The sequence below is a fragment of the Phragmites australis genome, chromosome 24 (genome assembly GCF_958298935.1).
Source record: "Phragmites australis chromosome 24, lpPhrAust1.1, whole genome shotgun sequence".
NCBI lineage: Eukaryota > Viridiplantae > Streptophyta > Magnoliopsida > Poales > Poaceae > Phragmites > Phragmites australis.
Window position 1 is genome coordinate 940,429 of NC_084944.1, and position 280,326 is coordinate 1,220,754.

The 280,326-nt window shown below is 44.1% G+C and overlaps 26 protein-coding genes, 3 long non-coding RNA genes, 1 other non-coding gene and 1 pseudogene across 37 annotated transcripts in view; 14 read left to right on the forward strand and 17 right to left on the reverse strand.

The window, feature by feature from the left end:
• The first annotated feature begins 4,803 nt into the window (after positions 1-4,803).
• LOC133907454 (uncharacterized) lies at positions 4,804-44,206 on the forward strand. Of its 3 annotated transcripts, XM_062349506.1 has the most exons (63): positions 4,804-5,131; positions 7,114-7,217; positions 7,337-7,471; positions 7,555-7,605; positions 7,759-7,853; positions 7,925-8,042; positions 8,516-8,617; positions 8,853-9,035; positions 9,111-9,271; positions 9,824-9,994; positions 10,823-10,909; positions 10,987-11,302; positions 11,402-11,506; positions 11,583-11,678; positions 11,763-11,830; positions 12,364-12,484; positions 12,569-12,745; positions 13,002-13,211; positions 13,304-13,413; positions 13,961-14,055; positions 14,158-14,258; positions 14,348-14,500; positions 14,572-14,646; positions 14,731-15,225; positions 15,341-15,673; positions 15,766-15,897; positions 16,030-16,143; positions 16,216-16,400; positions 16,482-16,590; positions 17,326-17,469; positions 17,576-17,863; positions 20,009-20,662; positions 20,759-20,947; positions 22,003-22,106; positions 28,212-28,501; positions 28,613-28,697; positions 28,791-29,108; positions 29,204-29,548; positions 29,634-30,120; positions 30,297-30,460; positions 30,985-31,144; positions 31,366-31,626; positions 32,139-32,327; positions 32,477-32,519; positions 32,599-32,723; positions 32,853-33,776; positions 33,857-33,930; positions 34,149-34,488; positions 34,563-34,661; positions 34,732-34,884; positions 35,555-35,736; positions 35,815-36,333; positions 36,839-37,016; positions 37,102-37,238; positions 37,801-37,927; positions 40,341-40,562; positions 40,640-40,999; positions 42,065-42,223; positions 42,303-42,578; positions 42,673-42,873; positions 42,958-43,010; positions 43,095-43,203; positions 43,425-44,206. In XM_062349506.1, exons 1-63 carry the CDS (start codon positions 5,035-5,037, stop codon positions 43,764-43,766), a joined length of 12,600 nt encoding a protein of 4,199 aa, XP_062205490.1. In that variant the 5' UTR covers positions 4,804-5,034; the 3' UTR covers positions 43,767-44,206. The 3 variants fall into 3 exon arrangements, with proteins under 3 accessions (XP_062205490.1, XP_062205491.1, XP_062205492.1); XM_062349507.1 differs by lacking the exons at positions 4,804-5,131; positions 7,114-7,217; positions 7,337-7,471 and having other exon boundaries at positions 7,552-7,605; positions 7,933-8,042; XM_062349508.1 differs by lacking the exons at positions 4,804-5,131; positions 7,114-7,217; positions 7,337-7,471; ... (12 more) ...; positions 12,364-12,484; positions 12,569-12,745 and having other exon boundaries at positions 13,073-13,211; positions 13,961-14,067; positions 14,160-14,258.
• A 7,559-nt stretch (positions 44,207-51,765) lies between these two features.
• LOC133907657 (beta-amylase 3, chloroplastic-like) lies at positions 51,766-54,919 on the forward strand. Its single transcript, XM_062349727.1, has 4 exons — positions 51,766-52,389; positions 53,324-53,534; positions 53,667-53,777; positions 53,877-54,919. Exons 1-4 carry the CDS (start codon positions 51,866-51,868, stop codon positions 54,672-54,674), a joined length of 1,644 nt encoding a protein of 547 aa, XP_062205711.1. The 5' UTR covers positions 51,766-51,865; the 3' UTR covers positions 54,675-54,919.
• A 449-nt stretch (positions 54,920-55,368) lies between these two features.
• On the reverse strand, positions 55,369-59,089 carry LOC133907658 (metacaspase-1-like). The gene is made up of 5 exons (XM_062349729.1): positions 58,577-59,089; positions 56,822-57,152; positions 56,085-56,205; positions 55,731-55,946; positions 55,369-55,607 (listed from the first exon to the last, which is right to left on the reverse strand). Exons 1-5 carry the CDS (start codon positions 58,899-58,901, stop codon positions 55,548-55,550), a joined length of 1,053 nt encoding a protein of 350 aa, XP_062205713.1. The 5' UTR covers positions 58,902-59,089; the 3' UTR covers positions 55,369-55,547.
• A 2,330-nt stretch (positions 59,090-61,419) lies between these two features.
• On the reverse strand, positions 61,420-65,099 carry LOC133907668 (phosphatidylinositol 4-phosphate 5-kinase 5-like). Its single transcript, XM_062349735.1, has 3 exons — positions 64,010-65,099; positions 62,209-62,467; positions 61,420-62,116 (listed from the first exon to the last, which is right to left on the reverse strand). Exons 1-3 carry the CDS (start codon positions 64,939-64,941, stop codon positions 61,943-61,945), a joined length of 1,365 nt encoding a protein of 454 aa, XP_062205719.1. The 5' UTR covers positions 64,942-65,099; the 3' UTR covers positions 61,420-61,942.
• A 3,695-nt stretch (positions 65,100-68,794) lies between these two features.
• On the reverse strand, positions 68,795-72,699 carry LOC133907413 (putative casein kinase II subunit beta-4). The gene is made up of 5 exons (XM_062349456.1): positions 72,321-72,699; positions 70,131-70,349; positions 69,748-69,857; positions 69,488-69,653; positions 68,795-69,112 (listed from the first exon to the last, which is right to left on the reverse strand). The coding sequence occupies exons 1-5, from the start codon at positions 72,469-72,471 to the stop codon at positions 68,979-68,981; spliced, it is 780 nt and encodes a 259-aa protein (XP_062205440.1). The 5' UTR covers positions 72,472-72,699; the 3' UTR covers positions 68,795-68,978.
• Positions 72,700-74,625: 1,926 nt separating this feature from the next.
• Positions 74,626-84,880, reverse strand: LOC133907414 (calcineurin B-like protein 1). The gene is made up of 8 exons (XM_062349457.1): positions 84,166-84,880; positions 83,820-83,902; positions 82,970-83,029; positions 82,733-82,841; positions 82,598-82,650; positions 75,715-75,795; positions 75,509-75,621; positions 74,626-74,977 (listed from the first exon to the last, which is right to left on the reverse strand). Exons 1-8 carry the CDS (start codon positions 84,242-84,244, stop codon positions 74,914-74,916), a joined length of 642 nt encoding a protein of 213 aa, XP_062205441.1. The 5' UTR covers positions 84,245-84,880; the 3' UTR covers positions 74,626-74,913.
• On the reverse strand, positions 81,960-82,591 carry LOC133907415 (uncharacterized). Its single transcript, XR_009907960.1, has 3 exons — positions 82,380-82,591; positions 82,072-82,167; positions 81,960-81,975 (listed from the first exon to the last, which is right to left on the reverse strand). It is a non-coding gene; the product is annotated as an uncharacterized LOC133907415 (long non-coding RNA).
• Positions 84,881-86,437: 1,557 nt separating the features above from the next.
• Positions 86,438-89,638, forward strand: LOC133907467 (serine/threonine-protein kinase SAPK3). The gene is made up of 9 exons (XM_062349521.1): positions 86,438-86,752; positions 86,940-87,014; positions 87,431-87,532; positions 87,644-87,697; positions 87,787-87,879; positions 87,986-88,078; positions 88,662-88,766; positions 88,891-88,989; positions 89,159-89,638. Exons 1-9 carry the CDS (start codon positions 86,630-86,632, stop codon positions 89,414-89,416), a joined length of 1,002 nt encoding a protein of 333 aa, XP_062205505.1. The 5' UTR covers positions 86,438-86,629; the 3' UTR covers positions 89,417-89,638.
• Positions 89,639-90,665: 1,027 nt separating this feature from the next.
• LOC133907018 (trihelix transcription factor ENAP1-like) lies at positions 90,666-92,214 on the reverse strand. Its single transcript, XM_062348990.1, has one exon. The coding sequence runs from the start codon at positions 91,954-91,956 to the stop codon at positions 91,036-91,038; it is 921 nt and encodes a 306-aa protein (XP_062204974.1). The 5' UTR covers positions 91,957-92,214; the 3' UTR covers positions 90,666-91,035.
• A 1,068-nt stretch (positions 92,215-93,282) lies between these two features.
• Positions 93,283-96,133, forward strand: LOC133907019 (mediator of RNA polymerase II transcription subunit 31-like). Of its 2 annotated transcripts, XM_062348991.1 has the most exons (6): positions 93,284-93,860; positions 94,290-94,386; positions 94,474-94,552; positions 94,910-95,217; positions 95,413-95,468; positions 95,897-96,133. In XM_062348991.1, the coding sequence occupies exons 1-5, from the start codon at positions 93,728-93,730 to the stop codon at positions 95,423-95,425; spliced, it is 630 nt and encodes a 209-aa protein (XP_062204975.1). In that variant the 5' UTR covers positions 93,284-93,727; the 3' UTR covers positions 95,426-95,468; positions 95,897-96,133. The 2 variants fall into 2 exon arrangements, with proteins under 2 accessions (XP_062204976.1, XP_062204975.1); XM_062348992.1 differs by lacking the exon at positions 95,413-95,468 and having other exon boundaries at positions 93,283-93,860.
• A 236-nt stretch (positions 96,134-96,369) lies between these two features.
• Positions 96,370-99,721, reverse strand: LOC133907017 (RNA-binding KH domain-containing protein PEPPER-like). Its single transcript, XM_062348988.1, has 6 exons — positions 99,341-99,721; positions 98,288-98,543; positions 97,661-97,815; positions 97,304-97,567; positions 96,874-97,068; positions 96,370-96,796 (listed from the first exon to the last, which is right to left on the reverse strand). Exons 1-6 carry the CDS (start codon positions 99,599-99,601, stop codon positions 96,599-96,601), a joined length of 1,329 nt encoding a protein of 442 aa, XP_062204972.1. The 5' UTR covers positions 99,602-99,721; the 3' UTR covers positions 96,370-96,598.
• Positions 99,722-102,186: 2,465 nt separating this feature from the next.
• Positions 102,187-105,500, reverse strand: LOC133907961 (cyclin-P4-1-like). Its single transcript, XM_062350104.1, has 2 exons — positions 105,065-105,500; positions 102,187-103,861 (listed from the first exon to the last, which is right to left on the reverse strand). The coding sequence occupies exons 1-2, from the start codon at positions 105,406-105,408 to the stop codon at positions 103,555-103,557; spliced, it is 651 nt and encodes a 216-aa protein (XP_062206088.1). The 5' UTR covers positions 105,409-105,500; the 3' UTR covers positions 102,187-103,554.
• A 7,821-nt stretch (positions 105,501-113,321) lies between these two features.
• Positions 113,322-117,047, forward strand: LOC133907981 (uncharacterized). The gene is made up of 8 exons (XM_062350125.1): positions 113,322-113,463; positions 113,823-113,911; positions 114,034-114,109; positions 114,648-114,697; positions 114,782-115,084; positions 115,246-115,284; positions 115,587-115,667; positions 117,036-117,047. The coding sequence occupies exons 1-8, from the start codon at positions 113,322-113,324 to the stop codon at positions 117,045-117,047; spliced, it is 792 nt and encodes a 263-aa protein (XP_062206109.1).
• LOC133907898 (uncharacterized) lies at positions 116,158-126,493 on the forward strand (annotated as a pseudogene).
• A 1,028-nt stretch (positions 126,494-127,521) lies between these two features.
• LOC133907899 (peptide methionine sulfoxide reductase A4, chloroplastic-like) lies at positions 127,522-129,284 on the forward strand. The gene is made up of 2 exons (XM_062350004.1): positions 127,522-128,124; positions 128,829-129,284. The coding sequence occupies exons 1-2, from the start codon at positions 127,612-127,614 to the stop codon at positions 129,078-129,080; spliced, it is 765 nt and encodes a 254-aa protein (XP_062205988.1). The 5' UTR covers positions 127,522-127,611; the 3' UTR covers positions 129,081-129,284.
• TRNAS-GCU (transfer RNA serine (anticodon GCU)) lies at positions 128,266-128,347 on the reverse strand. Its single transcript has one exon. It is a non-coding gene; the product is annotated as a tRNA-Ser (tRNA).
• A 175-nt stretch (positions 129,285-129,459) lies between the features above and the next one.
• On the reverse strand, positions 129,460-131,604 carry LOC133907901 (nucleoside diphosphate kinase 1-like). The gene is made up of 4 exons (XM_062350006.1): positions 131,436-131,604; positions 131,293-131,341; positions 130,815-131,046; positions 129,460-129,781 (listed from the first exon to the last, which is right to left on the reverse strand). Exons 1-4 carry the CDS (start codon positions 131,484-131,486, stop codon positions 129,664-129,666), a joined length of 450 nt encoding a protein of 149 aa, XP_062205990.1. The 5' UTR covers positions 131,487-131,604; the 3' UTR covers positions 129,460-129,663.
• Positions 131,605-133,183: 1,579 nt separating this feature from the next.
• On the reverse strand, positions 133,184-134,203 carry LOC133907900 (uncharacterized). The gene has a single exon (XM_062350005.1). The coding sequence runs from the start codon at positions 134,084-134,086 to the stop codon at positions 133,463-133,465; it is 624 nt and encodes a 207-aa protein (XP_062205989.1). The 5' UTR covers positions 134,087-134,203; the 3' UTR covers positions 133,184-133,462.
• An 18,414-nt stretch (positions 134,204-152,617) lies between these two features.
• On the reverse strand, positions 152,618-154,320 carry LOC133907562 (transcription factor MYBS2-like). Its single transcript, XM_062349626.1, has 5 exons — positions 153,929-154,320; positions 153,495-153,727; positions 153,334-153,411; positions 153,149-153,196; positions 152,618-153,065 (listed from the first exon to the last, which is right to left on the reverse strand). Exons 1-5 carry the CDS (start codon positions 154,200-154,202, stop codon positions 152,871-152,873), a joined length of 828 nt encoding a protein of 275 aa, XP_062205610.1. The 5' UTR covers positions 154,203-154,320; the 3' UTR covers positions 152,618-152,870.
• Positions 154,321-160,296: 5,976 nt separating this feature from the next.
• On the forward strand, positions 160,297-187,117 carry LOC133907133 (uncharacterized). The gene is made up of 3 exons (XR_009907940.1): positions 160,297-160,470; positions 186,344-186,451; positions 187,046-187,117. It is a non-coding gene; the product is annotated as an uncharacterized LOC133907133 (long non-coding RNA).
• LOC133907632 (phospholipase A1-Ibeta2, chloroplastic-like) lies at positions 167,221-169,213 on the forward strand. The gene has a single exon (XM_062349702.1). The coding sequence runs from the start codon at positions 167,317-167,319 to the stop codon at positions 168,847-168,849; it is 1,533 nt and encodes a 510-aa protein (XP_062205686.1). The 5' UTR covers positions 167,221-167,316; the 3' UTR covers positions 168,850-169,213.
• Positions 187,118-193,133: 6,016 nt separating the features above from the next.
• On the forward strand, positions 193,134-196,236 carry LOC133908044 (serine/threonine-protein kinase D6PK-like). The gene is made up of 2 exons (XM_062350175.1): positions 193,134-194,429; positions 195,205-196,236. Exons 1-2 carry the CDS (start codon positions 193,405-193,407, stop codon positions 196,073-196,075), a joined length of 1,896 nt encoding a protein of 631 aa, XP_062206159.1. The 5' UTR covers positions 193,134-193,404; the 3' UTR covers positions 196,076-196,236.
• Positions 196,237-196,265: 29 nt separating this feature from the next.
• On the reverse strand, positions 196,266-197,427 carry LOC133908045 (protein BRANCHLESS TRICHOME-like). Its single transcript, XM_062350176.1, has one exon. The coding sequence runs from the start codon at positions 197,242-197,244 to the stop codon at positions 196,459-196,461; it is 786 nt and encodes a 261-aa protein (XP_062206160.1). The 5' UTR covers positions 197,245-197,427; the 3' UTR covers positions 196,266-196,458.
• Positions 197,428-203,258: 5,831 nt separating this feature from the next.
• LOC133907684 (protein ROLLING AND ERECT LEAF 2) lies at positions 203,259-207,339 on the reverse strand. Its single transcript, XM_062349756.1, has 4 exons — positions 205,997-207,339; positions 205,701-205,888; positions 204,471-204,694; positions 203,259-204,379 (listed from the first exon to the last, which is right to left on the reverse strand). Exons 1-4 carry the CDS (start codon positions 207,120-207,122, stop codon positions 203,581-203,583), a joined length of 2,337 nt encoding a protein of 778 aa, XP_062205740.1. The 5' UTR covers positions 207,123-207,339; the 3' UTR covers positions 203,259-203,580.
• An 11,584-nt stretch (positions 207,340-218,923) lies between these two features.
• LOC133907959 (ethylene-responsive transcription factor ERF106-like) lies at positions 218,924-220,127 on the forward strand. Its single transcript, XM_062350099.1, has one exon. The coding sequence runs from the start codon at positions 219,054-219,056 to the stop codon at positions 219,825-219,827; it is 774 nt and encodes a 257-aa protein (XP_062206083.1). The 5' UTR covers positions 218,924-219,053; the 3' UTR covers positions 219,828-220,127.
• Positions 220,128-224,961: 4,834 nt separating this feature from the next.
• Positions 224,962-228,763, forward strand: LOC133906897 (pentatricopeptide repeat-containing protein At2g44880-like). 2 transcript variants are annotated; one of them, XM_062348858.1, is made up of 3 exons: positions 224,962-227,060; positions 227,161-227,221; positions 228,037-228,763. In XM_062348858.1, exon 1 carries the CDS (start codon positions 225,028-225,030, stop codon positions 226,615-226,617), a length of 1,590 nt encoding a protein of 529 aa, XP_062204842.1. In that variant the 5' UTR covers positions 224,962-225,027; the 3' UTR covers positions 226,618-227,060; positions 227,161-227,221; positions 228,037-228,763. The 2 variants fall into 2 exon arrangements, with proteins under 2 accessions (XP_062204842.1, XP_062204841.1); XM_062348857.1 differs by lacking the exon at positions 228,037-228,763 and having other exon boundaries at positions 227,161-228,016.
• Positions 228,764-229,432: 669 nt separating this feature from the next.
• On the forward strand, positions 229,433-231,227 carry LOC133907669 (pentatricopeptide repeat-containing protein At2g44880-like). Its single transcript, XM_062349736.1, has one exon. The coding sequence runs from the start codon at positions 229,610-229,612 to the stop codon at positions 231,215-231,217; it is 1,608 nt and encodes a 535-aa protein (XP_062205720.1). The 5' UTR covers positions 229,433-229,609; the 3' UTR covers positions 231,218-231,227.
• Positions 231,228-231,371: 144 nt separating this feature from the next.
• LOC133907670 (uncharacterized) lies at positions 231,372-247,166 on the forward strand. Of its 2 annotated transcripts, XM_062349738.1 has the most exons (12): positions 232,707-232,944; positions 233,071-233,155; positions 240,125-240,176; positions 240,252-240,272; positions 240,353-240,406; positions 240,900-240,950; positions 241,157-241,219; positions 245,176-245,241; positions 245,351-245,389; positions 245,632-245,754; positions 246,347-246,439; positions 246,641-247,166. In XM_062349738.1, exons 1-12 carry the CDS (start codon positions 232,839-232,841, stop codon positions 246,824-246,826), a joined length of 939 nt encoding a protein of 312 aa, XP_062205722.1. In that variant the 5' UTR covers positions 232,707-232,838; the 3' UTR covers positions 246,827-247,166. The 2 variants fall into 2 exon arrangements, with proteins under 2 accessions (XP_062205723.1, XP_062205722.1); XM_062349739.1 differs by lacking the exons at positions 232,707-232,944; positions 233,071-233,155 and adding an exon at positions 231,372-231,514.
• Positions 247,167-258,989: 11,823 nt separating this feature from the next.
• On the reverse strand, positions 258,990-262,564 carry LOC133906957 (uncharacterized). 2 transcript variants are annotated; one of them, XR_009907884.1, is made up of 3 exons: positions 262,471-262,564; positions 262,164-262,365; positions 258,990-259,266 (listed from the first exon to the last, which is right to left on the reverse strand). It is a non-coding gene; the product is annotated as an uncharacterized LOC133906957 (long non-coding RNA). The 2 variants fall into 2 exon arrangements; XR_009907883.1 differs by lacking the exon at positions 262,471-262,564 and having other exon boundaries at positions 262,164-262,462.
• A 560-nt stretch (positions 262,565-263,124) lies between these two features.
• On the reverse strand, positions 263,125-276,469 carry LOC133906910 (protein ARABIDILLO 1-like). 2 transcript variants are annotated; one of them, XM_062348869.1, is made up of 12 exons: positions 274,755-276,469; positions 274,506-274,664; positions 274,340-274,420; positions 274,128-274,259; positions 273,138-273,265; positions 272,924-273,011; positions 272,435-272,529; positions 271,864-271,927; positions 266,104-266,279; positions 264,638-264,859; positions 264,372-264,456; positions 263,125-263,745 (listed from the first exon to the last, which is right to left on the reverse strand). In XM_062348869.1, the coding sequence occupies exons 1-12, from the start codon at positions 276,123-276,125 to the stop codon at positions 263,569-263,571; spliced, it is 2,778 nt and encodes a 925-aa protein (XP_062204853.1). In that variant the 5' UTR covers positions 276,126-276,469; the 3' UTR covers positions 263,125-263,568. The 2 variants fall into 2 exon arrangements, 1 of the variants encoding a protein (XP_062204853.1); XR_009907872.1 differs by lacking the exons at positions 263,125-263,745; positions 264,372-264,456 and adding an exon at positions 264,957-265,246 and having other exon boundaries at positions 264,720-264,859.
• A 1,201-nt stretch (positions 276,470-277,670) lies between these two features.
• Positions 277,671-280,326, reverse strand: part of LOC133906902 (uncharacterized) — a 4,056-nt gene continuing 1,400 nt past the window's right edge. The window contains exons 3-6 of the mRNA XM_062348862.1: positions 279,566-279,787; positions 279,368-279,452; positions 278,644-278,757; positions 277,671-278,236 (exon numbers count right to left, since the gene is read on the reverse strand). Of these exons, the coding sequence (XP_062204846.1) occupies positions 277,851-278,236; positions 278,644-278,757; positions 279,368-279,452; positions 279,566-279,787 (807 nt within the window). The 3' untranslated portion in view covers positions 277,671-277,850. The remainder of the gene's footprint in view (positions 278,237-278,643; positions 278,758-279,367; positions 279,453-279,565; positions 279,788-280,326) is intronic.

Here is a 280,326-nt window from a genome sequence, read left to right on the forward strand (position 1 = left end):
GAGAGAGGTGCTCACCAACTTGTTGAAATTGACGAACTCATGAGCCGACAAGCAGTCTTGCATCTTGGATGAGAGGTCATTCACAAAATGATATTGTTTCTTCTCATCGGTGTTGACATCTTTCGACGCATATTGTGCAAGGTGGTTGAACATATGCACATAATTCATAATAGACTTGCCTCTCTGTTGGAGGTCCAGGAATTCCTGCCTCATGATTTCCAACAATCCCTTAGGAATGTGATATTCACTGAAGGCCTTGTGGAACTCCGTCCAATACACCCGGTGATTGATAATGTGCATGGCGAGGTAGTTGGTCCACCACGCGCCAACGAAACCCTAAAGTTGATGGGTCGTGAAGAGGCACTTCTCATGGTCCTCGCACCGGAGAAGTGTGAGCTTCTGCTCAACGGTATGGAGCCAATGACTAGCATCAAGTGGATCCACAACACGCGTGAAGGTGGGCGGCTGAGTCCGAAGAAAATCCGAGGAGTCATCGTGGCGTCCAGCTCCACCTCCTTCTTCAGGGGCCGTGTTGCGCACAAGAGCTTTGAGGAGAGCCATCTGCGTTTGATGGTTTTGTTCAATCTGCATTAGCACACCCGCCATGCTCGTCGGTGGAGGCGAAACTGGATTATTCTCATTAGAACCCTCAGAAAGATCTTTAAAATTTTGACGTGTCCTCATCCTGCTGTCAATCCCAAGGTTAATGATGACAAGATAGTGACAAGGGAGATACAAATGAAAATTTAGAATAATGAGGAGCATGTAAATTAGCATGAATGCAGTCAGACTCCTTAAACCCCAAGATATGTAAATGCGTACCAAATGAGAGATATGAAATGAAAAATATGCTCGATCCCTATCTACACGTTTCTTTCTCGAGTATATCTCTCCCCAACAAGCATCAAGGTCATAATCATCACATGCTTGCATATATCGACCCACCCATCATCACCATTTACGTGAGAAAAAACAAAAAAGCATCCGCGCGAATGATGCTTGTGCAACTCACTGCATAAGCGGCATATAATATATTGTTGCTAACATATTCACTTCCCATACCATCGTTTTACGGGATACCCCATATAATCACATATGGGTAGACGATCATAACTAATATGGTATGGTGAATATTAATACGTTATTGCTAACGTATTCACTTCTCATACCATCATCGTATGGGACACAACAGGTTCCTATCTCGCATTTGTTGAGTTCCCAATATTTACCGTTATCGGGATGCGTTATTTACCTTCTTATCTTTTTCGTCGATTGTATCGATGCAATATAATTTGTAAAAATATCATAATAAGGAACAACATAATGCAGAACAAACAATATATGTGTAACATACAACAATACATTACACTTAGAGGTATAATATAGTCAACTTAATCGTCCAATTCATGAAAAGGAAACTACGTCCTATCACACTTCTCTCGTCTTCACCAACTTAGAACCATTTGCATAAAGCGACTATCCTTAAGCCATTAAGGAGACGAGTTAGGGATCAATATATAACAAGTTATCAATAAAAAGATGTACGACAAAATTTAAGATAATGCTCCTACTGCTGTTGATTTTTATACGATTTTTTGAGCAATTAGCGCGTTTCGGCTGCGAGAGAGGGTGAGGAGGCGTGAGGGAGGAGAGAGGGGGTAGGGATGCAGCCGAGGGAGAGGAAAGGGTGATTGATCAACTCTAGTGGGTTCAATGTGTCAGTGAAATAAAATATATTAACTGTAAATTTTATTCTTTTTTTTTATTTTCTTTCTTTCTTTTTATTACTAAACCGATGTGTTTTAGTATTTTAAAAATAAATTTGTAAATTCTATTTTTTTCTATTTTTTCTCTCTCTTTTTATTACCAAATCGAGGTGCTTTGGTGCTTAAAAATAAAATTACTTAACATTAAACATGATACTAATACTATATGATTATATTTAAATATATGATTATGGGTTTTGAGACTGTCACACAAACGCACTAATATCAAAACTCAAAAACTAATCACACCAGTGAAGACAAGGAACAGTCACCCGTAATCAACCAGAGATGAAATCGGGCATCCGTTTTGGTCAACGGAATATCGTGCGAGGGGGCAAAGGGAACTGAAAATTACAGGTACCAAACTCCAAACCTGCAAGCTGTAAGGCTTGTGGATAAATGTTATCTGTTTCAGCTAAACGAGAATCAAATGCACGCACATAGGAATTGATGGGTGTTCTTGTTCTTTGCAGAAAGAAAGGGCAAGGCGCCAGTTCAGCTGGGCCACATGGGTGCCTTGGCCTGGATCATATCCTTCCAGCCAGATATTGCAGGGGAATCAATCCTGTTGCGTCACTGGAAAGAAAACAAGAATGGTCATGGAGTTTTCAGACCAAAGACCATTGGCCCGGTTTTATAGAAAGCTTAACATCGACAGATCCTGGAAGACGTGGCCATTGCGCTCCAGCCGAAGGAACCGGACGGAGACAGAGGATGCTCAGCGAGTTGCAGGCTTGCAGCCCTTACGCTTGCAAGTCGGCAGTTGGCTTTGAATTGATAACGTGGGAAGATCATGGTGGTTCAGGCATAGCAATGATGCTGCTTGTCCATGACAAGTGCATGAACGATGGATGGGCACAAAGGGTGCGTAGTTGTGCATGTGACGTTGAGAAGGGAAAAAAAAGAGTTTATGTCAACCAGTCTGGTTCCTTGAACAAACGTGCGTGCGAATTTTGTTATGTCAGAACGTCGCTAGGGAAGACATTTTCAAGCGGTGATTTCCTAGGTGGAAGAAAATTCAATGCAAGGGTGAGAAGGAGAAGGGGCATCTGCAAATACCTCTTTGGTTTTTTATTTTTTTTTTAAGAATGTCACTCGAATGACAGTTTTAATGGTATTTTTATAATTTTTTAGTGGCAAGTTTACAATAATATCAGAGTAGTGGTTTGTTTGCAATTGTCTCGAAGGAGAAAGATCTCACGAGACTCTGATCCATACCGTTCTTTTCTGATCTAACAGTTGTCACGTGTAACCGAGAGAAAAAAGAGGAGACATGTGACATAAAAAAAAAAATCTTTCTATAAGACTAGATCTCATATAATTTTTTTTCTGGTTGTGGATCTTTGAAGTCATTTTCCTGTGACTACTTCCACGCAGGGGCGGATCCAGGGCCCGTGCTGGGGGGCTGCAGCACGGGCCTAGCCCAGGAAGCTCAGAGGAAGTAGAGGGAAATTCAGAAAAAAAATGCATCATTTTAGCCCACAAGCCCAGGAAGTCCAGAGAAAAAAATGAAAAATTCAGAAAAAATACATCATTTTGGCCCAATAGCAAAGGCCCAGCACCCCCCTTGGTACTGGGCTGGATCCGCCCCTGCTTCCACGAATCCAGAAAGCTAGCGGGGCACGTCTGGATGAAGCCGTCCAGGAAAAATGGATCGAGCCAGTGCCGCACTGCCTAATCCTCTCCCTCTCGACGAAAACGAGCGCCCAGGAAAAATGGATTCGCCGGTGACGACGGATCCAGAAAACTAGCGCTGCCCTACTTCTAGACCTCATCAGGCTGCCGCCGAGCCGTTGAGCGGTGACGGGAGCGTGATCCACGAACCACTGCCGTCAACTCTCACCACTGAGCCGGCCGCCAAACTGAAAATTTCTTGTATGGTTATTCGCAAACCCAATTGTTCAAGTAAGATTCACTCTGTCACATTGCTTGGAGGGAAGAAAGGAATCGGACAAACCAGCAGTAAGCCAACATCGTCATACACTAGTCCCAAAAAAAAAAGAACATTGTACACTAGTTCTGAATGAACAAAATAGTTTGAAGCTTCTGTGTGAGTACTCTAATGGCATCAGGAGTAGCCAAGGGAAGGTGCTTGAGATTTGAGGACATGCGGTGTGCAGGAGCGAAGTTACAGTACCTCACCCGAGTGCATATGCACCAGAGAGAAAAAAAAATAAAATCTTAGTTATTAGTAATTGGATTTTATCTCTTTTATATCATCTATTCTTATATATATATACTGTCTAGGTCTAGATACGTTCAAGTGTGCACTTAGATTTTAGAGATCTAGCTTCACTCTCACAGGACGGCCTGCAGGATTTTCTTCCGTGATACGTCATGCGGTCCTTTCATTCTGGAACGATTAGTTAGCTTGGTGTGTTTTTCCTTGGGAGAAGATTAGCTTGATTTGATGCGTACCACATGCACATTGCACTACTGTGCCGCGCTTCTTTTTATACTTTTTGGAGGTATATTTTGCCGAGCTTCTAAAAGTCTATTGGGCTTTATGGGCCGAATTATTTTCGGTGATAACTCGGCCGAAAGCTGCTCTCTTAAGAAAGTAACCAACACTTTTATTGTTGATGGGCCTGAAGTGGAAATGAAACAGATGATTCGAAAGGACCAAACGGGCTTTTCTAATATTGGACGAGATGGATCACGTCAGTGCTGAGGTTGTCAGTTGGACCCAAAAAAGAATATCCAAACGAGCAGAGTGTGGCTGAAGAAAAGAATAAAGAACTTGAAAAGACGTTTTATCAATATATTATAAAAAAGTAGTAGTAAAAATTATATTATAAAAACCGTGCCGATATTTAAAATATCACTTATTTTTGAACCGGAGGGACCGTGCCGATATCCACCCGCCGCTCTTGAACGGCTCCAGCGGTGGCTTCTCTGGAGCGGAGCGGGGCATCGAGTCGAGCCCCTGCGTAACCGCCACGTCCCACGTAATCCCGGCGGGCCCACGTCCCACGTAATCCCCGAGGGCATTCTGGGCATTCCTCGCTTCGATCTAGCGATCTCCTCTGCATCTCCTTCTTCCCCTTCTCGTCAAACTCTTCTGCCTGTGGGCTTCGCCTTCGCTGCTGCTAGCCCAGTCCCTTCTCTTCTCTCTCTCTCTCTCTCGCGAGCGTGACACGACCCCGCCGCACGCCGAGTGAGCGCACCGAGAACCCGAGCGGCGAGCGCTCTCCCCACTCCGCCCCTCCGGGCCGGGTCTCGAGGTGGCGGCGCCCGCGGGCGGCGCCGATCGTCGCCGCCGGCGGAGATGTTGGAGGACCAGGTCACCCTCCTTCTGCAGAAGTACCTCGGCAACTACGTCCGGGGGCTCAGCAAGGAGACCCTTAAGATCAGCGTCTGGAGAGGTGAGTCAGGGCGCCGCGCCGCCGCTTACTTTCCCCATCCAACCGTCGGTGCTGGTTTAATCCGACTCCTCGTGTGATCGCACAAGCAGTTGGGATTGATTTCTTTTTTCTTTTTATTTTTTTGCGTGGTGCGTGCTTATAAGTAGCAGTGTTAGTGCGGACAAGTTGATAAGGAACAGTGGTTTTGGATATTAAGGAGTTCAGTCTGAGCGTGCTTTGATAATGATGTATATGCTAGTTGTGGTGTCCCGATTGCTTGCCCCCCGGGGGGGGGGGGGGAGGGGGTGAGTCTGACCGTGTTTGTACCAGCGATTGCATTGTTGAGATGTCTACCAGTCACTAAGCATGTCTTCAAGCTACACAGCATTTTGTAAAACTGCCTTAGAAATTTGTCAGCAGAAGGGCTATAATGTTGTGGTTATCTGTGAAATTGTTCACGCTGCTAGCTTCAGACTACAGAATTAGGAAAGCACTCTGCTGGAAAGGGGAGGTGCTGTGAAGTATCTGGATCCCTGAATGTGGGGGAAGGCTGTTAAACAGATGCAACCGCGTACGAAGCTAACCAATATAAATATTGGAGATGCAAGCAGTATGCCCTTGTGTATAGATTGTTCGCACAAATTAACTGTAACAGGAATATGTCACTGATGTTCCTGAATCTGTATTCTCACAGCACTTAGCTAAACATATCTGTCGGTTAGTCAAGGATGAGACTTGAACTAATATTTGGGCGAAGAACCCGGCACCGAGCTGAACTGTAATGTACTTGGAATCCTGGATAGCATACATCTCAAATACGCTGTTGGTGACGGCATAATTATGCTTAGGGTTGCAACTGTGGAGTCTCTGGAACAAAAAGAGCAGGGCATGGAAGATGATTTATATGTCATGTGGAACAATTATTCACCTTACAAGTAATAACCCAACAGACACAAGTGGCCTGCATATAAGAATGCAGTCAATAGATTTGGACAAGAGGCTTTGCCAATCTTGAAAAAAAGGAGCTATATCTCCTTGTACAGTGATAAGATGATCATATGAACTTGCCGATGGCTACATTCATCTGGACTTTTTTGGCTGAAAATGGAGCATGATGATTTTCTGGAAAGTGGAGAAATAAAATATATCAATTTCTTGGTCCTGATTGTTTAGAAGTGCTTGCCCTTTCTGCCTTATCGTAGGCCCTGACGATAAGGAGTCCAGAGGACAAAATGAGAATTGGGAGATTTTCACTTATAGCTGCGGTAGCTTCTGTTCATGAGAAATCAATCTTCTCTGTTATAGTTTTTTTGGGGTTAAAAGTAGCAAATTTGTGAGATGGCGGCATACACTTATCTACCAGGTAAGCAACTTCCCAACTATAATTGACAGAAACAAATATAGCGATGGTTGGCAGCGATACTGTAAAGTGATGTTCTGAGGGAATTCACATAGTGGATGATTGCATCAGGGGTGTATGTCTGTGCCTGATTCATTGTCAGACATCTGCATCAGTTGTTGCCATATTGAGATGATTGCAAGTTAGTTAACATTGCAATTTGAAATTAAGGTGGCATGTGGCTTCGACATTTCGTGAGAGCGTGGCGGGAATCTATTCAACCTGTCATGATGACTGTATCACAAGAAGTGTATGAGATGATAGTAGGTATCAGATGGCTATTCTGTTAGTGGCTTCAGGGTGTGAGTAATATGACATCATTGACAGATGAGAAGGGAACTCAGGTCACATGCAGAACAATTCTGGATATTTGATGCAATTAACAGTGGTTTGATGATGAAATTAAAATGCAATGTATGGCTCATAGTACTTAGTTAAGTGTTTAGCCTGAGCTTGTAAGATACACACATGCACGTGTGCATACGAGGACACACACACACAAATTGCTTTTGTTACCCTAGCTATTGACCATTTTTTCTATCATCGATATTGCCCGTATCTTCTGCCACCAAATAATGTTATGTTTTCTGCAACGTTGTTTCAGGTGATGTAGAACTCACAAACATGCAATTGAAGCCAGAGGCGCTCAATTCATTGAAGTTACCTGTTAGAGTCAAAGCTGGTTTCCTTGGTTCAGTGAAGCTCAAGGTTTTTAGTATTTTCTTTGGCATATTACAAACGCGGAATTAGTTTGCTTTATTGTGATTATATGATTTTCTGTAATACTGAGAAATAGGCTAAAGGATGATCCTGTCAATGATTTCTAGGTTCCGTGGAGCAGGCTTGGACAAGAGCCAGTCTTGGTTTATCTCGACCGGATTTTTATATTAGCTGAGCCAGCGACACAAGTTGAAGGTTGCAGTGAGGATGCTGTCCAAGAAGCCAAAAGAAGTATAGTTAGGGTAATGAACTTTTGAGATCGTTAAGTGCCTTTTGCAATTAATGACATAACCATGCAATACTGATTTGTTGGTTATTTTCATAGGAAATGGAGATCAAATTGTTGGAGCGCCAACAGCAACTGAAATCTGAACTAGTACGTGTTGGTATCTGGTGTGTTGTGTGTGTGGACCACTTAATGGTTGGGATAGTCAAGCTCCCTTACATTTTTTACTTGCTGTTGTGTGGTTTGGAACTGACCATTTTAGATACTTTGTTTATTTCTCATTGCAATTTTCTGGCTTTGAAGAATTCATCATGGCTCGGGTCTTTCATTAGCACTGTAATTGGAAATATCAAGTTGTCCATCGGCAATATTCATATCAGATATGAAGACACGGAGAGGTACTTCAGTTCTTCTTAGTGCATTTATCTTTCGGAATGCATATAAGAATACCATGACTTGTTTCTTGTAGCAATCCAGGACACCCTTTCGCAGCAGGTCTGGTACTTTCAAAGCTTTCGGCAGTTACTGTGGATGACCTTGGAAAGGAAACTTTTGCCACTGGTGGAGATTTGGACAGAGTGAAGAAGGTACATTGTTCCTAAGTTCTACATTTTGTTTCCATAATTAATTTGATATTCTTGTCCGCTGTAAACTTCCGGGAGTCCATATTTGTTTTTGCTTTCCACGGATAATTCTTTTCCGAAAGGAAAGTGACTACATAAGGAAATGCCAATTCTTGTGGCATTTGTTGATAGATCTATCTTCCATCTCCATAAATGGTGCTTGTTCAGTTTTTTGGATAGCAGAATATTAGGTGCCAAAGTAGAAACAACTACGGTTCATTTGTTATTTTCTAATTTTGGTGGTAGATTTCTTTGACACAAAGCTTCTAGAAGTGAATTGTGTTGACATCGACAATTAATACATCCTTTTGATTTAGGAACATTTGACATTCATCTTCCAGATTATTTCAGTTTGCCTTTTCTTTTCGTTTTGATCTTCTTGCATAACTTATTTAACATACTTACCTTTGGTGGCTTACTAGTAAATGGTTTTGCAGTCTGTTGAACTTGAGAGTTTGGCATTATATTTTGACTCTGATAGCAGTCCTTGGAGTATGGATAAACCCTGGGAAGATTTACTGCCATTAGAATGGAGTCAGGTACCTTCCAGTTGTGTTCATTTCAAATAAGAATATCTTGGCCATGAGAGTATAAATCTGCATAGAGACAGTTGTCTATTTTGCAATATCTACCTGAATAGCTGCATGGTGGAACAATGGTAGAAGCTGTGCTATAATAAGGTTTTGGTGGGAAGTCTTGCATTCTTCCATTGCCTACATCTAATAATCTTATTTCCACTTACAAATCTTTGTTGGTTTATAAAATTTATTTCAGGTTTTTGAGATAAGGGAGAAGGAAGATTCCAGACCTACTTCAAAAAGGCACACTTATATTTTACAACCTATATCTGGCAAAGCAAAATATACAAAAATACAACTTACTGAAGCAAAGAAAACAGGACAGGCATTGCAAAATGCTGCTGTTGATTTGGATGATGTTACTCTGTCATTGTCAAAGGTTTGCACTCTTGTCTTTCCTCTCTCTATTTTATATAAAGCACTGGTAACAGTAAAACCTTCTTCCTCAAACCAGGACGGCTACAGGGACATCTTGAAGATGGCTGATAATTTCTCTTCTTTTAATCAACGGCTGAAATATGCTCATCTTCGACCATCTTTACCAGTAAAATCGGATCCACGAGCTTGGTGGAAGTATGCATACAAGGTGGTGACTGAGGAAATGAAGAAAGCAAGGTATGCATATTCTGTAGAGTCTTCTCTGATTTCCACTTGATCTGTGGATTCTATACTTTATTTATTAGCATGAATCAGTATTCATTTTATTATTTTTTGGTTACATTATCCTCCTGCATAGCTCAGGGTAGCCGCCTATACTCTAGATGAATGGTTATTATGTTTGGATTTACTTCACAATAAATCCAGTGCATATCCCAACATTTGTTTTAATCATGCTGGGATACATGTCTTACTTGTCTTTTGCTTTATTTGGGTGGGTTCATTAGTTGGTCTTTGTTATACTGTACCATACATCTGCAAATTATGTAATAAAAAGAAAGCAGTTGAGCAGTATCAAGCAGCAACTATCTTGATACTCCTGGCAGTTGATCTGAGGCATTATTTCTTGTGATATACTTTACTCTGGGATCTTTGTCCAAGCAGTATCACTGATGTTTTGTTTGACATTGTTTTTTTAACTTTTATATCATCTAATGTCTCATCATTCATGTACTTTGTGTCAATACGATTTTGTCAATTCTTTTGTGGTGATGTGTCTTATGAATGCAGTGGGAGTCTATCTTGGGAGCAATTATTGAGAAATGCAAGACTTCGGAAGACATATGTATCTTTATATGCATCCCTTTTGAAATCTGACATGAACCGACTGGTTGTTGATGACCATGAGGAGATTAAGAGGCTGGATCGGGAACTTGATGTGGAGGTTATTCTACAGTGGAGGTAATGTGTTTCTATTTTGTCTTTGATACAACATCCATGGAGATTATCCTGCAAATCTTGGCCTGAAATATTAAGTGAAAGCTGGTAGCAATGTCCCATAATGATCTGTACCAGAGGTTCCTAAAATATTGTAATGTAGAATTTGGGAAGGTTGCCAAAAGTTTTGCCTTCACAGTTTTGTACAGTGTGACCATTGATTAATCTACGAAAGAAGTTCACACCAAATTTCACTGTTTTTTTTCCACTTCCTGATATGTTCTTAGTTCCTCAACTATCCTCTTCCCAGGAAAGTTCTGGGAATGCGCGATATACTGATATTAGGTCAGCCTTTGGCGTTCTTATCACTACTCGCTCACTATGCACACTTGTTTAGCGTAAAGTGCATGTTCTGGAGAATGGCACCATGTATGTCTGCACTGTTGGCTCCTCTCACAATTCTTTACAGTCCATGAAAATTATATTACATGCTAGCTCTGTCTTGCATGCAACTGTAACAGAAATTCTCTGATTCTTGAATAGGTCATCCTTGCTGTTTGAATTTTCTTATGTTGAGTTCGAGACGTTTCACATCAATATGTCCCCTTGAACAGTGCATGTTTTTTATTATTCACTTCACCAATGTACAATGAACAGCCTACTGCGTTGCTCAATTTCATCCTTGATTCTTGCCACAACAATTGGCTAATGAACAAATATTCATGCAGCTGTTTGAATTAATTTTACATGGAACTCCAACAAAGCTTATCTGCGTATACCCTATAATTTATCCCGTTGTTGAGTGTATTTGCCTTTAATTTGATTACATTTAATCTTTCTTATTTTGTGTAGGATGCTGGCGCACAAGTTTGTAGAACAGTCAGCAGAAACGTATCCGAATGGTCAACAAAATAAGCAGTCCTGGTGGTCCTTTGGATGGTTGATTTCTGGCCAATTAAACCTTATAGTTTCTGAATTGTTAAATATGTGGCAAATAATTTGTCTTTTTGATACAGGACTGGCTCTTCAAAGGACGAGGAAGATTCGAAAAGTTTTAGTAATGAAGATTGGGAAAGATTAAATCGGATTATTGGATACAAAGAAAATAATGAGTATATCCCTGGTCAGCAGGATATGAAACTGATGCAGTTTTATTTTGAAATACGTATGAAGCATAATGCATCAAAGCTTACCATTGATGATTCGGAGTGCCTTGCTGATCTGTCGTGTCAAGATTTCTGCTGTAAATTGAAAATGTATCCGGAGGCAAAAATATTTGATCTGAAGCTTGGTTCCTACAGGCTTTTATCTCCATATGGCCTGCTCGCTGAGGTTTTCACATTTGGTTATTCAGTTTGCCTTTAACACTCAGAGTAAATTATAATAGTCACTCAAACGGTTCTGTGTTCTGTGTTCTGTATGAATTACCAGAGTGCAAGTGTTGTTGATTCCTTTGTTGGTGTCTTCTCCTACAAACCTTTTGATGAGCAACTGGACTGGAGTTTGACAGCTAAAGCTTCTCCTTGTTATATAACTGTAAGCTATCCTTGTTATACCTTAGTGTGCATATATTTGTTCTACTCTTTCATGATTAGAGTTCCTGTCCTGGTAGTATTTAAAAGATTCAATCGATCAAATCGTTTCCTTCTTCAAGAGTAGCCCTACCATTAGCCAGACCCTGGCACTAGAGACTGCTGCTGCTGTACAGGTATCTCCAAGTAAAATTGATTTGAAGCAAGACTGCTTTATGTGATCAGATGATTGCTTAATTATTCTATGTTGCTTTGTGAAGATGACATTAGATGAAGTGAAACGCACCGCACAGCAGCAAATGACTCGGGTGCTAAAAGATCAGTCCAAGTTAGTATTTTCTTCACCATTTTCATACACTGAAAAAATTATTTTGAAGTGGACAAAATGACAATCTGAAGAAACAAAACGTTTTTAGGGATTGTGGGTTAAATAAGATTTTGGTAGCCTTTTCCACAGGTGTTCCAAGAAGCACTAGCTTTCATGGAGCAACCTGTACATTATTTGCTTCCTACCAGTAATTGTTGACGTGGCAAAATAATTTTAGCAACCACAATTTAGTACTTAAACTTGGAGTTACAGGCTATGCAAGATATTTTACTGCAATAGGGGGAGTGAGTGTCTCACTAGCATTTCAGCCTCAAAAACAGAATTTTCAAAATGGGATTGTAGTCACTTTGTCTGTACCATGAAATATATCGTCTATCAAGGCTATTGATTAATATTTCGATTACTTAAGATGTCTGCATCATTGCTTTTTTTTACTCTTTTGCTTCTATGCATGTTACACTAAAGAGTCAGTTATATTTTCTTTTGTCAATCCCTTCTTGGACGCTGGCTGATGTACAACATAACCCTATTAGGTTTTCACTGAACATGGATATTGCTGCTCCTAAAATTACTGTTCCTACAAAGTTCCGACCAGATGATGTACATGAGACTAAGCTGTTGCTTGACCTCGGAAATTTAGTTCTTCGGACAGAGGTTGTGTCTGCTATTATTTGGAAGTAAGATTTTATGGTTCAAGTGGTTGGTGTTATATGCTACTAATGCCACTTGTTACTTCAGGAAATATGGGATTCCTATACTTCAGAAGAGCAGGATATTTATCTGAATTTCAACTTGGTGCTTAGCGATGTGTCTGCATTTCTGGTGGATGGTGATTACCATTGGAATGAAACATCTAATGAAATCAACTTGTTGCCAGTTATTGACAAGTGCGGAATTGCTTTAAAGCTTCAGCAGGTAAACAGTACTCCCCCAACCCAATCCAACCCACATAGAATAATTAAACAAATGAAAAAGGGGGAAAATAAGTTAAATGAATGTAAAAAGACTTGCCTAGGGGGAGAGACGTCCACCCTAATGTGTAGAAGGTGAGAATTAAACCTTGGCTGGGTGACAACTGACAACCACCTCCACTAGCCAATATATCTCTCGGAGATTCTTGTTAAACGGATGTAATCACCGTGACATGGGTAATTTTCCTTTCGTTGTGCAGATCCAGTTAGAAAGTCCTCTTTATCCTTCCACAAGAATGGCGATACGGGTACCTTCCCTGGGATTTCATTTCTCTCCAGCACGCTATCATCGTTTGATGGAAATTTTAAAGACTTTTCAAGATAGTGCTAGCGAGAATAGCAGTTCGAATCTTGAACATTTGTGGGATCAGGCTGACTTTCAGGGATGGTCATCTCTTCTCACATGGAAGGTTTGCATTATTTTGTAATGCACATACTAATGGTCAATCAATTTCGAATTAGGGTGTCCTTGTTTCTAATTTTTTTCTTGACCTGTTATTAGGGTGTTGGAAACCGGGAAGCTTCTTGGCAACGTAGATACTTGCGTCTAGTGGGGCCATTTCTCTATGTATTTGAAAATCCAACGTCTACAACATACAAGCAATGGTCCAGGTTATGCACTTTCTTGTGCTTACCTTTTGGTGTAGAGTTCTGGATTTTAACTTTTAAGTTACTGTTTGGAGTCTATAGTGTCTACGTGAATCATGTTAAGTTGATATTGTCTGGGATTCCACTGAACACTAGCCCTAAATTTATTGTGTTTTACATCAATAATTGCTTGAATTTCCAGTATATAAATTATAAAACTTCGATACTTGACAGCATTTTTATTACGAGACATTCCTTCAGCAAATATTGGTAGAAACTTGAGCTTGTGATGTTAACTTTTGGTAGCTCGTTACTTTTAGAGATGGTTTTTACTCTAGTTTTGCTGCTTACCAGGTCTTATAGTGATTTGTGATTTCGATACCAAGGCCATCGAATTTTACATAGCTTAAATGCTTAATGCCTTCAATGTTTTAATAATGATATGATAGTTCAATCTATTTGTCTGTTAGACATAATCTCATGTGATCATATAAATGCTTTCTATTTATTGTGCTTTTGTTATGTGCCTGGACACTTGTTTTAAGTTTAACTTTTTTGTGTTGAGTTGCAGTTTACGTGGGAAACAAGTTCATCAGGTCCCTACTGAGCTTACAAATGGTGTGCATAACATCCTGGCGCTGCATGATTCTGGTCAAGTTAATCCCAAGGAATGGCCAAGTAGCATAGTTAACTATTCACTTCATTAATGTTCTTCTGCTTCAGTCCCCCTTCCATAATCGATTATCTCAATGAACTTTATTTTGTTACAGATTCTGGAAGGCACTGGTGCTTTGATTTTGTTGTTTGATAATGATGAAGGACGAAAGATATGGCAGAGCCGCTTGCAGGGTGCTATATACCGTGCATCGGTACTCCTTTGGTCTTTTCTTTCTTTTTGGTCTATATTTCATTATATTATCTTCTATTGGTATCCAGATAATTATTAGCTTGCTTGCAGGGTTCTGCTGCAGTTTCTAGCTTTCCTGAAGTTGCCCTCCTGTCAGAGGCCCACTCCTTGAAAGGCAGCTTTCCGGATGTTGTTGACACAGAGAAATTGTTTGTTGCTGGCATTCTTGATGAGCTAAAGATCTGTTTTTCATGTGGCTATGAAGTATGTCTTTCTTACACGATTTTCTTTGTAACCTTGATCTAGTACTAATGATGTAATTCATACTTCTGTAGAGTAACCACAAACTAAAAAAAATTCTGCTAGCTAAGGAGAGCAGCCTGTTTGAATTTCGGGCAGTTGGTGGCCAGGTATCAATCTTTTCTTCTACCTTTTGGCCCTTGCTTGGTAACTCTTATTTAGATATGCTCTTTTTTTTTTCTTGGAACAAACAGGTTGAACTCTCAATGAAAGGTGGCAACTTACTGATAGGAACTATTTTGCGGTCACTAGAAATTGAAGACCAGTATTACTACCCGGGGAGTCCAGTGCCAAGGTTCTTGGCAAGGTCTTTTATCAATAGCATGCAAACCCAAGAAGTCCCCACTCCTGGTCGAAAGAACAGTGCAGGAAGTAAAGGTACCCCATTGAAAAAAAATGACAGCGAGGAAAGTTTTTTTGAGGCATCAGACGATTTTGATGATTTTGAAACACCTAAGCTACAAGAGAGGACTATATCAGATTATTTCAGTACCCAGGACGTCTTGCCTACTAGTATACCTTCCCTACAGCCCCCAACATTTAGTCGAATTCCCGGTTTGGTACCAGACAGTGAACTTCAAACTGTTGGATTTACTTTGGAAGGTAGTGGTATGTTTGATAGTTTTGTGAAAGCCCAGATGGTGATTTATGATCAGCATTCTCCTCAATACAACAACTTGGACAACATGGTATGTCTAAGAATTCTCGTTAGATAATATGCTTAGGGTCTTTACATAGATTGCGCTATTCCTCCTAGAACCTTGATCATGGGTGTTATTTCTTCTTTTTTCTTTGTTTTACCAGGTAGTTGTAACTGTTGCTACTTTGACCTTCTTTTGCCATCGGCCAACTGTTATTGCAATCATGGAATTTATGAATGCCATCAACCTCGCAAACGGGCCTGATATTGATAAAGATAAGGACACGTATCTGGACTCTGTAGAAGATGGTAGAGTTGAGGAATCTAAGTCTGATCTGGAACCAGAACCAGCCATAAAAAGCTTACTGGCTAAAGGTAAAAGCAGAATAGTTTTTCATCTTACATCCAGCATGGCAGAGGCACAGATATTACTGATGAATGAAAATGGTGATCGATTTGCTACTTTGTCACAAAATAACCTCTCAACTGATATAAAGGTAATGCAACCATCTTTCGTCAGTGTGATAGATTTTGGTTTGAATCGTCTAATGCATATCTGGGTCTGACCCCTTTTTTGGCATCACTCAAGGTGTTTGTATCGTCGTTCAGCATTAAGGCTGCACTTGGAAACCTTAAAATAAGTGATGATAGTCTTCGTAGCAGTCACCCTTACTTTTGGGTTTGTGATATGCGAAATCCAGGAGGACGTTCTTTTGTGGAGGTACTCCATGTTACTTGATTTGTCTTGCTTGTTGTAGGTTGCAACTGATTATGCTTTACATTGCTCTTTTATGGAATAAGCAGCCTTTTATGAATCATGGAAGAATAAGCAACTTTCATAATCATTTTGCAGATTGACTTTAGTTCATACAATGTTGGTGATGAAGACTATTGTGGTTATGACTATAGTCTTGTAGGGCAGCTTTCAGAAGTTAGAATTGTTTATCTCAACCGTTTTGTTCAAGAGGTATGGTATTTAAAGCTCATCTAATTTCTTCATCATGTGAATGGCTTAATCAATCTCTCTCGGTGTCTGCAGATTATCAGTTATTTTATGGGCCTTGTCCCTAAAAGTTCTGATGGTGCTGTAAAGCTGAAAGACGATGTGACTAACTCAGAGAAGTGGGTTAGCAAAACCGATATGGAAGGATCACCTGCTCTCAAATTGGATGTTTCTTTCAGTAGGCCTATAATTGTTATGCCCCGCGAAACTGATAGTGCTGAGTAAGGATTCTTTCGTGTATATGACTATGATTTATTTATCTACTTGTATCATATTTTAAAGATGATCCCTTCGGCTTGCAGCTTTTTGGAGCTTGATGTCCTATACATAACAGTCCAAAATGATTTCCAGTGGATAGGTGGTGACAAGAATGAGATGAGTGCTGTTCACTTAGACATTTTGACGGTTACAGTAAGTTCACTTTGTCAACATCTTCTCTCTTTTTAATTGGGGAACAAGAGGGAGGACCTACTAGAAATATTAGTTGATTAAGAATAAACATGGATTAAGTTAGCTGCAGGGAAATGGCCTCCACTATATCATTAGAAGATCTCTCGTTTAAACGCTCAACATCTTGGAGCAGAAACTGTTTCCATGTACGCTTTGTCTTGGGCCACTCCATCAAAGGCCAAAACTGTGCCAACATGTACGTTAGGTGTCATGTGGTAACCTAGTAGTGATCTTGCTGTTTGGGTGATTACTGGTTACTAGCTAGAAGTTGATCGCCTAGTTGCATTTTTTTTAAACAAGATCCCTTCACGTAGAAGGACATTGGGCCCTTAAATCTCACCGGATTCGTGCCATTTGCTGTGATAAACACATTATAGCTGCTCTTTCTTATTCTCTTTTTCTTTGAGGCATGCCGGCATACTCTGCGTTCATCTTGTTGTAGTAGTAACAGGCTTTTGACTGCAGCTTATAGCAACCATGGCTGATTGTATCTTACTGTGAATTTTCTGTTTGGGTCTTGCAGGAATCTTAGCAGACTATCTGTAATGTTGGACTTCTTTTATAATTTGGTTTCCTATTTAGAACACCAGGCAAACCAACAGCTGTTTTGCACATAGTATTCTGCATTACAATACCTTTTCTTGTTACCGTGCTTAAAATCATTCTTATAACGCGATTGCACACTTTCCTTTGCAGGTAAGGGACATAAATTTAGTTATTGGAATGAATATGGTACGTGGTGAAACCATAATTCAAGATGTGGAAGGTCTCTCCTTTGAACTTTGTAGATCATTGCGTGATCTGAGGCATCAGTTGCCAGTGGTGGAGGCAGCAATTAAGGTAGTACATTTTCTTTGAATGCATTTTTAATTGAATGTCCCAGGTTAGGTTCATTTGCTTTTCTTTTAACACCATTGAATTTTTTTTAATCTACAATATCTTATAGGTGGAAGTTCTGAAAGCAGCACTATCCAATCGAGAATATGAAATTATATCTGAATGTGCGTTGTCTAACTTCTCCGAGACACCACGTACTGTGCCTGCTCTGGATGATCGAGAATACGGAACTTCAACAACTCCATCTCATGTATCGGCTTCTTCTTCTGAAAGTATTCAAGACTTGTCCAAAGATACAGAAACATGGATAGCTAATAAATTTTCTGTCTCAATAAATCTGGTTGAGCTTTCTCTGCATTCAGGATCAACAAGAGATTCTCCTCTGGCTAGCGTGCAGGTACTGAATATTTGTAGAAAAATATGCTTTGGAACTGCATTGACTGCTCCATTTGTTTTTTCACAGCTTTTCCTTCCCCTTACAAGGGTTTGTGTCATAATCATGTTGAGAGCTTCCCTGGACTCAGTTTTGTACAATAACGTACCACCTGTTTTTTTCCCGAATGTCTGCGTGTCATTTCATTAAAGAAGAAGAGTAACAAAGTACAACACCTAAACCCACACAAGAAAACTTAAGACAGACGTTCCACAGGAAAATAAAAGGCGACCAAACAAACACTAGGAAACAGAATCCTAGACTACCCAGCTAACAGGACCCAAAGGTCCTTAGCTCCAGCAGCACACCAAAGTGCGCCTTGGTCTGTCACTGCTAGTACCACTGTTCCCACATCAGGAGAAACTCCATCGAGCACACCTGTAACATTATCACTAAAACTGTGTTGAGCCATTAGTTGTCTAGTGGAATCGGTATTGGTAAGTGTATTTTTACTCACAAACTGAAGTTATCTTGTGACATGTTTGAATGAAAAATGTAATTTCTAACAACAAAAATTCTTATATAACCATTTACACTGAAAGGATCAATTTTTTTTTTTTTTACAAAACCGAGCTACTCTATGTTACAAGAATAGAGAGCGCATGGCTATAGGCGATGGGCAGCCATCGGCCCAGGGCAGCGCGGCTGCGGACGGACAATGCGGATTGGGTCGGACTCCAGCATGGCAGAGGTGGGGCGGAGCCGGATCCCGCCAGGTAAGGGTGCAACAACAACGGATCGGAGGCGGGAGGACGGCGGCACAGCCAGGAGTAGGCGGATCCGGCTAGGGTAGGTCGGCGTGGCTCAGGGCGAGTCAGCGCCGGTGAATCTTGCCAGGAGCGGGGTCGAGGCTAGTCAGCGGCAGCTTGGGAAAGGACATGAGGCGGCGCGGAGCAACGGCGAACGACAGGCCGACGAAGATGCAGACAGGCGAATCCGGCTGGGAGGTAGGCAAATCCAGCCGGGGTGCAGCTTCGGTTGAGCTGCAGGTGAGGTCGGTGGGACGGCTGGGCGTGAGGGAGAGCGATCGGGTGGGAAGCCGACGATTAGAGGGAACACCGACGGGATTGGTGGAATAGATATAGATTGGGCCGAGTTGTTGCGTTCCAAAGAAAACCTAGCTCTAATATCATGTTAGGAATATCAACTTGTATTCCTTGGAGGCCATAGCCCAGTATATATACATGTACATGTGACAATATGCAAAGAGCCCCTTATATATATATCTAACAGTTTTTTTTAGTTCAGTTGTCCAAAGTTAAGAGAAAAAAGATGTGCATTTGCATTTCGGAACAGATTGTCACCAGTGGACAGCAGAAAAAACTTGCAAAATGGACCCCAATTAGTCGTCCAAGAGGGATTTTCCCCCCTTGACCATGGGGAGGAGACGTTCTTCGGGCTTTGATTTTTTTAGGTAGGGGGTACCAAACCCTGGCTGTCCAGGATCACGCTAAAACCAGATTTCTCAAGGAGGTACCCGCTGTGAACACCCGGGTTTGAGCCTGGGTGAGTGGCCTCCTTGACGGGTGGCTCTACCTCATAGCCCAACAAGATGAAAATATCGAACTGCATTCAGTACGGTTGAAACGATTCAAGTGGGTTTGTGGGCTTTTTTTCTTCTCGAACACGCAGGAGAACTGCGTGCCATTATATTAAGAGATGAATAAAAGTTTCGATTACAACACACCCACACATCCCTCATTTTCTTAGCTTGGGTTTGTGGTCTTAAAGAAAGTATTGACCATTTTTCTTCATCTGGAGCTGTAGCATCTCAACTATGTAAATGGTATACAAATTTCTAAGGGCAACCTAGAGGGATGCAGGTACATTCTCTCCAAATTTGGATTGAATGTTTTGTTTTGGTAGTAATGTAGCATGTTAATATGATGTGAAATTGGTATTGGTATCTGTAGTAACTTGAGAAGCAGGTAACATTTTATGTTGTTTTTGCATATATTAAAGTATTCTACTGGTGTTCTCTTTGCTGAGATCTTCTGTTAGTCAGATTAGAAGTACATAGTCCTTTCTTCTTTGGGGATTTCTTTCATGTGGGGCTATAGCTCTTTGTTGGAGATAGGTTTACATAACCATATAATCTTCTCTACTCAGGCGAGTGGTGCATGGCTTCTCTATAAATCAAACACACGGCAGGAGAGTTTTCTTTATGCTACTCTCAAAGGCTTTTCTGTTTTTGATGATCGTGAAGGAACGAAAGATGAGTTAAGGCTTGCCATTGGGAAGTCAGCAACAGTTAGAGACACATCATCCTTTGATGGCTATGATAATCCTAATGAATTTGATTCAGGTGAACGAAGAATACAAAAAGATCTAGGTCTTGAGCCAATCCCCTCAATGCTCATTCTTGATGCCATCTTCCGAAAATCTTCGTCATCTGTGTCTCTTTGTGTTCAGCGGCCCAAGTTTCTTGTGGCACTTGACTTCTTACTAGCAATAGTCGAGTTCTTTGTGCCATCTGCTCGCAGTCTTTTATCCAATGATGAAGACAAGGACCTTCTACATATGATTTTTCCAGTAGTATTGAATGATCAGATTTATTACCAGGAGCAATCAACTTTTAGTCTTTCACCTCAAAAGCCCTTGATTGTTGATAATGAAAGATTTGATCACTTTATATATGACGGGAAAGGTGGAAAGTTATATTTGCTGGATAGAGAGGGGAAAATTCTCTCAAGCCCTAGTTCTGAGAGTTTCATTCATGTCCTCGGGTGTAAGAGGTTGCAATTTCGGAATGTCAGTATAGTGGTAATGTTCTATGCTTTCACTTTCTATTGTTCTCACTTTCTACTTACCACACATATATAACTTTTTTGGTCTTGACAATGCAATATCTTGCCACAGAATGGTGAATATTTGGACTCCTGTATATCTCTTGGTGATGATTGCTTGTATTCAGCATCAGAGGATGACCGTGTCTACTTAGTAAGAGAAAACGATGGTCCCCTGTCGATTCCTAGTGAGGACACTGCAGAAGACACTGTTAAAAAAGCAAGTGCTGATATATCAACAGAATTCATAATGGAACTGCAGGTATTGCTCTGTACTCGTGGCTATAGTTGAGACCTAGTTTTCTTGTATGGTGCGTTGTAGGCTTCAATCAGGTGTATTCATTCCTACAAATAGTTTATAAAGGTGATTGGAAATTATGTACATTTTGCCCTTGATCTTGGCTCCAGAATGAATCCTACTGGTAATGCAGTTAGGTTCCCAGATGTTTAGCCACCAGAATTCAGTCTGGATTTGAAACCAGGAGCACACGATTGGCTGGCTTTATTTTTGTTTAAGTTTGTTGAACATCCACTTTATATCTCTATGAACATATAGTTCTCTTCTTCTACTGCATTGTGAGTGTTTTGTGTGGCCTGCTAGTAAAATAGTAATTTCTGTAGGCCATATGTGGCTTATTGAAGCAAGCTCACATTATTTGCTTTGAGAATCATCTAAGCTACTAACACCACAGATTCATGAGCAGTTCAGGAATAACTCGAATTTTGATTTTAAATGTGAATATTACTGTTGAATTATGAGTCTATTGCCCACCTTTCATCATACGCTTAAAACTTTTGTGTGAATTGGTTGATGTACGCACTTAATATGGTTCAGAACCAGAGGCCTTGAGTTCGCGTCTCAGCTGGCGCAGTTTGAATAAAAAAATTGCAGCCCACTCTACACATCTTAGACCTGCAGGAGCCTAGAGATGAGGGGGAGCGTTGAAGTATGACTCTACTGCCCACCTTACCTCATAACCTTAAGCTTTTAGGTCAGTTGGTTGGTGCATGCAGCTTAGTAATAACATTCCTAAATCTGCAAGGTTTTCCAAAACTGTGCTAACTGGGATTTTTTTTGACGGGAAACTCTAGGGAAAGATCACCCCCCCCCCCCCCCCTCAATTTTAATAATAAAACGGAAAGAACAGCAATACAGGAAAAAAGAAAACTAACCTGTCTGTTGAGAAAGGAGAAAGGAAAGAAAGCTAAACTAAAGAAAATTGACAAACACATCATGTTATTTTTGAAACTGCTGCGTTCAAACATGATTGCCATTTCTTAATTGTATGGTTGAACTGTATTGTCTGATTGTTTCAGGCTATTGGACCAGAGCTTACTTTCTATAGCACATCGAGGAATGCGGGTGAAAATTTAGCACTATCAACAAAGGTTATTCATGCCCGAACAGATGCATTTTGCAGGTTAGGTTTTCTAGTGCCCCTTGGTTGAATGTAGTTCTCTCCATTTCTGTCTTAGAACTGGTGCAAACCATTCAGGAAATAAGGAAACTGGAGAGGTTCAAGCTGCAAATGTGGTTTTGGTACCACCATGGTTGCTTGTCCCTGCTTGAAAAAAAAGTGAGCATTGTTCGAGAAAATCCTAAAATAATTATGGATATAGTGCACACCTGCCAAATAAAAAGTTAATATCAATTTCAAATATCAGCGATTAAAAACTAAAAATAAGACTAGTGCACCACTCTCTCTTCGTTTTGTTATTGTATGGTACAGATTAATTAGATATTGAAATATTGTTAAAACTGTTATTATTATGTTTCTATGAGTGTATTCTCAACACAAGCATGGAATTCTTTTTCTGGGTGTCTGAACTGATGAAACGAAGCTATCATGGAAGCAATTTTGTTCTTGGTTTTTTGGACATGTATCCATCTCCTAAGTTATGTATATGACTGCACATATGCAAATTGGATAATTAATATGTATTATAGATGTTAATAACATCTATCAAAGCCATAACACCACATCTCTATCTTTGGTGAAAAATTTACAGATGCAACTTTCATTGCCCATGGATTCTTTTGTATGAACTAGTGACCAAAGTTGCAGCAGAGATAGTAGTTTTGATGAGAAGTTTACAGACACAATTTTCATGTGGTCATTTGGCCAACATTGATCCTTTTGTATATGCTAGTGCCCTGTTGCACATAAGAAAACAGTGTCTCTTTCAAAAGAACGGTGGAAATGTTATGCTATACGATCATGTTGACTTGGCCTATGAAATAAATTTTACAACGCCTTCCCTCATTTTTTTAAATTTACAATTCCAGTCCTTTATGTTGGACATAGAATACTGATTTGGCCTGGTTGGGGTAAGGGTCCGAGGACCAGGGTGGAGGCGAATTCGCCCTCCGGGTTTTGCTGGACCTGTTCCAGACGAAACCAGGAGGCTCTGAATAGCCGGTGGAATGAGGAGAACTTGGTTTATTTCTTCTTTCTTTCTTCAAATGATAATGCATGGCTGCCTTTGTAAGCTTAGGCGCCATCTAAAGAGATAAGGTTAAGGATGACAACATGGCTTACTAATCCATCTAATTTAACTAACTAGGCAAAATTTGCTGTGGGACACTGAACATTTGTGGCCTTTGCTATTTCACACCTAACTTCTATGAATTAGCCGATGGACACTACAAAATTGTGGTTCTTTGCCGCAGGACACCGCAACCATTAAAGTACTATATCCTATGATTGCAGGTGAGATAGTGGTCGTGAAAGGACCATTTTGCCCTTTGGGCTTGTAGCAGCATTTTTAGCTTGTCAGGACCATTTTCCACTCTTGAAAGTGGCGTATTTATTTCCTTAAAAAAACTGATGTAACAGCCAGTATTGAATACGGAGAATGATAAATTTGCATGTATATAGTCTGTTACCAATAGCTGCCTTAATTTCCATGCATATATGCAAGGAGAAACATCACAAAATATTGATCGAATTTAGCCCAACTCTGGCATAAACATCACAAATAAGCATCACATCTAAGCCTTACAAGTCTGGCAGAAATTAACATTACATATTAGCCTTGCAAGTTTGGCACAAATATCACCACGTACACAGACTAATAATGTGAACAAAATATGATCAGAACAGCACATATATCTTGTGTCAATCAGAAGTTATCTTTCTCTTTAGTGGCTTCGGCTTTTTTGCTTTCCCTTTGGCATTATGTGGAGAAGTAGCATTGCCTCCAAACTCCAATTGCCTAACTGAAGAAGCACTGCCTCCATCTTCCAGTTGCCTCCGACGACTGAAGAAATGTAACAGAGAACATATTTATTCATTGAACCATAAAACTGAACTTGAGAATAACTATGGAGCATGGCTTACCTCCTGGGCTGTGAGAAGAAGCACTGCCTTTAGTTCCAATTGCCTCTTACGACTGAAGAAATGAAAAAAGGAACAAATTAATTTCATGTACCAAAAAACTAAAATTGAGATAAGGTATGGAGCATGGCTTACCTCCTAGTGTTTCCTGCTGGACTGTTGGTCAGACAAGATTATTGGGTTGCAATTAATGGCTTTGCAGGAGAGGACAATTCAATTTGTGGCTGTTCAGTAGTAGTAGTCCCTGCAGATAGCTTTGCTTTCTTGGACCTGATTCTCTTTGGCTTAGGTGGTGCTGGAGGGGGCACATCGGAGTCACAAACAGGTTCATTGCAAGTTTTCATCATGTGACCAAACTGATGGCACCTCTTGCATCTCATTTGACGTGTTATCTTCCCACCTTCTACTCCCCTAATCCTTCTTTCTCGTGGCCTACCAGCAGCCCTCTTCAGATTAGGGAGCCAAAGCTTGAAGCCCAAATCCACCTTAGGCCACTGCCTCCTATCTGTCATTGGCATCACACATCCCTCATAGGCTTTCTTAAACCTGTCAACAGAGTAGTAATCATCCACAAAGTCTTCTATCTTGTGGTTACGTGTTGAGCTAATGTAGCAAAGAGCATGTCTGCATGACAACCCAGTGATCTGCCACTCTTGATAACTGCACTCTCTCTTTAGTAGATCAACTATGTGCCTCCATGTGACCAAATGTCGATCAATACCTTCAATCTATGTGGTATGGTTATGCCCTAGAGAGGGTTTGCATCCTTTGATAAACCCATCTACACAGGTTTTCAAGGCAACAAACATCTTTGTAAACCTCACTTTCTTGTCAACTTGTTCAAATGCAATGTCCACCAGGCTTCCCGGACTGGTCCTTTCAACCTCTACCTTGAAGTTGAAAGCATTTCAAAACTGTCATCCCATTATCTCTCTTCCAGGGCCATTTGTCTTCCATCCCAGACAATATAATATGATATCTTGATTGAATACTTCTTTTCCAATATATCTCTCAAAGCTGCTGCTCCTAAAGTAGGGTCTTCCCGCAACAAATCAATTGCTATGCCCCTCACCCATGCATTAGTTGCCATGCAATTACTATCAACTTTGGATGTGCTTGCACAACTATGCTTGGGCTGAAGCTTCTTGATCTGCACAAATAATAGATAGGCATTAGATGCAATTAAACAATAACCATAATGTATGAAAAGGAGATGAGACAATATTGTACCTGCCAAGTCTGGCCATCTTGCAATTGTGAAGCATGTATCCTTCACTTGCATTTCTTAGCTTTGCAACACCCTCTATTCCTCGTGAATTCAGAGTATGGAGCTACAATTTCAAACTTTTCAATACTACATGTTGCCTAATTGCCCTCTTAAAGCACGGACCATCCTCAAATCTAATACCAATAACTATGGTTGGATTTTCCAAATTAGTGACATTCACTGGTGTTTCACATTCAGCTCTATCATCAAAATCTAGTTCATCATCACTAGCATCCTCATCGGAAGGTTCATAATTTGAATCCAAGTCAGACTCCACATCTGACAACAAGTGACTGTATGGACCCTCATCATTTAATCCGACATACTCATCCCACCATGCTGCAAATCAGGAACCTTCTCCATCCTGCTCACTTGACAAGCCATCCTGCTGCAAGTCAGGCACCTTAGCTTCAGGTGGAGGGATGGCTGCCTCAGACACGGTTATAGCAGAGGAATCCTCCTAATATCCTAGTACAAGTCAAGAGCATCTATAAGCCCTGAGTCAGAGGTTATCTCAGCAAAAGATGTTTTCTTGTCCCAAAATGTCAAAGACATACACTGGTCCCTCCCATGCTTCACCTCAACCGCCAGAGCAACCAACAAATCATTCACATTAGCAGTACCTCTATCCACGACTATCTAAAATTTGTTGGTAACATGATATTCTTGTCTGCTATCATCACACATCTCAACATAAGGTCCTATGAACACGGCAACTCTACATGCTGTCATAGGGTCCATCCTAAAAAACAAGAAGGAAATCAACAATCAATTGGTTATAATCGGAGAAATTAAAGCAAAAGTAACCTAATTTGTGCAACCCATGACAATTTGACAACACATGTATGCATACCCTTTAGGCACCCATGACCAATTCATGGGCTTTGAGGGCGCTTCCATGGACGGGAGTGCCGGAGCTTCCAAGCATAGCACTTTCGGAGCTTCCATGCTTCCTCGAGCAGGCAAGGCCATGGAGAGGGAGGGGCAACAAGAGGGGTGACGCTATCCTCTAGCCGCAACCCTACTACAAAGCGGCGGGCGAGCGGTCAGGCTGTAGCCTCTAGGGCAGGCAGCGACGACTCTTAGGTAGGGCGAAGGTGGAGGGATGGCGATGAGGGAACGAGATGGGAGGCGGAGACGGAGGTGGGGCAGCTCTCGTGATGGGGATCGAGATAGAACCAGCGGGAGCTGTGGATTGGAATCGATACGGGAACGGTTCGATCCAACCAGATCGAGAAACGGGTGTGAAGTGGTGAGCCAGGGGCATCTGACATCATTTATAATAATTTCTCACCGAAATCCACATGATATAGTATTTTAATGGTTGCGGTGTCATACGGCAAAGAACCACAATTTTGCAGTGTCCATCAGCTAATTCATGAAATTTGGGTGTGAAGTAGCAAAGGCCATGAATGTTTAATGTCGCATAGCAAATTTTGAAACAAACCCAAACAAACACTTATCCTCTTGATCCCTTGTCTCGCCAAGGGAGTACTTCTGCACATAGTGTAGGGTCCTCACGTACTGCTGCATAATAGTGCCTTGTGTGCTGCTGCAGCCTGGCTGTGCGCCATGTTGTTACTGCCTTGCCGTATGACTACTGCATAAGCAGTGCTCACAGGCCCAAGGCCCATAACATAAACTCAACTGTAGATCACCTCTGTCTACCATGCCTATTTTCTTTCTTTCTTTCTTTTGGCCGTGCAGGGAGTGGGGGTGGGGGAGGATGGGGGTAAACTTGATAGATTTGTATCCATTTTCTCTTTTTTGAACCAAAGGTTCTTTTGCTATTCCTAGCTACATTTTACTTTGTTACCACTGCTAGACATGCAAGTTACATTTTCTTTGCCTGAGAATTGAATCCTCTAGTGTGAGTAGCAACAGAACTTGGGATCTCTCATTGAGGTATATTGCAGTCAGTAACTGATTGTCAAAGCAACAACTGAATAGAAAAATAAGTCGAGGGAGCTGTAAGTGAGAAAATGTTGGAATGAAGTCCGCAATAGCTTAAGCTTTTAGGTGAACTGTTGGTCATGAAAGAAAATATGATATCACACAGAAGCTTGAGCTGTTGATGAAAGGTGGTTAATACATTTCGATACCCACTATGCCTAGGCTCCAACTAGGCGACTTAGGCCCTGTTTGTTTCCTGCTTCTGGTTCTGCTTCTGCTGCTACCAGAAGCCAAAACGAATAGGGTTTTGGAGAAGACAGAAGTCTGATTCTGAGGAAAATGAACTAAAGCTGAGAAGCTCGCTGAGAGACGCTTTTCTGAGAAGCAAAAAAATTGTTTTAGAAGCCAACAACCTATTTCCAAAAGAAGCTTTTTAGACAAGCCAAAAGCACACTTTTTCAGAAAGCCCAAAAGCAGAAGTCCAAACAAACAGGCCCTTAGGCTCACAGTGGACTGCAATTATTTTTTTCTCAAAAATGTGTTAGCTAGGTCTCTTGAGTTAGTACTTTTGGTTCTTATGCCATGTTGAGCTTTTGGTGCATGAAACCGCATATCATGATGACGTGCTAAGCAAGTCTTATTATCACTTTACTTACTCTAGACATGAAGGAATTTCCAATGGAGGTAGTACTACCTCTGCTTGAGAGTTGTCATTTTAACGTAAATCTAATGGTTTAAAAATTAGTACCAGGTAAATTTTTGGCCACATTTATCATAAACTACTGCTGTTTGCTATGTACCTATCTATCATCTACAGGATGGGATGAATTATGTTGGTCAAAGCCAGGTTGCTGATTGCTTTCATGTCTAATTGCATTTCATGTTGCGTCACTTTCCTTTTATAATTACTTCATATTTCCATCCGACCAGAAAATCATATGATCATCTGTTTCCAGAAATTTATCGAAGCACACCTTTTCTTGCTGTACTATGTATGTTGGGGATATAATCCCTTTTTTATGTGACAGGCTTGTAATGAAGGGCAGCAGTATGGATCTGAATGGAAACATACTTGGTTTAAAGATGGAGAGTAACGGCATCAGAGTTATAGAACCATTTGACATGTCTGTGAAATATTCCAACGCATCTGGAAAGACAAATTTACATCTGCTGGTTTCTGAAATATATATGAATTTTTCCTTTAGTATTCTCAGACTGTTTTTAGCAGTCGAGGAAGAAATTTCAGCATTTCTCAGGATGTCATCGAAGAAAATTTCACTGGTGTGCTATCAGTTTGATAAAGTTGCAACAATGCAAGGTATGACATAACTTGTAGATTCATTGGTGTATGCTCCTAGTCATAGTTTACAATTAACAATCATCAATAGTTTACAATTAACAATCATCAAGTTTTATTGACTTGTTTTAGGCAATGCAAATGATCAAGTGTTCTCATTCTGGCGACCACGTGCTCCATCTGGATATGCCATTTTTGGCGACTATCTCACACCAATGTTTGTGATTACTCGAGCACTCTCTCATTTCTTTCTTGACTTGTTTTCTTGCTGTAAGGATTTTGTTAACATTTATTATTTGTTTCATCTTAGGAATGACCCTCCTACTAAAGGAGTCCTTGCTTTGAACACGAATGTTGTGAGGGTCAAAAGGCCTTTATCATACAAGCTAGTATGGCAATCTGGTCCTCCAAGAACAAACGATTTTCATCAGAATGAGAAAGATTCGAAGAATAAGCTCTCTAATGTTGACCAACTCTGCTCTGTTTGGTTACCTGTAGCACCCGTGGGCTATGTTGCAATGGGTTGTGTTGTTTCAGCTGGAACTGCTGAACCACCATTGTCTTCAGTTTTCTGTTTAACTGCCTCTTTGGTTTCGTCGTGTAATCTAAGGGATTGCATTGCACTGAGGTCAAATTAATATTACCTTAACTTGCTTTCGTATTTTTTGTGTGGCTATAGAGATTGCACTCTCATGCAATATATCTTTCAATTGTATTTTTCAGGGGTAATGCTAACATGATATTCTGGCGTATTGATAATGCTTTTGGTTCCTTTTTACCTGGAGATCCTGCTAGCATGAGTGTGCGTGGAAATGCTTACGATCTTCGCCATATGCTGTTCAACAGTGTAGACTCATCCTCCAAGACTATCTCTAGAGAGCAAGATAGTAGGAATGATGCTTCTCAGCTAGAGAGATCAGCGTTGACCTCAGGTCGGCTATTTGAAGCAGTAGCAAGTTTTAAGCTAATTTGGTCAAATAGTGGGACATCTTCGCCTAAGAAGCTCTCAATATGGCGTCCAATGTTGTCTGAAGGAATGTTTTACTTCGGTGACATAGCTGTTAACGGGTACTATTTATAGGATCAGTCTTTGTCATTTAAGAACCAATCTTTATTTGTGATACACAACTTAATAGTTTAACTTCAAATGTAGGTATGAGCCACCAAATTCAGCTATTGTCCTTCGTGATACTGGTGAAGGCACGTTTCTCAGAGCTCCCGACAATTATGAGATTGTTGGCCAAATTAAGAAGCACCGGGGTACTGAGGGTGTATCATTTTGGTTTCCTCAAGCTCCTTCAGGTTTTGTGGCATTAGGATGTGTTGCATCTAAAAATTTTCCAACGAAAGAGGACTTCAGTTTGTTAAGATGTATTAGAAGTGACATGGTGTCGGGAGGCCAATTTTCTGAGGAAAGTGTATGGGATTCATCTGATGCTAGAACATCGGAATCTTTTAGCTTATGGACTGTAGATAATGATGCTGGTACATTTCTTGTTAGAAGTGAATATAGAAAACCTCCAAGGAGGCTTGCACTGAAGCTTGCTGGTCCACCTACATCGAGCAGTTCAGATAGCATCATTATTGATGCTGAAATCAAAACATTTTCTGCTGTTTCCTTTGATGATTATGGTGGAATGGTGAGTCCTACCCAAGTAGACGGATCTTTAGCTGGCAATTGTTATTTGTCTTAATATCTCAAATGTTAATTGGCCTATGCCTTTGTTTCAAGTGCTGCAGCTCTTCTGACACTGATATTTTCTTAGATATGTATCACCCTATGTTCTCAGATTCATTTTTGAATTTCTCTGTGCAGATGGTGCCGTTATTTGGAATGTCCTTTGATAGTGTTGGACTTAGTTATCATGGGGGTCCTAATCATCTGAATGCAACTGTGAGCTTGTCGTTTGTGGCCAGATCCTACAATGACAAGTATAATTCGTGGGAGCCCTTCATTGAACCAACGGATGGATTTCTTAGGTAACCCCGCTAAGAACTAAATCTTTTTTCTTTTCTTTTTTGGAGACAGTTGGGGAAGACCCTAGTGGATACTTATATTACTATATAGATAAATATGTACAGAGGTCTATAAGACCAAGTATACATGGATAAAAATGATCCATGAGAAAGGGAAGAACGGCCTTCACGTCAAAAAAAGGGAAGAAAGGCCTATGAATGCACACACAAAAAAGTACAATGTCCAGGAACTGAATCTCATGAGAAACAACCATTCTTGTTGGTATCTTGCCTAATTTGCAATGTCCTTTTTTTTGCCTTAAGCCCTAGGTAAATTGTAGGTATATGCTTTCGTTATTTGTTGTTCCCAAGTATTATTATCTAATAATAATTGATTGATTTTGGATAATTCACAAGATTTCACCTGATTTACTTGCCTGTCAAGCCATATACATGTAACACCATATTCAGAGCAAATGCAAAACTGATTGCTTCTGTTGAATTGCTTTTTTTGTAGTTTGGTAATCCTTTTTTGTAATGGATATTAGGTACCAATATGACATGAATACACCAGGTTCTACTGGACAACTCCGTATTACCTCAACTAGAGATCTAAATTTGAACGTATCAGTTTCCAACACAAACATGTTATCACAAGCTTATGCTAGCTGGAACAATATCAGTCTTGGTGATGAATTATACAAGAAGGTATATCATTTCTATCCACTTTTCACTATATATTTCTTTTTCTTTTTTTTATTTGCTATATTTATGCTTAAAGTTTTAACAATGTTATCGTCTTGCCATCTATTTAGTCCTTTTTTTTTAAAAAAGGGGGGAAAATACCATTTATGCAGTTTTAAGCATTTAGTTCACATTTTTTGTCATCATTTGTCTACTGAGTTAGTGTTCTTCCATTCTATGATCAGGAAGCATTTTCTCCTACTGAGCAGCCAGTTCTTGATGTGCATCAAAGAAGAAGTTATTACGTTGTCCCACAAAACAAACTTGGGCAAGATATATACATAAGAACAACTGAACATAGCAGTTCACTTGTTACTCTATTGCCATCCGGGGATGATAGGTCCATAAAAGTTCCGGCTTCAAGGGATCTATTGGATTCTCATTTAAACGGAAGATCTGTTAAATTATATCGTTTGATGATAACTGCTATTCTCGCAGATGCTGAGGTAGCTCTTTTCTTTTGCATTCAACTATGCACTCTTTGACCTTTTAGCTGAATCTTCAAGCATCTTCTTCTTTATCTGCGTGCCTGCATGTTGCTTGTTCGTTGACAAAGTGGTAGGGGTCAACTCTTTGATCTACTTCCACAGCTTGCTTTACTATTTTGCTTTGTGTTATGCACATGCTCAAGTGCCCTTGCATTTAAAGCCAGCACTGAACACCACTAAGTGGTAGTGATGGGTGGCTAGCTGATTATTGACTGTAACCTGACCGCCGAGACTTCCAATTGGTAGTCAGCCACTTGGCTGGTGATGACCGGTTTTTGGTAATCTGAGCTGTACCTATTGCTACAATGTCCTAGGCTCCTAGCCCATGTTTTCTGACCAAAAATGTGAATTAGGGTGTTCACATGCAGACATAGTAGAGAAGGATTAGCAACTGAACCAACTATGGCAATGCTAAACAAATTTGCAAAGGACAATTTTTCAGTCATCTAAACTTAGGTTTTCCTTCCCAGATCAAGGTTGATGAAGGATTAGCAACTGGTGAATATTTGACCGCAGTACGGCTCTTTTCAGAAGATCATTCTATATATGGTATTCAGCAACAGAGTGCCCGTACTTGCGCTTCTGCTGGAGAACACTCTTCACAGAACATCAGAAAGGTGAACTGGAACGAAATGTTCTTTTTCAAAGTTGAATCTGAGGTATGTAAACTGAGCGCATTCTGGAACACTAGTACTCCTCTTCCTTTAGACATCTGTGACAGCTGTTCTCTTACTTTGGTTAGTGATGACTTTTCCAACACCCATGTTTTCTTTTTATTAACATTTCGTTTCTACTCCAAATGTTTCAGGACAATTATATTTTGGAGCTTCTTGTACTTGATGCTGGTAGAGGTTAGTAGTTTTGGTGCAAAACAAATGCCATTGTTTTGTTTGTTTTCCTACACTGGTTTATTATTTACGCTTACAACAGGTCAACCAGTTGGTATATACTCTGTCCCATTGAAGCAAGTTGTGCAAAAGCTCTCTCCTACCTCAAGTTCAGACTGTGCCAAATTTGATTTGACTTTAGGAGACCTTATGTCGACAAAGACAGTGGTGAGAACTGACATTAGAAGAACCATGTATTTAAGTCAGTTTTCTGGAATAGAATGCACACACGGTGTGCTTCTGGAATATTTATATTTAGATAAGATTTTGTGACACTATATTCAAAACTCCTTGCAGGAAAATGAAACTGTTAAACCTAGTGGAAAAATAAGATTCGCGATACTTGTTTCTGGTAGAGCTAATGTACAACAAGGGAGCAGAGCCCGTCCTAGCAGATATAAGACTGGATATATTCAAATTAGTCCTTCCAAAGAAGGGCCTTGGACAAACATGAAGTTAAACTATGCTGTACCTGCAGCATGTTGGAGGCTTGGCAATTGTGTGATTGCTAGTGAAGCAACAGTCAAGGAAGGCAACAGATATGTTAGCATACGTTCCCTTGTGTCAATTACTAATACAACCAATTTCGTTGTTGATTTGCGTCTAAAAGGAAGATCTTCTCAAAGTGCACGATCAAATGAACAGGGAGAAAATTTTGATAGAGAAGATCAAATCTTGGTCGGAATGTTAGAGCCTAGTTCTACAGTTCCAGTCCCACTATCAGGCCTCTCACATCCTTTTGTGCCTTATACATTGCAGCTAAGACCGGCAATTCATTATGAACACATGAATTACTCCTGGAGTGATGTCCAAGAGAAGCGCAGTCAAACTGAGTTCAGAAAGGAGGAGATCCTAGATATATGTGTATCAGATCTGTATGAATCAGAGAACTTGCTATTCTGCTCACAGATAGATGGTACTTCCAGTTCTGGTCAAGGACTATGGTTTTGCTTGACTATAGAAGCCAAGGAAATTGGCAAAGATGTTCACATGGATCCAATATACGATTGGAGCATTGTTATCAAATCCCCGTTGTGTTTGACATACTATCTTCCCATTTCTGCACATTATACTGTTAGTTCTAGCCACCTTGACAATGAAGATTCAAATTGCTCCCAGGGTACCTTAAATCCTGGTGAGGCTGTGAAGGTTCATAATGTCGATCCAAGAAACCCTTTGTATTTGTCCCTCATTCCGCATGGGGGATGGGAAATAATGCATGTAATGATAAATTTGCTTCTGTTCCTAGATGCTTACTTCTTACTTCTTTCCTTAGCATTGACATCTTTTTCTGTTTCCAGGAGCCTGTTCTTATATCACATCCTACCGAAGCGCCTTCTAAATTTATCAATCTAAGAAGTTCTCTATCCAAAAGGTAACAATGTACAGCAACAAGCCTTTGTCCCAAGCAAATTGGGGTAGGCTAGAGATTAAACCTACAGGATCCAACTACAAAAAATGAGAACATTTTCATGTTTACATTGTTACACCAAAAGGTAACAATGTAAACATGAAAATGTTTTGTGGATAACACTCCAGAACCTCTCACTAGTTGAGCTTCTCTTGTTCTTTTTGTCTTCCATTCTTTTGTAGGATTGTACAGATTCTGCTTGAACAGAGCAGTGATAATGACTATCTGATGGCAAGGGTCATCAGAATATATGTTCCCTATTGGATATCTTTTGCTAGATTGCCTCCACTTACTCTGCGACTCATTGATGTCTCTGGAAGGAAAGACAAGCGGCGGTTTCTTGCACGTCCACATTTGGAAAGGAGTGAGAAGCTCCTCTATGATATAAAACATGACGAATTGGTTGATGGATACACTATAGCGTCTGGATTAAGTTTTAAGGGCTTAGGCCTGTCATCATCTGTTGGCAGACATGGAGGACGGTTTGGATCTGTGAAAGAACTATCACCTCTTGGGGATATGGTTAGTTTGGATCTGCCTAACTTTTTTATAGTGAACCATTTCGATTATAATGGTGTTTTCTTTTGTTTATTCAGGATGGTTTGGTTGACCTTTCTGCCTATGATGATGATGGAAAATGCACGCATATTCTTCTTTGTTCAAAGCCATCCTCATATCAAGCTGTTCCAACAAAGGTAGCTGCATGTTAATCTACAACTTCCTATCGTAAGTGGCAATCGTTAATTTCATGTCATGACACAACAGGTTATCCATGTACGCCCATACACAACATTCACAAACAGGGTTGGACAAGATTTGTACATAAAACTTAGTGTTGGAGATGAGCCAAAGGTCCTACATGCATACGACTGGAGGGTTTCCTTTATGTACACTGAGGGGGATACTGACAAACTGCAGGTACTACATCATTCTCAATGATAGCACCATTTAGGTTAATTGTATTCATGAATTGTCGATGAAACCATTATTAAAAGTAAACAACCATGTTAGTACTTGCTTTTCAGCAAGATATTTTGTTCGACTGTCTTGTGCTTGCTCTTTATGTACTCAATGTTGCGGTGTTTATTATGCAAGATATTTTGTTAGCCACTTGGTTCAACTGTCTTGTGCTTGTTCATTATGTGCTCAATATGGGTTTCTGTACATTGCACTGACTGGTCTATTTTTTTAACTCGCATTCATCATAGTATTTGTTATGTTAATTGTTCTATCTGAAAATATTATTTATGTGTTTAATGGACAGCATGCATGACTTGCTCAAGGTTTAGACAGTGTAAGGAGACTGAGAAGGCACACTGGACCTGGGAGCTTTATGCCTCCCACGGTCTCCATGGTTTCAAGTTTACATTATTTTACCTTTGCAAACATTATCTATGTTGAGAAATAAGAGTGGTATGTGAATGCATGCATTACCTTGCAAAATGAGTAATTGATGTCATGTAAGGATATCACTTTTGCTTCTGCTCTCAATAAGATTCTACAATTTTCCTTCAGTATTACTATTTGTTGGTTGAATGTGTCGGGGGAATATATTTTGAACTGCGATCTCCATCTGTCCTATTTGAAGGTCCGGCTGGTGGATACAGACTGGTGTCAACCTCTGGAGATAGTAAAAGAAGACACCATTGTTATAGCAATGAGAAAGCAGGACGGTACTCAGAAATTTGTGAAAGCCGAGATACGTGGCTATGAGGAAGGTTCAAGATTCTTAATGGTATTCCGTCTGGGGCCAGCATATGGGCCAATCAGGTACTACGAAATGGTATAACAGCTTGCAGATATTTGTTTCCCATTTTATGACTATGACCATTGTATGATTGCATGTAGGATTGAGAACCGGACAAGTAGTACTACTATCAGTACTCGCCAGTCTGGTTTAGGTGAAGATACTTGGATCCAAGTGAAACCACTTTCAACCAGAAAATATTCTTTGGATGACCCATATGGACAGAAAGTTATTGATGTTGGCATCCAGAAAGGAGAAGTTACTTGTGTCTTGTGTGTTGACCTGGAAAACCCTGTTGGAAGTTCTACCAGTTTTAGGGAACATGACATCGAGTTCAGTGTTATTGAGACTATTGATATTAAGATATTGAAGTTCACCGATTATATAAGAAGACAGGAGGAAGTATATGGATTACCTGGATCTGAACTAATTGATCACCAAGCATCGGCGTTGAAGAAAAATGAGACAGAGCCAGGTGCTAGACCCTTAGAACTTATTGTTGAACTTGGAGTTGTTGGAATATCTTTGATTGATCATAAGCCGAGGGAGCTTTTATACTTGCATCTGCAAAAGGTTTTCATTTCATACATGACTGGTTATGATTCTGGGACCACTAGCAGGTATAATTTTCAACTAATGTATTGCTTCATCACATTATGTCCAGACATGCGCATGTCTGAAAATCACCTTTTCTTCCCTATGCAAGAGAAATGTTTTTCCATCATGTGGGGAACTGGGAATGTTGAGATACACTTAGTTCTTTACCACATTTTTGTGCATCATATAAGTTTACATTCATTCTTGAAGCCACTCTTTTTGACAAAAAAGGGTGTCAAATAGATTTATCGTATTTGGCCAAGACGATGCATTTATTGATTCGTAGAAATGCTTGATATCTAGCCTGTTCATTTGGTTTATTGTCACTTTCTCCTGTCATCTAAGATCAGCTGCTTGTTTGGGCAAATCACCGCTCCTTTCTATTTATTGCGGACATCTGTGGACAATGGCTGAATAGTTAACTGATGACATATCTATGAAGCTAGCTCTATAGCATCTCTTTTTCCTAATCATAGCATTATGTGCTCCATTTCATCTTTTTTTTCGTATATATATAACACTTTTCAGGTTTAAGTTAATTCTTGGCCAATTGCAACTAGATAATCAGTTGCCACTGTCTACAATGCCTGTTCTTTTGGCTACTGAGAGCAGGCCTGATTCAAACCGTCCTGTTTTCAAAGCGAACATTGCTGTTAGTAATGTAACTTCTAATGGCATTCAAGTGTACCCACATGTCTATATCCGGGTAATGCTGTTGCTGTGCGTACTTCAACAAGCAAATCTATATAATATCAACCCATACTCAAAATTGAAAACTGTGTTTTCTCTAGGTGACTGATCAAACATGGAGGCTCAATATTCATGAACCTATTATTTGGGCACTGGTTGACTTCTACAACAATCTTCGTTTTGTCAGCTCCAGCAGCAGCACAACTGTCATTGAAGTGGATCCTGAGATACGAATAGAGTAAGCTCGCATGTTGAAGTCACTTTACCTTAGACCTTTTTATTTCTGGGATGGATCTCTTTACATCTGAGATTACTTTTTTTATTCTTTAACATCCCATTATGTTTGATAGTATACTCTTGTCCAGTTGGCTTGAGTGTAAGACTTCTGCAGTGATATAATTCAATCAAAAGTCACATTGTATGGTTTAGCATGCAGGGTTCAAAAGAAGGACAAGGAAGTATCCGGTTGTATTTGTTATTCTTTTAGTTCAATTATTTTGGTTTCTCTGAGTAGAAAGTTTTCTGGGATCTGCTAATTTGTTGGCTTATAGCTACCTTTGAACCTAAGCACCACTGTAGTTTGTTTGTTCATTCTGCTTTTACAAATTTCCACCCAATACATTGAACTAGTATAGTCAAAATACATTGCTAGCAATTGTTGTCCTTCGACGTAGTGGAATTTTTGTTAAATTCGTGTAATGACTTTGCAAAGGCATCAATTTCTACTGCATATATGTTCAAATATCACTTAGCTGGAATACAACACGGCATATTTGACAAATAATTTTGATAATTTGCAGGCTTGTTGATATTTCAGAGATAAGGCTGAAAATATCTCTGGAAACTGCGCCTACTCAAAGACCTCGTGGTGTCCTTGGCATATGGAGCCCTGTCCTATCTGCTGTGGGTAATGCGTTTAAGATTCAGGTAACTTAATTCTGGAATCAGGTTATACCAAATGTCATGTTTAATGGCCGGCACCTGACTAACACAGTTAGGTTAGGTCAGTTTTGTGCTGCTTTCATCAGAATCCAGGAACATTGACTGAATTTTATGAACTTTGGTGATAAAATTCAGTTTGTAATGTTCTACACAAAATAAATGAAGTTTGACGTCATCTTGCCAGTTAAAGGATCCCCCCTTACCCCCCGGTGTTAGTGTAGCCGCACAGGTGGCCGTGTTCGGAGTTGTCTGTGCTTTTGTAGGTTAGGATGTGTTCCTGGCTAGTCAGTGTTGCCTTTTATATCCTTGTTTCTTTTTAAAAATGGGTGTGTGGAGGCTGATCATTTTTGTAAACGTATCATCTTTGTTCTCTGGTGGAGGACTTTTTTCAATCAATTGTTACAAACATGGCAATGTTATGATCTCGGATCATAACGGGGTAAACATCTGCCGGGAGGATAGCCGGGCAGCTTCAGCTGCTAGGGATGAGAGTTTAGCCTATAGATGAGAGAGAGACTTAGAATATTAGGGGAGACTATATTAATTCTTGATCCTAATACATAGCTATGGCTACTAACAGAGTTCCAATCCTAATCTAACTAACTATTAAACCGAATCCAACTCAAATTTTTCTCCTTCCTAATACTTGGACCGAATCCAACTCTTTTCAATCTAAACTAATTTATTTCCTAACTTATCTCAGCTGAACTTTAATTTATTTCTTCCTAATTTATCCAAACCGAGTGTCTCCTATATCTTAACTCAATCTGCCACCGCTGCTTCCTTCCTTTCTTTTGTGCCCTTTCCTTTTTGCCGCACATATCATCTCTCCCTTCTTTCGGAGACAACTCGTCCTCGAGCTGTAATGTGGCGGCCATGGTTGTAGTCCTAACAGCCCCCACATTGATAGAAGGTGTATCCCACGCCGTCGTCCGTGTGGATGCCAGTAGCAAGGCTGCAGATGGTGTGGCGGCAGCGGTGGTCGTTGATGAAGTCAGGAGCATAACCAGCTTGGTTGCAGACCTTAGCTTGCTGTTGTTGTCATCGGAACATCTCATTGAAGAGATGGTGGGTGGCTTGGTGTCGAGAGTGGTGTTCGTGCTTGAAGTAGCAGCAACAGCATGCACGTTGTGGTTGGTGACGGAGATAACAACTAGTGGCGACGCGGTAGCAGTGTTGGCGGCGCCGTTGCCACCACTTGGGCATATCGTCGAACACCTGGCGGGTAGGTTTGTGTCGACGATGGTATCCGCGCTCGACACAGTTATAGCAGAGGTGTCACCAATGATCGGCATGCCTTTCATGCCCTTGAGCTTCTCGAGTGTCATCATGCGTTCCATGAGCCCATTCACCGCGTGCGTGACGTCGGCCAATGCGTTCTTGATGTCGTTGAAGCCCTCCTGAAATTCCTGCGCAGCAGATCTTCTTGCACTACGAGCAATGCCTTGAACTGCTCCTATTCAGCTCCAGAGGATATGATCTCTGATACCAATTTGTTATGATCCTAGATCATAACGGGGTTAAACATCCGTCAGGAGGATAGCCGGGCGGCGTCAACTGCTAGGTATAAGAGATTAGACTATAGATGAGAGAGAGACCTAGAATATTAGGGGAGACTAGGTTAATTCTTCTTGCTTGCTTGATCCTAATACACAACTATGGCCAACTATATATATCCAACCAACGAAGAGAGTACCAATTCTAATCCAACTAACTATTAAACCAAATCCAACTCTAATTTATCTCCTTCCTAATACCTGGACCGAATCCAACTATTTTCACTCTAAACTAATTTATTTCCTAACTTATCTCAGCTGAACTCTAATTTATTTCTTCCTAATTTATCCAAACCGAATATCTCCTATATCTGAACTCAATCAGCCGCCGCCGCTTCCTTCCTTTCTTGTGTGCCCTTTCCTTTTTGCCGCACATAACAGGCAGCCCCTGACAAAACCAGGTAGAGATCTGGTTAGTACACTCCCTAGTAATTTCAATTTCATTATCTCTAGAGTGAGTATTTTGGCAGGGCACATCGTATACATCATTAGTTCAAGTGGAACTCCTGAAAGAATGTCTAATTTAGTGGAACACCCTAAATATTGATGATACTCAAGAGTGAAGCCATTCAGCTTAGCTTTTATTGGACCTGAATAACTTCGCCCTAGTGCTAATAACAGAGGCATGGTTGATCTTTTTTGTACAGTCAATTCTGTTAAGAAGGAACAAATTTATTCTTTCCTTTCCTGTCTGCCTTAATTTTGTTTTGTCAAAAGTTACCTTACTTTATTCATGTTTCAATTCAAAACTCTTGCACAAGTTTTATTTCTGAATTGTTAAATGAGAGATATATACTTTCAGTCCCATGAACTGTAATTTCCTCCCTTGATGTTTGCCTTAGGTGCATCTGAGGAAGGTCATGCACAGAAGCCGGTTTATGCGGAAGAGCTCCATCGTCCCTGCTATCGTGAACCGAATCAAGAGAGATCTGATTCACAATCCTCTGCATCTTATTTTTTCTGTAGATTTTCTTGGAGTGACAAAATCAACTCTGTCATCACTTAGTAAAGGATTTGCGGAGCTCTCTACTGACGGTCAATTTCTTCAGCTGAGATCAAAGCAGGTGAAATTTTGTGCTTATGGTATTCTATCCTTGTTTATGTTAGCTCGATGAGACACTTAAACTAGAATGTGATTCAGGTTTGGTCAAGGAGAATCACTGGCATTGGTGATGGGCTAGTTCAAGGGACTGAAGCATTTGCTCAGGGTTTGGCTTTTGGGGTTTCTGGTGTCTTAAGAAAGCCAGTTGAGAGTGCCAGACAGTATGGTGTTATCGGCATTGCACCTGGTCTTGGCCGTGCTTTTGTGGGTTTTATTGTACAACCTTTAAGTGGGGCTCTGGATTTTTTCTCACTGACAGTTGATGGAATTAGTGCTAGTTTTATGAGATGTGTCAACATTTTAAGTAATAAATCTGTCCCTAAGAGAATTAGAGATCCTCGTGCTATCCACCGAGATGGTATATTAAGAGAGTATGACAAAGTAGAAGCTGCTGGTCAGGTACATTGCTTTTTTCATATGGTTCATTTCTTATTTCATATGGTTTAGGGTCCATTATTACTATTATTAGTACCTTTTTTATTTTTTACTTTTCTCATCATCTTTTTTGTTAGACCTTGTGGGTTTCATCTCTAGCCTACCCCAACTTGCTTGGGACTAAAAGGCTTTGTTGTTGTTGTTCATTTCTTTTTTCCTTTCGCTTCTTTATGGGAAAATGAACGTACAAAAGGATCCACTGGTTCCCAGAAGACAGGCCACCGGCCTTGTAACTATATTTATTAAGAAACTCAAACGAAACTAAAAAAAACAGCACGAAGTGTAACGTGGATCTAATGAATAAGATGAAGAAGCCTCCTGGAGAATTTTCATGTATGCCAAGAATTATTAGGATTATCACAGCCAAGCCGATATCATTTTTCATTCTCTGAGGCCCTTTCCTTTAAAAGCCCAACTAGTCAACATCAGCAAGCAAGAGCTCCATCCATCGGAATCACTTTGCAGAACCCTGTGAAAAATGCATTTACTTTGTTGAATCCAAATATAACAGCAACCCAAAGCTACCAAGTACTTGATAAATGACTTTTAACCAGTGGCCTGACTTCTACAAGCTTGCAACAGGTCGAAAAATATCTGACTGACAAATACCATATAAATTTCTTTTTGTATTTTTAAAATTGTAGGATAAATATGCCTATATTATAAGCTTGGGTTATGCTGAATTTGTGAGGTGGTATGTAGACTAATAGAGTCAATTAGCACATAGTTGCGATGGACACAAAAATTTCTGCTATAACATGCCTAAATAAATATTTGCTAAAACATACTGTGTCACTTGAAAGAATCTAGTACAGATTTTACGGTTACTACATGAGCAATCATAATCATACATCTTCAATCTAGCTTAGTTTCAATCAGACAAAAGGTCCACCTTTGTTGGACTAATCAATCACCAAGTTTCCAAAAAAAATCAAGTAGCAGTAGATGGTTGTCATGTTGATATTACTCTATTTGGAAAATGATTTTTGGTATGCTGTACACTTATATTTGAGTACTCTGTTTTTTCAGATGGCCCTTTACCTGGCAGAAGCTAGCAGATATTTTGCATGCGCGGATTTATTTCGAGAACCTTCTAAGTATGCATGGTCTGATTATTATGAAGACCATTTTGTTTTACCAAACCAGAGGATTGCTTTAGTAACTAGCAAGCGGGTGATACTGCTTCAGGCGAGGCTTATTCCTGTCTAATTGTATTATCACGTTACTTCAAAATTTTGATTAAAACTTATGTTCTTCTTTTGTTTAGTGCTTGGATCTAGACAAAATGGACAGGAAACCTTCCAAAATACTTTGGGATGTCCCTTGGGAAGAAGTACTTGCACTGGAACTAGCAAAAGCTGGGTATCAGAGGCCTTCACATGTTATCATACATCTGAAGAATTTTAGGAGGTTTGAGAACTTTGTAAGGCTTATTAAGTGCAACATTGATGAAGAACCTGAACCTCAGGCTCTATCACTTTGTTCTTCGATTCGGAAAATGTGGAGATCTCACCAGGCAGCCATGGAAGTTATACCCTTGAAGGTCCTTTCTCTCTCACACACACACATGCGCACGCACCCTTGAACTGAACTCTATCTCTGAACTGAACTCATATTTCTGAACAAAACCGCAATAGGTTCCATCGGGCCAGCGGCATGCGTATTTTGTGTCAGATGATGATAAAAGGGAATCCCACAGTCTTTCTAGGCCTTTGCTAAGCTCGAGAGGAACTTCTAGTAATGCCGAGCAACGACTCATAAACCATACAGTTAACTTCCGGAAAATGTGGAGCAGTGAACCAGCAATTCGGAGCCGATGTAAACTAGTTGCCAAGCAGGTAATTCAGCTGAATCTATCTTAGTGATCGAAAGAGAATTTTCTCAGATATGCTATGTAAAATAACTGTCCATCTTTATTTTAGGTTGCAGACGATGGAAGGGTGTTTAGCGTCTGGAGGCCTCAGTGCCCTAGTGGGTATGAAGTTAGACTTGTCGTTGTATCTCCCCAATGTAACTGCTTTTATGCTGATGCTGAAGATATTGAGCGAATTATTTTCAGGTATGTGTCAATTGGAGATGTTGCTCATGTCGGCACCCATCCACCGCATTTTGCTGCTGTCTACAGAACTGTCAATGGGAATTTTGCACTGCCTCTTGGCTATGACCTGGTCGGTATTCAACGATACTTTTTCTGCCACATGCTCTTGGTCAATGTTGAGCTTATACAGAATTGAAATTTATTTTTTGTTGTTACTTTTATGTTACATAAATTTATTTTTTTAGAGCAATTCATTGTTGCTACTTAAGCACTGTATGAGGGGGGAATCCATCCGGGAAAGCTGCACAATTTCGTTCACTGATTTCACTTTCATATTTCCCTTACGTGCAGGTTTGGAGAAACTGTGCTGAGGATTACAGGAGCCCTGTATCAATATGGCTTCCAAGGCCACCCGGCGGATATGTAGCTCTTGGATGCGTTGCTGTGCCCGCTTTTGAGGAGCCCCCTCTTGATTGTGCTTTCTGCGTGAACGAGAGATTCGCGGAGGATGCAGGGTTTGAGGAGCAAATCATATGGGCGTCATCTGATGCTTACCCATGGGGATGCTACATTTACCAAGTTCAGAGCGGTTCACTGCAATTCATGGCACTTCGTCTTCCAAAAGAACAGTCTGAACTGAGGCCGAAGAAGATATCGGAGTCTTTTGTACAGCGAGCATCGGAGACTTCGTGACAAGAGAAGCAAACATTCCGTGCATGAAGAGGAATAGAGGATGTACATAACACATTCGTGCTTGCAAGAAAACTTGGCACGGAAAAGGATGGTCGTTTAGTCTTGTGCAAGAAAGCTCGAAGAAAACGGCTTCCTTCGTGCTACTTTTCGTTTCTCCGTGGTCAGAGCATACACAGAGCCTTGCATCCAACCCTTTTTCTGGGTCTTCAGAGTGTGAACTAGTAGCCAGGAAGATGGTTGTAAATGTAAATTATTTTAACGTTTGTTACAGTTTTTGTCCAGGATTTGATAAGTTTTGAATGACATGCCATTTATGGGCGGGGAAATAATTGTGCATCGTGGCCATCTTTTTTAAGTTGTTACTACCAGGATTTCCAGTTGTACTAGTATGATATGATGCTTGCCGAACGTATGAATGCAAGATCTTTTTGAAGTTGTTACTATCAGGATTCCCAGTTACTATCATTGATTTCTCCGATTATCTTCTGCATGCCTCGTGCGTTCTAGCTTTCGCCTTTTGGTATCCATGCCAGGTCTGTCAAAATTTTAGTGGCACGTAACCGTGATCTCAGTTGACCACTGCCTGCAATCTATCAAGCCCAATCACAGTTAATTTTCTTTGCAAGAAACTATCCGTTGTGTACAACAGGATGGTCCTCTCGCTTTGTCCATGTTTCGTGTAACGCTGTACGTCGTGCCGGAAGAAGAAACGACACATCCTCGGAAGCAAAACCATATGCGTTTGCGTGCACCCTCACGGTCGCATGCGACAGCACCAATTCCGGGGCGTCGACCAAGATTTTTTAACAGGAGCTTGCATTGTTAGAGATAAGCACGCGGCGCGGCGCCTGATTTTGACGTGCCACCTTAGCCGCTCCCCTGCACTGTGGGCTGTGGGTTTGGGTCAGGCGATGGCTCGTCTCGTTCGCATGCATGCACGCACGAACCTGTGAAATGAAGCGCCTCGTCACATCGCTTCCCCGGCCCGTTGGACGAAGCAGCGACGTCCGAACCAACCAGACCGCGCAGGTCCGGCACGCAACGCCGCCGTGTGAACCCAAGGGGACGACTGCGGTGGCCGTGGTCCGCGGCGAGGCAGACACCCAGAGGGAGAAACAAGGCTGACACAGACAACCCAGCGGGGACGTGGAAGCAGACCCCTGCTCTTTCTGAATTCTCGAGGAAGGAAATATCAGCTACTACTGGGAGAGATATTTCTTCAAAGTGCTTCTCTTTTTCCTCGTAAACTGAAAATCAAATCAGCTGGTGCATATATATATACATAGGAAGTATATTTGGTACTCTGGAAGTATGTACTCCTACATATATATCTCATAATATATGAAGTATCTTATGTGGTAAATGGTATATACATAAAACCTTAGGTCAATAGTGACATCAGCAGCATGCATGTTGGACCAATGAAAGAGCCGCATTTTTCGAAGTGGACAAACAGAAAAAGGGGTAAAAGAAAAAAAAAAGGCAACGGAGGAGACAGCAACAGTGGGTGAGTGAAACGAGAGCCGCAAAGAGAGGCAGGAATGGGCCAAAAGATCACCAGCCGCGGGCCAAACCGGGCAACAGAAAAGCGCGTCCCCGGAAGCATGAGGTGGAGATGGCGCGTCGACGGATAAGGCCCCCATGCGAGCCACACGTGTTTGCTCTTGGTGTCCCTGCGCGGCCGCGTCACCACCAGCTCGAGCTCTTCATCGCCCTATGCCTAGTTAAATAGGAGTGTGCATGATTATAAACGTGTATTTTCAACGGCTACGGTTGATCTATATCCCACCAATGAAAAAGTTAATTTAAAAACAATTATGAAATAAGATCAAGCCAATAAAATCCTATTTGTATCAGCTATAGCTTATAGAAAATTGTTTTTAAAAGCTCTAACTGATCCAAATCATCTAACTTTTTATTTAGCTTATAATAATGTAACCACTCAGCTTACAATAATCTCATAAGCTCCCTCTCACTAGCTATTTTTAGATAATACATGTCAAAAAGATCATTTTGCCCTTCACCCCATGACCTTATACCCTCACCACATTTCTCCCTCACGCACTGCCGCCACCCATCTCCCCCTCACTCTCACGCTCGCAACTGCCACCACCCATCTCTCCCTCACGCTCGTTGAACCCTAGCTGCCACTAGGGTTGCGGCTCGGCCGCCGGGCGTTGTAGCCTCGAATCTCACCAATGGACCTTTTTGGGAGCACGGGGACGATGACACGCCACCGCTCAATCCCATCGCCCAATCACGTCGCTACCTAATCCCGTCGCCAGGGACTTCTTCTCTGAGCTGGACACCTCCCTTGGTGGTCGTGGCATTACTCCTTGACGCGGATCTGGCATGATGGAGGGGCTGGACCTCAATTTACAGGCCCCATCTTCCACAACTTGATGTCGTACCAGGAGCTGCTGCTTTCTTCGTCAGTCAGCAACATCGGGGAGGCAGAGGTCGCAGGTGGGCGTCGGGGCACTGGCCCTTCTCGATCCGTCAGCGCAGGCCGTGCCACCGTGGTGACACACATCGGATCGGGCGGCAATCCTGCTGCCATGGCGGTGAGGCCGTTCCGCGCTCCTCGGACGGTCGAAGTGGCTATCAGAGACGCACGTGGAACTCCTTGGGTCGCTGTCGTCGCAGCTGGGAGTGGTGGAACTCCTTGGTTTGCCGCCACCACAGGTAGGAGTGGTGGCACTCCTTGATTCGTTGCTGGCACAGGTGGTAGTGCTGGCACTCCTTGTCGGGCCGATGCTAGCTGCTGGCCCAGAGGAAGAGGATGAAGGTTTTGGCCATGGATCGTTAGTGAGGAATTTTTCTTGCTCATCTGATTTTTCATTCCAATCTAGTCTCCAACATTGGTGTTCATCTTGCTAACATCCACATGTAATGTGCAATAAGCATTGACAAGTGATGGTACTGATGATATGTGTGTGTTTGACTCATTTAAGTCTGATAAAGGTAGATTTAATTCAGATGATATGTGGAACAGTTGGGTATGAACATAGCTTTGTCAGTAGTTTTTGTTAGAACAGTACAGACTACTCATGTACATTAAAGTCCTATATGCTTTCAAATATCTCTTCTGTAGTACTTCTACTACTTGACAGTATGCCTACCTTCACATTTTGATTCTAGCTGCACTACTCACGATGCTATTACAGCTCTATTAGGACGATAGAATTACCACATGGACCCTTTTGTAGGTATGAATTCACTTGGATGATATTTCTTTTGGGTGAAGCTAAGTGGAACGATTTCACAAATTTAGTGTTCATGTGAAGAAATGCATGTATGAGTTTGAAACAAGCAAGTATCTATGAATATTACGTTGTTGTTGGATGTGAGTACTTATCTGAATTTAAGATCTTCTGTTTATATCTTGATGGAAACATTACAACGTCAAACAACCTATCCACTTCTAGTGCTAGGAAAAGAAACAGTTTTGCATATGTGTTTGTGTTTTCTTTGCCGCAACACCATTGCTGCCAAATAGAAATTTCTCAGTTGAGCTCATGTGCATTTTTTTCAATTACTCTGCTTGTGAAGTTAATGATTTGCCTCATGAAATTCTTAGTTGAGCTCATGTGCATTATTTGGATGCCAAGTATTAATTGTTTTTTAAATAAATGCTTAGATATTTTGCTTCTTTTTTATATATGACAAATCTGCAATACAGGCAGGAGCAATATGACAAGGCTAATTGGACTTCGGCCAATACTGATGTGCTCTGTGACCTTTGCGTTGAGAAAATAAGGCATGTGAATAGAGTAATGTATTTATGACCTCTAGAGTCTATAAGAACATAGCTGAGAAGTACTTTATAAACACAAGGTTGCGACACTCTAGAATTCATCTGAAAAACGGATAGAATGGACTTAAGGGGCTATTTAGCTTTTGGTTGTGGCTGAACAAACAAACTGGACTTGGCTGAGCAAATGGAATGGTGGTGGCTGATGACAGCTTTTGAAAAAATCACATAAAGGTGTGCACCCTTTTGTTCGAATAATACTTGTTCATTATATTTTTGCAACTGTACTTGTTGACTAATGTCTAATCTATTTTTTTCTCAGGGACATTCCGAATAGAAGAAGCTTAGGGATGGCCCCTCAATGTGTCTAGATCAACTTGAAGTGATGTTTGAGCATACTATTATGGATGGATCATCCTCTTGTATTCCTGACGAACACATTGGTGATGATGTAGGTGATGGAGGTGATGAAGGTGATGAAGGTGATGGATATGATGGGAGTCCTATGAGTAGCACTAGTATGAAGAGAGCTAGTAGTACTAGTACATGTGCTACTAGTCCAAGGAAGAAAGTAAAGAGCTCTATGGTCAGGATTATGAAGAGAATATGGGACACTATGTAGTTCAATAGTGCTATAGCCCAAAAAGTGATGCAGGAGGAACTAAGGTCAGAATCCATCAAGAAAGCTATGCAATTGGCCGTGGAAAATGGGGCGGCGGAAGGAAGTGTGGAGCATTTTATGGCTAGCCAACTCTTTGTCAAACCTGAAAATCGCAATATTTTCTTTACCTTTACCACCAACGAAGAAAGGCTTGGTTGGCTAAAGAGGCGGTGCCAGGAGAAGATGTACTAGTTTCTTAGTGATCTGCAATCTTTACCTTTATCACCTTCTTACTATTATTATATTTAGAAGATAATATGTACTACCTACCAAGGTGGGTGACATGTGAACTTCGTAGTCAAGTTTGGATGCCTGCTTTCGTGAACACTTTGTCTAGACCTATCCAGTGGCGGATTGTTTTCATATGAAAATCAAAGAATGTTTCTAGGGTATTGTGGTTTGTGTGGCAAGTTATTTTAATCTTAAGGCATGGTTTGATTTATGATGCTCAAATGCTACCACTTCTCGTATTTGTTGTAACTAGTTTCATTTGTTGTGATGTTGGACGACAAGAGATGCTTTTTGCGGCTTGTCTTGGAAATCTAGCAGTTATGAACTGTCTGTCATGGAAAATCTATCACGCCCTCTCCCTTTCCTTTTTTTCTTGTCATTTATATGGAAAATTTGAACCCTTTTTGTTGTACTGTTTATTGATGAACTTTTCTTCAAGTGATGATGATGACGAAACACTTGAAGTTGCACGGAATCAACTGGAGGTGATGCAAGAATATGGTATTCCACTCAAAATGTATTGGCTATATGTAACTTTGACATGAGATTCACCTTTGTTGTCGCGGAATGGCCAGGATCAGTGCATGACATGAGAGTGTTCGGTGATGCTATACACAAATGGGACAACAAGTTCCCACATCCTCCACCAGGTAAACTCACTTGTTGCTATCTTATCTCACTTGTTACATAGTCAAATTTATAATGTTCCTTTTTAACAAAATTCTAATGTTCTATTTTTTTTAGAAAATTTTTATCTTGTCGATTCGGGCTACCCTAACCGAGCAGGTTATCTTGCTCCATACAAGCGGACGAAGTACCATTTACCAGAGTTTCGATAAGACCCAAAACCAAGTGGGAAAAAGGATGTATTCAATTTTTTACATTCATCTTTTCGCAACTTCATCGACGTTCATTTGGTATTTTGAAGATGAAGTCGAGGATTTTGTTGGATTTACCATCTTATCCAATAATAACGCAAACCAAAATAATACTTGCATGCATGGCCCTCTATAACTTCATTCGAGAAAGTGCAATGACGGATGCAGACTTTGACATGTGTGATCGTGATGAAAACTACATGCCAATCCTGATGGCCTCTTCATCCCAACGAAGTGGTGCTAATAATCATTTAGGTGACAAAGATCGGGACATGAATGTCTTACGTGATAACCTTGTTAATGCTTTATTTATTATACGAGAGTGATTGTGAGAGGCTATTTGTATGGATAAATATTTAAATTTGTATGAAACATAAATCTTTTATGGTTTATGGCTTATGAACCATAAATCTGTATGAAATGGTGCGATGACAGGTAACACTAGTGTTTGTTGTTTTCATGTAACCTAGCCATTGTCTGCATTTCCTTCGTTGGCCCTACCTTCCACCTCCCCTTTGCTTTGCTTGCGCTGCTGAAAGAGGTTTCAATATGAGAGCAAAGCCATGTGTTTGCCTCTGCTGTGTGCAATGCAAGAGAGGATAGATGAGGCACTATTTATCGTGAAGCTGAGAGTCCAGAACTGAGGACAACTGACATGAACAGGAAATAAATGGATTCACTATCAAACAGCAGCAACAGAGAATGTGTCAACTTGGTGCCAAAAAAATAGTACTAAAGCTATAGACAATTAACACCCAAAATTAATAATAAGCCAGCTTATAATCTAAGGATCTAAACAACCTCTAGCTTTTAACAATTCACAAGCTATAAGCCAGCTTTCTATAAGTTCTAACTGATCCAAACAGGATCTAAGACTCATCTCCGAGTGACTAGGCTTTTGTCGGTAGTTTATTTTTGCTGCTGATCATGTTGATCAGTAAGAGTAATCAGATCGGATCCCATCGCATCACATCGCATGCCATATGGGAGGAGAATGCGAGTAAGCTGTGGTATAGGATTAGGATCTATCCGATCCGAATGCCTATTTTCTTCTTCTTCAGTGAGACCCACGTTTTTTGCTGGGTTGAGCTCGAACGATACAGCAGCTAATCCACACAATAACATTCACATTTTATTTCATAGTTTCTTTTTATGCCACATATTTTCTCTCATTGCTTCTTTTCAGAAAACCAAAACGTACTTCTTTTTAACAAATCAAAATGTATTTTCACGAAATATTTGAAAAAGAAAAAAATGAAATTGAGTACTGTGCCACACACGTTGTCAAGTAGGACATGGATTCATCCGTGTCCATCACTGGTCACGCCGTGCCAAGACAGGTCATGGTTCGCATTTTCGCAACCATGTCGGTCATCACGTCCTTCGACCGCCACCCACACGTCCCGTCTCGTCTCCAGACGGATAATACTTTTCTTATCCCCTCGCAGCCACGTGCCGACGTGGCTTGCCGTTCAACATAAAAAATAATCCTCCGATTACAAATACTTATTATTAAGTATTTACTGTGGCAAATTTGATCATTCGTTTTTAAAATAGTATAAATACTTAAAACTTTTATATTATTAGATTTAGCATGAAACAATTTTTATTAGTATTATATGTTTTTAAGTATCTATAAATCTTTTTAAAAAAATGTAAGGTGAAATTTACTACTGTTTATAAACGGATGAAGTATGTGATTGGGTAAGTGATTATGCAGGCAGCAGGCGTCAGGGCAGAGCAATTAGCTGGTGCCTAATGAGAACAAAAAAATTAACAAACAACACAAGGACTCCTAGATAAGATCACCAGCGCCGTCCATCGGCATGCAAAAGATTTGGACGGGATCCGCTGATGAATCATCGTCTCCAAGTACCTCGCGTCCATTTAATTAGTGCTAATCCTACTCGTTAATCATATGGTCAGTCATAAACACTCGCACCTAGTGCTGGTGAAGTGGGCTAGACGAGCCGGCCTGACACAGGCACACCGAACTACGATACGATCTTGTTAGGACACGGCTCGTCAGGCTGCAAATTAGACTGCTGTGATAGGGTGAGTGGTACGGTGGAGGCGACGAGGTGGTAAGAGTGAGGGAACATGTCACAACAGGGGACTCGGTTCCTCATACTTCACTCCGGTGAAGTTAGAGAGAAATAATATTTTGTGAGAGGATAAATAGTGTAATAGAATTATATAAATATATCGGTTATTGTACTATCCTATCAAATCTGATTCATTTATCTTAAATCAACTGTCCACAGCTAGTTGATTTCCAGTGAAATCAGATGATCTCATTTCCACAATAGGATGATAAAGCGGATCAAACCGTGTCAACATATCGTACTAAGATCTTATCAAAGCGTGTTAATTTGTCGTGCCGTGCTTGGGCCGGACCGAAATCCAATTGCTAGTGCCGGTCGCACCCGTCGCCATCACACCGGAAATGCTCTATATATAGGACCACCCCCCTTACGATTCCTCTCAAAATTGTTCAGCCTTAGCTTCGCACACGAGTTGATTCACTCGATTCAAAAGCCTCTCTCACTCTCTCTCGTAGCCTTGTTCATTAGCCATGGCGCTGACGGTGCGTTCCTCCACGTCGTTCCTGTCGCCGGTGGACCCCTCCTCCAAGCTCCTCCACAAACCTGGCGGCGACGACGCGGTGCCTTCTCCCGCCCACGCCGCCGCGCCGAGCTGCAGGCTGCGCCTCGTCGGGGCGGGCGCGGCGGCGGCGCCCGCGGCGGAGCGCGCGCCGGCCGAGGCCGATCTGCTGCACGGCGGCGGCGCGGGGCAGACACACGGTCGGCCGCGCGGCGGGGCGCCGGTGTACGTGATGCTGCCGCTCGACACGGTGAGACCGGGGGGGCAGCTGGGCCGGGCGCGCGCGGTGGCGGCGAGCCTGATGGCGCTGCGGGGCGCCGGTGTGGAGGGCGTCATGGTTGACGTGTGGTGGGGCGTGGTGGAGCGAGAGGGGCCCGGGCGGTACGACTGGGAGGCCTACGCCGAGCTCGTGCGCATGGTGGAGCGCGCCGGCCTCCGCCTCCAGGCCGTCATGTCCTTCCACCAGTGCGGTGGCAACGTCGGCGACTCCTGCAAGTAAGATTCGTTTCATTTCATACCCTTGCTCTGTGCTCTAGCAGTAATCACGAGGTTAAATTTGTTGCGAATTATTCGGAGCTCATGAGTCATGATGCTTCAGAGTGATTCTGGTTCGATGTTGAGGTTTTTTAGGAGCCAATTGCTGTTCTAAGCTTCAAGGGGATGTCAAAAAAAATATTTAAAAAATTAGGTGAACAAGTTAGTGTCACGGGGTTACCGGTGTCGGGATGTGTGTATAAAAAAAGTCAGTTACACATAGAATTGAGTTTAAACTATGTAGATAGAGATAGAGTTATAATCGGATTTGTATGGACTGCTTATAAACATTGGTTATCACCGTGTAACTACAAGAACGACAAACAGAAAAAGGATGAGCGACTGTAGTTATACCCGATAATATAGATAAGATGATTGAACCTCGTTTAAATTATCATGTTTTGGTATCGTTGATCTTGCGTTTGGGACATCTTAATCTAAAATTGCACCTTTTCTTCTGTTGGTCCCTTGCACGCAAGGGCATGGTATGTCCTGGTCGGCAAGCAATCCATTTAGTCCAAGTGGTTCTGTGTCTTAAGAAGACAAGTACAAGTGGAACAGGAAAAAGGTTAAATTTGTAATACTAATAGCAACAGAAGAGAAACAGAGGTGATGCTATCACAGGAACTGAAGGTCCAAAGATTAATTCCCCGATCACATGGCTGATCTCCTGATAGTGCTAACTACTAACCAACAACAGCAAATTGTGCCTGATTAAGTGGAAATATTTTGTAACAGAAGCGATTAAAGAAGGCTTAGAGTAGGCTTATCTGTGTTGATCTTGATCGACGCTCTGACTGATATTGGTGCCTGCCTAACTAACTTGGATGAGCAGAGTAAACAGTACTATCTGTGTTTGACTCTGATTGATATTGGTTGCTCTGAATTTTTGCAGCATCCCTTTGCCGCCGTGGGTGTTGGAGGAGATGAACAGCAACCCAGACATCGTGTACACGGACAGGTCCGGCCGCCGGAACCCCGAGTACATCTCCCTCGGCTGCGACACGCTGCCGGTGCTCAAGGGCCGGACCCCCATCCAGGTCTACGCCGACTACATGCGCAGCTTCCGCGACAGGTTCCGCGACTACCTCGGCAACGTCATCGCGGTAATTGTCAATTAAAACAAGCCATTCTTATCGATCGCTGAGCATTGAAACATCAATTGAGCATATGCGTGTCAAAATCTGACGATGTTAGCTGTGATCCGAGACTAAACCACTTGTGTTGCGTTGTTGCAGGAGATCCAAGTGGGCATGGGGCCTTGTGGAGAGCTGAGGTATCCTTCCTACCCAGAGGCCAATGGAACCTGGCGCTTCCCGGGCATCGGCGAGTTCCAGTGCTATGACAAGGTAGGCAACATCACGCACTGAACTATTTAGTCGTTGTTAAGTGTTGGCAATTCTTGCTGAACGTTCGCTGAATTGCTGTACGTGTTTGTGTTGGTGCAGTACATGGGGGCGTCGCTGCAGGCCGCGGCGACGGCGGCAGGGCACGAGGAGTGGGGGATGGGCGGGCCGCACGACGCCGGCGAGTACAAGCAGCTCCCGGAGGACACTGGTTTCTTCCGGTGGGAGGGCACGTGGAGCACCGATTACGGCCGCTTCTTCCTGGAGTGGTACTCGGGCATGCTCCTGGAGCACGGCGACCGCGTCCTGGCCGCCGCCGAGTCCGTCTTCGGCGGCACGGGCGCCACGCTCTCCGCCAAGGTCTCCGGCATCCACTGGCACTACCGGACGCGCTCCCACGCCGCGGAGCTCACCGCGGGGTACTACAACACGCGGCACCGCGACGGGTACGCGCCGATCGCGCGCATGCTGGCCAAGCGGGGCACCGTGCTCAACTTCACGTGCATGGAGATGAAGGACGAGCAGCAGCCGCCGCACGCCAGCTGCTCGCCCGAGCTGCTGGTGAAGCAAGTCAAGGCCGCCGCGGCGGCCGCCGGGGTGGAGCTCGCCGGCGAGAACGCGCTGGAGAGGTACGACGACTCGGCGTTCTCGCAGGTGGCGGCGACGGCCCGGGGCGCGGGGCTGGCCGCGTTCACGTACCTGCGCATGAACAAGAAGCTCTTCGACGGCGACAACTGGCGGCAGTTCGTCTCGTTCGTCAGGACCATGGCCGACGGCGGCATGAGTCCCGCGCTGCCGCGGTGCGACACGGAGCACTCGGACCTGTACGTCGGGTTCCTGGACGCCGCCAAGGAGAGGAAAGCGCCGGAGGCCGAGGGCGCCACTGCCGCGGCATTTTAGGTGGTGCACCAATGCCTGTGCGTATATACACACATGCACCATGCTGTTGTATATATGTACGATACGTACGTACCCATGTGTATGCGTACTGTATAGATGCTGGGGCTTGCAGATTACAGAGTTTTATAGGGTGTAATCGAGCAGGCAACTAGGCAAAGCAGGCAGGCATGTTCGGTACTTTGGATGTCTTCATTCCGTTCGAAACTGTTTTATTAGTATATTTATATAATGAGCAACTTAGTGACTGTTCACCGTGTCATAAATTTAGCTGAAAGAACTTTCAAGGCAATACTACCAGACTGCTACAACTTGCGCAGGCCTCTTCTGAGTGGAACGTGGGCCATTGTTTTATACTACTAATAATCAATAATAAAGGGAAGTTCTGTTTTGGGCTCAATGGGCCAACGTGTCCTAAAATCATTGATACATATAGATTTCATTTCAGTAAATTTGATACAGATTTTCAACCTATAACTTCATCCGTGCTTCATGTATGACCACTTGGCATAATCAAACCACGCAAGGATCCAAAACTCATATATGCTCTAACCCTTCAGCAGTTAAATAGCAATGATTCTCCGAGAAAAAGGAAAGAAAAAAAAAAGAAATTGCAGCAACTGAGACAGCAAATTGAACTAATGTCTTTTCCAACCGAGCAGCGAGCACTAAGCATTATGGAACTTGGAACAAGGAATAAAGTACATTCCCTCGTACTGGGAACATTTCAAAGGTAATCATTGTAAATACGAGTGTCAAATCCACAAGCAAAAATGTCAGCTCTATTTATGGGATGGATGCAGCACTTCCAAGTTCTAACAATGATTTGTACATGATGATAACGTGAAACGGGAATAGGAGTACATCGGACAATCGTCATAGCGAAAAGGGCTTTGCGTAGACATCAAATTGCTCGGATGCAGTAAGCTGTGGCTCCTGCAGAGCACACAAAAGCAGTCAGTACCAGCAAACAAGTTAGTAGTGCTACCAATCTGAAACGCTGAAAAGTACTTGAGCAAACCAAAAACTTTGAGATGTGTACCAAGCCCAAGAATTTACCTGTCTCAGCCCGCCAGCAGTAATGCCCCCTCCCGTAAGAAGCATTGTAATTAGCGATGTAACGGCGCCACCACCAGCACCCACTGAGTCACCTGTGTTGCGTATCGTCGAGCGCATGGAGTTCAGGATACTCCCATAGGTGGTGCCATGCCCACGTTCTATAGCTTGGATGAAGCAAAATGTCATTGCACCAGTCGAAGTGACCTTTGACAAAGCCTGATCAGAACAAATTCAACTGAATCAAATGCTAAGAACGACACTGGTCCAAGAAACTGCAAGGAAGCATGATCTGCCAGTGGAATTCTAGCTCTTAACAGACTAGCCTTATAAAGAAAGAATGAATCTAAAACTTACTGAAGTATCTGCAGAGGTCTGGTCATCGTCACAACCACTAAATGAAATAGCCTCCCCACCACTAGTGCCTTTCCAGACACCAGATCGCGGCCGGTGATCTTCCCATACATATTGCCCACTCCTGTATCGATATAGATAAGACGCCTTAACTAAAGAGATCTCTATCATAACTAGAATGTTTTATAGATGTGTGCTTGTCAGCTACACTTCAGGAGCCAAAAAAATACTGAAAGAAACATAAGACTACAATTAGCCTCCAAAAACTACAATCACTATTCTACACTAGATAAACTTTTAACTGATGCACCAGAGATAAATTAGCTGAACAGATTCATGTTGCATAGGTTACAATTATGTGTAAAAAAGATATTTGAGAATCAAAAAATGACATCAAAACCGTTGCCATTCGTTGGATATTTTATGGAAGTAATAAGAGGTCTATTAGTAGTGATACAGTTGGCAAAGAAAATATTAGCTCATTGGTACAGTGCCCAGATTGTATTTCAATAAAATATTTGAGCAGGATTCCAATATTATATCATGATGATATTAAACATCACAAGACCAACATGAGATTTGCATTAGGTTCAGCGGTAGGTAGCGGTTACTTGCAATGTTAACTTGAGATACCACGATATCACAAGATTCACATTAGGTTCACAAACAGCTCTTTATATGCCAATGAGAGAGAGAGAGAAAACGAAAATGACAAATAGACCATGCACAAGATAATTAACCTGTTCATTCTGCATAGGAAAGGCAAATCAAGTGCAGTCCCACTATGACAAGCATCAATGAGTGCATGAAGTTTAACTCCATGAGGAAGTGGTCTAACAAGCGCTGTATTTATCTCATCATCCACAATCATTCCTTGTGTCTCAAAATCCAAGGGGCAGAGGGTTTCGTCAAACCCATCAACCTCATCTCCACTGTAGTTTCTTTGTTGTGCTCCATGGCCAGAATAATGGAACACCAATGAGTCTCCAGGTTGACAACCTTGCACAAGCCAATACATGGCCATCCTTATGTTATGCTTCGTTGGAATTTTATAGGGGTCGGTTTGTTCTTCTGTAATAAAGTGACCAAATGCGTGGGGATTAGGTCTGGTTCCAAGGATTGAAGTGCAGTAGAGATTTTGAACACCAACACTATATACCAAGAAGTTTCTAACTAATAAGAACATAAATTCACCAACAATACAGGAGCCAATATGACGAAACATAGGTGGTACACGAGGACAAAGTGTAGCATTCTCGAAGTGCTTACAAACTATCAGTTTTATGATTAAATAGTTATTGCAAATGATTTAAAAACAATCTAACTCCATATGAGCAGTATACTTGAAAGAAGATGATAAACATGCAAAGCTATGAGCAGTCAGATCAAGTAAATCAATGGCTTAAAAAAGATGTTATCATCACTGAGTACTGTTCTGTTAGACCTACATATCAGACACAGAAGAATATAAGATGTCTAATATAGATAACATTAAGAACTTGTAGGTTCAATTTCGAAAATTCCGAATTGTGGAACTGTATTTACTTTTGTTAAGTTCATCCCATATTTTCCTTGCGATACCACTATCTCTTTTACAGAAATTCACTGAACCCATACTTCACATAACCAACTTAATTGTCTGAACTGTCCGCAATCTGGCACATGCAATTCAGTAGATAAAATCAAAGCGTAAAAACAAAAGCTCATGACTAGCACAATATTAGCGGAAATCGCACCGTAATGACTGATCATTCTAAATGACCACGCAAACACATATTCAGCTGCTTCTTATATTTTTTTCCAAATAATTTGAAGCAAGATTATTAAATTCAGTTTACATTTTACAGGCAAGTGAGCTTCACCGGATACCCAACAAAGTCAGATGAACTATTCATTCATGTGATCCCTAATAGCTTATTATTTTAAGCTCAAATCCCCATACATCCTCTTCACATGAAGGCCCCTTTTGGCACAGCTTATGGATGGTTTCTGCTTCCCATAATCTATAAGCTGAAATAAAGTTTTAAAAAGCTAAAAAGTTAGCTTTTGATGAAATGAACTAAAAGTTGATAAGTTGGCTGAGAACAACTTTTTTGACTTTTGGTGTGCCAAGGATCTAAAAATTTCTAGTAAAAGCTAAAAGCCAAAAACCATATATAGCTTTTAGCAAAAGCTCATAAGTTTCAGCTGTACCAAACAAAGCAGAAACACGCACAAGAAAATTCATTTCGTTGACATCATTCTTCCGATTCATCAAGGTCCCAAAAGGGTAGAACGAATAAATATAACAAATGCAAGACTTTGCTCAATTCCCCTGTTTTCCCGTCATATCCCAACCCTACAAATCAATTTGCGTCACATGAACAAACCCTACATACGAGGATCTGATTCTGATACTGACATAAAGTTGACCCGAAATTTCGAACAGCCAGCCAGCCAGCCAGCCAGCCAATTCGATCGGCAGCAATGGAGGCAAGGATGAGTTGGTTACCGACCGTTGAGCATGATGATGGCGTCGTCGGGGAAGTTGAACCGCGTCATGAGGAGGTGGCGCATGCAATTGGCGTCGTTGATGCACCCCTTGAGCTCGTGCCGCGAGTACCGGTACGAGATCCCGCACACCACCGCGCGCTTCCGCCCGTGCGCCGCTGGCGGGGGCGGGCCCCACCCCGGCGCCAGCTGCATCGCACCGCGGCTCTGTTCGGCGGGAGGGGCCGCGACGTGCGTGACGGCCCCGCAGATGGCGCAGCGGATGCAGGGCGCGCCGTGCGGCAGCTGCAGCGGCGTGCGGCAGCCCGAGCAGTCGATCAGCATCAGCATCCTCGTCGCTGATCTTGGAGCCGCGTTGCCCGTGTCAACGCCGGAGACGCGCGACGACGAGTTGGGACGGGTCGCCGGCGATGTGGTGGATTCGTTGGTGCGGTCGTTGGGTGCTGGTGGATTCGGTTTGCGCGTGCGTGGCTGGCGGCCTGGTCTTCTTGTCTCGAGTTGAAAACACAGCGCCCGCGGCCCAAGGTCGCTGCGCCTGCGCCTTTTCTTTTCCTTCCTATCCAAGGGAACAACGCATTTCTCTAGGGAAAACAACAGTTTTCAAAGTTAAAAGACAAAAAACTAAAAATAGACCATAGACTTAACCGTATATACTAAAATATATAATATTTTAATATATTTGTAAATCTAGCATATATATATATATATTCGATACCTTAAAACACCGAAAAATCGCTTTCGGTACCTGAGGTACCGAAAATCTAAAAATAGATCATAGACGTAACCGCATATACTAAAATATATAATATATTAATGTATTTGTAAATCTAATATATATATTCGACATCTTAAAACACCGAAAAATCACTTTCGGTATCTGAGGTATAAAAACTCCTGTATTCAACACTCGAATACGGTATTGTTCACCTTATTCGGCATCTAAAGTGCTAAATACTTTGTATTTGGTACTTGAGGTGTCGAATACGGTAAACAAGGCTGTATTTGATACCTTGGGTGCTGAATACAGGCCGGTCCCGCTCACATCGTGTCGGTTGGTGCTTTTGGCGCGGCAGGTCACGTCGTGTCGTGTCATTTCATTTTTGCCGCTTTTTTGAACGCACGCGATATCGTGTTTCGCTATAAAATACGAGCACGCTATCGTGTTTCGCTATAAGGAGCCGCAACGCGACCAGAGAGCAGACAAGCAACGCGAGCAAGGGAGGAGAGCAGAGGAGAGGAGAGGCAGCACGATGTGAGGAGTAGCAGTATTGTGAGGAGAGAAAAATCAGCATGAGACGAGGAGGAGTAGTAGCGCGAGTTACAGTAATAATAGTAATTAGAGTGAATAGATTGTTTAATCCGTTGGATTACATTTGTATAATTATTTGTTTAGTTTGATTATATAAATTTAATTATTTGCTTAGTCAATGTAATAATAATTAGCGTGAATTTATATAATAGTAATTATTTACTCAGTACGGATCACAATACGTAACATCCTACTTCACAATTAATATATTGAAAAACATATCTTTCAAAGATACAATCCTTCGACATAAAAACAGCTACAAAGTCTGCCATAGTCGGAATCGGAGTTGGATTCGTTGGATACCGCCAGCAAAGCGAACCTCCTCTGGTCGCTGTGGACGTCGTAGCCGAGGAGAGTACCCAACAAAGATATGTCCAAGGCGCGCCCGAACTTGTGCTCAGCGGACTGGTTCATCCGGGAGGACCTCTGGACCCTAGAGCTAGAGGAGGAGACCATCTTCCCCTCACTGATCTGGACCGCAGTTTTACTGCACTGAAGACAGGGGGCAGACCCAAGTACATGGACATAGGTGCACAAATATACATTCAATGGTTTTTAAAAAAAACAGTTATTAGACACAATGCATGCATAGATTTAGATTATGTATATTTAAGTACACACTCCCTAAATAGCCCACCCCATCCTAACTGGGTTGTGCTCTTCTCCTCACTCTCCCGTGTTGGGCTCTTGGGCTTGCCTTCTACCTCTCATTGGCTATTGGCTCAAGTGCATGACTACACACACGGAGTCATGCAAAATTTGTACATACTATGCTTCTGTTCGAGCTTACTTCCATGTGAATCACAAACTCTGTTCTCGGAGAAATGGTACCACAATAAGCCATTATAAACTTACCAGCAAGATCTACTAAAAATTCCATGGACAGAGAAAATATATTAATAGATGAGGATGAGCAAGAGGGGTGGACAAAAATCTATCGACAACCGCACCGAAACTGAACAACCGACTTTTTTCAGTTTTTTTGTTGTCCGGTGATCAGTGGGGTATCAATTTATCGAGTGCATTCTTTTGATCACTAGTGAAATGTTAGAGTATATTTGCTCTTTCGACAAGATCAGTTATTTGGCAATTTTATCGAATACATTCGTTTCATCACTATCAAGTTTCTACACAAGTATATTTGCTCTTTTTATGTCTAATTCTTGCTAGTCCAGTCTAAATGTTTTCTAATCCTCCTTAAATTGTACCCCTAACTATCAAATACCCTTGCTACTGTAATTTGGCAATGATGGACCATACCATTGGCGTCGTTGATGCATGCTCTTGCTAAGTGGTGGTCGACCACCAGTAGCCAAACGGTGGTTGGTTTCTATTTTTTGGTAATGTGGCAATCACTGATGCGGACGATATTGACTTAATTCTTGTTAATAGACAATCATTGCGTGAGTCATGTCGCTAGTCTCCAAATGACCTGGTTTCAAACAGAAGGGAAAAAAACTAGTCTCCAAATGGCAATAGACTGCTTATATAAACTTCTCCAGCTTGTAGAGGTAACACTTCAATTTACAGTAACACATCAACCACCAAAACAACAGGAGGCACTCATGATCATGATATCTTTGTCTTCTGGTACAAAGTACAAATATTGGCGGGCGGCATGTGGTCTCTCCAACCAGCATTGCCGGCGACCGCGAAACATGTAGGTTCTGTACATGCTTGAAGAGAGACAAGAAGCATATGTTTTGTCTCCTGATGGTGGGGTGTATATCATCATATCTCTCTAACATAAGGTGAGTATTACACTGAAGAAAAAGCAGGAAAAAACTACTACTGACCTCAACCAGTTGCCTTCGACAATGGAAACTTCTCCGAGCAAGAGTTTTGCTGCGTTGCAAAAGACACCACAAAGATGTATGGAAGGGATGGCGGAAAACTCGGTGTCCTCCTGATGCTTGATGCAACGGCAGCCACTCAGGTGTCGCCATGGCCCGATGTTGGAGGAACTTCCCCTATTGGGAAACCGAAGGTTTTGTCGGGCAATTGGTGATGTGATGGCATCGCGAAGCAGCTCCATGCCAACCACCATATGTTGACTTCATTGTCACACTACAGATAGTGGTAGATTGTCACCGTTATTGGGGGTGCGCTTCTGTGCAGCCTTCACGGCAGCCACCCTGGCTGCATTGGCTGCTTTATTAGCTGCTGCAACAGCCTTGTTCACCTTATCGTCTACTCTTGGGACATCATAGGCCTTCTCTGCAGCTCTTCTTGCTTCCTTCATAGTATGACACAGTCAGGAATTAGCAACTACAATTATGCCATACATCATGTGAGTTTGACAGCTAAGGTGACCTTCAAGCACATTACCTGCACTGCGTTAAGGACCTTGGAATGGTTCACAGCAACAGGCGATCCAGGGATAATGTTCTGGGTGCTTAAAGTGTCAAGAACTCCACTTTGCCAGTGGCCTGCTTGCGTCTCTCCATTCCTGAAACTATACATGCCTAAACCCTGTCTTCTGCCCTCGTGCCATGCTCCCTCATATCTATGTCCATTAGCAAAACTGTAGACTCCAAAGCCATGCATCCTATCAGCAAAGTACTCTCCAGCGTAGGTGTCACCATTCCTTAACAGAAGTTCACAAAACGTTAGTTCAAAGCTAAAGCGATTCCGGTTTACCTGGATGCTACAGCAAACAGCATAAACACAGATACAATTGGACCAGACTAAACTAGAATAAGCATCATGATAACATATTCCAAACCGAACCATGCAAAGTTGCTTATTTTACATATGATTAATTCAATATTAATATAATAGTGGCATGAAGGGTGTCTTCAGTTTTGCTGTCACTGATCAAAGCGAAAACAAAGCCTAAATTGGATTCATATTGAAAGAAAAGAATAACAGAGATAACTGAAGAAACAAAAGTGAAATCAAGGGAAACATAAAGTTGTAAACAGAAATAACCCAATGAAAATCCTATCATGGCTTTAAAAGCATAAGATGGGTGCACTGGAAAGATGTACTAGCACAACGCCACAACATAACTAACATACATCATGTACGGCATAATATACTACCTCACAACAGATGCCAAAATTGTATATACTATGATTTTAGGAAACTGTTAAATGAACATGTAAAAACAATAGTGATAAATCTGCCGTTTTAGAAGTAGCCAATTCATAAGTGGCAACAAAAAAGAACCTCCAAGTCCAAACATACCATGATGCAATCATTCATGACTAATATAACCCATACCCAATCAGACAACAAGATAATACAACATTGAATAAATAAAAATTTGGAACAATCTGCATTTATAAACTGAGAGAATGACATGGACAAAGCTTGCGACAAATGAGCCCAATGATGTGGCCAGGTCCCGACTCATGGGTCTAGAAACCTTACTGAACAAAGTTTTAAGTCTAATGAAAGATAATGCAGAATTATGATAAACCACATGGCTGACAATAAAGTTCAGATGAGCAACACAGATGCAACATAACCAACATGATGGCCTATTAATGTCTTTTACTGTTACACGTTGCAATGACCACTTGCATAAGAGATAAGCTGAAAAATAAGAAATTTCTTTCCCTTTTGGAAAAACTAAAAATTTGTGTTGATTCAGGATCTTACAGGATCCACCCGTTGTCCACAACTACAACTTACTCCACTTGCAAGGCTCTACCACACAGAGATATGCATATAAAGGGCTCATCTAGGCACTGTTTAGCCCTTCCAACAGACAAGAAAGAAAAAGAGGTGAAAGCAGATTAGCATTTTCGCTCTTTTCTACCAACTACTGAATTTGATTCCTCTTGTTGATTATCTGCTATGTCACCAATGATTTTAACAATATGGGTTAAGAGCAAAGAGCAACAATTCAAAGGTTATATCACGGTATACCAATTGCAAATGTTTGACAATCAAATATGCAAAGCACTGAAAACAGTCACGAGAACTAATCATCATATGTTATAGCTAAGACACTAAGACACTAACACATTTAGCCTATTTTACAGCAGCACATGAACATTTTATAACAGCTATGTCTATATGATAAAAGGGATCGTACGAGCATACTAGTGACGTTTTGACTTGATTTCACAACAATCGCAAAATCTCTAGCAGAATAGGAAGTACACGTTCAATTCCACACCTGAAATGGTAGTGGCCGAGGCCATGCTTGACGCCCCTCTTGAATTCCCCAATGTACCGGCTGCCATCCTCGCAGGTGTGCACGCCATACCCATGGCTCTGCCCATTCGACCACTCTCCGGCGTACACATCCCCGGTGTAGAACCTGTAGACGCCATATCCGTGCCTGAGCCCCTGCCGGTACTGGCCCCGATACCGGCTCCCCCTCGCCCACGTCTCGACGCCGAAGCCGTCGTACTTGCCGTTGACCCAGTCCCCCTCGTACCTCCCGCTCATGTAGTAGTAGTAGACGCCGCTGCCCGTGCACCGTCCGCGGTGGAACTGGCCCTCGTAGACATCGCCGTTGCTGTACACCTGGACGAAATGGCCAGTGGTGGGGCTGGACGCCGATGCGGAGGGCGAAGAGCCGATGGACCAGAGGATGGGGGATCGGCGCGCGCGGCGGAGCGGGAGCGGGAGCGCGAAGGGTAGGCGGGGCAGGGAGAGGCAGAGGAGGAGGAGGAGCGCGCAGGAGAAGGCGGCGGCGGAGAGGAAGTCGGCGAGGAGGGAGCGCGGGAGGATGGTGGGGGATGGAGAGAGGAAGTAGAGGGACGGGAGGGAGATGAGGAGGAGGATGCGCAGGCGGAGGTGGAGGCAGCGGAGGAGGTGCCTCGCCGCCGCCGCACCCGCGGTGGGCGCCCCCGCCGCGGGCACCGCCTTGCGTCTCCGCGGCGGGGTGAAGGGCGACGGAGAGGGGCGCGTGGGGGTGGACGTGGAGGAGGTCATGACGACGGGCCGCTTGTGCGGGGTGGAGGGCAGCGCGTGGTGCGGGCTTGACGGGATGTGGATGCGCAGGGAGGAGGGATCGGGGACAGGCGGGGGCGGGGGTTCCGTCGCCGCGGCCGCCTCCGGCGCGGCGGAGACGGCGGCGGGGAGCAGGTGGTGGTGTTGCATCTAGTCGGAATCGGAGGTGAGAGTGGGGTTCGGGGTCGGTCGGGTCGGGTGGTGGGGGTGGTGCCCGGCGGAGGAGAGAGACATGGGCGGGCGGGCGAGGCGGGGGATGGTGGTGGTGGTGGGGCTGCCGCCTTGCGCTTTTTCTTTCTCCCTTCTCTGCACCGATTTTTCCGGGTCTTCTGCCTCTTGTTCGCTCCCTTCACGGCGGCGTACCCGAAATAAAAATGATCGGCTGTTCCTAGCTAGCTTATTTGAGATTATGTATCCTAATAAATTAAAAAGTATTATATTGACTATTATATATAATAGATTATTAGAAAACGAAAATTTAATCGGTATCATGTGCACCATATTCTTATAACGTAGATCTGCTCCTGCTTCTCGCTAGTTTTTTTTTTTCATTTTCTTTCTTCAGCAATTCAGTTCTTGTGTGTGCAAATCAAATTCTAACCAAAATGTATGAAATGCACATTGAATTGATAGATAGAATCAAATTTACATTGAAAAGCTTCCAAAATATTTAGTTTGAAAAAATAAAAAGCATATACGTAAATAATTTCATACTATTATAACTATATTTTTATTAGAAAATAATGATCAAAATTACATATTAAAGACTGTGAAAAATCAAAAGCGTCAAGTATTTATGACCGGATGACGTACTAAAATACTCAATACACTAAAAATTGAATTTTTTTAGTTGCAAAGTCAACCAATTGTAACTTTGATCATCAATTACTTGTTATATATTAAGTTTGAACATTTAAAAAGATACGAATAAGTATATCTAGAAAAATAGTTCATCAGTTTTTACACTTTATAAAAAAAATCACAATAGATTAGTGGGCCAACTATGTGCTTTTGAGGACCGTGTAGACATCCAAAACAAATTTTATTTTATTTTATTTATTAGTGACTGGAGGGAGCAGAGCGGAAATTTAGTAGTATAAAGTTCGATTGTAGTTCAAGCTCTAACAAATAGCACTTGCTAATCTTGCTAATAAATGAGCAAGAGTCTCCCAATCATGCGCGTGGTTTCGGTCAAAACGAGTAAGGCAAACATTTCTACTTCTGGATGTGTGAAGTTGAAGTCCGAAATCGTGGTGCAATCTAGAATTCTAGACTGGATCAGTGCCCAATACAACCATCGAATCATCGAATCTAGAATTCTAGGCAATGCATCTGCGGCCTCAGTAATTTTGCAATCTAATGGAGCTGTAATGATTGAGAACGCTTATCTAAAATGGAACATTATACTTCAGAGGTAACGTTCTTAAAAAGATGTGAACAATTCACATATCATATGCAGAGGCAGTCGTCTTCTAAAATTATATTTTGCACGGTATATATGGTTACAAAGAGAACCATAAATCACTCCAGCCTTGGCATGTACTTCTAAGTCCCACATAATCACCGGTAGTTTACTGTTTCTACCACTCGAGTTTAAGGGTTGTAATGGGTTGGATCAGGAACGGTGGAGCGAGAACACATCCTACTCGAAACCTGAGATATCAAATCCGATCCGACCCCAAAATTATAATCAGGTGCAAAAACATATCTGACCCTAGCCCCGGTGGGATCTGAGACCTGATGGGCGACTTGAAACCTGATGGTAGTGTGGGCCACCAGCCATAGGCGAGGGGAGGCACCACACAAGGGAGCAGGATGAGTGGCTATCGTCAGCCCGCCACGCCAACAGGCTAAACGCCCAAGCTATCGCCCGCCGAGGAGCCACCACCTAGAGTGTTAGGAATTATTGGGTTTCGGAGCCTATGGGTTATCCGTAGGTGCAAATTAAGCTATTGTATCAGATCTAACTCTAATCATGCTTCAACCCGATAGCCCTGCAGTACCATTTATACACCCAAACCCGAACCACTGCCGCCCTTACTAGAGTGGTCGGCGCCCTTGTGGTGGTGACACATGGAACGTGCAAGGTGACCGGAGCGGACCACCACAAGGATCGGAGTGGCACACAAGGTCACGATGGGGCAGACAGTTACATACATACAGTTGCTCCAATATTGTGTGCTTCACGTACCTTACCTTGGATCTGAACCTGAACGGAGGGAGGAGGATAGCAACAACGAGGTGAGATCCGGTCGTCCTCTCCTCACCCACAATTTGGCCCCCGAAAAGTGGGCCCCTCGCCACCCTCGACCATCCATCCTCGTCAGCATCAGCTTGTTGCTTCTAGCCTCTGCTATTCCTGTGTGTTGATGCTGAAAAAATTGGCCACCTCCCTTCAGCGAATTGAATAATCATGGCATTTCTCTTTGTAGATGATATTGTTTTCTAAAACGATCTTAGGATATCTATCTGTCTATTATATTATTATTTAAAATGAAAAAAAGAACCACTATATTCGCTCTCAAGTCTCAAAATTACCACGTTAATAAAAAAAGAAAATAATTCATATCAAATATGATTAATAAATAGCTAAATTTAGAAACCAAAGAATCTCTATCAACGATTAATAAATACCTAAATTCAGAATTAAAAATTATGATAAATTAGCTGTTCGATTTCTATATAGTTTGGAAAGCAAAATATCTAAATCAAAATATTTCAAATAAAATAAATTAATAATAATTAAAATTGGGGTTAGAGAAAAAAAGAATCCATGTCAAATATAGTCTTATAAAAAAATTATTATAAAAATTAAATACCTAAATAAAATGTCCATGTAAAATACAATTAATCAATAGCTAAAATTCATAATAAAAAAATATTATTATTTTTCAAAATTCTTACTAAGATATTAGATTAAGAAATATCGTGTAACTCAAAGTCATCACATCAAACAGCCAACAAGTAAGACAAACCTATTCTAATTTTAGTTAGGTTAACTACACCTAACATACGATTTTGATAGTTGATTAAAACATATACGAATTGAAACAACATAGGTATAAAATTCAGATACAAGCTTAGAGTATAAATAGTTTTCTTTTCCATTAACATAAATTTTTTTTCTAATTTTATGTGTTTTATAGCTAAATGACACTAACCTTGCAAAAAACTGAAGAGATTAATTTTTAATCAAAGATTATTTTAATAAAATATTACAGCTTTATTAGCCTAGACCACATTGGTTATATATTGCATGCTAAACATTTGTTGAAAGTTGAGCGTCATGGCGTGAACTGCAAGGGAAGATGAAATGTGCGACAGATTCTGGCTGCATAGGTTAAAATCCAATGTCGCGGTACTGTTCATCCTCTGACTTTGCAGAAGCAAATCAGAGGATACGAGTCCATTTTTAAGGCATCCCGGTATCCATGGACCAGACTCGAGTAGTACTTGCATATAATTGCAATGTTCCTGTAGATGCAAGCCGATTACTCATAAATAAAATAAAAGAGTTCGTGTTCTTGATCGAGCCATCCGCGATGGCAGCTCGCATCAGTGCGTGCAGCAAGGAAGAAGGAAACAAGGGCGACGGCAAACGGCCAGCGCGCCCGGCGTGAGCACCAAGGGTGCACACTTCAGTCCGGCCGCGCGCCGGAGCATCTGTACGACAGCGACGTTGCCATTTGTCAACGCTAACATTTGTCAGGGTGTACAAGTGCCTTCATGGCTACAAGTACAGGCAACAGCTAGCATGTACTCCTACCATTCTGGTACAGCTGAAGCCTGAAATACAAACTGACCAGAGCACTGAAAACAACCGTCGCAGGGACTGCGGACAAGCCTCCAAACAACATTTAATCACGGCAGTGACCTGACAATAAATCTAGCTTACCAGGGAGCGATGAAAATTTATCCAAATATAACACAAAACACGAGCATGTGAAAGATTTCATGTAAAATGATCTGAAAGCTTGAAGATGGGCATTACTTGATCAAGTGGGAAAGAGAACCTGAACCTAGGGTCGCAGGAAAGTGATTTCAGAAAACAAATACAATCGTTCATCAGTTACAGCAAGATTCAAGCTCGCAAGTTCTTACATCAACAGGCCACAACATTTTTGGGCCACAATGATCTCCCCCTAGAAACTACGTAAAAGGAAGCTTCGGCTGATCATGTAACTCTATCATGACTGCTTGTGAAGTTTGAAGCCGAAAACCCTCGGAACATATTGCTGCGATGGCTTCTGTGGCTTCAAGTGTGGATAGGTCATCAGGAAAAGATGAGGGAATGTTGTCCCGTAGTATGCTCCGTCAATGTCTTGGCCAAAGTAAGGGAGATACAAGGGCAAACAGAACATTGACACTAGAATGCAATTACCAAACAGATGTCTACTGATAATCATTTACTGCGAAGAAATTTACTGAAAACCAAAACTCTAGTAATCAAGAAAGAAGATCCAATGTGGTTCACTAACATCACTAGCATGCTGGCATGGATATTTGAAAAAACATATACAATATTAGAGATATATAGTTCCACGGTTTGAAAAGATAGGTATAATTGGAGATTGCAACTAAAAAGAACAGCATGAAACGGGCCAAGTCGTCCTCTTTACCACTCACCAGAGGTAGACGGATTTATGGAAATATCACAACAAAAAACTTATGTATGCCAAAAATATCATAAGGATACTGCCTTGGTACTTGGATCTTGGATAGTGAAGCTCTTCACATTTTGGACAATATATCTTCACTGTGCTTGATCTAGGAATATCTGATTGCCCCGCTGGAAGACAGGGCTGCCCACAGCAGTACACTCTAGGGCACCTTCCAAAGTCATAATTCTTGAACTTCTCCAACTGCAGCAAATGAAAGCAGGATTATTCAATATACGAGTGAGATAAGAAAGCAATGCACCTCTTGATGCCAGTCATAGGATCAAATATAGATTACCATTGCAGCCAGACCCTTGCTGGTTAAGATGTACCGTGCATGAATTAATCCATACAGCATCTCTGCAGATGACTCAATCAATTCATTTTGCTCCTCAGTGAACACATCACCTGTACATAAATGGTCCCCACTTACATGAGTTCAACAATGCACTTAATATGTACCTATTTGTGGATTTCGAAATACAAGAGGCATATATGTACTGGTTGATTGAATTGGTTCTTTACGAAGTGAGATTTAATCAACATAAATAAAGAATGCAAAAAGATAATTAGGTGGTATGAAAATAAGCTACAGATTACAATATGCAGAAACAGCACACCAATGGTTCATTTATTATATAGTTATTAGATTACTAGCTTTCTTAAGAAAAACAATCTCACCGTTAGATGACTCAATGTCTAAGATGAGATCAAGCGCATAATCATAATATGGCACCTGATTACTCAGACCACACAGGTTGAAATCATCTTGTATATAATCATCATCAATCTCACAGAAGAATTCATTGCCTCGCAAGCTACAGAACCATGAAATCCAAGATGTGTCCTCTCCCTCAGAACCACTAACATCAGAATCTTCACTGTCAGTTTCAAATTCCTCTGCATTCCCAAATGGAAAAAATATGGTTAGGAGGTGCCCAGTGATTAAAAATCGATTATGCTAATAATCATAACTATTGCAGTTAAGAAACAACAAACATAAGCAAACTATTGACAAAAAACTATGAGAATTTAAGTGTCTTGCAAGTTCAAAGAATGATCTAACAAACAAATGTATATTACAGACATTCCATATAGATCCATAAACCAGAAAGCAAAGCATACTGCAGCATACACAAACCAAAAAAGAATATTTTGGTATCAAGTTGTTCCTCATAAGACTGAATTTGGTACAGTAAGATGATAAACAATGACACTCTCTAGAGTTTCTAAAGTTTTGTCAAAGGTGTGGTCACGCCCTGCATCAAGGTATGATAGTGCCAAGTTCCAAGCATTACCGGAGATGAACAGATTAACGAAAGAACAAAAGATGTAAAATTCTACAGACAACATACAGCTACTGTTAGATATATATAGTATTCATATAAGGGGTTTTGTGCACATTAACACATGTACATGTATATATACTAGCCTAGGGCCTCCAGGGAATATAAGTTGCTATTCCTAACAGCTACATCCAGGGGAGACAAACACCCTAAGATCTAACAAATATAAAGTGGTTATTTGTGTGAATAAGGATCTCTTGTTGGGTGGTTAAGATGCTGGCTTTATGACATGTTGTGGGCTCAATCCTCCCTTGTAAAAATGCTTTATTTCCTTGAACAACAAAAACAAAATCTTTCCATAATCTGAACGATGGATATCCTTTTCTGCTAACCCAGCCCCCATTCCACAAGTTCATGGTTCCACCCTAGCTATATATATAGGTCAGCAAATAGTGAAACACTGAATCAAACAGATCAGTATCACAGTGTTCAGTTTGTGGAATTGCCGAAATGATCTGCTCTGTTTGATTCAGAGAAGGTTTTGAATGCATTTGATCAATCAGTTTGTTGGTCAGCTCCACATGGCAAAATCGACCCAACCAAAATCAACGACACATGCAACACATCAAAGAGTGAGATCAGCCAATGCCTCCTGCACCGTAAGGCACCAAAACATAAGATCATTCCACACACCAACTTCTGCAATCACTTCCTGCTGCCTCCCATCCTATTGCCTTACCTTTCGTTCATCATGCTTCTCTCCCTACTTCATCATCTAAATGATGGGAAAGCTAAATTTTTACTGCTCAAAAACACTTTTTTTTTCAGTTTCATTTCAACCTTGTTTATTTTCCATGCCAATAGAACACCCCATAAAGAAGGAAAGAAACCTATAAAGGTATAAGTCATCATGCTGCAGCAAGTGCTTCCAGTATTAAAGGGACTCACTTACAGATAAAAGAAGCTTGAGAGTTCCAATGGCCCAACTGACAGCTCGTTAACCAAAAACAAGAAAATAGTCAAACATTGTCAAGCAGACAAGGAATTATCCAACAACGAAAATGCTAAACCTTCTCTTTCCGTTTGTATATGTTATATGTTGCAGTAGCCTTTGATCCATCTCAGCCCATATGCAAACCAGCTTAGTCGCAATTACTATCTTGACATTTACATGTCTTTCCTTATTGTAGGTTTCGACATGCATCCGGATCCTATTTGGGCTAACATTTAAACTATTTACCCATTTTCACCCATTTCCTAATTTATATTGAATAACCATGCTTAAATCCTATGCAACATGATATTTACGTGAAGCTCGAATGGAAAGTACACCATCTTCGGTTTCAGGCAATGCACTAAATCACTAATGATACGAGCTTATCATTTGAAAATGGACACAAAATGGAAGCCACGACATATAACTACAGCACACTAATTTTCACCATAAGATTCTACCCGAAAAGGCACAGAAGACGCATATTTCAAACAAAGCAGACAATGCGGCAGCAGAAAGCACATACACAGTGATGAAGGTCATCAGAACAGGTAACAACAAGGAAGCTTCGCGAACGATCTAGGCTCTTACCACCATCGGACACCTTTCCGGCCTTGCCGAGCGACGCCGGCAGCCTCCCGGAGGCGAGGCGCTCCCTCTCCTTGACCGCGCCCCTGGAGGTGGACGGCGACGACCTCTCCAGATGCTTCTCGAGCGCGTCCTTGATGCGCTTCCGGTCCATCCCCGCCGCGGCGCCGATCCCCGCACTACGCGCCGCTGCTCCCGCGCTCCTCCGCCCGCGGCAGCTCGAGCCTCCGTCGGCGGGAAGTCTCGCAGGTCGGCGCTTGCGGATGCTAGGGTTTGCGCTGGCTGCGCAGGCGGGGGAAACGAGAAATGGAGAGAGAGAGAGAGAGAGAGAGAGAGGGGGGGGGGGGTGTGAGGGGAGAGAATGGAGCGAGCCCGTGGGCGTACGTGGGGTGGGCGGGCAGCTGATAAAATTCGGGCAGGTGCCGGGGGTTTCCCGCAAAAAAGGACAGCCCACCTCTGCAGATATTTTACTGAGTTTTTTAAATAATATTATTTTATTCGAAAATTATAAAATAATAGTATACTTTGTGTGCCGACAATCTATGTGACGGTGAGTCTGCGGCCTGTCTGCACGCTAACAGTGTGTTTGAGGACCTGTAAACGCTGATAGGTCTATATTTCATAGATGATATTAAAAAAATTATAATTTTTTTATATGATTTTGTATAGAAATGATTTTTATATGAAATTATAGTTATTAACGAAATCTGAAACTTTGTAGTTGGATATTTTTCTATTTAAATCTGTTTAGATGCACAAAATATGGCTAAAATTACAGATCTAGTTTTTCATATCTAAAATTTATAATCACATTTTAGCCATTTAAACATATTTAAATAGAAAAGTGTTTAGCTAAAAAGTTGCAGATCTTATTGAGATGAACAATTTTCATATAAAGACCATCTTCATCCAAAATCATATAAAAAATTATAAATTTTCTTAAAATATTATTTGCGAGCCACAAGACCTATCGGCATTTTGAATACTGATCGGTCCCTAGACACACTCGAGCCTACTGCTAGTTAGACTGTTAACATGCGAAATACCGACAGGTTCTTATCGATATTTAGAGTACCAATAGATAGATATTCTTCAATTTTGTAAATTTAAGTATTATTTTTATAATTTTTTAATAAAATAATACTATTTAAGAAAAATCTATTTTACTCCACTTCTGTTTGAATGCGTGTACCTCATGAGTTTTTTATTTTATATTTCAAAAATAAAAAATTATAAAAATAAAAAATTACAAAATTAATATATTATCGTCCTTCCAACGGACGATAGATTTAAAAATAAAAAAAATTATGTTTCATTGCTATCAAAATAAAAAAAAATTGATCACGACAGGAGTCTAATTCTGCATTTGTTTTTTTTTAAAACGGACACATATTTTTTTAAAAAAATCAAAATTTAAAAATTTTAAAAAAAATCCCTCAGTGTCAGCTCTTGGGCTGAGAGGTGGCCCAAGTAACTCTTTACCACGTGGCCCAAAGCCCACTTCCTTTCTTTCTTTTTTTGGGACACGCAATACTATCATCTACACCCAGTTTCCCACGACAAAATTCCACTAAAAGAGAAATCATGTATCTCAAGTTAACACAGATATGTGAGTCATACACAACTCTGGTAATTGACAGTTTCAAAACTAGTGAGTTTAATGTCATTAAACAATCGTTCTGCAGTGATTTAGTGGGAATGCACTCACAAAAATGCAGGCAGCCTACAAGTAATGTTAGCAGCAAGATAAGATGTTTGTGAACTTCTCAAATTTGCACATGTCACATCAGCTATCCTTTTCTGTCTTCGATTTACTTTGGTTCCCTATCATGCTCCCGTCTCATCCATCAGAGCATTACTCCATATCAGCACAGCAAAAACTAGACAGTTATGAGATAATGCTAGCCACCATTCAGATTCCAGACGGCGAAGAAAACGGAAATCGATTCATCACCATGACAGTACATGCATGACGTATGTTAACGTATTACAGCCAGTGTTACAGACACCGTGTCCGTCGTATTCTAACACCCCTATCGGATTTTAAGTAGTATTTCACTTGTCCAAATTTAAATTTTCTTTACCAAATTAAACATTTAAATCTAAATTGGATTCCGACACTCGTGTTTGTGTCCGGTTAATACTGATTACAGCACATTACTGTGATAATCGGTTCAATGCCAAAGCGTGCATGCGGCGCAAGAAGCTAATCTCGAGAGCTTCTTTGCTGCCATTGACTGAAAGTTATCACATGCTCCGCTGCAGGAAAGTGATGCTTAATAGAAAACAATTATGCACTTGGAAACCAGAAAAAGGAAATATCGCAGTGCTACTACTGACATATAAACCACAAACACAGGCAAATTGCGGTTTGAAAACAGAAACAAAATGTTCCATCTCTGAAACTAATTCTCAATCACCAAAACAAAAGGCATTAGCGTCTTGCGTGAAAACTACAATATCACACACGTTACGTACATCTGTCTGTGGCAGCAAATTTGACGCACCCTTAGTGTCAGCCGCAAGAATATACCCTCCATGTCATGATACCACGGAGAGCTGACATATATCGTGTGCATCAATGAGAGAATTGTAGTCATGTAACGAGATCATCAACCTCGGAATTGAACACAAAGCTGGGGAATGTGGTTGTTATGTCCCTGAAATATCAAGGTAAACGGTTAGCACGTATTTCGGTTCCTGCAAACTTAAGTTCATGAAAAGTATGCAGCAAAGCAATATTTCAGGTGGTCTAGGAGAAAAATAGCTTCTAGTCAAATTTACCACACTATGACACTACCATCAAATCTCTAGAGAAAGGGGTCCAGAAGCAGTGGCCTTTTAACAGTAGATTAGTTTTTGCAACTATCAGGTGACTGAAATAGAACCGTCAACATTCTGGACTCTTCCAGGCAAATAAAACGTGCTTGTCGCTGCTAAGCAGCATATTAGATAGCACCTCCCTTCTTTTCTCTAACTTGATTTATTCAGGCTCTCATGCTCCCAACATCTTTTTTTTTTTTGGGAAAAAGTCTCTTATGCTCCCAGTTATCTTAGATATTTCAATTTTTTTGCTGGCACAGGCATCAATTAGGCTTCAAAATGATACAGCATTGATTTATTTAGGAATGAGGAGATAAAGATAATGTCCACAAAATGCTTGCAAATTTCTATTTCTCTATCATACTCACTTGAGGTATGGCAGGGTCATTATCTTCATCAAGGAGGGGTTTCTTGTGACAAAAGTCTCCCACTCTGTTCTATCTATTTTCCCATCCTGATTTGTATCAGCATCCGAAAATGTCTGTGATCACCATATAATTCACTGTAAGTCTTAAGTGACAAGAACTGTTTACAACTAAAGTAACCAGTAAATTTCTGATAAAGAGTTGAAAACCTTGTCCAGGATTGTCTCAACAATCTCATCAGATAATCTCATTTCTGATTCCCCTAAAAGGGCAATTAACATCTGTTTCACCTGCACAGGAGGATTAGAATGCAAGTTTTAGTTGCACAATAAAGGACAGTAGGCTTTTCGGAGTTCAGCAGCAAAGTTTTTAAGGCGTTGCCTAGGCGACAAGGCGCATTTGTGTTCCTGGGTGTCACCATTGCCATATTGGCACGCATATGGCGTTAGCCTTGTTGTGAGTTAATCCTGCATGCCATTTTCTTTGCATGTGCATGGCTATTACCATTTGCATTTGCGTGAGTTAAGCAGGAGTCTAATTCGTTGCATGTTGGCTATTACTAGTCTTTAATTAGCTGTAATTAGCATGCGTGGTGGTGTGAGTTACTGGCTCTTGAGCCCATGTCTGCATGTTACTCCTTTCATTATAAAAAATCAGAAAACGCTGCAAAGCAAGCCCAGTTCAGCACAGCAAAAAAATATTTTGCTCATGTTCTCGCGTGTGTTCGGCTCGGGATTTCCAACGTTTGGTACCAAGTCTGTGTTGTCGATCCAAGTGCAGCTATATCATCATGGGCTCCTAAGGGCGCGCAGTCGAGGACTCCTCCACGCTGAGGCCGCCGTAGCTCACCGACACCTCCTCCGCGCCGGCCACGGCACCGTGACGACGGTGGCCGCGAGATGGTCGTGCAATGCGTCGTCAATGAGGCATCAGGCTCGGTGGTCTACCCCACACTCACACGGACGAACTGCACCAAGTGGGCGCTCGTGATGCGGGTGAACCTGCAGGCGCAAAACCTTTGGGAGGCAATCGAACTCGACAGCGGTGACTACCGCGACGATAGGCTGGCCCTGTCCGCCGTTCTCCGCGTTGTGCTGTCGGAGATGCTATCCACTCTCGCCGTCAAGAACACCACCAAGGACGCCTGAGATGCGATCAAGACGATGCGCATCGGCATCAAGCGTGTTAGAGGCAAACGCACAAAAGCTGCGACGTGAGCTCAGCGAGATTGAGTTCAAAGATGGAGCGTCGGTCGACGACTTCGCCATGAGGATCACGATCCTCGCCAACAACCTCTGAGTACTGGGTGACGAAGTCACTGATATTGAGGTGGTGCGAAAATTTCTGCAGGTCGTTCCAGAACGTCTTCAGCAAGTCACCATCTCCATCGAGACCCTCCTTGATTTGAGTACGATCTCGATCGAGGAGGTGACCAGTCGCTTGCGCGCTGTGGAGCAGAGGTACAAGCTCGACTCTTTGAGCAGCAATGGCGGGCAGAAGCTACTCCTCACTGAGGAGGAATGGCTAGCTCGCATGAAGAAGCGCGATGGTGAGGGAGGATCCAGTAGCGGCGGCAATGGCGGCTCCTATCGTCGTCATGGCAAGAAGCGTGGGCGCGGCAACGGGCCGCGTGACAGCAACACCATCACGTCCAGTCCAAGGGGTGGTCGGGACAAAGGTCAAAACTGTGGCAAATTTGGCCATTGGACCAAGGATTGCCGTAGCAAGCTGAAGCGGGCTAAGGCCCACCTGACACAGGGCAATGACGACGAGCCCACGCTTTTGATGACCAAGGCTTGTGTTGCATCGCCCGCCACGTCCACTCCACAGTTGGTCGAGGCGAAGGTATTCGCACAGCTGGATCGAGAGGAGGACCGCGACAATCGGATGTGGTACCTCGACACCAGTGCCACAAACCACATGATCGGGTCGCGCGCTACCTTCTCCGAGCTTGACTCCGGAATCCGAGGCACCGTCAAGTTCGGCGATGGCTCCATCGTCGACATTGAAGGGCGCGGCACGATCTTGTTCGCCTACAAGACCGACGAGCACCGCGTGCTCACGGGGGTATACTTCATTCCCCAGCTCACCACCAACATCATCAACATCGGCCAACTTGACGAGAATGGCTGTCAGATGCTGGTTGACGGCGGCGTCCTGCAGATCTAGGACACAGATCGACGACTACTAGTGAGGGTGAGGCGCCCCCCCCAGCAGGCTGTACATGCTCAGCCTCGACATTGCGCAACCGGTGTGTCTGTCGGTAAGAGGCTCAGAGGAGGCATGGCGCTGGCACGTGAGGTACGGGCACCTCAGCTTTCAGTCCCTGCGCAAGCTCTCAAAGCATGCCATGGTGCGAGGGCTACCGCGGATTGATCACATTGATCAAGTCTACGATGGGTGCCTCACCGGGAAGCAGAGGCGAGCATCCTTCCCCAAGCTGGCGAAGTATCGCGCGGAGCACGTCCTCGACCTTGTGCACAGTGACCTCTATGGGCCGATCACGCCAATGACGCCAAGCGGCAACCGCTATTTCCTGCTGCTGGTGGATGACTTGAGCCGCTACATGTGGCTTAGTCTCCTCGCGAGCAAGTACCAAGCTCCTGCGGCAATCAAGCGGTTCCAGGCCATGGCAGAAGTGGAGTCGGGAAGGAAGCTAAAGGTACTCCGCGCCGACCGCAGTGGCATGCAACGATAGCTCACGGCTCCCTATTCTCCGCAACAAAACAAAGTCGTTGAGCGCCGCAATCAGACGGTGGTCACCATGACTCAAAGCATGCTGAAGGCAAAGGGCCTCCCCGGAACATTCTGGGGTGAGGCCGTCTCCACCGCTGCCTTCATCCTCAACGTGCACCAACTCGAAGCATCGATGGCAAGACTCCATACGAGGCATGGCATGGCGTGCGGCCAACGGTGCATTTCTTTCGCACTTTTGGCTGCATCGTGCATGTCAAGAACATGAAGCCCCACCTGAAGAAACTAGACGACCGCAGCAGCCCGATGGTCTTCGTCAGCTACGAGAGTGGCTCCAAGGCGTACCGGGTGTACGACCTCGTCAGCAAGCACGTGCACGTGACGTGCGACATCATCTTCGATGAGAACACGGTGGGACTGGAACGGGTATGGCGAGGTTGATCCGGTGAGCACAGGGGAGCCGTTCAATGTGGAGTACACTACGGTGTATGCATCTGGGGCGGTGGAGATCGACAACATGGCCAGCCACAAGGAGTCACCACAAGCGCCAAGCACGATGGACACGACAACCCCTGCAGCACCGAGCGTAGTGGAGTTCGTATTGCCACCGGTAAACCCAGAGGAGTACCTCGACGTCGATCGCGATGATGCTCCACTCCGGTTTCACACCATCGACAACATCCTCGGGACAGTCTCTCCACGCAAGCTTGTGCTGCGCGTTCTGGACTCTGAGCTGCTCTTCACTACGACTGATGAACCAACCTCTTTCAACAAGGCAGAGCAGCATGAATGCTGGCGCCGCACAATGTTGGAGGAGATGAAGTCGATCGACGGCAATGACGCATGGGAGCTCGCTAACCTCCATGCCGGCCACTGACCCATCGGGGTCAAGTGGGTCTTCAAGGTGAAACGCGACGAGCACGGTGTCATCGTCAAGTACAAGGCGCGATTGGTGGCAAAGGGATATGCACAATGCCCTGGGATCGACTTCAATGAAGTGTTTGCCCTTGTGGCACGCATGGAGTCTGTGCAGGTTCTTCTGGCCATGGCGGCACATGAAGGATGGCAAGTCCACCACATGGACGTGAAGAGTGCATTCCTCAATGGCGTGCTCACAGAGAAGGTGTACGTGGTCCAACCACCAGGCTTCGTCCATGACGGCGCCAAGCGCAAGGTGCTCAAACTGAAGAAGGCCTTGTACAGACTACGCCAAGCATCAAGGGCATGGAACTCCAAGCTCGACGACAGCCTGATCAAGCTTGGCTTCTAGCGGAGCACCTTGGAGCCCTCCATGTATGGACACGGCGAAGGTGCATCCTGTCTCCTCATCGACGTGTACGTCGATGACCTGAACCTCACCGGGGCTGGTAAGCTTGTGATCTGCAGATTCAAGGAGGAGATGCAAAGGTTGTTCAAGATGAGCGACCTTGGACTTCTAAGCTACTATCCCGGTATCGAGGTCCGTCAACGCGCGGGTGGCATCACCATCAGCCAGATAGCCTACGCGCGCAGGATCTTGGAGAGCAGTGGCATGACCAACTGCAATCCATGTCAAGTGCCCATGGATACGCGACTGAAGCTGAGCAAGAAGAGTACAAGTCGGCCCGTGGATGCGACCAAGTACCGCAACATCGTCGGCAGCCTCCACTACTTGGTTCATACCCGGCCCGACATCGCCTTTGCTGTGGGGTACGTGAGTCGTTTCATGGAGGAGCCACGGGAAGATCATCTCGTTGCGGTGAAACGTGCCCTACGCTACATCGCTGGGACTCTGAACATGGGCTGCCACTATGCAAGGAAGCTCGACGAGCGGCCACAACTATCAGGATACAGCGACAGTGACTTGGCCGGCGATGTCGATGACCGTAATAGTACCACGGGCGTGCTCTTCTACCTTGGCTGGAGCCCGATCAACTGGCAGTCGCAGAAACAGAGAGTGGTGGCTCTCTCTTCCTGCGAGGCCGAGTACATCGCCGCCTTCACCGCAGCATGCCAAGCTGTTTGGCTTGCCCATCTACTAAGCGACATTAACGATGGCAAGTCCGAAGCAGCACCGTTGAATGTGGACAACAAAGCAGCCATCTCTCTGTGCAAGAACCCGAGGTTTCATGACAGGAGCAAACACATTGATACTCGATATCATTTCATCCGGGAATGCATCGAGGAAAGCAAAATAAACATCAAGTCCGTCAACGGCGAGGAGCAGCTGGCAGCCATTCTCACAAAGCCTCTCGGGCGTGTCAAGTTCATGGAGCTCCACGTGAAGATCGGCGTTGTCGATTTCAAGTATAAGCATCAGGATTAGGGGAAATTTGTTGTGAGTTAATCCTGCATGCCGTTTTCTTTGCATGTGCATGGCTGTTACCATTTGAATTTGCGTGAGTTAAGTAGGAGTTTAATTCGTTGCATGTTGGCTGTTACTAGTCTTTAATTAGCTGTAATTAGCATGCGCGGTGGTGAGTTACTGGCTCTTGAGCCCATGTCTGCATGTTACTACTTTCATTATAAAAAATCAGAAAACACTGCAAAGCAAGCCCAGTTCAGCGCAGCACAAAAAAACATTTTGCTCGTGTTCTCGTGTGTGTTCGGCTCGGGATTTCCAACATTCGCCCATGTCTCCATGTTACTCCTTTCATTATAAAAAATCAAAAAACGCTGCAAAGCAAACCCAGTTCAGCGCAGCACAAAAAACATTCTGCTCGTATTCTCGTGTGTTCGGCTCGGGATTTCCAACACACCTTAGGGTGTTAGGCGTCACAAGGCGTCGGTTTGTCACCTAGGCGTTCGAAACGGACGCCGCACGAAGAGGAATGGGCCATGCGGCAGGGGAAACAGGGAAGTCAAAGCGCGGGCGCAGGAAATCAGAGGGAGCGGTGGGAAATTTTTGAAGGGACACATAAGAGCTGAGAGAGGGGGGGGGGGGAGAACTCAACGCGCACCTGGAAGCGTGGGCGATGGCGGCGGCCCAGCGCTGCCATCCAGCAGCTTCTGCTCCAGGTCCGGCGCGTCGTCTTCGTGTCCCCGCCGGCGTCTCCTCCCCATCTCCGTCGCCCCGCACCCCCGACGGCATCCTCCTCCTCCACTCCTCTTTTCACCTGCAACTGGTCGTCGGTTCTGGCACCTCTTTCCGCTTCCCATCCCCAACGGCCCAGCTGCTTCCAGGAGGCCAAATCGAGGTGCATGTCCCTGCGCCCTTCCTCTGCTTGTGCTTGTGCTTTGCTCTGATGTGTGCCGTGCTTCAGAGGAGTAGTATGCTTATTCTCCTTCTCCCTCGCACTGCCATGCTGCTTGCTCTGCTCAGATGTGTGACTGTGTGCTTGTGCTCAACGCTGCTTGCAATGCTATAAACTTAGGCTTTGCTCTGTGCTATGTGCCGTGCTGCTAGCCTGCAACTTGTGTATTAGTAAATGTACTGTTTTTTAGTGCTTTATGCTCCGCTTATGGACACTGGTTGTTGTGCTATGTGATGGACTCTTTGTTTACAACACACGAAGGACATGGTAATGTTTTTAGCTTTGCAAGTGCTTGCTTAGATTAGTGTCTTAGTGCTGCTGAGTAGTATCATCTTCTAGGCTATTTTATTTATGCATACTACTCAGCTACTGCTCTTTTTATGCAGTAGGCCAGCAGCCAACAACACAATGTTGAGTCCTGTTTCTGCTGCTGCTGACTATGATCCGATGACTGATCCAAAACGGAAGGCGAAGTCAACTGATCCGGGCTGGAAGTATGCCTATTGGGCAGACCTTTCTAACCGATGCAGTGACATGTATTCTCTGTGGCACACAAGTTAAAGGAGGGATAAAAAGATTGAAGCAACATCTGGCGGGTGGCTATGCAGATGTTAAAATATGTGAAAGTGAAAAGCTTACCACTGAAATTAGGAAAGAGATGGGGCAGTACTTGAGAGATCACAAGAGGAGGAGACATCTGTTCCTATGTGATGAGGAGGATGGAGACCTCTGTTCCTGTAATTCACTTAGTTGTTATTGCTGAATTGCTTATTATTCATGCAGTTTGCTGCTTTGGAGAAGAGCAAAGAGGAGGGACACACAAGAGGGATGGAGAAGAGCAGTTGGAAAGGGGAGAATGGTTTGTGGGCTCAAGAACTGGCAGCAAACAAGGTGTGTATGTGCTTTGCGGTGTCTTTAAAATGCTTAGTTGATGAAATAATAATTACCCGCTTCATAATGCCTAGCAAGTGTGTATGGCGTTGCCTAGGCATCCGCCATACTCGCCTAGGCGTTATGAAGGGGGTGGGTCACCGCGTCTCATCTTGCCGCCTTAAAAACCTTGTTCAGCAGTACATAAGCGTATATGCCACTGGCTTATCAAGTAAAAATTAAAATTCAGAAAACATGAGCAGAAGCATAGATACCAAAAGAGTCCAGAAATTACCTCCTTCCGCTCAATAAACCCTGTACCATCCATATCATATAGCTTGAACGAGACTGTCAAGTAGTTCAACCTTTTAGAGAGCTAGCATATGACATAAAGAAAAGCCAAGGTGGTACAAAAAACATAAAAACTTACAATCAATTTTTTCTTCCATTGGGATGTTTGGATGAAATACATTTAGACCTCGGACAAAGTCACCAAAATCGATGACACCCCTTTTCTTGACATCAAAAAGGTCAAATATCTGGAAGGTCAATTTCATGTAAGTTTAAATGATGGCAGTAGCATTGTGCCTGAAAGCACAATACAATAGTAATATCCCTATGCAACATACCAAAATTCAAATGAGAAGGTAGCCAAGGGGATGCATACCCGATTGGCAAAAAGGTTTTCCTTCCTCTGGTTTTTAAATAAAGCAAGCTGGAATTCTTCCTGCAGTGTAAAGTGATGAAAAAGATTATTCATTGTTTTTCAAGCTCATGAATTAAGTTCCTGATGGCATCAAGATGATGGTTCATGATCAATTAGGTAGTAAGAAATAAAAAATTGTATCTGTATGACCGCCAAAATGACAGTTCATAAAAAAAAATTATGTATGGACTATGGATACAAGACATACAAAATAAATCTGGAATAGAAAGACATTCCCTCTAGCGGTGTAGCATAAACAGTTGGCTTATTTGCCAAAAACAAATCTTGGCTTAGCCAAGATATGAACGACAGGGGATGCAAGAAATTGCTTAAAACTTCGAATAGCTACATTATTTCTGTAAGTCCATAAGTTGTGATGGCATCTAACTACAGGCTACGCAACTAACACGGAAACTATGTTTTGCCAATTGTATTTTCAACTGGCAGAGTAATAAGCATGTCACAATGTGATGTGCAACAGGTAAATATTAATTTTCAAGCAGTTTCATTGAGTTGCCTTGCAAGGAAGGTTGGTGAGGAACAACCATGGGTAGAATGAAAATACACGTTTGCCTAGAGTGTGAAGGAAAATATAGATCTTGGTGTCTACAAGTAATTCATGATAAAGGGCGTTGCTGCATGAGTTCTGTAGCTGAGTAGACAATATGCAGGATGACAAGGTTCAATATCTCAGTCAAACAAGCAACAGTGCAAGCTAATTAAGAATAGTGCTCACGTTCCTATCTGGTGTTCATATGTGCCAAACTGACAACACGATAAGGAATGACAGGGATGTCGTAAGAAAGGATACCTTGTTGATGAGGCCATCGTCGATAACCGAACCACTTATGCTCTTGAACAGCTCGAATAGAGCCTCAACTTCACTAACGCTGACTACGTGAACAAACAAAAAAACTTAAGAAAGATCTAGTGACAGCAATGAATCAATTACAGAAAGCAGAAGGAAAATGCAGCATTCATCCGATACTCCTACATGGATGTCTAGGATACACTAGCATGCTAAAAATTTGACATTTCCAGCCCAATCCGAACCACCAGGCTATTCCAAAAAAAAAAAAAAAAAAAAAAAAAAACATGAAAAGGGACGCGTGAGTAGGTCGCACGCATAGGGTAAGGGATAGGATCGACGAACTCACAGGATGTCTGGGAGGCGAGGTGCACGGGGTCCTCGTAGCCAGGGTGTTGCCGTTTCGCCGTGGAATGGAAGCACCCCATCGCCGCGCCGCAGGAGAACCAAAACCAGTTACTGAATCAATCGCTCTGCTAACCCCGGCGCGAGCAACCGCGCATCCACCAAGCACCTCCTCCCCTCACCCCCACCGCTAACAACAACACCGCCACGCTCCCACCCAGAACTGGGCCGGCGCTCGCAGCCGCCTTCGCCCGTAGAGGCGTCGGCGAGGGAACGAGAGAAGGTGCGGGCGGATCTGGTCCGTCGAAGCGCGGATGCTGGGGCTTCTGCCGGCGCCTGGCGGCTTCTGGCGAGGCGAGGCCACCGGGCGGGGGAAAGTAGGCGACGCGACGGCGACTTGTGGAAACTGGGCGGAAGGGACGGGACGGGAGCGCACTCTTGGTCTGGCACGCGTCGGACCCGAGGACGAGACGGGAGTTGAACCCTGCCCCCCCCCCCCCCCACCTGGCCGGGAGGTGGGGGCTCCGCTCTTCTTCTCCCGTTCGGCGTGTGGGGCTCGGTCAGCCTCCGCGCATCGCATGTGCGCGCCCCTTTCTACGCTTCTGCTGCTGGGAAAAAGCCAAAACGTGCGGCGAGAAAGGGAGGCGCACGCACCGCCGGTTCTAGAATAGCAGGCGCACCGGCGGCTACTCTCGGTCGTCGTTGGCCATCCCGGAACCTGGAGAATCACGGCGACCACGACGGCGCACCTGGAAATTTGAATTATTCTGCTTCTGTGTTCTGACTCCTTTTGATTTTTATCAAGTTTTCTTCTGACTCGAGTAGCCGCGTGGATATATTATTTGATTTCACCGTGACCATGTCATGATTCGTGCGTCGTGATACCTGGTGCAGCGATGGATTATTATTATACTGCAATTATTGTACGTGATTGTGGCTGATTGACGGAGGGTTAACCCCACTTGATGTTCGATTACAAGTTGACAGCGATATACCTGTGGTGATATCGTTGATCTTTAATTTTGTATATTTAATTTTAAGTATATGTTACGTGAGTACTGATGTTAATGTGTGTGCGTGTCTACGTGTTATACTAAGGTTAAAAAAAACTTGATGTTTGATTTTGTCGCTGGAGACTTAGTTATCACACCTTTATTAGCCGAGTGGCGGATCAAGTCAAAGTGGATGGTTCTCCCAGCAATGTTTGATTTTATCGCTGAAGACTTAGTTACCACGTCTTCATTAGCCAAGTGGCGGATCAAATCAAAGTGGATCTCTCTTCCAGCAACTTTTTGTTAAAAATTTGTAATAATGAAACATGAGGATTTGCACAAAACTATATTTGTGTTTTGCTTGTTACCTAAAATACTAGATCTGCAATAGTATGGAAGTGAAGTTCACCCCTGTGTATGCTTTGATGTAATGAACTAATGACAGGGGCGGATGCATAGGGAGGCCTGAGAGGGACGCTTGGCTGGAACAATATTGAAAGAAAGAAGAAGAGGAGAGGGAGAGGGAGAGGGAGAAGTAGAGGAGAAGTAAGAAGAAAGAAGAAAAAGGAGAGGGAGAGGGAGAGGGAGAAGAGCAAGGGAGAGATAGCCCCTCCCTTCTACATTTCGCATCTGTATGCACCACTATTGAATGATGATGTTTCATTTAAATGAAACAGGGTTTTCACCCTTTATTTCGAGAACCATTGACGTTTGGCCTGTTACGAAAGTTGCAAGCAAGTTAGGTCCTACACGACCATATATGCCATCGCGTATTCTTTTTTCAGTTTTCTAGAGGAGCATAGACCGTTGTTCTGCACTAGTCCTCGGTTCCATGCTAGCCCAAGTCAAACTCAGCTCTTTTTCGTTAGGAAAATTAAAATCCCTTTTAGGAAACTCAAGGAATGAAGCCCATAAGAGGCCCATGCCAAATGGGCCTTATACAATTGTAGATCCAGATCCTTTCTACTGGGCCTCAATGGGTTTACGTAGCACGGGCCGAGGCGTCAGTGGGGCCCGCGGCAGAGGCCACGTCGTAGTCCGGAAGTGCCACTTAACCAACCGACCAGCGGGCCCACAACCCCCACCCACCTGCCGGACGTGGACTATGGGAGCGAACCGGGCCCCGCAGAACAGCGACGCCGCTCCGGGCCCACGCCCGCCCGCACTTCAAAAGTGTCTCCCCCACGTGTCGCGCATCCGCCCACCGCACGCGCCTCGCCGCGTCATGCTACTCTGCCACGTCACCCCTGCCGCCGCCGACGTCGCGTCGCGTGGGCGCCAGGTCCAGCCCCCCTCCTCCACTTCGTCGCTTTCCCGGCGACGCCGCGACCGCGACCAAGGGAATTCTCTATTCGGTGGTTAGAGCTTCGCGAGCTTGTGATTGTGGGTTGGTCGCTTCGCTTGGTTCTTCTCTCGGAGACCCTCTTGCTCGTGGGGAGCCGCCATTTTTGGGAGGTCTTGCTCGGGGTGGTGTTAATGGAGGAGAGGTACGAGGCGCTGAAGGAGCTGGGCGCCGGCAACTTCGGGGTGGCGAGGCTGGTCAGGGACAAGCGGACCAAGGAGCTCGTCGCCGTCAAGTACATCGAGAGGGGCAAGAAGGTAGCCTCTGGCCTTGGGCTTCGTTTCCCTTTTGAGCTTTATTTTGGGGTTTGGTGCTTCGAGTTGGTAGGATGTTGTGTTTGGGTCGTTTGATGATGACAAATGTTGGGGTTTCAATCTCGGAAGTGGCTCTGACTGGAGATGTTTGTGTGTCTCTTGGCAAGTTTCATGAATTGTGTATGTGCAGATCGATGAGAATGTGCAGAGGGAGATCATCAATCACCAGTCACTCCGGCATCCTAACATCGTACGATTCAAGGAGGTAATTCAGAAACTTTTGACTCATCTTTTGTTTGATAGCTTTACTGATTGTATTTGTTGATTAAATTGAATCGATGAAATTGGATGTCTCCGAAGTCTGAACTGTTAAGTGTGTCTAGGAAGTAGAAATGGTACTCCTTTTCGGAGAAGGGATAGTGTTTTTTTCTCCTTGCTGTTTGTATCATCACTGCGTCAGTCAGTTAGTAATGCTTAGCAGCACTGAATTCACCGTTAGTTGAGCTGCACCACTCCAATGGTAATAGATTGATAATAGGCAGAGTAGTTTCAGAAGCATCCAAGCTTATCCTAAACTATTGTAGATCATTTTCAAGCATTGAGCAATTTATCATCTGAAGATCAAGGTGCATTCACTTGCTCATAGCCTCGCCTTTTGTTCTGCGAATCAATCGATAACAGGTTTGTTTAACACCCACACACCTTGCCATTGTCATGGAATACGCTGCCGGTGGAGAACTCTTTGAAAGAATCTGCACTGCAGGGAGATTCAGTGAAGATGAGGTTGGTTTTGGCCCTACCTGTTGTCTTGTCGTATCGTCAGGCTTATGTTCCTTGCCCGAAAATCGTCTATGATTAGTAATATGTATTTTGCTATGCTGTTAATGGCAATAGTCCAGGTACTTCTTTCAGCAGTTAATATCAGGGGTCAGCTACTGCCATTCGATGGTATGGTTTCACTTGCCATAAAAAATCTACAAATTAAAGTTCATGAATAGCAGAACTCAAGTTTTAATAAACTGCTACTGCAAATGCAGGAAATTTGTCACCGTGATCTTAAACTCGAGAACACCCTCCTAGATGGGAGTCCAACACCCCGCGTCAAAATTTGTGACTTTGGTTACTCAAAGGTGCTATTTTTGGATACCATCTCAGTTCTACATCTCAACTTTACTAGTAAATTGACCTCTATTGTGTGGTAGAATAAGTTGCGGATTGTGTTTTTGTGCTTTTCAGTCTGCTTTGCTGCATTCCCAACCAAAATCAACAGTTGGCACTCCAGCATACATAGCACCCGAGGTTCTTTCGAGAAAAGAGTATGATGGCAAGGTGTGTTACTTATTACCCACCCCACACTATGTTTGACAACCTTCAGTTCTTCTTCTTCACCGTGTTTTCAATCTAACTATTTTTTAGCAACTGAAAAGATAGAAAGTTGCTAGCACTTTCCCGCTATCTATACTAGTATTCATAGAGCAAATTTGGAATTTTTTTATCATAACTGAAATAAAAGAAACTGGTAGTTTAGTACCTTCATTTTTCATATGTATATAGTCTATTGAAGATTTGAAGTTCTCTTCCCTCAGATAAACATTTTTTGTCACTGAAAGACAGGAGCAATCCTTTATGCAACTCTGAAACTACTGACAGCTGAGAGTTCGATTCTGGACCTGTTGCTTATAGGACTGCCATCGGGCTTTCTTTTGTAACGTTACAGGACCACATTAATTTAGCAATTAGCCAGCGCTTGGTTCAGTGGCTCATTGGCAAGAAAATTCTTACACTGAAGACAAACAGGATTATGATCTGTATACTTCCAGGGTTGCATTTATTCTCCTGAATTTTCTGAAACTGTACATTTTTGGCTTGCGAAACTGTATATGCTGTGACAAAGATGATTCTCCTTGTCCAGGTAGCAGACGTTTGGTCCTGTGGCGTGACACTGTACGTGATGCTCGTCGGATCATATCCATTTGAGGATCCGGAGGATCCAAGGAACTTCCGCAAAACACTCAGCGTAATCATCCCGTTCATCCTCTTTCCCCTTGTTTTGTTCTTCCAGTTTGCTTCGTTGCTTGTTTAGTGAATCTGAAAGTATGGGACTCCGAAAACGATGCAAACGAATGCCTTGTGTCTGACAGAGAATTCTTGGCGTGCAATACTCCATCCCGGACTATGTGAGAGTGTCTTCAGAGTGCAGACGCCTTCTGTCTCAAATATTCGTTGCCGATCCTTCAAAGGTACTTCCTCTTTCTGTTCAGTCAATCTCAAGTTAGCGTAATCTTCAGATTGTTCCAATAGGCAGGCACTTCATGCTTAGATTGTGTTGACCTTTGCATCTTGTACCTGTAATGCTGAACTTTGTGACTGACAAAACGAGTTTCTTCTGAAACTTGTGTCTTCCTGAAGAGGATCACCATCCCGGAGATAAAGCAGCACCCGTGGTTCCTGAAGAACTTGCCGAGGGAAATCTTGGAGAGGGAGAAGGCGAACTACGAGGACACCGATACTGTCGAGCCGACGCAGGCAGTCGACGAGATCATGCGGATCGTCCAGGAGGCCAAGACCCCAGGCGGCATGTCCAAGGTAGTCGACCCGGCGCTGCTCGCCGAGATGGCCGAGCTGGAGAGCGAAGGGGACGAGGCGGAAGCCGACGACACCTACTGATCAGCTCTTGCACGCAGTTCAGGTGCTCACTCATGGCACCGGAGTTATAGACATGATCTGCCGAACCTAACGAACATAAGGAAAAACCAGGTGTATGATCATCAGATAATGATGCCCTGTTGCGTACTTGCATTGGTACTCTGTAATCTGTATAGCGCTGAACAATCGTACATTGCACGGGATTAGCGTGCAGTGGTAAATAAAGAAAAATATTGGGTTGCACGGGAGTATGTGCTAATCGTCGTACGTCGGCGTTCACCAATGTTGAAGTATCGGTGCACCCCATGTGCAAACAACCTAGAAATTGAAACTGCAGGTGGGTGTGAAATGCAAAAATTTCTCCAAGCTGTCTAGAAATTGAACTAAAAAGTAAATTTCTTGCGTTCCAAATCGAATGGTTCATTGTGCTGTCTATCTATATTACCCGTTGATAACGAGACGCGTATAATAATTTCATCAATCTTAAGTTATGCATCTCCGAGTGCGTGCGTGCTATGGGATCAGCAAGTTATCACTTTGAGGTGACTCTCGTCCTTGTTTGGCCTAGCTCCACCTGAGCTTCTCCAGGATGGAATCTGAAAATCTGGGCCAAATGACTGGCTTGTTCACCCAGCTTCTCCAGAAGCTAAGCTCATCTATTGATAGGGTGTTAGGACTTAGGGGTGGCTTTTGTGTCTTCTCGAACCTCTCTACCCACCCCACCTCCCTACCTCTCACCTTACCAAGCAAACATTAACCAAACGACTTCTCCAGCTTCTATGCGACGCTAGCCTTATCCTTTTTTGGATTCTCCTTGGGAAAAACATGACTCAAAATCTCTTAATGCAGAAGCCTTAGGATTCATGAAATGTGGTGGAGTTCCTGATTCATCCTTAATGACTATTAATTGTTTATTTATCTGCGAGAAGGTACCAAGGTTCAGTAGGTTCACTCAAAATCAACTACAACTACTATAGAGTGCTACTAATGCACTCCACTCCACTGTAGCTCTCAGCAGTTGCCACGGAGGATCCCGATCCTAGCTACAGCGCTTACTACTGATTCTACTGGGTTGATGTGACTCGCTGATTCCTTAAGTTTTCTGGCAGTGCCAGTGCTGCTGCAGCAGCTTAAGAAACATTCCTGATTGACGGTATTATCCATCAAATAACCGCAGATCATGTCTAAACACGATGAAGCTGTCAGTGTGTATTATCCATCAAATAACCGCAGCCACCCAGCACCTCGAAACACAGAAGCTGTCAGTGTGTAGGAATATAAAAACAACACAAGAAACAAGCAAGCAGAGCAGGAGCAGAATCCACAAGGACCAGAGCACGTGCCTTCTGAACAAGCTGCGTTGCTTCCACCAAAGAAGCAGCTCAGAACACAAGAAGCAGCAGCAGTTCACTGATTACAATTGAGCATTTGTAAATTAAACCACCCCCCTTCTGTATCCATATCCTACACCTACACATCCTGGGATGTGCCCCCCAAAACCCCTTGCTTAATTACCATCCAATCCAATCCAATCCAAACGGGAGGAAATTACTACTGCTAATATGACAAGTCAACAACTACCACGAGCAGGAGCAGCAGTTAACAAAGGGCGGAGCGGCCGGACTCCATCGATGGATCGATCAGTCCTCCTCCATGGCCGGGGAGAGCTTGGCCCTCTTGTGATGCTGCTGCTGCTGCTTGCTGAGGAAGGCCTCGAGGACGAGCTGTTGCGCGTCGAGCATCGTCTGGGTGCGCTTCATCTCCGATTCCATCCGCTCCTTCTCCATCTGGACGGACAGCTCCAGCCTGCGCTCCTCCATCCTCATGAACCCCTCCCCGACGGCCCGCAGCGCCGCGGCCACCTCCTCCATGGCCTCTGACTCCGCGTCGTCCTCGTTACTGCTCCTCTCCGGCCTCGCCGCCGCGAGCCTCGTGCGCGAGCCCTTGGGGATGGTGAAGCGCAGCCCGCTCCCGGCCCCGCCGTTGGAGATGAGCCCGTGCAGGCTCCTGCTCCGCACCGCATCCTCGGAGGATGGGGAGGACACGGCAGGGGAAGGCGTGGCCGCCGGTCCCTTGGTCTTGATCTTGACGATGGCGTTGGGGCTGGGGTCGGGCGCGCCGCCGCCGGCGAGGTCGTGGAGGAGCGCGAAGAAGGGCCACTTGGGCCCCTTGGAGCGGCCGGCGGACCGCGCGCGCTCGGCGCGGTACCGCTTCCGGAGCTTCTCGATCTTGTGGCGGCACTGCACGCCAGACTTGTGGGTGGCCGTGGGGAACCTCCCGCAGCGGGCGGTCACGGCGCCGGCCACGTCGTCCCAGTCCGCGGCCCGCAGGTTGCCCTTGCGCAGCGCCTCCCACCTATCGCGGTACGCCTCGATGAGCGCCAGCGTCTCCTCGTGCGTCCAGCACGGCGGCGGCAGCCTCCGCCCGGAGCCGCCCCCTACTCCTCCTCCCCCCGACGCCGCGGCTGCCGCAGCCGCCGCCGCGACGGGCGCGGCAAGCGGCGGGAGGTCAGGGGAGGAGACGACGTCGTCCCTGGCCGCGTCGGAGGACGAGGAAGACATGGTCGGTCAGCGGCTAGGGTTTGGTGGTGGTGGTGGAGGAATTGGGGAACGGAGGAGGACGCGGAGGCGGAGGTGGGGAACCGGTCATATAAGGAGGCGGAGGCGCGGTGCGGTGGTGGGCCGCGGGCGTGGGCCGCGCGGTGAAATGACCGGCTGGGGAGGGCATCACCGCCGCGGCCGCGTGGGCGGGCGGAGCGGGGCGGTGGTTTTGGGGTTGGGGGTTTGTCGCGTACTTGCGGCGCGGCGGACGATGGGTTGAGGTGACGAGGCCGTGAGCCGCGAGGGGGGCCGGGGGCGTAATGGCAGGACTTCTAATTTTCATATTTCGAAAATCAAAAAATTATAAAACTAAACGTTTATTTAAAAAATTGCAAAATCAAAATAGGCTACTGTTGTCTTTCAACGGACGATAGATTTAAAAAATAGACTACTGTCGTGCTTCAACAGAAGATAGGTTTTAAAAATTTAAAAATCATGATTATTAAGATATTATTTTGAATTTTAAGAGTAATAGATCATAGTTTTTTTAATATATCGTTCATTGGAAGTATAATATTTTTTTTAATTATTATTCGTTGGAAGGACGGTTGTAGTTCATTTTCGTAATTTTTTAAAACAGAAGTCTAGTTTTGTAATTTTTTATTTTTAAAATATAAAAATAAAATAAAATATGTAATGGCATGGCAGGGGCACTGGCGCCGTATCGTGCGGACTGCACGGCGTGGCCATGTTGGGTTTCCTCTTCAGAAGGAAATTCTATGAGACTCGGTCTCACAGAAAGATCACTTCTTATATATGCTACATGTCTTGCTCCTTCCTCTCAGCTGCACGTATCAGCCGTTAAATCAGAGAATGACGATATGGATCAGAGTCTCGTATGAATCTTTCAGCGAAGAGTCTTGTAGAATTTCTTCCTCAGCCTCGCCTTTTCCCCTCGATTTTGCCTAGTTTTTTATCAAATCCCAGCGGCGGGACGGTGTGAGCGACCACGCCGATCTCAACAGCCGCTCCGCTAATGTGCCATGCCGTGCCGGCGTGACGGGATTGCATGGGCAGGTGGGCTACACTGATGACGTTTGGTTACGATAGTAGGCCCTTCGATACCTTGCATGTTTTGCCCTTCGATTACATTGTTACTGCATCCGTTTTCATGTACTTGTTACCCGTTTTTTACTATATGAATTTTGATTTTGTGTTTTTCTAAAAAAGTTTATGGTTTCCTAAAATGTTTGTATCATTAGATTCGTCGTGAAATATACTTCATTAATATTGTATATATTTAGGTATTTATAAATTTTTTATAGAAATAAATATCAAAATTACTATAATAAAAGCCGTGACAAGTAATTGAAAACGGAGCTAGTATCTTCGGATCTAGGGGCAGAAGTGGAAATCTGTAGAGTTGAGGTTTCTTGCTCTCTCTCTCTCTCTCCGTTACATTTTTATTCCGTCTCATCGTCGGCGACCTCGCCGCCGGCGAAGGGACGCAACAAACCAGACCCTCGAGGTATCCTCTCGTCGACAGGCGTCGTCCCTCCTCTCCCCCGCCCTCTACTGGCACTCGACTTCCCTCTAGTGGAGATCGATCCGGACTCGGATAGACTGCTGCGGATTTATGTGCTGCGTGGTGCCCAGTGCCCTACAAATCCAATCTGCCCACGCATAGTTCGATTTGGCTTTCCTTAAGCAAGCAAGATCAATCCAGCCGAGGCGCGGGCGCAGTTTATTTTCGATTTTTTTTGGGAGGGCTTCAACTGACTGATTGAACCCCATGGCTGACGTTGGTTCCGCCCCTGGCGGCGGCGGGAAGCCTCCGCCGTACAAGGACCCCGACGACGGGAGACAGCGGTTCCTCCTCGAACTGGAGTTCGTGCAGTGCCTCGCCAACCCTACCTACATCCACTGTACTGTACTTTCCTCCACTCCTTCGTTTCACATCGCCTGGTTAGGTTAGCTTCTTAGATTTTACACGCTTTCGTGGAACCAATGTTGTGTGGGAAATTAATCGATCCATAGCTACTTCGGTTTGTGATGGCCAATTTGGAATGGGGTGCTGCAGCTAATAAATAACCAACAATTGTTAGTAATGCAGAGAAAAATTGTAATTTTAGCATGTGTTAGTTAGTGTGAATGTGATGGCCACTTAAGCGACTTCCTGGTGCGACAGCATGTGTTAAGGCTGTGGCACTGTTAGTCGTATTGCTTGAATTTCGTCTTTGCTTAAGCTTCATTGCTTCTTGCTGTCCTGGGGTTTTAACTTCAATTTACTTGTTGAATGAGTATTATGTTTGGTATCGCATGGAAAATATGTGATATATGTTTTGTTTGTGCAGATCTAGCACAGAATAGATATTTTGAAGATGAGGCATTTATCGGGTATCTCAAGTACCTTAAATATTGGCAGCGTCCGGAATATATCAAATACATAATGTGAGTGGGGCTATATTTTTTTTTAGATTTCTGTAAGTAGATATGCTCACTGAAAAAATGACTTGCTCATGGTGCTTGCTGATATAGGTATCCACACTGCCTTTTCTTTCTTGAGCTCCTCCAAAATGTGAATTTCCGAAGTGCAATGGCACATCCAGCAAACAAGGTGATCTTTTGATCCCATTGGCCTAGAATCACAATGAAGCACCTATCTTTAGCTTTTATTTTACTGTTCTGTAACCTCATTCCTTCTTTGAAAACCTAGCTGGAGTTGCGTCTTTGGACCATATTATTTTGACTGTAGCTTGTTAGAACATATCGAGAAACAGAAAAGTGGCTAAAACTTGATATTAATGCTCTTGCAGATATATGATTGATATATTTATTTGTTTAGCAACTGCTCAAGGCAAACTAGATGACATCGAAGTATATTGAGCTTTTACATGCTTTATAAATGTTCATAATTTTACTTGGTACAGTACTTTCTTATGATACTAACGCTTACCAGCACATTGCTTGACAGGAGCTTTCTCATAGGCAGCAATATTTCTTCTGGAAAAACTATAGGAATAATAGACTGAAGCACATTCTACCACGCCCTCCTCCTGAGCCAACTCCTGTGCCTGCACCTTCACAAGCACCCACAACGGTGCCCCTACCAGCACCAGTGCCGACACCTGCAGTTCCACCAGTTCCTGCACCGTCATCATATTTGCCACCTGTGGCAGCAGTTGGTGCATCTGCAATGTCTCCTATGCAGTTTGCTGGAACTCCTGGCACCAATATCCCAAAGAATGACATGAGAAATGCTATGGGTAACAGAAAGAGAAAGTATGCACCTCCCTTGGAATCATTCAATAATTTGTCTCATGAAGTTATTATTTGCGCATGACTTTTTTCCTTGCTACTTTGCCTGTGTCGTGAAAACATTAGCAAACCGTTATTTTGTTTGAGTACAATCCGATTCAGATAAATTTATGGTCATTATTCCTATTTAGATTACGAAGATCGTCTTTTCTTTTTCAGGAAAGACGGTTGAGGCTCTCAACATGCTTTGCAGGAGAGCCACATCCTCTTCTATGGTAGGAGTTGTCCTTCATTGAACATTTAGTGGAGCAATCTTTTTAATTTTACTTCCCTTTGATCTTTTGCCCATTATGAAAATTCATCTGAAATTTTGTCAATAATGCATACAAAGTTTACGGTAGAATTGTTATGACAAAAAGTTTGATAGCCAACTGGGATGTCTGAACTGGGAAGGTAGCATGCGCAATTTCATTGAGCTACGGCAGCTTATTTCCTTTCGTTTCTGTGCTGTTTGGTTTGACAAAAAGTTCGGTAGCCAACTGAAATGTCTGAACTGGAAAGGCAGCATGTTCAATGTCGTTGAGCTGCGGCAGCTTATTTCCTTTCGTTTCTGTGCTGTTTGGTTTGAGGTTAAGGGTATGATGTGCATATTCAATAAATCATCAAATGGTGACTGATCATCCTGTGCACGTCTTCAATGCAGGATGGGCTAGTGGAATATGATGAACAACTCAACAGCGATCAGCATTGGATGCAAGCGCACAGTAGCCGATTCTGCGTTTTTTTGTGTGTTATATTCGGACTTGTAGCTGTCGCCAAGTTAGAACAAATACTGCTTTGTAACAGCTGTAGATGTAACTTAAGATGTCAATATGCTCCTGATTAACTAAATCATTTACCTTGGCCTTGTCGAGGTAATTAAATCTTTTTTACGGTGAAACTTTGGAAACGCCGACAGCCGAAAATGCACGTTCGGTGCCTATCCATGAATCATAACATATGTAGTCACTGGCCCACTTTCACAGCGTGATGAGGTAGGAAGTAACGCTTGGCAGTATTTTACTCGTGCAAAAAATATCGCAGGCATAGATGCACTCATGCACACGTTGTATCACATCTCTTGCAAAAAACAAAAAGAAGTATCTTGCAGTGAGCACAAAAAAAGACACCGTAAACTACGGAGAACTGGTACAGATTTCAATTCCAAAGAAGCGAAAATCTATAAACCATCTGTTTATCACTCTAACAACATAAGCTGATCCAAAATGCGTACTGAGATACAATATGATCTACCAGATTCCCGCCTCGAAGCACACTAATCAGAGAACTTGCTGACTTGTACAATGGTTACCCAGGAACATAGAAAGGGTGCCATCAAGCATTTAAGCCTGATAATGAACTGCTACTAGTACCGGTAACTCGACCCATACCCGCCCAGGCCTGAAGATGGATACCTACCGTCATCGGTGCTAGAATAAGATGGCAGCGATGACGATGGATAGGTGGAGCTGCCATATTGTGAGTAGCTGGACCTATACACTGGATCTAATCCTGCTCCTACATAGCTGCTTCTGACAGGTTCTCGGTGTGCAGCCAACGAGTCCTGGAGTAAGAAACGGTGTCAAAATGTTTACAGCGGAGAAAATCTACATTTCAAAGGAAGACATGGCGTGCTATTACCTGGATGAGCTGTTGGGCGGCTTGTACCTGCGACGATGTCCCCTTTATTTCGACAGTAATATCATCAGGACTACCGAAACTCTCCTGAATTGTGACAACAGCCCCACTATTAGCTCGTATGTACGCAATATTTGCTCCTTTAACTCCTATAATGTCTTCTGCATAGGTAAGTGGGATTTGCATGGTCTGAGTTATCTGCATATGGTACATCCTTGTCAGCAACAGCTCAAGGTAAAAAAAGAAATGCTCTGTTTCCAAGTAAGATATGTTGAATTACATGTAAAAGGATCAATGGATGGAATGAACAATAAACAGGCACGAAAGAGATCAATAAACAACTGATGAAAATAGACCCATGAATCGTGCTTATTCCACTAAACATCTTATGGAAAGGAATGAAGATGCATAGAAAGCCAAAGATAATCCAGACCTGTGTAACTAGAGGGCCAGCACCATGCATCCCAGAGGGTCGCAGTGTTGACAAGGCAGGATCCCGCCCATAAAGTGATACACCTGAGCGATGAATGCTATGATCTACCAAAGGTTCACGTTCAAGAAACAAATGATCCCTCTTCAGTGGAAGACTGTATTCATCAACTACTGAAGGTGGTTGATTGACCTGTGCAGAACCAATTGAAGGATGTGACATATCACTCCAGCCATCACCACTGCGATCTTGGCTCACCGTGGTATTCTGAAAAAAAGAGGAAAATGGTGTATTAAAAGTGATATAAAGGGTGGATTACAGGATTAGCGAAGCTTAGCATGAGTTAAAATGTGTGCTTACAGTCTTTTCAAATAATGGAAGTACACTATGGTCAACCAAAAACTTCCGCAGATGGTTAGAAACTGCTTGAAGTGCTTTTAGAACTTTCTCCGTTTCACCTTGTATCTCAACTATCCTTTCATCTTCAGTTACATAGAATGGTCGCTCTCGTTCATCTACAAATATTTGTAAGCCAAGAATAACCATCATTCATTTTTATCAAGGTTGAGTTAGCATATTATCATCAATCTTTGTACATCTAGATAAGGTGAACATTAAATTTTTCAAATTTTCTATGCATAATGTTCTATGCTAAATGCCAACTTTTAAATTTATCAAATCCTTTTTCCCTTCTGTGACCAAGAGTACTTTATTGTTCATCCAATCATGCCAGACGAAACATGCAATAGAAAATGAATAGCATACCAAAATGTGTGCTAAAAATGAAAGACTTCTCGAAAGAATGATTGCACTAGTTAAGGGCAGCCAAAATGTCAAATACTCTAAAAAGGATGACACACTTTTGTGCCCGGGAATTCAACCATTGAATTTAAAGATAAGATACTAAAATCCAACAACGAGATGGTCAACTGCTGTACCAAAACAACTGTGTATTAACACACTATACATCAGCCAAAAATACTTTACCTACTGATATAACCCGTATTGTAGCACCCGTGCCCTCCTGGATTGCCTTGATTGTGGCACCTTGCTTCCCAATTAGATTAATTGCTTGAGCTCCAGGAACCAACAATCGGGCAGCACATACACCAGGTGCAGCAGCTGCCTGAGTACCCTCAGCAGCTCCATCTGTTATTCCATTGACACGTTTAAAAACTCTCATCAGAGCATCAATAGCTGGAGGCAGCTCCAAGCCTGGATCTTCTTTTCCAGACACCAAAACCTGGAATATCCGAGATTCATGATTCAGTAGAAGTGTCGAAAGAGAGCATGAAGGATGCAGTTGTATCAGTAAGGTGGACAAATAAGAACAATTAAAAGAGCTACTGAATATTAAGTTTGAATTCATTCAGAGCACTAACAGCACATAGAGATAGTTACTATACTTAAACTTTATCAAACAAAAAGACAACTATCGTCCACCATTATCAACCAAATTAGCCGTGTTGAATGATTGCATAAGCATGATAACATATCGAATGCCACCTGATCACATAATCATACCCTCCTCTGTTTACAACTGCCTCCTACCAATATAAAGCATTCTGATATCTAAAGATGCACCTACATGGTATTTACAATCCTCACAGCAAATGCCACACACACACCAAATATCACACGAAAACAACATTCATTCGTAATATGACCAGGTTTCCAATCATATTAAGAAGTTGACTTCCACATCTGTCCTATGACTACTTAGCATAACAACCAAATCAAAAAACATTTGCAGTACCATAGAGTCTTAATCAGACCACTCGATCACTGCTGAGAGATCATCCCACGGTGAAATCATGTCACAGTCCAGCAAACGCCCAACCCTTTTACCACGACCCCTGCGATCGTACCTCATATGCACTACCACCTCTGACAGGTAAAACCGTTAAAAAAATCCTAGCTGACAATACTAAGCAACCTCTACAGAAATCCTACAAGGTTTCCAATTTCGAATTCGTCAACATCTTATTATAATCAGAGACAGTTTAGGCCCCTTCAAAAGCTCGCTAAACTAGTACTCACAATGCGCTCGGTGGCGCCGACGGGGCCCTCGAGGACGCGGACCCTGGCCTTGGTCTCCTCGACGAGGCGCTTGATGAGCTCTCCCTTCCGCCCGATGATGCTCCCGACCTTCAGCACCGGCACCACCAGCCGGAACACGCTGTCCCCAGGCCACCCGGGCCACCTCTTCGCCACCGCCGCGGCCTCCTCAGTGTCCGGCGGGGGCAGCAACGTAGGCTCGGCGGCGGCGGCGACGGCGACGGCGGCGGATGGGTCGGCCATGGCGGTGGTGGTGGTGGTGGTGGAGGGGGCTAGGGTTTGGGGCTGGGCCGCGGATGCAGTTGCGGTTACAGTTGCTGAGGCGTCGGAGGAGCACGAGGGTCGGTTCGCGATTTGATTTCTCACAGGCTCTCGTGCTTGCCTATTCTAGTTATGGGCCGTCGCTTAACTTGTCCAGACATTGGGCCCATAGTGATATATTTTAGGCCTTCATAGATTAAAATAAAATAATTTAAGTTTTTATTTTTAGAAAAAAATAAAAAAAATATCTGACCTAAATACCCTCGGTGTACCTATAGGCTATAGCTACATCTCTACAGATTCTTAAATATAGAAATATCTAGCTCCGAGAATTTTTAGCACTAGAAAGTTCTATCAAACATACCATTATCCTTCTCTTTTGAAAATAAAACCATCTCATAAACCACATTTCTTTTCAGTTTGTGCTAATTCATTTTCATTCATGAGAACTCGCATGAGCTACTGGTATATGTTATCCATATGAACCTGGTAAGTTATCAGAAACTCAAGGTATGGAATGTGCATGCGCTATCGGAGGGTCACTAAATGAATACGTTAGGAACCATGTCGTGGTATAGTGTCAGATAAGATCTGAAAAAAGAGAAGAAGATTATCTGCTAATTTTTTCTAATTTATTTATTTATTTTTATTAGTAAAACATGTCTCATAATCTTAACTAATAACGAGACAGGAAGGCTGCAGTATGAGGATAGATGATAAAAATAGATAAATTATTTAAATTTTAGGAATTTTTATTAGATGTAAAGAGAGTAGGAGAAAGAGATAATGTGGAAACTAACTTATATTTTATATAGTAGAGATTACATACGACAGTGCAACCAAGTTTAGAAGACTAGCCTGTCCGGCACAGCTTCTATTTGTGCATTCTAGATGATTTCGCATAAGTTATGCCAAACGGTATGATTCTACATCAGATTATCAATAAACAAATTATAAGAATGAACAGTATAATTCGCAGAAAAGAAATTTATTTTTCACAAGATTCTCTAGGAATTGAATTGTACATAAGCACAAACTGTGCCAAACATATCTATATGTGCGTGAATAGTTGCTCAGAGTCGCGTAGGAACAGATCAACGTTGAGTTATATAGGTTAGTTGTCACATTACCATCATTTAGGCTAGCCAATAATAGTAATACTATTGCCGTCCCTATATGTTGATAGATTAAAAAACAATGCAATCGGAACAATAAATATTAAATTGTGATACTACTGAAAATGCTTTTGCCACACCGTAGAGCTGGTCACCCGGCATCAGTTTGGGGTGTACACTCATGACTCATGTGCGAGTGTTTCCTCCATGTTGCGTGATGGTGAGCTATTCAGTCGACAGTAATATCCTAGATTACTCATACAATGCATGATCACTGTTTCTAGACATGCTAATAAATTATGTTGCTGCTTGATGGTCAACTCATCTAGCACAAAAACGGTACTGAAAGGGTTTGGTTAACAACAAATTTATGGCCTTCACCTGTTGTGAACGCATGTGGCCTACCTACATTAATTTGCAATCAAATTTTCAAATGATTTCAGGTTGATGCAAATTTAACATGTACTGAGATAAAACCGAGGTTTGAGTTTCTTACACCGACCGGTTCACGTAATAAGCATATCGTCTGCGGGATAATGCTTTTGAGTTCTCCCAGTTGTGAGCAAGTTGTCGTTGCTTCTTTTCTTTTCTTTTTTGAACTTTTCAAGTACCTAAGTGCACTTGAGAATTAAACATTGGGTTGGATAGTTAATGGAGTTGGTTGTATCTTTATCTATAAGAGATCAAATCTCAAATTTATTCTTGCGTGTCTCATTAATGTAGATTTTTTAGTGGTGAGTAATATATCCATCGATAATAAGATGTACGGGGTGACTTCATCAATTTTTAAGCTCTGTGTTTCCAATGTTTAAGCGTTAGGTGAGCGTGTGCGTGCGAGCTGTAGTGATATTTCTAAAAAAATACATCAGTGCACTTGTTGATTGCCACTTGTCACTGTTCTAGATAGGTGATAAGAATAAAAGCCAGCGAATAGTGGAGCATGTAACAGGAACTCAACAAGAATTATTAAAGGCATACACGTGGATGGGCATCAAAGTACATGGAAGAAGGTGTCACCCAACCAAAATCCATCTCCATTTCACAAGGAAACAACCAAAGCAATTGAAAAACTTTATTGGAAGAAAGCAACACCCAGAGAATCATCACTGCCCCCGAATGGTTTACTTGCTGTGATTCCTCCTTAGGCCACAGATTCCCCTGCATGGGGGTATGATTCATTCACAAGGTTCATATGCCACTGGCTTTATTTTGGCATCACATGATGGAGTGCCTACATGCCAATTCCCAACGCATCTGGAAATTTAGATCCCTTCAGATCCGATCCAAGTATATGTACCCACCAATTGAACTCGGGGAATTTTTGTTTTTATCACAAACTTGTTCTTTTTTTTTTTTTGCCATTTGGTAGTATCCGGGCCCACATTTCAATGTGAGACTCCAGAGGTTAAACAAAATTAGAATCAGGAAAAACAATAACCTTTGCCAGGTTAGTGGAAAGAAAATAATAACTTTTCCACTGAGATTTAGTTCCATGGAGGTAAAATCAAATTACCTAGTACCTGCCTACCACACAAATTTCATGACTTGCAACTCATCTGCATTTTTTTTTATATTCTGTACCACACAAATTTTCCAGATGAGAGCTTGTTTGGATGCATAGCTGTAGTACTAACAACTGGCTTAAGGCACACAAAAATGTAGAGAGAGACTCATTTCCCGTGGCCATCTCTCTCTCTCTCTCCCCCCTTCTTGCTCGCTTACCCTGCCTCACCGGTCACCGCTCACCATTGGCAGCTGCCGAATTTCCCGTGGCCATCCATCCATCCATGTTCATGTCCAACTCACTGCACTGGTGCCAAAGGCGCTGGTGTATTACAATACTACAGCGCAAAAGGTGGCTTCCACAAGCCCAAGTAGCCCTGCATCTACATGCACACCACGTTCTGATCCTTGTTCTTTACTGGCAATGTTGCACTCGCGTCAACTGTTCCGAATCACATCTCGTTGCCTGTTTACCACACTCAACCAGTCAAGTTGCTCGCCACATCTCTCAAAGATCGCTGTAGATTTCTCGATCATATTTTACTTCTCTTTTGCAGACACCAGTGCTAATTCTTTTCTGAACTTACTCAGAGATGAAACTTTGCAGTAACTTGGTGGTTGATATTTTGCATGAACTGTGCTGGATAGTTACTGCTTGTTCTGGTCAAAATACTCCTTTTTGATGATACAGCAACCCATGATGCTATTGCTTGTTCTAGTAATCTTTCCATAATGGCCTAGTAGTAGCAGTAGTGACATTTTTCCGACTGAAACTTTCGCTGACAGTTTCAGATACAGGGTCTGCAGTTTCAACTGCTCTGTGCATTCAGAGTTTCAGGTTGCCTGCACACATTTTTGTTCCAACCATGCACTGACAGACTTGACAGTCTGGGATCAACAGCCAAGAAACATGCCATGTTCTGACCAATAATCACCCAGTTGCCTCCACCATCCCACGATGTCCAATCCAAATTTACGTACTCCCTCGCAGCGAATAATTTCCAGAAAAAGGCGACAAGAGACATGCAGCGTGCTGTGACTCACATGCGCATACACCAGTGAGCATCCAATGAAATAACAATGGCAAAATCGAATCCCAAGCTGATCCATCCATTCATCCACGATCGATCCGTCGAACAATGGCAAGATCCCGAAAACCTGACCCATCCATGATCGAATCCACCTGACTATCTGAGCTCACTAGGAACAATGGACACCTATGTACCAAGAACAGCAAAAAGGAGGAGAGAGGAAAAGAAGAAGCCAAAATGACACCACGGGGACAAAAAGAAATGGCTCGATCGATCGACCGATCGATCAGACGGTGAGCCGCGGCTGCTGCTGATTGTGATGGTGGCAGCCGGCCGCGGCGACAGCGGCATCGTCGTGGTCGGATGGGCCGGCGCAGCAGTGCTGCAGCTGCAGCTGCAGCCTTGGGGGTTGGACGGGCGCGGGCGGGTCGACGTAGGCCATCTCGCTCTGGAGCACGGCGCAGTAGGAGGCGAAGGCGGCGGGCGTTACGTTGAGGTCGAAGGCGACGCCGAAGAGGAAGTCCACCTCCAGGTAGTTCATCTCCACCAGGCTGATGCCGCCGACCCGCGCGAAGTAGGCGTTGTTGTAGCATCTGCACGAGCAGCAAGCAGCAGCAAATTCAGACGACTGACGAATTCATGGCATGTTAGCACATCACAAAAGCACAAGCATACATTGAAGCTACAGTTGTTCTGTTGTTGTAATTTGTAAATGGTGATACGGCAGCCCCGTTTGGAACACAGGAATTTCGTAGGAAACGAAATAATTCCCGGCTTACAATTGCGGCCTGAGGAACAGTACTAACTTGTTTTTGAAGGCCATTTAAGAGATGTATGTAGGACAAGGCGATCGGCTTTGGTAAGAATGGTGGATTGACGCTGCTGCGCTATGGCCGCATCAACCTCGGGATCGACAACTGTCCTTGTGACCAACCCAGTGGCTTGTCTTTGATGCAATGCCAGATGGAAATAATGATAGGAAAAAGGTTAGCCAGATTTGGGGCACAACTGTGTTTGCCTGCACGGCACACAGTGGGTTTGTGATCATCACCACCACCATAAAAAAGAAGTGGTTTTAGTTATTTTTCACTCTGATTTATAGTCATTGATTTAGATTGGTCTATATTTTATTAATATGAGTGACATCATAACCAAAAATCAATCTTTTAAGTGGTAAATTATCAATTTATTCTCAGGATATTGGAGGATCATAGCACAAATTCGGATGGATCAGAGACCAGACGCAAACACCAAGCAAACAAAAATACTGCAGGCTGCCTCGATTACCTGATCATTCTTTGAAGTTCAGTTCTCTGACCATGACCCTGAACTTGACTACAACTTTATCCTGATCAATATTCGTTGGCTTAACCAAAAAAAAGGGGGCAATTTGGCAACTATGGAAGCTCTCTTAGTTTTACAAGTTCAAATTTGCTTAAAGCAAGTATACATGAAACATGTACACAAGGAGATATGGACATAATGTACATGTCAGAAAGTGTTTTTCATAATTGTTTCAAAAAAGTTTTTTTTTTTGTCAGACTTTGAAGTCAACAGTTCAGCGAAATTCAACTTGATCGACTATTTTGCCACACCTTACTTGAAGTAGGTTTTCTTACATACCAAGCTAATCAGCTGTTAATTTTCCATTTAATCAAGAACTTGATACTAAAGATCTACATGTGGACGGTGAATTCAGTCATTTGTGACGATCATTGGCAGTTAAGCATGCGTCTGTCGGTCCGTGTGTAAATTAACCATTGTGTGTGTATGTAAAGGGGGCAAGGAGTACGCACATGTCGTCGACGAACTTGACGGCTGTGAGGACGGATGTGATGAGGAAGCGGTGGACGTTGAAGGAGTCGACGGCGAGCGCGGGGCGGCGGCGCAGGAAGCGGTCGAGGTAGATGTAGGCGACGACGTAGCAGGAGGGGCTGCAGCTCGCGAACCGAAAGATGCGCTCCAGGTACCCACCGATCGAGATCGCCGGCTTCGTCAGCCCCTGGAACGCCGACACCGGCCGCTGCCCCTCGGCCGCCGCCGCCGCCGCGTCGTTGCGCTCCGCCACGCGCTGCAGCAGCGACGACAGGATCGACACCACCCGCGGCACCGCCGCCTCCACCATCTCCCCCGTCGTCATCGATCGATCGGACGAAGAGAATTCTTGGCTTCTTCTTGGCTAGCGGCGTCCCTTGGGTTTGGGCTCTGGTGGGTGCGGAGGCTGAGCGAGAGGGAGGAGACGAGGAACTGGTGGTTATAAAGGGAGGGAAAACGAAAGGAAAGGACATCGGAAAAGAAAAAGAAATAAAGATTTGAGTTTTGCAAGTTGGCATGATTATCTCTCTTTCTTACTAGGGGCGGAGCTAGGATTGTATAATCGAGGGTTGAGTAAAGATAAATTTGAATCGGTTTTGAAAGCTATAGAATTGATCCTCGTAAAAAAAACATATTTTTCTCTTAATATTGGTTAATCTATTTTTAATTATTTAGAAGAAAAAATACATGTGTTATGATGAATCCATGTTTTATGACCATCTTAAAACATATATTTTCTTTTCATACAAAAATTTGCCCACATACAAAATGTATGACATTTCAAATAATAGATGATGATATTTACCTATTCAACTTTTTGATATTGTCTTTGCTAGCTAGTTCGATATGAGCCTACTATATAAGTTGATAAAAAATCTCTATAACTGAAAAATGACTAGAGCTCATGTTAATAAAGAGTAGATTAATAGAACATGAATTATAACCATTAAAGACAAACATTTTAACTTTGGTAAGAAAAAAAATGTTTGTTACATGCATTCACAATATACATAGATAGTAAATTATAGTTGACAACATCTAATATTTTAAATATGTTAAATAACATTAATACTTGAAACATTGATGCTCATTACATACATGTATTAAGTGTAACAGCATCAAACATAGGAGGGCCCTCCTGGTCGCCCCCCTTGTCTCCACCCCTAGAGGTCACTTTCTCTTTTTTCACCTCGGCATGCAGAAAATGATCAAGCTAGAATCGAAATAATTATGATGTACCATAGTAGAAAGTTTTAGCTTAAAGGGTATGTCAAAATAAGTTGATTATTACTGAAATTTTTATTTAGCTGGTGCCTACGCATCACTCTAGCTCCAACTAGTTTGCCCTGTGCATGCAGATGGACGGATTTATCGGCTGGCAGACGAGCCGGAATCAACGTACTACTACTAGTAGTAGGGTCGCCGAAATAGCCTGGCCATAGATAGTCTCCTGAAACTCTGAATCGCGTGTCAGAGTCAGGTTGATGCATGGACAGGTCTCGTGGCCTCCACGATCCGGCGCATCTGGAATAAATCATCTGGCTCGCGCGTGCGTGCAGCTTGTTCATGACACGACACCTGCGCCGGTGCGTTCGGGCGAGCTGTAAATTTTGCAGAGAGATTGGGGAACAGAGAGAGCATTTTCAGAGTTGCTGCCCTGACGACGTCCATGGCATTTTCTCAGCTGTTAGGCAGTGATCTCGATCCGGTTCAGCGAAAATTAGGTGCTTCGCAGTTTCGGCAGGCAGGCGTCTGTGCATTATTTCACACACGCGGACCTCATGCGTGTTAGCACAGCTGCCAAACTTTTTTCTGTGGGGAACTCACCGTGGGGTTAAGGTTTCTACTTGTTCATGATCAAGTGTTTGAAACTATGGTAATCGAGTAGGCAACTTTAGTTTTTCTCACCGACGCCGTGGTGAACGAACAGTCAGTCGATCAGTCAGACAATTCGTCAGTGTGTCACTGTCAACTTCAGCGTGCAGTAAAATCAAAGGAGGACAACAAACAATGCATGGAGAAGAGTAAAAAAAGATTTGAAATTGCAGCCGATCGAGGGTAATAATAATAATAATAATATGATAATTCAGGGATGAAAGGAAAGGAAGCATGAGAATATGGCATGTTTGTGTGGAACAGACATCTGATTCGGTCACGCGAGCAGAGACGACAGGCTAGCTCGCTTGGCCTGGCGGTCATGCTGCGCAACAGTACGGCGCATGCAGTAACATGCATGCTGTTCAGCACGTCGCTTGTGTTTGCTATCATCCATCCATCATCCATGTGACTGCATTGCAGGCTTGCAGCATCATTTGTTCTCTTCTTTTCCTTTCTCCCACAAGAAGTGTGTGTGAGAGAGAGGTAGAGAGAGAATGTTACTATTTTGTTTAGAAAAAGAAGCAGATGGGTGGATGGAACAGTTGTTAAAGATCAGTAGTAGCTCTTGAGGGACTGGAGGAATATGCCCACCAGAGACAGAGAGAGAGAGAGAGAGCACGAGAGACACCTTGGCACGTTGCAGTGTTCATGTGTCGGTTCTTCCAGGCTGCAATTGTTTTGCCCCTTTCCGGATTTAATAGCCGAATTTATCGGATTCGTGGTCCAGCATCGCCTGATCCATGTGAGACGGGACTAGTTTATCCTATAACTAATCAAAACTTTGTTAGTTTCCTCAACATGTATAAACTAGTACTCCCTACTCATACTGCACAAATTAAGCCCGCTGCATCCTCGCCGGCGCCTCAGATGCTAATCATCGAGTCCATGTAAAAAGATTGATTATTTAAGATTATTTAAGCGTTTCCTTTTTCTAAAGACGGAGAGAGAGGAATGAACTGGAGTATGCATTTGCATGACACCCTGATCCCATCTATGCATGCTCTGCCATGCGTAGTAGAAGCAGCGATTATGCAGTGTGCACCAGGCCATGCATGATCCTGTCATGAGCAGGCATGGCAGGGAGGGACAGCATCTTGTGCGTACGAAAACCATGCTTAATTCTGCCTCACTCGGTTGCTGGATTGCTTGCGGTTTTAGCTGTCCTATGTGAGGAACCAGAACATGAAATTTCAATTAGGTATGCAAACTTATAATTTATTAGTACTGTTCATTTATATTAAGATTTGATTGGAGAAGTAGATAAAAAAAAGCATATGATATCAAAAGAATTAACAGATGAATGAATATCAGTGAGAGAGATCAATAGCCAAAATAAGTCGTACATGCCCAAGGGGGTGCGTGGAGCCACCCTTTGTCGTCACTGGTGCGCCCGAGCTTCCCATTGGCATGTCCATCTTCCGATCAACAGCATGTCATGACAACTAACGCTCACCTCTGCTCGCTCTTTTTCAGCGACTGGTATGGTATCTGCGGCGAGCAACGAGACATTTTCAGGCGAGAAGCGTTTCCTGAATACTGACATGATGGAGGGGCTTAGGAGCTCATCTGGATACTACCTAGCTCTTATTTCTTCCTGGCCCTTGGTTTTGGTCCGTGCGGGCGGGGGCGGGGGCGTCATGGGAGATCCCTAGGTCAGGAGAAGGGAGCAAGCAGCCGGCGGCGCTCCAGCGAGCTACGGCGTGACGCAGGGGAGGCCCAGCAGGGGTGGTCGTTATTCCATATACCGACCACCCTGGACTCCCTAACTGTCGTCTGATCAGGCACGTGCGGCCCAGATTGGGGGGTGGACTGCGCTCGGAGGTCGTCGTCCTCGGGCTCGGGAGGTCCATGGTGGAGGCCCACTGGCCCGGGCCAGGCGGATCGCGAGAGGAAAGCCTGTTGCCGCAGCGGAGGGAGCTCGATGCCGAGCCCCGCCGCCAGCCAAGGACGCGGACGGCTGACAACCTCGCCGTCGTTGCCGTGAAAAAATAGCTAGCCCCGGTCTGGTCACGCGTCCGTGAGGGCGGCCAATCGGAATGGGTATTGCGCCACTACTCGAATTGGAGACCTATGCACAAAGCCAGACTTGAATGACGCCAACGGTTGCGCGCGTGCCGCATGCAGCTAGCGCCAGTGCGTGGCGCGGCGAGGAGAGGAGAGGGTGGCCACGTACTGGCCAGTCTGCAGAGTTTGTGTCAACTGTCAAGCAGACAAGGAATAATCATGCAGCTCTCCAAGTTTCCTCCGACGAGTACATTGGCCCCTTGCTTGCCTCTGCCAGCCTATCGAATTCCAATCTCAACACTCGTCGATTATTTATCAACCGGCCTCTTAGCCAGCCAAAGCCTGTAAATTTGAACCTATTTTTGATGATTTGTTGCGCTCAAAATTGCACAGTATCACGCTTCTAAAAATTAGGGAGCGACTACTGAACATTCGATTGAAAAGAAACCATATGTACGCTCAACTGAAAAAAAGAGAAAAAAACAGTCGAGCGTAAATTAACTTCAATACACTCAGCGTGTTTCATCCGTAGGATCTTCGTCGTATGGTCTCTCTTCCTTCTTCTACCTCCCAGCAGCCACTGTTCATCTTCTTCCCTGTCTTTCTCCTTTATGCCTGTGTTCGCCCTCCTTTATGCCCCCACGGCATTATTCTGATGTTCGTAGTTTTTAATCGTCTGATCGCACTGATTGGCCATGGGTACGTAATTGGAATAAAATTTTATAAGATCCGGTCTTTCGAAAGACTCATTCTTCTCGTGCGATACGTGTCTCCTGCTCTCTCTATTACATAGTACATGCTAACTATTAGATCAGAAGAAGAAGCATAGATCAGGATCTTGCGGAAATCTTTCGTGCGGCATGTTATAAAATTTCCTTCCTACGTAATGTGGATGAGCCATTCAGCTTGTAGTTACTAACCAATGGCACTACTCAAGCTGAAGACCGTCCCTTACGAAGTCACTTGAATGACTCCACGTCGAGCTTTCCAGTCCCCAGTCCCGAGACAAACACAAGCGGCGGCGACGGCAGCTGACTACTGGCGGACACGAACGGTAGAGCGCGTTCCGCGAGTGGCCGCATGAAGCCAGCGCCATGGCGAGGCGCGGCTAGGATCAGAGGGCGTGAACGCTGGCCAATCCAATCCAATCCTGGCCTATGCGTTGGTGTATTCTGTATTTGTGCATTTTTTATTGGCAGAATCTTGCGAATTTGAACATATTTCCGACGATCTGTTACGTTGGAAATTGTATCTTTCTTTCGAGTAGGCAACAATTGTTCATTTCCATTGGACCATGCAAAAATTGGCCGAGGGTCAGAGATTGAAACACACAAAAAGTGTTACAGTACGTGTGGAAAAAAGTGTTACCGCCGTCGCCTGTCTCCGCCCGCCGCTCCGACCAAGATGGCTACGCGATATCACATCTCCCCAAAGGCGAAGGTGGATAGACTTCACGGTGGCTCCCAGATCCATGACGGGGAGCAACCCTCCAGGTTCAGATTCGAGAGGAACCCCCGGAGAGGAACCATGGCCCGACCGCTACCGAGTCCCCTGAGCTCAAGTTCTGGCGCAACTTAGCGTTGCTTGGGGGTGTTCGGAGACCTCGGCGTCCACGGCCACCAGGTCTGGGGGTTGCAGGACCTCGACAGCCACGACAAGGTCGAGATCGAGGACACCTCGAGGAGTTCCAGACTTCCAGCTCGCTGCTGTTATCCGACGACGCCGCCGCCAGCACACCCGTCAAGACCATCGGCGCAGCCACGAAGACTAGCCGGGACGGGAAGCCCGCTGCCAACCCTCCGAGCAGCATGGCCAGCCGGCTAGCTAGCGTCCCTTCTGGTGCCGGTGCTTTTGGGGTTCTCTCCCTTACTGTTTTGGCACTGCACCATCAGCACCATCCACCGCTTTCCACTCCAAAAAGCCTGACCTTGTTGCCCCCAGGTTTGTTCTTCGCCTGATGGCAGTCCTATGCGACATGCGAGTGCTGGTAGTGTCGTGGAGCTATGTGCCCGGCGATGTTAGAGGTTTTTTTTTGGGCTTGCCAGGACAGAGTAACAAACGTCTTATCAGACATGGAAGAGCAACTAACAATTAAAAGATGGTGGCACGGTCAGGCACGTAAGAAGGTGGCACGTAATCAACGACAAAGTTTTGATGATCTTATCATCTCTTTTTTTATGGAATATTTGAAAAGAAAGTAATCGGAGAATTTCTGAAAATAAACATCTATTTCGGTTCAAGGAGGAGATAGATCAATGCCGTTTAATTTCTGTTATTTTCTGTTAAGCTTTTAGCTTGTTATTAACAGTTTTCTTTTTCTCTTTGCTTAGTCTCGATTCTCAGGGTGGGTCTTTGTCCGATTGTATCTTTAGTGATGTTTGCATCCCCTGCTTGCTAGAGACGAGGGTTGTTTCTTAGGTTGTGTTTTTTCTCTTCCGTTTCGGTTTCGGAGAAGCTGGCCATGTTATGTATTTTTTCTTTTGTAAACTTTTCTTTTATTCTTTCTAATGTACGATTGGTAATCCTCTTACCATCATTTTCGAAAAAAAAAGACAGAGCAACAAGTTTGAAGGGGTCAAAAAGAGAGCGGATAGTGAGTGAGAGAGAGAGGACACTCTTGAAGAGATTCAGGACCAGCCAACAAAGCTGGATGAGAGGGAGATAGTGGAGTTGGCTGAGTGCGAGAAGGGAGAGATGCATGAGACAGAGGTGGTCGAGAGTGACCAGGCTGAGACTAAGAGTGAGACAGTGGAATGGCCAACAAAGATAGATGACAGGGAGATAGTGGAGAGCAAGAAGTAAAATTCAGTTGAGACAGAGGTGGTCAGCAGTGACAAGGCTGAGCTAGAGAAAGAGAGAAGAAAATTCTGTAGGATCGAGTTTTTTTTTTAAATCTTTTCTTTCAATATGATATATGTCTTTATCATTATCTCATATGTACCTGTTAATTGTTAGATCAGTAAAAAAATAGTATGGATCAGAATCTCACAAGAATTTTTTAATAATTTTTTTATAAAATTTTCTTCCGAGAAAAGAAAGTTACTAAAAGATAAAGACGTGCCTCATAAATAAGGACAAGAACAATGGTGCAGATTTTTTTAAATAATATTATGTATTAGAAAAATACAAAAATATAATTCAAAATGAGAATTGGAGTGCCGACATACGGTCATTCGTGGAGGTGAGACGAGCACGCTCACAGCCTGCGACTGCTGTTCTCCTTCTCTCTCCTGTGCGCCGTGGCTATCTTGCTACTGTGAATTGCAAATGTTACGTCGTCATGCTTCTTTCGTTTCTTCGAATACCACCGAACCATGTACAGTTCATAGTATTCCTTGCTGGCGCTACAGATTATAGTCAAAATTCTGCAATTTTCCAGAATGTTTGGTCACGTCAACGCAGGGCAAACATCAAGAGGAATCCACCTCTCTTGCATTTGTTTAGTTGATGGTTTTCAGGTTTCTACCTGACATCCGTGAGCAAATACTCCTATACGCCAGGTTTGGCAACATAAGCAACAATACTTGTCTACAGAGAGACATATGATGTGCGTCTGGTTGAGCATGTGCTGTGTTCTATGAACTAGTGTCAACTTTTCTAATATGTGGGCATCCGCATGAAACTAATTCGGCAGGCGGCCGCACCCGATGTTGATATTGTACTCAACCAAAAGTTGACATGACACCACACTACGGACGTCTAAATCAGTTATCTAGTGCTCAAAAATTTACAATATCAGTTATTTGATCCAATTAAGCTGGTTTTGCAGATAGTGTTTGAATTTCTTGTGGCTGCTTGTCTTATTTGGCTAGGCAAGAAATCAGACATTTGTTTGTTTTGCTCGTTGCTTTGGTGCCTATGTTTTTCATGATTTGTTTTGCTAGCTCGGATGAGTCGAAACCATTATTCAACAGTAAGCCAACTAAATATGTACTATTTTTCTCTCTTTTATATTATAAAATTTCTCTTCTAAATAAGAGTATTTTCTTAGAGACGGTTTGTTAGAGCTCTTAGAGTAGTTTCTCAAGTGAAAACAGACGAGCTTTAGCAAATAATAATTTTCAGTTTTTAGCTTTTAAGTCGAATTCGTAAGAATTATTCTCTAAAATAAATTAGATACTAATAGTTAAAAAAATAATTTCTTTGATTCACTTTTCACATAAAATCATTTTTCCATAACATTTATCTTAAAAATAAAAAATTAACTTTTATCTGTAAAATCACTTTCTTATAGAATCGACCAAACAAAGCCCTTACAGTTCACCATCGCAGCATCACAAATCACAATCCATCCCGCACTGGGAACACCAAGGGCGACCTCCCCCTCCTGTCCCCGGCAACCGACGACCGAAGTGGATGGCGAGCCCTCGGGAGCGGCGGCTTCCGCCGCCCTTGTTCCGGATGGAGAACCCATTCAGTGTGAAGGTGCTGCAAGTCTTCACCGGCTTCGGCGTCGGCTGCGGTGTTGGTGTCGGTGTCGGCCGACCCATCCACCTAGGTAATATACCCTCCATAGATTGGTCTTCCTGCCGCTCTTAGGATAATCTGGGATGTGTATCGATTAAGTCGATGGGTGTTTTGGTATTTTGTCGAACAGTTGAGGCGTGTCATGGACTTAGGGCTCCGTGCTCACCCGCATTTCTTCAAACAGTTTGCGGAGTATGACTTGCAGTTGAGACAGGATAGACCCCTAATTGTACTCATAATTTGATATCTGGGAATACATGAAAAGTAGTGTTAAATTCATGCTTGCACACATCCATGCGGTCTTGAGCGTGCTCTACTGTAGGAGAGCAATCGATTAATTTCATGGACGGTTTATTAGATTTAACAAGTTTCTTCTGCATTGATGGTCAGGTATGATACCTGGGCTTCAGCAAGTTATGAGTGCTACAAGAGGCGCAACAGATGCTTTTTCCGGTGTCACCAGGCACGTTAATTCTGCTGTAAGACAATATTTAGCAATCTTCTGTGCCCATGAATATGTAAAGACGCCTTAGTTAATCTGATCATGTATCGTGCTCATCTTATTTTTCGACTCCCTTCCCTCCCTGTGTTTATTCTTTAGCTAAGGAAGGCAGGGTCAAGGAACATTGAAGCGGGCATTGGCTGTGGAGTTGGTATAGGCCATGGTTTTGGTATAGGTACAGATTGCCATTATTTCAAGAAGTTAGCCCTGTAAATTTCCTGTTGATGTTATCCTTATAGAAACTAGTCTTGCTTATCTTCAACTATGAATCTATGATGGCTTCTTTCCCTGTCTAGTAAGTGCAAGTGCAACTTTTAGTGTCTTATGCATGCCAGCAGTGGCTATGCCATTTTTCTGTAGTTGTTATTACATGGTGTTGCTTTGATTTATTCATACTGTTTCCTTTGCATTTCTGTTCACTGTTGGTGTGGAGTTAACTCATCTAATACTTGGCCCCAAAGATCTTACTCATACCATGAAGTTATATGGAGGAGAGCCATTTTTCATTTCTAGCAGACAACATTCTCACTAAGTTGCATGTACGGGCAATTTCTTTGATTGCTATGGTGCTTTCAGCTGTTTTTTACCACACACTTACATTATATGGAACTATTAGTTTTACTTCTATGTTCCGTGGAGTACTTTCTTAGCACAAAACTAGTGAACTGCTTTCTGCGAGCTGAAGCTAAACTAAGTTTCTCTTCAATTTTCAGGAATCGCCCTAAAGCCACAAGTACTTCATGGGATTCAGTCATTTGTTGGGGTACAACTCCGAATTTTAATTTACCCTGGTTTTTCTGTGTCTCCTTTCTTGGTGTATGAACATTAATAAAATTAGTTTTTCTAGGAAGTTATGTCTAACCTCACGTCAAAGCTGAAGGATACTCCCGAGATGCCACCTGCATCAAATCTTATGGCTGGTTCTTTGTCTAGCAATCCACAAACTCACAATGATATGCCCATGGGTCTAGAGGCTAAGACTGCAGAAAGTAATTTGCACCACACTACAAGCAATGTAATATCAAGAGTCCAGCCTAATCATGGATTGCAGCCAGAAGCATTAACTGGAAGTCGAACCGAAAAGGCCATTGCCAACTTTCTACAAAGTCCGCTGTTCCAGAATGATACAAAGATGAACTTCAAAGATGCAGTATGCACTAAAACTGTATCTGAACCCTCTTAACCTGTACCGTACATATTCTTTGTGCTATTATGAGCTGCAGCTATGTCTTTCGCTGCTCAATTCTTTTTTTTGTTCAGATTATGTTATGTCATTTATGTTCTGAGCATTTCTCTTTATGCATTTTACAGTCTAGAAATTTACATGGAGTGGATAATGTACTTCAGTTGGTGAGTTCAGTCACACTTATGCTTCTGATACTATACCTCATAATTCTACTCTTGCTTGGTACTAGTTCCATCCTTGTTCATCGTGTTAGATGGGTTGTCCACCCAATTTGTCCCTCAAATGATGTTCCTCTCATCTTTTTAGCTTGTAAAATTATCTTTACATCTCAGAAGACGGTAGAAAATTGCTAGGGTGGTCATTGTTATAAATCATTCTTTACAGGATAGTTCACAGTTGATTGTTTTCCTATATACGCAAGCGAATAACTGACCACTAATCGGTTTTGTGTTTCTTTCTTATCCAGGTACTGAAGCACCAAATGATAATTGAAGAATTGCGAGAGGAAAATGAACATTTGCGTCAAATACTCGTGGAGGAACTTAAGGTTTCACCAACCAAACTACAAATAGATCGTAAAAATGGAGTGAAGGCCTACTATCCTTGCTCAGACTGCTTTGAATGCCGCCGGCGAAGTCGAAAAACGACCAGATAGCAGTGGGCTTTGCCTCTCAGTATTTTAGCAAAGTTTTACTAGCTTACCCAGTAGCTAACAATTTCAGTAGAACAACAATACTAGTTTTGATCACAATATCCTCTTGAAAAACCTGCAGATCAACTCTTGTTGTCCACTTACAGTTACCAGTTTTGTTATCTGTCAGCTGTACATCTGCAACGCTTGTTCTTCCAATTGACCCAGAACCCTTGCTCTGAAAAAACCAGTGTTACTTGAACATCTATGTTCAAATTTATTTGTCGAATCGGATATTTTGAATTCGAGTCGGATTTTAACACCCATGTCGTATTCTAAGTTGTATTTCGCGTGTAAAAAATTTTCTTTGTCGAATTGGATATTCGAGTCCGAATCAGATTCTGACACCCGTATATGTGTCCAGTAACACTGGAAAAAACATACAAATGGCGTGATGCTTAATGCCTTTTCCCCTTTTGATCAGATCTATACTTTTACAGAACTGTTAGCTATCCCACCTTTCATCCCCCACGATAGCCAAATCGTACAATTTTTGATCTCCAATAGAGCTTCCATCGTCCACGCCATTTTACCGGATGAGCTACCCTGCTCCTCCCACACGCCATCCTCCAACCGCCTGCTTACCCCCATGCGCTCCCGCCACCATTCGGCCTCCGCGGCTCTGGCCTCTGCTCCTCCGGCGACGCTCATCACCACCGCCTCAGCCACCAGCAGCTGAGCAAACGAGCTAGTCTTCCATGGCCTCACCAATCCGACCGCCGCCACCGCCGGTCGAGTCCCTCGCGCCCCCCCCCCCCCCCCCACGCAGCATCCGGCTGTCAATCCATCCCGTGAAGGATCCCTCCCGCCGGAGAACCCAACACCAGTTCCTCCTCCGGCGCCGCATCATTCTAGCGATTCCTCTCCAGCCTCTCCTCCACAGCCCCCTCCCTGCCACGGTCCCGCACTCCCCTCCCCCGCCCTCTCCACCGCCACCGTCGTCGCCTCCGAGCCTCACGCCGCCGCCGCTAAGTACGTGCCCACGGAGATAGCAACAGAGGCTGCTTGATCTCTTCTTTTCCTCCTCTTATCTCCAAGATCACATCCCAAGAGGCGGAAGAGAGGAGAGGACCGGCAGACTGTTGTTTTTTCCCAAGATGTCTTCTCCAAGCAAGCGCCGGGAGATGGACCTCATGAAGCTGTGAGCATCCTGGAGTATTTCAGAGATTTTCCCTTGGGATTTCAATGGGGATTCCTTGATCAATATCTCTGTGCCTGTTGCAGGGTGATGAGTGACTACAAGGTGGAGATGGTGAACGATGGGATGCAACTGCAGGTGTTCTTTGTTGAATTACGTGGGCCTAACGAAAGTATAAGCCGATTTGGTTCTGTTTCCCCGATAATTCTGTAGCTTCTGATTTCTGATCTAGATGGACTGAAGAGCAAATTTCAACATAAAGTTCAGAGTTTTTCTTGATCATTGTGGCATTTAGATTTCACTGGTGTAGCTCAAGAACAACTACGATCAGATTCCAAATTTAACATGTTGGTAAACTGCTTTTGCATTTCTTTGTTACCTTTACATTCTGAATGCTTTACTTAAGCTTCAGTCTTGTTCCACACTAGTAATTTGGGATGAGCAGCTGCACTGTCTGATGGATGCTTTGCTAAATTTATTAGGCATTTATCAAGGAGGTATGTGGAAAGTTAGAGTAGAATTGCCAGATGCATATCCTTACAAATCCCCATCGATTGGTTTCATCAATAAGCCATTTCATCACAATAACATTGCTTTGATGCAATCATGTATTCAACTGGTGACTTTCATACTTTGCCTTAAGTAGCTATCTTTTAAAGTTAGAAGACGCACAAAAGTTGAAGTCCTATGTCAGGCTGTTCTCCATGATCTAAAATTATTCGCTGTTGTCTAACCATTGCCAGATAAATAAATGAATAACTAAAGTGCACTTTTGATTTCACAGATATGTTCCTCTTCTTCTTGCAAATTTTCCATCTTCATGTAATAAATGCATGCTTTTCTGGAACAATTGATGGCATATGGCATGGCCTATTCACATATTAGTTATAGAATACTATTAAAAAATGAGAGAGAATATAAGGACGAAATATGGATGTGCTTTTGAAGTAGTTGAGTAATATGGAAAGAGAATCTTTATAGATAATAATCTATATAAGAATATGGATGATATATTGTAGATGGTATGTTGAAGTTGCTGTAACATTCTTTCTTGCAAACTTTAGACCAGTTCTGCGATGCTGTATGTATGCCATTCTGTGTGCAAAGTGCAATACCTGGGATTGGCAGAAGAGGAGGAAGCATTGACTATTCCGCGAGTGCGGGCCCCACGCGTAAGTGTCTGAGAAGTTCATGCGCTGCCGTGCTGTGTGCACTAGCTGCGTGGGACGTAGCGATTATGAGTCGAGAGGGGGGGGGGGGGGGGGGGGAAACGGCACGTGCTCGCACCGTGTTTAGATCCACCGCCTCCGAAGCTCCCACTCGCGAACAAATTTTCCCGCCTCCGCCGGCCTTCGACCCGCGAAATTGAAAATCCTCTTCGTGAACGGAGAACGATCCATGCCTAGCAGCGCAGATCCGAGCGCCTCGCCCTCCCCGATGGCCTCCCACGGCGCCGCCGCCCCGGCCTCAGCGGTGATGGAGCTGGCCTGGCACCTCCTCACCGTGCTCATCCGCCTCGGCCGCCCGCCGCCGCCTCGGACCTCGCCGCCTCCGGGGGCCTCTCCGTCTCTCCGCACGCTGTAGAGCGGATGTGCCGCGTACCCGGGTCGCCGCTGCGGCTCTCCGACGGCGGCCTCGTGACGGTATCCGAGACGGCCGTCCTGGCATTCCTGGGGTTCGTGGGGTCATATGTCCCGCCTCCGAGGGTCAGCTTGAGGCCTTCCGAGGTGAGGAGGTGGTGGGGGGAGGTGCCGATTAGGTACGAGCGCAAGCGGAAGGCGTCGGATGCCGGGTGCATGGGCGGGAAGAGGCGCCACCTGCTGGCACCGGCCGCAGGTTGTTTCGTTTTTCCGAGAACACATGTTGTTCTGTTCGTATTTCCGTACTGTATGAATGCTGGTTCTGGACGGCTATCAGTTTTGTGGAGCTCAATTTGGGACAATTTTGTGCAGATTTGGTGGAACACAGGCAGCGGCAGTCGCATCAGCTGGTTGCACAAGGCTGTGCGCTAGTTACCACTGCAGAGGTATGGTCTCTTTCCAGTTGCTTCATGCTTGTTATTCTCAGAAAAATTGCTTCGTGCTTGCTATTCATCGGAGTGCATCCTAGATTAAGGAAATAGCAGGTGCAGTGCCACAACAAATGGCCAATCTAGCCCTCTTTGCTTTCATTTGCTTGTATTTAGTGTGGTTGGGCATTTGAAATCCATTTATATCATTTCTTATTAAAGGCCATTTGCACAGCATCTCTACAATATTAGGCTGTCACACATGGATAAGCTGTTCCATGGTGCTTACTAATTTTCAGTCAGCAAATCGTCACAATTCAGGATTTGGTGTGGTCATTCAAATAGACAATTTCTCACAGTAAATGGCAATAGAGATAGCTTGAAGTGAACTGTTGTCCCCTCAGTCGTTCAGGCATCATTTCTTGCTTGTTTAGGTTGATACTAGTTGTTGAGTTGACCTCCAGAGTTCCAATGCTTTAATACTGATGGGTCTATCACCGCTCAACAAGGATAGTGATGATAAAATTTCTGCGCACTTAAATTTCCATATCCATATAACAGTAGCATTATCTTGTTCCTTCACATCCATTATTTTTGTCATATGTTACTAGGTACATCTGAAGGTTATGCGGGGGCTGCAAGATAGGCTTCCCACTCTCGGCACATTTGTTGGTGAACCTTCCTTAGTATTTTCAACTGGGGCTACTCTGGTTCCAAGCGTTGCTAAAATTACCATGCCTTGTCCTCAATCCAAAATTGATCAGTCTCTTAGAGGTGATGATGGCACAGTTCTGGGGAACATGGCATTAACACTTGTGCCAACAGAGTTGTCAGGTGGCGCTGGTATCGATCTTCCTTCACTTGATGATGAGAAGTTAAAAAACATCCATACAGCAGCAGATAATAAAACTAGTAGGACTGGTGAATCTGAAGAAGTTTCATTCCATTGTAGAGTAGAGGATAGTGATGATATACAAAAAGAGTCCGCCCTCCTTCCGGTGATGGTTCATTCTGTTTTAGTTGGGGAAAACAAGAAAGGGGTCGTGAAGGATCTAAATCTTATTTGCAAAAAGCCTATCAGTCTAATTAATTGCAATATGAAGGCATCAGATAATATAGAAACAGTTGATACGATTCCGAACCAAGCAGATGCTCTACAATACAACAGCCCAAATGCCGAGTATCATGAGAATGTCCCAACTTGTGGTCAGACAAAGAATCTACTGGATACTAGTGCATGTGCAGAAGTTCACAAGAATAAGACAACACAATTTTTGTTCCAGGCTCCTATAAACACCAAAGCTAGATCTATAGTACCTGAAATGAACATAAATGTTGAACCAGCAGCATTGCCACTAAAAGCTACAAGGTATGACTGTATTAACAAAAGGAACTTGAACACTATTGCTGAAAAGAGAGAAAGCACATATGTAAATTATGGAGAGCAAACCTGGAATGAAGTGGCTGTCAATATATCAAAGAATGGGCAGGATAGGAAGATTGTGAAACAAAAGGAGCAGAACAAGAAAATTGATGGGCTGCCAAAAGAAGACAAGGATCAACTTGCAGCAAAGGTTCAGAAGGTTAGTTTGTCTTTATATTGTGACTTCACGTGTTATGTATGGAATTACTTATCAAAGGAGGCGACTCAAAAGGAAGTAAATCAAAGACCTATTCAGATCAGTTAAGTTGGGTAAGAATAAAAGTCTTATTACTATTGTAGTCAGTTTTGTAACCTTCCATAATTAGTACTCTTATTAGTATTGGAGTCGGTTTTGTAACCTTCCATAATTAGTACTTTCCAACCCTACATATATTGGGGTTGGCGCAATTGTAAGGGGCAAGCAATATCAATACAATCTATTATCTCATCTCTATTTCTCTACTCATCCCTTGTTCAGTCAACCACAGTTAGGTGGTAGCGGTCTGTTGGTACTTTCAACTAGGCACCCCTTCAAGCCTCTATTGTTGCTGATGGAGAAGAGCACCAAGATCACAATTTTTCTAGGCACAACAATAATGGAGGAGGAGTTCCTCGTTACTATAAATTGGAATTTCCGACATATGATGGTAAGGAAGATCCATTGCCGTGGTTGAATAGATGCAAACAATTTTTTCGTGGTCAGCACACGGAGGCGGCGGATAAAACATGGTTGACGAGTTTTCATATGACGGGAGTCGCTCAACAGTGGTATTTTCATGTTGAGCACAACAAGGGCATTGCACACTAGGAAGATTTCAAGGAGATGTGTAATCTTCGTTTTGGCCCTCCAATTCGATACAATCCTCTTGGTGAATTAAAATGGTTGGTTCAAACGTCATCAGTAGAGGATTATCAAGGTAGATTTTTGGCATTACTTTGTCGTGCAGATCCTTTGACTGAACGACAACAACTACTCTTTACTTCCGGCATTCGTGGGGATCTTTGTATTGACGTTGAGTTTGTATTGATGTGCTCAAGGCGGCACATCTAAATTCAATCCGTGCTGGTTTAGGGAGTCGCTCGTCTCGGGGAAGTTCTTCTATTCCGGCAGTTTCACCCATAAATTCTGGAGGTGGCTTGACTTCTATAGCATCAAGCACAAGTCGCCCTATTCGACGACTAACACCGGCTGAGATGGTAGAATGTCGGCAACAATGGTTGTGTTTCAACTGTGATGAAAAAATCGTTCGAGGCCACCGTTGTGCACAACTTTTTTATATTGAATACGATGATTCCAGAAGTGATGTCTTTGAGGCGAGTCCAGAGCATGCTGATTATGCAGAACCTCTAATCTCCTTACATGCTATCTCCAAGTTTGTTATTGATCGCTTTTCAAAATATGCTCATTTTATTCCCTTGGGTTATACTTACACTGCAAACTCAGTGGCTAAGGCATTCTTTGATGATATTGTTTGTTATCCCATCTTCTATTGTAAGCAACCATGATCGGTTTTCACAAGTATCTTTTGGAAGGAGCTTTTCACTGCTGCTGGTGTCAACCTACATATGAGCTCAGCTTTTCATCCTCAAAGTGATGGGCAATTCGAGGCCGCTAATAAAACAATCACTATGTACCTTCATTGTTTTACTAGCGATCGTCCTCATCAATGGCTTAGGTGGTTACCGTGGGCAGAATATTGCTATAATACGGCATATCGTTTTGGACTTCATGATTCTCCTTTTAGGGTGGTCTATGGCCGTGAGTCACCTTCTCTTCGTTCTTATGATTCAAGGCAATCCAAGGCTCCTGTAGTCGACCAAGCCTTGCTGGACCGCAACATTTTTCTTCAAGAAATTTGCCAACGCCTTCTCCAAGCTCAAGATTATGGCAAGCTCTATTACGACTCTAATCACTGGGACTCATATGCCATAGGGGATTGGGTTTGGCATAAACTTTTGCATAGACCGGCTCATTCCATTTTGGAACACTCTTGCAACAAATTATCTCTGAGGTTTTATGGACCTTTCAAGATCATGGACAAAATTGGGGATGTCGCTTCTCGACTTCAATTGCTTCCTTCCTGTCTTCATGTTGTGTTTCATGTTGGTCTCTTGAAAAAGTTCCATGGCTCTCCTCCAGAGGTTACTTAATCACTGCCTTTAACTATTAATGGCTGAGTTCTTCCTGTTCTTCTCAAGTCATACGCAGTTGCAAAGTTAGAGGACATTGAGAAGTTCTAATTCAGTGGGAGGGCCAATCAGCAGAAGATGCCACTTGGGAGAACGTGGATGAATTTCGGCAGCAATTTCCTAATTTCCAGCTCGAGGACGGGCTGTTTTTGGAGGAAGGGAGAGATGTTATGTACGGAATTACTTATCAAAGGAGTCGCCTCAAAAGGAAGTAAATCAAAGACCTATTCAGATTAATTAAGTTGGGTGAGAATAAAAGTTAAATCTTATTAGTATTGGAGTCGGTTTTGTAACCTTCCATAATTAGTACTTTCCAACCCTACATATATTGGGGTTGGCGCAATTGTAAGGGACAAGCAATATCAATACAATCTATTATCTCATCTCTATTTCTCTACTCCTCATCCCCTGTTCCCAGCCGTAAGGCTATTATTACATCACGATTGCTAACCGTTCTCTTATTTATACTTAGGTACAGTTGCATGCATCACTGATGTCTTGTACCAATCACCAGCCTTTTTTTCAAGATTTTATTTATTGACTTTTTTTTTTTGTTCTGCTGCCATTGTTTCCAGGGTCACGTAGCACCAAAACCATTTCCTAGCTTCAAGGCTTTTGTCATAGAAGAGGAGGAAGGGTCTGGTAAGAATCCTATATATTCTTTTATAACTATCTTTGATGGGTTTTTTTTTTCTGAATGCTGATTAATATGTCATGTTCATTATTTACTCAGGAGGTTATGGGACTGTTTATAGGGCCCGGAGAAAAATAGATGACCAAGTATTCGCCATAAAATGTGTGAACATCAAACCACTAGTCTTGATGGATTTATTAATTTTGTCTTTCTAAGGTTTCTGTGAGAAAGCCAGATAGGAATTAACTCTGTATGTTTCTACTATCAGGTCCTCACCCAAATGCTCATTCACATCATGTTAACAATGAAGGAAAGATGCTGGAGCGTTTTGGGTACTAATAATTCTCTCCTGAGAACTTAAATAGTTGTTCTTGTTGTTACAGTAACCTTAATGCAATTACCATGTTTTCTGCTGCAGAGGCAAAAACTTTGTGATTAAATATGAATGCTCTTTTAGAAGTGGTGACCTAGAGTGCTTTGTTCTAGAACATGTTGAGCATGACAGACCAGAGGTATAGTGTTTTCTACTGGCTCTAAAGCTATTTGTCCTTCTACCAACTACCCATATATATTCATCTTTTGTTAAGTATTTCTTTATCTCCCAGATTCTGAAAAAGGATATAGGTGTACTTGAGTTGCAGTGGTATGGGTACTGTCTGTTCAGAGCTCTTGCAAGCTTACATAAACAGGTCCGCTTAACTGCATTTTACCAACTGTTGATTCCTGTTTGCCGATTGCTAATCCTGGGTATCTGATATTGGTATTCCTGTCTCCAGGGGATAGTTCATAGAGATGTCAAACCTGGAAACTTCCTCTTCTCTTGCAAATTGATGAGGGGGTATCTTATTGACTTCAACTTGGCAAATGTTAGTGTGGCTACTGTTCTTCCGACTTGATACTTACCTTTGATGATTATTTCATGTACTGTTAGATGCTAATTGAGTCTGAAATTGTGCCATTTTGTGTTTTTCCTGAATTTTGCATGCAGGATCTCCACCAGAAGTTCTTGAAAAACTGTACGTTCACTTCCTAAATTTGATTTAGTAATTAATGATTTGTTGGTGAACTTTTGCCCATTGCTGTCACAACAATTTCTTGTCCCAGTTTTGAACCCTAGGTGCTGAATACAGTTCATAATATTTACCGTGCTGCTACCTTGTCCTAGGAAAAAATCAATTGGGATCACTTCATCATTGTGTTTGCATAAAAAATAATTTGAGTAGAAAATTAAATGTATCCAATAGTACAGTCCAACAATTGGACCCATTAGATCAAATTATATTTTTGACCAAAAAGCATTATCCTGGCGATGATACTGATAAGGCGATGGATTTTCATTGTCTTGAGCAACTACATGCTACACATCAGATCTCTGAGTGATGTGTCATGAAAGTTTTCTTTCCGTGCTATCCTTTTGCTGATCTTTGACATAACAATTGTTAACCAGTGTTAATGAAACGTTTCAACAATGTACATGTGCTGTAGTTGTGAATGGCCAGTGTCTAATTCATTGGAAGTTTCTATTGCTTAACAGAAAGCCAGAAAATGCTTATTAAATGAATTTGAACTTTCAAATCACCGCATTTCCATTCTTTAGTGCTGTGCATGACTGATGTAGATTGAAATTTTGGTTTATTTGACTAGGTAAATCTGAGACAACCTCATGTGGGAAGGATACCCTATCTCAAACTTCATCAACTTTTGCCCCGGTAGTTCATGACAAAGAAGCAGCTGCTGATTCAAAGCAACCTCTTCCTTCCAAGAGGAAAAGATCCAATAGAAGCCCAGTGGGTAGCATACCTAAAATTGACAATAAAGGTAGGCATGGTAGCCAAGCCGCTGATGTATCTGGTGTAACCTCCGCCAAGGATCCTACAAGCACAAAAACATCATTAGACAGGTTAAAGCAACCAATGCCTTACAAAGGACGGAAGGAATTAATGAACTTCTTGCATGAGGCAATGCAAAGTCCCAGCAAAAACAATTCGCCAGCTCCAGTTTCCCAAAGAAAGAGGGTTGCTGCTCCTTTTGGTAGTGTGGATCGAAAGCTCTTTATACTGACTCCAATGCCCCTGCGTTCTGGTGGTAGTGCTGTTGCTGGTTCTGGCATGTTCAACAACAAAGGTGGGTTTTCCCAGTAACTAGTATTACACCTTATGTCTTGCTATTCAACTGAAGATCCTTAGATATTAGAATGTTCTAACTAATTGGTAGTTGCAGGACATGGAAAACACCGGGGAGAAGGTCCATGCATTGGAACTAAAGGATTCCGAGCTCCAGAGGTTTGATCCTGTTTTCAGTTCTGAGAGTATTTCATCCTTGCAGTTCCATATACTGAAGTTATGTAATTTCCTGTAGGTTCTTTTTAGGTCTTTCCATCAGGGTTGTAAAGTTGATGTCTGGTCGGCTGAGGTGACGCTCCTGTACTTGATAATTGGCAGAACACCTTTTGGTGGAGATCCTGAGCAGTGAGTTAATTTACACATTTACAGAGTTGTGTTTCCTCATTTAAGAATATTACTAAGTTGTTCCATCTATTCAACTAAAGAAACATCAGGGAAATAGCAAAGCTGAGAGGCAGTGAAGAACTATGGGAAGTAGCGAAACTGCACAACTGCGAATCCTCCTATCCTTCGGTAAGTTAAACTCCATTGAATTGCTGACACCTTTTGAGCAGCTTGCTGAATCAACGATTCTTCAAATAACATTCCTCTTTGCTCCCAGGATCTCTTTGACATAAAATCGCTGCACTCGGTGGATCTGAGGGAGTGGTGTGCAGCCAGCCAACACACGCAGGCCGGAGTTCCTCAAGATGATACCTGACTCGCTGTTTGATCTTGTGGACAAGTGCTTGGCTGTTAACCCGAGATGCAGGCTCACATCCGAGGATGCGCTCATGCATGAGTTCTTTTCTCCATGCCGTGAAAGCCTCAGAAAGCACAGGATGCTTAGAAGGTCAGCTGTTTCTGATGCTGCGTGTTCGTCACACCAAAACATAGCGCTTACAGCAAAACAATCATAGCGCTCGTTCCATCGTACAGACTTGCTTTAACATCTGTAAGCTGATTGTCAACCGACAAGCCAATAGCCTAAATGTTTTCCCCCTGATGTAAATAAAATACTATACTGAAGATGTACTAATCCCTTGCGCTGACTGTGTTGTAATACTTGAGTTGGACTCATGTACGGCGAGTATGTGATGTGCCTGTATTTTGTTACTGTGCCTGTGTTTTTCGAAACATAATTTTGCTAGTGTACTTGTCTCTGACCCGTAGTTTTGCTTCATGAAGTGTTCAGCAATCAACTGCCTCCGCCATTTTGTGGCGTGTATTTTACGTGTACCACAGGAAGTGTTCCATCGTTTGATCATACAAAAGCTATGCTCCAGTTAGATGAGCGTTGAGCGTTAAATGCATCCATTTACATCGGTCAATATCATATACTCGTGTGTTTTCCACGAGACCATTTCGCAGCAATTGCGTTTTCTACTTCATCCTTACGTGTCCCGGACAAGCAAATGCCCCCAGACACCTGTTCAATCCTATCGCCGGTTTCAGTGTAAATGAATTCAGCGATTTCCATGTTTTCAATTCCAAACACCTCTGTTCTCTCGTACCGTTTATGGCAAAAAAGATTTTGGTTGCAATCCTGAAGAAATGTACAATTTGGCTTAAAAAAAAAGAAATATACAATTTTACGGGAATCTTTTTGAAATTCTCAAATTCAAATAGGCAAGGGTTACGCAAGCACACCTTGAACGGATAAACCCACAAGTCTGTTTACAGCCCATTTGGAATGCGGAAAATTTTCATCGTTTCGAACAATTAAATATTTTCTAGAAATATCTATGTAAAATTCTACTAAATTCTAGTGCTTTCGTGAATCTTACACCAAGAGCTCTAACATCGAATAAGGTCAGGAAGGGAAGTAACACCGACGGCTAACACATGAGCTAAGATCATAACCAACGGATTCACTTCGTGACCTAGAATCCCTCCGCGAAGGGATTTTCGTTTCATTCAGCGCTTCAACGGTTTTTCTTTACGGTTACTTTTACGAAGTGATTCTTAAAATTATTTTCTTCAGAACGAGATTCTCTCTCTTTTTTCGTTACAAATTCTTTTGAAATGAGATTCTTTTTTTTTTTCGAATCCTTTGACGCAAAACTGTTGGAGATAAAAGAAAATAAAAGAAATAATAATAATAATAAAAAAGAACAAAATAAAAAAATAATTAAAGATGATCTAAGTCACAGTACAGTTACATCATAAACCGCTTCGGCGCTTCCAGCTGAGAAAAGGGATTAGGAATGGCCTAGAAAGAAAGCCCCAACCACCAACCAATCCGGCGTCGAAGGAAGCTTCTGGGCCACGCCGCCAAAAAAGGGAAGAAAACCATCCACGCCCGATGCCTCCGCTCCTCACCTCACCCGCCTCCCTCTCCTGCTCCGCCCCTCTCCACCTCGCCTCTCGCCTCGGCGCCCTCCACCACCACCACCACCGCGCTGCCGCCCACTTCCTCGCGCCGCGCAGGAAGACCCAACCAGCCCCGGCGATGAGCTGGCTGGGGAAGCTAGGCCTGGGCGGTCTGGGCGGCAGCCCGCGCGCGTCGGAGGCGTCGGCGGCGCTGGCGCAGGGGTCCGACGAGGACCAGCCCGCGCCGGGAAACGAGTTCTCGCAGTTCGGCGCCGGGTGCTTCTGGGGCGTGGAGCTGGCGTTCCAGCGCGTCCCCGGGGTGACCCGCACCGAGGTGGGCTACAGCCAGGGCAACGTCCACGACCCGACCTACGAGGACGTCTGCACTGGCGCCACCAACCACAACGAGGTCGTCCGCGTGCAGTACGACCCCGCCGCCTGCAAGTACGACGACCTCCTCGACGCCTTCTGGGCGCGCCACGACCCCACCACCCTCAATCGCCAGGTCAGCTAACGATTCAAACGCTGGATTCGAGCCGGAATTGGGGGCATTTGATGCGAATTTGTGGAGGGGATCGCTAAATTAGGCTGCTCTTTGCGCGCTTTGATTTGAGTAGTTACTGGTGGCGCTAGAACAGTTGGGTTCTGTTGCATGAGAGATTCGAACTCTCGCGGGGAAACCCCATGTACTTAGCAGGCACACGCCTTAACCACTCGGCCAAAGCGACGCTTCTGCTCGCCATGGCTTCTGTCACGAACACAAAGAACCGAGACACAGTGAGTGCTGCTGCGTCGGCTCAGTAGTGAGATTCTTAATCAGTCATGGCCCAAAATGCATTATTTAGGCAGCTTTGAAACAGTGTAGCGGTGTACATGCGGCACAATCCTGATTCTGACAGTGAGCCAAGCATAAACCTGGAGATTGTAGTGTGGCGCTACAAGGTCGATTGATGTAGGTGAGATAAGCCATTGGCCTGAGTCTAGGCCTGTTGTAGTGGATTACAAATTTGCCGCTACCCGTGCAGAATTTGAGCAGATGACATATCACTGGATAGTGCTCCATATATTGATTGATGCCTGTGTCAACTAACATTCCATCCAACTTCTGAATGGGTTTGAACTAGACAAGCTTTGCCTTAAATTATTGGAATCTTATTCGAATCCGACAATTAAACTTGTGTACGCAACATTCTCAATGCTTGCACGCAGGGCAATGATGTTGGGACCCAGTACAGGTCAGGGATCTACTACTACACCGCGGAGCAGGAGAGGGCGGCGAGAGAATCCCTGGAGAAGCAGCAGAAGCTTCTGAACCGCAAGATCGTCACCGAAATCCTCCCGGCGAAGAGGTTCTACAGGGCAGAGGAGTACCACCAGCAATACCTCGAGAAGGGTGGCCGCTTCGGCTTCAGGCAGTCTGCAGAGAAGGGTTGCAACGACCCAATCCGCTGCTACGGCTGAACTGCATCACAGTAGTGCCTGAATAAGGATCGATCAGAGCCAAAATTTACTAGAACTGTTTCCCTAGTTTCGTTTTGTCATCTCAATTGAACGGTTGTAAGAGAGGAGCTATCCATGGTACTTAGAGATAATGGATGTACAAACCTCGTTACCGGGCTTGGGAGCGTAATATATATAGTCCATTTGAGTGCATAGAATCATAAACGGATTCTATTTGAATTCAAATAAACTATGTAACTCAGAAAATTTCAAGAGCCAACGATGCCTAGATAACGACACTGAGGTAACTAAAGTTTAGTCATTTTAGCTTGTCTCAAACTAGCCACCAGAAACAAATACCGAAGAGTGAGCCAAAGAAATAATTTGCCAAAAGCTCATATAAGGTAACAGCATGTGAAATATCATAGCAAAAGGGCATGCACACATAGCATGCAAGCCAATGAAGAAAACTTCAGTTCACACAAATAAGGTTCTGAGATACTGGCCACAATTTTCTCGTCAAACTCTAAAAATAGCAGCTAATAGTATGGCTGGTGCCAAGGATTCTCAAGCTCTAAAGGTTCGAGTGACAAGCTATGGCTGCTTAGTTCTCATAGATCCAGGGGTGCTGGCTGCTCTGCCACTCGACAAGGCCCTCGGGGAACCACAGGGCAATCTCCTTCCTGGCATTCTCAACAGAGTCGCTTCCATGAATGACATTCCTGAACAGCAGAAATCATCTTGTTAGAATTTGGAAACACAGCAAACTCAGAATCACAAAATGGAAGCGAAAGGAACATAAGAAACACTGGGCCGTGACAATGATGAGTACTTAAAAGAATAATACAGCGGAGCACGTTATCTGATGATAATGTGACAATGGAACAAGAACACACAATACATAATCTGCTAAGCCACCCTACTTTAAAAGCATCATTTGGTTGCCGTTGGAACAGTGAAACATGGCCAGCACAAAGTGCACTTTAAAAGAAAATAACTTCAAGGGATCTACTGATGTCTAAAAGTTGTTCTGTGGACTCCATATCAGATTCAGAACGAACAAGGAGCAGATATAGTGACCACATGCCACATACGCTGTCCCACAACAAAGCCATGAGTTCAGTATAGTGATAGGCATTATGCAAACATAAGATTGCTTCAAGTGCAGTAGGGATGCCATTATGAGATATGTGTGGGGCATCAGCGCACTGCCTAGAGGACAGAGATACAGCATATCCCCCTTCAGAGGTTTTAATTATGCCGAGCTAAAGAGTGAACTGATGAAGTGGGTGCCCACCAAGCCCTACCAACACACTGCTAACAAACATCTGTATGCACAGCCCCCCCCCCCCCAGGGGGGCTGCCACTCCCCTATGCCCCTTCCATTTTTGGCAAGAGAAGGAGAAGAGGGATATGAGGTGGAGGAAGATCAGCCCCCCCCCCTCCTTGACCTGGCTGCGTCCGCCACTGTGTATGCAGAAGCCCTAACATCTAATTTGACTACACAAAGCAAATAATTGCACAAGTCTACTTCTAGACTAATTCATTAGCTAGGTAAACTTAGTCGTTTCTCTTCGAGCATTTTAGCATGACCTTGAACATAAAGCATTTTCAGAATATTGAAGTGGTTTTCCAACAAGATTTCACAGCCACAGTAACATATACAAACAAAGCATAAGTAACTAAGAATAACCCATGGATCACACAGATCAATAACAGCGACCAAAGGCTACAAGTAACAGAGTGAAATCTGACCTGCCAATGTCGACAGCAAAGTCACCGCGGATGGTACCAGGCTCAGAAGCCAGGGGGTTGGTGGCGCCGATGATCTTGCGGCCAGTTTCGACGACCTTCTTGCCTTCCCAGACCATGGCGACCACGGGGCCGGAGACGATGTACTCCACGAGGCCCTGGAAGAAGGGCTTCGAGGACAAATCGGCGTAGTGTTTCTCGGCGAAGGACTTCTCCACGTTCACAAGCTTCATGGCTGCATGTCGAGTTCGCAAATCAGCAAGAAATCATCACTAACGAACCATCAGATTAAAGAAAAGTTAGTTGCTGTGCACCAAAGCAACAGATTTCGGTAATTTAAGAACTGATTTGAGTCCAAACAGTTCAATTTCCGTCCCAAGCTATATCTTTTAGTTACAAGTTTCAATCTTTTACTCGAAGAAATTATAGGCAATTTCAAAATGTAATGCAAGCTTAAACCAAATCATGAACACCGGATTACCCTTAAGGTAGAAGCCCTTCTTTTCGAAGCGGCTGATGACGTCACCAATCTGAGCCAAAACAGAGAAAAGTTAACACCAAGCGCGCAACACCAAATCGAATCGAACCGACGTGGGAGAAAAAGGTGGAGGAGTCGCTGCTTACGAGGCCCCTCTGGACGCCGTCGGGCTTGATCATGACATAGGTCTGCTCCATTGCTGCAGTCGCAAGAGGCTGCTTGCTTGCTTGCTACTCCTCTTTGTTTTGAGTTTGGCTGGCCGGCGGCGTGGGAAGCAACCCTAGGTGAGGCTTCTCTGCTCTCTCATATATAAGGGCCCCGGGGCCGGCAAGGCCATATCGGTCGTCCGTTGTAGCCGCAGCTCGTGGGATCATGTGGGCCGTCGACCAGCCTCCGTTTCGGCTAATGGGCCTCAAGTTGAACGTCAGCGTTATGCAGTAATGGGCTTCAAGTTCATGGCCTGGCGGTGGATCTCCCTTTGCAATCCGGAGGCCGTCAACGGGGAGAAGTCTGTTTAAGGAAGAATAGTGTTAAGTATCCATATAAGAATTATAATTTCAAACACAAATAAAGACTAAAAGTATCTAAATATGATTAATTATCTATAAAGACTAAAAGTATCTAAATATAGCACTAACTAATATAGCAGTGGTGCTTAAGTAAGCACCGTACTCTTCATCTAAGCAGATGTGTTGCTGCAGTTGAGAAACCCCCCCCCCCCCCTTTATTCCCATAAATGTCTCCTCTAAACACCTATTGTACATGCTCTTTCAATCCACCGACACAGCAGCCTGTTTCCTTCTTGGCCTCACGCCCTCACCAATCCCAGTTTCAGATTCATCCTCTGCGTGACTCTCCGCCCCCTCCTCTCTGATGATGAAGAGAAAGATAAAAGGACATTCAGATTGTTGGGTATGATCTGCAGCATGCGAACTGATGGAGCATCAAGCCAGTGATTGCTCTAACCACGGTGCAAATGCAGCGGGTTCGTCTTTCTTTGACCTGATGCTGCCCAGAGCAACTTCCTTCGTTGCAATCTTAGGCCATGCACAGCGCGGGGAGCTTAACGACAGCTAATTGATTCTGTTGCCACGGTGGAAACAAGCGCAGGGGAGAACAGCAGAAGCAAATTCTATAGGATTCGACCTTACAAAAGATTATCTCTCCTATGATAACACATGTCTACTCACTCTCTTTCTTCTTCAGTCTAACTATTAAATCACGTAATGGATGATATGGATAAAATCAGAGTTTTTCTGAAAAAGGTTTTATAGAATTTGCTAGAGCGGAGAGCTGCGGACAGAACCGACGCCCATAGGCGTTCGATGCTTCGACCAAACTTGCGGAGGCGGGTGCTTGGGCAAAGGTTAAAAGTGTGGCGTGTGCTTTGGACAGATTGACGCTTAAAGGGTCTCCTAGTTCAGAAGAAACAATAGAAGTTTTAGCGAGACAGACGGCGGACAAGGCATCAGCATCACTCAACGGAAAACGAGCTCACCGGTGAACTCGGCATATCTGGGGGAGGTGAGTTGCTCGACTCTACCGAGGCTTGACCTGCCCCATGTGGTGGCCAGGTGGGGCAGCGGTCGCCGGTCGGTGAGAAGAGCACTTCCAGCAGCAGGTTGGTTGGCTTGTTAGGTGCGCGCGCATGGTAGGAGGATGGAGGTGCACTTCTCCATCACTTGCTCTCGTCTCCATGACTCTCCATCCCTACAGCAGAATTCCAAGATCTGTGGAATCGATCAGCACTGTCGTGAATGCACAATTCATCCAGCACATTTGCACCTCATTTCTGTGCTGCGCTGCACCGTGTCCCGGTGCCCATTTGTTGCAAACACGCTAGAATGTATTTGATCAAATGGAGGAGCAGATAGAACAAGTTGGAGCACTAGAATTGATCAATGGGGGCATGCTTTAAGCCGTTTCTTGCAAATGTGTTTAGTCAGTACCCAAGGAATATGAGTAAAAGACTTCACAATGAGTCTCCTTGATCCTCATTCACTGTCACAGTTACTACTGCATTCTACTAATTGAACTTGTCCAAAAATTCCTAGGCTCACGGTATGAAACAAGAAGCAGGCAGACAGGTTTGACCAAGAATTGTTCCTATATTCCAAGACAATCGGAGCAGTAATCTATGATCATTACTAGGTCGTAGTAATACTGTAATTCCTCATTTGGGTGATCTTGGCGCTGCCGCCATGGACCGGCGCGTGGGTCCCGCCTCGACGTCGCCGTCCTCCTTCTTCTCCACGACCGCCGCCGTCTCCTCCTCCTTGCCGTTCTCCGCCGCGTCCGGGGAGGGCACCTCGAGGTCGTCGCGGACGCGGAAGGACGCGTGGAGGACGATGACCGGGACGCCCGCGGCGAGCGCGGCCAGGAGGTTGGCGACGGCGCCCGCGGCGGCGATGTCGGCGAGAACGAGCGCAACGAAGACGGCCGCGACGAGGCGGCGGTCGAGGAGCCTTCGCAGCAGGGCCGAGTTGGGGAACGCCCTGAGGAGGCCCCCGTAGACGAGGAGGCCCTTGGACGCCGCCATGAGGAAGACCACCGACGCGCGGTGCCGCGGCGCGAGCGAGGCGAGGAGGAGCGCCCACTGCAGCGCCGCGTAGTGGAACCGGAACGTGCGGAGGTTGCGCACGGCCCGCACCGCCGCGGCCTCCGCGTCGGCGGCCGGCGCGAACGCCGAGGGACGCGGCGCGAACCGGGCCAGCGCGCGCCGGAAGCCCCTGGCGCCCGCGCACGCCCTGTCGACCGCCGACGCCGCCGCCCGCCGGATCGCGCCGGCTGCAGCCATGGCCCGGCCGGCGAGATCTGCCGCGATTGCTGGGGTGGGCGCCGATAAATTACTCGATATGACACCTCGATTCGGCGTTTGTTTCGGTCGCTATATCTAGACGCGAGGTTGGGTTGGGTCAATGGCTCGAGACGCGTTTTTTTAACGGGTCGTCTGGGAATAAAGGGCCTCCGCGTGTGTTGCCAGAAACCGGGACTTTGCACTTGGTTCGCGTCCGTTTCGTTGGGTTTGGGCCCTCTTGCTGTTGGGGTCGCCAACAGGGTTACCGTCCAAAGTCGTGATAATATAAATCATTCTATAATTGAATTTGAATTAAAAAATCAAAAAAATAAAAATTTAAAATTTAAAAAAACTAGAGACAATTCTAAGACCTTATGTGAAATTTATTTTCAAAAATAATATCGTTTGCACCGTATTCTATAGGGAGGAAGTTTGAAAAAATAGAAAAAAATTGAAACGCGCAGCTCATTTATTAACTTACGTTAAGAAAAGCTTAACATGTAAACACATATTTTTCTTTTATGTAGGGCGTATCTTAAGAGAATCATTAAAATTGGTTTCACTTCATTTAGAGTTTTATTAATTTCTCCATAATTTTTACAAAGTACACAAGCATAAAGTAAATATGTTAAGAAACATCATTGTGATTAACTTTTTCATGTATACCATTATTTTCCTATATAAATCATAGTATAAGTAAACTAATAAAAGTGATTTCACTAATTTTGAAGGTACGATAGGTTAGTTATGAATTAATCTAGTTTCAATACATTTACACAATCTTGTATGTAATAATATCTATTTCATGAGTTCATATATTTTTAAAATATATAGGATCATGTAAGAAGACTAACAAAATTAGTTTCATAATTTTTGGATTAGCAAAGAGTAAACTATGCATTTAACTTGATTTAGCAAATACATTTTCTCAAAGAAAATATTCAAGATTTTTATGAGTATAAATACTTTTATCATTTAGATCATATTACAAGGAAACAAATAAAATTTGTTTCACTTGATTTGAAACTTAGATGAATTAGTTATTGATTTTACAAGATTAAACTATTTTTTTGTTTTTTTTAACTTCACTGAAATTCGAGAAAACTGCTCGATAAATCGCTAAAACCGAACGGTTACCAAAAATTCGGAAAATACAGAAAAATTGGTCGATAAATCGCTAAATGCGGTGGCAACTGTAGCAAACCAAGCGGTTACCGTTTGATCAGTTTGGATCGAATTCTCGCCAAATTTTAAATTTGATCGAGTAAATTTTGAGTGAATTCTCACTGAATTTTGCGTGATTATTGTGATGACCATAATTTTTCGATTACCACCGATGAGCGATTTTTATTGTCAAAACAAATTTGTAAACCTTAGACGCCGAACCCACCTGCTGCACACGCAGTGGCGTTTGGTTCCCTTCCTCCCAGGCTACCGTATACAACCATCTAGCAAGGTTGTCAATGTTATCCCTTGACGTTTTGGTTAACGTCAGAATTGGTTTATCTGGTCTCCATATTATCTTTGGCTACTGTTTGCTTAATGCGATGATCTTTAGTTATACGGTGTTTCTTAAGGTCTGTTTATTCGGATTTTTGCTTTTGATTTTTTTTAAAAATTGTGCTTTTGATTTATCTGAAAAACTGATTTTAGAAATAGGTTGTTCATTTTTACAATAATTTTTTTGCTTCTTAGCACATAGCTTCTTAGAAAAACGTCTCTCAGCGAGCTTATCTATTTTAGTTTATTTTACTCAAAAGCATACTTCTGATTTCTCCAGAAAATACTTCTCCAAAATCTCGTTTATTCTGACTTCTGACAATAACAGAAATAGAAAACAAACATAGCCTTAATATGTTATCTTACTAAGAATTTTGAAAAAAATCGTTATTTATTATTATGAATTTTAGCTATTGATTAATTGTATTTTACATGGACTCTTGGTTTAGGTATTTGATTTTTTTTCTATATTTGATACGGATCCATTATTTTTTCTATTCTAACATTCAATTATTATTAATTTTTATTTTGTTTGAACTCATTGTTCAGATATTTTGCTTCTCAAACCGTATGAAAGTCGAACTGTTAATTTTTCATATTTTTTATTTCATATTTAACTATTTATTAATTGTATTTGATATGAACTCTTTGTTTTAATCTAGACCGTTAGATATTTATAGTAATGAGTGGTCTAAATCCTTCTCTTTTTTTAGATTAACGTAGTAATTTCATGACATTGAGAGCGAACGTGGTGACTCCTTTCCCCCTCAAATATTAAGATAACTAGCCAAATAGTCCATACTAATAACGTGACCAGCCTCGCTGTAATATTTTATCATGATAATTTTTTATTAAAATTTGGTCTATTTAGCTTTTTTATTAGGCTACTATTATTTAGTTACAAAACGTATAAATGAGAAGAAGATATAAAAATTATGTTAGGGGAAGAGAAAATCATTTATGCTCTAAACTTGTACTCGAATAGTATATATGTATTGGTTCGGTTCGTATATATTTTGATCAACTATAAAAATTGTGCGTTAGGTGTAGACAGTCAAACTAAAATCATAATATGTTTGTTTTACATGCGTGTTGTGCCTTAACTGTTGCCTGCTTGATGTGATGATCGTGAGGTTACCAACCACAAGAAAAAGCGATTTGCGAAGAAGAAAATTTGAAGACCAAGTTCACTTATCTTTTTTCTGATCTGTCCTAATCTTGAGGTTGAGATTTATTTAAGGGAGGTAGATATGTCACACCTTGATTTTAAATTTTCTCAAATTTCTAAAAAATATTCCAAGATTTGATTATAGATTAAAATTAGAATAGGAAAAGGCAAATATTCTAAATTCAAGTTTAAATTTGAATTAGGTTATAAATATTTGTATGCATTCATGCTGGAAATATACATGTAGGGTTTTATTTTTGAGTTGTTGAGTTTCTCTGGATTTTCTTGGATTTTAGTTTAGCTTATTTGGGATTTATTTGAATTTATTTGAGCTATATTTAATTTTTAAAATATCAACATGTTTTCATGAGTTAATATTTTTATTTGGCCTCTAAATATTTTCAAAGGCTTGTCAGATTTTACAGAATTGTAGACTTCAATTTGTGTTTTATTTGGATTCTACTTGCTTATTTCATTTTCTAAAAATTTCCAAAAACCAAATAAAGGCCTAAACTCATTTTGGTATGGCCCATCCCCCTCTCTCTCCACCCCACTCTTTTACCCTGGCCTGGCCCACGAACAACCTCTTCTTTCTCCTCCACCCTCTCTCCCTCCTCCTAGCCCAACTGGCCAACCATCCCGCACTAGCTCGACCTTCTCTCCTCCGTCCACCCTTCCTCTCCCCGTGTGGGCTGCGTCCCGGCCCAGCTCAGCGCGTCACCACCCGGCCTACTCCCGCGCTCGCCATCCCGCCCACAAGCACCGCGCCGAAGACGCCCCCGCCGGTTCCCGCCTTCACGCTCGTCTTCGTCTCTGAGTTGACTTCACCGCTGCCACCGAGTCCGAGTTGGAATCTACCATCGCTCGAGGAGTCTTGGCCCGTCCCGAGCCTCCGCCCGCCTATATATTTCCTCCGTGACCCCCTCATGTTTTCCCATCAAGCCAGTCGCAGAATCTCGTGCATCTCACCAAGATTCAATCATCGCCGCGTCATTCTAGTATCGTCCAGCCTCACCTGAGCCCACCAACAGAATTGCATGCATTCACCAAAGCTCATGCCGCCGTTGCCTTCACCTCTTGACTGCCGGAGCTGCTTCCCCGAGGTGGTCTCGTGTGCTACCACCGCCTCTACCGTCGCTAGCACTATTCCAGTGCTTCATCACCCGTGGTAAGCCCCAGAACGGAGTCGCCATCTTCCTTTCATCATAGGCCGCCGCTCGCCATGGTGATTCGAGGCCGCCGACGAGGTTCCGACGAGAATTCGATGAGTGCGCCACCACTTTTCCCTCGGCTCCGTCGTTGTCTCCCATCTCCCTGGTCGTCCAATCTGTGATCAACTGTCTATATTAGATCATCAAAATACCTCTTTGCTAGCCAATCACAAATCGACACGTGCCACCTTCATAGATCTAGTCAGCATTTTTGCCACCTCACCTTGCCACATCAGCCAATCTGCACGTGTGTCAATCCCTATCATCTGCCATATCATCGAATCTAGCCCAGTTAGCAGCCCAATCAATAATTCAACCTTTTCCAGTTCAAAAACAACTCCAAAAATGCTAAGAATTAGGAAATTTTGCTTTTAGGACCTTGAACTTTTCTATAATTACCTAAAAGCCCCTGTCTTTTTATAATTTAGTCCCTAAACTTTTTTATATTTACAAAAGGCCCCCAATCTTTTTGTTTTATTCAAATTAAGTCATTTTCTTTTTTAGATTTAACTCTAAACTTATTTTAGCATAAAATTTTCGTTTTAGCCCCGATTTGAGTGATTCTTGCGCTCAAAGTTTTATGTGTTAATTCTCACAATTTTATAGTAGTTATTCCTCATTAACATCTAGATACCTGCAACATGGAGATATTATTTTAGTTGGTAAATTTATAGTTGTCGCAATGACATATAGGTCCTAATCAAATCTACATGTCATTGTATCACAAACATAAGTGTATTATATTAAAATAATATATTAATTTGTAGGTTACACATGTTAATGCTTCAGCGAATCTTTTCTTTGATTTCATGTTAATCCCTAGTTCCTATCTCTTAATCTTTCTTCGAAAGAGGTCCACTCAATTCTGTTCTTTTTGTCCAGCCAATCAAAGATCTCAATCTATCGTTTTATTCCTATTGTTTTTGCAATTTAGAGTTTATTTGGTATTCATTCGATGTTACTTTTATTTGTCGTTAGAATCCGCGATTAGTTGACAACACTTCAAATCTATTCAAGGGATTTCAAGATCAAGGTTTTGACAATACTGAACAGCATTGGGTAAAAGACAAGTGTACTTCTTGATCATATTGCTCCTATGTTTTAAACTATTTTGTTTTATAAAATTGTGTGCAGTGTTAATATGATGGGTAGTCACCTATGTTAGGGTTTACCTAAATATTTCCTTATCATCCCTTGCAACCTAAGTGGTTTATGGTTAAGTGTATTTCATGGGTGGAAGTGCTTAGCCATACTGTTAGGATATTGGATTATGTAATTAACATGACTAATGAACATATGCAACTATGGTAATGAATTTGAGGTAGCAACATGAAACCTTAGGTCTTTAGCAAAATGGTTTGGGATGATGGTCATGGTTATATTGTGTGTTTAGTATTTGCTTAAGTGACCTAATTAAGGATTGATTCGTGGTGTGACAACCCAAAAAGTAACATACCAACCACGAGCCCTTATGGGTGGGGGGTTGGCTTATTAAGTAGGATTCCAGTTTGTGCATGCCAAATGGTAGGAGTGGATGTGGTTTTGGTTAGTGATAGTGGATGTGTAGGGAAGGGATCCAAGATCATGTGAATCATCTGGTGCAAGAAGGGGTTTTTGGGTAGGACAGATGTGTCTATTCTATAACAACCTTGCAGTGATCTCCTGGCAATATACCTTAGGTAGTGTGTAAAGTGCTTGGCTGGCACTGCAACATGGAGAGTTTAGTCATCTGGTTGCAGGTGATGAAATCACGTCTCATGGGAAAAGCTGTGCAACCTTTGCATAGTATAAAATCTGATATATCAGTTATGCTCACGGTCATGAGAGACTTTGATGCTGACATGATTAGTTGGTTTTGGGATATGGTGGTGGAATGGTTTGGTCATGGTTATAGTTATAGTATGGTAGTACTGATGGTACTAGATGATTATAGTTTACAGAATGGTTAGCTTTGAGTGAAGTCTAATAGTTGGATTAAATGGTTACATTCACTTAATAAGTGTTCAATTTTTTAAAAGTTCAATTATTTTTTTACTCGCATTTACGTAAATATACCATGTGTTAGCCTATTCTTGATATAAGCATGCACATCATTATTCTTCTATATACTTGTTGAGCGTGTCATGTGCTCACACTTGTAATTTTTTTTATACCATACGACATGTGTGGTGCTGCTTAATGAGTGAAGATGTTGAAGATTATCAAGTTGAGATTGTGATGTTCTAGGCACGTGTCTCCCGGTTGGTTACCTGCAGTGTTGTTAAGCACCAGTGCTTCTGTTCCGCTGCAGATATCTTCATAGAAGATAATATATGTCAATTGTTGTAAGAGTTAAACATTTATTTATTTGAAAGTATTACTTTTGTTACATCACCGGTGATGTTCTTATGTGTGTTGAATATTCTGGATACACATGTCACGTCCTAAAATGCTAATTACATAATTAGGCATGCATAATCGCCATCGCATGTGCTTGCACGTGTTTGTCTATCTAAAACCAGTTAAACATGTCTCAAACATCTTAAAGATGGTTTAGAGAACTTTGGAGAATCCCTACATAGCTTAGAGAAGGAAAATAATAGAAGGAGGATGATGAGGGGAGACTTAGGAAAATTTCAGCAAAAGAATCCCCTCGCGGTCTGACCGGTGTCACCCGCGATCTGATCGCTAAATGCGCTGCCATGTGGGTTGCCACGTGGATTTCCCACGGTCTGACTGCACGAGCTCGCTTTTTGACCGCCAGCACACAGAGGCTCGAGTTGAGTGGATCGATCACTTTCTGTTGCTCTCTCCCTCTCACTTTTCTCTCACTCTCCCTCTCCCTCTCTCCACCTGACCCTAGAGAGAGAAAGAGAGCTCTACTCATTGCGTTCGAAGGCCGGAGATCAGAGGTGAGAACTCCCACGAGCTTTTCGGAGGACTTCCCAAAGTTTTCCCCCTCTTCTCCCTCACTGGAGACCTGTTCATCGACCGCAAGCTTTGCCACCACTCTATGAGCTGATCCGTGAATCAGAGCCTCTCCGGAGCTTTCCAATCTAATAGAAAGCTTCTATAAGCTGAGGTGAGCTATCTCCTACTATTTCCTCATTGTTTCTGAGCTCGATTCAACCCTTGTGTCATTTAGGCCCAAGTTCAATCTAGCCTAGATATAATCTATGTGGTATTTTTGAGTTTAGCTCGGTGAATAATGTCCAAATCACTTTAGAAACACTCTACTAGTCCCATAGAGCATTTTGGTACCCTTCGTTGTCGAAGGTCTCGCTGGAATCCTCGCCAGCGACCCCGCAAAGGCGCTACTGACAGGGTCTCGCTGTCTGACCACCGCTAGGGCCGGTCTGACCGCCAGTTAGGGCTGGAGAATCCGAGTTGAAAACTTGGACAAGAGTCTGACCGCCACTTGAGCCAGTTTGACCGTTGGTGGGCGGTCTAACCGCCATCATGCCTATGGTCAGACCGTTAGAGGCCAAAACTCTCTACAGGCTACTGGTCAGACTGTCACCTCTACATCAGTCTGATAGCTAGCCTATTAAAGCTAGGTATACTTAGGTTACCTTGTCTGAGGTTTTAAACTTTGAAACCCTAATCACTTAGCAGTCTTTTGCAAATGTTTTTAAAGCTTGGCGCTCTATTATACTTTAGACATGCATCATTTGCACATTTTCCCATCGTTCATTTGTTTATACATTGCATTTTGATTTGTTTAGCGAGCGTTGCGCCACCGGTCCAAGTGAGTGAAGGCGACGCCAACCTTCCAGAGTTTTGCAAGTGTTGTGCAGGAAGTATCAGGCAAACCCCAAAATAGCAAGGCAAGTATCTAAGTATATTACACCATTTGATTTGAATTGCGGAGTCTAAAATTGATAAATTATATTTATATAAGTTTGTATGTTTAATGAGTCGTATGGTCCTCTAGTCGTGTAGGTAAATGAGTACCCCTTGCAGGGTGTAAAAACAATTCGAATTACCACGCTTTCGGTCATGAGCATGCTTCTGTCCATTTGTATCGGTCGTAGAGTTATGAATGTGGGATGACATTATGGATGGTATGTTGGGTAATATTGATTTTCTGGGTATTGATGTATTACTATGGTTCTATTTACATTTATGTCCAGGTTGGTAGTTATATGTTTAGAAGGGTATATTGGTTATGTTTAGATGCTCACGCATGTATGTCTAGGTTGTTGGCGCATATATTTTAATCAACCTTGTGGCCTTTTTTCTTGCTAATGGTTCCATACATAATCCTTGGAGTCAGGTAATTTATATGTACCCTATATGGATTAAGTCTTTCGAGTACCTTTGTACTCTGGTGCTCTACAGGTTTTGTAGGTGGGGAAGATGCGGTATTTGGCTACTTCACATCCATCGATGCTAGCGGTGGGATTGAGTAGGCAACTACTTGGAGGTCGTGCTTTTGGGCTGAAACCTAAGAGCATATGACTTCACCCATCTCTTGTTGTCTTTAGCTTTTATATCTGCTATGTAGTTTTTCTTTTGGTTAGGAGTTGATCAGTTTTAATATCCTTCTAGATCTCTTTTGCTGTAAATTGTTAAACTTGGAAATGTTTAAGAATTTTTAATATAATTTAATTACTCGTTCTTTGTTAAGCTTTATTGTGATTGGTTATGTTGGAAAGGCACGTGTTCCGATCTTTGGCATAAAACACGTGTCAGGACTACCAGGATGATATTTTAGTTAATCGTTGAAGTCGTGATTTTATAGATGATCGACTTGGTGATTAACTAGAATATTATTTGGACAGTCCCCCCACAGTTGGTATCGGAGCTTAGTTTAATAAAGTAGCCTAAAAACACTTAGAACATGGATTAGTAAAATGTCAAATCCACTAAACAACCCACGAAAGTTTTTTTTGCCTCCTCATGATTAATATGTATGAACTTATCATATTATACCCCTAAGTGTAATGCCTTGATGTGTGCGATGCTTATGTCGTTTAGTTTCATGTTGGAATGTTCTTTTTTATGAATCATGTTGCATTGATGAAAAAGGTAAGGAACACATCCCAATGGCGGTAAATATCAGGGCTCAACCAGTGCGAGGTAGGATCCTGGTGTGTCCCGTACGGTGATGGTACGGGAAATGAATACGATAGCAATAACGTATGAACATCCACCATACGATGGTAGATATGGTCGTCTACTCATGTGGCGATTACATAGGGTGTCTTGTAAGGCGATGGTACGTAACATGAATACGTTGGCAACAATGTATGAAATAGTGATTGTGCAACTCACATCGTTCGCACGAGAAATAAAAGGTAGTGCGAAGGGTGATGGTTGAAAACTATTGTATGTATGAATGCCTGTGATCTTGATGTTTGTTACGGAGAGGCGCGTTAGAGAAAGAAATGTGTAGATAGGAATCGAGCACACCTTCATGTTCTATAGCTCAGATGCATGCATTTTTTTTCAAATGCACAGTGTTTTGGGTCAAGTAAATGATATCAAGCTAATGCTATTATACTAAGTCAGAATTTGACTTTTCCCTCTTCACTTTATCATCACAACAGGATGAGAACCCGCCAAAATCTCGAAGACCTTCCTGAGGGTTCCAATGAGAATAACCCGCCTCTATCGCCGAGTATAGCGGATGTTCTTATGCAAATCAAATAAAACCGCCAAGCCTAGACATGGCTCCTTATGTAGGAGGTGGGGCTAGGCGCCAAGATGACTACTTGGATTTTCTACTGACTCAGCCGCCTACCTTCACGTGTGCTGAGGACCCCATCAACGCTAATCATTGGCTTTGCAACATCGAGAAGAAGCTCGAGCTCCTTCGGTTTGAGGGCCACGAGAAGATACTCTTCACCGCCCATCAGCTCCAAGGCATGACGAGCGCGTGGTGGTCTAACTTTCTGGCCATGCACCCTGCCAATCACTGGGTGTCTTGGGCAGAGTTCCGCCAGGCATTCTGTGATTTTCATATTCCTAAGTGCTTTATGAAGATCAAGATGTGGGAGTTTGTGGACCTCAAGTAAGGAGGCAGATCGGTGATAGAGTATGTGCAGGTGTTCAACCACCTTGCACAGTATGCTCAGGATGAGGTCAACACTGATGAGCGGAGGCAATACCGCTTTGTGAATGGCCTCAACTCCAAGATGTAAGACCGGCTATCGGCGCATGAGTTCACCGACTTCAACAAGCTTGTGAGCACCTCTCACACAGTGGAGTTCAAGCTAAGGAAACACCAAGAGGAGGAGAAGCGCAAGACGGTTTCGTCGCATTCCATGAGCGGGGGCTCTCAACAAGCACGGATGGAGAGTCAACCCCCTCCATCTCACGTTTTGGCCTCGACTGCTCCATGGCCGATGTGGATGGTGCGACATCCATCCTTCTCCATTCTGCAAGGACAGCCTCCAAGACCTACTGGTTCTCAAGCGAGTGTGACTGATGGCTCTAGCGGCCCATGGTACTACTGTGGGTGCGTCGGGCATTATATGCGTGATTGCCCTTAACCGAAGCTGGGAGCCGTGGTGATCGCTCCAAGGCCGTCAGTATCAGCTCAACCCCCTCAGCAAGCCTCCCAAGCTATGCACGTCCCCAAGCGTGGCCAAGTGCGCTACAACATCATCGAGGAAGCTCGTGTGGAAGACAATGTGTTGATGGGTTTGTCAGTTGTGAATTCATACCCTACAATTGTGATTTTCAATTCTGGTGCATCTCATTGTTTTGTCAAGGAGAGTTACTTCTCGAGTCAATGCATGGTCACCAAGATTTTACCTTCCTCTTACCATATTGATGCACTCGGTGCATTGTTGAGAACCAACCGTGTCGTTCCTTTGGTTGAGATTCTAATTGAGGGAGTTTAGTTTTCTGCAAACTTGATCCTACTGGATACTAGAGGAGTGGATGCATATTGAGAATAAATTGACTTGCCAAAAATAAGGCCGTTATTGATTGTGCTCGTAGGACTGTCACTCTTAATGACATGTCTGGCACCTAAGTCCATTTGAAGCTAAAGGAGATCCATCCTTGCTTTTATGCCCTAAAAGTTGTCTCAGCCATGAATCTTCTGAGTATTTTGGTTGATTGTGAATTTCCTGATGTCTTTCCAGAAGATTTACCAGGAATGCTGCCCGACCGAGCGGTAGAATTCTCAATTGATCTTTTTCCTGGAATGGCCCCAATTTCGAAGAAGCCTTATAAGATGCCGCCAAATGAGTTAGCCAAGTTGAAGATATAAATTCAAGAGTTACTTTCAAAGGGCTTCATTCGCCCGAGCCCCTCACCTTGGGGATGTTCGACACTCTTTGTAAAGAAAAAGGATGGTACTCTGCGGATGTATGTTGATTACCGTCCGCTGAATGAGGTCAAGGTCAAGAATAAGCATCTACTTCTCAGGATTGATATTATGTTCGATCAGTTAACCGGTGCCCAGGTTTTCTCGAAGATTGACTTGAGACTGTGCTATCATCAAATCAAGGTCAAACTAGAGGATATTCCAAAGACAGCTTTCTCTACCCGCTATGCCCTTTTTGAGTTCACTGTCATGTCTTTCGGCTTGACAAATGCGCCACATTGTTCATGTATTTAATGAACACTATGTTTATGGAGAAACTTGACAAGTTTGTCGTGGTTTCATCGACGACATTCTTATATACTCCAAGACTGAGTAAGAGCATGCGGAGCACCTGTGTGTTGTACTTGGCCGCATTCGAGATCACCAACTATATGCCAAGTTCAGCAAGTGCGAGTTCTAGCTCAGGGAAGTCGCTTTTCTGGGTCATGTGTTGTCCGAAAATGGTGTCACAGTTGACCCGAGCAAGGTACAGGATGTGCTCAATTTTGTTCAACCAAGAATGTCACAGATATCCAGAGTTTTCTCTGACTTGCAGGCTATTACTGCGAGTTCATCGAGAATTTCTGCAAGATTGCCAAGCTAATGACTGAGCTGTTAAAGAAAGGGAGTGTGTTTGAATGGTCGAGTGAATGTGAGTTAGCTTTCAAAACCTTGAAGAAACTACACACGATCACTCCTGTTCTCGCTCAGCCTGAAGTGGACAAAGGTTTTGACGTCTATTGCGTTGATTCCTGCATAGGCCTCGGATGTATCCTTATGCAAGAGGGCAAAGTTGTAGTTTATGCCTCACGTCAGTTGAAGCGCTATGAGGAGAACTACCCAACTCATGACTTAGAGCTTACGATAGTCGTGCATGCTCTGAAGATTTGGTGCCACTATTTGCTAGGATATGACAGTGAACAAATATATCTTCACTCAAGCTGATCTGAACATGAGACAGCGAAGTGGCCTTCGACATCATGCATGAGGAATTGACTCTCGAGGGCCCACTGGCGTCAATTCCTCGTGCAGGTTGTCGAAGGCTACTTCGCGAGGTCTCTTTCTTAGGGCAAGTGCTTTCTTCTTTTTACCCCCTTGCGGTGAAGGGTTTGCGATTCTCCGCTTCCTTTGGCTGCCTGCGGCAGGTTCTCCATCGATATCGACGGTCGGGGAGCCCTCTCCGCCCTGACCCGATAAGGGCATGGTCACCTTCGATCTGTCCTTATAGGAAAGACCTCATATCTCAAAAATCTGGTTGAGCCACCGGCCAAGCCCTTGGTCAGCGCAGAGTTGGGCTTCGCCCTGGGTAAATTTCCCGAGCAGCAGCATGGCCTTAGCCTTCACTTTAGCTACCGTTAGGTCTTCCATAAAGCAAGCAGTGTAAGCAAACAACAGCCGAGGTGCATTTAGGAACGTGATAAAAGATAATACCTGTGAAACCTTGGAAAATAGGATAAGTGTGGTAGAGTCCCTCCGACCCTTTGTCATCGAATTCTGGGATGGTCGAGTCCTGGCTGAGGGGCCATACCTCGGATGCCACGAACTCCTCTACGAGATCGCGCGTTGTCAGATGCTTCGCGCACCTGGTGAAGGCCTCAAGTGCCGCCCTTTGAGAGACCTTTAGCTGTACATCGGGGGTGCGGTTCCCTTTCACTTCTTCGCACTTGGACACAAGAAACTCTTCTTGGTCCACCTTGTGGTAGAACCACTTACCATCCCTAGACTGATGGTCAAACAAAGAGGGTGAATCAGATTCTAGAGAACATGCTTCGGGCTTGTGCTCTCACATATAGGAAGAAGTGGGAGATATGTTTACCATTCACCGAGTTCTCATACAACAATAGTTATCAATCAAGTATTGAGATGTCCCCGTTTAAAGCTCTCTATGGTCATAGATGTCGAACGCTATTGAATTGGTCCGGATTTAGCGAAAGAGCTTTTATAAGCTCGGATTTAGTCAAGAAGGCAGAAGAGCATGTTCTGACTATTCGGAAGTGTCTCCTCACGGCTCAGTTACGATAGAAGAGCTATGTGGATTGCCGCTGGAGATAACTTGTATTCAAGATTAGAGACTTTACGTATCTCAAGGTTTCTCCACTCAAAGGAGTTCGATGCTTTCAAGTCAGAGGAAAGCTAGCACCTCGATATGTGGGATCATTCCAGATTGTTACCCTGCGTGGAGAGGTGGCCTATCAATTGGATTTGCATCCGTCCCTCTCCGTCGTTCACAATGTCTTCCACATGTCGCAATTGAAGAAATGCCTTCTAGTTCCAACAGAAATGATCGAAGTTGCAAACCAAGAGTTGCAGTCGGATCTTTGTGAGCGACCAAACCAAATCTTGGATGAAGCGGAACGCAAAGTCCAATGGAGCAACCACACCGAAGATGAAGCGACTTGGGAGCGTGAGAACAAATCCGCTCCGAATATCCTGAACTTTTTGATAACTTGTAAATACCATGTAATTTTTGCACATTGGGACATGTCACATGTCTATATTCATCGCTATGTTGAATGGAAGTTTCATTCCAAAGGTTGTGCCTAAAAACCACCCAACCGAGAGAGTCATGCTCCTGGTGGTCTGACTGCTGTTGGTCTGCCAGTTTGACCACCAGTGTCGTGTGAAACTCAAAACTCTCTGCTCCCTGGGCGGCCTGACTGCCCAAGGCCCGCGGTCTGACCGTTGGTTGGCGGTCTGACCGTCACCACACCGTCGATTTGACCATAAGAGCCCAAAACTCTCTGTATAGATTTCGATCGAACCGTTGTTTTCGCGGTCTAATAGAGATGCAGTCTGACCAGGCCTAGCTTTGGTTTGATCGCTAGCTTATGTGAAGGTTCCTCATTGTCTTTTTGTTCCATCGATGAAGGTCGACGTGATTCTTTCCCCAATAGCGGAGAATTCTTTTCCATATCATCACTAGCACCTTCTCCTTAAGTCTACCGAATCTCGAGACGAGTTTCTTCTTAAGGGGGGAGGGTTGTCACGTCCTAAAATACTAATTATGTAATTAGGCATTCATAATCGTCTTCATATGTGATTGCACGTGTTTGTCTATCAAAAACCAGTTAAACATGTCTCAAACACTTTAGAGATGGTTTAGAGTACTTTAAAGAATCCCTACATACCTTAGAGAAGGAAAAGAATAGAAGGAGGACGATGAGGGGAGACCTAGGAAAATATCAGCAAAAGAACCCCCTCGCGGCCTGACTGGTGTCACCCGCGGTCTGACCGCCAGGTGCGTTGCCAACAAACGGTTGGGGCTTATTAGGAAAGGTTGACACGAGTACCCCTCACGTGGGCCTATGTGGACACGTGAGCCGTATGGTCCTCTAGTCGTGTAGGTTAAGTAGTACCTCCTGCATGGTGTAAAAATAATTCGAATTGCTGTGCTCTCGGACATGAGCATACTTCTGTTCATTTGTATCGGTCGTAGAGTTACAAATATGGGATGCAGGGCCGACCCTGAGGGGGGTCGAGCGGGGCGGCCGCCCCAGGCCTCTACAATCGAAGGGCCTCTCTTTATGTATCTGTGTATAATATACATACCTAGCATTTTGTACGACAACAGATAGAACTAGATTTAATGTAGCAGCTAGGCTTAGTAGTCTGTATGGTAGGACGCAAGTAGCCTGGTTCCTCCGGTCCATAAAAATTCAAGTGACATGTCTGTCTAATCTATTTGGCTGTTTGCCTGTTTCATGTTTTCTTCCGTACAGACAGTTTATTTTCTTGCGTTCCGTGGGACCATGACTCCAAGGCGTCCCGCATGCCCGCAGCTTCCGATCTTTGGCATAAAACACATGTTGGGACTACCGGAATGATATTCTGGTTAATTGTTGAAGTCGTGATTATATAGATGATCGACTTGGTAATTAACTAGAATATTATTTGAACGGTTCCCCCACAACACATAAACCGTATCTTGTTTTATCCGTTAAAACCAAATATGATATACCACTTGTTAGAAATTAAGTATGATAGAATCAAACATGAGACACAATTTTTACATGAAAAATCCTTACGGAAAAAACCACATTGCTAATCGATGATCTTCATTATATTATGGATGTGTACAACGCAGTGAATTACAATGCGCTTCTCAACTCTCTTTACAGTTTATAAGGCATATTTATATTAGTGGACACATATGTCTTAAATTTAATATAAACTATTTTATAACGTGAGCCAAAGATGTTTCTTATATAATCTAATAAAAAATGGGATCGTTATTCAACGATGATGACTACCGGCTTAGCTTGTTGGCAAAAGTGAGAAACGATATCAGTTGCTAAGCATGGAATGACGTGGGGGTTTGGAGTTTGGACTTGGGAGGAAATCATGCCGTCCTTCGGTTCAGGTTGGCAACGACGCGGCATGGTCGTTCGCTAGTGTCATCACAAAGACATGACTTGACCTCGTACTTACGGACCACTACTACTCGTAGATTTCAACTGTATTTCTAGCTGAACTCCGAATCGTTGGTACTACTACTACTACTGTCCCATCGCACGTAACCATGCCGTGTCACTGCCGATTCTCGACCAGCTAGATGCTCATTTGCTTATCCGACGAACTGGCATCCATTTATCATTAGGTATCTTTAATAGTTAAAAACAGTATTAGTTCTTAATAAAAGAGTATATTTATTAAAATTTATATAGACTATGGTATTTATAATTTTTCATAATTAATAGAGGAGAGATATGCTAAGGTGAAACCTACCTATATTACAAATACTTAGCTCTTGATGATCCGTATAATTTTTAAAAAATATACTACCTTATATAAGAGCTAGTCCTATCTCTAATTATTGGAGATACTTTTAGAACTTTGGCACTATCAAAATCCGAACACGTCCACCATGTGAATTTCCGTTTCCTGGTGGCCTAGTTTCCGTGTAGGGATGAAAACGAACGGGAACGATCGGAAAAACCCTCTAACCATTTTTATTTTCATATTTTCTCTCGAAAATGGAATAGAAAACGGGAAAGTCGAAAACGGATACGAACTCGGGAATGTCGGGATATCAAAAACGAACCAATCCGAACATAAATATGCGGATATCAATCAGAAACTGATAATTTAAAATAAAAACACCGATCCGTAGAACAATGATTTCAAACATCGACGCAACACATAATTAATTCACACCAACAAAAGTAATTTATATCATATACAGACAAACCATGTAATGACATAAGTATTAACTGAAAAACAATTACCATGTCGTAACTCGAGTACTCGACATAACATACAATCACACAAAGACTATGATTGGAGGTGGTGCAAGAGCTTAAACAATATCGATAGGTCAGCAGCCGACTGAGACTGGACCACTGGGATCTGGTTGAACTTTGGGATATAAGTTATGTTTGGACTGGCCGGTCGGGCTTGGCATATGGGCTACATTGTGATTTGTGAAGTTTGATCTCAATTAGAAAAACAGAAAATTCTAGATTAAAAATGGAAAATCTGAAAATGGTCGGAAAAACCCTATAATCGTTTTCATTTTCACATTTTCTCTCGAAAACGGATGAGAAAATATAGAAAACGGATTGGAACGGAACGGAATTTATCCCGTCCGTTTTCATCCCTATTTCCATGTAGGATCTGTGATTTCAATTTTGTTTTATATTTTTTTCACCAACGAAAAGACCAAAATTTGCTATATATTATTAAAATTTTAGTTATTTTTGGTCTTCTGCTCTGTTAGTCACGTATGTTAGTGAAAGAAAATTTTAAAATTAGATATTTCATTCCCCTATGAAATTCGCACTTACTAGGATCTACCTCGATCAAATTTTCCACCACACAAAAATATTCCTGCGCCCTTTGACTATGGACATGGCTAATTCACATGCGTGCTCGCATGGGAACTCGCACACCTTCTCGTGCCGGCCCCTAACTTTCCTTTTTGAAAAAAATTTCTTTCCGTGACTTTCTATTTTTGAAAACTTTTGTAAACAAACTTTTATATCAAAAATTTTAAGAAAAAAAGTAGATCAATTTTTTGAGAAAACTTTTTTTTAAAAAAAAGCTAAAAACTTTTGAGAAAAAAAAAATAGCTCAAAAGAAAAAAGTTACACACGACTTGAGCCAATGGGCTGCAATGGCCGTCACGCGCTTGTAGGCCGGCTCCCTCGCGAGCGAGCGCGCGTTGCGAGCATCAGCTTTTTCGTTTGACTATCCTATCACGTGTATCCGCAGTATCTAACAACGTTAGCACCAACAAAAGCCAGTTCAAACGCGGGAATTTTTTTCCTGATTCCAGCGGAAATAGTATTCCTTCAAACCTTCAAACTCCAGAAATAAAATCAATCAAAACCAGGAAGAAAAAGAAAAAGAAAATCTCCACCTTATCTTCCAAGATCGCCTTTCCCAATCTCGTGAAAGGTCGCCGCTATCTCATGATCCTCGCGACGGCCATTTTCTATCCTCTCTCTCTCTCTCTCTCTCTCTCTCTCTCTCTCTCTCTCTCTCTCTCTCTCTCTCTCTCTCTCTCTCTCTCTCCACCAGCAACGGTGGGGAGCCGGCCGGCTACTGCCGATGGACCGTGAAATGGCAGAGCAAAGTCGCAGGGATCGCAAGCAAGAACAGCGGCAAAGCTCGGCTCTTGGTGGCCACGTAAGCATTGCACTATGGCATCGCCTTCCGTTATGCGTCTCAGTCCCTCGTGCGTGGACCACTTATCCTCGCAAGATCCACATATCCCGTTCCAGATTCGACCATACCCCTCATCTCCTTTCCCTCGTAGCTGCTGTCGATAGACGATGCTTTGATTGCTTTCGGAGGAGCATACGATCCGATTTCTGCGTCCGGTCGCAAATGATAGGCGTCTCAAATTCTCAATTCTTTTTCCTAAGACAAATTCTCAATTCTCGGAACTTGGATTGCTGGATCAACGGCGCAAGAAATTAAGCGAGAAAACCTCGTGCTTCCTGTGTGCGCATGTAACCAGCATGATCGGACACTGACAAAGTAGCCGGAATCAGAACAGTTCTCTAGTTGCTTCTCTTCACTCTGCCATTATTGGAAGCAACAGTGCTAGAAGGCGGGCATGACGATACCACGATCGGTGTGTCATGGACGAGAAGGGCGCGAGGGAATTGCCTTGGCCTTTGCGATATGGTCATATCGACTGAATCGACATGAGGGGAGAGGGTCCAATTATTGGGGCATTGGAAGCTCAGAGCCACACAAGCTGCTGTCCTCGCTGCCTCCTCAGATTGGAACAAGAAACGAACCCACTTGAAGGAGACAGGGACGCTTCCCCTTCCAATTCCAATTAATCTCCCATTGCCTAGCCTGATCCTGATGTGATGATTTCTTCAAGCACACACATACTGCAATTTGCAACCAACACCATACAATACAAACTATCGACTAGTATGTCTGATTTCTGTTCTCCAACTTATACCAACCAGCCAAAACTTAGCAAACATTCTTTCTGTAGTATTACATAGATAGAACTGCCGAAAACCGCCACGCTATCGACGATGAACACAAAGTTAGCATGACAGCAGCAACAGCAAGATCGAACAGGCAGCAGCTGCCTGAGGCTGATATATATTGCAACAGTTGAGCCATGCCCGGCGTCCCAAATCACAGCACTTTGATGGCCCCGGTTGCGCCACCGGTGCCACGAGGAGGCGCGATGCTGAGCTCTAGACTGTTGACGGCGATGCTAAAATCCAGGCTGCTGACGGATGATGCTGTTTTCAGACCGGAGGCCATGGATGCGAGCGATGTCTCGGCACGAGCCTTTGATCTCTTGAAATAATTAATTAGTTCATTAACCTGTCGGAAGAATCAGTTTAGTTAGTCTTGCTCAGACCGTTACATGATGATCTTCTTACTAAATGTAAAGGTGCTATTTTTACCTGCATGTTATTGCCTAAAAGCCCTCCAACACCTGGATAGCTTGGTACCTGAGGTGAGGTTCAGTATTCACTGTTCAGCACTTCAGTAATATATGCTTGTTTATTTCAACTAGCTAGCAATCGGTAATTCTAACTCAAGCTCTAGTACCATAAGAAACACAAAGCAATAAATCTGCAAAAATTACCGGGACATCGCCGCGGTCAGTATGAATTATCTCCTGATTAGGAGCAGGCTTACTGGCAATTCTTTGAGGGCTTGGCACCTGAAACAAACGGAGATGATAGCATCAGCTGCAAGTTCTGGTCAACCGCTGGAATTGACGTACAATTGTATCGAAGCACGCACTTGATCGCCGTTGTAACCGTTGTAGTCGGCGATGCCAACGTCGAAGAGGCTGGCCCGGCGCTTCTTCTTGTCGGGGTTGGTCTGCCGGAGGAAGTGCTTCTGGGCGTGGCTGGCCACCTGCGTCGCCGTCCTGGTGGTCACGAAGCTCTTGGATATGCCCCTCCAGTCCCCCTTGCCCAGCTGCCTCAGGCCGTCGAGGAACTTCCTGTGCTCCTCCTCGGTCCATGGAATCCCTGTACCAATTTCACCAATCAAGCAATCAATTGACACGGGATTGTAAGGGCAGGCGTTGGCTGACTTCATTTTTTTTGTCTTTTGCTTGATTGCTGAATCCGGGACAGCATTTTCCTCTGACGAATCAATTGTCAGATCATATGAAGACCTCGGCATCGTCGAAGGCAAAAAGAATCAAATCCCGAAGAGAAAAAAGTCACCTTTCTTCCTCTCTTGCGCCTTGCGGCGGCGGCGCTTCTGCTGCCTGGACGCCAGCACCGCATCGTCGGAGGCGTAGCCCTTGCCGCCGGCGGACTGCCCGGGCGGCGGCAGCGGGTCGATGGAGGTGAGGTTGGGCATGCTGGTGCTCTTCCTGAGCTCGACCCCTTCTTGGTCGCCCTCAACCACCTCCTCGCCAGCGACGCGCACCTCCATGCCGAACAGCCTGAAGCTCACCGGCGGCCCCTTGCTCCGCTCCTCCCCCGACAGGTCCATCCCCTCGCTAGCTCGCGTTGTCTGCTGCTTTGTCGCTGTTGATGGTATCTTGTTGGAAGCGGATTGGACGACGGGTTGTTTGGATGCTACTGCACTGCAGTAGAAGGAAGAAGAGTCTGCCTTGCGTATTTATAGAGTCCCTTTCTATATATCCGTAATTTGTGTGCTCCTAGGGAACCGTTTGTTTTTGCTTGTTTTCAATCCGTTTTTGCTTCTTTCCAATCCATTTTTTATGTGTTTTGCACAAATTAAATTGGTTCACAGCTTCATTGTCGTTGACCGATGTGGCCGATGTAAGATTTCCATGAAAGATGGATTGCTTGGTCCTGCTCTAGAATATGAATTTAGTGACGTCAGTAAACATGTCAGAAAAAAATTCCTGGGTTTTTTTGGTGACCGAAATTGCACGGGATTTCAGCGAGTCTGCTGTACATTTTTTTTATCGCCATCGCAATGTACGTAGACTCCTTTTCAGATCAAGTTCTCGACTGATAGGAAGCCGTACCGGTACGTGTTTCATGGAAGTTCTTCATAAGCGTGTCAATGTCTGCGTGATTAGGCTTCCACTGCCGCTATGTAGTGCATCTATGCGCTCGCTCGTACCGTGGAGCTAGTATATATTTGTAATATGGAAAGATCAAGTCTTTTTTATGAAATATTTAAAAAGAGCGTAAACCTTTCGAAATGAATCACTCTCGTCAATTCAAATTGCTTACAAAATTAAATAGGACATTGATCAACGAAGAAGAGATTTCTAGAAAAATATGGATGAACATGAGGGTGGGAGTGGCACAGGCAATTAGCCCGTTTTACTCCATGTCGGATTTATGACTGTCTTCCTTTATTAGTGTGGTCTTACATGTGGCTAGTTTAAGCTCTTGTTCAGCTCTATGTTGATACTTAGGATGCCAGTTGTGCGGTTGTAAGAGTAATTTTATTATCTTTTTTGGTTTTTTAATATCATTTTTTTTAATATAAAATCAGCAGAGCTTTTGCAGTTTGAAACGGAAAGATCGAGAACAGGTGTCTGAAAATTACATCCAAGAGCTCTGTCGATTACAGGTTGTTTTGATCATTCCTGGAAGCCGAGACGTGACAGAACTCGTAAAATCACAAGTATGTCCGGCATTGCATACTTGTGAACTGAGAAGGCAATTACATGCAGGTTTCCGCTGCACCGACGATATAATCCTCTGCCTAGACTAGCAGGAATGTAGTAGTAGCCAGTATCAATCAACATCGCGGACAATTGCCTCCTCATTGACGCGCCCTCAGCAGCTGCACGATGCTTCCCAAAGTCCAACCGGGTCTGCGAAACGACGCGGTGATTCTCTTTGGCACCGAGCCGTGTGCAGTGCATGACTGTAACACTACTGTAACACTAAATCTTGTCCATCTATTTACGATCCAACGGCTCGGAGCGGAGTCACCTCACTCCGCGTGACAGGCCGGCCGGCCGGAGTTGGCGTGTTCTTCGGGTCGGATGGGCTGACGATGCCGTGGGAATTTCGCTCGGTCGGTGACTGCTGGTCCTCTCCACCCCAACCCCATCTCGTTTCGTGCCGACCTTATTCGCCGTGGGAATTTCGCGCCTCATGAAGATCGAGACCGCTCGCGCGTGCCCCACCTGGTCGTTCTCGTGCTGATCTGGGCACCCACACCTGCAGATCGTTGCACGGTGGAGCGATGGTCACGCGCGCGTGCATGCGGTGCACCGAACTGAAGGCACGCACGGGTGGCATCTGCGTCTGCAGCATCGCGTTGATCCCACTGGCAGCAGCTAGCTGCTTGCACGTACTACTAGCTGGAGCACTAGAGAGTCATACAAGTACGCACTGAGATTATTAACATCGGTCGCGGCCAAAGCTAAAATATTGGTGATGGAGCACTAGGCACGGTGCGTCGACTAAATTATCTTATCGCTAATCTGATTGGCAGTACTAATCAATTCGGTTAGCCGATGGAGCCAGCATCGAAGGTATCTGCCGATTCGGCTGGGAATAATCGCGCCCGCCCCGTTCGTCCATGCGTGCGTGCGTAGCTCCGTCCGTCGATGAAGTCCAGCTCGCGCCGCCTGCCTGCCTGCCTGCCTGCCTGCCTTGGTCAAAGTCCCTTCCCAGTAGTACGAGGTCTTCCTTCTCGTAACCAACGTCACACTCCGACCGGGGCCGCAGGCGTTCGGCCTCTCCTCTGCTCGCGTCGTCAGAAAGGGGTCGAGACGCCTCGTCAGTTTGTCAGGCAGCTCGAAATGGCAGCCCTGGGCGTCTCGTTTTCGCCTCGTCTTTGTCGCCTCTCTCGCCAAGGAGGGTACTACTGCTAGCTTAGCTAGATACGGATTGGATAAGTCCTAAGTCTGTCCCGGCGTGCGTGGCATGGGGGCTCAAGTGATGATCCGATCCATTCGAGAAGCCACGTCCCTGTTACCGCATAGGGTAACTAAGTTAGACAAAGTGAATTAACTTGCGTATAGTTACTTTCAGTTCGTGCCAAACGAAACAAGTGCCACAACAAGGGTTAGCTGTGCTCTTTTGATTCAAGGCAGGGAGCCTGGGATCGATTACTAGACTTGACTAGCAGTCTACATAAAAACTGCACACCTTTTTAGATGAAGGAATACTATTATTTCGGTCTCTATATAGTGAAATGCACACAGCCATTCATTATTATAAAGTTTGATATAACACCTGGAATACCAGGTAAGTTATGGAAAAACAAAAGTATTCTGAATATTAGTCGGTCCAGTTTCTGTTTGTAGTCTATTACTAAACCGCCAAATAAAATGAGCAAAAATCTCCATCACGATTGTTTCCAATCTTCGACGTGCATCCTTTATAAGAGGCCGATCGTCCATTTTATACAGCAAAGAACAGTGCCGAATCCAATATGTACTCCGAAAAAAAACCTTCGACCCACTCCAAATTCTTCTTGACCACCAATCTTGACACGCGTTCTAACAAGTCCTCGTCTACGGAATCAGCTCTCCTCTTGCACACCTGCATGCGTAGAACGATGTGTGCATGTATGCGTGCACGGTGCACCAGTGAAAACGAAGATGGCGGAGCTGTCTGGGTGCACCCTGAAGATGTCGGACGACAACTTAAGGCCAGACTTGGAACTTTATCTGGGAGCGTGATCCAGAACGTACACCAAGACGTTTTCTTTTAGACACCAACACTTGTGTGCGTGAACAGCTCTAGAAAAGATCAATGAACAAATGCTTGGTCGTTCGATTATTTTGTTGTTTCGGAAACGGCAAATAAAGCGTTCAAGTCTCGCATGAACGTACAGATGAACTGCGCTGCACCCCAACTCCCTAAGTCGCTGGATACCATGCACGTGCTATCCACACAAAAACAGTCGGAAAGGATGGCGAGAAGAGGCCCAGTAGTCGTGGCTCGTCATCGAGGATGGCCCAAATGTTGTGCCATTTGCTTGCAAACGTGTAACGGGTTCAACTGTACGTTGTCATGGTACGTATTTGATTTGCAGCGAAAATCCAAATTCCTTCTATTTTTATTTGCAGAAAATTAAAGAATCGTCGCCGCCTCTTGGTAGCTAACTTGTTGCACGTCTCAATGCCTCTTGTGACACGACGATGACATGTGGGCCAACTCTTCTCCCACCTGGAATCGCTTGCGTGCAGGATGCTCGATTTGTTCTCGGCCGGGGCCGGGATCGCTCGACAGGCTCGATCAACAAGCAGAATCAGATTTCTCGCCCCCTCGCCGGGTTGGCGAGACGGAATCAATTGACTAGTAGCCGTTTGACTCTTACGAAATCGGTTGCAACTATTCGGCACTTGGGAGTAGTCTATGCCAATTATAGCTGGCGGAAGGCGCGCTAGCTAGCGGCGTGGTCATCATGTGCTACACTCGCCTTCCCGGCCACCGGCGTCGCCGCGCTCTGCCTGGGTGACGCCGTCCTCGAAGTCACCCTAATATTGGCAGCCTCACCGCATGCATCAGGGTCGCCAGAGATTAAAAGCAGAGCGAAAAATTCAGTTAAAACTGAAGCAGGTGGGCGACCAGGGTGGTCGGTATTTCATTTACTGACCACCCCATGGACTGCTGCCTCTCGCTGGAGTCGGCACGGCCACACGGACGGTGCCCACAAGCGAATCGACCATGTCGGAGATGTGCACGGGAGAACGGGACGAGACGGGAGCGCCTGCTCCGGCCTTCGGTACGATGAGCACGCGCGCTCCTACATGAACGGCGTGCCATGAGCGCGGACGGGCGGACGTGGTGGTGGCACACCTGGTTCGCACCGCCGAGTCAGCGATTGGCACGACGATCCGATCGCTCACGAGCTCGTCCGGTGGGGTCGCCGCCATGGCGTCCATGTCATGTGGCGAAACGGCTGGACGTGAAGGTCGCTGGACAGCTCCAATATGCTGATCTCTCGGATCTGCCGCTGCAGGTCCCCACAGGGCGGGAACACCATGCCCTGTCGCTCGGCGGGGCTTCGTCGTCCAACGGTGCGCCCGCGCGGTCGTTTCGCTTGACCGGAGTCGAGGACTGACGTGTTGGGCTATACGTTATTTATCTTGGACCGTGGAGGCGGCGACGTCCGAGGGGCAGCGTCACCGTCGCACCTGCCTGGTTGCCCGACGGCCGGTGGAGCTCCCCTATCTGAACGGCGTGGCCATGAGCGTGGACGGGACGGACGAGGTGATGGCGCACACGGCGTGACGGCGGTGTGCGAGCTTCAATTCGCCAGTACTGGGCCCAGGGGCCCAATGCCGTCGGCACGTCGGAGGCCTTCTCGGAGCTACCGACGACGGGCGGGGCAGAGTGGATACTGCCATACTGGGTGCTTGCGCGAGTGCATGCACGCTTGTTATCGGTCGGTGCGTCCACGTACAAGCATCAAATGAACAAATTCAGCGGTACGCCCAATCACAGAGCAACAACAAAAGAAAAAGGAACAGGGAAGATAACGTACAGTTTGAATTTCAATCTGGTATGAATTGACAAGAATGAAGATTACCACCAACTGATTACAGATGACCATGACCAGGGATCAAATTTCGAGCGACAAATTCAGTCAGAACTGAAGCCGGGTAGGCGGGTAGGGTGGTCGGTATTTCATTCACCGACCACCATGGTCGGTGTTCCAAATACCGACCACCTCAGACCATGTCGGGGAAGTGCTCGGGAGTCCTCGCGTGCCCGCTGGTTGGTGTTTGCCCTGCCCGGTGTTCCGTTCCCCGACCCCGACAATGGCAGGCATCGCCGGAGAGCCTCGCGCGCGTCCACCTTCCTGTGCTGTCGACGTCGACGTCGGGCAGAAGCGTCGGTCGCTCGTTCGTGCGGGTAGGAGCACATGGCGCGCCGCTGCCACAAGCTGATGACGGCGTCGCCGTATCGGCCTGCAGGAACCGTGATGCGTTAGCGCCGCCTCGATCACGAACAGAATTCCAGAATCCAAGTGGGCACGTCTCCGATCGGACATGTTTATCCGACCACGCCGCGAGTTCGGCTTCAATCCGTGCGTCCCATGCAACCTACAGCCAACGTCGTCGTCTCGTCGCCCTCAGCAGTAAAAATCATGTCGTCGTCTGCGGTGCTCCGATCCGTCCGCCGCGCGCTCCGGCGGCCTTCCTTCCTGCGCGTCCTCGTCGCTAACGAGCAGCGGTTCTTGCACCGGTCGCCGATGCCGAGGTAGTTCTCCTCTTGCCGCCGTGTCGTGCGTCCTCTCCAGCTTCTTTACTGATCGTTCTTCTTTACTGATTGATCCGGAGATAACTCTTAGGATATATTTGGTTGATTGATTGGATAAGTATGGATAGGAGATGGCCATTTAATTTTTAAAAGTGTTTGGTCGGAGGGATAGGTGGATAGGGTAGCTAGTTTTGGAGTATATACTTCAAAGATGTTGGATGAGTAGAGCCGGGGAAAACGGCCGGATGAAGCGATCCCACTCACGCTTTGTCCCTCATGTGACTCACGCGTTGTTTGTAGTCACCGTTTCACGGAGCAGTAGCGGCGCAAGGCGACTGCCTCCGACCACCTGTCCGACCCGGCGCCCCCTCCTTCGACTCGCGCTCCTACCTCTGACCCGACGTCACTGCCTGCGGATCGGCGCCACTGCAACCTAAAGCCCCGTCCTGTGGACCAACGCCCCCTGTGAGCTGCCCGCGCCCATCCTCCGGCTGCTCCCCTGTCGTCCTCCGGCTGCCCATCCTCGAAGCCGGCGCCCCATCCTCCGACCCGAGCAAATTGGCATGCAAACAGATCCTGGAGGCCGTGCAAATCCAAAAACTCAGGTACGTCCTTCCTACTCTGTGTATGTGTTCGATGCAAGATTTTTTTTATCCAGTTTGGACATGGCCAATGTGTTACACAGAGCTTGAATATGGCAAATGTGTATGTGTTGGCTAGTGCTCTGTGTATGTGTTGGATGCAAGTTTTTTGATCCAATTTGGTGCTAGCTTTTGACTAATACGTTACACAAAACTTGAGCATGGCCAATGTGTATGGGTTGGCTAGAGCTCTGTGTATGTGTTTGCCTTTATCATTTCACCATTGGCCAGCTGACAAGAGCTTGAACATGTATAGTTTGTGTTTTGTGCTTATTGTTACTAATTCACCATTGGCCAACAAATGAAAACTCACTAGAAAAATATGTAGGTAGACAGATCAAAGTCTCATATTTGTGATGTGTGTTTTATTGTGGTATTATAGATATGGGACATTCAAATGCAATACTCTACACAATAGAGTTCCAGAAAAGAGGACTCCCACATGCCTACATATTGGTATTCCAAAGACAAAAGCAAATGCCATGATCCATCAAACATGGATGATATATTATGTGCCAAAATCCCAAAAAAGAAAGAGGATCCAAAAGCATATGAAGATGTTGAGAATTACATGATGCATGACCCATGTGGAGAGGCAAACCCAAAATCTCCTTCCAAAAAGATTCAACTCCGAGACTACAATCGATGAAGATGGTTTTCCAATATACAAGACATAAGATAATAGGAGAGACATCAAAAAGGGAAATACAATATTAGACAACATATTTATTGTCCCCTACAACTGGGATCTTTTGGTCAAGTTTTAAGCTCATATAAATATCAAGTGGCGCAACATGTCTAGACCAATCAAATACCTTTTCAAGTACATTCACAAAGGTGAAGACTATGTAGTATGACTAATAAAGGAAAAATGACGAATCAAGCAACGAATTGACGAGATCAAAAAAATACATATACATATCAACAACGGAAGCATGTTGGTGGCTATTCCAATTTGAACTAAGCTATCAAGATCCATCCGTTGAGAGGCTAAATTTTCATTTAGAGAAGGAGCAGCAAGTTATTTTTCCAAATTCGACTGATATTGATAAGATACTGACAAGGGGAGCATCTCAAGAGGACATCTTTAGTCATGAAGTATATTTCACATACCTATCAATAAGCTTCCAAGTTTCCGGTATATCTAAATTTATATATAATCTTGTGCCATTATCTGACTTCAAAAATAGCATAGCTATTTCAAAATATATCAATATGTTAGTTTATGTAAAATTTAAAATATGATAATACATTATTAAAAAATGAAATTACCTTGAATTCCATCCGCCATTGTTGATGTAACTATTAGAATAGTTTGCTTCCCAATACAATCTTCACACAAAGAAACAACTAAATCTCCCCATAATATTATCCTAACTTTATGATCCCTGAAATTTTTGTGCCATAGTATACATACAAATTTAAATCCAAATTGCAAAAAAAAAAATCACATCATTTCCAATAAAACAATTTAAAACAAACCAACATGCTTACTTTGCTATCAAAAGTTCAATCTCACAAATGTCCCTTTGTCGCGGATTGGTGGTATTTTTCATTATCATTCTAGTTTCTATTTTCTTTATCTTTTTGAGTAATGCAATAACATCTGTAGATTTAGTTCATAGTAATTACATTAAAAATACTGAATAAAATATATAAAAATTATAATATATAAGATATAATAGTAAACTTACCTAAGTATTGCTTATCATTGTTTCTCCATTCTAGCAGTGTATCTCTAGAGGCAAACTAAAAGTAATAGTTATGAAACTTATTTGACTGCACTTCCACTTCCTTGACATCTGTATTGTAAATAAATACTATTTTGAGGGAATTCTTAACTGGATGATACCTAGTATCTTCTTGGACTTTGAAATTGCTAAATGCATAGATAGAACCCTCGTTTATCTTTGGTTTATAGGTGTCAATCAGATTCTTTCATAAAGTAGCATGAATCGTTTCACCTTATCAAAGAAAATATAATTTCACAGTCAAAAGTAAAATTAATAGCTTAAGGAAAACAACATGTTTAGGTGTCTTAAGAATTAAGGGGTACAGTAATACTTATTCATCTATAAGAATCGTATCTAAACTCATAAGTTCCTTAGTTGCAAAATTTATTGACTCCCACATTCTCTACCATTCTCAGTAGTTAGCAAAATTCTTTCATGTTCAAATAAAGAAATTGTTCTGTTGCAAAATTGAATTTCAAAATGCATTTGTAATAGTACAAATAAACTTTTGCATGTGTAATAGTACAAATAAACTTTTGCATTATATGTTAACACCTGACCCCTGACTCTAAGAGAATGGATGGAGATGAATTAAAAAAGAATGTTGATGCTCAAGAGATCAATCAAAGAAACTTCATGAGCTAATGGGATTTCAGGTAACGACTATACAATAGTTTTTTAACTTGATTGTGCAAATGTTTGGTAACCTTGGTATTACATAATAATTGACCAGTATTCTATGTTATTCTGCAAAAAATTGTTGTAACTTGGTGTTTTCTTGGCATCTATTTGTATTATTTTGTTGGACGTGCTATAAGGGGTCAATCATTTGTACATGTATTTGCACATGTGAGAGTTCATGCTGACAGTAGGATATCTGCTATAATTTTTTAAGCTCTCCATTGTTCTATTAGTGAATTTGGAAGAATATATAAAATATAGTTTGTAGGCTTTAGGTCAATTGAACATCATACCAACCAACTCTATACTTAACAATACACAATGTTCGGCTGTGGGTTCTAGAAATTGACAGGAACGTTAGGCGAGTTAGTTGAACTCATTCTGTTAATTTATCCAGAGGACTATACAGTGTTGTTGATTTCCTGCAAACAAAATTCATGTGTAATGCCAAAATTAAACTGCCAGCATGTTAGTTAGAGACAGTAATCTTGGCCAATTTTTTTATATTATTGTTTTGCTATAGCAGTGCTTTAAAGCATGCACAACACGCTAAGTAGTTCCTATTTATTTCTTATATATCCTGCTCAATTTTTTATGTTATTATTTTGTTTTATCATTTAATAATAAATTGTTAAGGTTAGTACTAATTCCAGTACTAATTTCTATTAAGGCAATAAACTTACCAATGTAAGTGTACAGATTACACATCAATCAGATGCTAACGAAACAATCTGATGCTTGAAAACCACCCAAAAACCGCTAGACCACTGCAGCCAGATGTTGGTGGTGCAGCCAAGATAATCCTGACGAAGAACTTCAACGAAGGTAAGATTAAAATAACCCTTCAATAAAAACAAAAACAAATTGACATATTCTTCCGCCATGAATTACCAATGTAGGTCGACGTAAATGACGAAAACCCGGCAAGAAAGCCAAACTGACACAATCTTCCACGATGCACAAGCATCAGCATAATTAAGATGGTCTTATCATCAACAGAAACCAGCAGCAATTTGGAATCTTACTAGGCAACTAAGAGTCACTCGACACTAAGTGCTATTGCAATGCCGAGTCAAACTAAGAATCCACAAGCATGAATCATTATTTTTCTTGTAAAGCATTTTTCACTGGCAAATACTAACCCGAATGCCACCATCTTCACCAAATTTCTCATGGATCACTAGGAAGACAATATCAACAGTTGCAGCAAGATGCTCTGCGAAGTCAGATAGCGAGTGATCGAAATTCTTGGGCAAGACTGCAGAACTGAAACTTAAAATTGAACATTTTCAAATGAAAAAAAAATACTAAGAGAAACAATCCTAGCAAGAGGTTACCTTTCATGTTTGAAATCAAAATCTGAATGTGTGTTGGAATAGAGTTTCGGGGTAAAACCATCAATATTGTGAGTATATGACCTATCACTGCTCAGCCTTGTCTCACAATATGAACTGCATAGCATCGTACAATTAATTTTTTAGCAGGTAAAAGATGGATGTTGATCAACTAAAAACAAAAATATCTTCATCTGCAGATTTACTGATTTAAAAGAACACATACATAAACCTCAGGTTGTGTTAGGCAATAAGCGCTTCCATCTTGGTTAGCTTACATCACATGGCAAGATCCTGACCCCATCTGATGCAAGAGCCAAAACAACAGGAATACGAGACATGAGGATTGAGAAGGAATCCAATATCTGGTGGGCGTGAAACCAGGATCAAAAGGCAAGAGTTCCTAGTGACGATGCTACAACAAAGAGGATCGAGCGATGAGGATCAACAACTAATTACAGAGCATCACAGAGTTCGCTCCTAGCTAGATCTATAGAGACCACGGCATAACTCATGCATCGGGACCGCTGGAGGATAAAGGGGATCCAAATTATAGATTGAAATGTATCGCACCTGCTGCAAGGCTCGCCACCCCTCACAGTCCGAAGAGGCTCTGTGTTTATCGGCCTCGGTTGTGCGACCGTAAATGCTGGCTTCCTCGATGTCGTCTGCCGTTTCATGAGATGAATCTGGCGGTGAAGGAACTGATCTGGATGCGGTCGAGAAGAAGGAAATGAATGGGATCGGGAGGACTAGAGGAGACGAATGGGATCAGGAGGACTGGAGGATCGTGATCTCGTGCGTGATCTGGCGGCACACTGAGCCATCGTGGTTGCCGTAGATATGGAAGACCACCTACGACTCACAGTATTCCAAGATTCGATGGTGGCGATCAGAGAAAGGAGCGGCAGTCGTGGCGGCAACCGTGCTTAGGGCAGACGAGGATGCAGGAGGGCAGCAGCGGGTGGGGGAGGACGCAGGCAAATCGATACGTGGGACAACGCGGTTGAAGGAGCGGGGCCACGACCCAGACCCAGGTGGAAGAGGTTCGTGGGTGTGGGAGGGCATACGAAAATACTCAGGCGGACGAAGAGTGTGGGTAGACAAAAATTGTTGGATGGACGTAGAGAAGGCGACTGACATGTCAGGAGCAAGGCATTCAGGGTGGGTGTGAGATTCAAGTTAGACGTGGGACTCATTACCTACTTTTTAAGTAGGAGAGATATGTATGCGATATTTCTTTTGCCAAACAAAAAAGAAGAGCAGAAAATCTCAGTTTCTAGTATTTTTTTAAGATACTGGAATAACATTATCCCAGTCACAGTTTCCTGCATTATGTACACATGCATGGGGAAAAACAATCTTGTGACCAGAAATTTCAGCTTTACTCTGCCATGTTCAGGACGGCAGCTAGCCAACATCGCCTACCCTTGTTTAATGGCATATGTGTCCTGCAACCCTTTTCGGCTGCATGGAGTCATGGGCACGATGAACAACGCAATCGCCAGACTCTGAACACCGAGCTACTAGCCTACTACCAATGAAAAAGACAGTGTTGCTTTTGGATGTTAGTTCACTGAAACTGCACTCAAATTGAAGGGACTGGGGACCCCAAAAGTCCAACTTGTGTCCCGAAATGAAATGCAATTTAAGCACGCTCTGAAACGTGCTTATTGATCAGTCAGTCGCTAATGTGAAAAGCTTCACCGGAGCTCAGGGGAATTGCGGCTTGGCTTGGTTGGAGCAGTTTCCACTTTCTAAGCGTCACCAAACATGCATGCAATGCGTGCTAAAATACCTTACAACTTTCATCAACACGCAGAGCTTACATGAACGGTGAAATCAAGAGCTTGCATAAACGGTAGATCTTGCATCATCTAATTAAATTGAAAGATCACAGGGATAGAAAAGCTGCTTCTTTTTCTGAAGAGGAAGTTAAAGCTACATGTTGCGGAATCTGCATTATATATATATATATATATATATATATATATATATATAGATATAGATAGATAGATAGATAGATAGAGAGAAAAACTAGTTTGTACTCTCAAGAGTACATAGTTAATATGATATACTATATAAATAAATTGTATATATTTTTTTTATCATTATGAGTATACTTATATACTCATTCTAAGATACTCCAATATAAACTACATAAAAAATGGAAAAAAAAGTTCATCAATTTTATTAGATTTTGATAATACATTTGTATTTGTATATAAAATATAATACACTAAAAAAATATGTGCAACCACCTTAAAATACTATACATACCACTTGGATAATCTTATATACTCACGTGCTTCATATACATATTATTTATCAAATAAGATACTCCCTATGTAATAAGATACGTATGTAAGAGTATATAGTCTCAAAAATACCAAATATTTTTCATATATATAGAGAGAGTGAAAGTCCACACGTTCGAAAAGCTCTCTCGCAAGCCACGAACTCACACAGTCACACTGCTTAATTATATCCTCTACTCGACACCGAAAGAGCAGGACATGCACATCTAGCAGAATTGATCGTCTCTTCTTGGACTGAAGTAGAAGCAAAAACATTTCACTAGAAATCACTGCGTCATCAGCCTATCATAGTACCGCTACAACACTGCTCCATATGGTTTATTAAAAGCAGGTATGCATCGATCTGCAACAAAATTTACAGGTGATCATTAGTTCAACGTCAGTGGTGCACGACCTTTATCTGTAAACAAATTACAGGTAGAGTGAGAGATCAATAATCTCCATTAGCTCTGCTTTAATCCTTTTTTAATGAGCCTTCGAAGAGGGCACCACCGAGCAGCAAGGCCGACACAAATTTTTCAAATGCACAACGAGTACACTCGTGGACACATGATCCACATGTTGATGTTGAGCTGCCTTCTCATTCTCCCGCGCTGCGCTGCCTATAAGGCACCGCACTTCGCCAGCATGCGGTGCACACAGACACGGGCAACTACTGCTCTCTGGAGATCTCTCTCTCTCTCTTGGTTTGCTCTTGAGTCGCTAAACAGTCACACCATCATACATACGCGATAGCCACCGGCCATGTCCGCCGCGGTGACGGCGCCACCGTGCCACAGCCGGTCGTCCCCTCTCAAGCCCAACGCGAGGTCGACGCCAAGCGCCGGCAAGCCAGACGCTTTATCCACCAGAACGCACCTCGCCAACCTCGACCGCCTCCTCGTCCGGCCGCCGCCGCTCCCGTTCCCGCTCCAGCCCAAGAAACCGCTTGCCGAGGAGCCCGGCGACGGGGAGGCTACCCCCAACGACCGCAGTGGCCGCGGCGGGCTCCTCAACGCGCTGAACCTGTCCACGTTCCTGCCGTTCACCCGTAAGCCTGCCGTGGACGAGATGTCCCCGCGCAACCTGGCGCACCTGCAGCGCCTCCTCACGCTTTCGCCACGGCCGTCGCCCAAGGGCTCCATCGCTGGCGAGTGGTGGAGGTACCACGGCGAGGGCGGGTGGGAGGGCCTCCTCGACCCGCTCGATCAGAACCTGCGCCGCGAGATCCTCCGGTACGGCGACTTCGTGCAGGCCGCGTACACGGCGTTCCACTCCATGCCAGAGGCGGAGGTGGCGACCTCCCACGGTCAGCACCGCACGCTCGTGCTCCCGGACAGCTCGTACCGCCCGACGCGCAGCCTGTTTGCCTCGTCGTCGCTGTGCATCCCGCCGTGGGCGCAGCGGCGGTCGACGCCCAGGTGGCTCACGCAGCGCTCCAGCTTCGTCGGCTACGTCGCCGTCTGCGACAACGAGCGGGAGGTCCGGCGCATGGGCCGGCGCGACATCGTAATCGTCCTACGCGGCACTGCCACGTGCCCTGAGTGGGCCGAGAACCTCCGCACGGGCCTCGTCCCGCTCACCGCGGATGACGACGCGTCGGCGCCGAAGGTGGCCAAGGGATTCCTGAGCCTGTACAAGACGGCCGGTGACCACGTGCCCAGCCTCTCGGACGCCGTAGTGGAGGAGGTGAATCGTCTCTTCGAGGTCTACAAGGGTGAGGAGCTCAGCATCACGGTGGTCGGCCACAGCCTCGGCGCGTCTCTGGCCCTCCTCGCCGCCGACGAGCTCAGCGCGTGCCTCGCCGCCAACAAGGATCATCGGCCGCCGCCCATCTCCGTGATCTCCTTCGGCGGCCCGAAGACCGGCAACCGCGCGTTCGCGGATCGGCTGCAGCCCGAGCGCGGCGTCAACGTGCTGCGCGTGGTGAACGCGGGCGACGTGGTGACGCGCGTGCCGGCCCCGATCGCTCGGGAAGGGTACGTGCACGCGGGCGCGGAGCTGAGGCTGGACAGCCGCGACTCGCCGTGCCTGCGGCCCGACGCGGGCCCGGCGTGCTGCCACGACCTGGAGGCGTACCTGCACCTGCTCGACGGGTTCGCCGGCTCCGGTAGGCCGTTCCGCGCCGACGCGAGCCGCAGCGTGGCGCTGCTGCTCACGTACCAGCGGCCCAACGTGAAGCGCGCCTACGTGGAGCGCGCGAGGATGCTCGGGTTCGAGCCGGCCACGCCGAGGACCGCCACCGCCAACCCTGCCGTTGCCGACGGCCAGTACGGCTACTTGGCCAGTCCCACCTGATCCGACCCCTGATCTTCTCGCTCTGGACTGAGCTAACATGCATGCATGCTCCTGTGCTTTTGCTCAGAAATTCCATGCTCAAACTCGATCGAGGCTGTACCGAATCACTCTGTAAATCTGCCTCTGTACATTTGGCCATCACGCAGCATGCATGAATCGACGAACTGATCGCTTGCATTATCGTCCTTGTATTTGAGCTTATTAATGCAATGCTTAGGTGCTAATCGCATGATCTAAAAACAAAAGGAGACGAAATTATCGAGATGGTGGCTTATTATCAAGGTAGGTGTTGGAAAATCTGACGAGTGGGTCCGTTGTTAATAAAAATATATATGCTGGAACCTGTGAATAGCCCAGTTATTGTATACATTAGAGATGGCAAAGTAGACGGTCCGGCGCGGATCATTGAGGCATGGTCTGTTTAGGCCCGTTAACTAAATGGCCATGTCGTGCCAGTCCACGTACCGCGGCTTCAGTCCAGGCACGGTAGGTCTGATGACTTTTTTTGCCCGTCAGCTCGCGGAAAATTAGAAAAAATTACAAAACCTTACTTTCACTCGAAATCGAACACCCGACTTTCTACTTGGGAGCCAAACACACTACCATTACACCACATATCCTATATGGTATTAGATCTAAATAAATTATATAAAATACTATAAAATTTATGAACAGTAAAACGGGCCATGCTGTACCGGTCCGTCGTGCCCGACTCCAGCCCAGGCACGACCCAAGTCGTCGTGCCGTGCCTTGCCTGGGCCATGCCAATAGTATCGTACCTCGAGCCGGCTCATATTGCACAGCCCATGTCGGTGTATCAGGAACCAGGGGTCCCTGAGTCCCGAGACCGGGCCGACCATCCGCCACGCGTCACCATCCCGCGAGGTCCACCCTGCAAGATAAGAAGAAGCTAAGTCCCGGGAGAAGGTGCTCGGGGCCGCCGCCTCTGGTTCCCGAGCACCCCAGTTCCCCGATGATCCGCAGAGTCCAAGTACCGGGAAGGAAGTGCTCGGAAGGGTTCTCGCCTACCCCCGAGTACTGTAGTCCCCCGATGATCCAAACAGCCAAGTGCTCGGGAGAGAGTGCTCGGGGCTGCACGTGGCAGCCCCCGAGGACTCGGTTCCCCGAAGGTCTCCCCCAAGTGCTTGGGAGAGAGTGCTCGGGGCTGCACGTGGCAGCCCCCGAGGACTCGGTTCCCCGAAGGTCTCACCGGAGTGCTCGGGAGAGAGTGCTCGGGGCTGCACGTGGCAGCCCCCGAGGACTCGGTTCCCCGAAGGTCTCACCGGAGTGCTCGGGAGAGAGTGCTCGGGGCTGCACGTGGCAGCCCCCGAGGACTCGGTTCCCCGAAGGTCTCACCGGAGTGCTCGGGAGAGAGTGCTCGGGGCTGCACGTGGCAGCCCCCGAGGACTTGGTTCCCTGAAGGTTCGCGCAAGATCGTCCGACGACCCGAAGGGTCCTATCGTCGGGGTGTCAGCCAGTCAAAGGCCCAATGCCGCATTTAATAGGCACGTGCGGCCTGACATCCTGACATCCTGACATTCTCAGCTGCCCACGCCCTGGTGTCAGATCCTGCCATGCTCTGGCAGGGGGGCGTGGGTCCATTAAATGCACGGGTCCCGTCCCGTTTCACCCGGGTGCCTCGGGATAACGTTGCCAAAATCGAAGCGCTCCGCCTGCCACCCTGCCCTGGCAGAAGAACAAGACAGGGTGGGTGCACCGGGCACCTCTGTGGCTGCCCGGTGGGCCCTCTTAATGGCGCCGAAGGACATCCACAGTGGCGGGTGGTCGGATGCACGCCGTAATTTTCCACCGCCCCTGTCACTTTGCCAAGACGGAATGATGACGCCTTTCTCCGTGGCGCCTTGGCATTAGCACCCCCTCTTTCCCATTCTGGATAAGTCGAGGTCGGCGCGCCTATAAAAGGAAAGGATGGAGAACACATAAAGAGAGACCGAAAACAAGGAAAACAAGGCAAGAAAGCCCCGACAACCCTCAAGAAGCACCCGAAGTCCAGATCAAAAGGCGAAGAACATCACAAACAAGCTCAAGCCAAGCTAGAACACGAGAGCCTCAAGCTCTCTGTAGACAGCTCACCCCTGTAACCAGATACATCCTTGAAGAATTCCCTTCAAGGAGAGATATAACACTCGCACAGGAGTAGGGTGTTACGCCCCCGTGCGGCCCGAACCTGTCTAAACCCCGGTGCATCCATCTTTCTTACACTAGGTCGATCATCTCCCACCACCAGCCACTGCATTTATTTCCGTTCCCATTTATTTCCCAGACAAGCTCGTTCAGGATCATCCTCCCGGCCGAATCTTTAAAAAGGGGTCTCTCGAGATCCCTGCGACAGGAGTTCATCCTCCGACAGCCCATTTAAACATCTTTAGTATGCATGCTTGTAAATATACTCTCTAAATGGCGTGTCTTGGCTATAGGACAAGTTTATTCAACTTGCTCTGATGTATCCAATCATGCCACTTTCCCCATGTTGAGAGGCGATTTACCAGAGATCGACGATTCGAGGCCAATTTAGGCCCTTTCTCTTCTGTTTTCGGCTTGTCGGCGGTGTGGATTAGGGTGAGGGTCTTTTCTTGTTTCATAGTAGTAAGTTTTCGTAGGTTTAGCAGAGTAGCTTCTTAGTTCTAGGTAGGTTTAGGTGTTTGGTTTGTCCTTGGTAATGTAGGTGTCATGGATCTTTTGCTCTCTCTGGTTCTTCTCCGGTGAGGGTATTTTGGGTGTTGTTCTCTTCGGCGACAGTGCTATGATAGTCCCTTACGGTGTGGTTCCAGTGATGTTTTTGAGGTCTCTTGTGGCGGCTTCTTTGCACGAGAACTCTATTTACCTCACCGTTGGCAACCATAGAGTCGTTGGTCTTTTGTTCCTCCAAGCTACCTCCTAGGATGTCAACATCTATGGTGTCATCTCCGGCGGGAGTTGGGTGACGTATGTATATGGTTATGTGATGTGTGTATTAGGTTTTGCTTTTGCTGAGCATCGGTGTCGCTACTAGTGGTGCCAGCCTTATATGTGAAGGTTTTGGGTCTCCTTTCCATTCCTTTGGTGGGTTCTTGCTTCAGGCCGTATGCTTCTTTACAAGTGGTCACGAAGGGCGACGTAACCATCGATTCGCTTTCAGCGGTGTAGATCTGCTTCGGTGATGGTTCCAGAGTGCTGAGTGCTGCGTCGTTTTCAATGTTTGGAGTTGGTAGACAGTCTCAACGCGAGGGGCTCGCTTTACGGTCTCGACGCGTGCTGAGCAGTGGAGTTCGTCGGAGCTAAAGAAGATGCAAGAAGGATTCAGATGTGTTTTTACTTATTTTTCTTTGGTTCTACAGGGTTCTTTCTGTAATTCTAGGTCTTGGGATGTACTGTGCTCCAAATTAATATAATCTCTTACCCTTCGGGAAAAAAATCCAATCATGCCAAATGCGCCTAGAAAATAATTATCGAAGATATTGAACACATTGTGCTGATTAGGTGACGCGTGCACAAGCACTCCACAACAAACGGCAACAAATTTTGATTTTTTTTAATATTATATTTTTGTACGCAATTTTTAGAAATATTGCACAAATTTGGAAAATTATAGAAATATTACATTATCATGAGATGGTTTAGCGAAAATTAATTTTCGTGAGTTGGAATAACGAAATTTTTAATTTCACAGTTGTTTTAACAAAAAAATAAATTCGTGGTTTGAAACTGTGAAAAATATTTCGGATGAAAAGTACTGCTAGATTCTAATTTTTATCCTTCTCTTTTTCTTTATTTGGACAGCGGGGTTGTGATGCTCCAAAATTCACGAAACTTTTTTTTTACATCCTATAATACATGATGAATCATTTTAAAAGTATTCAACTCAATACTCCGTATAGGATTCAAAATAAAAAAAAACTCTAAATAGGGCTACTTTTAGAACTTCTAGTAATTTTTAAGGCCTAAAAAATTCCAAAAAATCCGAAAAATTCACTAATATTTCTCTCATGTGGCTTAATAATTTTTAAAATTATTTCCAACCCTAGGTTACTTGGTGAAAAAGTGAATTCCTTTGCAATGCTTCATTTATATGCATTTTTATCATTTCATGTGATATTCTCTTTTTAGTTCAATTTGAATTCAAACAAATTCAAACCTGAAAAAATTCATCTAAAATCTTATGGAATACATATAAATATGAATGTGCACAATTTGGGGTGTGACATCAAATAAAAAAAAGAAATATTGGCAATCGGACAAGTACTTGTAAAAAATTACATCAATTCAAATACATGTTGAAGAGATGTCAGTTAAGTTTCCCAACACAATGTAGAAAAAAGAATTCTACGAGTTCTTATATAGTGTGAAAGTCTCTCGATTAACTAAAGATGGCTACTTTATTGTGGATTCCAATGACTTATATGACCCTTCTCACCTTATGTCATGGATGTATCGTTATTACGGATCTTCACATTGTAAGTCTCTTAAAATTAAATATTCATTAATTAATATCACTAAATCTTGAATCTAACTATATTCTTATATGTAGATATTTCATAAAAAAAATGAGCACATCGGATTTCTTGACACTGAGGTCATTTCAATTTCGGTCAACCAACTTCATAGCGACTACACTGTGGACTATGTGGCCAAGGCAATGCAACAATATTCAAAATGGACTACATGTTGGGTGCCCACAACACCGGTGGCTATTAGATTTTACTAGTCATTTTCCTCAAGTGGAACTTAGCGTGGTACCTCGACTTATCAAGATCAGTAGGACCAAAAGGTAAACCTGAAAAGCGTGATTACAGTGCTGTAAAAGGACTTCTCGATGTGTAAGTTTTATCTGGTTTAGTTTACATATTTAACTTTTCTAACATTCAAATATTCCCTAGTCGATCCCTCTTTATACAGGACTTTTGACAAATACATTTGAGTTGATCCTAATTACAATATGAAAGACGGCCGCAGACTGACACACAAGATCGGGTTCATGGTAAATGCTATCAAACAAATTACCAAATATTCTCTGTTGTTGTATTTTTTATTTTGATCTAAATGTAAATTTTCTTTTGCACAGTGCTACCAACAACTACCGGACAATGCATGTGGATTCTATATTACATAGAACATGTGCCTCACGATCCAAGGAAAGAATATCAAATCTCCCGATGTAAGTTTAATACAAGATTATTCATAACTAATTTTAGTAATTAGTTTAATTCCATGATAACATAATCTTAGTTACACGTCAAATTATACAGGATTATCAGACTTATTTTTTCGATGATGATGCACTCCTGGGATTCAAAAATGGATCCCCAAGTTCATGATATCTAAAGTCATCAGCCCAAATAACGAGTTGCACTATAGGATCCTTAGGTTGTTAGGTCTTATGTAATATGAATTGATTGGACTTTGTAACATTTTGTCACACCCTGATTTTCATATTTATCAAATTTCAAAAAATTTACCAAGATTAGATTATAGATTAAATAATTAGAATAGGAAATATCCTATTTTCTAAATTTAAATTCAAATTTGAATTAGGTTATGATTGTTTGAATGCATTCAAGCTGAAAATAGGCATTTAGGTTTTATTTTTTTTCTCTAGATATTATTTGAGCTCATTTAGATTTTATTTGAATTCTTCCGAGTTATATTTTATTTCCAAAATATCAAAATATTTTTATGAGTTCAAAATATTTTATTTGGCTTCTAAATGTTTTCAAAATATTGTTGGAATTTTTCTAGAATTTTTAGGCTTTTATTTGGATTTTGTTGTTTCCTTTCTTTCGTGGATATTCCAAAAACCTAAACCGAATCCCATTTAGACCCAGCCCATCTCTTCTATCTCTCCCTCCTGGGCCAAGCTTGAGCCACCCCTTTCCACCTCTCTTCTCTCTAGATCGGCCGAAACCAAACCTCAGCCCAAGCGAGCCCTTTTCTCTCCCTCCTCCACCTTCCACCTAGGCCCGGTCGCTCCAGCCCATTCCCATGCGTCAACCCGCCTTCTCCCTCTATGCCGCTCCCACACTGTGCGTTTGCTACAGCCGAACACGCCCCCACGCCATGCCGCCTTTGCATGCATCATAGCCACATGGGCCCTCGCTAGCCTTCGTCTCCAACCCGGACTCCTAGCCGAATCCGAGTTCACCGCACTGCCGCCGCTTCGGATCTGTTCGGAGATTTCAAGACCAAGATTTCGACAACACTGGGCAGTATTGAGTAAAAGGCAAGTGTCCTTGATCATCTTGAACATATGTTTTAAATGTTTTGTTTTACAAAATTGCATGCAATGTCTGTCAACTTGATGAGTAGTCAGTCAACTATGTTATGATTTTTCCTAGTTTTCCATTACATCCCTTGAAGCCTAGATGGTAGGTGATATGAGTCTTTTATGTAGAATTTCTTAGACATGTTGTCGGAATGTTGGAAAGTGTCATATACATGTTTAGTGGATATATGCAATGGTGATGATAAACTTGTTTTAGTAACATAGAAACCCTAGGACTTGAGCAAGGAGTTGGTTTGATAATAGTGGTTCATATGGTGGGCTTGTGGATACATTCCAAGCATAGATGTTGAATTTGGTTGGTTATTTCTCCCTGTCGGATAGTCTTTGCCCAAGTATTATATATAAGGACCGGTTTGTGGAGCGACAACACAAGAAATACTGTTCAAACACGAGACCGATATGGGTAAGACTTAGCATATCAATTAGACATCTGGCTGGCATTCGTTGAAGTATTAGAACCTAATTGATGGACTATACTTCACAGTGATCTCTTGACGACACACCACTAGCGTGTGTTAAGTGCCTTGCAAACACGGCAACATAAATATCCCGACTCGTGGCTGAAAATTAGACAACCTATGCAGAGTGTAAAACTGTTATAACAGTCGTGCCTACAGTTATAGAAGACTTGGATCCTCACATGATTAGATGGTTATGGTCATGACTATGGTATAATACATGTGGTACTAGTTGGTTATGGTTTATGGGATGGTTAACCTTGGATGGTTAGTTATCGGGTTGTTAGGTTATATTCACTTAATAATTGCTTAATATTTTTTAATTATATTACTATTTTCTTTACTTATATTTATGCAAATATACCATATGTTAGCCTATTATTGTTATAAGCCTGCATATTATTATTTTTCTGTACACTTGCTAAGCGCGTCATGTGCTCACGCTTGCTATTTTTCCTATCTCATACGACATGTGTGGTGTTGCTCAGTGAGTAGAGATGTTGAAGGTTATCAAGACAAGGTTGTCACGTTCTAGTTACGTGTCTCCCGATCGATTGCCTGCGGTATTGTTGGGTATCAGTGCTTTTGTTTTGCTGTAGATATCTTCATAGAAGATAATATATATCAAATTTTGTAAGAGTTAACGTTTATTCTATAAAAGTATTACTTTTGTTATTTCATCTGTGACGTCTCTACGTGTGTTGAACATCCTGAGCACACATAAGTCACATCTGATTTTATCCGTTAAAACCGGGTATGACACATTTACGATTCCATGATTAATTGATTGGAACTTTGTAGCCTTTGTGATTTTGTGATGATGTGAGTTCTTATATAATTGTGTTTGTCAACATGGATTTGGATGCATTGTTGTTATTTGTAGTGAGAATACGGCTGCCAAATCCTAGCTATGCTTCAAGATGCAGCTAGAAAATAGGATAATCCTACAGGGTAACTTATACATAAGTGACGAGTAAAGAATATTACTTATCACTTATGTGAATACATAGGTACCCGTCACTTATATCTTTCTCTTCAGCACATGAGACATATATCAGTGACGGGTCATAGTAATAACCCGTCAACTATGAGATCATAAGTGATGAGTCGTTACCCATCATTAATGACGACTCATTAATGATATGTTCGAAGTGACGGGTACGGGACCCATCACCTATAATGTTTATCATCCATCGTCGATGTTCATTTTTCACGTAGTGCCTCCGACCGGGTTTTCCCTCAACAGTGAACGGTCCTGTGAAATTATCTTTTGCAATTTCGAACTGCAAAATTTAAATTTTTGTTAAACCAAACTGTAAAAATATATATATTTATTATTTTAACTCGTGAAAATTGATTTTCGCTAAACCATCTCATGACAGTGTAATATTTTCGTATTTTTTTTGAATTTTTACAATATTTCTGAAAATTCCGTACAAAAATATAATATTAAAAAAATTGATTAGGTGACACGTGCACAGCACTCCACAACACACGCCTAGAAATTTTAGCATCGAAAGCATGCGCGCGTGTGTAAATTATGGACCTCAGCATTTGCACTGGTTTGTTCGAGCTACATATTGACTGAATTGCATAGACTGCTTTGTTCTAGCTGTATTGACTGAGCTTGTTCTGTATCCAGTCATGCCAAACGCATGCATAATCCACTCCACATGGAAAAATCTTTGATCAATTCAGTTTCAAAAAATAAATCATCTAAGACATGCACTAATAAACACGTTATGTATGTACAAGTAGTTGAGTGATATCATTCTCAGCGCTAAAGCTCACTTTGTTTTTGTGGGGACAAGCTAAGCTCACTCCGTCCTGGACAATGTAAATCGTGAGCAGCACAATTTAAACTTTTTGAATTCAGTCATGCGAAAGATCATCAGGAGTGTCCCATAAGAGTCGAGGAGGCAAAGTCTTCCTATATACATATTGCAGTATATACGAATTGAGCATAGCTGAGTTGATTAGAGTCTTTATGGTGAAAACTGTCTAACTGGGTTTGATTCTAGGTTTAGCATGGGTGCTTGCATATTTTCTTATGATTAAATTTCAAGAGAAATAGTATACACACACATAGGTATGTTTGGTGATCAAAGTGCACACCCATCCTACGTGAGGTTATGGACTTGTACTCTTGCAGTGGATAGCCGGTGTGAAATGCATGGTTAACTAGCTTGAAAGAGGATTATACTGTACGCTACCACCGACTAAGAGCAAGGTTTACAAATTCATTTGACATCGAAAACTGGAGGTTAGCGATCTTTTGAAACCAATCTTTTTAGTCTTGTTACATGATCCACAAAATTACATTAAAATCATGAAACCAATCTTTTTAGTCTTCTATCTCCTAAAAATACATTAAATCATGAAATAGTTATTGAACATGATTGAGTAAATGTGTTGCAACTAGATTAATTTATCACTAACCCATCACACCCACAAAATTAGTGAAATCACTTTTATTAGTTTACTTAAACAATGCTTTGTGTATAAAAAATAATGGTGGACATGACAAAATTAATTACAGTGTTTCTTCTTAACATGTTCACTTAAGTTTGTGAACTTTGTAAAAATTATGAAGAAATTAATAAACTTTAAATGAAGTGAAACTAATTTTATAGATTCTCTTAAGGTACAACTTACACAAAAAAAAATATGTATTTACATGTTAATATTTTACTTAACTTGAATCCTACTAAATAAGCTGCACGCTTTTTAAAACATGCCTTTTCTTTTCTTTTTTTCTAAACTTTCTCTCCATAAAATATGATGCAAAGGATATTATTTTTATAAAAAAAACTTACAGAAGACTTTAGAATTGTCCCTAGTATTTTTAGAATTTTTTGTGATATTTTTATTGTTTTAAAATTTTTAATTTAAATTATAAAACCAATTAAATTCAGAATTCGGTGTGCACCGACCGGTTTTCGCGATATTCTATCGGTTTTCAACGAATTTTCAAACCCTGACTACCAGTCGACGACTCATGCGCGCGTGCGTGTGGTCCGCATGCAGACAGCACAACCACGTCGCAACTCGCAACATGCAAATTCGGCTCGCACTCAACGTGCGCTTAATTCTTTTTTCGTGTAAAAGTGCACATGCCCGTACGCACGAAAAGTCAGCGGAGAAGGAAAAAGAAAGCAAACACTAGATGGACATAAACGCACGCTAGCCTGATCAAACAAATGACTGTAGCAAGTACTGTTTTTTGGGTTATCACAATCTCTTCGTCGCAATGAGGATCACATTTGAGCAACTTCGGCGGCTCGCCAACCAGCTCCTTATGATATATAATGATTCAGTGAAAAATATCGTTCAATCAGCTCTCTACTCCCCTTACTACCACCTGGGCCTCGTCATCTTCTTCTATCCGCTCGCTACTTTCGTCCATGCAAACGCGCTCACCATCTCTGGAACGGACGCTGACATGTGGCCCCGCACTGCAAACAGTACCGACAACTTCAATTTTCTTTTATATCTTTTTTTTTCGAAACAGTGGTCTTCTGTTGCTCTAAAAATTCTAGAATTTTTTATGTGTTCTATAATCCATATGAAAACTATTTTAATTGGATTCACTAAAAATCTTGTGCAGAATTTAAACTAAAAATCTCTAAAATGGCTACTTTTATAACTTCTACCAATTGTTACGGCCTCAAATAAATTCCCAAAATCTGGAAAAATTCACGAATATTCTTCCTATATGATGGATTAATTTCTAAAATTATTTTCAATCCTATGTTATATGGTGAAAAAGTGAGTTCATTTGAAATACTCTATTTATATGTATTTTTTATCATTTCACATGATATTCTTCTTTTAATTTAATTTGAATTCAAACATATACAAATTTACCCGTTGAAAATATAACTGTTACAGATATTTTTTATTTATAGGATATTAATAAAATATAGGTGAGAAAAATTTAGAAAGTAAGATTTTAAAAGTCAGATGGAGTGTATAGAGAAATAAAAAAAAGAATTTTTTAAAGTGACTCGATGTAGAGATATAGGAAAGAAGATTTAGAAAATCAGTTGGAGATGTTCTTGCATGGTAGGTGTCTAAAATGTATCTGACTAGCTTGGCTGTTTTGCTTTTCGAAATCGGGGGTTCGTGCCTTGTATCTAAAAATACAGATCGGTGTCACCTGAAAACAAAGCATCGAGCAAAGACACGCTACTCTGAATGACAAAGGGAAAAGGAAGTCTACACCTTTAAAAAATGTGACAATGATTCGTTGATTGCTACAGCTTTGAGGTGTCCCTGTGGATCAATGACGAGATGCATATAAAGCATGTTTATTTCCCTTTTCGGGGGAAAAACAGAGCATCTTTCTTCGGTACCTAAGGACCATGGCGTATGCACACGACATTGACATTCTCGCACATCTATTAGGTGTTCTTTTAGAATTTGTATTATGTGTTGTACGTGCATACATGCATCACTGAGTCTGGCTAGAAGCCAAATAGACGTCGCTCCGGCTCTTTTATCCTCTTCGCTTTCTGGATTTCAACTTCATACGTGCCCAACATGCCGTCACACATAGAACAATCCCTCGAGGTGGTTATATTCCTACCCACTAGACATTAAGTCTTGGATTTGCTCTTATACATCTCGTTAAGATAGAATTTTCTTTTAATTATAGGTGAGTACTTATCGACAACGATATGTTTATGATGATTTTATCAATCTTTAAGTTATATATCTTCGATTTTTAGTAGATGATATGTAAATATGTATATATGATAGTGTGAATATATATATTCCTATATGTGGGTGTTGTACTCGAGTTTCTAAAAATGCATGACTTGTTGATGTTTACGGATGGCCCGATGGGCTTCGGCAAGCGCTACTTCTGTGATATGATTGGGCTGGTATACAGTTTATAAGGCTCAACACGAAGCAGCCCCTGGTTGGTGGATCATTTTCTGGCCCAGCTATGCTACCTGCCCGGTCGGTGGATCATTCTGCTACTTGTAAATTTCGTAAAATTACACTATAATTATCAAAACTATCACAAAACTACACTTTTAAAAAGCTAATTCACATAACTACACTTTTTATATCCTTTTGTATCACAAAAGTACACATATTTTGTAAAAACTATCAAAAACTACAATTTGATGTGACATTATCGAAGAACTACACTATTTTTGCTCAACGGTATCATAGAGCTACACTCCTGTTTCACAAATCCATTTTGAGAGCTAGGCCACACCTGGCATACTCAGTGGTGCGTGATAGAGTCTGTTCGCTGATGTGACTTCTCTTACCACACAGGCTCTAGCAATACACGTAAGCAGGTCGATCTAGACTTGGTGAAGACGCACCTAGGAGTAGTTTGGGCAGCAAAATTGACGTCTGCCACGCTTCCGCATGGCACTTCTTGGATATATTTTAGTGTCCCAACACGTACTCCACGCCTGGGAGTAGTAATTCTCAGTCTTGCTCGTAGCTTTTGTATTATGCTTCTCCCTTGGCCACCACATCTTCCTGTCATCTCGTGTGTGTGCCTTGCGTGAAAATGGGCCACCACTGCAGCCTCTATGTGTTGCAAGAAAATGAGTCCTAGAGTACGTGTTGGGCTACTAAAAGATACCCAAGAAGTGATATACGGAAGTGCAAAGACAGATTTTGGTAGCGCGGCAATTTTGCCACCTAAACTGCTCCCAGACGCGTCTTCACCAAGTCCAGATCGACTTGCTTACGTGTATTGCTGGAGCCCGTGTGGCAAGAGATATCACGTCAGCGAACAGACTCTGTTACACGCCACTGAGTATGAAAGGTGAAGTCTAACTGTCATAATGGATCTAAGAAACGAGAGTGTAGCTCTGTGATGCCGTTGAGCAAAAACCATATAGCTCTTCGATAATGTCACATAAAAGTATAGTTTTCTTATTTTTCTTACAAAATATGTGTAGTTTTATGATACAAAAGGACAAAAAAGTGTAGTTCTAAGAAATCTCTTGTACTACTTAAAAAGTAGCTAACGAATTCGTTTGTCTGCCCCCTGTCCTTCGTTCGCCCCCGTTCCTTCGTCCGCTTGCAATCCAACACCCCCCATCCCCTAGATCCGAGAAAATCAGGATCCCCTGTCACCCTCTCTCACCTACAACCAACCCCATCCCAACCGCAATCCCCTTCCCTCCCTGTCGCTGCCCCTAAACCATAAACACAGCATGCACCCAGACACTGAGCCATCGGCCTAGGAAGCACCATGGTGGCGGCAGCAATGCAACATCAGAAGACCCGTTGGGGCGAGATCATGGAGGACAACGGCGGAGACCTCGACTTCCTCCTCTCGCAGCTACAACCCACAACACCACTCCCAAAACACAACCACGGTCACGGTCACTGTCACCGGCCACAGGACCTCCTCCTCAACCTCACGTTGAGCGGTGGCGGAGAGACGAGGAGCATGATCTACACGGGGATCGACACCTTCTACCCAACAATAGAGCAACTCCAGGACTCGATGTACTGCTGCGACGGTGTCGACGAGCCCACCTAGGTCATCTGGGAGCTCGTTGTCACGTCCCGAAATCCATAATTGTGTGTTTTAATCCTAAAACATGCAATTTCAGCTTCATGTTCCAGTTTGGGATCACTGGAGCACTTCACTTTGAGTCAATGAGGTGGGAGAAGGAAAAACTAAGAGAAATAAAGGAGCTGGAAGCAAGTCTGGACTTTCCTCTAGGTAAATGGGGCCCACTTGGGTGGAAAATATCTCTCTATAAGTGGGCAACAGCTCTCTCTCCCCTCAAACTTGCCCATACGTACTCCTAACCCACTCCACCAGATAAGGCTTTTTGAGGAAGCAAGTTGGAGTTGGTTGTCTCTCACTCTCTCTCTTAGGCTCCCTTTTTCCCCTTTTGGATCCCTACCTCTGGGAGCAAGATCAAGGTACGTATGTGGTACTCACGTGACCACCAGCTCAAGGACTACTCGTCCATCCAATTTATTTTCAGTTTCCCCGAAGGAATTCGAGCTGGTTCTGAACTTGTTTGGTGTTCTTTGGGAGAAGCAAGGAAGCAGCAGTTTTTCCTCTCTTCTCCAAGCCATTTTCCGTCGTTTCCTCCTTCAACTGGCGGTCACCAACCTCAGCAAAGGACCTTGGGTGAGTCTGCTAGACTCCCATGGCATGTATGCTCATTTTTGGTTGGATAGATCTTGAATCTGGAACTAGGGTTGCAAAGTTCTTAAAGTTCTGCAGTCTGGGAACAAATGAGGATTTATGTGGATTTGAGTTAGGAATCATGTTGCTAGGCGGTTGAGCAAAGTCTAGACCCTGTACACCCTTCTAGGCATTTTTACTTTTGATTTAGAGAGACTCCCAGGTTAGTTTAGCCTAGTTTTTCCCTTCGTAATGGCTGCTGTTCTGGAGCTGCGCGAGGCTGATTTTACTGTAGCGCCGAGTACTGTTCACCCGAGCACCTGGTACTGTTCACCCGAGGACTGGGGGGTACTGTTCACCCGAGCACCCCTGTACTGTTCACCCCGAGCACTCCGGAGCACCCCGGGTACTGTTCACCCCGAGGACCCCGGGTACTGTTCACCCCGAGCACTCCCCGAGCACCCCCGGGTACTGTTCACCCGAGCACCCGAGCACCCCCGGGTACTGTTCACCTCGAGCGCCCCCGGGTACTGTTTAACCCGGGTACCCGCGAGTACTGTTCATCCCGGGCACCCCGAGCACGGTTTATCAGGCTTTCCTGATAGTTGATAGCTTGTAAAATTCGTAGTTAATTCGTAGGGACTCCAAACTTTTTGAGACCACTTGGAAAATTCTGGTTTGGACAGTACGATCTTGGAATAATGTTGTCATGTATTGTGGAGCAAATTTTTCTTACATGGTCGCATTTCATACATGCTCATTACATTGCACGCGTTGCTTTCTGTAGTGAACGCCGATCCGTCGATCCCGGAGGCCGTGGGCGATCGTGAGGCGTCCCACCTTTCTGATCCAGGGCAGCAAGGCAAGCATCGTTCATATTGCACCGTGTCTACTTGAAAATTTAATATGTTATCTACGCTTATGTATACATTGCATGTGTCGGGTACTGAGTTGGGTAGAACCTATGCCGATGCATTATCCCATTTCGGTCACATGTCATGTGTTGTTCCTAGGAGCATAGTGGTGTCATCGAGGTCTAATTTTAGTTCGCTATGCTTAGTGGTACTTAAGCTTTCCGGTAGAAGTCGACGACGGCGTCCACCGTTGTCGCGAGCCTAGGATTTATTACTTGTTCACACTTATGGTTGTGTTGATGATGAGTCGGTTTGGTGAGTGGTGAGTTGAGACGAGGTGTGGGCGGTGTTAGGGGTGTCATCTGCTCACGAGGAGTCCTCAGGCAGTTCGGGGAGGGAACCCGGACACCGTAGACCGCTTGCACCGGTTAAGCACCGATCATCGGTGTAGTCGGCTTTAGCTCATACCTTACTCACCACATGCTGATATAATGGTAGGCGAGCTGATTACCTTCGCAGACGTGGTCATGTGGGCCTCGTCATAGACGGTGTGAGTCCGGTTTGAGTCCGGGCTTTTAGCGGTATTAGTTTGCTCGGGGAGTAGTTCTAATACCGCCTCGCCGAGCTATGGTTGATCCACATGGTTGGGCCTGGTTGGGAAAGGTTGTCACGGGTACCCCCTTGTGCGCATCTTAGCGGGTGGCACAAGCCGTATGGTCCCTGTGTCGTGTGGGTCCAGGAGTATCCCCCTGCAGGGTGTATAATCAGTTCGAACTGCCGCGCTCTCGGTCATGAGCATCGCTATCGCTTATCTCCACCGAGCGACCATGTTTTGGTCGTAGAGTTTCAATGTGGGTTGTGGCATGGTTGGATTGGGGTGGTTTGGTCGGTATGTGGTTGGTGGTTTGGTGGGAATGGTTTGCTTTTATACACTTGTTGTTCATATATCTGTTCTGATCAGTTGGTTGGCTGGGTTTGAGTCGGTGGTTGGTTAAGTCAGTTGCTTACACCTAGAGTCTAGGTTGCTTACTGCTTAATGAACTTAAACATGTCTTAATCCTTGCTACAGCTTTAAATGCATGATCCTTGGAGTCGAGAATATATATACTCATACTGTGTAAGACTTGCTAGTACCTTCGTACTAAGGGTGCTGCCCTTAAGTTGCTTTCAGGTTCGCAGGTCGGCGAAGAAGGGGCAGTGTTCGGCTACTTTGTGCCTGCCGATCAGGGTGGCGGGCAGGAGTAGCACCTTCTACTCCGAACTCCGGCGCTTTTGGTATGGAGCCTAAGGGCATACGGCTCCATACTCTTTTGTTGTATAGGTTTTTCTTCCGCTGCATTGTAGTTGTTGTTGTTCCTCTTTTGTTGTAAATTGTGGAAACAGTTGCTTGTTTAACAATGGTAATCCAGTTTAATTATTTGCTCTCTATTAAACTGTGTTGTGATATTTGAGTTGGAAGGCATGTGTTCCGATCCTGGGCACAAAACACGTGCCGGGACTACCGGAATGGTATTCTGGTTAATCGTCGAGGTTGTGATTATGAATAATGATCCTCCTGATGATTAATTAGAATACTATTTGGACGGTTCCTCACACTCGTCTGGGAGGCTGATGTCCTCCTCCGACAATATCCCCCATTCCACTCACGTTCTAGGTTTCCTTGTCTCTATCGTTGGTCGTTTAGGCCGCACCAAAGTCAAGATATTTCTTGCGTTCCTTGACTCGATGGCGAAGCCAGCAGAAGATGATGTGCACGAGGAAGGTCCTGCTCCCTTGGTTCTACTGCAAGGAGTCATTTGCTCGCTTCAGCGTCAAGGCAAGAAGCGTCTACTTTGTCTCAGTTGCTAGCTCTCTAAGATGATAGTTCCGGTTTGATCAGAGGGGATGAAGCAACTCATTTGGTTGTGCAATTTGTGTTTGCAGAGGGTTGTTGTGGCATGCATTTGGTTGGCAGAGAAATTGGAGGAGATCTCAAGGGAATTGGTGCAGGTTATCCAAGTGTTCCATAGGACGGAATGCAGGAGGGAGAGCATCCCGGTGCACCACTTGGATGCCTCCTCCATGGTTAGTGTGCTTGAGTGCTTCTAGCTAGAACTTGAGTTCATGATTTCTAATGATGGCTTGGGGAAAAATAAAGTTATACCTTTTGCTTGGACTCATGCATAAAAGCTACTGAACATGTGATAAATCAAGCACGGTGGCTACCCTGCTCGTGATGCTTGCCCTCACCATGTCATCCACCCGTAGCGCAGAAGAGGCGACGGCCATGGTGGACGGTGGACCAGTGGTGGGTGGCGTTCACGACGCGACGGAGGGGCGTGAGAACGACCTCCATCTCAACGAGCTCGCATGCTTTGCTGTCTCTGAGCACAACAAGAAGTCCGTAAGCCCCCTACCCCTTTGGTCCTCGTCCTCTATGTAAGGTCCAGCTGAATATGAGTTCTGCGGGTTGATTGTGCGGTGGCCACAGCTTTGATAGCAAATCCTCATATACTCCTACATAATAGCAGACTTATTTTAGTCAAATTTATCTCCTTGCAAAAAAAAATTGTTTGATTCCCAAAATTATGAAAATCTGCACAATTTTAGGGAGGCATGAGGTTAAGGTGTTACGGTAGAGGTCCAATTAGAGTTTCCAAATCCTAGATGCGATGGGTTACTGTTTGAGTTAGGGTTTTCTTCAGATGTTCAATCGATTAGTGGAAGAAAATTTTGCCCAACTTTATTTTATGGCTTGGTTTTATGAGTGATCTCCTCCACTTTGATTTGTTTGCAGGATAGCGAGGTACCACTTTTTGAGCATAGATGCCAACTGCAAATAGAAGTAGTTGTGATCCTTTTCAAAACTTGCAGATCACAATATTGCTCATTATATCTTGCTAAGGTGACTTTCAAGTTGTTTAGGAGCTCTATTTTTTTACACTGCAATGTGCAACAATACTTGATGAATCAGTGAATTTTATTCTAACATTTTGTCCCAGACTGGAATAAATCATTCACATGATACAAATAATTCTAGGTTGATGTCAATATTTCGCTCTATTAGATTACTTTACTCTTTCTTGCCATGTCTCAATCATCAAAAGATATAGATAATTTTCATAAATCTACAACTATTTTTAACTTTGTAACGCGAAACTATAACTTCTGAGATCTAATTTATAAAACTACAACTATATGTGCCATTTGTAACGCAAAACTATAATTTTTTAGTCTGATCCCACCCGTCAGCCACATATTTTCAGCATAATGGGAAAATAAGTAATGTGTGGCTGATGGGTGGGATCAGGCTAAAAAATTATAGTTTTGTGTTACGAAGAGCATAATTAGTTGTAGTTTTACGAAATAAGTCTCAGAAGTTGTAGTTTTGTATTACAAAGGTACAAATATTTGTAGGTTTGTGAAATTTACTCAAATATATATGAATGAATGTTGAACTAAGCTAAACTCTGCAACCAATTTATACTAATGAACACAGGGCTTTTCTTCTTCAGCCAAATTCTGGCACAAAAGCGTGGGGCAGCTGCAGCCAATGCAGAGAAATGGTGAGTGTCGGTGTATTTAGAACCAGGGGTCCCTAAGTCCCGAGGCCAGGCCGGCCATCCACCACATGTCACCACCCTGCAAGGTAGGTAGAAGCTAAGTCCCGGGAGAAGGTGCTCGGGGTCGCCGCTTCTGGTTCCCGAGCACCCTAGTTCCCCGATGATCCGCAGAGCCCAAATACCAAAAAGGAAGTGCTCGGGAGAGAGTGCTCGGGGCTGCACGTGGCAGCCCCCGAGGACTCGGTGCCCCGAAGGTCTCACCGAAGTGCTCGGGAGAGAGTGCTCGGGGCTGCACGTGGCAGCCCCCGAGGACTCGGTGCCCCGAAGGTCCCACCGAAGTGCTCGGGAGAGAGTGCTCGGGGCTGCACGTGGCAGCCCCCGAGGACTCGGTGCCCCGAAGGTCTCACCGAAGTGCTCGGGAGAGAGTGCTCGGGGCTGCACGTGGCAGCCCCCGAGGACTCGGTGCCCCGAAGGTCCCACCGAAGTGCTCGGGAGGGAGTGCTCGGGGCTGCACGTGGCAGCCCCCGAGGACTCGGTGCCCCGAAGGTTCGCGCAAGATCATTCAACGACCCGAAGGGTCCCGTCGTCAGGGTTTCATCCAGTCAAAGGCCCAATGCCGCATTTAATAGGCACGCGCGGTCTGACATCCTGACATCCTGACATTCTCAGCTGCCCACGCCCCAGTGTCAGACCCTGCCATGCACTAGCAGGGGGCCGTGGGTCCATTAAATGCATGGGTCCCGTCCCGTTTCATCCAGGTGCCTCGGGATAATGTTGCCAGAATAAAAGCGCTCCGCCTGCCACCCTGCCCTGGCAGAAGAACAAGACAGGGTGGGCGCACTGGGCACCTCTGAGGCTGACCGGTGGGCCCCTTTTAGGGCGCCCCGAGGCTTCCGCAGCGGCTGGTGGTCGAATGCGCACCGCATTTCTCCACCGCCCCTGTCACTTCGTCAAGATGAAATGATTACGCCTTTCTCCGTGGCACCTTGGCATTCGCGTCCCCTCTTTCCCATTCAGGATATGTTGAGGTCGGCGCGCCTATAAAAGGAAAGGATGGAGAACACTAAAAGGAGAGAGCAAGAGCCCCCGACCACCAGACAACCAACAATCTCCGACGAACCAGGCAAAAGATAGATCGACGGACATTCGAACCAGCTCAAGTTAAGTTAGAACATAAGAGCCTCAAGCTCTTTGTAAACAGTTCTCCCTTTAGAACCAGATACCCCCTTGAAGAATCTCCTTCAAGGATAAATATAGCACTCATACAGGAGTAGGGTGTTACGCCTCCGTGCGGCCCGAACCTGTCCAACACCTGGCGTACCCCCTTTTTTCTTGCATTAGGGTGATCGTCTCCCACTAGCCATCGCATTTATTTCCGTTCCTGCTTATTTCCCAAACAAGCTTTCCCAGGATCATCCCCCCGGCCGAATCTCTAAAAAGGGGTCTCTCGAGATCCCTGCGATAGGAGTTCACTCTCCGACAGTGAGCTTTACACTTGCCCATTTCATTGACTTCAAAATTTGTTACTATTCACTTCCTTGATTTGTGGGGTGCAGCAGATTTATTATTTGAGACAGCGCAATGTTTCTCTGCGGCTAAGAAAATCCAGCTTGTGGGTTGAGTCTTCTTAGTTTGCATAAATTTTGCAGCCTTCTTAGTTTGATTACTATTCATTTAATTTGTGGGTTGTAGCATATTGTTTAATCAAGGCTGCACAATGTTTCTGTGCAACTAAAAGGATCCAACTGGTGGGTTGAGTCGAATACATTCATAAATTTTGCAGCTTTCTTAGTTTGGATTGAGTCGTGGAACTATTGAAAAAGAAAATAGTAGGATATCTCAGACAGCCGCCTCACCCCTGCTGCTAGCTCCTCTTGTTGTTCAGAAAAAGGAAGATGTCATCTGTTTTTTTTCTTTCTTTATGTTGATTTCTTTTGCATGTATCCATCACCTGGACGTTTTGATTCTTGCTTTCTAATTGCCCTTTGGAATTGCATAATGGTGAACCTGGCAGACGTGTAAGACTACTGATTACTTAATCAATGATAGTGTAGCAAGGTGGTATAACGTTTATTTGTAAGGTAATTCTGTTTTCCTTTTGCACCTACATGCTTACAGCTGATTATTCTGTTCTGAGCTATCTCACAATATGGTTAAGAAATTTGAAGTCAAAACTTGTGAACAATGGCCGCCCTGCGCGGGTGCCTCCGCCTTCCTCTCACGCCTTCGCTGCTCGGATCGGGCCACCATCTCGTCGCCGCCACTCGTGGAGGCTGAGCCAACCCCAGGGAGAGCTGTCGCTGCCTGAATCCACCACCGTCGTTGTCATCACCGCCCGAGGTGAGCTCAACATCTTCCCTTTCTCACCAACTAGCCTCCTAGCCAGTAGGCTTTTTCCCTAACTGTCACCTCACCTGACCCTAGAGGCCGATGGGTGTGGGGGAGAGAAGAAGAGAGGAGGAGGGAGTTGGGTCATGACCCAGCTGGCTGATCGGCCCGAAGGGAGAGAAGGACAGCTGGTCCAAAGAAGAAAATGAGCCAAGGCCTATGTGTCCGGATGTGGCCAACTGGATCGAGATAATAAGGAAAAAAAATGGAAAAAGTAACCAGCTCATATAGAGAAAAAGAGAGAGAACGAGTCCGAATCAACCCATATGTACATTATCCTTTCATATATTACGATAGCAATATATATTATAATATAAAAATATTCGATTCTCGTTACAATGTATATACACATAACTAGTAATATTTTAAAAATATAGTTTTAATAATAATTTTGATGACCGTAATGTGGTTTTACGAAATTTACTCCTCTACCATCCTGATCTCATCGAAAAATCTTCACCCAACTCGTGTCATACCTTGCGCCATGGCACGGCCGATGAACATCCCGGCGTGTGGCTACGTTCACGACTACTACACGGGACAAGAGTGGAGTGGACCGTCCACACCACAGCACAGCAGCTCGAGGCCCCAGTGCCCATGACGTCAGGTGCGTGCTGTCAATCACTCGCTGGTTTCTTCCCGTCAGAATAGGTGTGAAGTATAAGTTAATTAATTAATTAATTAAAATAATTAGTTAGTTAATAGAATTGAATTAAAATGAATCATGAATCACTTCACGCCCATGTCTATCTCCAAGGCCGCCGCGGTCGTTTCGTTTCGTTTCCTCTTCGTCTCCGGCCTGATTTCGGCTGCCGGCAGGTTCTCTGAATCCAACCGATGCACGGGTTATCTTCTGTTACGTGCTGCACTGTTGCATTGCATCGAGTGTACACGGAAGCCTTCATGCATGGATGACTCGCTCTCGTCTCGTTGCTACATGCTGTGTTGCAGACGTGCGTGGTTTCCAGAGAAGATCGATACACTTGAGTATATTGTCTGTACATAGCTGATGAACGATCCACGTTGATTGTCAGTAAGTCATGGTGGTACTATACACGGTCAAAAGTGACGTGTCAGGCTGTCTAGCACTGCTTCGATGGAACTGTTTTACTACCTGGCACAGTAATTTTCAAAGTTCCTGCATGCGAGCTAGAAACAAAACTAGAAAACACAAAAGCGTTGATTCATCAAAGTGGGCGATGAAGTGACTTGTTGCCAAAGCCCCGTCGATCCCTACAAAGCAGCAAGCAGCCCATTATACTAAACAACAGTGTTATGAACAAAATGATTAATACCACCGGATAGACATCCATTTGAGAGAGATGTCTCCCGAATGGACATGACTGTTTATCATGTATAAATACATATATCTATCAATGAGAAAATTAGTTGTTGAATCTATTAGGTTCATTGCTCTTTACATTGCAATCTAATTGATACTATCTATTCTTAACACGTCATCACACACTTAATCTTCACTGAATGATCAACGAAGAACCGGAGGCACTAGGCCTCCATCAATCACAGAAGGTGAAAAATAGCAACATTGAACTTATCTGCTCCTACTGCCGCACTTCTTTGTATCCTGCGTCAGGAAGGTCGTCCTCATCGGTATGGTGATTGGCGTCGCCATCGTACTCCTTTAGATCGTAGCCATCGTGGCCATCGCTCCCATGGATGTGATGGTCATGATCTACGCATGTCTCGCCGTTCTCCGGTGGTGAGGCACCACGCCGGCCTGAGCCACCCGCCTTCGACTAAGACCACGGCCAACGCAGTTGATGTCACCTCCACACGCCTATAGCTTCTATCCGCTCCATGGCCTCGTGTCATTCATCTACTCGCTGAACAGGAGCCCGGTCACCCCGCCGCCACCGGAGGTTATGATTTTAAAAAGGACAATAATCAATATATGTTGTATCATTTTCTCCTTATATTTTTACTGAATTTTAAAGGAGTTTTAACAACATATCACTATTACCCGTCTTATATTTTTTCTATAAGATTTTTGAAGGAGTTCTCAAAATGATATATACATATAATGGTATTGGTCAAGGAGGAGTGTTAAGAATCAAAATGATAAATACCACCGAACGGACATCCGTCCGTAATAGGCACATATTCGGAAGGCATATCTCCTGACAAGACATAACTGTCATCATGTATAAATACTTAAACTATCTATCAATGAGAAAATCAGTTGTTAAATCTATTGGGTTCATTGTCCTTTACATTGCAATCTACTCAATACTATCGGTTCTTTAACAAACTGCTCACTGGCAAAGTGAAATCGGCGCCTGAAAGAACGAGATCAATCACCTTTGACCAATCTCCTCCGTCTTCCACAGTTGTTGCTGTAGCACAGAAAAGAAAATAGATCAATCTGGGATCAGATCATCGAAAGCCATGCTCGCTTCTTTCAATAAAGAGGAGGAGAATCCGGTCCTTTGCCCTTTCGCCCTTTTCTAGAATAAAGAATACCGTAGGTTTTGAATGAACGAGAAGATCCCTAGGACTGTGTGGGAGGAAAGGAATGTGCTCTCTCACTACAGTGACATCGAGCACATCAATCTACTACTACTCTGAACAAACAGACACATGATCAAAGTTCTGGTTGTCAGGTATAGAAAACGGGGAAAGTTTCAAGAGTGATGCAAGCAGAATGTGCGGTTGGTATGGTTACTACTTGAAATTAGCAAATTAATAGTACTAAAATGTTGGTAATGTTTGGACCAAAACCATACGCAATTTCAGGCTTGTCACGTGCAATGCAATTTGACGATGAGTAATCTTTGACATATAAAAATTATTTGTAGGTATCAAGATATTATTTAAATAAGAAAGTCAGTCTCTAAATTTAATAATGATAGATTTCTATCTAAAATGAAATCTAGACGCTATATGATAACCCTATATACGGAACCAAGGACCCTGTAAAGAGGATTATCGACAATTAAAATCATAATCATAATCTATATCAATAACTCGTCAGACAACACATAAATATCCTCCTACTAGATCTTATCTAAACTAATCACGGCTCCCTTTAATATATCTCGAAATCAATACAAGAATATATAACGTAGATTTATTATCTTTCATGAGACCCATCCCGTATAAATCTTTGCCTTTTAACGCTTGATTCGACACGAAAAAGTATTCCATATATTCATCACGTACTGATAGGATCGACGACCGATTTGATTTCCTCTCGCATGAATCTGGCTAGGACTTGGGAGCCCAGGACGTCAGCCATTCTCAACAAATGTAAAGAAAGGCCTTCGAAATGCAAGCATTTTGAACTTTGCCCTTAAGATTACATGTAATCACATCTATCCAGAGTTTCAGACATGGTCCAAGAAGGGCCTCAGCGCGTATACATCATCTCAAGCCCAACGTACTTTTGCTAACGCCAGCTTGAATACGAGGATTCATTTGTTTCCAAATCTTCACTTTATATTCGAAATAAACCCATAAAATGCATACAAATATAGTACTGACCTCTCATGCAAAGCAGAGGTTGATTTCTTTTAAAACCGATGTGGCGGGCCTACAGATTTGTTCACAAAAGCGCGGCCTAACAAACCAAACCTCTAGTGCTCTAACGGTAATATATAACGTTAGGCAAATCAAACAGCGAAATCTTAGCAGAGGAAGACACAGCCGAGCGTAGCGAGAGACAGCACCAGTCCTGCTCTGCCCCGCTGCTGCCGCTCCTGCCGGCTGCCGCTGTGTCTTCCTCCTCTCTCTGCCATCATATCCAGAACACGCGTTCTCTCTCTCCCTCCCTCTCCCTCTCTCTCTCTGCCACGAACAGCTCTGTCCTTTCCCTCTCCACCACAGCCCCTCCTGTCCCTTCCCCAACCTCTTTTGCCCGTTACATCACAATCAACTTGTACAAGCAGCAATGCAGCCGTCACGCTCACAGCACGCCAAGCAGCACCCAAGAACGTCCCACGCGCGCTCGCGCACCCAGGTGCTGGAGGCGCCCCTGGATCTGGGCTCCGATTCTGAGTACCAAGATTTCCAGTTCCAGTTCATTCCAGAGGTGTTCGAGCTCCAGATAGGCGGCGTCAGCGTTGGCAGCGGCGGCGGGGGGAGGAATGGCGATGGCAAGGTGACGGAGAAGGTTCCTGGGTTCGAGTTCGACAAGGTCAGGATCAGCATTGCGTCCAGCGACGACGAGGCCGAGGGAGAGGCGCTGCCCAGGAGCTCCTTCTCCGGGGCGAGCCACCCGCCAGAACCGGTGGACGAGATGGACACCGTCTTCGTCGCCGTCGACGGGCGGGACAAGCCGGCGAAGCCGGTAATCTCGTGGGACGCGTCCTCACCGCCGAGCGACGCCGCGAGCCCGCAGAGCAGCATCGACAGCTCCGGCGCGGCGGCCACGGCGACAAGCATCGCGCCAAGCTGCACGGTCACCAGCCGGAGCGCCAAGACCAGCGTCAGCAGCAGCGCGGCCAGCGACGGCAGCGGCTGGAGCAACGGCGCCGCCGGCGCCGATGGCGGGAGCGGGGGGAAGCCGCACAAGGGCGGCGACCCCAGGTGGAAAGCGATCCTCGCGGCGCGCGCGCGGGACGGGCCCCTCGGGATGGGGAGTTTCCGGCTGCTGCGGCGGCTCGGGTGCGGCGACATCGGGACTGTTTACCTGTCCGAGCTCAGCAACGGCGGCGCGACGGGTGCGGCGAGGCCCTGCTGGTTCGCGATGAAGGTGATGGACAAGGCGTCGCTGGAGAGCCGTAGGAAGCTGAGCCGCGCGCAGACGGAGCGGGATATCCTGCAGCTGCTGGACCACCCGTTCCTGCCCACCCTCTACGCGCACTTCGAGACCGACAGGTTCGCCTGCCTCGTCATGGAGTTCTGCCCCGGCGGCGACCTCCACGCGCTCCGGCAGCGCCAGCCCGGCAAGCACTTCCCAGAGCACGCGGCGAGGTACTTACTCTCTTAATCTTTTTTCAATGTTGCATTAGATTTCGTGCTTTAGACTTGTAATTTTGCTAGAAATTGCAAATTTTAATCAGCATACAGAGATATCTGCGAAATGTTGTATGGCAGCTATGTGTTGCAGCGTTGCCATGAAACCAGGGGGGTTGGAAATTGGAATAGTCAGGTCTAGAACTAATGCAGTTGTGGGTTAATTGCTGGTTCTTCAGTTGCAACTTGCAAGTGCTTAGTAATCTTGTGCTTATTACCACATTTCCGAATGATTTTCACATGATTTGTGTGAAATAGTTCTTTATATTCCGAAAAATTGTGACCGTAACCAAAAATGGATTGCCATTTTTCAGCATTAGTATCATACTCTGACACGAGCATCACTAAATTACTGACGTGTTTGACGGCTTTCTCCATCACTAGAGTTGGCAGTTTGTTTCTGCTCGATTGCTAGTTAAGTGATACTATCTTTTCATGTTTAACTGTCTCTTTCATGCTGTAGAACTTGATACCTAAATTAGCGTAGATACAATCAATAATTGCTCGTTTGCACATTTACACCATTAGTAGTTGCTAATGTATACAACAATCTGCAAGTTTCAAATGATTATTCTGTTTACTTAGTTTGAAAGAAAGATGGTTGCACTACTTGTTTTCCTAAGCTACAGATTAGAGTGCCTAAACGTTTTGCTTCATGACATTTGATTGACCACTACTCCGACAAATCTGTATTGATAAGTTTGAGGTGAATGATTCTTCTCATTTTTTTCAGGTTCTACGCCGCAGAAGTGCTTCTTGCCCTGGAATACCTGCACATGCTTGGAGTGGTCTACAGAGACCTGAAGCCGGAGAACGTCCTCGTCAGGGAAGACGGGCACATCATGCTCTCCGACTTCGATCTCTCACTCCGTTGCGCGGTCTCGCCGACGCTGGTGAGATCTTCCCTGCATTCTGATCCCAGGAACGCGCAGTCGTGTGCCCAGCCTTCCTGCATCCAGCCCACATGCTTCATGCCCAAGCTCTTCAACCAGAGAGGCAAGAAGAGCAGCACCATAAAGAAATCAAAGGGCACCGATCCCAGCAGGCAGCAGAAGGCGTCCGCCGGCTTGCCCGAGCTCGTCGTCGAGCCGACCGGTGCGCGCTCCCTGTCGTTCGTCGGAACGCACGAGTACCTCGCCCCGGAGATCATCAAGGGCGAGGGCCACGGCAGCGCAGTGGACTGGTGGACGTTCGGCATCTTCCTGCACGAGCTGATGTACGGCAAGACGCCGTTCAAGGGGCAGACGAACCGCGCGACGCTTTTCAACGTCGTCGGCCAGCAGCTCAAGTTCCCGGACTGCCCGGCGACGAGCAACGCGAGCAGGGATCTGATCAGAGGTTTGCTGGCGAAGGAGCCTCAGAACCGGCTCGGCGTGAAGAGAGGGGCAGCTGAGATAAAGCAGCACCCGTTCTTTGAGGGCGTGAACTGGGCGCTCATCCGGTGCAGCACTCCCCCCGGTGTGCCGAGAGCTGTCGAGCCTGTCGCAGCAATGCCGACGAAGCCGGCGCCGCCGGTGGATAGAGTGGAGATGAGCTTCAGCAAGAGGATGGCAGGGGCAGATGTTGAACCTGGAGGAAAGTTCCTAGACTTCGAGTTCTTTTAGAAGATCTCTAGCCTGCTCTAGTTGTGTGTTAACAATACTTATTTTGGTTCCAGCAGTTGTAGGTGTTGTCCCGTACTGCTGGCGTCTGACCGGTTTCACTTCAATTGTATGTTGTACTTCCTCTCTGTTGTTTGCAATGCGTATCACAAGTTAGTCAACAAGAGTAAGTTGCAAAATTTGAGCAGTCCAAGTACTGATTTGCGTAGTTCTTTCTTGCCATGGTTTTGTACAAAGTTATAGTAGTAGATTACATGTTTAGCATCAAAATACACGGATAACAGGCTAGCATTCGATACCAAAATGTGAATGCCGAGAACAAAACGGCAGAGCCAAGAAGTCAGGAACAAGAAAAGAAACAGAGGGAAAACGGAGGCAGCACCTCCTTACATCACGTTAGTACACTGCACGACCAGGTTCTCTGCTGCGCCGATGAGACCCATGCCGGCGGCCGGACTCCGGTGCTGCATGAGCACACGCAGCTGCGCCCGCTGGCACTCGAGGTTGGACACCAGATCCACCCTCTCCTCGCGCGGCCGCACGCGCACTGCCCTCGGGAACTCCACGAATCCCTTGATCCCCCTCCTGATGTGCGGGTTCTCGCCGCCGCCGGCCTCTCGCCGGTGCAATTGACCGTGCTGACTCCGGCTCGGGCTCTGTTGACCGTGTTGACTCGTCGAGTTTGAGTTGCTGCCGTTCGGTCTACTGCTGCAGCTACTCTTGTTGCAGCTGGCAGCGGTAGCGTGGAGCTCGGCGACGGCGTCGTCGATCTCCCGCAGCTTCTCCTCCATCGCCGCCTGCGCGTCGGCGAGCTTCATCTGCACCAGCTCCTCCCGCCAGAGCTCGGCGACGCGCATCATCCGCCGCTCCTCCTCGACCTCCTCCAGTGCGCGCTCCGACTCTGCTCGCGCGGCGCCGGCCTCCTCCCGCAGAGCCCGGCACTCCGCCTCCGCGGCCTCACCCCGCCGGCGCTCCTCCGCGAGCTCCGCGGCAAGCGCCTCGCTCAGCGCATCCGCCTTGCGCCGCATGCGCCTCTCGAACTCCATCTCCGCCCTCAGCTCCCTGATGCACGCAACCCAGAGCTCCAGCTCCGACGACATGGCGCCGTACCCCTGGTCCAGCTCCACCTCCTTGCCGCCGTCAATGCCGCTGCCGTCGAGAACAACGATCATAGGCGAGTCCTTGCTCTGACAAGAAGGGCGCAGGGAGGAGGAGACGCTGGAAGAATGGTCGTCGTACGGGGAGTAGTTGGGGTTGTGATAAAGCTTCCAAGGAGGCGAGCAGTGTGAGCCGGCGCCATGATTGGCCTCCACTTGTTGGCACCGACGCCATCTGTCCGAGCTCGGGATCCAATATTTTGCACCTGCTCGAGAGTGGGATCTGGAGGGAAAGTGCATGGCCCCAAGGGCTCCGGTCCGCTCTAGCCTCGTCCAAGCTTCGTCTTTGTGAGCTGCAAAATGTCGGAGGAGAAGGCGATGGTCACGTCCACATGCATGGATCCCGATTCGACGCCGCCATCATGGTGCTTCATGCTCCTCGTTGCTTTTCTCATGCACGGGTTGGTTGTGTTATCATTTCGCTGATGACGCCGCCATTGCTCCCGGTATACGAATCATGTGCGCGCCATAGCTTTATGGTGAGGTGCGCATGCCACACAGTCGCGTCCTTTTAAAAGCTAGTGCTCACTTTCAGCACACTCGTCCAGGCTCACTTGGCACGCCGGAAGTCCTTGGGGCTGTTTGGTTTTTGTGTCACCAACATGCCATGTCAAAATTTAACCATGGGTAAATTTTGGTTGAAGTTCAAATGTTTGAATGGTGACAATACCAAATGTTTAAAATAGTGTCCAACAAAATATAGTGTGTGAGTATGATACGTGAGTCCGTTATGCTTAAAAAATTCTAGCAATAAAATATAGCTAATATAGGTCTTGATTTGTTGATTCAATTGTAGGGAGTACGTAGTCCAACCAGATTACAAATTAGAAACACTACTTAAGAGCTATAGTCATTTGAATGTTTACTACTTTCGTTCTCTTTTACTCGTAGTTTATGATATTCACACGGTCTCCAATAAGTATGTTTGACTATTACTTTTGATAATTATCTCTTAGTAAAAATTGATAAAAATTAGATGATGTCAAAGTATTTTTCATAACTAATGATAATATCCAATATTATCATTTTCATGTACCAAATTCTAATGGTTTTGTGTATACGTAACGGTAAAAATTTCTAAAGTTTGAAAACAACATCTATTTAAGAACAGATATAGTTTTATCCAACCATTAGTGCACCTACTGTTTGATTTGGTTGCCCTATAACTTGCTGCCACGTCAAGGTTCCATGGGATTTGGCAGCCCAGATAGCTCGGGCCAGCATCTCTGGCGCCCAGAACTTGCCCCGGAGTTGTGAAGAAATTGGCTGGCCATGCCAAAAAAAAATTAGGCCGGTCAAATTTTGGATTCCAACCAAATGGCATCCAAATTCTTTGAGCATAACTAAGTTTTGGCTTGCTATATAGGGTCACAAACCAAATTTATGCAGGACACATCCACCCTCAATAAACTTGCGTTTCTACCTGAATTTTTTCTTCTTCTTTTCTTAAGAAATCTGTTTGGAGTAACATTCTATGCCTCGGCTCGTGGTGGCAACAAGATTTCATTGGCGATCAATTCCGGCTGGTTTGGACTTTGTGCAAGCATGCATTATTTGCTTCTGAACCTATCGCTGAGCCACGCTTATTTCGTTTTCTTGGGTGGCCAGTTCGCGCTGTGTCCATCACCCAGATCCTCTCCTGAAGGTACTCACGTGAAGAACTGCAGCACTGCATCAGACATCAAGACTGTTTGCAATTGATATCTACTGGCATCGCGTAGCTTCCAACCCTGCCGTGCCATTCATTGTGTCCGGGTGCAACGGCCGGGACTAACTACAAAGCACGGGACAGAGTACAACACTGACACTGTAACGGGCATTGGATCTGTATCATCCGGACACCGTGATATCAATCAATGTCGTGATGCTGTCTGTACTCACATCTGTGTTGTGCCTGCCTGCCTGCATTCAGAGTTCAAACAGTGGTGTGTAGCACGGTGTTCTGTGAGCGAGGTTGCTGGCACCATGGCTGGATTGCTAGTCGGCGGTCGAAGGATTTTCGCCATCTCTCCAGTAAAAAGAACAGAGCAGTAAAGGATGCGCTGCACAACAACAGTTGGGTCCGGGACATCGACCTCCAGGCGCATGTTACAGCATCACATCTGCAAGAATTTGTGATGTGGAACCAAGTGCAGAACATACAGATCAATCCGGAGCAAGACGATAGCATCACACGGAAGCTGAGCCAACACGGTGAATACACATCATCTTCTTCTGCATACAAAGCGCAATTCATAGGATACGGGTTAACAACCTTCAGGTCGCTCATTTGGAAAGTGTGGCGCCACCAAAGTGCAATTTTTTTTATTTTTTACTTTTTGCGCGGCTGATCATCCAAGATCACGTATGGATGTCAGATAGGTTGGCGGTACGGGGATGGCCTCACGGCCCATCTTGCCCGCTCTGCCGTCCTGCGCTGGGAACACACCTCATGGCCGGCTGTAGATACACAGGAGGGTGTGGACATCAGGGATTTTAATTTCGTTTTACAATTTTTATCGTTTACCGATGAAAAGATTGAAATTCGTAAAAAAATTTAAAATTCCAGTCATTTTTTTGCCATGTGCTCTATGGGTCTCACATATCAGTGAATTTTTTTTTCGGAATTAGATATTTCATTTCCCTCTAAAATTCGCAAAATTTTAATCCCAGGTGGAAATCCGTTGCTGCATGGATCTCATACGTGCAGTGCAGATCAACCCAGATTCTTGGCCACCAAGTGCTTCTGTCCAAGAATGGTGGACGGCGAATGGCAACCGCGCAAGGAGTGCCAAGGAAAGCCATCCGCTCCCTTACCTTACTGGTGTCATAGGAAATTTGGAAAGAAAGGAATGCAAGAGTGTTCCAGCGAAAGGAAGCATCGGCAACATCTCTCTTCAGTAGGATCCTAGAGGAAGCGAGAATTGGGTCCTTGCCGGAGCAAGGCGTTTAGCGCCTCTTTGCTATGCTTTAAGTTTCCTCATACCTGTAATTCGCCTCCCAGGGTAATTGCTCGTAAATCTCTGCTTTATTCGATGAAATAGGCACCGTCTCAGTGCCCGTTCGTTAAAAAAAGTGGTGTATAGCCCTCTTCTCAGATTCGAGAGAGACGGGGAGGAGAACAGAGGTGGCCCGACCAGAACTAGAGATAGGCGCATCCCGACGCTAGCCCGGTTGATACGGATGACGTTTGCACAGTGCAAACGTTGAGTCAGTTCGCGTTTAAGTCTGAGCGCTCATACGGACATGTACAAAATGGGCACACGGAATGGTCTCGTTCGATCTCATTAAAAAAAAAGTTTTGAAAATAGATCTCACTGTTAAAGAAAAACTAGAGATGGGCTGCTCTTGCATTTCACAAGCTGAAATGGGCCTGAAATACTTGCGTGTGAGACGGTGTGACATCTATCTGGACCAGCCTTGCAATGCATACGGGCTAAATTAACATTCAAGATTTCGGCCCCAAATTTTTTATCCAAAGAAATATTTGAGCCCCGAAGTCCGGAACTCTTTTTTATTTCTATATTTTTTTATTTTCGTAATTGCAAATATATACGCTACTTTCAAAATTTGCAAATATATACTCTGTCGCCCTTGCAAACATGTGACAGGTTTAAAAAACATAAAAATATCGTGTTCCAATACTTTCAAAATTCAAAACACTGACGAATTAGTTATGAAAAATTCTAAAAAAATTGTAGTATATATGATACTATCATTTAGCTCTCTAAAAATTTTCAGATAAAAATATGACCCTTAAGATGAGAAAAAAAAAGTCAATTATCATGGATGCTAAAATTTATCTTTTTTATTTCTCATCGTATAAGTAATTGTTCGAGTTAAAAAAATTTGAAGCGCTAGATTATAGCATCCTCTGTACTGTAATTTTTTTCAGAATTTTTTATGATAATTTAAAAAATGTTTTGAATTTTGAGAGCATTGTAATGTAATATTTTTTTATTTTTAAAATTATTGTCCAGTGAGAGCACGCACGGTTCAGCCGCTCCAAGCTCTAGCCGTGCCCCTCCACTCGATCTTCCAAAATCCTAGTTATGTGTGTGGTACTAGCACACTTACACTCAATGTTTCACACTAGGATGTGTGAATACCGTAGAGATGTTGTTGCAACTGCGGAGCTAATTGGTTTGACGATTTGCACTCGAAGCTATCGATTAGACTTCTGGTCTAAATCAGAAGTCGGAACGCACCTAACTAGGAAATTGACCGTCTACATCTACTCGAAAAGGAGATCGCGTGAAAGGGACGATCACCCTGTTAACTTTGGCTACTTCCTTTACATCGACACGTATGATATTAGGCTAGTTTGCTCCAACTCTTTTTTCACTATGCTATACGTCTAACAGTAACCATCTATAATTTTCTACTCGTATGATTCTCTAGTTCAATACGGTAAACAAAAAATTATATATTATGCTATCGTAGCCTATCCGTCCCCACGTAAAGTCCGGCCTTTTAGTGGGGAAATACATAGTGCCACTCACTCCATGGCAGTAAGTAATAAAAGGATCAACAATACCAGCTGAGGCATGAGAGCTTATCTGGTCCACTCAGAGTTTGTTTAGCAGAGCTCTCAGAGCAGCTTTCTAGCTGAAATTAGGGAGCTCTGCTAAATAGTAGCTTTTAGCTTTTAGCTCTTTAAGTGGAATTCGTGAGAGTGATTTTTTAAATGAACTAGAAACTAAAGAGCTAAAAAAAGTAGCTTCCTCTTATTCACTTCTAATATAAAATCAATTCCTCCATATATTTTATTTTAGAGAATCACTTTCAATTACAGAATCACTTCCTCCGAAAAATCACTTTCCACAGAGAATTTAAATCGAAGAAAACTCTACCAAATAAGTTTTGAATAGAAGCTCCTGCACACAGCGTCTGTTACATGAACACAGCGAACCTATTTGGAAAGACCACCTACACTACATAGTAGAGCTCTCTTTTTATTTCGGGACACACCTAATTCACGGACTCACAGTACAACACGCGAACCACCCTGACAGTCTCCCATCTTTTTATTTTCGGAATCTTTTCCCTCCCCGTATTTCCTTTTTTGAAAAATTTTGAGAAAAAATTTGTAGGAAGTTTAGCTCAAAAAGTTCTGAGAAAGTTTTCAAATTTTTTTTACGTGAGCCCACGCTACATTCGTCCGCGACTTTGCTCCAAGGGTCACGCACGGAATACGATTTCTGGATTCTTCATCCAGCACGAGGTGTTTTGGACCCTTGCTCAGCCAGCCAGCCCGCCCCTACATCATTCCCAATCACCGAACAACTTGGACAGGGAAGGGGCCAAGCACACATGTTGGCGCCATGCCCTGTTTTTCTCCTCTTCTCCTCCATCCTGCCGTCAAATCCAGCAACGTGATATCATTCATGTCTTGGAGACGGACCGAATGAATTGCAACTACTTTTTCATGCTTGCCACGGAGACATCCACCAAAAGGAGCGGCTGGCTTTGCCCAACAACCGGGATAGGTCCAGGCGCCAGCCTTGCTTCGCTTGCTGTTCTTCACCTCACCCCCACGGAAACGCAAGTCGCCATGTTGTTGTAGAGGGCGAGCAATGGCCGGAAAGGGAGGCCATGTTGTGGCGGACAAAGAGTCGGTGATGCTGCGTTTGTCTTGCCCCTTGATCGCCTGCAAAGGCATGATAACTTGGCTGCATTAGCGCTAAAGACACCCAAAAGGCACGTGCAGATATTACATTAAATTTGAAGGTTTTCAGGCAGGGACATAAGTAAAAAAGGAGAAGAAACGAACGGTAGGATGTGTGGAAAGAGATGCGGGCAGAGATGATAGTTCTTGCACATCTGGACCATGATGAGCTGTCTTCTCGCACTAATGCAGCACGGCAACTACAACGACAGAGAACAAATGGTCCAAAAGGGATCAGGAATAAACCAACGCAAATGTCATCCCTCCAGACAAGCAGACAGGAGGAGATGCACAGGCAGCGCCCACCTTTCAGTATTAGAGTTCAGACTCCAGATGTTTAACCCACTGGAACAACCAACTCCAAACAGTTGAAATGTAGAAGTACATAAAAAAGTAGCAGTGCTCTTGTTAGATATAAGCACAAGCTCGATTCAACACTAGAGTGCAAGGTGACCAGAATGTCTGTACATTATATATCTCCCCTCGCACTCCCCAGAAAGGGCAAAACAAGACCAACAATTCTAGGCAAAATCATTATCTACAATCGAAATGATCCCAACACGGCAAAACATCCAGGGAGCCTTCACCTATATTTCATCACTAATTTTAGCTATATATATTGCATTTTCCCTATATAAACTACTGAATCATCCGAAAGAGAGAGGTAGCAAATGATTTCTTGGTAATTGTGATGGCCCCAGCTTCTACCGCACCGAACCAGCTCGCCTGCAGACGACATCAAGAGCTTCAACAACTGTTCCTGAGAAACCAGCTATGGCTTGGAACATTCCTGGCAGGCCTGTTTGTATGTTGTTCAGTGTCATTGATCTTGTGACCTCAACAGCCTTAGCATGCCTTGTCATCTCATCCTCCACCTTCCGGCGGCATAGGGCAATCTCAGACTTCTTCTCTGCAAGAGGATCACGGGCATCATAAGCGTGGCTTTCAATGCCATCACGCCCACTGCCAGGAAGGCCAAGGCCAACCATTGAGTAGGATTGGTAGTATTTTTTCTCAATGGACCTGAGTGAGTTGGTTTTCTTTTCTAGCTCCTTCGAATATGTTTCTGCCCGCTTCTTGATCTTCATCTCCTCTGCCTGCTTAGTGAAGATGACATGGACGACATTCACAAAGCTCTTGATAGCCTCTGAAGCCACGGCATCCGGAAGCCGGTCCAGTGCTTGCTTCCACTCGTCACAGAAGGTGGTCAGTTCGCGAGAGATCAGAGAGGCGTGGGCCTCTCGTGGGGCACTGCTGTCCACTTGGAAGAGCGTAAGCTTCAGCCAGCCATATAGAGCGCGGATGTAGTCACGTTGATACTTGATAAGGCGGTTGAAGTTTGAGTGCCATGCTGAAACAGCAGCCTCAAGATCACAGGTTGCAAGCCTGTGAAGGTCAGATGTTGATTCAGCCATGGAATTGTCCACCAGACCACGTACTTGCTGAACAATCTCATTCTGGATCTCATGGAAATGGTTCATTGACCTCCACATACCCAATAGCCTGTATGTTAATATTCAGAAACAGCTAATTACTCCTGAGAAGCACCACAAGATTTGGAATCAGGGATGTGGGAAATGGGAATAAAACTTACGCAAAACAAAGCTCAACAAGCTGAGGTGCAAGCTCATTGTCACGGACTCTGACAATGGCTGAGGATGTCGTAGTGGCAGCCTGTGAGGTAACTATAATCAGTGATTGCAGTTTGTTTATGGACGCTTTGGTCTTGTCCAGCTTGGCACTATCCTTCCCTCTATATTCCAGGCTCTGCAGAGTAGAAAGCTTTTTATCATGCTCAATCTTCACACTCTCTCTTGCCTGCAGCAGTTAAAATTAATATGTACCAACATATGTTAGAAGTTTGGCATAAATGCAAGAAGATTTAAACTTGAACAGGGCATTACCCCTCAAAAAAATTTATACTAAAGACAAACTGACAAAGATATGCCAAATCTAGCTTTGGCATTACGAGATATATTATGTCTGTTAAAGACAATTCCTCAAGGATCTAGACCTTCATACAATAAATAATCCCAAGAACAAGAGTTGTTTAGAAAAACATAGACCATAAAGGAAGAGAAGAGAATATGAAGGTGTGGTTGATGAGTAAATTGTCGTGTATCGTGCTTGCTACTTTTCCTGAATGTGGTGAAAAATATGATCAAAGCTCCAGTTGTTCCAAAGTAGGAAAGTGTATGACCGCTCTAAAGACACTTTATGCAACAGAATCAGATTCCTCTTCCACATTTGCTGAATATTAGGGAGATTGCTCAAAAATAGAATTGTTTTCAAGATACCAACTTCAAATATGGAGAAGTTTCACCTAATCAAATAGAAAATACAATCTCTAGTTATTTTCTTTTGTAAGATGCAGTTGTCTCACAAACCTAATCGAGCTGTTTGATAGCCCTACACTACCATGCTGAGTGCAACATCGTGTCATGGTCATGCTTTTTTTCCTCAAGAGAAAGGGTTGCATCTTATTCTAGAACCACATGTGCAATTCCATTGTTTTTATGCCTAACAATGGTGGATACTTGACACTAGAATGTGGCAGCTCGATAAGATTGCATAGCTCCAAGAGCTTGTGGACTGTCATGAATTATCTGCTACAATCCACTAGGTACTATAGTTGGATCATTTGAAGTGGAGCCAGGCTGAATAGTTTAAAGAATTCAAGATGCTTGACAACTAATGACCAAGACATCAGACAACTTTATCATAGCAAAACAAACATCTCAATTCCAGAGCTGTTCCGGTACTCAACTGTTAAGTACAACAGTCATAAATGTCCACAAAATCATCATCATAAGAACAAAATTACCTTGACCTCCTCATAGAGCTTCTTCTCCCAAGCCAAAAGCTGCTCCAACGTCGATCCATGGCTCTTCCCTTCAATTGACTCCATCTCCAGAGCATTGGTGTCCAACTTGTAGCGTACAGCCAATGGCGGCTTTGATGTCCAGGTTGATGACAATGCTGATAGAACGCTGTTGGAGTGGTACACCGTCTCTGTGGAAGAATGAATCATATTAAGCAAAACAGCTAAAGGATTGTGACCATTGGAATGACAAATCATCATATTTTCGTTTTTTAGGCACGATTTGTGCATTGCCATACTTTTTAGCTGCCGGAAGTTGCGGTCGAGCTGAGCACGGCTGGCCTCTAGGAGCTCCGAAACGCCATTGCCGGCTTCGGCAGCCTTGACGAAGTAGTCCTCTATGGCCGCCACGATCTCCGCGAGAGTTCGGTGGCGCACCACCATTCGCATCTCACCCGCCGCCGTGACCGTAGAGGATGAGTCCCCGGCCTCCGACCTCTCATCCCTCCTCAGCGGCAACGGTATGGCCGCGTACTCTGACAGCGCCGTCCCGCCGTACTCCGATCTAGCCACAAACCCGCATTCCGATCTGGCCGCGAACCCGCACTCCGATCTAGTCCCCATCTCCCCCTCCTCCTCCGATCTAGTCTCCGACGTGGTCGTGGACGCGTAGTGCTCCTCGTCGTCCTCCCATCCGCCGCAATGCATCCCCTCCCTTTCCTCCTCCTCCTCGCCGTCGTCGACCTCGTCTTCTTCTTTGAGGTGGTGGGGATGGTGGTGGTGGAGGTAGGCCCGGGTCTTCTCCTCCTCCTCGAGCTCACGGAGGCGGTTGGCCTCCTCGATGTCGGCCTTGCAGCGGTTAAAGAACTCGGAGTCCGGCGGCGATGGCGGGTAGAAGTTTTCCCAGTCCCACGCGGAGGAGGAGGACGGCGTTCCCACCACCGGCTGCTTGCGGAACGACGACTGCGCGGGGCTGGCCACGCTAGAGTCCGACAGGATGTGCGGCACCCTGAGCCGCCGCACGCGTGGAGCCCTCAGTGGCGCAGGCTGCGCCACCGCCGCCGGCTGCTGCGGCGGCGGCGGGTGCGGGTGCGGGTGCTGGGAGAGTGGCGTGGGGGGCGGGAGCGAGGATGATGCGGCGGTGGATGGCGCCGGCGTGGGGAGCGCGTGGGCGGCGCCGGGGGCGGGGGGCGGCGCGGCAGCGGAGAGGAGGACTGGGGCGGTGTGGTGCGAGACGGCGAGGGAAGGGTGGCCCTGCGCGAAGCAGGAGAGCGCGGCGGCGGTGACGCGGAGGGAGCGGAGGTAGTCGGCGTGCGCGGAGGCCAGCAGCTGCCGCGCCGCCACGGCGTCCTTCATGTGGCGGCGGCGCTCCTTGCAGCGCCGCACCGTGTCCTCCTGCTCAACCTTGGACGCCGTGCACCCCATCCCCGCACCAGATCGGCGAGCTCTCAACCTGCCCTGCTGCTTCGATCTCTCCCCCTTTCTCTCTCTCGGCTCAGCTCTAGTGACAGAGGAGTGAGGACTGTGCTTGAGTGAGCTGCCTGCCCATTGCCCCTTCGCTTCTACGCTGCTTTCTGCTTTGCGGCACGACGACGGACGACTAGCCGTGTAGGGTGGACCACACGGATCACTTGGTAGCACCACTCAGGCTGATTAAAAACTCAATTTTGTGTCCAAATCATGTGTCGCCTTATTCAACTACAGTATGTTTTTGACAAGCTAAGATAGAGGAGCATGGATAAGTGTCTTCGCGATTTCCAAAGTTACAGGGGCTTGCTTATGGATAAGTGTAATTTTTTTTAGCAATTTCCCTCGGCCAAACAAAAGGTTACCGAACGAAACATTGTTTAAGTACATTGTTTTTCACCATAGTCATTTGTTACTGAGGTCTCGTTTGGATGTGAAAAAGGTTTCAGATTCTAGTCATAATCAGTAGAATTTTTATCAAACGTTCTTTTTACAAGTGATTGGAATCCGAAGAGAAGTGTTTCCTTTTTATATGTTGCGAGGGAGAAAATATAATATGGTTTCTCCCTTTTTAAATCACTTCTTTCTTATTTACCACTGTTTTTCTATCTGGATGATCAAAATCAATCTAACTAGTCAAATGATTAAAAAAAGTAATTCGATTTACTATAAAACATTTTTAAGGAAAAATTAGAATTAAAATATTTTTAAAAGAACATGAAACTCTACCAAACACATCACAAGAACTTGTTTGTTTTAACCTATTTCTAGCTTCTATTTCTGTCAAGCCCACAAGTCAAAAACACAAATAAACGAGTTTGTTAAAAAGTGATTTTTGAAAAAATTAAAACCCGAAAATGATTAAAAACTAAGAAGTTAGCTGAGAGTAGTTTTTTTATAAAAAAAGTGGTGTACTGATAAGCCAAAAAATATTATAAAAGTTAATAGCTAAAACTAAAAAGTACCTTTTCAGTAAACCAAAAACATAATTTTTTTAAAAAAAACTAAGAAAAGCTCAAATAAACAGAGGATGAGATCAAAGGCGGAGGATACAAGCCCATACCAGATAGAATCATGAACGCCATTGGCATTGTCATTGCAGTATCATCTGTCGGGAAAATGACAGTATCCATGCGATGATGCGAGCGTCACTTGGAGCTTACGTATCACTTATCAGACCCGACCAACCAAAAGCCTGCCTTTGTTCGAAGTTGTAACCACACCGAAACGTGTCTTAGGTGTGTAAAAAACTGTTAACGAGAGCGAAAGCACGGGACAGGCCGAGGACGCCCCTACCGAAACCTGCAGCTTCTTGCTTTCTTTTGGATTGGTTGCAAATTTTATTCGGACTCGGAAGAGGATCTGGGACAATGCCGCTGCAACGGCGGGAGCTGCGGTCTGGACTGAGCAGTAGTACTGCAGTGGCCGCACTTCGAAGCACCATCTTGGTCGGCGCCTTTAATCACCGTGTCGGCGCCTTTTGCTGTAGTGTTCATTCATCTCGATGCGAGATTGGTAGGGCAACAATAATTCTAGATGCTTACGATTAGATGTAAAAAAAAGTGTGTTAAGTGCTTATATAAAATTTAATTTTCAATACAAATAAATAATACAGTACTTAAATATAATTAACTAACTCGTTAGTAATAAGCAAACCAAGGAATTGAGTAAAAAATGACTAAGCGCCTACCCAAACAGCAGTGCTTAAGTAAAAAAATGACTAACGGCTGTGATTTTTTAGAACATCTATTCCAACTTGTTCAATTCCAGATACAGTTTTTCTGTTTTTTCTTTGATTACATCTCTATTGTTGTTTTTAATTTTGTTTCTTTCATTTTGATTTGGTGAACCAGTTAGCCACGGCCTTGTGCACTATTATAAATTGGTCTTACGTGTCAATATATTTACTACAAATAAGTCGTTGTTTTGAATCAAAATCTTTCTCTTTGCCCTGTTACAATTTAACCAAAAATTATCAACTATTTGGTTCAAGCTAGGAACTGGGACGATAGAAGAGTAGATTGAGAGGACAATAGGATGGTGGACAAACATGAAAGAATGCATAAGAGACGGTCTAAATCATCATGGGGAGATTTTTCCTATTACTTAATTGCACTAGGTCGCCAGGATCAAGTTATCAGCTTCATAGTCATTTAGAGGTAAAAAAATATATCTTAACTGATATACGTTTCGTATTTTGAACTGTACATCACGAGAATTCATTGAAAATTTTGTTTTAGTTTTATCCAATATACTATATTATGCCATGAAATTTTTTAGCTTTCAACTATTGAGTAAAAAAATGACTAAGCACCTACCCAAGCAGCAGTGCTTAAGTAAGCAGGCCTAAGCACCCTGTGTCAAGGCATTTAAGAAGAAAAAATATCTCCTTCAAACATTCCATTATACATGCTCTTACAATGTCTCTGGAACTGTGAAAAGGCTATGCTTAGGCGTGTATTTAAAGCCAACGTTGACGACACTCAACTATCGATGATCGATCCATATCCATGCCTCCACTGTGGCCCTGCAATCTGTAGCCTTCTCACAATCACAAAATGGAGCCGATGAGTGACGTTCCTTAAACCACCATTTGTTCACTTGGTTGGTTAAACTCTTCTAAATTTAGTTTCTTACTATTAATAAAAGGCTGTGTGCACCGTCAGATCTAGAGGCAGGTAATCTTCTTCTATTATCTAAAAGAAATATGTACGTCGGCTTCTAATTTTATCATGGTATTTTTGCTAGAAACAAAAACAAGTTTCTAAAAGTAATACAGGCTTTAAGTTCAGAAAATGAGAGCTGAGTTGTAGTTAATTCACTGTCCAGTTTTTGCTTATATTTACACCAGATTAGACTTAAACTAATTTCGATCGTCAATCTGGTCAACAATTATCCTTTTGCTGGAATGCGGTTCCCAAAACTGGTACCGCTCTGGCTCGTGCTGGCGCCTCACCAGGTCTCCATACCCTACAAGCACGCCGCAAATTGGTACCGTGACACGCAACGTCAAAGCACGCGAGAAGCCGAGAACGCTCGTGGTAAAGACTAGAGAGGTAGGCCGGACCGCGCGCGCGAGGGTTGGGTTTGCCCTGCGCGCGGCCAGACAGCCCACGTGTGACGGTGCTGACGCGGGAACGAGATCCACAGAGTCAGATCATTTCCAATGTATTCTCTTTATGATCTAAAATTTCTTCGTGAAAAGATTTTTATATTTTTAGCGTTTTAACCTTTTTTTTCTTCACAATTCATTTAAAAAAAATTAAAGATAATTTTTTTTCAGAACGAAATTATCTTTCCTTTCCCTTTACAAATCATTTTGAATGAAAACGGTTAGAGATGAGAGAAAATAAAAAAATTAAAAAAATTAAAAAGAGAACCAAATAAAGAAAAATTAATTAGGATGGTCGTAGGCCTCCCTGACGTTGATACGGCGCCTCTAACTTCACGCATTTGTAGCAGTAAATCTGTATAGTATTTTGTCGAACATTAACCGCAGAAAACACTGATTGGTACTGTATCGACTAAAAATTCCTGTAGCTCAAGACTTATTGTACTGTGCGCCTACGAGGTTGTGGCCCCAACGTCAGAGGATCCGGTTCAGCTGGCGCAGTGGACTTTCCGCGCGTGTTTACGTGCCCAGCTGCTCGCCGTGCGCCCATGCCCCTCTTTCGCCACCGTTTAGTCCTTTCGCAACTTCCATCGGAGCGTAGAGTCTCGCGTGCCGTCCCCTATTCTTTATTTTCACTTTCTTTCAAAATAGAGAATGGCTTTTCCCTATCTTGGTAATCACAACTTTTGGTTCGTGTGTGTACCCATCCATGCATCTACCGTGCATCTGCTTTATGTGCTTGCTGCGCGTTATAAAGCGATGATGATATATAGTACTCCAAGAAAAAAAGGGCTGGACAGCGGGCAGATGAGACGGAAGCTACGTCGGTGATTTCGGGCTATCTGCCGTCGCGTGCTACCGAAAAATGCAGTAAGCTGGAGCCTGCAGATATGCTTCGTTCGTCGTAAAGTTTAGAGGGGAAAAACATCGAGGTTAACGCGGGACCTGTCGTGTGGCAACCGAGGGATAATTAGGTGTTTTCAGATTTAATTTAATTTATTTTTTAATATAATATGAACCAAAATGTATGCAAATAATCAATTCTAATTAGCTTTGACAAATTCTGACTAGATTTTCGAATAGGATTCTAACCTCTGACTAGATCTGACTATTTTTTGAGAAGAATTTCGATAAGATATCTAATATATAATAGATTATAGTGTATGTACATGTAGAAGCTCCTGTGATAGCAATACAACAAACAATGATATTGTAGATAAAGTAGATCGTGATGATGCATATGAAACAGATCATGAGCAGTCACGTCGAGTGCTTCTCGAAAACTTTATTCTCTCTATCCCGGTGCAGGATCACAAAAGTGACGGGTTCCGGAGAGCTGCTCTCCTGTTCGTTGATGCATGTTGGCGCAACATCTTCTTATACTAAAGTGCGTCGCAAAGACGAGCAGGCGTTGAGCCACGTAACCCAATAGACGATGGCCATCGGATCGCGATCATATGGTCACGTTCTCCCGTGTGTCCTCTCTCGTAGCTTCTGGAGTCTCTCACCGCGCCTTCGGTCCCAACCTCATCCTCCCCCTCGTCCTCCCCCTACCGCGACCTCTCCTCGTTGTCATCCTCCCTTGCCCCCGCCTCACCCTCCGCCTCGGCCTCCCCCCGACCGCGGCTGCTTCGAGGATGTCACCGCCGCTCGGTCCCCTACCGGCTCCCCCCAAAGACCGCCGCCACCTCCAAGCGCGCCACTTCCTCCTCAGCGCTCCGCCGCCGCCAAGCTGCCCTCACAGATCGACACCCCAGGTCGCTGCCCGCTGCTCCGTCCTCTCCTGCTCTGACTCCTCCTCCTCCACCCCTCACCTATCCTACGCCCCTCCCCCGCGCGCTGCCCTCGGCCTCCTCTCCCAGCCCAGCGTCGGCAGATCCGCGCGACGGCGAATCGCGTCGCAACCGCTCCTCCTCCTTTGTCCCTCCCCCCCTCCCCCGCACACCACCCCCAGGCTCCTCTCTCGCTCTAGCCTCGGTAGCTTCGGTGCTAGCAGATCCGCGCGATGGCGAATCGAACGCAATTTGGGGTGGGGGTTTTCCAGGGTCGGATTGGATTGTACCAGTGGATCCCAGATGTGGAGCGATAGCTCCTAGATGTGCAGCGGTAGCGGCAGCCGCTCCAGAGGTGTGCAGCATAGGCGGTTCGAGAAGGAGGATCGCCTGCACCTCAAGAAGCCGAGGCCACCAAGAAGCGCATGGTACAGGTGTGTGCAACCCCTTGATCCTGTTCGACCCCTCTTCAATCTTCCCATTATGAAAATGGTAGCTAAACCTTGTTCAGTATTAGCTCTCAACTGCTCTAATATACAAAGCATGCACTGATCGATAAATTTTCTCTGCTTTGGTCTCTGGTCCCCTGCAGGACATGGGGATCAGATAATCAGAGATGGCTGAATCTTTTGTCCTTAGCACCGGCGCAAGAATCCCATCAGTGGGCCTCGGCACTTCACAAGCAGAACCTGGTGTTGTCGGAAAGACTATTTATGCTGCTGTCAATGTCACTGAAGTAGAATATGCAGAGCTACCCCTGCAAGAACATATTTAAGCCCTAACTGTTTTTTTTGGTTGATTGACCCACCTAAGCATATTACGATCGTAATCGCTGGTGATATCTTACTATTGGAGAAACAACCCAACGATTGGATTCCGGTTTTTTCTATAGATCCTTAGAGGCCGGCCTATGCTAGTTCATCGGCTCCTCTGCTCACGATACAAGGGTGTCGTCTGCTACACTTGCTTCCCTAATCAATAGTGATGATGAAGATGGTGGATCCAACAGCGTCACAAATCGATGCTCAATGAGAGCAGTGCATCTTGTTGTATCCAAGCGCAGCAAGTACAAGAAGATGCTTGTGCGGGATATGGGTTCGGTGGTATCCTGTATGTTCTCTCCATCTACATGGTGAACCCTCAAGCTTAGTATCTGGTTGCTCAGGAGGCAGATCTTCATACTAGTCAGCTAGTTTTGATCCAGAATCGAAGCATCATGATCCTTCAGAAGGATATGAGTATTGTATTTGATATTTTCAGTGAAGATATGGACATATTTAGTGCCGAAATAACTGACCAAAATGAGACTCGATCGATCTGTAGCTCCTCGCTCGGCCGCCGTGGAATTTCCAAGGCCACAAAATTAGCCTCTAGCTAGCTAGAAGTCCTGGTCGTAGTAGTCCATCAAGTTGGGGCAGGACTAATCCGCGCGCGCGTCAGGAGCGTTTAACGCAACTTTTCCGACACGCAAACAACAAAGCGCGGAAGCTGACGCTTGGCACGCGCGCTCACGTACACAGGGGTGGACGACGTGGCAGTACCGTGAATACAAGCAAGATGCCATTAAAACGACGTGCACGATTCGGTCGGCCGGGCACGCCGCGCGTCGGACGTCCCACCCGTCCGGCTCATCGCGCGTCGGCCCAGGTGGAAGCGTGGAGACTAAGCGCGCGTCTGGCACACGTTAGTTTAGCGTCTGGCGTGAGAAAAAAGTTTGGAGGAGAAAAAAAGTTTGGAGCAAAAGTTTTGAGGAAAAATTTTGGAGCAAAAGTTTTAAGAAAATGTTTGGCTCAAAACTTTTGAATTTTTTTTAGCAAAAGTTTGGAGCGAAAGTTTTAAGAAAATAATTTGAGGAAAAGTTTTGGCGCTCAAAAAGTTTGGCTCAAAAGAGGCCCAGCCAGCCGATGGTACGGCCCGGAAGCGGGCGCGCGCGAGGCAGGAGCTGAGGCCAGGTGGGTTGCCCGACCGAGCCGACATGAAACCGTGCGCGAGCGGATCGGACAGCCGCTGTCCGCGAGAAAATGGAATTTCGATCAGCTTGGCTTGGCGTCAGGTTCAACGATCCAAGTTTACTGTCGCTTAAAATAATACTGAACGCCTATGGTTAACGGTCGATTCAGAAACCGGTCAGTGTCAGTTAGACTGGAGCCGCACTTTTGACTCTTAATTTGACCTGATCGCTAGCTTGGCCTCGTGCATTTTCCTGTTCCAGCTTTTCGCCTTTGACGCCTAGGACTTTATCTACAGATGCCAGGAGAAGATGCATATCATTCAGGGAGATGACGGTGTTGAAACTTGGACTCGTAGGTAGACTGTGGAGTCCTAGTACCGTTGATTCCATCGCTTGGCGTTGTTTGGCCGGTAAGACCATGTTTAAGGTTTCACTTTAAGGTCTGGATTCTTGTCGTGAATGAATTTTTATTTCCCTCACAGTTCTTATCATGAATAAATTTTTAAGGTCATTCTCTTTAGAACGGAATTATCTCATTTTACTTCACTATTCCTTAAAAAAAAATTGTTGAAGATAAGAGAAAATAAAAAAAATAGGAACAGAGAAAAAAAATAAAAAAAACGAAATGAAATAAATATAATTAGAGATCGTCCAAAATAGGTATACAGGCAGTACCTATATATGTCTTGTAAATAACTAAGGACAGACCTGGAAAATTTTGAAACATTGAGTCGACTCTGAAGTTGATTTGTTTGAACGACAGCTCCGATTAATCACTGTACACACCCGCTGTGGTACGGCAGATCGAGGAAGCCGCAAGGAATTTCGAATTTATGAAAGTAACTAATCACGGTTGAGACAGAATGCGCATGGTAGTATATCGATCTTAGCAGTAGCAAATGTGCAATGCATATATGCAGCGACGGATATAAGATCATCTTCAATCATTTTCTTTTTATTTTGTTATCTTTTCAATTTTCTTTCCCGTTTCTATTTCCTTTATTTTCTTTTATCTCTAACAGCTTTATTTTGAGGGGAATCGTGAAGAGAAATAAGAGAGAATCTCGTTCTGAAGAAAATGCTTTTGAGAATCACTTCGTAACAGGAACCGTGAAGGGAAACCGTTAGAGCGCTGAAGAGAATGAAAATTCTTGCACGATGAGAATCTAATCCCTGAAGGGAAGCTCTTGGGGTTGGTCTAAGACTGGCCCAAGAGATTCTCTTCAGGGGTAATATTCCCGTCGTAAAGGATTTTTGTTTCCTTCAGCGCTCCAACGGTTTTCCTTCACGACGGGATTCTCAGGGTCATTCCCTTTAGGACGGGATTCTCTCTCCTTTCACTTCGCGATTCCTCTCGAAAGGAATCTGTTGGAGATGAGAGAAAATAAAAGAAATGAGAACGGTGAAAGGAATCAGGAAGGAAATAAAATAAAGAGAATATAATTAAAGATGATCTAAGATGAACTCCTAAGGAGCTATCTTCTTCTTTCTCTCTAAGCCCACTTATTCCTTCTCCTCTTATTCTTCTTCTTAATAGAGCACTAGCGTCCTCTTTCTCTTCTTCTTAATAGAGCACCAGCGGGTAGCGAGCCTAAGCACCCTGAGCCCCTGCTGGATTCGCCGTTGCATGTATGTAGCTCGATCGGAGACTCGGAGCTAGTCGTTGCTTCACTACATAGGTTAGATTGTAGCTAGTGTGTACGTATACAACATGCAAAATGATCAAACCCAGTAAAGCATCGTAATTTTTTAAGCCACAAAGTAGACAATTATATTAAAAAAGAGAGCAAGATAACAAATATGTACAAAATTACAAGCCAAAGTAACAAGAAAAGAAAGAACTATAACACCATGAAGGAGTGGAGACTCGTCGGAGCAACAAAGCTAAAACGAAAAACCACTAATTACCACGACAGACGTTTCCACCGTAGCCGGTTGGCTAAACAACATGATGCATGGATACACACCATCCACACGCTACAAACAATGGAGTCTGTCGCAAGTCATCGCTGTCAAGATCATCGTAGTAGTGACCAAGCAGCTCCGACTTCACCACAGCAGACTTCAACCTTTGCCTCGAAACCGCATCAACCATGAGCATGGTCCCCATCGAAAGAGGCCGCTATGTGCCATTGTTGCCAAGCTTGATTGCACCCCCACAACGTAACAGCTATGACTCCACCATAACATGCTCGCTCACCATGAAACCATCATGGAGCACAATTTCAAGAGACAAAAGTCTCGTTGAAGCGTCCCCTTCAGAATACCATCAAGCGGTCACCAGGTCCTAAACAACATAGGGGAGAAACTCGCCGCCAGTTGCAATAGACGCCTCACTCAACTCCCCGCTATGGGGACCACAAACCCAAAGTCATCGGTCCAACACCCCTCGCCAGACGGAAGTTCTGACTTCACTAGAAGATTTCATCGTTGCTGCCAATTTGAGCAACACCGGCGGACATCCAACACAGTACAGTAAACTCTAAGGGAAACGTCTCCAAGGAGAACACGACATCGAAGACATCGTTGTTTCCCGATCCGACAAGCCAAATCTGTGTTTTCACCCGGAAAAACCCACCAAAGGTTAGGAGAAACATGGGCACCTAGACAATGCTTTCAAGGAGGGAAACGACGCCCAAGGACATCATCATTGTCGGCACTGGCAGAAGGCCGAGCAGGCTTTCACTCGAAGCTCCTGCATTGCCCCATTGCACGTGTTGTACCGAACATCACCAATAGGTTGAGCCACACCCGCAAAGCTACGTTGCCACACAGCAACCACGCCCACCATGCACCCGCCGGCCACGACCACCCAAATCTTGAAGGGGTCGAGACTTATCAAACCAACCCTTCTTACCACCAAGGCACAGACGGAGCAGGGCCAAGCAACAACACAAACAACATCAACAACCCTTACGCGTGTTGTGTCGGCTCTCTCCACCGACCCTCGATGACCCAGTGCAAGGTCGCCCATGACACATCTGGGCTCATTCTGACGCGCAATGTATAGGGTGCAAGGGCAAGGTCACCCATGACGCATCCGACGGAAGCACCCGATCAAAAACACCATTGCCCGGTGAGATCCGACCGTCTCCGGATGTGACGCCGCCAGATCCTAACTACCCCAGGCACGACAATGCGGAGTCTAGTCGCCCTCAAAACGTCATTAGGGAGAGGCCAGTGGTACCAAACACTGAAGGTAGTCTCGCCGCCACCGTCCTTGTAGCTACGCGAACTTTCGGCGACATGCTTGGGCAGTGATGAAGCGGGGGGTTTAGGGAGAGGGGTCACAACGCGGGGGAGTGGCAGCCACCCGAGTCACCATAAGCATAGCATCGCAAATTCATGGTTGTTGTTCGTACAATATATATACGAAAAGAAGCAAAGATTCTCTGGGAGAAAGAGATTCAGTGATTCACATCAAAAGCGAACATGGAAAAATTAATGCTTAGCACGATTTGTTGGTGTTGCTTACTCAAGTTGAGGAAAAGGGCCTTTTCGCAAATGGAATCGAGTTAACTAGTCGGTGACCTATATAAATAGTGTAGCTAGTCTCGTTATAATATTTGTTATGATAAAATTTGATTAAAAATTAGTCTCTTTAGTTTTTTTATAAGATTAGTGTTATTTAGTTACAAAATGCATAACATTAGAAAAAGAGTTAAAAATTATGCTAGTGAGGAGAAAATTATTTATGCTCAAAATTTGTGCCAAATCGTATATATGTATTGATTCGATTCATATATATTTTGATCGATTGGTAAAATCGTGCATCAAATGTAGTTAAACTAACCAAAATCAGAATATATTTATCTTACCTACGCGTTATGCCTTGACTGCTGGCTGCTTGATGCAACGACATTGAGCTACACAGTGATTCTTAACTTAGTAAGAATTTTGAATTTTCTTATTTTTTATTATAAATTTTAGCTATTGATTAAATGTATTTTACATTAACTCTTTATTTAGGTATTTAATTTTTATAATAATTTTTTTAGACTATATTTGATATATATCTTCCTTTTTTCTATTCTAACCCTAATTTTAATTATTATTAATTTTATTATATTTTAATTTTTTATTTAGATATTTTATTTTCCAAATCATATGGAAATTGAATTGGTAATATTTCATAATTTTTAATTCTAAATTTAGCTATTTATTAATCATATTTAATATGGATTATTTGGTTTCCTCTAGACCATTACATGTTCATAACAATGAGTATTTTAGATTTTTTTTCTTTTCTTCAATTAATATGGTAATTTTATGACTTTAAGAGCGAATATGATACTTATTTTTTCCCTAAATATTAAGATAATATATATTTTTTAAACCACAAGTATGATAGTTTCTTCCTGGAGATCAAGCATCTCTTTGAGTAACTACTAACACAAAGCTCGCACAGAGCAGCGCTTTCTCGACAAACCACTCATGATCGAGCGAGCGAGCGAACAAGCCAGGAAGTATCCGAGCAAGTTGCCCAGTTGCAAGATGGTGCCATCTCTGTCCATGGGCCAAGTTGGCTTGGGAAGTGTCACGTCACGGTCTTTTTATAAATAATATTAAATTAGTAAAAATTACAAAATAATATTTATTTTTAAAAAATTGCAAAAGGAATACATTATCCACAGGCAAAATGACCATAAGGGATATGTCGGCACGTGAGATGCCGATTACCGATAGGTACTACTTCGGTAATTTTTTAAATAGATATAATTTTTGCTATAGCAAATTGAGAGCGGTCTGGATCTGCCTCGGAAGTCGGACGGCGACCGCCCGGTCTACCAGTATAAGCGACAACCCACGACGACTAGTCCGTCCTCCCCTGCTTCCTGCGGAGGCAACTGGAAGCCTCCTCGAACCACCGCGACCTTACCACCTCATCCTCACCTATATATGCCATGCGTCCAAGCGGGGTCAGACCGCAGCTCCAGCGCCAAAAAACCGTGCAGGTCCTCCTCACCTCCTCATCGTCATCAGCACACGCGCCGCGGCGCCGGTCTCCACTCTCAAGTCACTGATTAGCTGACTGCTCGAGTCGATCGATCGCCATGGCCTTGTTGCAAGAGCAACTCGACCTCATCCGCGCCCACCTCCTCGACGACAACCGCGCCGACGCCGAAAGCTCTGACGACTCGACCACGTCGCACTCGCCGCCGGGGCGGAGGCAGGCGCCCGTGCTCTCTGTCTCGCTGCCCCCGAAGCCTGCGGTCGCTCTGCAGCAGCAGCAGCAGCAGGCGTGGGCGGCGCCGCCGCAGATTCTCCAGCAGGAGCAGTGCCACTACCGCGCGGAGCCGGAGGAGGACTTCCGGCGGTACCGGGGCGTGCGGCAGCGGCCGTGGGGCAAGTACGCGGCGGAGATCCGGGACCCGGCGCGGAAGGGGGCGCGCGTGTGGCTCGGCACCTACGACACAGCCATCGAGGCCGCGCGCTCCTACGACCGCGCCGCGTTCCGCCTCCGCGGCTCCAAGGCTATCCTCAACTTCCCCAATGAGGTCGCCTTCGGCACCGCTGCCCGGTGGGCATCACCTGCACCTCCTCCCAACATGGCTTCCGGTAACAAGAGGGCGAGGTTGCAGGAGCGGGAGCTGCAAGAACAGGAGGAAGGGTGCTTGATCAGGGAGGTAAAGAAGGAGAGGCGACTGGAGCCCGCAGCTAGTTGTGATTGGGATGGCATGGCCGTGGCGTCGACGGCGGCGAGCGGAGAGGTGGACTATTTCTGGGAGGAGGAGGAGGAGTTGAAGGGGACGATCTGCAGCCTGCCGCCGCTGTCTCCACTCTCGCCGCACTCGCACTTGGCCTTCCCGCAGCTCTCCGTCAGTTGATCGAAGCGACCGATCCATCCATCTGTGCACGCAACCCAACGAGGAGCAGTGCTTGCATGAGCATGGCGAAGGATGGTCTTAATTAGCTGATGAATTCCCTATTAAGTAGTCAAATCTACGGGAGTTCTTTGATTTGTTACTACGTACTACTAGCTCCTAGCTCCACCGAATATTCTTTCGTTCTTTTATCCAGTTACATATTCAATTAGTTACATATATATGGTGTACGTTCTTCGACTTGAATTGCAATGTACTCCGATTCATAGCAAATGAAACGAAGTAATATCGATTCATATTGAACACCTCGATCGATCATACGAGATTACAAAATCATGAGCTGTTTCGGTAACTGGACGATTCAAGTGCTAGCGAAGCTCAATAACAAGCAACTTTTTTTAAGGTGAATTTAAGCGAAGTCTAGAGGTGATCATTGAGATAATTATATTATATGTCTATATTAATATATTTCTGAATAATATGTTTTTTTATTATTTACATTGATTAGTAAATAGGTGACTTGTTCGTGGAATTTTTTTTATATCATGTTGTTATTCTGATTTGATATCTGTTCCTATATCATTATAATAATTTATAAGACTAATACATATATTGATTGATGATCATGTTTCACGGATCATAGATATAGAGATATAGAATCAACGATATGGACATTCATGTTAGAGAATATGATATTAGATAGACACACTTTGAGATATTGTTAAGATTATTATTTATGATATGCCATCAGTTGTTATCTTAGATAGTGTACCTGCATGATCCTTAGATCTGATATCGTCATTGATTCTCAGAATGTGCAGTCACATACTTTAGGACTGTCAACGTTATTTCGTAACTAGGTAGTCATAAAGATGGTTTTCGGATTTATCATGAAACATGTTGTTGGGGTGAGTGATCAAGATGGAATTTACCCCTCCCTTGATAACGGGAGAGATACCTCTGGATCCCTCGAGATAGTTAGATAGAGAAAATGTATGTCTATGCCAATATGATTAAAGAGTTAATCATGATAAATCCACTACTTGATTGGGTGAATGGTCGGGCTATCACAAGGGTGACACGAAGCTTGACTGATATTTTGAGGTGAAATGATCGGTGCATGTGTAAATCAAGATTTAGTCAATATGATCTTTACGTATACTCGGAAGTCAACATGTCGTGCTAAGGATAACTATTGACTTCAATTTGAAAAGAATTTCCGAGTCATAATCGTTTTTACATAAATCTAACGGGTCACACACTTAATAGGTTAAAACAAAACGTGTGAATTAAATTCGTATATGGGTTTGATTGGATTGTGATTTATAAGGTGTTAGAGCTCTAAAGGGCTTCCAACGTGAGAGTACATTAGTGAGCTCTATATAAGGAGATGCGGGGGATGAGGCGTGCAGGGGAGAACCACTCCGAAACCATAGCCGCAACCCTCCACACGATTTCCTAAAACCCTAGTTGTGCATGCAGTACTAGATAATACTATTTATTCCAGAGGTGATTCCAAGGCAAGAATTCTGAAGCTCAGTTCACCGGATGGTCTGATGAAGATGGTGTTTACACCGGACCAATTCTTGCAGAGAACAATTTCTGGTGGCAGAAGAAACTTCAATCACTGGATGGTCCCGTGAAGGCAAGAATGAATAACCGGAATGATATTTTCAGAGAGGATTGTTTCGGTTGGTTTAAAGGAGTTTTACTCACCGAAAAAGTCCGGTGATAGACACATATGCACACCGGAGCTTTTCTATCAGAGAAGATTTTGAGGACAAAAGAAGTTTAACCCACTGGATAGTCCGGTGATAGCAAAGAAATCATCACCAGAGCATATTTTACAGAGAGAGTTGCAACGGGCAAATTTAGCTAGTTTGTACGCAAAGGATGGTCCGGTGTTGGGTCAGTGTTCATCGGATGATGTCACCAGACTATTTCTTAGCAGCAACTGCTAATGACAACTGATACAGTGGAAATGAAAAGTTTGTACTCACCGGATTGTCCGGTGTGAGTAAGGAGATACTCACCGGATCATTCGGTTTTAACAGAAAAAGTGGGTGGTTAGGCAACAACTATAATTTGGATCTCTAGCCTATAAATACCCATCCACTTGGTTTCATTTATCTCTCTCGCGTTCAGAGGAGTTCATACACTGTGTGTGTCATCAAGAAGCAAGAGAGAGCACTTGAGTTGATTTACAAGTCTCTAATTGAATATTAAGGACATCATTAGCGCTTGGAGAGCAGCAAGTGTACATCTAGTTGTAGTTTAGGATTGATCTTGGTAAAGTGAAGCTATTGGGTTGTTACTCTTGGTGGTTGGCAACGCCTAGCCGGTCTTTGGTGATTGGTGGTGTCTCGGTGAGCTCTTGTAATTCTTGTGGGAGCCTCGAGAAAAGTTATGTACTTGGTTTTATATCCGCCAATCCGGAGATGAAAAAGTGACAATCATGAGGGAGCACTTGAGTCTTGATGACTCAAGGGGGAGCAATATCCTTGGTGCATGCTCCAACGAGAACTAGGGGGGAGTGCCAACTCCTCGATACCTCGGGAAAAAAATATGGTGTTTCTCTTGTCCATTTCTTTACTATTTTGTAATTTAATTTGAGCATTTACATTCTTGCAAGCTTTCAATTCTGTATTTTCTTAGTGTCTTTGCTTGCTTATTTAGTTTGCCTTCTCCTAGCTTGTTCGTGTAGTCGTATCTTTTCATCTAGGCTAAGGTTGCTATTTTTCGGTAGAAGTTCTTAATTGTCCAATTCGCCTCCCCTCTTGGGTCATTCGATCCTTTCAATGGGTGCCATGATGGCCTCGGGCAGCTTGATGGAGATGGTGCCGTAAAGCCATGACTGTACAATGTAGTCCATCCGATGCCAGTGGACGTCATAGATGTCAACCTCGTTGTTAGCGAGGATGTGATCAGAGAGATCGTATCGGCTGAGAGTGTTGAGGAAGAGGCCGCACCACTTACTGTAGTTCGGGGACGCAAGATCGAGGACTATCGGGGAAGAGCACCTTGATGTTGAGGACAACGACAACTTACACATGAATCGCGGTAGTTGCGGCCTGGGCCTTCGCCACAGTATAGGCACGATGCGCCACCTCCTCTTGGCGAGCGTGATCAGTGGCCTGATGCAGACACTCGGCCTGGGCCATAAGAGCAGGCAACAGTGACCGGTGGTGCATGGGGATAGGTGGCAGCGCACTAGGGTTTTGAGAGAGAGCGGAAGAAGGGTCGCATGAGCGAACTAGTCTCATGATACCATGATAACGAGAATATTCGTAATGTAATCAACGGTGAAACACACATACATATATAGCCAGACTCATGCAAAACAAACACAAGGTTTATGGAAATAGCACCTGTTAGGTAAGCGTGATAGACGGCATGCATTAAGCGCTAAGCAAGAAAAGAATGTCAACCAATCAGGAGATCTTAACTAAACAAGATATCGTCTGACAGAAAGCAAGAGTGGTGAAATAGATGCCTGAAAAGGGTAAAAGTTCCAAGTTGTGGGGCCATTGACATGCATGTATATCGGCTGACTCAATGCTTTCTCTCTTTTTTCTATTTTTTTTGTGAATTTCCTTTTAGCGTCTGAAATGGTAACGATCGTGACGAAAAAAAGTATAGTATTAAGAGGATGATAACATCTTTGACGATATCATAAGATGAAATTCTCCACATTTTGAGCACAAAGGCATGCAAAGTCGATCAATCCGGTAGAGATAAATCGAGGGTACATAGGTCAATGAGCACCAGCTAGTCCTACCACTCTATGATTAATACTCCGTGGGAACTAGATAATTATCTCCACGGGAAGATAATCAAGTCAAAGGGTTAATCACTCGTTCAGGTCAACGGTCAAAATATCACGATGACAGTCTCAGCTCCATTATTACTGCCTAGCTGTTACTAGTACTCCTATATACGTAGCGCACCGTAGCGCACTTTTGACCATGCTCGTATATGTACGCAGCGCACTTTTGACCTTGATCACATGTACCATGTGATTGTTAGAAAATTAAACATCACGTTCGGTTGACTGTTTGATGACGACGACCAGGTACAGGTACTTTGAAGAATATATTCAAGCAGCCTAAAGGTCGGAACGCACGAGGATCAAGTATCATGTCTAGTGGATTCCAACCAGAAAATTATATTGGACATGCAAGATGTGCACGTACCGGTGTTTAGAGTGAGATCAAAGCATGCATGGATTGAGATAGATGGCAACAGAAAGAGAAATACTCCATGAGATAAATCATAATTTCATACAATTTTAGATTTGCAAGAAAATTGAAGAAACCGTGGCGATCTAATTAATCAACTAGAAAAAGAATAAGAGCAAGAACAAATATTATCTGAAGCATCACAGAACTTTTTTTTTGACACCTCTCGACTGGGTACAAATGTAGCATCTGTTCGAACAAACACACGCACACCACACACCACACACAAACACACACAGACCTACATCTATACGAAGCAAAGCGTCCTTTTAGAAATCGACGAAACCAGTTGGTTCCGTAGGTGACGGGCACATCACGATCCCCTTTTAGCTCCACGCACGAGAGGCAGACCTGAAATTAAACAGAAAAACCCGGTGCAAACCCGCGTCGAGCGACGCTCGAACGCGCGCTGGCTCAGGCGCACGCGCCGTCCTTGCCAACCGAGACGCCGCTCGGATGCATCACAGAACTTTATTGATCTGGTGGAGTGATTGTTGTGGATAGTGTTCATGGTTTACTTCATGCCCATCAAAAATCAAATCTTAAGTTTGCTTTGGGTGTGTTTGTGGAATTTTTTTTCATTGACATACAATTCTAGATAACGTATGATTGCATGTGTGGTGGTGTAAGTGTGTGCGTGCGTCTGTGAGTTGTATTAGTGTTTCTTAAAAAAACTAGAAAACACGTGTGAAAATGCATCACTATACCAACAGATTTCATATTTGTTTTCTTGAAAAAGAAATGCAAAAATAAATAAACAAAATAATTATTTTCAATCGCCTTAGGCCCAAAGGTCTAGTAGCCATCTGGCCCGACCCAGTTCCACATGGGCCGTAACCTTTGGTGCCCCCACATTGGCCCATACCCTTTCGTGTCTAACGGTCGCCGACGCGGTTCCGGTTGCCTCGCCGCTCCGCGTTCTTTCCTCCTCGCCGCGCCACCGTCGCTGGCCGAGAACGCCGTGGATGATGCTTCATTGCAAGCCCAACTCCACCTTGACAGCCCTCTTCTGCTGCGGCCGCCGCACCTTCGCCGTCGCGCCATCCGGCCGGCCCCGCCACGCCATCTCGCTATGCTCGCCGGACGAGTACACCTTCCCTTTACTTCTCAAGGCCGCTGCTGCCTCGGCGCGCGGGAGCGCGCTCGAGGGCCAGAAGCTCCACGCCCGCGTCTTCAAATTCGGCTTCTCCTCCTGCGTCTACGCCTCCACCGCGCTCGTGGATTTCTACGCCAAGGCCGGCGACGTGGCCTCCGCGCGGAAGGTGTTTGACGCAATGCCGCGCCGGACACCGCCTTCCTGGACGGCCATCATGGTCGGGCACGCTAGGAGTGGAGATATGTTGTCGGCGGTAGAAGTCTTCTCTTCGATGCCGGACAAGGATACGGCGGCGTACAATGCCATGATAGATGGGTTCGTTAAAGCCGGTGATGTTCCGTCTGCACAGAAGGTGTTTGATGCAATGCCAGACAAGAACGTTGTTTCTCGGACTTGCTTGATGCACGGTTACTGCATGGCTGGGAATATGGAGGCTGCTAGGGAGTTGTTTGATGCGATGCCGCGAAGGAATTTACACTCTTGGAATGTGATGATCAGCGGCTACTGCCGGAACCGGGAGTCTGGGAAGGCACTGGATCTTTTTTGGAAATTGCAGTCTCAGTCGTGTCCATTTGAGCCAAATGAAGTCACAGTTGTAAGTGTCATTCCAGCAATCACTGATACTGGTGCTATGGACCTTGGACGGTGGGTACATGAGTTCGTTAGGAGAAAGGGATTAGAACGGAGGGCTAATGTCGCCACGGCGCTAATCGACATGTATGCGAAATGTGGAAATGTAGATGAAGCTAGGCGTTTGTTTAGCCAGTTGAAGCCAAAGGACGTTACATGTTGGAATGCTGTAATAAATGGCCTTGCAGTGAATGGCCATTCCAGGGAGGCACTTGGTTTGTTTGAGGATATGCGAAGAAGTGGGATTTCCCCTAATAGTGTGACCATGATTGGTGTTCTATCAGCTTGCAGTCATGGGGGGCTTGTGGAAGAAGGGAGGCAGTGGTTTCAGGAAATGGAGGCGCTGGGGATCAGCAAAAAGGTAGAGCATTATGGATGCATGGTGGACCTTCTAGGACGCTGTGGGTGTCTGGATGAAGCCATGGAGTTGATTTGCAAAATACCCTCTGGACCTAACGGGATAGTGTTAAGCTCATTGCTCTTTGCTTGTGCATGCCATGGTGATGTGGAGATGGCAGAGAGAGTGATGAAGAGCACAGTTGAGATTGAGCCACTTAACATTGGAAATTACATAATCATGAGGAATCTATATGCTGCAAAGAAGATGTGGCGTGATGCGCTGAGTATAAAAGATGAGATAAATAAGCTTGGGGGTAAAAAAGAGGCTGGATGCAGTCTTGTCGAAATTGGGAGCAGTGTTTGGGAGTTTGTTTCAGGGGACAGGGCTCATCCCGAGTGGGTGGCTATATGTGACATTGTCAGGTGCCTTCAATTGCATATGAGGGTTCCGACAGAGAAGGAATTTGATTTCACTGGACTAATTATCTGAGTACATGAAAAGTTTCGTGCTAACTGTAGGAGAGGAGAGGAATGAGGCACTTGATTCTGACATATGACATGGTCTCTCCCAGGGAGGTTCAAGTGAAGTTTCTGCTTGCATTGTGGAATTCTTGGTATACACATCATTTTTAATGTTCTGACTCAGCATATCATTCTCAAGTTATGGCTACAGCAGATGACATGAAGAGTCAGCCCTCAAGAATTACCACTTTATATGCCACGCTCAGAATGAAGCAGTTTCACGGAGAACCTTGCAGGGACTATCATGTCGACACTACCATTTGATTGGAAAGATCTGTTATCATTTCACAGCTGATGTTTGCAAGCATCGGACGTGAAAGCATATTCTCCAATGGCTAAATCGAAAGCATATTCTCAAACGGCTAAATCGAAAGCATATTCGCCAACGGCTAAATTGACTTGCCAGATTAGGTTAGAATTCTTGCAGATATACTCATATTCTATTAATCTATTAATTCTTGTTAATGGTTTTTCTGAACTATTTCTGGTTTTTTCCTGTTCGAAATTGCAGGTTTGTTTTGCAACTTTCTATTGCCTGGAAACAGTACCGGCTATGGAATTTCAAATCTCTGGTAGTCTATCTCTTTCTTCTGCTCTTGCCCCCCGGGTCCCCCTTCTTTTTTGCGAATCTCCTCTGCTCTTGATCTTGTTCTCCAAGTCCACTTTCCAACTGTTTTATCATTCAATCACTCTATTTACCGCACTGAATATAGATAAATAACGTGGCGCGTGTTGCGTTTAATCCTGTGACCTCCCAATCATCTACATTACAATTTGGCAAAAGGAAACTGCACGTGTACAGACCAACTAATTGTGCATAGTGGCATTGACCAGGCCTGATTTAGAAAAGGTAACTTACAAATTTACAATGTAATAGCAAACGCTCGGCATAAACGCTATCAGTTTCGAACAAGCAAAGTACCATGTTCCACCTTCAAACCTAAGTTTCATCGGTACGTGATAGGGTTATTGCCCAAAAACAAGGATCCGCCGATACGGCGAGTATATATAAATATAAATTTAATTTTTGTCAAAATGTAAAAAACTGAATATGCTAGAGAATGATATTGATAGAAAATTGCAGGTGTCCACGGGTAGCAACATAACACAATAAAATAATTCAAGTTCAAAGGCTAAAACATATTGATGTGCCTTGGTTCGGCACCTTGAACAGATGTGCTCTCACTCTACAATAACTCCTAGGGATAATGTGACCACAATATAGGCATTCAGATCTTGCATTATCACCGGAAGCACCATTCTTCTCAAGCACTTTAACATGCCTCCGCAAAGTAGTTTTACGCAATATTTCTTCATCAACAACATTATTGTCACTAGCAGCAGCTTGCGCACTAGGGGATGCTGAGCTTTCTCTTGCCATCTACAGCGAAAAGCAAAACATGAAAAAGACTCAGGTCTTGTCCACTGGAGGTGGCGAACGGTGACTTGTTTCCTTCCACCAAGAAGAAAAGGATCTAGATGAATGAGAAGGCAAGGAAGTCACCATGGCTAGCGATTTGGATCTCACGTGCTGACGGATTCGTGATGCGGTAGCTTCGGATCCAGGTGGCGGTGCTTGCTCCTGACGGTGTGCGCGCTCCCAGTGGCGCCACATGAGATGAGAAGAGAACGAGAAGAGGAACAAAGCTATGGTGTCCTGCCTGAGGTGTTTTAGGGTTGGAAGAGTCAATGGGCCGATGTTGTTTGCCTTCAGTTGGGTTTTGAAATGAGATGTCTGGTCCAAACGTATCGGCCGGAGGTATCACCAGGTATCAGAAACGTATCACGAATTAAATAAATTTGTTTCTAAATCGTAATTCCCTGGTACTTCCTGATACCCGTATCGCGCTATATCCCATCGTATCAGATACGGGTACGGCAACCTCTGTGAAGTATCGTTGAAACATAGCTTCAAACCACAAGACATTGATTCATTCCAGAGATAGCATCTAATTATTTTCTCTGTAGATATAATTGTCCACATTCGCCCTGCCTCATTGTTACTCTTAATCTTACCAAGCCCATGGAATTAATCAGGGCCTGGTTATCAATTCATTAGTAGGATGTTTTGGATTGAGGAATGAGTTGGTGATGGATAATCTGATCCTAGCTTCGAACCTAACTCACTTGGTTTGAGGAGTGGGATAAGTTGATATATCACCTTCTCGTACCTTACAAGCATTTAATTAGTGCAAACATGAGGGATGATGCCATCCCACCAATATTCATGGGATGAATCCATGATGGACCATCCCATCTAGGATGGGTTGATCTCTCAAACTGAACACCCTACGAGTGGCTTGGAGTTTTTTTATATACTTTTTAGTTTATCAAATTTAGCAATTTTAGGTGACCGTTTGAAACAATAGCAACTATAGGCGTATGTCGACTGTTTAAAAGGCGACATGTTTTAAAAAATGAACATATCACCTTTTCCAACACGCGACATGTTAAAAATAATAAAAATATAATATTTCATGGCTCTCAGAATTCAAAACAATATGTAAATAATCATGAAATTTTCTAAAAAAAAATTATGGTGTAGAAGATGCTATCATGTATCTCTTACTGAAATTTCAGCTCAAAATGTTACTTGTACAATGAGAAACAAAAGAGACAAATTTTAGAAATGCTGAAACATTACATTCCATATCGTCTATTCGTGCTATTTTTCAAACTGGCGGTTAAAATTGTTAAATTTGAAAAATTAAAATATAAAAATTGGCTCGCATATTGAATGGTAATGTAGCCTACTCTGTGCTTCTTATGAACCTCTTGTGGCCCAAAGGTTAGGTAGCCATGGGCTGTAACCCTTCGGTGTTAGACCCCAGCCCACACTGGCCCATACCCATTCGCGTCGAACGGTCCCCCACGCGGGTTCCGCGTTCTTCTTGCCTTCTCCTCTCCCACGCACGCCGCGCCATCGTCGCCGGCCGGGGCGGCGGCGCAAGCCGTGGCCGATGCTTCCCTCCAAGCCCAGATCCAACCTCATCTCCTTCCTTCTCAGAGGCTACCGCCGCTTCTCCTCCACCCCCTCCGCCCGGCCCCGTCGCGCTGTATCGCCAGTTTCCCGGGACTCTCCTACCTTCTCTCAGCTCCTCAAGGCGGCCGCGGCCGCGGCCGCCGCCGCTGGGGCCTCGGGGCGCAGGATCCCACGCGAGGGTCAGAAGCTCCACGCCGGCGTCATCAAGTCCGGCTTCCCCTCCTGCGTCTACGCCTGCACCGCGCTCGTGGACTTCTACGGCAAGGCTGGGGACCTGGTCTCCGCGCGGAAGGTGTTCGACGCAATGCCGCGCCGCACGGCGCATTCCTGGACGGCTATCATGGTCGGTTACGCGAGGAGTGGGGATATGTGGTCGGCGTTGGAGGTGTTCTCATCGATGCCCGGCAAGGACACGGCGGCGAACAACGCCATGATCGATGGGTTCGTGAAGGCCGGTGATGTCCCATCGGCACGGAAGGTGTTCGATAGAATGAAGGAGAGGAATATTGTTTCTTGGACTTGCTTGATGCACGGTTACTGCATGGATGGGGATACGGAGGCAGCTAGGGCGCTGTTTGATGCGATGCCACAAAAGAATTTGCACTCTTGGAACGTGATGATTGGCGGGTATTGCAGGAACCTGGAATCGGGAAAGGCTCTGGATCTTTTTAGGGAATTGCAGTCGCAGTTGTGTACGTTTGAGCCAGATGAGGTGACAGTTGTTAGCGTTCTCCCAGCAATCGCTGATACTGGCGCTTTGGACCTTGGACGGTGGGTACATGAGTTCGCTAGGAGAAAGGGGTTAGACGGGAGGGCTAATGTTGCAACAGCGCTGATCGACATGTATGCAAAATGTGGAAGTACACGTGAAGCTAGGCGAGTGTTTAATCAACTGGAGCCAAAGGAAGTTACATGTTGGAATGCTGTGATAAATGGCTTTGCAGTGAATGGCCATTCCAGGGAGGCTCTTGGTTTGTTTGGGGAGATGCAAAAAAGTGGGATTTTTCCAAATGGTGTGACCATGATTGGAGTTCTGTCAGCTTGCAGCCATGGGGGACTTGTGAAACAAGGGAGGCGGTGGTTTCAGGAAATGGAGGCTCTAGGGATCTCTAAAAGGGTGGAGCACTATGGATGCATGGTGGACCTTCTAGGACGCTGTGGGTATTTGGATGAAGCAATGGAATTGATTGACCAAATCCCCTCTGGACCTAATGGGATAGTTTTAAGCTCCTTGCTCTTTGCTTGTGGGTGCCATGGTGACATTGAGATGGCACAGAAAGTGATGAAGAGAGCAGTTGTGGTTGAGCCAAGGAATGTCGGGAATTACATTATCATGAGGAATCTATATTCTGAAAAGAAGATGTGGCGTGATGCACTGAGAATGAAAGATGAGATAAATAAGCTTGGGGTTAAAAAGGAGGCTGGATGCAGTCTTGTTGAGATTGGGAGTTGTGTTTGGGAGTTTGTTTCAGGAGACAAGGCTCATCTTGAGTGGGAGGTCGTGTCTGGCATTCTCAGGTACCTTGAATTGCATATGAGGGCTCGGAATGAGAAGGAATTTGATTTCTCTGGACTAGTTACCTGAGTGCATGCAAAGTTTTGTGCTGAAGCTGTAGGCGACGAGAGGCCTCAGGCATTTGATTGGGGACAGTTGTACTTATATGTTTGCAAGCATCTGATGTGAAAGCATATTATTTTTTATGAACAGAAAATAATTTTTTGGCTAACGATGTGGAAGCATATTCCAGGATGGGAAAACCGACAGGCCAGATTAGGTTAGAATCCTGCAGTGTACTCATATTGTTCGTTTTGCAACAGTTTGTCACCTGAAAGCATCACAGTTTCAGTGATTGGAGACAAAATTGCACATTTGGATCCTCTGGTAGTCTCTCCTTCTTCTGCTCTTGTTTCTCCAAGTCCATTTTGTAATTGTTCTAGCATTCAATCACTCGGTTTAACGAATTGAGTATAAATAGATGAAGTGATGGGTAGTGTGTTTAACCCTATGACATTCAAATCACCTACGATTAGGCAAAAGTAAATTGCATGTGCTTAGACCAACTAAAGGGCATTGACCAGATCCTTTTCTCGTTTGATAAAAAGTACCTACAATTCAATAGCAAAAGTGTGGCATATATGCTATCAGTTTCAAACAAGTATGATGTTGTGCCTTCTAATGACAATATATTGAATTATTGGTCCCTCCCAGAGATAGCCTCTAATTCATTTTCTCTGTAGATATAGATGTTACGTCATGTTGTTACTAAGTCTTAACCCTGTGGGAATTGAACTATTTCATTTTCATGCGAAATTCCTGCAGTCCGAACATTCCCTCAGTGGACTGGAGTGTTGCTTTCGCCAAACTGCATAGTGCATTGGATATAGAATGGCTATTGAATGCCTGAGTGCAAATGCAGATCCACCTATTTGAGTTTACGGTTTGCTTGCTCAAATGCTCTTCCTTTTCTGCCCTTGCGATTAGCTTATTAGATTCTGACATCCAGAGCAACACCAAATTCTCCAAGCTGGTCCCTTCAACTAGAATGGAGTTGTCTCTATGCATTATAGCCTACTCTACTTCCACATGACTGTTGCACAGATGATGCTTGTGGGCAACAGGTTCCTTCACTAGCAATTTAGCATGATTAAATCCAGCACAACCTATGAGAATGGACAAAGCAAGAGCCAAGAGACTGCCTCCATCTCTTCCAAGCAATGTGGTTGATGAGTCGATGATCTAAGTGGAAGACTCGTACATAAAGTGGGTCATGTAATCATCTCTCGGTGTGATAGTGGAAATGTGATATCACGATTTTATCTATCAGAATTCAAATTCTGTGTCTACGATTTATATATATGTAAATATTTTTAGTGGTAATAGGCGTATTATAGTGACATGTTCATATGTGTGTGCGTGACAAAAAGTGGGTCCCGTGTGTCAGTCTGTGTTTAGTAAGTGCCATAGCCATGTGCCATCAGCCTTGCACTCAGCCGTCAACGCAAAAACAAGCCAAGTCGCCAACTACCACAGCAATCGTCTACCAGCACCTCTGTCGTGCGGGCCCACGAGACAACTGTATCGAACCGCCTCACCCCTTCCCCTTCCTCTTCCGCTCCGCCTCCTGTCTTCTCATCAGTGCTCGCACGCGGAGGGAGGCGGAGGCGAAGCCCTGCCCCCCCCCCCCCTATCCGCCGCGGCGACGCTGATGGCCGCGCCGCGCGACGCCTGCGTGCTCGTCGTCCTCCTCCTGCTCGCCGCATCCGCGGCGCTCGCGCCGGTGGCCTCCGCCGTGCCTTTCATCGTCCTGCACGGTTAGGGTTTCGCGTCCCTCGTCCCGATTCGGGTACTGGTCCCGATTCGGGTACTGGTGGTGCTTGGAATGAATTGTTCGATTCCTGATTCGTGTGAGGTTGTTGGTTGTGCTCGAGCGCATGCAGGGATCGGAGACGAATGCGGGAACGACGGGTTGGCGTCCTTCACCGAGTTGCTTGGGGAGTGGTCCAGCTCCAAAGGCTACTGCATGTAACAGCCTCTCTCTCGTGCGTGGGTGCTGTGTTGTTCGTAAACTTCGTATGCGTATCAAATTATGTCAATTAAGTAGGGGTATATCGGGGTGTAGGCAACCTATGCGTTGGGCTTGTTGATTCGTCTGTTGTGTGATTAGAGAGGAGTAAATGGTGTCAGGGAACATAAGCGCTTGCTGGTATTGTGCTTTGGAGATTTTTTTTAGTTGTGGACTTGTGGTGTCGCTTGCTTGTGAAGAGTGAAGAACAAGGATTTGTTTGCCTGTTCAAGTAAAAATTGCCAGGGCATGTAGGGTGAAATCTATTGTGAGGTAATGTTCTGGTTTCTGGTATATATATTGATTATTTGTTTATTTTCCATGTGAAGTCCAATAAATATATGTTCCCAATATAGATATAATTGGATTTCCTTGGATAGATAAAAAAGGAGTAAAATTTAATATGCTGGCGTGCGTTTGTGGATTATTTGTTATTTTTCGCAACAATCTGTTATTTTTCCTTGTAATTTGTCATGCGCATCAGTGCTAACTGCTAACAAATAAATATATTTTTTAGTTTGACTTTGCTTTCGTTAGATGTATAACCCTTAGTCGCTTTTGGCTCTTGTATAGGGGTCTTTTTGTATATGTACAATATCTTGTATACTAGCCCCTTTAGGGCATATGGAATAGATGAGCTGCACATTTGTTACATGGTAACAAAGCCTTAGAGTTTACTCTTGATCCATGGCCACCGTCGTCGTGCCGCCGGCTAGATGCTGGTGATTCTCCACCGGCCGGCAACCACGCAGCTCCATCTCCCTTTCCCTCCCTCCCCTGCTTATCTCCATCTTCCTCCGTGCCGTCTCGACCGCGCGCGTTGCCATGCGGAATCTCGTGTGCGCGCTTGCTTGACGCTCGCCCCGCCGCCACTCCAGCCGTCTTCAACTCGGCCGTCGTCGCCTCGGTCCTCGCCGCCACCGTCGCACCACATCAAGGCCGTCCTCGAGCTTCTCCCCGACCGCCTCCGCCGCCGTTGCCCTGAGCTTTGGCTCCCCCGTTGTGCTGCTGTTCCAGTCGGTGCACCACCACCTGCTATGCCGCCCGATCCAGCTTCCCCTCGGCCGGATTTGTCGCGCCGCTGCCAGACTCGACCAGGCCTAGCCCCCGCCACTTTCCTGGCCCCTGCTTGCTAATTGAGAGGTCGAAAGGGGCAAGAACAAAAAAAAAACTTCTTCATGGTGTCCTTCTGGGAGGATGGGTGCCATTCCTGTTCCGCGATGCCCTGTTTTTTTCAATGGCATCAACTGGGGGGAGTTCGTGTTTCACATGAAGATCCACATGGCTGGTCAGCAGCTGTGGGGCTACCTCACCAGCGAGTTGGCATGTTTGCCTTGTCCCGCTCTTTCGACTCCACCCACTTACCCGCCAGATGCTGATGATGATGCCAAGACTCCTCTGATTGATGCTTTCGAGGCTGAGATGGAGACTTACCAGTCAGATCTTGTTGTCTACGTGACCTGGTTGCGTGAGGAGGCCTGTGCCAAAGCCATCTTGTTTACGAGCATGGAGGTCGATCTCTCGATGTCACTCAAGGGACTCAACACTACATAGCTGATGTGGGCTCACCTTCGTCGTAGCTACGAGATTTGCAACGAGGCGTTGTACATTGCTGTTGTGACGGAAGCTTAGTCGCTTTCACAACTAGACTCCACTGTGGAGGAGTTCCACCGTTAGATGTCAACAGTTTGGCAGCGCCTAGACAATTTGGGTGCAGAGTTCTGTACTGCTGGCACCTGCAGGTGCTGTGACCATCATCGGAGTCAAAGGGCGACTCTTCATCTTCACGAGTTCCTCTCTCGGCTTCACCCTGAGTTTGAGACTGTCAGATCACAGCTGCTGACGCGCTATCTGCGCCCATCGCTTGATGAGGCGATGCCTGAGCTGCGGACTGAGGAGACACATCTTTGAGAGTGGGGTGTGAGCCTGGCTCAACATTTCACCTCTGTCCTGGTCGCTCGAGCCCCTTCTTTGGCTCTCACACCTCCCCAGGTGCCTCCTCCTCCTTCGACGCCACAACCCTCCTTGGTGGTGGCGAGGGCTCCTTCTGGTGTCTTCTGCGACTACTGTGACAAGCCTGGGCACACTGCTCAGGTGTGTTTCACGAAACAATGTGAAAAAACACAGAAGAAGATACGACGCAACAGACGGTTCTCTCAAAGCCCAGGAGGTGAATCTAGTCAGTCGGGTTCTTGTTTTGTGTCTGCTGCAGAGCAGGAGCTCCTTGCGCTGTTTCTCCGCCTCACTACTGCAGCTTCTACCTCAGCACTTGGGACTACTGCTTAGCCTTTTGGTTCCACTCCTTCCCACCCAAGTATATCATCCCCATGGTTTCTTGATTCCGGTGCCTCCTTTCATATCACTCTGGATTTGACTCATCTATCTTCTGTGTCGCCACCTAGTTCACTACTCATAGTTCAAACAGCAAATGGCACCTCCCTTCCGGTTGCAGGACGGGGCACTATCTACTTCCTCCTTTTATGTCCCTACTATCTCATGTTCCTAAACTCACAATGCACCCTTTGTTCGCCGGTCAGATCACTGATCATAGATGTCGTATCATTCTTGAGGCTGACTCTTGTTGTGTTTAGGATCTTCGTACTGGGCTTCTGGTGGGGACTGGTCCTAGGTGTCATGACTCTCAGTGCCTTTGGGAGCTTGATTTGCTATGCCTTCCTTCAGCCACTTCGGACAGCTAGTCATCCAGTTCTCCTGCCTCCTTGTCAGTTGCTTCCTCTACTACCACTTTTGCGCAGTGGCATTGCCGTCTAGGCCATCTCTCTGGTTCTAGGCTTTCCACTTTGGTGGGTAGTGGTGTCTTAGGTCCTCTCTGGTGACGCTGCTCTTTATTGTATGGGTTGCAAGTTTGGTAAACAGTTGCAACTCCCTTTGATCTTGTCCACTCTGATGTTTGGGGGCGTGCTCCCTTCGTTTTGAAAGAGGGTCACTCCTATTATCTAATCTTTATAGATGATTACTTGAGATTTACTTGGATTTACCTTGTCTTCTCGTGGTCAGTTCCTTTCCAATTACCAATAGTTTGCCTCTATGATTTGCACTCAATTTGACTCTTCCAAATGAGCTTTTCGTGCTGACTTTGCTAGTGAGTACATTTCAGATGCGCATAGTCGTTATCTAGTTGATCAGGGAACTCTTGCTCAGTTTTCCTGTCCTGGTGCCCATACTCAGAACGGTGTTGTTGAGCGCAAGCATCATCACATTCTTGAGACTGCTCGTGCTCTTCTAATCTCCTTTAATCTTTCACCTCACTCTAGGTTGAGGCTATTTCTACGGCTTTCTTCCTCATTAACAGGCAGTCATCCTCTGTTCTTCATGGCTGTACTCCCTATGAGCGTCTCTTTAGCAAGCTTCCCGTGTACGGTCACCTTTGGTGCTTTGGGTGTGTAGGCTATGTTCTTCTTCCTCCTCGTGAGCGCACCAAGGTGACTGCTCAATCCGTTCAATGTGTTTTTCTTGGATACAGTTTGGAGCACAAGGTTTTCGCTGCTATGACCCTATTGCTCGTCAAATGAGAATTTCTCGGGATGTCACATTTGATGAATCATGTTCCTCCTATCCTCATTCTTCCACCAGTACTCCAACTACCACAGCTGACTCTCTCTCTTTCCTTATTCTTCCTAATCCGTATTTTCCGCTGCCATCCTCGCCTCGTCCACTACCATCATGTTCCACATAGTCAGCTCTCATCCTAGCTCCACAACCACCATCATCTCCATGCTCACCACCACCTTCCACTCCACCTCTGGTTGCTTCCCACCTCCTTCGGAGCTTCCTCCTCGTGAGATCACTCACTACTACACTCGTCGATCATGCCATCTTCCTTCACCTGACTCCTCTCCGTCTCTTCTAGGACCTACTCCGGAGTCTCCACCTTGGTATGATCTCCGTGATCATCATACTATTCGACCACCTGAGCGCCTTGGCTTCACAACTGTTGCTCTTGTTGAGCCCACGACCTACCGAGAGGCTACTGTCCACCAGGAGTGGTAGCAGGCTATGGGCCTATGGCTGAGGAGATTGATTCTTTGGAGCGTACTGGCACTTGGGATCTTGTTCTTCTGCCAGCCCATGTCACTCCTATCACTTGTAAGTGGGTCTATAAGGTCATGACTCGCTCTGATGACTCTCTTAAGCGCTACAAGGCTCGTCTTGTGGCTCGTGGTTTTCAGCAGGAGCATGGTTATGATTATGATGAGACTTTTGCTCCAGTTGCTCATATGACCACTATTCGGACTCTTCTGGTTGTTGCCTCTGTTCGTCAGTGGTCCATCTCTCAACTAAACGCCAAGAATGCCTTTCTTAATGGCGAGTTGCGTGAGGTCTACATGCAGCCACCCAGAGTACTGTCCCTGATGACATGTTGTGTCATTTACGTCGCTCTCTTTATGGCCTCAAGCAGGCTCCTCGGGCCTGGTTTGAGCATTCTTCTTCGGTTGTCACTGACGCTGGCTTTCAGCCCAATGACCATGACCTTGCGCTCTTTGTTCACACTTCCTCTCGTGGTCGCACGCTTCTTTTTGTTGATGACATTATTATCACCCGGTGATGATTCTCAATTTGTTGACTTTGTGAAGAAGCGCCTCAGTGACAAGTTCTTGATGTTTGATTTGGGTCCTCTTCGGTACTTCCTTCTGATTGAGTTCTCTGCCACGCTTGACGACACCTATCTCTCGCAAGAGAAGTATATTCAGGATCTTCTTGCTCGAGCCGCTTTCACCGATCATTGCATGATTGATACACCCATGGAGCTTGGTGTTCATCTCCACTCCACTGATGGTGTGCCTCTCGTCGATCCCACTCGTTATCATCATCTTGTTGGGAGTCTTGTCTAGCTTAGGATCACTCGTCCGGACATTTCTCACTCTGTTCACATCCTCAGCCAGATTGTGTCTACTCCCTCTCAGCTCCACTACACACACCTCCTCTGTGTTCTGTGCTTTCTTCGTGGCACCATTTCTCACCGTCTTTTCTTTTCTTGCTCCAGTTCCCTCCAACTCCAGGCGTATTCCGATGCGACCTAGGCTAGTGATCACTCTAATTGTCGCTCTCTCTCTCTCCGCCTATTGTGTTTTCCTTGGATCCTCCCTAATTGCCTGGAAGACCAAGAAACAGATAGCAGTTTCCTGTTTGAGTGCCGAGGCTAAATTGCGGGCTATGACGACGTTGACCTTTGAGGTCACCTGGCTCTGGTGGCTCCTTGCGGATTTTGGTGTGTCGGTTACAACACCCACGCCTTTTTCGTCTGATAGCACTGGTGCGATCAATATTGCTCGAGACCCAGTGAAGTATGAGTTCACCAAGCATATCGGTGTTGATGCTTCTTACATGAGATCGTAGGTGCAGGATCAGGTTGTGGCTCTTCAATATGTGCCTTCCGAGCTCTAGTTAGCTGACTTCCTTACGAAGGCACAAACAAGGGCACAACATAGTTATTTTCTTTCCAAACTCAGTGTGGTTGACCCACTGTGAGTTTGAGGGGGGGGGGGGTGTTAGATGTATAACCCTTAGTTGCTTTTGGCTCTTGTATAGGGGTCTTTTTGCATATGTACACTCTCTTGTATATCAGCCCCTTCAGGGAATATGGAATAGATGAGCTGCACATTTGTTACAGCTTTTACAATTTAAAATTAATAAACTGTTGTGCTGCACATATGCCAGGGAATCTCTTTGAAGATTGTTATGTGATGATATCTTGTGTGGTTCCTTTTGTTATTTTCCTCAGAAATTTCATCACGAGTGTTTGGGGTAACATATAACCATGTAATTTAAACTTTGCTCCTAGAACTGTAGATTCGTGTACTGCTAAGGATTATATTCCAGTGTTCTATTGAAGCAATGCTTAGTTGTTAGTAATATTGTATTGTTCAATGTTTTGGAAACTTTATCATAACCTGTTCTCTAGACACGTTTGGGATGTGCATCTGCACTGTTGTTTGAGTATCTTACGATTTTTATGGTGTTGTTCATTTGTAGCTTTGACCACCAAAACATGTCTGACACACACAACAAAATATCACATTTGTATTACACTTATACGGCTTAATGTCACATTGCAGATCAAATACTTGTTGCAATTTTTGACTTGGCTATGGAAATCCAAAACCATGAAAAAACAATCTAGTAAATAAATCAACTTGAAGAGAGTCATAAAGTAGTGGATGGTATGGTCGTCCTTGCTGCTGCTGGTGATTATTTTCTTCATAGTACTTAAGAAGATTAGATAAATATAATGCTATGATACAGTCTTAGTGGAATGGCAATTCAATCACCCCTTCGACTAGTAGAGTCCCCACAATAGATAGCTCTTAGGCTGTTCTAAACTAGGTTGGCAGATCCTGGTAGCCATGTATTCGTTTAAATTCAGCACAACAACAATAACAATAACAACAACAAAGCTGTTTAGTCCCAAGCATGTTGTGATAGGCTAGAGATGAGACCCAAAATGCTTCAAAAAAACAAAGAGGATATATAAATAAAAATGGTATGTGTAATAGTAATAGTAATAGTAATATGGTACTTTCACACAAAAAGTTGGACATGGTTTTAGTGATAGGTCATGCGTTCATGGCTGATTAATTTTGTAGAAGGCTAGGAAATTCCATGTGTCAACTCTGTTTTCTCAAACACATGATATAAATATGGAGTAACAAATAAGACACCACTACCGTGGTTAGAAATTTTTGGAAAATCCTACATTTCTATTTTTGGCTTGATATCTACATCTGATCTATTGCCGGCATTTAGCTTGCTTTGCCATTAATATCAAGTGATCTTACTACGAAATTAATATCTCATATTTCCTAAAAGAAAGCTTGCGATGGGCATTCTATAAGTCTTATTTAAAAAAAAAAAACCTTATGCTGTGCTTATACTTGACTATACTAATGGAAATTATATGTGTTCCTCAGTGAAATTGGAAGAGGAGCATGGGACTCTTGGTTAATGCCACTTCAAGAGCAGGTTGGTTCTTACTCAACGTTGTAATTGAATAGTTTTTCCCCGTAAAAGTTTTTGATATCATACATTCATCTGCAGGCAAATACAGTTTGCAAGAAGGTGATGTGGCATCTTCTGCTTTTCTAAATTGTACCCTGAGTCATCAAGGTTCTGTATCATTGCTGGAATTTGTTTTCCAGGTCAAGAAAATGAAAGAGCTCAGCAAAGGTTACAACATAATCGGCCTGTCTCAGGTGCGTTCATGCTGCTGTGCTATTTGTGAAACATGGCGATAACTTTAAATGTTATTATCTATTCTTGATATTCCTTTGTGCTGCTGCTGTGTCCTTATTTTTAATTCTGTTTTTGGTAATGCCAATTCATTCACTGTATTGGTTAGCAAAAAGCTATGAAATTTAGATGATAAATAAGAAGCATTACTAGATATTGCAAGTTTCCATCGCATCATATTGCTCAAAATCCTAGATATATGTTGCAGGCCTCAAACTGACTTGTGGTAATGCTGCCTGTGAACTGCTTATAACTATTGGGCAACCCATATGTATGTTCTACCGTTGGACCGCTGTAGTACATCTAATTTTGGAATGTGCTTCTGAAATTTGGCTTGTTGGTTTAGCAGGAAGTTTCACCGAGTGCTGTTAAGCAATCTCACTAGATTCTGAGGTTATTACTGCTGATTGGGAATTGAAGAATTTCTGATCCTGTCCCATATATTACTTTTTGTAGGGAAACTTAATTGGTCGGGCTGTAATTGAGTACTGTGACCATGGACCACCGGTGAGCTGAATTGTTTAGCTTCCTGTTATTTCGCAATCACTGAGCTAACTTGCTAATCTGTTAATGTGTTTCACTAGAATATGTATGCTACAAGCATTCTTTGCCGGACCTCTTTCATAACACTATTGTTCTTATTATTCTGAATGATGATTAAACCCTTTCTTGTTCTATATGTTCTAGTTGTTTTAACCTCCTTTTTGGGATAGGTCAAGAATTTCATCTCAATTGGTGGTCCTCATGCTGGTACAGCTTCAGTGCCTCTTTGCGGTGTAAGCTTACTCCATTCTTCCCAATTTATCCTTCTTTTTAAACCAGCGTTCCAACAATAGTGAACGCAGTTTGCAATACCATCAGATATTGACTAGTGAGGTTTTCCCATGTATATTATGCGTGGCATGTATGCTTAAAATTTAATAACCAATGTATTAATAATAAAAACCAGCACTTGCTGCTTGATAGGTTGCTATTGATAGGCTTCTCATAATGCAATACACAAAACACTACTCACTCTGGTCCAAGATAGATGTTTTAGCACTTTGTACATTGAACGAGGAGTTCATGCATTGGTTGTTCACTTAGTTTGCTCCTAGTGACTGTACACCTGTCAATCAAATACTATACTAATGGGCATTTCATGGGTGGATTTGATGGAATAAGTTCTTGATGAAATCAAAAGAAGTATTTATAAACCAAAAGCATGTTGCTAATATTTTACCAGATGAAATATGTCACACATCTTGAAATATGTGTGGGTACCTCCCCATTACCTTTTTTATGTGTTTGCCACCATGTTTGTTTTGTGTGGGTTGGCCTTCCTGCTGCATGACTGGCAATAAGTCATAGCAGTGGACTGCTAGAATGGGTAAGCGTAGCCATTAGTAGTTCTATGGCAAAATTAGGTGGATACCATTGTAAAAGTGCTCATATTGGAAAATAACATCGGTGTGAGGATGACACAGATGCTACCTAGCAAATTGCCCCTAGTTCTATTTAGTGCCACTCCAGATGTTTGATAAGCCCATAAGATTGATTCCCGGAGTTACATATGCAAATGCGGGATAAAATTGACCTGCAGAGAAGTTACTTTCTCTGTTAACTTGGACCATCAACTTAAATTAGGAGTGGTTGCCTTGTTTTAAACAAACTAACATAATCTATCAATTTGTAAATTCTTGTGAGGGCTTTCGAGACTGCCTTTGCTTCTGTTTGTGCATGCAAATGTGCATACTTCTGAAATTATTATGGGATGCACTTGATGTATTTTTTATTAAAGTTAGTTTTGTGCCACTCAATTTGAACAGCTCAATTTACTTTTTATTTTGTGAATTATATATACCATTTGAACAATCTTGCCATCATCTTTGTCGATTTCCTCTCATTGGCCGGTCTAGAAGACGATGCCATCCTTTTCTGGGCATGTCAGAGACTAACAACAGTATAGTCCCTAACCACTGCGCCAAGTGCAGTCTTGCCATTTCTTCACTCCATCCTGCAACAACATCTCCATTCCTGGGAGGAGCTAGAACTGAGCTGAGATGAGTTTGCAAGCCGTTCCTACTTCCTACATGCAACATTCATACAACAATACAAATTGATGCCTAGGCCAAATGAAATGAAAGAAACAGACCAGGAGTATTCATATAAATGAAAATAGTGTGCACCAAAAATCTCGATCTTTGCAGCAAGAAATTCCTTTGCTCTTATGCCACTCGTCTTCAATTTTGTTAGGATGATCGCTTATAGAGCTCTTCTATATGCGGTCCCAATTGCTGCACCCCGGCTCCTCTACCCTCATCTTAATACTATCGAATATTCGTTCTTAACTCGATCTGGTGCTTCTCCTCCATTCATAGCTCCAAGCAATCTCTGCCAGTGAGATACCACTGAAACCACCTCACAGTAGTGCGGGTATGTTCTCTCTCTGCTTGACCTTTGGGTGAAGGCATGACAATGGCATAATAACAGTTCTAAAGCAGTCGATGGGAGTATTGAGTTGGTACAATCACAACAAGAATAAAGTGAGTGGTATTGAAGTGAGCCTATCGAGTTGAGTTGTATTGTCTAAAGCGTGTGTATCTTTCAGTAGTATAGAACCAATTTTTCCAAAATATTTGTTGAAAACGAGTCACTCTAGCTCTCGCCGGACGGAGGTAGAAGATGAACAGTAGACAAGATAGATTTGCCGGCGACGAACGCCGCGGCGCCAAACGCCTGTATCTTGGCTTGTATTAGACAACACACAACTCGGAACACCTTGAGCTGACGCATTACATTGGCTAATATAGCCCAGCAACTTAAGTCACGACCCGGCCTTCTCTGCGCACGAACGCACGGCCTTAGCTCATGCAAGAGCCACGAACTCGCGTGCGTGATGGACGCGCACGATCCGCATGAACTGGTCAGACTTCTCCTGCCAGCTCTCGCTCCTCCACACGACTCGGTCGCTCGAACAGACCGTGAGCCGTGCTCCCGCGCCTGCGCTGCGTCATGCCGATGCCTCCAACGCGAGCTCGAACACGCGCGCCATCGACGACTCAACCTGACACGCACGCACGCCATGCACGAACATGACGTGGTTTATTCTAACAATCTCCCCCTAAACCACGACATCGCCGCGCGTCCCGCCCTACAGGAGCGTCGGCTCGTCGGCGGCGTCACCAAACAACGCCTCCTCCTTCCTTGGCTTCGGGCATTCCCTCGAGAAGTGGCTGCGCTCACCACAGTTGAAGCACTTGCCCTTTCCGGAGCTGCGTCGACGCCTGCTCGCGCCCAATGCGACGCTGCTCCCCCCGTCGTCGTCGTCGCTGCCTTCCTGGCCGCCGCTACGGCCTCCACTCTTCTCGCCGTTGTAGTGCTTGCCGCTGCCTTCGCTCGAGCGCTCCTTGCTGCGGTGTTGACGCCGACGCGCCTCCCACTGTTCCTCCGTGAGCAGCAGATGCCCGACGCCATCTGCGACCGCCTCGACGCCGCCGCAGCGCTCCTCTGCCACGCGCAGCCTGCCGACGAGCTCCTCCAGCGACATGGTCTTCAAGTCGGCGAACATCTCGATGGAGCACGCGATCTGGTTGTACCTCGCCGGCACGACGCGCAGCATCTTCTTCACGACGCGTTCCTCCTCCATCGTCTCCCCCAGCCCGCGCAGCTCCGCGGCGAGAGAGTCGAGACGCATGGCGAAGTCGTCGATCGCCTCGCCATCCTTGAACGCCGCGTTCTCGAATTGCTTGAGGAGATGTTGCGCCTTGGCTTCCTGCACACGCGTCTCCCATCCGCTGCGACTTGACCGCCGCCCAAGCCTCCTTGGCGGTCTTCTTCACGGCGAGCCCGGACTTCATCTCCAGCGGCAATCCGCGCAGGATGACGGCCAGCGCCCGTCGATCCTTGCCGCGCTCGGCTTTGCCAGCCTCCACGGCATCCCAGAGCTCCATGCCCTCCAAGTTGACCCGCATCTCGAGCGCCCACTCGTGATAGTTTGTCTTCGTCAGCTTCGGGATCTCTGCCGTGCCGCCGATGACGCGCTCCACCACGACCGTACATGGTGCGCCATCGCCGGGGTTGCCGGAGCTCGAGTCGCCGACCTTCTTCGGCGTCGTCATCTTCAGCTCCCTCTCCTCTACCTAACCTGGCTCTGATACCACTTGTTGAAAACGAGTCACTCTAGCTCTCGCCGGACGGAGGTAGAAGACGAACGCCGCGGCGCCAAACGTCTGTATCTTGGCTTGTATTAGACAACACACAACTCGGAACACCTAGCTGACGCATTACATTGGCTAATATAGCCCAGCAACTTAAGTCACGACCCGGCCTTCTCTGCGCACGAACGCACGGCCTTAGCTCATGCAAGAGCCACGAACTCGCGTGCGTGATGGACGCGCACGATCCGCATGAACCGGTCAGACTTCTCCTGCCAGCGCTCGCTCCTCCACACGACTCGGTCGCTCGAACAGACCGTGAGCCGTGCTCCCGCGCCTGCGCTGCGTCATGCCGATGCCTCCAACGCGAGCTCGAACACGCGCGCCATCGACGACTCAACCTGACACACACACGCACGCACGCCATGCACGAACATGACGTGGTTTATTCTAACAATATTTTCTAGTTAATGTTAATAATGCAGCTTCTGGAAAACTACACTGAGCTGAATTTGGAACACCAACGCTCATTGTAGTCATATTGCTTTGCACATTCTTATGCTTATGCTACTAAACTTGTTCTTCTTTCTTTGCAGTCTGGGATTCTTTGTATTCTTATTGATGATCTGATTAAATTGGAGATATATTCAGACTATGTGCAGGTTTGTATATATTGTGCTGCAATGTCACGATTAATACTGCAGCTATCATGACTAGACATTACACAGCCTTTTATGTACATTAAATGAACTGAGGGTTGTGAAATTACAGGCACATCTTGCCCCTAGTGGTTACGTAAAGATACCCACTGTGAGTACTCTTCTATGTTTTAACTTCCATTCCTTGTAACAATTCTTTTCTCACATTTGTTTTCATTCTTGGTTGTCATCTCTCACATTGTGACCAATAATTCTTGCTGATATGCATGGCTTTTCATGATATAGTTAGTGCTCTAGAGTTCGAGTCCAACCTGTATACTGGCATGATTGTAGCTATTTTTATTTACATGCATAAATTATAGTGATCAGTTGAGTTCTTCCTTTGTTCTTTAGGATATGGAAGATTATTTGAAGGGGTGCAGATTTCTTCCAAAGCTTAACAATGAGATACCAAGTCAAAGAAATGTTACCTATAAAGAAAGATTCAGCAGCTTGGAAAACTTAGTATTGATCATGGTAAGTTCAACTTGTCCAATGTTTGCTATCTTCACACTTTCTGAGTGTACATATCATAGCATAGTACGCACCTAATTAGCGCTTCACAGCCTAGACTTCAGCTAATGCAGTGAACAGAGAAAAACATAACTAATTTTTTTTCCTGTTAGCCTTAGCCTTGAGACGAAAATAAACAAACTTAAGATAGGTTCATTGAAACCAAAACATATGCAATATGCAAAAGCCATGTGCAACATAACATGTCGTTACTAATCTGAACAAATATTGGTTCATTTAAGCCGTCCTTTTATGGTTCATATCTCATATGATGTGTTTTACACGTACTATGGTAAATTAATTATTCATTGCATAGCCGGGAGCAATGCATGTCTCATGAAATACTTATTTACATGTATACGAAAATTTTAATAGCATTATCTCACGCTTACCTTACCTTTTACATAATCATCGAACCACTGAGCATGATGCGTAATTTAACAAAATAGACACAGCTAACATATGCACTGTGTCATTTTTTCTTGTCTTCTGTATTCCATATTTTGAGATTCTCATCTGAAGGTCGATATATCATCACCCTTTTATACTGCTACAGTTTGAGGACGATGCAGTCCTAATACCTCGGGAAACAGCATGGTTTGGTTATTACCCTGCCGGCGCCTTTAACCCAGTGCTGCCTCCTCAAGAGGTAATTCTTCTTCCTTACAGTATGTCGTCCAAACAGCTTGCTTGCATTGATCTTTTGCCCCAAACGAGGGACAACGCCACGGTGTCGCCTTTGGTTAACTCATACTGGCACATAAACTGGCGTGTATTATTCTTTATTGTGATTTTCTTGTGGTCTCATTTTGTGACTGATACTAAGAAAATGCCTTTCGTGTGTATGTAGACAAAGCTGTATACCGAAGACTGGATTGGCTTGAAGACTCTGGACGAGGCTGGGCGTGTTAAATTCGTGTCTGTGCCAGGAGGTCACCTCCGCATCTCCAGAAGCGACATGAAGAAGTACGTCGTGCCTTACTTGAAGCCGGGTGGATCATCCAAGCAGGGCATACGCCGTATCCTGTCACATTGACGCGCGGCTGCTTTATTACAAACGAACCACGTGCATATTTGAGAATGTCTGTATCGGGGGCCCTGACATGTCGACCCTGTATTGACGCCTTGTAAATACTCTATAGTGTTGAACCGTAATGGAAGAACAGAAAGCGTAGGATAGGACGGTCGAGGCGCGGGTGCCGGGTTGACCCATGTTTGAGTTTTTTCTTTTTTCCGTTTGGCTAACTCGACAAGTAGCATCGCCATGATTGGACGTAACAGATCGATTAAGTTCCGCCCGTCACATAGCCCTGTAGGTTCTGCTGTTAGCCATTAGCTTTGCACATTGAATGAAAGCTCTATAAGTTGGTTTTTAATAGGCAGTTTGGCAAACAAACGAGTCTATCATGGGTGACACAGGGCCACTGTAGGATTAGGCTTAAATGGGCATGTTATTCATGAATGGTTTTTGGGGTTCTAGTGCGCCCATTACCGGCCCATTAAAACCTGGTATATCCTTATTTGGGCCTATTCGTTACGAATGGGCTTTCGTGGGCTTCCTGATGGGCCCATTAAAAGCTGATGCAAAGGATATGCACAGTTAGCGAGCTGAATCTTACAAATGGGCTTTGATGGGCCTCCATAGATGAAAAGTTGGGCCGTTTGTAGCCCACTGGTAGCCTAGGTTATCTTAGTTTTTTTTTATATTTTTTAACATTAATATTTAAATAAATAGACTCTGGATGGTAATATTTGTATAAATAGCTATATATGTCATCTGAAAGAGCTGTAGTTCTTTCGCATAACGTGGTAGCTGTCGGTGAATCAGGAACCGGGGGTTCTCGAACCTTGAGGTCAGGCCAGCAATCCGTCATGCGGCGTCATCCTGCGGAGTTTCCTCCGCGAGGTAAAAAAAAGATTAAATCTCGGGAGAGGGTGCTTGGGGCCATAGTCAATGGTCCTCGAGTACCTAAGTTTTCCGATGATCTGCGAAGTTTAAGTGCCGGGAAGAAAGTGCTCGTGGAGGTATACGGTGACCCCCGAGTATCCGAGTCTCCCGACGATCAGGAAAGCTAAGTATCGGGAGAAGTGTGCCTGGGGTCGCGAGTGGTGGCCCCCTGGGCACCCAAGTACCCCGAGGATCCATCGAAGGAAGTTCCGGGAGAGAGTGCTCGGGGCTGCGAGCAGCGGCTCCTGAGCACTCGGTCCCCCGAAGGTCTGTACAAGTGTGCCCGGGAGAGAGTGCTCAGGGAGGTGAACAGTACCCCCGAGGATCAAGAAAGGGCATTCTCGGGAGAGAGAGCTCGGGGAGGTGAACAGTGACCCCCGAGCATTCGGTTCCCCGACAACTCAGAAAGCCCCCTGACAGTGGCCCCCGTAGGGCCCCACTGATGAGGTGTCAGCCAGTCAAAGGCCCAAGTTCGCATTTAAAGAGCGCGTGTGGCCTGTCACCTCCAACTGTTCCTACCACGCTCAGTGTCAGTTCCTGTCACATTCTGGCAGGAGGGCGTGGGGTCACTAAATGCACGGGTCCCATCCCGTGCCATCCGGCCCGTTTCGGGATAACGTCGTAAGGGCCGAGACGTTCCGTCTGCAGCGCTGCTGTGGCAGGAGAACAAGACAGGACGGGCACGTCGGGCCGCTCTGCGGCTGCCCGGTGGGCCCTCTCCATGGCGCCCGTTGCCAGTGCATTTATGGTGACGGATGACCGGGCATGGGGCGTATTTTCCACCCCTGGTCACTTCGCACAGAGGCTATGATGACACCCTTTCCATTTATGGTACATTGGAACTCGTGCCCTCCTGTTCGGGGCACGCTGCTGCCGGCGGGTATTTAAAGCAGCCAGCAGCACGGACAAAGACAAGTGAAAAAAGGTTGAAAAATACCAGAGGAAGTAAGTAGCGAAGAGAAGAGAAGATCGAGAGCACCCAAAGCCAACAGACACACGCAGACCAAAGAACAAGGAGCCTCAGGCTCTAGGATAGATAAATATTCTTGTAACCAGCAACATCCTTGAGGGACATTCTCAGGGCATTTATAGTATCCATACAGGAGTAGGGTGTTACGCCTCCGTGCGGTCCGAACCTGTCTAAACACCAGCGTATTTATTTCGTTCCGCACTAGATCATTCCACCCCGCCGGTCATCGCATTTATACCCATTTATTTCCCCGGTGAACATATTTAGGATCATCTCCGAGCCGAATCTCTAAAAAGGGGTCCGTTAGGATCCCTGCGACAGGAGTTAACCCTCCGACAGTAGCGGAGTCTCTTACCGTTCTTTTAGAGGGTGGTTAGTTCTTACCGTCCCTTACTGCCCATTGAGATGGTGGGTAGATCTCACCCCTTGAGCCTGTCGATCATACACTCCTTAGCGCTCATTAAGAGGGCGGGTAGCCCCTTGTGGCTCCCTTGCTGCTCTTCCCCACACACTGCTCATACACTACAAAATGGTTGAAAATCAGTCAAAATAGCAATTTAAATCTAGAAAAGAAAAAAAAAGAAAGAGGGATAGGAGAGTGAAGGAGAGGAGAAGGATATAGCGCGGTGAAATCTTACTGTTTTGATATATGAATTTTAGAACTCGGTTTTCGATAATTTTTTTAGACTTATATTTTTATTAGTAATTAAAGTATCACTAGATCTAGGGTTTAGCGATATAACAATAGTTATATTATATAAGACTTAGGGTTTATCAAGTAATCAGAAAATGATGTTTTTATGTCTTTTATAGTATATTGTAAAGATCTATTTCAACATAGTAGGATAGTCATCAGATGTATAATGGTATTTAGAGTATGATAGTATCGATTATTTACATTTTATAGAATAATGATGTATGTTATAATTATAGATAATTAGAAACTAAATTAAGTAGACATGATAAATTAGTAGAGTTGGTTAGTTTGCTTAGGAGCAATATTGATTATAGTGAACTAAGCGTATTGTTAGGTGATCATCGGTTTCAGTAATTTTGTCAGAGTTTCGATAATCAGAAGTATAGCTTTTCGGTATTAATATTAACATATTTTCGGATGTTTCTAAAGATGTTTGATAAGCTATACTTTCAGATATATTAGAGTGAAGGTCAGATTAGTTATGGTCCTAGCGGTGTAGATCGCTCTGAATTTCAGTATGCCAACAAGTGACTTAGTAGAGCCAATGAAAGGACCATAATGGGCATATGCAAGTGGCTGATGCGTCATTTTCAATTGGATCCCAAGCAACATGAGCTTAAGCTAAGAGCTGTGCTAAGCCGTGCTACTTAGGTTATTTCGGGGAGCTCATCTCGACTAATGCGACATCTACTTAGAGGCATTACGTAGATATAGCAAGTGAACATGGTCTCCCTCTTGTGTTGCTAGCTGAGGCGTACCAAAAGGATCCAATAGAGATAAACATTAGGGAAGCAGTAGCAAGAACAAGTCAGGCAGTGGTGGATGACGCAGACCCAGCAACAGCCGGCAGAGATAGTTGGGCGCCGGATCGATCTTTTTGGGCTGGAAAAATTGAAAAAAGATTTTTTTTTGTTGCACCCGACGGATCCCCACGCCGTCGCGAGTCACAAGTCACGCGATTTTTTGCACGAAATATACGCACGTGCAGTTCATGGCACTCGAACTCGGAACCTCTCAACTCGCGCGATACGTCATTACCATCCCACCACAGAAGTACTAGTGATATCATTAGCATATGCAAACCTTTTGACATCTTCTGTCCGAAACTTCAAATAATTATTTGGATATCTAAATGACATCAAATGAAAAAGTTTTCAACTATAAAGTCGTAGATCTCGTCGAGGGCTACAATTTTGATATAATTGTCCCCATTCGACTTTGTATGAAAAAAGTTATTAATTTTTTAAAATAAGTTGTCATCAACTATCACTGCCAGCTCTAGCCACGAGCCGACAATGATAGTGGATTTTCAATACTGGTTTTTTCGAATGACCTTTTAGTGTCAGTTCATGATACGAACCAGTAGTGATATTCCATCACTGCCGGCTTGTAAGAAACCGGAAATGATGAGCCAACATATAATCCTATTTCTATAGTAGTGCCAGGAGCATTCTCACCCAGAGTACGACTCCACCTGCCCCAGTTAAATCAGTTTTCCCCCAATTTTACACACCATTCACCAATACCCACACGCCATCAATGATTTCACAACCTTCATGGAATTCATAACCATCAAGGATTCATGGTATATGATTTATCATTGGTAACAGTAAATCTTATTTTCGAGGAGACGTATTCAATCCTAAGCATGCGAGATATTAAGGCGTTGTCTGTCATTAATATAGATAACAACATTTAATCCTAGGGTGATATGTATTTTGGATGACGATATTACATGCATGGCAAGTGTCTGATTGTATTAACTACCATAAGCAGTTTATAAAAGCGCAATACATAGCAATGTGATAATAAGTCCAGTTTTAGTTGATCATGTAGATTATTTGAAAACATGGATACAGTATAATCAAGAAATTAGGAGTTGTCTTCTCCAGAGTTTTCTTTCAAGTCATGGTTGAAATCAGGATCTTACTCGCTCCTGAAGCTTCCCGGGTAGCACTCGCAGAATTCTGGCAATTCTGTAACGGTGACTACGATCATTAACAGGTTATACTAGGGAAGAACCAAATAAAACCAAATGGAAAGCCAACATGAGCCCTAACGGACATCAAGTTGCAATGGATAGATAGATCTTTAATTTAGACGAATTTCGGCGAAAGAATCGCTGAAATCGGAGCCAGAACGGAGAAGTTATAACTCCCGAAAGATCAAATCTAAATTTAAATCGGGAAATTATGAAATGACACTATTCATATATGGGACCCTGAAAGGGCAATGATGTCGCCTAGAGGGGGGGGGGTGAATAGGCGTTTTTGCAAAAAATCGTCCCCTTTTACCATTGGTCTAAACTTGCAGCGGAATATAAATTAACGGATTTTTCACAAGTGAAAAACCTAAATATGCTAGCATCAACTTGTGCACAATCACACTAAATAAGTGTGAACATTACAATTCTAAGGTGACAAAAATTATTCAATTCTAGCAAGAGATATGTAATAAAACTTAAATTGAAAAAGGCTGAAAACACTGTTCAGACGCATGAAATTATGGTTCATCCGGAGTATCCGGGGTAGTCCGGATACTCAGGTTGTACAGGTTCGGAATCTCCGGTAAAGTCTGGATTCTCCGGGTTCTATTCAGAATTGAGCCCGAAACTGTATATAAAGGATGAGTAGAGAGTTCTAGCTCAAACCAAGTGATGTCGTGTGCTCCGGAGATAATCCCAAGTAGATTCACGGAGAACCTACACTCAAATACACACGAAAAAGTAGATCGAGCAATATGCACAAAGATTGAGCAAGAACTCAAAAGTAAAGGAACAAAAGAGGAGACATAAAATTTGTTTCCCGAAGTTCGGATTCACCACCGTGAATCCTACGTCTCCGTTGAGGAAGCTCCAATGAGCCGGATCTCTTTCAACCGCTTTCCTCGATCCACTAGCTTTATCTCTTCCCTTTCGGAGACGAGATCGACCTTCACAAACTTTCCCGTGACTCACCACACTCGCGAGGGCTCACCGGGCAACACCTAGCCGGCTAAGAGGCTTCACCTCCAAGTGTAACAAACGCAATCGAACTTCTTGCCAATGAACTCGAGTGCTCAGGATTGGATTTGGCTCAATCTTCCAATCTCTCAACCCAAATCACTTTTCTTCTCAAATCATACACTAGAATGGAGTGGGAGGGTATTCTTTTGGCTCTAAAAAGTGTTTCTTTCGTGCCCATGCAGCAGCCCCAAAGGATGGGGGTAAGGGGATATAAATAGCCCACTTCAAAAAAAACTAGCGGTTACTCAACTTTTCTGGTCTTACCTGGAGTCTCCGGGGTACACCAGAGTATCCGGGTCAACTAAAACAGCTCAAACCGAGACTCTCTGGCGGAGTCTCACCCAGAGTCTCCGGACTGTCCGGAGTATCCGGCCTTCACCGGAGTATCCGGGTTCAGCACAGCTGACCTCTGAAAACGGCGATAACTTTTGTATGAAAAAGCTTATTCAGAGGGCTACACATCCCAACTGAATTCATGACCTAAAACATATAGTATCAAATTAGGAACACTCCGAAACCCAATTCGGACACTTCCACACTTTCCACTCCGGATTTTAAAAAAGAACTCTCACTTGGGTTTGATTAGAAACTCTGGAGCACTGAGATACGACAATTAGCTCACGTTGCATCCCTCTTAATAGTGCGACATACCTATACTCAAATTCAAAGATAAAACTCGTTTGAACCACTTTGAGCATTTCAAAACTTTTAAGTACCGCTGAGGTAGCAGACATCGGAGATGAGTCGGTTGCTCTTGGATCCATCCCAACAGATACTTCCCAGATAGTAAGGATGTTAGGGTCAACTGTTAGAAACTTTTCGCAGTGGATACAATGTGAGCCAATAGAGAAATGGACATTGATGTACAACACTAGAGGGGCGAGATATGAGATAATGACAACTAATCTTGCTGAGATCTTCAACTAGGTTATATGGGGTATGAGGTCCCTCCCACTTGTTGGAATTACTGAAAATATACTATATGGAACTTGCAGGTATTTCATTGATCGCTACGCAGCTGCTTCAAAGAAAATGGCAGATAACCGTATGTTGTATGGATCAATGCTATGTGAATACATGGAGAAAACCATAAAGAAGGCACATATGAACCGGGCAAATCAAGAAAGAACTGCGAAGCACAGGTTCATAGTCTTGTGCTGAGATAAGGGTCGTTGGGGTGGCAGACGTGAGCGTCATGTGCAAGAGTATGTGCTTAGGATTAGAATGTGTATCTGTACGTGCCAGAAGCCATAATTGCTACATAGACTATGTACACATATCATAGCTGCATATGAGGAGCACAATATGCTACCCCGATAATATGTTTCCCCCTATTTTATGAAGGATTAGATACTGAACATATGGAACCATGACCTTTATTGCTACGACATTATTGATACGTTTACAAGTGATCGAGGTCACTCACTAATCTACGTTGTAGACAAAGAGAAGATGAAGCACACACCGAGACTTCGACAAACTCAGTGGATTCAGAACGATATGGATGAATACGATGCGGTACAAGGGTGAAATGATGCAACAAGTGCGATGAAACAGGTCACACATACAAGTATTGTCCGAAAAATGTACCTGGTGTGTAGATGGGGTCATGACGACGGTCAAGTGTGAATGTGTTTAGCGTATTTTGATGTTTTATTTGTAAGGTTTTCGCCTTACATATGTACGTTATATTTGAACCTTACATTTGTATTTGATTGTGTACCAATATGTTGTAATATGTTCATGTAACTTTGTGTACTTGTATGTTATATGTTGTTCACGTAACTATGTGTATATGTAATATGTTCGTGTAACTTTGTGTACCTGTATGTTATATGTTATTCACGTAATTGTGTATATGTAATATGTTCATGTAACAGAATGTTTGCATTTGGTTTCAGTGCAGATATGACGCACCCATCGACCCCCGAGCTTTCTATCCCTGCAGTGGAAAAGAAGCACCACAGCTTCTTGTGTGTCATTCAACAGATAGAGTTTTTTTTATCACGTGGCCCTGGGGAGTTACTTACGATTGATGATCGTTGGAAGCACCGGTATGTCATAATTTAGCTACGTATGTAAGGGATGCCCTCTACTACTCATCCAGAAAATAATGAGGCTGATGATTTCATACCTCCAATGATTCGACATTCAGCAGCACTACAGGAGAAGGTTCAAGGAACACTGCAAGAGGACGTTCATGCATCACACCGAGATGGCGTATAACTGACAAAGAAAAGACGTGCTACTACCATGATAGCTCAAGTTGATCACTATGACGACGATTTCATGCCACAACGACTCCTCCCTCTGAGGTCTCCATCTCCAAATGACATTGATGATCCTAAAAATGATGGTGGATTTGCTGGTACCCATCCTCACCACCTTGAAGACGTCAACCATCTTACCCTAATAGCATTGATTAGCATAACTTGCATTCTTCCACTAATTTGCATCGACACTTTCCTCCATCATCTTGAGATGATCTAAATATTCATCATCTATGCACTAAGAATTATGCAAGTGCCAGCCATGACAATTTATTTTGTTTACATTTCTATTTCATTAGTTCAGTTCGATGGGTATATGGAAACTGTCTTATATTAAGTACTATATTTTGAACTATTTATGAACTTTATATCTAATCAATGTTATGGTAAGTTTATTATATTAACGTACTATCCCAGCACAATTTTTTCCCATATTTGAAAAGCATTACTTAGAGACCAGACTGTAGACATGAAGTGACCACATGGTAAAGCTTTAATCATAAATTAAATGACAACACCTCTATCCTAACACAGGAAATCTCTACCTAGCATCAATACCACAACTTTTTCAGCTTTCACGGGGAATCTTATACCCCAGCCCTCAGCCAAGCTCATGCACTCAGTCCATACACCAGGCTCTGAACACCATAAATAATCCCACCCTCTTCCATGGATAGACCACTCTTCCTCAGCTCTCTCAACTGCATTGTCTTCGTCAGCTCCACCAAGCCCACTGTCGGTGAATCAGGATCCAGGGGTCCCCGAATCCCGAGGCCAGGCCAGCAATCTGCCACCTGGCGCCATCCCACAGGGTCACCTCCGCGAGGTAAAAAAAGACTAAGTCCCGGGAGAGGGCGCTCGGGGTCACAGTCAGTGGTCCCCGAGTACCCAGGTTTCTCGATGATCTGTGAAGACTAAGTGACGGGAAGAAAGTGCTCGGGAGGTAAACGGTGACCCCCGAGCACCCAAGTCCCCTGACGACCAAGAGAACCAAGTACCGGGAGGGGTGTGCCCGGGGCCGCGAGCAGTAGCCCCCCGGGCACCCGAGTACCCCGAGGGCCCACTGAACGAAGTTCCGGGAGAGAGTGCTCAGGGCTGCGTGCAGCGGCCCCCGAGCACTCGGTTCCCCGAAGATCCGTACAACCAAGTACCGGGAGGGGTGTGCCTGGGGCTGCGAGCAGTAGCCCCCCGGGAACCCGAGTACCCCGAGGGCCCACTAAAGGAAATTCCGGGAGAGAGTGCTCGGGGTTACGTGCAGCGGCCCCCAAGCACTCGGTTCCCCGAGGATCCGTACAGCCAAGACCGGGAGAGAGTGCTCGGGCCATGAACAGTGGCCCCCGAGCACTCGGTTCCCCAAGGACCGAGGAAGGTCATTCTCGGGAGAGAGTGCTCGGGGAGGTAAACAGTGACCCCCGAGCACCCGGTTCCCCGACGACCCAGGAAGCCCCCTGACAGTGGCCCCCACAGGGGTCTAGCGATGAGGTGTCAGCCAGTTAAAGGCCCGAGGCCGCATTTAAGAGCGCGCGTGGCCTGTCACCTCCAACTGCTCTCGCCACGCTCGGTGTTAGTTCCTGCCATATTCTGGCAGAAGGGCGTGGGGACATTAAATGCACGGGTCCCATCCCGTGCCATCCGACGCGCCTCAAGATAACGTCGCAAGGGCCGAGACGTTCCGTCTACTGCGCTGCTGTGGCAGGAGAACAAGACAGGACGGGCACGCCGGGTCGCTCTGTGGCTGCCCAGTGGGCCCTCCCCACGGCGCTCGTTGCCAGTGCCATTATGGTGACTGGTGACCAGGCGCGGGGCACGTTTTCAACCCTCGGTCACTTCGCACAGAGGCTATGATGACGCCCTTTCCATTTATGGCGCCTTGGAACTCGTGCCCTCCCATTCGGGGCACGCTACTTCCGGCGGGTATTTAAAGCAGCCGGCAGCACGGACAAAGACAGGTTGGAAAATCTCTCGAAAGGTGAAGAGAAGATCGAGAAGTCTAAGAGCACCCAAAGCCAACAGATACACACAGAGCGAAGAACAAGGAGCCCTAGGCTCTAGGATAGACAAACATTCTTGTAACCAGCAACATCCTTGAGGGACATTCTCAGGGCATTTATAATATCCATACAGGAGTAGAGTGTTGCGCCTCCGTGCGGCCCGAACCTGTCTAAACCCCCAGTGCATTTACTTCATTCCGCACTAGATCATTCCACCCCACCAGCCATCGCATTCATATCCATTTATTTCTCCGGCAAACATATTCAGAATCATCCCCCCGGCCGAATCTCTAAAAAGTGGTCCCTCAGGATCCCTGCGACAGGAATTAACCCTCCGACACCCACCAAATAAACATTGGAGAATTTTCATCTCCAGGGGGTCGAACCGTCGATGTGCTTCTGTGGTGACCCTTATAGGCTTTGTGAGCCCCAAGACATCTCCTACACTTTTATCCTACGTTTTTTCATATGTAACAACTAACAATACGATAAGCCTCAATATGAACTGTATGAGTACCCACCGATATAGTGACATAGATTACTCATGTGGTATTTTCCATATGATTTCATACACTGTCTTATTAATCTTCCATCTTGCTTTATTTGTCCAGTCTCCTCCACCTATTTGTGACTTCATAGAATGGCTCGACATAGAGCAAAATAAGGACCAGAAGTGGTGGGTCGATATGAGCATACGGTGGAGGAGGGAAGCGTACGAATGCCAGGAGTACGATAAACAACAGGAGAAACTACGGTTGAAGCGGCATGAGGAGGGACGAATGAGGAAGGCAGCGGAGGAGCTCGCCGCGACTCAAGTACGCAAAGCAGATAGGGAAAGGAAGTGAGAGAGAGCCCGTCGCGCTAAGGCGGAGGACACTGATACCTTAAGAAAGGGAAAATATCATAGATGCACTCAGTAGATAACATCTATTGTAACCCGGTATATTTTCATTCTTTAAGGCATGTTAGGATTAACAGTGACACACTATTAGATTAGTATTTAGGCGTACTGTGCATACCAACGTTTGCGGTCGTCATGTCTTTATGGTTATGATCCATTCACTCACCAACGACAAACCTCATGTCCCATGTAATATTTGTCAATATATGTAACCTCCGTGTGAGATTTTATGCTAATAGTATTTCACGACTATAATAATTCTTAAAATTAGATTTTGTATCCACCCAACAATACTTCACTAAAAAAATACTCATATAATTTTACATCAAATAAATAAACAAATATCAACAAATTTACATCCAACCAAAATTTCAAAAAAAAACACTCTGTGATACCGTTTTGAAAACTATTTACACAACTAACATTTCAACAACTATTTTACATTAAATAAATAAACACATAGGCAATGGGGGATACCCACCCTCTCAATGGACGGTACGGCCGGTGGGCTAGGGGTAGGGCCTATCCGCCCTCTCAGAGGACGGTAAGGGGCTCCGCTATCACGTTGCTATCCTTATTGCCCTCTGAAACAGTTGCAGGCCTTTCAGAGAGCGATGCTCGCATATTTGTATAAATATTGTCATAAAAAACCTACGAGACAATTGCAAACAAACCACTGCTCCTGTTGTTATTGCAAGCTTGCTACTAAAAAATTACAAAAATACCATTAAAACTATCATTCGAGTGACATCTTTGCAAAAAATAAACAACCAGAAGGTATTTGCAAATGCCTCAAAATCTATTTATTTAAATATTAATATTAGAAAATATAAAAAAAAACTCGGTTATCTTCATGTGGCCCCATTGTTGAACAACGAGCTATGGGGCCCTTACATGGCCCCCCGGTCGGCCCATGAAAATTTTCTCAGTAAATGGGCTACGTTGTTAACAAATAGAAGAAAAATGGGCCTTTACGGGCTTCCTAATAGGCCCATTACGGCCTATAAAATACTGTCGATCCCTATACGGGCCTGTTCGTTACAAATGGGCTTCCTAATGGGCTCATAAAAACCGAAGCATCGTTACAACCTGGTGCGTCCTAATATGGACCGTTAGCAACCTGAATTTTACAAATGGGATTTTGTGGGCAGCCATAGACGAAAAGTTGGGCCGGTTGAAGCCCACTGGTAGCCCGGGTTATCTTCATGTGGGCCATTGCTAACCAACGGGCTTTGGTGGGCCTTACGTGGGCCCTCGATCGGAAACCCTTCTCAGTAAATGGGCTATGTTGTTAACGAATGGAAGTGAAATGGGCCGATACCTTTTCTTGCAAATGGGCTCAAATAGAAAAGAGAATGGCCCAAACGGTCAAAGTTTCTGTCCAGAATCGCGCGAAGGTCAACTCATCCCACGCGAAGTGACGGCCGACTAACGTTGCCATTGAAACTTACTGAAACTTGTTTCGCTAGTCTAACAGAGGGTTTTGTGTACTAACGACGGTGCCTAATCCAGAATCATCCCATCCAGCATAACGCTGGGCCGTTCATCGCTATGCTATCTTCGCTCGAACCGTCAGACAGCAGTCCAGGGCAACGTCCTCCATTACAAGTGTTTACATCACATCCAATACAGCCTATGCTCATAATCGCACGAGGATCTAAGAAGATTAGTCATCCCCACGCCAGTTCTGCGGACCTACAAGAAGACCGTATCTTGTCAGCTCTAGAAATTGTATATTCATGGATAATAAAATAGATAAGCAGAAGATATTTTCACGAGACACATTACAAAGCCTTTGTCAGGACAATTTAGTTCAGGATAAGAAACAAAACACGATTAGACAACAAAGCAAAACAGAACAAGTGAAGAAAATAGAGGGATAAAGAAGAACTGCAATCTTAGATCACACAAGTAATACTAACTAAGAATAGAAGTATGGACGCTGAAGACCTTCCATGCTAATAAAATGTACGGTGATCCACAATCAAAACATGGCAGCATAACTAAAAACTTCAGTTCATGCGCCACCTAAGACAAAATATTAGTATACTAAATAATGAAGAAAATGTTGAGACTATCATAAAAAATACCACTACACGTGATATTTGGATAGACAAAAGATACGTTGAAAATAATCACATACAGATATGCTAAAAATAGTAGAATCAGAAACCATACTGCTCTGGCAAGCTGTAGTCATTCATAACATTGAATATGTATCATCAATGTGAATATGGAATTCAGACATCTGACTAGGATATTAACAGCCATAAAAGCATGGTAAGTGCCACTCAACATGGGTTCTTGATAGGCCATTCCACGAAAAGCTGCTAAAAATTACAATCTAGCATGTCTACAATAAGTACGTGACATGAAAAATTATCATATAAAGGTTGACTTTCTAACACGGTATAAATTCAGCATGATCAAAAGAGCAGTTCTTTCAAGGCACATGGAGAAACACACAGCCAATACCTATGAATAAGTTTGAAGAGATTTCAAAATACAACATTAGTGAATCTTGCCAACAACTATGCATAATGCATGGTGATTAGTAGGTTTATATATGTTGTTATTATGCACTGAAAATAGCACTACAAGAAAACAATCTTAATATAGAAATGTACAAAATCATACAACTTTCAGTATGTTCTTTCAATTAGAATAATGAGACGAACATGCTAGTACCAACACTACACAATAAGCTAGCATGTCAATTCGATGGGATAAAATGGCCAACTAAGATGCCAATATTTATGCAGTAGAGTCCTGTAACTTTACAAACATATGGACCCAGTCAGAAGGCATTTCTCTGGAACATCCTACTAGTTGGAAGCAACGAACATGCTCATTTTGCCAATTTACATATGTTCTACTATGTACTAAAGCAAAAAAAAGGGGGAGCACAATAAATAAATCATCCTTATGCGCTGAATAATACCACTGCTGCTAAACAATCTTAAAATAGAAATTTGATATGGCCATACAACCTCCACTATTTCAGGTACATGATATGAGAGTGAGACCAACCCTCATCAAGGATATGACAAGTATTCAGACAAGTGAAGATGTAACCGATGACTTTTCACTTAAAATATGACTACATCAAGGGTCAACTTTGAGTCCTTATTTATTTGCTTTGGTGATAGATGAGGTCACAAGGGACATTCAGGGAGATATCCCTTGGTGTATGCTCTTTGCTGACGATGTGGTGCGAGTTGATGAGAGTAGGATAGGGGTTAAAAAGAAATTAGAGTTGTGGAGATATACTTTAGAATCGAAAGGTTTTAGACTTAGTAGGAGCAAAACTGAGTATATGAAGTGTGATTTCAGTGCTACTAGGCATGAAGGAGAAGATGTTAGTCTCGGTAGATAGATGATTGAAATTGCGTCAAGCTTCTGGCATCCTATGTGACAAGAGGATGCCATAAAAGCTGGAAGGTAAGTTCTATAGGACGACGATTTGACCTATGATGTTGTATGGCGTCAAATATTTGCCAACTAAAAGGCGATGTGTCCAACAGTTTAGTGTAGCAGAGATGTGTATGTTACGATGAATTTATGACCATACAAGAAAGGATCAGATCCGAAATAATGATATACTTGATAAGGTAGGGGTAGTGTCAATTGAAGAAAAATTTGGTTAACGGTTGAGATAGTTTGGACATATCCAATGGAGATGTGCTAATAATATAAAGAGAGACAGGGGTCGACTAAATCTAACATGGGAGAAGTCTGTAAAGAGAGATTTAAAATAATAGAATATCTTCAAAGAACTATTCACGGATATAAGTGCGTGAAAATTAACAATCCACGTGTTAGAACCATAACTTATGCATCAGTCTTCTTGTATCATTATTACTTTTATTTTTTTTAACTATTACTAATAGCTTTATTATCATTATTGTTTTATCATCACCTTTTTAGTTGGATCTTGTGGATTTCATCTCTAATCTACCCAACTTGCTTGGGATAAAGGTTGTTGCTGTTGATACGAGAGTGATCAGGATCTAAAGGTGAAAACAAGCATGCTAGTAGCAACACCATATATATTCGGAACAAGGTAGCATCTAAAAAAAATCTGAGTGGAATTAAATGGTGAACTCGGATGCCAATATTTATGTGTTAGACACCTCTATATAGTATCAGTAGTTCAGGACTACAAAAGAGAGCAGGTTACAGAAAATTACCAACAAATATGAACCTTACGAATGACAAATATATCCAAACACGATAACAGCTTTAGTATACTCCAAAACAACAAATGCATTTACCCATGAGAGTTAGCTAAGTAGAGTGCAGAAATCTATACACGGATGTGTACCCAAAACAGACATTTATCGGGAACATTTAACACCAAGTAGCAAGCACTGCACACATCTAATTTATCCAGCACAACGTAACTGAGATCCCCTCCACATCCAAATGAATAAATCGCAGAACTGCCTATCAGCCTATATTTCATCTGCTAAATATTTCTGGCCCCGAAACTAAAACTAATCTCAAAACCCTAAATCCTTCCAATGGCAAGAACCACTAAATGCGGCGAAGGGTTCTGGAAGGGAAGGGAAGGAGATGTGTGGAAGCAATACCTCGACGAGACCACAACTGCAGGATGCTTCACGTGGAAGCGGAAGAGGCGGCGGCGCACCCTCTCCTCCTCGTCGTCTTTGTTATCGCTCCACACCCAAATCTGCTGGTGGCGCCGCGCCTCCTTCACCACGGCATCCGGTCGGGGTTAGGGTTCGCGCGTGGGTACAGCTCCCGGCCGGTGGCGCCGCGCAGCGCCGATTCCTGCTCCTCGTTGCTCTCGTTAGGGTTAGGGCTAGGGCTAGGGTTCGAGGGGAGGGGAGCGAAGGGAAGGGAAATCGAGCGCCAACGCCGCGAGCGAGGCCTTACCTGGGTGGACCGCAGCAGGGGGAAGAAGCGCCATCAATCCGCCGCCGGAGAGGAGTGGTGGAATGGGGCGCGCCTTTCGTTCTGCTTCTTCTAGGTAGTGTTTGGTTCGTGGGATGGGATGGGACGAAGCGGATCTATCCTGTTTTTGAGCTGTTTGGTTGGAGTTCAGTGGGATGAAATGATTCTGAATCTGAGAATATTCTTCAAAAATTCGGGACGGATCCGTTGCAGAAAAAAGACTGAACGCAGACATCCCACTTAGGACAAGTCACTGACAGTGGGCTCGAAATCTAAAATGGAGTCGTTCCATTCCACCCACCAAACAAACATCTGATTCCAGATCATCCCATCCCACCTCGCTCTCCAACCAAACACTACCCTAGAGTCGGTCAGGGGACGCCGAAGGCAGAAGCAGCGCGAGCCGTCCGATCTATCAATCAACGGTGCAAATATTACTCACTCGTACTGATGCAAAATGGGCAAACCTTGTCATGTTTCCGTTTGACGGCTGTTGCCATAATTGTGCATTTATCCTAATTTTGATGACGTCTATTGTCTAAGCAGATGCGACGGATCATGGATCAACTCTCACAATATAAATTGAATTACAGACCAGAGCAAACCACTTAGTACTTCGTAAATCTACAGCAACACTCAGGGCACGGAAAAATATGTAACAAACAGTACATTTACAAAGTTACATGTATGTTGCAACAGCAGGAACAGCACAAGTCTACCTGACGCTTCCACGCACCTCAACACTAATCAACAAATAATAAATATCCACAAGGTATATACCGCTTCATAATTCTCATCGACGCGAAAAATTTCAAGTTTATCTTACACACCAAATGATCACGAGAATATAAACGTCTGCAAGTTGCCATGGAGAGAGAAAATGGCCCCCACCTGAACTTGGGTGCAGTTCCTTGGGTCACTATCTGCTGTTGTGATGAAAAAGCTCCGAAAAGCCAACACTACCTGAACTGATATTTCGCGTCATTCTGCACTGATATTTCGCGTCATTCTGCACTGGCCAAGCAGAGCCCCTGGACGTGATGCCTTGTTGGAGGATGAACCTCCGCTGCGCGTGCGCGCTCATGTTGACGTCCCTGACTGATGGTGCTCCAAGTTCCTGAGGACAATTCTTGCAAAGATTTTGGCTTCGATGGAAGCTGTTGTTGCAGCCGCCGCTGCACGCAAGACTCGACCTGCTCCTGCTTTCTGCAAGAGACTTGTGTGGTGCACGGCGTGCCGACCTCCCGGGATTGTGAACTGCATTATTTCGGCGAGTATATCTCATCAGATCTTAAGAGAAGTATTGCTGGACGGTCAGCTTATTGTTCAGAACAAAAGGAAGATACACAAAATGATAGAATGGTGTGTTTGTTTATGTGACGTGATATGAATTCTCCTAACTGGTGGAGAAAACAAGGTTGGAAGTTCAAACCGACAAATGACAATTCAAATCATGGAAAGAAAAGCTATAGAAGTTGCGATTATTAATCATGCTATTCATACTCTTTTTGAGAACACTAGGCAGGGTGTGCAAATGATAAAGGTAATGCAGTAAATAGTTTTTGCTGGTCTTTAATATGTTTGAAGTATACGGCATATTTGGGGGGAAGGTATCTACTTTGAATTGCAGGCTTTGAAATGGATAATTAGGAGGCTTTAGATCTGCTAGCTGATCTCATTCTATATAGAGCTTAAATTCAAGCTCATGATTTTCATATTAGCTAGATATAAGAAATAGTGATAACGACATCGCTCTAAAACTAAAACAGCCAGAAATGGACTTCTCAAGCACAGTAAAGCCTATGTATCAAATCACGATGACTCAATACATAGGCTTTAGATAAATATCATTAGATGTTGAGAAGGGATAAGGGGAAACCAACCTGAAGAAGGGCAAAGGCAGCACAAGCACGAAGAATTGGTGAGGGATTGCGAAGCATGGCAACAAATCTACCAATCTCAGCACCACTGGAGAAAGTAACGCACTATATTAGTACTACGTTTCTCTAACTACATGATACCATGACAAAATATTAAAATAAGATGCATGCGACAAACATACATCAACCTAAAAAAGTTGCATGTACTCAGACTGAAGAATTGCCAGTTAAACTTCATACAGGATCAAAACTTAAGTGTAAAGCCAAACCTGCATCTCAGGTGGCCAGCTTCGTGTATGAACACTGCTTCAGCAACCTGAGATAGTGCTGCCGGGGCTGAGGAGGCAGCAGCCATAGAGAACAATTGTGGATCTGAAAAAGTCAGCACAAAGGTTTCTATATGCTTCAAAGCTATTCTTCTGGCTCCCTCAACATTAACACTCTTGGAACTGCTATGGGAGGATGTCCCAACCAATGCAACTTCATCCATTCTGTCAGTTCAGAAATTTCAGATTTAGACCATCTGATCATGTAAATATCTCATTAAGACAATCTTGTAAATCAGAGATAGCAGTAAAAAATTCTTACCAAACAGCCTACAATGTAATTTTACAAGGGACCAGTATCATATGGGCCATAGTACTAGCCAGCTAATGTTTATATCTATAGTTAACTGCTCTTTAAGTTATCACGAGGGAAATGGAAACTGCGTGATGAAACACACAATTAAGAATAGAACTACTGATAATGCAAAATATCATCAGTCACCTCGATAGAAATTCTAAAGTGCAAAAAAAAATATTCTATGTATCTAATGGATTGTACAACTCAATGCAACAGTGGGAAGCCAACAATGCTCCATGTCAAGATAGGTTGATCTGCACAAAAACCAATAAACATAAACAACCGATTTATTTAATTTCTCAGAACTGCCTCCTACCACATCATTGAATATAAAGATCATCATGCATCTATTACAATTGCAATGTTAAATAAAGGTGCGAATAGGATTTGCCAAGTCATGTAGTTTATGGACTAATTCTGACAACCAACACAGCAGTTAGCCAAAGCAAAGTAAACAGTTTGATTTTAGAAACAGAACATCAAGCATCTGCACACAATCGGCCAGGTCATTTCCTAGTTCCTACATGAACGCAAATCTTTTGCAGGAAATGAGTCTTTCAAATAAAATTTATAGACCAATGGTTCCTAAGATAATAATAACAACAGCAGCAGCAGCCTTTGCCCCAAGCAAGTTGGGGTAGGCAATAAGAACTGCTAAAACTGGACGTTAGTAAAAATTCAATGACGAGCAGCAATATATAAAAACCAACTTAGGAAATAGAACTTATACTTGCAGACTAGATCAATGAACGAGGAAATAGTAAACCATGGTTCCTTCTTGATGTCAACACAGAAGGCCTCTGATCGCGAAATAAAACTTGACAACCACAAATAATCAACTACACAATTTAATTGAAGTCATATAACTATTTCAAAAGCCGATGCATCATCTTAAGCCTAGAAGCATGGTGCGCATCACACTCTACCAGCAGTACATCATAAATAAATAAAATAAAGTTACAGAATTTTGAAGCCTCAAAGATGACTTGATGCTCTAACACAATGTCTAAATGTTGACCTGCTGGTGGTACTTGCTCAACTAAGAACTAAAAGCTCATCGAACGGCAAACACGTGAAGCAATCAATTTAATAATCACTGTAAACAGCGTACCTTCCATCAAACATATAGGCAAGGGCTAGTGCAGACATGAAGCGAGCCATTTTTGACCCTGATGACGAGCAAATGCTTACAAGAACAGGCACCCCACCTTCTTCAACTATGCGGAGAGCATTACCAGAATAGAATGCAAGATTCCACAGTGCCCCTGCTGCTGTCTCGTGAACATCCTGCAGAAACGGAAGGTCATTGTTGCTGGAGAGAACAGCTTTTTATTTCCAAAGACAGAAATACCAATGTATGAGAACTTCGATTATACACTATAAAATCACTTAGCATGGCAAAATGGAGCAAACCTTAACAAGAAATTGAGGGCACTGATTAAGTACACAATCTACTTGACTTGAAGTTGGGCAGTTAAATCAAAAAAAATAAGCTGAACTTGTGCAGCAAGGCAATCTTAGTAATTTTAGCAAGGCATTTAAGGAATGGAGGGAATGATGTGTTAATACAAACAAAACAAGGTCTCTACTGAAATCAGCTCTCAAGCAAGCAAATTTAACGCCACATGACATAAAATTAACCAAAGTAATTCAATACATATGCTCAATACAGTGTTAGGTTATATCATCTAGGCCCATATTGGCCCATCTCATGGCTATATATACACATCCACCCTAATGACGTGATCAAGCTCTCTAATCCCCAAGGTTAGTAACATGGTAACAGAGCAAGGATTAGGGTTAGGATTATGGCTAATCTAGTCCACCTCACCCACGATCCAAATCTCCTCCACACCGTCCCCTTCCTGTCACGGTAGTAGCTCTGCCTTGTTGGACTACTGCTACATCCGTTCGTCCGTCAGCCACCGTCGTACCCCCTTTTTTTCCGTGCGCCCCATCGCCTCAGTTCGTCATCGGTCGCCACACATCATGGTCCTCTGTTGCTGCCTGTCGCAGCAGTCGTTGTGCGGAGCAGCTCCTCCATCGCGGCCACTTCATCCTCGCGGCCCGTTGCCACCCAACAGGCCGTCGTAACGCCATCACAGTCCACCCGTCGCGGATCTGTCCGGGTTGCTACCGTCGCGCCCTCGCCATCACAGGACGTTATCTTCCTCTTCCATTCGCTCGCTCGTCCCTGCCGCCGCGGAGATCCCCTTCCGCCGTCTGTCGCGGCTCGGTCGTGGCCTTGCACCGCAGTGCTTGTGTGCTCTGTTTGGTGTTGCATCCATCCTCTGCACGGGTTGTTGCTGCTACTACATCATCGTGTGCCTTCATGGGTGACCAGAACAGAGGAGGCACTCTACTGGTGTTGGGTTGTGCTATTGGGCTGTCCTACTGAGCTGTTGTGGTGGTGCAGTCCTGCTGTTGTTGTTGCCGTGGTCCTGCTACTGTTGGTCGTAACTCTTGTTTCGTCCTCTCTGTACTTCAATCATGTCGCAGCTTCATGCCATTGCTATCAATATTTCTTGATGGTCACAATTATCGGGAGTAGGCTTTTTCAGTAGAGGCTGCATTAAGGGGTTATGGTCTAGCTTTTCACTTAACTGAAGATCCACATGTCTGTAAATATGATGGCACTAATGCTGCTAATATCAAAACATGGCAAATTAATGATGAAAAAGTGATGGATGTCATTGTCAATAGCACTAAGCAATCTATGATTATGAGTCTTTCTAAGTTTTAAGACAGCCAAGGCCATTTGGTCTTCTTTGCAGCGACGCTTTGTTCAGGACAGTGGTGCTCTTTTGCATACTCTCATGCAACAAATACATGTAATTGAAAAGAATGATATGTCTATTGATGAATACTACTCTACTTTTGATCATTTGATGGGCCCTTTGATCTCTATGGTACCTCAATGCACAACAGAGGAATGTAAAACACACATATTTATTGAAAAGTTTCTCACATATCGCTTTGTCATGGGGGTAACGACCCAATTTGAGTCCATCCGTACAAGGTTCCTTCACAATTCTTCTACTATAACCATGGCATAGACAGTCTGATTTGATTGTTGAAGAGACCTATCTCAAGTCTATCTGCTGCTCCTGTGTCAGTACCTTATAGTGTACTGAGAGCTTCCCAGAGGATCAATGCACCTAGAGGTAACTCTTCAGAGTCTTGTGAGCATTGCAAGAAGACTGATCATCGTTCAGAAAATTGCTTTCCTCGACATCCAGAGAAATTGGCTCAGTATCATGCACGTCATGCTCATGTGTTTGTTGATGCTGCCTCACCCGTCGTTGCTCCTCAATCGTCTTGGGTTCTTGATTCAGGAGCTTCTTTTCATGTGACTGATGTTGCTTCTGAATAAGATCAGTCCCAATTGATTGCTTGCAAACCAGTCACTAATGTTGCTTCTGTTCAGACAACTGGTGGTAAATCTTGTCATATCACTCATCAGGGTTCACTTTGCAATTCCAATTTTTCTGTGCTCGATATTTCTTTTATACCTCAGTTGTTCATGAATCTTCTTTCAGTAAGTCAAGTTACTGACCATAACTGTTTGTTGGATTTGATGACTCATCTTGTTTTATTTAGGATCGTCGAAGTGGGACTGTGATTGGGACTGTCCATCACCATAGAGGTGCTCAGGTGCTCCTAGCCTCTATGTCCTGGACACCTTGCGTCCTCCTTCTTCTGATGCTTCTACCGTCATGTGTCATCCGCTGCATCGTCATCCGCTTCTTCCTTCACCAAGTGGCATCATCGTCTTGGTCATCTATATGGGTCTCGCTTGTCTACATTAATAAATAAAGGTTGTTTAGGTCATACATCTATCGAGTCTAGCTTTCATTGTAAGGGTTGCAAGCTTGGCAAACAAATACAATTTTCATGTTCCTCTAGTGCTTCTCATTCTGCTAGACCCTTTGATCTTATTCATTCAGATGTATGGAGTTATGCACTTTTTGCTACAAATGACGGTCATAAGTATTATGTTATTTTTTATTGATGATCATTCCTGATATACTTGATTTATTTCATGAAACAACGTTCCCGGTGGCATACCATTTACCGGTCTTTTACTCGCATGGTTCACACTCAGTTTTCTACTCCTATTAAAGTTTTTCGTTCTGACTTTGGTGGTGAGAATTTATCTGATATTTTTTGCCAGTTCTTAACCTCTGAGGGCACTCTTGCTCAACTCTCATGTCTTGGTGCTCATGCTCAGAATGGTGTTGTTGAACGCAAACATCATCATCTCATAAAGATTGCTCGAACACATCTGATTGCCTCTTTTGTTTCTTCTCATTTCTGGGGAGAAAATATTTCCGCTGTTGTTTATCTCATCAATCAACAACCATTATCCAAACTGACTGGTCAGTGCCATGATGAGGTACTTTTTGGTACTCCTAACTATGATCATCTTCAGGTGTTTGGGTGTACGTGCTATGTTCTGCTTCAATCTCGTGAGCAAACTAAGTTGACTGCCCAGTTGGTTGAGTGTGTTTTTCTGGCGTATAGTCCTGAGCATAAGGGTTATTGTTGTTATGATCCTTCTGCTCGTCGCATACGTATCTCTCATGATGTGACCTTTGTTAAGGACCGTCCTTTCTTTTATAATCTTGTTACTCAGTCATCCTATTCTTCCACAGAGTCCACATCGTTTATGTGCCTCCCTCCTATTTCATCCAGTGATGATGTCTCCACACCGCCCACATCCGTTCCATTCATTCCTAATGACTGTCCTCCACCCACTTCTACTCCACCTCCACAATCTAAATCACCCATCATACATGTATACACTCGTCGTCCCACATATCCCACAGAGCTTCCGCCTAGTCCTACCTCCTCGCATATTGTGGGCAGCCTTGTTTATCTCTTGAAGCTCCTGATTCTGATGAATCTGACAATTTTGATGAGTCACATGCTATTTCTGATGAGTCACAGGTTGGTCCGAGATATAATCTACGGGATCGTACTACTATTGAGCCTCCTGACATGTTGGGTTTTCCATATGTGAGTGCTATTATTGGTGAGGCATCCACTTATCAGGAAGCTTCTAGTATTCTGGAATGGCAGCTTGCCATGTCTGAAGAGCTTGCTGCCCTTGATCGTACTGGCACTTGGGATATTGTTCCATTACCATCCCATGCAGTACATATTACATGTAAATGGGTGTTCTCTTAAGACCAAGTCAGATGGTTCTATTGAGCAATATAAAGCTCGTCTTGTTGCCAAAGGTTTTCAGCAAACTCAGGGACAAAATTATGATGAGACATTTGTTCCTGTTGCTCACATGACTACTGTTCCTACTCTGATTGCCATAGCTACTACTTGTTCCTGGACTACCTCTCAGATGGATGTTAGGAATGCTTTTTCTTCATGGTGATTTTCATGAGAAAATTTATACGCAGCCACCCCTAGATGTTGATGCTACTTCTTGACATGTTTGTCGTCTTCGTCGTGCTTTATATGGTCTTAAACAAGCTCCTCGTGCTTGGTTTGAGCGCTTTATCTCTGTGATACGAGCTGCTGGTTTTCGTCTAGTGATCATGATCCTGCTTTATTTGTTCATCTCTCTTCACGTGGACGTACTTTGCTTCTTCTGTATGTTGATAATGTGTTGATCACGGGCGATGATGTGGAACATATTTCTGATGTGAAGAAGCAACTTAGTGAGCAATTTCTGATGTCTAACTTGGATCCTCCCAGTTATTTCTTAGGGATTGAGGTTTTACATTCTGCCAAGGGATATTATCTTTCTCAGTTCAAATACATTCAAGATCTTATTTCTCGTTCTGGCATTACTAATAATCGGACAGCTGCAACACCTATGGATCTTCACTTACAGCTTCGTCCTACTGATAGTACACCTCTTGAGGATCCCTCTCGATATAGGCATATTGTGGGTAGCTTTGTTTATCTTACTGTTACCAGACCTGACATTGTTTATGTTGTTCATATTTTAAGTCAGTTTGTGAGTGCTCCTACTTCGGTTTATTTTGGACATTTACTTCGTGCGCTGAGATACTTAAGGGGGATATCATCTCAGTGTTTGTTTTATGCCTGTGATAGCCCGCTTCAGCTTAATGCTTACTCAGACTCCACTTGGGCGAGTGACCCAACATATCGTCGTTCTGTCACTGGTTATTGCATTCTTCTTGGTTCTTCTCCTCTTGCATGAAAGTCCAAGAAATAGGCAGCAGTATCTTGATCCAGTACAGAGGCGGAACTTCGAGCACTTGCCACTACCACTTCTGAGATTGCATGGCTTCGATAGTTGTTGGCTGATTTTGGTGTTTCTTGTGATGATCCCACACATCTTCTTTGAGATAATACTGGAGCCATACAGATTGCCAATAATCCTGTGAGGCATGAATTTACAAAGCATATTGGTGTTGGTGCCTACTTTACCCGGTCTCATTGTCATCAGAAAACAATTGCTCTTCAGTATGTGACCACCGAACTGCAAGTTGCAGATTTCTTTACTAAAGCACAAACTCGATAGCAGCATCGGCATCAATTGCTCAAACTCAACACTTCAAATCCGCCTTGAGTTTAAGGGGGGGAAGGGGTGTTAAGGTCCATATATCATCTAGGCTCATATTGGCCCATCTCATGGCTATATATATAGCCATATATAGCCATGAGATGGGCCAATATGGGCCTAGATTATATATGGGCCTTTAACAAAACTAATGCATGAAACATACAGGAAGTCTCATGGTATTATTACCTAGTGCCAAACAGAAGGCCTCTCATAAAGTAAAAATGATTCAAAAATCTTCAGTAATAAACAGAACGTGTCCACATATGAACAGAACATTTGTCAAACTTATTTACTATATGAAGTGCAAATGAAACTTACTTCAACCTCTGAGCGTGCCAACGTGAGTAATGGTGCAACACCACCTCCCTGTCCAATTGCGATGCTGACCAGGGCAAAAAAAAATGTTATCACTTATCACCAACAATGTGGGAATCGAGTAAACGATTGGTGGACGGAAGAAGTTCAAAGCTAAACAACCAAACACCTCCGAAATGGAACATAAACATCAATTTGACTAAGCTTCCTTTCACCACTTCATCAACACTGGTAGCCACGAACATTGATATCCAAACTACTTCTCCATGTGATCAGCAAGAAGGTATATCATGAAACAGGGCAATTTGGTAGTAGGTGCAAGAGTTTACTACTTCAGCCATGCAGCCTCGTTTAAAGTAAAGGAGATAAACTTTGTAATATTCATTCTTATATAGCATATATGTACAAATTGGACAAGATATAATACCTTTTAAGAAATTTCTGAAATGAAAGCCTTAAAGGTAAATAAAAGAATCTGAGAAGAAAGGGCCATAATAAATCACGACAGAAGGAACTTAAATTAGTGAGAACATGTTAACAATAACTAAATTACTACGTTGGCATTTGAAGTTACCTGTTAGCTTCTGAAACAGATAATCCCCATAATGCGCCAGCAGCTCTCTCCTGAAGGCCTTCTGAAGCATTCAAACATTCTTGCACAAGTGAAACCTAAAAAATGGAAGTTATTATCTGAAAACAAAAACTATTTATTTTCTATTTGAGTGGGTTTGAGATAGATGCAAGGGATGGGGGCAGAAGCGTTCCTAGAAACATTTGGTATCCTCGCAGCATTATCAATTATTTTCTCAAGTAATGAAAGAAGCTAAATCATTTGTATTGGTTGAATGTCTTTGCCACAGTACTGTGCTTAATCATAAAATTCAAGATAATACGTTCTACCCAAATTGCTACCGAATAACTTGAGCCTACATCGAATTAAAATTATTGCACTAGAGCAGCAGCATTCCGCATTAATTCATTGTATACAGGCCTCTTCAGAGGCATCTCACCAAAGGTACTGAGGTGCAGGAAATGTGGGTGGGTGGGAGTGGGGTGGATTTACCAAAGCTTCAACGCCACCTGCAGCAGCAATAGCTTCACGATTTCTGTCATCAAATGATAGGTTCCACAAAGCACCAGCAGCTTCTTGTCTAATTGCATACATAAAAAATTGTACAACATTAATGTACATTCATATGGATAATTCAAGCAGAATGCAGACATTACAACTTCAAGGCCATGCAAGTCAGAGCATGTCAACTCAAGTAGAAGTATACCTTACACCCTCATTTTGAGAACCTGTTAGTTGCACTAATGCCTCCAAAGCCCCTGCTTCCTGACCTACAGCAGCATTGTTGTTGTTGTTGTCTCCATGTGCAGCTAAGTTAGCTAAAGCTCTTGCAGCCTACACATATAAGAATAGTAGAATTAGAAACTAATAAGACGACGAAAATATAGAGATGGTGAACATTATAAAAGACAAAGCACTAGGCCGTTAGTGTAAGATAAAGCATTTATTTGTAACATAAAATGAGGGGGCGAGCTTCTAGCCTTCTACATGGAAACATCACTTCCAAGTACCTTAGTAGCAAATCCAAAAGGTCTAAACCAAACATTAAAAACCAAAACATTAAACTAAACTTTGTTTTCAAATTACATGCAAGATTCCAGTGAGCAGCTCAGCAAACTATTCAAGGTAAGTACTGCAGGTTACATAGTTATGTTTTCTTGATGAGGACACATGTTATGAAATTAATAGAGTATGAAATGAGAGCAACCCCTTTGAGAAAAAACAAAAGCTCATAGCTATCCTCTCGAGGAAAAATTTACTGTACACCTTCACAAAATCTTGACAAATGCAGTATACATGGCCCAATTTGACTCATATGGCAGACAAAAAAAAAGTTCAATAGGCAAGCTGCAAGCAATAAGCAGATGACAAGCGTTAAGGCATACAGCTATTGTTGATAACTTGCATGCTTTTGCTAGTGAGCTGTCCTTATTGCAAAACGCCTATCGCATGGCCAGATTGTTCCTAATATGGCAAAGTATAAAACCGATACGCAAGCAATAAGGTGCAGATGGCACATGTGCAGCTGTACAGCTATATAGCCATGAAGGTAGAATTAAATATGAGAGCTTGCATGTCCTTGGTCGTGCTTTGTGTTTATCGTATCATATTTGTTACTGTATTAGGAGAGCTATAATACATATGTACTAGTTTGTATAGAAAAAAATACAAGCATGAAGGCGGATGCCCTGTTTACCTGTTCTAGGACACCCTCAAGTTTACACGATCGAGCAAGTGTAACCAAAGCATGGACACCACCAGCCTTTGCAACTTCCAAGCTACACTTGTCATCAGCAGCCAGGTTTGCAAGCGCACCGGCAGCACGTTCCTAATGAAAAAGAATAGCAACAGAAACTCAGCAAGTTAAATTAGAAGTTCTAAAAACTGAAAATTCTGAAGGCTCCATACAAGAACTCCATCAGTTCCAGCAGGCCAACAAAAAATTAGATCAACCAAGGCCTTTATACCACCAGATGCTGCAATGGCTGCCTGAAAAATAGCAGCCAACGAGTTATCACCAAAAGTGCCACGATCTAAGGTATGGCAATCAGAATCAGCATCCAAGAACAACAACCTTGTGGTCCTCGCCCACAGAGAGATTCCATAGGCCACCGGCAGCCTCTTCAGCAACAAGCCGATTCATCGACTTAGCTAAATTAGTGAGTATTGTAATGCCACCTTCATCTGCAACTGACTTGGCAACCTTGGCATTCACTGATAAGTTGGCAATAGCCTGCATGGTGACATCAATTAATGTAAGAAAATGATAAATGCAAAAATACAAACACTAAGAAACAGGGGGTTCAGTTAAACAATTAATTACTTTTGCCGCTTCAGACTGTGCGCTCTCCCTTGAGCACCTCGCAAGGTCCAGCAGCATTCGGATGCCCCCATTTTGCATCACAGCCTCCGACCTTGCAGGATCCACATTCGCGCTCTCATCATCAATAACTACAAACGTAGCAAGGGCAGTAGCTGCTCGCTCTTGCACATCCTCCTGTGAACTCTTCAGCAGGCTAAGCAGTAGTGCAGTGCCCTGCTGCAGCCAGAAGTCATCCATACCTTGTGGGTTGGACTCTGAAATCCGAAGAAGTGACTGCGACAAGATCCACTCAAGCCAGCTCATCATATCATCAGATATCTTGTCTTTGTGCCTCCATTTACATTGATTGAACATGCCGTGCTCTTTCGCATCCACACCAGGAAACAGTGAGGCAATCGATTTAAAGATGTGGCTTGTAATGGTGAGCACGAGCTTGCCCTTGGAGTTGCTAAATGCAGCAGGATTGTGAGTCTGTTCATCCTCGACAAAACTGCAGTTCAACGTGCATATAAGCTTGAGGGTTTTGGAGTGGGAGATGAGGCGAGAGACAGCACTTGAAGAGACATCGGTGCGGGAGACGTCAATGGCAATAAGGGAGGGAAGCTGGGTCCAGGAGGCGGAAGCTGTAGCCCATTTCAGGTTGCGGCATCCTGCGACGGAGAGGAACCGGAGGGAGTGGATGTTGGCAAGAGCAGCCTCATCGACAGCGCCGCAGTCAAGGAAAGCAACGTCCTCGAGGAGGGGGCAATAGCGGGCGAGCGCTCCAACGGCATCCGCGTCTGCTTCGCGGAGACCTGAGAGGCGCAGGCGGCGGAGGTGCGAGCAGCAGAGCGCAACGTGACGGAGGGCGTCGCTGGAGATGCGCTCGAGAGGGTCGGGCCCAATCTGAAGGCTCTCGAGGTCCTCGTGCCGCGCGGCAAGGACAGCGAGAGTGGCATCCGTGAGCCCCCGGCAGCCATCGGCCACCAACTCGCGGAGCCCCCGCGCGCGGAGACCGGGGACGGCCTCGGCCGCCTCATGGCCGCGCAGCCGCAGCCGGCGCAGACTCCTGCACCGCGAGGCGAGCGACGACGCCATCTCGGGGTCGCACCTGTGCGCGCGGAGGTCGAGCGCGCTCCATAGGCACGGCGACGAGCCCAGCGCTCGCCACGACCGGCAAGCCGCCGCCATGCTGGCGCGGTCGCGGTAGTTCAGCCGCGCGAACAGCTGCAGCACCGCGTCGTCCGGCAGCGCCGTCCAGTCCACCTCCACCGCGTCCTGTTCATCCTCCGCCCCTACCGAGCCCACGCGTGACGAGCCCCGCAGTACCCTGCCCTCCTCCACCACCTTAGCCTTCTCCCTGCACGTCCGTCGCCGCACCCGGCGCGTCATCCCGCCCGCTCAAACCCTAGCTCCGCCACCCGCCGCCGGCGAGGTCACACCACCACACACGCACAAACCCAAACACGCACCCAAATCCTCAAATCGGCAGGTAGTTAACCACCTCCCGCCGCGAGATCGACAGGCGGAGCGCGCGCTTATCAGGCTCCCGCGCGGGCAGCCGCACCAATCCAAGGTCCGATTCGAGCGCGGCGCGGCGACCCGAGGCGAGGGGAGAAAGCCGGTGGCTTCGATCCGTTCCGTAGGTGTGTGGATCCGACCGACCGACTCCGACTCAGCTCCGCGTGCTCGCTTCGGTCCCCTTTCCTCACCTCCTGCGGCAGGGAAGGGGGTGGAGAGCCGAGGAGGAGGAGGCGGGGACGGACTTTATATATGCTGGTACGCACACGCAGCTGCGTAGGCGTATTCCGTGCTCCAGTCCAAATACGCCAACTGGCAATGGCAAACGCCCTGGGGGAGAGTGGACGCACCAATGCAGCTCAGAGGTGAGATGAGTGGCGGACCGTGCGGAAGATTTTAGCTGTGTTGAATTTTATTTTAGCCAAAGTATCGGTATTGGTCGTGAATGCGGTGAAATTTATTTTAGTCTTGATCAGTACTGGTATTGGTTGTTGAATGTGCTCATCCATCATTGAATCATCGTACGATAGGTAATATGGGCACACCATCTTATCTTACTGAAAGGTTCGTCGCTGAGTGAGACTTTAAAATAGTGGAGTTTTTTATCAAATTTGGAGACGAGATGTCGAGATAATAGAAAAAGCTGTGACCATTTATATCACGTAATGTATATAGTACTTATTCATTATTACATTGTCTTAGTTTATAACTTAATGTTGAAAGAAAATAAAACTATAAAAGATCGTGTAAATGTAAATTATCGATCACAGAGTTTTATATTATACGGCCACCCATTCAATGCAATTTCGTGGATGATTGATTGCAGCTAAAGTGCTCCTGCTGCATGGATTTTAATTTGAACCTGGAGAAGAGATGAGCTCATTTGATTCAAAGCGAGTTGAGGAGGTTAAGCGTGGCAAACTGGCAATTGTGTAATTAGCAGCATAACGTGAGATCACTAGTTGCAACGGCAGGGAGAGCACGTTCTCCTATTTGACTTCTAGCTAAGCTATAAAGGATTTTGTTCTCTACTTACATGAAACATGCGAGGACAGCTTATTGCTTAAACAACTCAAGTTACCATTTCAGTGTAAGAAGAAAAGGCTTCATATGCGAAGAGTACAGTTCTACATTTTCTTACTTTCTACAGCAAAAAATTAACCAGATACATGGAATATAGAAGAGAATACAAGAAATAAAATAAAAAACTCAACACCCTGGGAGACGTCCCGAGGGCTTTTTTAGCTAAGGTCGAGAAACCGCTTAACGCCGGCACAACCACGCTATTGCACGAGGGACCGCGTGCAACCAGCACAGCAAGGGGTTTTTTTTTCGTGGGCACCCAGGTTCGAACCCGGTGGGTGGCGCCACACCTGGGCGCTCTACCAACGCGACAATAGCGCGCTCCCAAGAGAATACAAGAAATAAAGCCTAGAATCGTAGCAGCATCGTTAGATGTTTAAAGATGAAAGAAACATTCATCTATCCTACAACCAGATAACAAGTTGCCGCCACCAAATTCATATACTGCTATTGTACGTCGTAGCTCCCTCTTAGTGGCTACAGATCGATTTCATAGAAGCAACACATACAAGATCATTCATCTTCAGAGCTATCATCAGATTGATCAAGTTCGTCCTCTGGCAGAGCAGATACGATTGCAGCACAGCAGAAAGACTCACGGTCCTTCAGGAGGAGGCAGCTTCCATCTGAGTTCCATTTCAAGTCGACAATCCGGAAATTGGGCAAGGGGATGTTGACGCAGCATGCACCGGATGGTGCCCACATGTACAGGTGAGGGCTCTCCGTGCACAAAACAAGGCGTGGACAAGTAGGGTCCCAAGCGGCAGCACGGATTGGATCTTTCTGCAAGAGAACAGCAGCAAGCTCAAGGCGGCAGATATCCCATATCCAAAGAGCAGTCGGCATGTTGTCGTTCCGAGTGAAGAAATAGTGGCTGTCACTGCTCCATGATAGCATACCTGCAACATGTTCCAAGGTGAGAGGTGTTTCGAAGTAGAATGCAATTTCAACAGTGCAGGTTTGTCAACAATACAACAGACTCATGACCTGAACAATTTCTGCTAGAAATTTGAGAATCAGCAAGACAACTCATGCAAGGGATGTTTGAAAATGATGTATGTTACTTCTATTATAAGAATTCACAAATGAATTCGAGGGCAATTGCACATCAAATCCATCAAGTGCGATCATAGTTCAATTTAGAAATAAGGCAAGTATTGTGTAAGAAACTACATACATTTCAAGTTCAGGATACCAACCACCTGTGCATCAGTCATCAAGAAAGGAAACAACTGATAATCCATATACATGAATAGGACCTTGCAACAAGCATCAGCTGAAGTGGCTGAAGACAAGAGGAACTAACCAATTCCTTGTTTGGGGTTGGGCTTGTCAGTAACTGGTTTCTGCGAAGGTAAGGTGACTGGAACATCCACCACAGCATATTTTACTCTAGAACCTCCTCCCTCTGTGCCATTATCTGACAACAAAAAACCATGGAAAAATCATTAGAATTAAAAAAAACATATAAGGAGTAGTTAAAAACATTACATAAAGGCATTACAACATGTCAATTTGGTAAGAATGGTCATTGAACTAGTGCAATAGGAGGGCAAGATACCATGGAGACTGCAGATCATAACACCAACATGGCATTAAGCTACAATGATTTCTACTGAAGTATGGTATCACAGTAAGTACATACTTTTCCCTCTATCACTCATAAAATTGTATGGAACAATAACACATTATTTTAGTGCCATCGCAATGCCAAAAAAAAATCAGTAGTAATAAATGGTATCTTCAGAAGTACAGCAGTGCATGCCAAAATCAGATAATAACGTGTGAGAGAGGTAAGGTTAAAAGTGTACTACAGACTGAAGGGACACAAAATAGTCTCAGAATGTCCCATGGAGTGTCATAGTTTTCAATTTTGCTGGATAGGATACCATCTGAGGATTGCTTTTACTTTCATATAGACCATCATGCAATAAATGTTTTTAAAAATAAGGTCCAATGATCAATGGGTGGAACATATACGAAAAACAATGGCATGAGAAGTAGTATAAATTGAGCACTCCTAATCTTACCAGCATCATTGTCTTGCATGTTACGAGAGAAGCCTTCGCTTAGACATAACTCTGACATATCAAGCTGCCACGGGTCATCGACTTCCTGTGCATTTTGTGTAGTTAAAATTGGATGACAAGATTATTAATTAGAGAAACAAGTCTGGACTATGCAGTTATGCTATTATGACAGTTAATGAAAGAAATTGACAGAATTACCTTAAATATAGCAGCATTACAGGGATTTCGAATAGAGGCTGCATGTGTGAACTCCGCAAAGGTTTTCCATGTCAAGTGGTTCAAAGTTCGCACTGCTTGATCATAGCTGCCCACAGCTAGAAACTGTCCACATGGTGACCAAGCAACAGTTTTCACACCTAACCCACTTTCATAGGCTAAATACTTGAACAGGCACCTTCCATCCGGCGAATATATCAGAACCTGTAATAGGCATGTTCCACGAATGATCAGATACTTCTTGGAGTTGGTATATCTCCACAACTATCCAATGCTCAGTTTAAAGTAGGAAAAAGAACAACTTGGTTCTGTCTTCTGACAAACTGAAATGAACTCTAAGAGTTGACAAGAGATTAGTAGTTAAACTATGAAGCGTAATTCAAAAGTTTCAATAATCAAAATCTAAATCTAAATTAATCATGTTCATTAGACAACCAGATCCAACAACTTCATAAGTGCCAAAGGAAGCAGAAGGGTGGAGTAGACTTAAGGCAATGTATACTTTCCTTAGAAAAAGAGATAGCTGCACAACGCAAACAAGGCAGTAAATGACAAGCAACGGCCACCTCAATTTTGAGGTTATCAATAAGTGACATTAGTAGAAAGAACATTAGCCAGCTAGATACTGAAACTAAAGATGATTTCATGAACGCATATGAAAGATAATAACTAAAGACCAAAGTTGATCCACAGAGACATGCAAGTGAATTGACTACAGTCACATGTCACAACACACGAAACAA

What these genes read in the sequence shown, in the direction of transcription:
- LOC133907454 (XM_062349506.1), top strand. Translation starts at nt 5,035, where the DNA reads ATGTTGGAGGACCAGGTCACCCTCCTTCTGCAGAAGTACCTCGGCAAC. An exon ending in AGATATGAAGACACGGAGAG is followed by an intron (nt 7,854 to 7,924) that starts GTACTTCAGTTC and finishes TGTTTCTTGTAG; the next exon opens with CAATCCAGGACACCCTTTCG. An exon ending in TTTTCAAAGTTGAATCTGAG is followed by an intron (nt 32,328 to 32,476) that starts GTATGTAAACTG and finishes CAAATGTTTCAG; the next exon opens with GACAATTATATTTTGGAGCT.
- LOC133907657 (XM_062349727.1), top strand. Translation starts at nt 51,866, where the DNA reads ATGGCGCTGACGGTGCGTTCCTCCACGTCGTTCCTGTCGCCGGTGGAC. An exon ending in AACGTCGGCGACTCCTGCAA is followed by an intron (nt 52,390 to 53,323) that starts GTAAGATTCGTT and finishes GAATTTTTGCAG; the next exon opens with CATCCCTTTGCCGCCGTGGG. An exon ending in ACCTCGGCAACGTCATCGCG is followed by an intron (nt 53,535 to 53,666) that starts GTAATTGTCAAT and finishes GCGTTGTTGCAG; the next exon opens with GAGATCCAAGTGGGCATGGG.
- LOC133907658 (XM_062349729.1), bottom strand. Translation starts at nt 58,901, where the DNA reads ATGCTGATGCTGATCGACTGCTCGGGCTGCCGCACGCCGCTGCAGCTG. An exon ending in CGCCATCATCATGCTCAACG is followed by an intron (nt 57,153 to 58,576) that starts GTCGGTAACCAA and finishes ACTTTATTACAG; the next exon opens with AAGAACAAACCGACCCCTAT. An exon ending in AGACCTCTGCAGATACTTCA is followed by an intron (nt 55,947 to 56,084) that starts GTAAGTTTTAGA and finishes TGTTCTGATCAG; the next exon opens with GCTTTGTCAAAGGTCACTTC.
- LOC133907668 (XM_062349735.1), bottom strand. Translation starts at nt 64,941, where the DNA reads ATGCAACACCACCACCTGCTCCCCGCCGCCGTCTCCGCCGCGCCGGAG. An exon ending in CTCGGCCACTACCATTTCAG is followed by an intron (nt 62,468 to 64,009) that starts GTGTGGAATTGA and finishes ACTTCTGTTAAG; the next exon opens with GAATGGTGACACCTACGCTG. An exon ending in AGGTCCTTAACGCAGTGCAG is followed by an intron (nt 62,117 to 62,208) that starts GTAATGTGCTTG and finishes CATACTATGAAG; the next exon opens with GAAGCAAGAAGAGCTGCAGA.
- LOC133907413 (XM_062349456.1), bottom strand. Translation starts at nt 72,471, where the DNA reads ATGGACCGGAAGCGCATCAAGGACGCGCTCGAGAAGCATCTGGAGAGG. An exon ending in CGGAAAGGTGTCCGATGGTG is followed by an intron (nt 70,350 to 72,320) that starts GTAAGAGCCTAG and finishes TTGGGAATGCAG; the next exon opens with AGGAATTTGAAACTGACAGT. An exon ending in AAGATCCAAGTACCAAGGCA is followed by an intron (nt 69,113 to 69,487) that starts GTATCCTTATGA and finishes ACTTTGGCCAAG; the next exon opens with ACATTGACGGAGCATACTAC.
- LOC133907414 (XM_062349457.1), bottom strand. Translation starts at nt 84,244, where the DNA reads ATGGGGTGCTTCCATTCCACGGCGAAACGGCAACACCCTGGCTACGAG. An exon ending in AAAACCTTTTTGCCAATCGG is followed by an intron (nt 82,842 to 82,969) that starts GTATGCATCCCC and finishes TTGACCTTCCAG; the next exon opens with ATATTTGACCTTTTTGATGT. An exon ending in GGTTTATTGAGCGGAAGGAG is followed by an intron (nt 75,796 to 82,597) that starts GTAATTTCTGGA and finishes CCTCCTGTGCAG; the next exon opens with GTGAAACAGATGTTAATTGC.
- LOC133907467 (XM_062349521.1), top strand. Translation starts at nt 86,630, where the DNA reads ATGGAGGAGAGGTACGAGGCGCTGAAGGAGCTGGGCGCCGGCAACTTC. An exon ending in GTGACTTTGGTTACTCAAAG is followed by an intron (nt 87,880 to 87,985) that starts GTGCTATTTTTG and finishes TGTGCTTTTCAG; the next exon opens with TCTGCTTTGCTGCATTCCCA. An exon ending in GAAAAGAGTATGATGGCAAG is followed by an intron (nt 88,079 to 88,661) that starts GTGTGTTACTTA and finishes CTCCTTGTCCAG; the next exon opens with GTAGCAGACGTTTGGTCCTG.
- LOC133907018 (XM_062348990.1), bottom strand. Translation starts at nt 91,956, where the DNA reads ATGTCTTCCTCGTCCTCCGACGCGGCCAGGGACGACGTCGTCTCCTCC.
- LOC133907019 (XM_062348991.1), top strand. Translation starts at nt 93,728, where the DNA reads ATGGCTGACGTTGGTTCCGCCCCTGGCGGCGGCGGGAAGCCTCCGCCG. An exon ending in CAACCCTACCTACATCCACT is followed by an intron (nt 93,861 to 94,289) that starts GTACTGTACTTT and finishes TTGTTTGTGCAG; the next exon opens with ATCTAGCACAGAATAGATAT. An exon ending in GAATATATCAAATACATAAT is followed by an intron (nt 94,387 to 94,473) that starts GTGAGTGGGGCT and finishes TTGCTGATATAG; the next exon opens with GTATCCACACTGCCTTTTCT.
- LOC133907017 (XM_062348988.1), bottom strand. Translation starts at nt 99,601, where the DNA reads ATGGCCGACCCATCCGCCGCCGTCGCCGTCGCCGCCGCCGCCGAGCCT. An exon ending in CTGGCCCTCTAGTTACACAG is followed by an intron (nt 97,069 to 97,303) that starts GTCTGGATTATC and finishes TACCATATGCAG; the next exon opens with ATAACTCAGACCATGCAAAT. An exon ending in CCGCCCAACAGCTCATCCAG is followed by an intron (nt 96,797 to 96,873) that starts GTAATAGCACGC and finishes TTCTTACTCCAG; the next exon opens with GACTCGTTGGCTGCACACCG.
- LOC133907961 (XM_062350104.1), bottom strand. Translation starts at nt 105,408, where the DNA reads ATGACGACGGGGGAGATGGTGGAGGCGGCGGTGCCGCGGGTGGTGTCG. An exon ending in GTCAAGTTCGTCGACGACAT is followed by an intron (nt 103,862 to 105,064) that starts GTGCGTACTCCT and finishes CTGCTCGTGCAG; the next exon opens with ATGCTACAACAACGCCTACT.
- LOC133907981 (XM_062350125.1), top strand. Translation starts at nt 113,322, where the DNA reads ATGGCGAGCCCTCGGGAGCGGCGGCTTCCGCCGCCCTTGTTCCGGATG. An exon ending in CCAGGCACGTTAATTCTGCT is followed by an intron (nt 113,912 to 114,033) that starts GTAAGACAATAT and finishes TTTATTCTTTAG; the next exon opens with CTAAGGAAGGCAGGGTCAAG. An exon ending in AGGCCATGGTTTTGGTATAG is followed by an intron (nt 114,110 to 114,647) that starts GTACAGATTGCC and finishes TTCAATTTTCAG; the next exon opens with GAATCGCCCTAAAGCCACAA.
- LOC133907899 (XM_062350004.1), top strand. Translation starts at nt 127,612, where the DNA reads ATGCCTCCGCTCCTCACCTCACCCGCCTCCCTCTCCTGCTCCGCCCCT. An exon ending in CCACCACCCTCAATCGCCAG is followed by an intron (nt 128,125 to 128,828) that starts GTCAGCTAACGA and finishes GCTTGCACGCAG; the next exon opens with GGCAATGATGTTGGGACCCA.
- LOC133907901 (XM_062350006.1), bottom strand. Translation starts at nt 131,486, where the DNA reads ATGGAGCAGACCTATGTCATGATCAAGCCCGACGGCGTCCAGAGGGGC. An exon ending in GAAGGGCTTCTACCTTAAGG is followed by an intron (nt 131,047 to 131,292) that starts GTAATCCGGTGT and finishes CTCGACATGCAG; the next exon opens with CCATGAAGCTTGTGAACGTG. An exon ending in TTTGCTGTCGACATTGGCAG is followed by an intron (nt 129,782 to 130,814) that starts GTCAGATTTCAC and finishes TCTGCTGTTCAG; the next exon opens with GAATGTCATTCATGGAAGCG.
- LOC133907900 (XM_062350005.1), bottom strand. Translation starts at nt 134,086, where the DNA reads ATGGCTGCAGCCGGCGCGATCCGGCGGGCGGCGGCGTCGGCGGTCGAC.
- LOC133907562 (XM_062349626.1), bottom strand. Translation starts at nt 154,202, where the DNA reads ATGGACCTGTCGGGGGAGGAGCGGAGCAAGGGGCCGCCGGTGAGCTTC. An exon ending in GGCGCAAGAGAGGAAGAAAG is followed by an intron (nt 153,728 to 153,928) that starts GTGACTTTTTTC and finishes AAATTGGTACAG; the next exon opens with GGATTCCATGGACCGAGGAG. An exon ending in CTGACCGCGGCGATGTCCCG is followed by an intron (nt 153,197 to 153,333) that starts GTAATTTTTGCA and finishes ACCTCACCTCAG; the next exon opens with GTACCAAGCTATCCAGGTGT.
- LOC133907632 (XM_062349702.1), top strand. Translation starts at nt 167,317, where the DNA reads ATGTCCGCCGCGGTGACGGCGCCACCGTGCCACAGCCGGTCGTCCCCT.
- LOC133908044 (XM_062350175.1), top strand. Translation starts at nt 193,405, where the DNA reads ATGCAGCCGTCACGCTCACAGCACGCCAAGCAGCACCCAAGAACGTCC. An exon ending in TTCCCAGAGCACGCGGCGAG is followed by an intron (nt 194,430 to 195,204) that starts GTACTTACTCTC and finishes CATTTTTTTCAG; the next exon opens with GTTCTACGCCGCAGAAGTGC.
- LOC133908045 (XM_062350176.1), bottom strand. Translation starts at nt 197,244, where the DNA reads ATGATCGTTGTTCTCGACGGCAGCGGCATTGACGGCGGCAAGGAGGTG.
- LOC133907684 (XM_062349756.1), bottom strand. Translation starts at nt 207,122, where the DNA reads ATGGGGTGCACGGCGTCCAAGGTTGAGCAGGAGGACACGGTGCGGCGC. An exon ending in CAACTTCCGGCAGCTAAAAA is followed by an intron (nt 205,889 to 205,996) that starts GTATGGCAATGC and finishes ATTCTTCCACAG; the next exon opens with AGACGGTGTACCACTCCAAC. An exon ending in AGCTCTATGAGGAGGTCAAG is followed by an intron (nt 204,695 to 205,700) that starts GTAATTTTGTTC and finishes TAACTGCTGCAG; the next exon opens with GCAAGAGAGAGTGTGAAGAT.
- LOC133907959 (XM_062350099.1), top strand. Translation starts at nt 219,054, where the DNA reads ATGGCCTTGTTGCAAGAGCAACTCGACCTCATCCGCGCCCACCTCCTC.
- LOC133906897 (XM_062348858.1), top strand. Translation starts at nt 225,028, where the DNA reads ATGATGCTTCATTGCAAGCCCAACTCCACCTTGACAGCCCTCTTCTGC.
- LOC133907669 (XM_062349736.1), top strand. Translation starts at nt 229,610, where the DNA reads ATGCTTCCCTCCAAGCCCAGATCCAACCTCATCTCCTTCCTTCTCAGA.
- LOC133907670 (XM_062349738.1), top strand. Translation starts at nt 232,839, where the DNA reads ATGGCCGCGCCGCGCGACGCCTGCGTGCTCGTCGTCCTCCTCCTGCTC. An exon ending in GCCTTTCATCGTCCTGCACG is followed by an intron (nt 232,945 to 233,070) that starts GTTAGGGTTTCG and finishes GAGCGCATGCAG; the next exon opens with GGATCGGAGACGAATGCGGG. An exon ending in ACATAATCGGCCTGTCTCAG is followed by an intron (nt 240,407 to 240,899) that starts GTGCGTTCATGC and finishes TACTTTTTGTAG; the next exon opens with GGAAACTTAATTGGTCGGGC.
- LOC133906910 (XM_062348869.1), bottom strand. Translation starts at nt 276,125, where the DNA reads ATGACGCGCCGGGTGCGGCGACGGACGTGCAGGGAGAAGGCTAAGGTG. An exon ending in CTGGAACTGATGGAGTTCTT is followed by an intron (nt 274,260 to 274,339) that starts GTATGGAGCCTT and finishes CTTTTTCATTAG; the next exon opens with GAACGTGCTGCCGGTGCGCT. An exon ending in CAGGTGGCGTTGAAGCTTTG is followed by an intron (nt 272,530 to 272,923) that starts GTAAATCCACCC and finishes TCCATTTTTTAG; the next exon opens with GTTTCACTTGTGCAAGAATG.